This window comes from Peromyscus eremicus, chromosome 13 (genome assembly GCF_949786415.1).
Source record: "Peromyscus eremicus chromosome 13, PerEre_H2_v1, whole genome shotgun sequence".
NCBI lineage: Eukaryota > Metazoa > Chordata > Mammalia > Rodentia > Cricetidae > Peromyscus > Peromyscus eremicus.
This window is the reverse complement of record NC_081429.1, coordinates 52466935-52755292: the sequence shown is the minus strand read 5'-3', so window position 1 is coordinate 52755292 and position 288358 is coordinate 52466935. Positions and strand designations below refer to the sequence as shown.

General features: G+C 44.2%; 3 protein-coding genes and 1 long non-coding RNA gene across 10 annotated transcripts in view; 2 read left to right on the top strand and 2 right to left on the bottom strand.

Moving 5' to 3' along the window:
- Positions 1 to 56285: 56285 nt before the first annotated feature.
- Positions 56286 to 224083, top strand: Spats2l (spermatogenesis associated serine rich 2 like). 5 transcript variants are annotated; one of them, XM_059278252.1, is made up of 13 exons: positions 56286 to 56391; positions 81410 to 81459; positions 137138 to 137198; positions 159622 to 159730; positions 163104 to 163153; positions 165212 to 165467; positions 182190 to 182396; positions 183626 to 183761; positions 204459 to 204517; positions 216497 to 216606; positions 219001 to 219103; positions 221583 to 221806; positions 223166 to 224083. In XM_059278252.1, the coding sequence occupies exons 3-13, from the start codon at positions 137160 to 137162 to the stop codon at positions 223559 to 223561; spliced, it is 1689 nt and encodes a 562-aa protein (XP_059134235.1). In that variant the 5' UTR covers positions 56286 to 56391; positions 81410 to 81459; positions 137138 to 137159; the 3' UTR covers positions 223562 to 224083. The 5 variants fall into 5 exon arrangements, with proteins under 5 accessions (XP_059134235.1, XP_059134234.1, XP_059134231.1 ...); XM_059278251.1 differs by lacking the exon at positions 56286 to 56391 and adding an exon at positions 56499 to 56626; XM_059278248.1 differs by lacking the exon at positions 56286 to 56391 and adding an exon at positions 56576 to 56626 and having other exon boundaries at positions 223169 to 224083.
- LOC131923276 (uncharacterized) lies at positions 160070 to 172015 on the bottom strand. The gene is made up of 2 exons (XR_009382561.1): positions 171917 to 172015; positions 160070 to 160472 (listed from the first exon to the last, which is right to left on the bottom strand). It is a non-coding gene; the product is annotated as an uncharacterized LOC131923276 (long non-coding RNA).
- A 13835-nt stretch (positions 224084 to 237918) lies between the features above and the next one.
- On the bottom strand, positions 237919 to 252194 carry Kctd18 (potassium channel tetramerization domain containing 18). Of its 2 annotated transcripts, XM_059278409.1 has the most exons (7): positions 252075 to 252194; positions 249452 to 249678; positions 248677 to 248888; positions 246195 to 246388; positions 244804 to 244898; positions 241479 to 241581; positions 237919 to 239461 (listed from the first exon to the last, which is right to left on the bottom strand). In XM_059278409.1, the coding sequence occupies exons 2-7, from the start codon at positions 249606 to 249608 to the stop codon at positions 238969 to 238971; spliced, it is 1254 nt and encodes a 417-aa protein (XP_059134392.1). In that variant the 5' UTR covers positions 249609 to 249678; positions 252075 to 252194; the 3' UTR covers positions 237919 to 238968. The 2 variants fall into 2 exon arrangements, with proteins under 2 accessions (XP_059134392.1, XP_059134393.1); XM_059278410.1 differs by lacking the exons at positions 249452 to 249678; positions 252075 to 252194 and having other exon boundaries at positions 248699 to 248812.
- A 19787-nt stretch (positions 252195 to 271981) lies between these two features.
- Sgo2 (shugoshin 2) overlaps positions 271982 to 288358 on the top strand; it is a 28642-nt gene continuing 12265 nt past the window's right edge. Inside the window, exons 1-6 of one of the 2 annotated variants that reach the window (XM_059277950.1) lie at positions 271982 to 272105; positions 276032 to 276148; positions 278223 to 278398; positions 279375 to 279452; positions 281856 to 281941; positions 287379 to 287623. In XM_059277950.1, the coding sequence (XP_059133933.1) occupies positions 276034 to 276148; positions 278223 to 278398; positions 279375 to 279452; positions 281856 to 281941; positions 287379 to 287623 (700 nt within the window). In that variant the 5' untranslated portion in view covers positions 271982 to 272105; positions 276032 to 276033. The other variant, XM_059277949.1, reaches the window with a different exon arrangement.

Genomic DNA, 288358 nt, shown 5'->3' with positions numbered 1-288358 from the left:
GAAAAATAATGCAATACATAAATTCTAGTTATATTAGCATAAAAATGAAAAGTAATCACAGGAAATGATTACAGTATAAGTATGCTTATAAATTCAGTGTTTTTCTGAGTAAAAGATACAGCACATGATTTCTAGTGGAAAAATACTATGTTCATTTCATAGTCTAAACCGGACTCTCTTTTAACATAAAAAAGGGAAAAAATACCCGAGATGCTTAATGTGGTTTAATATAATTACAATGAGTCTGAACAATTCTCCCCATCATTCTGAAGCACTCAGAATTTAACTGAAATGCCGTTCTGATGGGCTCTGAAAAGAGAGCCGTGACGTTCACACTTGGTCTGTGTATCCCTCGGGCTGGGTCTGCAGGACAAAAGTGAACCACTGTTATCTAAACAGGGTCTCTGCCCCATGCACAAGTGCCCCTGCTTCTTCTGTCTCTGCCCTGCTTGTCCAGATCCAGGCTGAGCATGAGTATCTTGCTTTGGCTTCCAACTAAAGGAGTTCTGAGGGAGCTGAACAAAGCCACAAGACACGCCAGCGGTCTTCCAGTGGACAAGCCAAGACCACTGTGCTGGCAACTGTGGGTGGAAGGAACGTACCCCAAAGTCATGTGGCATGGCTCCTAGGCTGTGTTCAACTGCAGTGCTACTTCTGGGAACAAGAAGAGAAAACCCAAAATCAATATTTTAAGATCTTTATCTTGGACCAGCGCTGTGGCTCAGGACTCAAGGTGTTTGCTGCCAAGCCTGCCGACTAGAGATTGATTCTGGGATCCACACGGTGGAAGGAGAAAACCAAATTGTGCAAGTTGTCCTCTGACCCCCACAAATGTGTGAGCATGTGTGCACACACACTGAAATGTAATTACAAAAAAAGGTTTACTGAAAGATCTTTATCTTGAAGAATATTTACATTTTTGTCCTCTGACTTCTCTCTTGCCCTTATTCTATAAACAGACAGGCTTCTTTATTTGCTGGCCCAGGTCCCAGGTTTTGTAAGGAAGAATTAAGTAAATGGAAAGGGAAAAAAAAAAAAAAAAAAACAAGACCAGCTAAGAAGTAAGAGGAAAAGGAGATTGTCGAAGGTCAAGACTGTGGATTCTGCAGAAAGTTCAGGTGAGAACATGAGGCACAAGAGTCAGGAGACAGCTGCTCTTGACCTTGGGTGTCTAGGAGAGGCCGAAGTGGGCTCCACAGAAAAAAGATTTGTATAGGCTCTGAACTGCATTGTAAAGGAAAGCCACCCAAACACAGGAAGAATGGGAGCGTTCTGGAGACACGCAGTCGAGGATATGAATGACTCTTAGCTTGTTTTGGATGATCCCCCAAGCCAGCGGTTCTCAACCTGTGGATGTGACCCCTTTGTGGGGGTCTAGTGACCCTTTCACAGGAGTCACCGAAGACCATGGGAAAACACAGATATTTACATTATGATTGATGCCAGTAGCAAAATTATAGTTATGAAGTAGCAATGAAAATAATTTTATGGTTGGGGGTCACCACAACATGAGGAACTGTATTAAAGGACTGAAGCATTAGGAAGGTTGAGAACCACTGCCCTAGGTAATCCTGGGCCTTAGGGTGCTGTGTTGTTTATTTAGGTTTGCAGTCAGTGTCTCTATGGTTTCCACGGTATTCAAATGGCAACATCTCACTAACAAGACTCCGAGTGACAAATGCACTTTGCGTCTAGTCATGAGATGTACCTAATGGGACCCCAAAGCTCTTGCAACAGCTAGAGAATGTTTCAGATCCCCATGGTGATGTGAAAGACCAAAGATTGTCTGTTTGCTTTTTGTTTGGGGGTTTTGTTGTTGTTTGTTTATTTCTCTGTGAAAGCAAGCATGTCTCAGGATACAGCATACAGAATTGTCTACTAGAAATTAATATGTAAGTTATGAGTCTACTATTTATTTCCACTTATAACCACTGCTTTTCTTATTTAGCTAAATCATCATCAATAACTCTCCCAAGAATTTAGTAAGAGGATAAATCAGATAATTGTCTGAATCACTTGTGTTATATTGAACATTCCAACAAAATGAGCAATATTATCATGGAGACTGTTATATTTATCATGGATCTGAGCACCCCATGGCCCGGTCAAGTAGACACATAAAGATAAGCATCGGATCTGTGTTTATGAAATCATAAATAATGCCTGTTTTTATTCTGTAGAACATAGCGTGAGTTGTTAGCATGGCTCATTGGCCTGAGAGCCAGTCAGGAGTTCACCGTCTGGGACAAGGCCTTGCCTGGTGGTGAAGGATGCTCCTCAGTGAGTTCCCCTGAAGTGCAGGCTGCTCCTGAATGCAAATATGGGGTAAATGGCAACAGGAGGGACCAGGGAGGCCTGGTAGGTGCTTCCGTGGCTTCCGTGGCTTCCGTGGGATGCTGCATGGAACAACACTCTGGAAGCTATTTTGTTCTCCCCAGAACTCCCCAAACTTTTTACCCTAGCAGGACAGCCTCTTGGGGATAGCTAAGGACACCGTGAGGATGTTCAAAGAGGAAACAAAGGGACCTCTTGGCTGACTGTTGAACACTGGAGTCATTCCCAGGGAGATGATTCTTTCCACTCTGCCTTTTCTCTCAACATCCGTTTGCTACCCGGAATACATTTAGTTCAAAATTTTCCCCAAGCCACGCCCTCCCTCTCTCAGACCTCAGGGTGCATGTCTGTGCCCTGCATGCTGAAGAGGAGTCCTTAGTAGTTCCATGCCGGAGTATAGATACCTTGTTGGAAAGAATGACTTATAAGGAATTCATTGCCTGTTCCCCACCTCAAAATATCCCCTTCTCCAGGGCAGCTCTGTGTGATAGTAAATAAATATGGGAGGGAAAAGTCAACTACTTTATATAGAAATGTATAATAATTTCTTTGCAGGAAACTAGTTGACACACTGATAAGTCTGCCCCGATTCTTCAGTGGGTAAGTGTTCCCGGTGGATTAATTCTGGTAGCAAACAAGGCTATGGTAACTAATCTGTTACCTACTCCTCAGCTGAAACCAGTCTCCCTCTCCTTCCTCCTCTGTCTGTCTGTCTCTTCTCCTCTCTGTCTCTGTCTCTCTCTGTGTATGTCTCTATGTCTGTCTCTGTCTCTCTCTGTGTATGTCTCATGTCTGTCTCTGTCTCTCTCCGTGTATGTCTCATGTCTGTCTCTGTCTCTCTCTGTGTATGTCTCTATGTCTGTCTCTGTCTCTCTCTGTGTGTATGTCTCTATGTCTGTCTCTGTCTCTCTCTGTGTATGTCTCATGTCTGTCTCTGTCTCTCTCTGTGTATGTCTCATGTCTGTCTCTGTCTCTCTGTGTGTCTCTGTCTCTTTCTGTTTATGTCTCTCTGTCTCTGTCTGTCTCATCTCTGTGTCTCTGTCTCTCTCCCCCTCCACCCCCTCCTCCCTTTAGGAGGTGTCTGTACACCTCTTCTGGGTTACACATCTGTGGTATAATTAGTCAGGCAGATGCCTCCTTCTGACTATAGTATAGTCTCCTTGGTCTTGTTTTTTTGTGGTTCATCTTTAAGTCTTACATGTCATTTAGTACAGCGTTCTACCATTGGTAAGCTTCTGAAAACATAAACAACGTGGAGGGAATGTCTACTTGTCATGCAAAAGCCAGTTAATACTTCTTAGCATCCACTACACCCCAGGGTTGTCCCACCTCTACAAAGGGACGTGATCCCAGCAAGGAAAACATTCTTAATAATGTAAGTGGACCTAAGTGAGACAAACTAGGAGCAAAAAGAAAACCGCTTCTCAATCTCATTGATAGACCATGGACTCTTCCTCTTTGACAGGCAAGCAGACAGAGACAGTGACTGGGGCCAGGGAGGAGAGGAAATGAGGAGGCGGCTGCTTTTCAGTAGGGTGAAAAACTCTAGAGACTGGATTACGGCTGAAGGACGTTAGCTAATGACATTGCACCTGTACTAAGAGCGCACTGAGAGATTTCGGGTGACACCCGGAGACTCCGGAAGGCGATAGCTCCATAAGCACACTTGACTATAGTAATAATTTCACTGATTACACGTGGATCAGAATGGCCTGTTGTGCTCCTAACCTGCATGCAGTGACAAACAAGTAAGTAGTTAAAATAAGTAAAAGCGAAGCGTGTTAGCACAGAGAGCTTCTGGTATGCGGAGTGACTGCCCTGTACGGAGAGAGGCTGTTTGTGGGCGGCACTCTGCGGCGCTCTGTATCTTCTTAACTTTAGCTTAATGAGAAATGCTGGAGACCGTTCAAAATAAGTGCTGCAATGCTACGCAGTGCAGTTCCTATAAACTGGTAGTGCACTGAGAAAATCAGTTTATGTATGGGGAAATAAAGATAGTGAATACACAACTAATAAGATAGCTCTATTTTAGTAAAAATTGTATGTATCTATTAGAATGAGGGTCTAGCCAGGCAGCGGCGCACACCTTTAATCCCAGCACTCAGGAGGCAGAGGCAGGCGGATCTCTGTGAGTTTGAGGCCAGCCTGGGCTACAGAGCGAGTTCCAGGACGGGCACCAAAACTACACAGAGAAACCCTGTCTCAGAAACAACAACAACAACAACAAAAAACCACAAGGGTCTAAGACTGGTTTTAAAATTTATTTTTAAAGAAAATCAAGCAGGAAAAGCAAGAAGGAAAAAAATAAGTTTTAAGAAGTCCTTGCATCAGGGCTGGAGAGATGGCTCAGCAGTTAAGAGCGCTTGCTGCCCTGGTGGAGCACTCAGGTTTGGTTCCACACTGAAGCTCACAGCCATTGGTCCCAGGGGATCTGGTACTTTCTTCTACCCCTCCCCACCCCAGCCAGGCACCAGGCATGCATACATGCATGTGGTACACACACATACATGAAGGCAAATAATCACACACTATACATATTTGGGTTTTGTTGTTGTTGTTGTTGTTGTTGTTGTTGAAGACAAGGTTTCTCTGTGTATCAGCCCTGGCTGTCCTGGAACTCACTCTGTAGATCAGGCTGGCCTGGAAATCAGAGAGCCACCTGCTTCTGCCTCTCAAGTGCTGGGATTAAAGGCATATGTCACCACCGTCCAGCTTAAAATAAATATATTTTTTAAGAACTTATACCTAAAATATTGGGTCAAAGACAGCAGAGAGAAAGAGAAAGGTTTTTAAAAGGGTAAGTTGTGCCTGGGAGATGAGTGTATGCGACTATCAAAGGATGTTATTAAGCACGTGTGACTATAGGTGTGGCTCTGGCAAAGGAAACGAGCAGATCAACAGAGGAACAGAAGACACAGATGCAGATCCAGCTGCGTATATGAATATACTGTTTGATAGAGCCGGGCATCATAGCTCAGGAAGGTGGGTGCACATTTTAGTGAACAGTAAAGGGTAATTGGAGAATTCCAAAGGATAATAGAAACTGGGTCCATTCCTCATCCCATGCACCCAGATGAATTCCAATGGGCTTAAGACTTCAACATAAAGAAGTAAGACCATTTTTAATAGGAGGTAAACAACATGATCAAACATATAGTTTGGGGAGAAATGCCCCCAACTATAACTGAGGTATCTAGAATCAAGAAGGGAACCAGATCGATGCATTTAATGATATACTATTTTTCAAATTTTTGGATGGAAAAAATATCCTAAGCAAAGCATCAGAACAAATTACAAACTTAAAAAGGGCATTAACAACTGACGTCATCGATAGAGTTAGGAGTCTTAGTGCATCTGTTGATGAGAAGGAATTCTTGTCAACTTCTTAAGTGTGATTTTTCTCTTGTGCTTATGATTTTGAAAAAATATTTTCATTCTTTTGACATATGTTTAAATGCTTAAATATTTATTAATTAAATTGTGTGCTGTCTTGAATTTGCTTCAAAATAACCAAGTACAGAGTGTAGAAGAAAATACAGTGACAGGAATTGGAAATTGATGGTGTTGGGTGTTATGAAGCTAGAAGACCTACTAGCTTCCTTTGAATACTCTTGACATTTTCCACTCTTAGAAGACAAAATGATTTCTTAAATAGCTATATATAAAGTTATAATTAGCCGTCAACTGAAGCATTTTTCTAACTATTCTTTATCAATAAAAATTTGGGAGTCAGATATCAGGGTAGGAACCTGAAAGATCAGAGAAGCTACCAGTCCTCCCTACCTGCTCCATTCCTTCCTCCAAAGGGGCTGAGATCCTTGTCTGCCCCACCTTACTACTTCCTGTCCCCCCACCTTACTACTTCCTGTCCCCCCACCTTACTACTTCTTGTCCTATCTGTCCTGTCTCCAAAACCTCTGTGGTTCATTTTGGTCAGCTAGTGACTAGCTACGCCCTTTGACTCCAAGCAAGCTTCATTTGTCAGAACACGATCAAAATATCACACAACTATCAATAAATGTCAGTTACTCTTATTAGAATCACGTCCGTGTGTGGGGACATGAATGGAAGATGGTTACAGGTGCACACGGCCTAATAAATCCTTGTCTATTGTGGTTTTGCCTAAATAAAAGTCACCATTTTTACCATCATGGTTGAATGAATGCTCTTAGCTCTAGCATAAAGACAAATACTAGGAACTACTCAAAATAAGGGCTGTAAATTCCTAGACATTGACAGTATATTGAAAAATACCAGTTTGTTCACAGGAAAATAAAGATCTTTGAGGTTGAAGCAATATGCCTTAAAGAAGATGGACTGGTTTCACAGGAGGCAGAGATTATGTTCAGATTATGTCGGAGGGGTTAGGGGTAGGGTAGCTGCAGGAAGCTGGTGATCTGGGGCTCAATGGTTGTACAGCCTACTATAACAAGAGTCAACGCGCCCTCAGGTTCCAAGTGCTAAGTCCCTTAGGGAGACCGAAGTGGTCTCATAAAAAGTATGCCTAGGTCATTAACATTGCAGATCATATCTGAGCAAACTGGCCCCCAAATCCTTGGGCCCTAATGAAGTAAACTCAATGGATCATAATCAAAAATTAGCAAAGTGCCAGGAACACAAGCCACTCTGAAAAGTGACAGAAAGAACCACACAAGCCTTGTGTTTGAGCACCAACAGCACACGTATCCATTATGGTAGTACACACCTCAATCCTAGCACTTGGGAGGTAGAGACAAGTGGATCAAAGTTCAAGGTCATCCTCATCTACACAGTGAGGTCAAGTCAGCCTATGAGATAGATGAGACTCTGTCTCAAAAAAAAAAAGTATATAGCATTAGACTTAACCCTCTGAAGAGAAGGTAAATAGCACATTAGAAAAGATCTATAAAAAACTTACCAAGATTACAACACAGCAAGAATTTTGAATGATATGTCCAATAGATCACAGAAGTCTAAAAAGCTGACTCGTGTGGCTGGTTCCTGGCTTTTCATGAGTTTATCTCCCAAGTCCTAGAACACATGAGGTGAGTCTTAACTCAAGCCTTCGGCCATCTTGCTCATAGATCCTGAATCATTCATTCCAACTAGCATCATATTATTGATGCAGTGAGTCAGTGAGATGTTGGAGGGATATCCAGAGTACACCGGTAGTATGCTACAGCACAGGGCAGGAAAGCGGATACTCCAGGAGTAAACTGTAAACGTACATCAAACATCACTGCCCATCCCTTAGGAAGGTGAGCTGCTTCTGGCGTTTTTATCAAAACGGAAAAACTACACTTATAAATAAGCAGCTGGATCTGCGGCAGGAAAATGGATGAGCAGCCTGGGGGCCGCATACACAGCTACAGGCTGAGCTGATGTCACCATCCACAGTCTGGTTCTGCAGATGACAGACTGGGGAATAAAACACCTCCCCAGCCCTCTGGTCTCCAGCCCAGTGATGGCAAACTATGGTCTGACCTATTTTTGAAAATAAAATTTTGCTGGAGTCCAGATACGCCCATTTATTTACCTGTTGCCTATGGCTGCCTTTCTGTTGTGTTTTTCTTTTATTTTGTTGTGATTTTCTTTGTCGTGTTCTGTTGAATTGTGTTTTTTTCTGTTGTGTTGTATTGTGGCATTTTGTTGTTGTTATATTGTGTTGTGTTGTTGTGCAACAGTTTCCTCTGAGATTGAAACATTCCATTCTGCAGGGAAGCTCCTTAAGCAAGAACTGAAGGTATGTCACCCCGTACTACATAGACGAGGACTGCCATCCTGGATTCCTCCCACAAACACTCCTAATCCCGATGGCTCAGTCTTAGTTACATGTCTCCCTACCCGTAGCAAGGACCATGCAATCAGTGTCATAGCACAAAAGGCACACTAACACACACTGTACAGGAAAGAACAACTTAAAAGAGGTTCAGGAAGTTCCTGAAACTGGTCAGATTCACTAGGCCACTCCCTACCAGAATAAGCAATAAAGACTGCTGAAAGTCCTTCTCAGAAGAGAGAGCCAAGCTGCAAAAAGACTCAGACCAGCTGCTTGGAAGAAGCAGGACTCAGCCGAGCTGACAGAAAGAGGTTTAGACCAACTGAGGCACCTGCAAAGGACTCTCCAACCTGCAGGGTGTGTGGGATCCACCTCATGAATACAGAGATGCCTTGAAAACAGCCTTTAAGATTAGTGTATAAGGGTCGAGATTGTCAGCAGCAGCAGCAGCAGCAGCAGGGTTTGCCTGGCCTCTGTTGTGTGTGCTTAGAAATGCATCTGACTCTGAGATGGTGGCCAGGCAGGAACTTGTTTGTGTAAAGGAGCAATTGCAAGAAGAAAGGGAGATGCAGCAGCATTCTCTGTGTTAGACTCTGATTTGGCAAGTAAGTTAGATAAACCAAATAATGAGATGGAGGGGCTGGCTTGCCGATTCTTAAGGCTTAGGGGCCAGAAGGAAAAGAGAGGACAAGTTAGACCCATGCTTAAAAGCCCTTCCTGGGATCTAAGAACTTGGAAGCCATGGGAAAACTCAGAGAGTGAGGAAGAGAAGAACATGGTAAAAGCAAGAGAATTTATCCCACAGGTCTAATCTTTAAAAAAAAACAAAAAGGGGAAACCTATAAGAACAGCATACAGATGTAACATCAACAATCGTCCATGCAAGAAACTGTGGTAATCAGGGACGCACCAAGCTGCAGGAACTGGGGAAGATTTTAAACAAGCAATGGAAGAGCCTGTCACAGCTGACTTCTGAGGCTGTGGGACATGGAAGCCGATGGTGTTAGCCTGACTGCTGTGGATGCAGGTAAACTGAATAATATAACTACCCATCCCTTCTTAAGGCAAAGGCTGCAGAATCTGAGACAATATGAAGGAAACCAACCCCTGACGGACTAGATTCTGAAGTCCCCATAAATGTCTGGGAATGAAAATCAATAGAGGAAGGACAGGCATTGTTGAGGGACTGAGGAATAGGAGAAGCCAAGATTGATATGGGGCCTCGGTGGCTTTGCTGAGCTCCAGGTAGGACAGGATCTCCATGAAGTAGGAGAGGCTTTGGCAGACCTGCGTGATCTAGACCGTCATATGAATTGAGTCCGTACGGTGCTCAAGCACATGGAGGCGAGAAGCATAAACAGGCAGTGGGTCCTATCCGAGTCACCTGAAGACAAATGTAGCTAGAATTGTGTCGAGCTGGATTTCCTAGGGAAAATACTGATAGAAAACCAACTTCCGCACTTGTGAGTCTTTGGAAAGCCTCAAAGCCTGACCAACAGTTCACCAAAGGGTTAAGAGAAACAAAAGACATGGAGGTACAGGTGGTCCCCACAGCACCTCTTACAGAAGAAGAAAGTATCCCAAGGTGGGGACAAAGGTTGCCTACAGGTGAGGACCATACATGGTGACCAGAGGCCCCATGTTGAGTTATGGATTTATTAGTCTCCACTATTGTGAACAATACGTGGGCTTTGGTGGATACTAAAGCTAGTGTACCTTAATTATTGGCAACCCCCAAAAGCATCAGAGATAGTAGGCAACAGTAGACAGATATGGTAAGAAGACAGTACAGGGAAGAGGGACTGAGCTGGTTCTTGGGATGGGTAGTTATTCCCCCAAGCAGGATAGGGTATGTATTTCTCCACTGCAAAAAAACACTCTAGGGGTGGATATATTGCTGGGCCACATCCTGTATACCACTACTGGGGAGTTTTGCCCAAGAGGACACATAACAAGTCTTTCTCTGTCCTGCCAGCCAGCTCACAAATAATGACATGGAGACTTATTTTTAGTTATGAAAGCTTGGCCTTAGTTTAGGCTTGTTTTTAACTAGTTCTTACAACTTAAATCAACCCATTTCTATTAATCTATATTCTGTCACATACACCCATTCTGCTTCTTCCGTGTCTCCTTGGTGGCTCCTGTGAGCCTAGATTCCTCCTCCTCTTCCTCTCTCTCCCTGGAAATCCTGCCTATACCTCCTGCCTACCTATTGGCTATTCAGCTTTTTATTTCACCAATCACAGCGACACACCTTCACACAGTGTACAAATATCCCACAACAAGAACTCGTAGTGAAGCCAGTCATAACTAGTCAGGCAAGAAGGGAACCTGCAAAACTACCCACTCTGTAGAACTACTCCAAAACTGGGGTGTTGGAGGTCAAACAATACAGCCTGCCCTGGGGGCCGTGATGGAATTAGAGAATTAGAGAAGGTAGAGATCACTTGTCCAGCTCAGAGCCCTTTCATCAGCCCAATATGTCCTGTGAAAAAAAGCCAGATGGTTCCTGGAGAATGACTGTGGATTACAGAGAGCTAACTAAGGAAGTTTGCCCATCCATGCTACTGAATCAAATATTGCTCTTTTAAACGAACAGCTAATACAAGCAATGGGACCTTTTCATGCTACGTTTTGCCTTGCTAATGCATTTTTTAGTATCCCTTTAGCTTCTGGGTCCCAAGACCAATTAGTATTCATATAGAATAGTCAACAGTGGACATTGAGAGTACTTCCATGAGGTTACATTCACAGTCCCACTATTTGTCATGGGATGGTGGCCTAGAGTCTTGCTTTGTTAGCCTGTCCGCTTGTCTTAGTTAGGGTTTTATTGCTGTGAAGAGACACCATGACCACAACAACTCTTATAAAGGAAAACGTTTAATTAGGGCTGGCTTACACTCAGAGGTTTAGTCCATTATTGTTATAGCAGAAAATATGATGGCGTGCAGGCAGACATGGTGCTGAAGAAGGAGATGAAAGTTTTACATCTGGATCCAAAGACAGCAGGAAGAGACTGTGACACATTTCCTCCAACAAAGCCACACCTACTCCAACAAGGCCACACCTCCTAATAGTACCACTCCCTATGGACCAAGCATTCAAACTCATGAGTCTGGGGAAACCATACCTTTTCAAATCACCACGTTACCCCCTGTAAAAAGGTTTCATTATACAGATGACATAATGCTCTGAATGCTCTAGAAATGCATCTAAAGGACATACAGATTCATCTAAAATGGCAGTTCTCAACCTGCAGGTCATGACCCTATTGGGGGTTGACCAACCTTTTCACAGCGGTTGCCTAAAACCGTGGAAAAACACAGTTATTTATTTTGCAATTCACAACAATAGCAAAATTACAGTAATGAAGTAGAAACATAAATAATTTTATGGTTGAGGGTCACCACAACAAATTAAAGGGTCGCCACATTGGGAAGGTTAAGAACCACTGAGAAAGGAAGGAGGGTGGGAGTTCAGTCCTCAGAATGTGCAAGGGCAAAGCTGTAACATTTTTGGTGGTACTGTGGTCTGATAAGATGCCTATGATACCTGACAATGTTATTGACAAAAGTCCTACTATAGTAGTAATTTCTCATCAGGACCACCAGCCACAAATAACAACACAGAGACTTATTAGTTATGAAAGCTTGACCTCAGCTTAGGCTTGTTTCTAACTAGTTTTTATAACTGAAATTAACCAATATCTTGTAATCTACATTATTTTACATGGCTCGGTTACCTTTACTCTGTACTGCCCATCCTGCTTCTTCGACATCTGGCTGGCAACTCTGTCTATCTTCTTCAAACAGTGTTCCCTCTGTCTGACTAGAAGTCCCGCCTATTTCTTTTCTGCCTAGTTATTGGCCACTCAGCTTTTAATTACACCAATCATAGCAACACATCTTCACAGTATACAAATATACCACAACATTTCCCCCTTTTTGTCTAAATAAAAAGGGAAGGTTTTAACTCTAACACAGTAAAATTATATGCAATAAGAAAGAAAGAGGCATTTGGGGGACTCTTGGGGTACTGTAGATTTTCATGACCCATTTTGCCCAAACTACCTGTCCTCTATATAACTTGATTTTAAAAGATATTGTATGGGGTTGGAACAGAAAGGCTCAAGAGGCTTTTGAGCAGGTTAAGATCCTTGTAGGACAAGTTAAATAGCAATGTGCCCCACTACCCCTGTGTCCCTTTCTATTAAAATCACCAAGAGCTCAGAAGACTATAACTTGGGCCAATGGCAAAAGCAACATGAGCAAATAGTTACAATGAGGTTTTGGTCTCAACCATGGAAAGAAGCAGATTAGTGCACAGCCTTAGAACAGTAACCATTAGCAGAAGATCAGTGCACAGCCTTGGAACAGTAACCATCAGCAGTATATAAGGCTTCACACAGGCAGAATCTGTAAGTTCTACCCTAGTGACTATAAAAACAGCTTACCCAACAAAGAGTTGACTTGAAGGCCTTCTGCCAAACCCCTTTTCTGGTGTGGCACAGAATCAAACTCTACTACAATAACAAGCCCCATCACCAATGCCATGCAAACTGTCCCTAGGACAAGTGTCCTTTAAAGCCCTGAGAATCCCCCAACAATCAAACCAACAGCTAAACCAGATGAAGTATTAGAGAGATACCACCCATCCCTATAGAAGCCTGGTACACAGATCATACTAGTAGATACACCAAACAAGGATGAGTAGTGTCACCATACAATTGACTACAGATACCACATGGCTGGAAAAGAGATAAGAAAAAGCAGCCAATGGGCTATGCTAAGAGTAGCAAGAGTATAGTAACTCATGAGACTTGGCTCGTGACAATCTATTCTGACAGTTGGGCTATATATAGAGGCCTCACTTTATGAATGGCCCAGTGGGGAAAGGAGGACCGGCTGGTTTGGGTCAGCTACTATGGAGGCAACAGATGTGGAAAGAAATATGTAACAGTTCAACAAGAATCTGAATCTCTGGTAGTTTTTCATGTAGCAGTCCACAGCCCATTAAATCTCACTGGAAATCAGGAGGCAGATGCCCTTGCCAAGGTACAGGCTATTTCACCTCCAGTACCCTTGGAAGCTGCCCATTGGATCCATACAAACCCTGGCCATAGAGAATTCATCATAGGTTGAAAAATAGCTAAGGCTGCTGGCATTCCTGTGAAATATTCTGAGATATGCCCTCACCAATATGGACCTGTGTATCTCTGCTGCCACAGGCCTCTTACAAGCATTTCTGCACAAGCGAGCAGGAGTGGAAGCCCCTATAAAGGGTCTCACCCAACAAAAAGTTATGAATGGGTATCCACAAGGAATCAATAGTGACAGAGGTAGCCATTTCACAAACATTAAAGTGTAGAACTAGGCTAAAGACAACCCAGTGAAACCGTACTTGCCCCTAACTTACAACCCAACTGGAGCTGAGTTAACTGAAAGGAAAAATAGGTTATTAAAACAACAGCTTGGAAAGTTGAAATCCAAATCATACTCTACATGGGTGGAAAAAGATACTCCCAGAGGCCATAAGGTACTGAATGAAAACCCAAGTGCCAGGGTGGCCTACCTCTGCATGTGTTGTTGGCCAGGGAAGCCCCCAAGGACCCACAAACCTTATTGCTATTGCTACTGCTGTTGGTTGTGTGTCAGAACAAGCCCTTGCTGCTGAAGACACTACACACTTGGACTGTGTGTTGTTTTGTTGTATTGTGTGTTGCTACTGTGTTATGTTGTATCATGTTGCTGTGTTGTGTGTTGTGATGTGTTGTGTTGTTATACGGTGTGTTCTTGTGTTTTGTTATTGTGTTTTGTGTTGTGTTGTGTTACAGGATGTTGTGTGTTGTTGTAGGGATTCTGTACTGTACTGTATGCCGTTGTGTTGTGTCTTGTGTTGTGTTGTATCATGTTGCTGTGTCTTGTTTGTTGTTGTATTGTTGTTTGTTTTGTTGTGTTGTATTGTGTACAATGTTGTATTGTGTTGTGTGTTTTGTTGTGTGATGCTGTGTGGGTATTGTGTTGTTATGTTGTGGTGGATTGTGTCATCTTGTGTGTTGTGTTTTGTTGTGCATTTTTGGTTTTGTGTGTGTGTGTGTTTTTGTGATGTGTTGTTCTTGTGTGTTGTATCTTGTGTTGTGTTTCAGTGCTGTTTGCTCTGTGTTGTGTTGTTTTATTGTGGTGTGGTGTGTTTTCTTTTGCTGTGTTATTTTGTTGGGTGTTGTGTATTATGCTACATCGTGTTGTCTGTTGTGCTGTGTCGTGTTGTGGGCTGTTGTGTTTTGCTCTGCTATGTTGCACTGTTGTGTTGTGCTGCGATGTTGTGGTGTGGTGTGTGGTGGAGTTGCAAAGAGTAGTTGTGACAGGGACCGAACGGTACACAAAGCCTGAACTGTTTGCCCCCTGGATGTCAGGAGCACATTCGCTTTAGCTCATCGTAGCTACAATTTGCCCGGCCCCCGCGACACCAGGAGCCATGCCCATGAGCCTGTGATGTTCACGCCTGTCCTCACCAGCAGGAGCTGCCTCCATTCACCTTACCAAAGATCAGATCCCAGTTGCTATGGAATTTTAAGTGTGTTTTCTGGGACCAAATGACCATAGACAACCAAGAAGTCCATGAGCCAAGAGCATAAATATAAACTGACTTTGGGTTTCTATTTGTGTTTTCTAGTGTTGGAAACCTACTAGGCAAGTACTATAGTGTTGAACTATGACCCTCTGAGTTCATTTGGTCAGGACTTTGCTTGTTTCCTGACCCAGGTTGCTATATCTCACAGGCCACAAAGACACACTCCCTTCAGTGGCCCTCAGCACATTTGGGCATTGCCTTTCCCACACGTTAGTTAGTCTTCATTGTCAGTGTGAACAAATGCTTAAGAGATGGTGAGGCATTTCTGGTTGTGTCTGTCAGAGAGGATTGGCATTTGAGGCAGTGACTTCGGGAGAAAGGCCCACTGTGAACAATGGCAGCCCCATCCAACAGGCTGAGAGTCCAGAAAAAAACCTTGGAAGAACAGGAAGTCAGCACAGGCTTGTAAGCTCCATCATTCTCTCCCTTAACATTGACACAAAAAGGAAGACAATTTTTCCCCCCTTTGGTTTTTTTTGAGACAGGTTTCTCTGTGTAGCCCTGGCTGTCTTGGAACTCATTCTATAGACCAGGCTGGCCTCAAACCCACAGAGATCTGCCTGCCTCTGCCTCCCAAGTGCTGGGATTAAAGGCATGTGCCACCATGCCTGGCTAGAAGACAAATTTTTAAGGCAACTGCTCTTAGTCCCCCAGCCATCGTCTCTGATTTTTTTTCTGGCAGTATGTGCCGACAGGTAACCCTTGACAGGTACCCATCAGTTTTGCATCTAGGAATGCCATGTTCTATTAACTATCTCTGTAAGTGTCTTGGCTGGCACTCCTTAAAACGATCCTAGCCTCCTGACCTTTATTGCGTCAGGTCCTATCGTTCCTATCGTTATCAGCAAGCTTGGGTCTGCATTAGTGTCTCCCATGCCAGCTTTGGACAAGAGTCGACCACAGTAAAAGGGTTAGGAACTCTGTGACCCTCTCGCCAGCCATTACTACGGCCTTGCTAGTAGCAGACCCTCTGGGTGCAGCCACGGAACAGGGCCTTTGTGCCTTCTTAACTAAGCCTTTGACTAGCTTCCTTCATGTCTGCCATGGTGATCTGGGGATTTCAATTTCATACAGACAATGACTTTTTCCACTTTTCCAGGTTCCATTCTGATGGCAAGTTCATACTGTCTCCTAAGACTTCTGCCATTGTGTTAAATCCTGTGTCTTGAATTATCTAAAATGTGTAAATGCTCCCTTACTGAGTTATATTCCTGTTGCTAGGATCAAGCTCTCTCAGAATTTCATCCCATGTAAACACATTGCTTGCTCATACTGGGACCTGCTGGCTAAGCTCCTTTAACGCACACAGCTCTACTTCCCCTGTGAGTCCCTAAGATCCTCAGCTGGCTAAGGCTATGATTTCACCCTGAATATAGGTCAAGTGGCCAGGAGGGAAGACAGGGCGGTTCCTGAGGAGACACTTCTTGATGCATGTGGAGCAGGGCTCCATCTGCCCTGAGTAAGGAGAGCACCCTCATTTATAATAGGGAGTCATAGAACGCGCCTGCAAACACACAGGCAGTTCAGGAAAGGTCTGGCCCTGCAGAATTTTAGGACTGATCCAGCTGGACGCCTGCATTTCAAAAGCAAGGCCCCATTTTTTTCCTCAACTAGGACCTGACCTTGGCATAACAGTCAAGACTTGTTTGGCCGTTTAACATTCTCTGGTGCTTGGTCACCTGATTAAGTCCTGGCTCTGGTTTTCACACCTGGCTTTTCAAATGCTTGGAAATCCCTTCCAGCTTTTTATCATCTCAAGAGCATCATAAGTTCTTAGCAACAGCCACGCTATCCATGGCCCACAGAGTCCCCATGCACTTCTCAACTGCCTGCTGTGTTAGCCAACTACACTACTACATTCCATCAAGTCACCACTGGAATTTCCCTGTGGTGAGGATTAGTCATTACCATTCATTGCGGGTGCTTTACGTATACCTCTGAAGATGGTGATGGCAACTTCATTACTAATAGGGAAGGGTGATTCGGCTCTCATACTTCGTCTTATCTCTATTTGCCAAACCCACTCCCAGTACGGGATCAGGTGACCACGAGCCTGTTCCAGAGAGCAACAACTAGGCTTATAGAAATTATGGATAATTTTCCAACTCTTGGAATGGGTAGCAGATTCACTGTTGTTTATTTTGTTACCTTGTGATTTACATACATTTGTATGATCTTTTGGTTATAGCTAATTATTTTTTAAAGATTAAGACGGCAAATTTTCATTTACCAATTCTTTATATTGTATTATGTCTCATATTACCATAATTAGAAAATTACAAAAAAAAGCATTACTACAGTTAAACTTTTTCTTAGACTTTCAAATGCTTTCAACCAGGTTACATGCTTTCTGTTATTGTTGCGAATATCTATGGCTTGTGAGAATTAGATATGATTAGCGGTAGTACATCTCCTTGTCTCTTTTTATTGTATTCTTGTCTTGATACTTGATTTTGAGTAAAAATGCTTCAATAATCTTTTAATAACTGTAGTGTGCTTGAGTTTTTAACAAACTAGCATTTTGAGTTTCACTTCTGAGGTACATATCAGGATGGATAAATCTCTAGAAGTCCTGATCACACAAGGTCCTGAGATATCTTTCTCAGTGGATTAAAGGAGCATTTCTTCCATCAAGCTCTAATAAACTTCATGGACCTTGCTTTATTAAATTTCATCTTTCCATAAACTTTGATGCAATATTAATGCAATGGTTCTTTATTTTTCGCATGATAGAGTCTTTAGATATTGATAATAGTTTGCATGAACCATGGTTATTAATAAAATTTTAGATGGTTGGGGGGTTGTTTTGTTTTTTTAGCCAAGAGAAGAAATGATCACATCTGTGTCTTGCCAATTCATGCTGTGGAATAGTCCTCTTGTACACCGTAAAGACTTGTCACTCAAATTGGTTTAATAAAATGCTAGTTAGCCAGGAGCCAGGCAGGAAGTATAGGTGGGGTGACCAAACTAAGAACTCTGGGAAGAGGAAGGGCGGAGTCAGGAGTTGCCAGCCAGATGCAGAGGAAGCAAGATGAGAATGTTGTACTGAGAAAAGGTATTAAGCCATGTGGCTAAACATAGGTAATAATTATGGGTTAATTTAAGTGTAAGAGCTAGTCAGTAATAAGCCTGAGCTATTGACTGAGCATTTATAATTTATATTAAGCCTCCCAGTCAATTATATGGGAAGTGGCTGCTAGGTATTTGGGAACAGGTGGGCAGGAGAGAAACATCAGACTACAAATATATATTAAGCAGGTAAAGAATGTAGAAGGAGAGTGCAGGAAGAAAAAGAGAAGCCTTTGGCATCCTTGCTAAAGCCCAGGTGAAAAATATGTGAGACCACAAATAATGACACTGGAGACTGAAGACTGAACTAAGAAATTTTAAAAATATGCCAGGAAAAGGACATGATGATCCATTATGACCACCTGTGAAAGGCAAGTAGCTAAATGTACCTCTAGTTTCTAATCAGGTTAACGAGATAGGAATGATGCGACCTGTACAGGGTCATAATCAAGGACAATTTAATAGGCTTGGCAGAGAAATGATTAACTCATGTTTTATGCACTTTGGCCTTGAGAGGTCCAGAGAATCATCAGTGGTTATCAGGCAGGGACAATTACCAAAGGAGTATGTTTGAATATTCCTAGACCATCTTCATAACTTCTCATCTGCCATCATCTCAGTTATACCTTTCCTGTTCCCCCAGGTCTGTGAGAAGGAAGAAAAGAGAAAGTCTGAGCTGGAAGCTAGAAGCCATGGCCCCATCCTAGAACCACACATAAACCCGTGGAGGCCTAACATGGAGTATTTCTCCCCGTTATTTTAGATTCAAATCTTTGTAAAAATCACAAATTGAGGAGATGGCTCAGGGGGGAAGGTATTCACTGCCCAAGTATGTAGACAGGAGTTCAGATCCCCAGAACCCACATCAATGGAAACCACACAAAAGCTGAATGGGTGTAGTGGCTGCCTGTGCTCCTAGCACAGGAGGAAAGACAAGGAAAGACTACCTAGCCAGACTCGCCAACATGGTGAGTTCTTGGTTCAATTACAGACCCAGCCTCAATACCTAAGGTGACGAACGACTGAGGAAGACACTCAGTGTCAGCCTTGGGCCTCTACATGCACCTACACACACATATATGTGCTCACATACATGTGAACACATGCATACACCTCCAAAATACACATACATATTTATATACACAAGGAAAAAACTCACAGTGCAAAATATTTTTAAACTCTAACAAGTCCAAATCTTGTAAGTTTTTGATAATGGTATAGCTCACCGTATAAACAAAGGCTTATACACTGACAGCCACACAGTCCATAATTCCCAGTTGTCCCACACAGAAATAATCAATGTATAACAACAGGCCTACTGAATATCAATCTACAGGAGTAAGCCAACTGATTCTTTTATAAATGGGATGTATAAAGCGTTAATAGCAGGCCTGCCTTGGGCTTCTATTTTGAGTTGAGCTTAGCTGACCTTAAAATAGATTTGCACTGGGGGAATGTAAAACTTCCCCAAATCGAGTAGGACTTAATTCAGCATGCACGGTGGGGATGAGGGGAACAGTCATCTCCGGAGAGACTTTCTACACACTAGTACGTGTGAAAGCAAGGTCAAAGCTTATTACCATTCTGAAATTTTCATTTTCTAGTGAGGTTTAAGAAAGAGTCTGAGCTTGACAAAGATGCCATTCGATGGTGTGGCTCCTCAAAGCTATTCTCATCCCTGCGATATTTTTTCCGTCTATTTTAGCTGAGTGGGTTTCACTTGGTAGCCATCTCTCCAATCGTGTCAAGAAGCCACTATCATTCCAGCGGTAGGAATCGCTAACTTGGAAGACAATCGTAGTTGGTGAGGGGCCGTAACTTTCCCAGCAATAATTTTCATAGTTGTAATCCCAGTGGTGTGAATGTAGCACTGTGGACACATCTGAAGTGAATTTTGTCCTCTGGTCCCTGACCTTTCGCACTCCACTCCTTGCGCGCTTCACTATTTTCCACGGCACTCACAATTCCTCAGGTACCAAGTTTCCTGAATATTATTTCAGTGGCTTCTGAATCAGTCTATAAGGTCGGCATTGGAAACTCTTTCACCAAAGTTACATACAATCCGGGAAATGGGGCCTTAAGATCTTAGATACTTGCCTGATTGTGTTAGTCAGGAATAGCTAGAGGAGTAAGACCAATAGAGTGAGGGAGAGAGAGAGAGAGAGAGAGAGAGAGAGAGAGAGAGAGAGAGAAGGAGGGAGGGAGGGAGGAAGGGAGGGGGAGAGAGATAGACAGAGAGCACGCAGGACCAAAGGCTGAGAACCAGGGGAGTCATTAAGCGAACCCCAGTCTAAGAGCTGGGGACTGAGGCCTCAGCTCAGGCAGGAAGGTGGACAGCAAAAGGGACACTCTGCCTTCCGGAATCTTTTCTTGTATTCAGGCTCTTAACATTCTCACTAAGGAGGGCAACCTACTTTGCTGAGTTCTCTAATTCAAATGCTAATCTTATCCAGAAACATCCTCAGCGACACACCCAGGAGTAGTGTTTACTAGGAGACCCCATGCCTGTCAAGTGGACACAAAATCAACCATCACCCTGAAGCAACCCCAAATTGACTAGAAATATTTCCATCAGGCCTAATTCTAAAACCACAACTATTAAGCTATGGTGGTTTTGTTACCTGTTTTGATTTTTCTAAAGTCTTTAATTGAAAGAAATCTTTTAGAAAACAACAAAATGCCTGATCTGGAAGATTATATACTATGTGTTCTCAGTGGTTGTAAATTCTCATTGGATTTGCCACACTCCAGGAGATGATTGGTCTATTTGACTCAATTCAACAGTGATTTGGGCCCTTCAAGGGTTCTAGACACTGTACTTAAAGTTATAGCAGAAGCAAACTTAAGTGAAATCAAATTCTACTCCCTCAAGAGTGCATATCTCTGCATATCTTTGTCTCCCCAAATCATTGGCTAGCACGATATCCTAATAGAAGAAGCAGGCGGGCTTAATAAGAACAGTGAGAAGGTGAAGAGAGTGTTCTTCTGTTTTAGTTGTTTTTTTATTTTGTGTCTGCACACTGGTGTGTGTGTGTGTGTACGCAGTGTGCTGAGGCCCAAGTCTCACGTAGCCCAAGCTAGTTTTGAACTCATTATGTACCCAAGAATGACCTTAAACTTCTGCTCCTCCTGTCTTTTCATTGTGAGTGCTGGAATTACAGGTGTACAATATCATGCCCAGTTTATACGGTTCTGGGGAATTAAACCCTAGGGCTTTGCCCATGATCAGTAAACACTCTACTAACTGAGCTACATCCCCAGAACCATAACCTTGGGTTTATCAACTGTGAGACCATCCCAAGCCCATATAGTCCCCAGATCATCAAGGATGTTTTAAATGACAGAGATAAAGTGGAAGTGGACAGAAAGAGCAGTTGATAATCTCCTACATCAGGACCATCAGAGTCTCATGGACCACTTGTGTTACAGTGAGCATTCTTCCTGTCACCATCATTCTTTCTTGGAGATCCAACCCATCTACAAATAGTAAGATATTGATAAATTTGTGAATCAGATAGCCTTGTCCCTTTGGGTATAGGATGGACATAGAAGTCAAGTTATCTAATCATGTCCTCTAAGGGATAGTGATTGGTCCAGAGGTAAAGGTGCTCTTCAAGTAGAGCCAATCAATGTCTACTTCTCACACTGATGTATGGCATCAACGAAGATAATCTTTGTTCTTATCAAGTACTTCTTGAAGCTTACCTACCATGCAGAAAGAGAATACAGTGGATTAAATAAAGTAGTATAGTACAGAACAGGTTCTCATAACATTTGGACTCTTAGATATATTTCTGAGACTTTCAGTTACATGAAATAAACACATTGTGATCGTTTAAATAGGCATGGCCCCCATGGATGATGAATGCTTGGCCTATAGGGAGTGGCATTATTAGGTGGCCTTGTTAGAGGAAGTGTGTCACGGGGGGTGGGGTGGGCTTTGAGATTTCATACATGTTCAAGCCATGCCCAGTGTGATAGACAGTTCACTTCCTATTGCCTGCAGATCAAGATATAGAACTCTCAGCTCCTTCTCCATCCAGCACCACATCTGCCTGCACACTGCTGTGAAGATAATGGACTAAACCTCTGAAACTGTAAGCCAGCCCCAATTAAATGTTTTCCTTTATAGGAGTTGCCTCGGTCATGGTGTCTCTTCACAGCAAGTGAAACCCTAAGACAGACATGTCAGCTTTCTTTGCTTGTTTTGGTGGAACTGAAAGTTTGAGAAGCAATAGAAGAAGTTAGGATCTTGTTACTTGGAATCAAGAGTCTTGACTTGGGAAAAAAACAAAAAGGAAGGAAAAAAAATCTTGTTAGCTTTAAATCTTGCTCAGCCTTGGTTAGTGGGGCTGCATCGTTAAATCTCTGAGGGCAAGAGAGGCGAAGCGGAGGGCCTGGCGCGGGCGCCCTGCTCTTCATTTACCATGCCCCATATAAACAGCACTCCTGGCTGCCGGTTCCCCGTGTTTCTCGGGTCTCTTCCAGAAGGATTTGGAGTCCTCTCCGCCACTGGAGCTAAGAATCCAGAGCTTCACTCACAGTGGCATCTATGGAATCCTAAGTACCCTAGGCCAGCATCACCTCCCTATTAGCAATTTAAGCAGTTTGCCATCAGATCTGGGGACCTGACCCTTTTTTCTCTCTGACTGCAGATGCTGAGCCATGAATTGAGATCACTGATCGAAAGTTTCTCCCTCCAATACTCTGGGCGATATATTAGCCCATCCTCTTTGAAACTAACAGACTTCCAACTTATGAATAATCTGAAAATAAGTATGTTTTCCCCAACCCAACCACAGCTAAAGGAGTAACTCATTAATCAATCTCAATTACCTGGCACCATTTGAAGGAGAGGTCTGGAGACTATCGTCATAGCTGTTAGGGTTCCTGGCTCAGAAATCTGGCTACTTTAAATATATGCAGAAAGTAGGTGAGGTTCAGCCTCCAACGCTCTGATAACTTACCACCAAAAATAAACATGTACTCCAGAGACAAGTCCTCTGTAAACACATTCAGAAAGACTTCTCAGCATCTGCATGTAGAAGCTGCCACCCTGTATCGGGGAAGCCGAGGGCACAGCACACAAAGAAAGCTTTATCTTTGGGGGAGCCAGCATCTGCTGAGCATGAACGAAGGGCAGGACAAAGAGGCGCTTCTCTGGTTCAGGCGGGGAAATGAAACGTGATTCATTGTTCTGCTTTAAGCAGTTGGACGCTTGCTGTCCTTTAAGCGTGCTCAGTAGCAGAACCCGCTGTCATTAGAAACCAGCGCCCATCCTCAGCGTCAATGTTGGCTTGCGAAATGCTCATTGAGAAGCCCAGTCAGTGCTCAATGTGCCTGGCTCTCACTGAGGGCCCAAGCTATGTCTCCTATACCCCTGGCACTTAGCAGGTGCTTAATAATAGCATTTGCCATCCATCTTTCCACCAATTCTGTTTTACCCCCACCCTCAGCCATTATGGTCTGGGAAATTCAGAATTACCTTGCTGGTACATTAGAGCACAGACCCTGTAAAATCATTACAATGGAGTCCTCCCTTGATGCACCTTTTAAAAGTCCTCTCTCACTTAGGATGCTACTTTAAAATGTAGCAGCAGCCTGCATGCAAGTTCTCCTGGAGACTCTTCATATGTGGAAAACAAGGCTCACGTTGGCACAGGCCATTTTGCTCCCGACAGAAATGTGCAAAGCAAGGGCTAAAAGAATTGCTGTTTAGTGAAGCAGGCAGTTGAAACTATTTAACTTAAAAATGAGGTTTGGGGATTATCTGAGGTCCTCAACTATTCATACAAAGTGTGCTCTTCATTATCATGGGTAAATAGGGGAGGCTGTGCAGAGGCTGTAAATTTGCTGCCGATCGTTAGAGCAGGAAGGCCTCCAGAACCATCCATTCCTAGATTTATGGGTTTTGAATGTGAATGTCTGCCATGGATCACACACTCATCATGATGGTGAGTTGCTTCGGCTGAGCTGTGGGAGACACAAACCCCTGCCAAGATTTGGAGGGATGGGGAATGATACGTGGAAAGAAGAGAATCGTGCTATTTGATCACGTCTGACTTCTTGGAAGGCAGAAAGCCAGAGCCTGCCCTCCAGCAGAGATCAGCTTGCCCAGCCTCCTGGTCAAGCCTAGTTCCTCTCCACCCCCACCCCCACCCCCCATGCTGCCCATGTATTCTACATCTCTATTAGATGTGGTAAAATAACTCACTCCAGCCTGAAACTCAAGTGTCTCTACGGGCATCTTTGTACATTTAGGCAGATGGTTTAGTTTCTTTCTTCTTGTCTTGAGTTTGTTTATGGTTTTGTGATTTTACATAATTATACATAACATTATTGGAGGAGCAGTGAGGTTTTTCATGGTTCCTAATTATCTGGGGTCTGATTCTTGCTTTCAGTATTTACCAAGTTGAGAGCTAACATTTCTGGTTACTGGCGAATAGTCCCTTTTCATTCTTCCTTCCCAAAGCAGACTCTGTGAAGACCATCGTTCTAGTGTCTTGGCAAGCCCTTCTGGGGGCCTAAATGTTAGAAGCCTGGAAGAACTGACTCTGGGAATGATTAACTTCACAAGCTTGAGCAAGTCCAGGGCTCCCGGATCTCCAGATGGCTAGTTTTATATGTCCACTCCACTGAGCCATAGTGTCCAGACATGTGGTCAAACATTAATTCAAGATGATTCTCTAAGGGCAATTCCACATCAGTAGGATTTGAGTAAAGCCGATTGCTCTCCATAATAGAGGTAGATCTCATCCAATCAGGTGAAGTATTGGGGAAAAAAATCAAAAAGGAGGAAAGATTGACTGGTCTCCTCTAAGAGTGCACAAGCTGAGTGTGGTGACAGTACCTGTAACCCCAGCCCTTGGAGGTGAGGCAGAGGGTTGCTGTGGAATAATCCTTCTGTACACTGTGAATATGTATTACTCTCATTGGTTAATAAAAAAAGCTGATTAGCCTATAGCAAGGCAGAATAAAGCTAGGCAAGAAAGCCAAACTAAAAATGCTGGGGGGGGGGGAAGGGTGGAGAGAGAGAGAGAGAAAGGCCAGCCAGCCACCCAGGAAGCAAGACGTTCTAGAGAACAGGTAAAGCCACGAGCCATGTGGCAAAACATAGATTAATAAAAATGGGTTAATTTAAATGTAAGAGCTAGTTAGTAATAAGCCTGAGCTATCGGCCAAGCATTTTCAAATAATATTAAGTCTCTGTGTGGTAATTTGGAAGCAGCTACCAGGACGGGGAATGGGCAGTCAGGATGGGAAAACTCCACCTACAGAGGATCAAGAGTTCAAGGTCATTCTTGGATGTATAGTATGGGGAGTCTAGGGCTAACCTGGGCTATATGAGACCCTGTCTTGAAACAAAGCAAAACAGCAACAAAGTATAATCTACAATGGACAGCAGTATATTATGCTATACGCATTGGCTCATCCTTCTGTATGTAGCCTATTGACTCAACTCAGATTCATATTCTCTCTCTGTGTCTCTGTCTCTGTCTCTGTCTCTCTCTGTCTCTCTCTGTCTCTCTCTCTCTGTCTCTCTCTCCCCCCCAACTCCTAGTCTCTCCTTGTACCCCCCTTTCCCTCTACCCCCACTTTTCTCTATGCAGAGTCCCCCTGTTTCTTATCCATGTTTCTGAGGGAGGAGGGCTCTAGTCTCCCACAAGTCCCATTTCTCTTCACCAAGGTGCTCAGGTTTTTTTCCAGATGAGCTGTGATGCTCATGTACACTTCGCCCACCAAGACCAGACTGACAACACAGGAACTTTCTTGCACGCATCCCATTTCTTATAATTTACAGATTCCTCCAGTGAGGTTTTGTAGAAAATTTATTATGTGCCAGACACTGAGGGTCCAAAGGGGAAGAAGGCTCTGCCCCTATATCTAAAAATATACACTGTAGACTCAAACCTTCCAAGGAAGGTGACATGAGATATTCTCAAACCCCTAAAGTAAAGAACACAGAATTATTTTTTAGTCTTCTGACTTTTTCCCTGAATCGTATTTCTCGCTCAGTCACATATAACCTATGAATATTTTCACACCTCTTTAACTTTGCTCGAGCACAGTTTCTTATACACAGAAGTCATTTTTTCCTGATCGACATAAACAACAGCTACATCTGTCCTTTTAACCAGAGATGCAGCATTATTGGTGATGAACGGAAGGCCAATAGAATCGATGGGTCAGTGGGTTCATCCGTCCGCCTGGGACCCAGCCTTGGACCCAAAGCCACCCACTTGAACCTGAAATCTAGCTCTACTGTGTGAACAATCCAGCTGGCCCTCCTAGTCTGCAGACTGCCTTTGTTCCCCTCTCCACACGTGCCAAATGCTTGAGTGCCAGGATGAGTGCAGGATGGTCCTTCCGTCTCCTGCCCTTCCTGCCGCCATTCTGTTCTAGGGGATGTCACACCTCACCTGGCCTTCGTCCTCACTCCCTTCCCACACATCCCTGCCTCTAACTTAGAAGAGCCAGAGCCTGCCATCCAGGCCACTGTGGCCTCTCTTGCTCCACATTTTCCCGTTTTAGTCTAATTCCAAGCCCTTACAAGAAGCTAAGACCAGCTGTTTTGGTTTTCTTATAGCTAAAGTAAATTATTTAAATTTTCAGCAAACTTTGTGGTATTTTCCACTGTGTAACCATCTCCTGTGTTATCATTCTTTTGAGCTTGGTGAATGGTCTCTTTATGTCTTTTGTTGTTGCTACTGTATAATACATAAAAATACACACCATCAGTGTGCACAGCTCAGTGAATTTCCATAAAGTAAACCCACCTGCTGTGTAGCCAGCATCCAGACTAAAGGTCAGAACATTATTGGGCCTGGAAGCTCTTTGGGTATTTCTTCTCTCTAACAGTAATCACTGATGGAATCACGGGGCTAAAGAGATGGCTCAGCAGTTAAAAGCACTGGCTGCTCTTCCAGAGCACCCAGGTTCAATTCCCAGCACTCACATGGCAGCTCACAACTGTCTGTAACTCAAGTTCCAGTGGATCCGACTCCCTCACACAGACATGCAGGCCAAACACCAATGCACATAAAAAAAAAAACAAATAAACAAATAAATAAATACATGGAATTGCATGGTTTTATTGCCTAGTAAAGGACCCTCCAATAGACAATCTTGCCCATGAGCCCAGGCAAGACATTCTCAGAGACTCTTCTCATTCAATCTCCTCTCTTCCCCCTTTCCTCCCTTCCCCCTCTCCACTCACAGGTACATACCCACATTGTCACATGACCATCCCTTCCATCTGTATCCATCTATAGCTATACTTTTGTCTACCTTATTCTCCATAATCTCTAGACTTCAGTTCTGTTGTGGTGCCTGCTTAACAGAGGGCCTACATTGCCTTAAGTGTGGGGGGTGCGGGGGGGGGGGGGGGGGTGCATGCACACACACACACACACACACACACACACACACACACTCACTCCTGGCTTTCTTCATTTAACCTTATATAGATGAGATTCACTTACGAGTAATCCCCCAATTTAAAAGCTAACTATGCCATCAACAGGTGAACAGATAAAGAAGCCAGTATACATACACAATGGAGCATTGTTCAGTCATAAGGAGAACGCAGTTATGTCCTGCGAGTTCAGTGCGTGGCTCAGAGCCCTTGCCTAGGATGCATGAGGCTCTGAGTTAAATCCTGCAACCAGTATCACACATGCATATGTGTGTACACACACGTACATGAATAATTTTAGCCAGACATGGTAGCACACACCTGTGAACCCAACACTTGGGAGGTATAGGCAGGCGGATCAGGAGTGCAAGGTTTTCAGCTACACGGTGAGTTTGAGGCACCCTGGGCTACATGAGGCTCTGTGTCAACAACGACAAAATGGAAAAGAGGAAATCATGCCTTTTGCAGGAAAATGGGTATTACACGGAGTAAGACAGACTCAGAAAGGTGAATATCACATTTTCCTTTCATTTGTGTATCCTAGGCTTAGGCTTTATACAGATACATAAAATCATATACATATAAACACACACACATATTACATGAAAACAGAAGCAAGACTGCTGGGGGAAAGGAGAGTGTCAAGAGGAAGGAGGAGGAGGAGGAGGAGGAGGAGGAGGAGGAGGAGGATACGAAAGGAAAATGGAGGCAAGGTACTTGACATCCATTATGAATGCCTTTATAAAGCCTGTTGCTGTGCATAATGAATATACCCCAATAAAAGAGATAAATGTGAGAAAAAAAAATCACAATTCTCCAGTCCTCTTTCCAACAATGGTATACTGTTGGAGGACATGCTAGCAGCTTCCATTTATAAGCAGAAAGCCACATCTATGTGACAAAAATAGAAATAAAAAGCCTAATTATACACACTAATAAGGCTATTTAAAGTCTCTTGGCACACATATTAAAATGTTCTAACCAGCTACAATCTCTTTTTCATCTTCGTGATGGATTCTACTCTCTCAACTGCCAATAGGCTTCAGCCTTGGGTCAAATCCTCACTAAAGATCTAACACAGATTGATGAGGATGTCTGATAAGAACGTGGCCCACAGCCAGTCCCCCAGATGAAGTCGCTCACTGGTACATGCAAAAAAATATGCTATCTTAATGTGTGTGTGATGCCAAGTGCTGAGGGCAACGCTTGGCCATAAATTCCATCAGTGGCCTGGTGGTGGAGGAGTTCCCGATGTGGATCCAGTTTGCCCGTTTAGGTACTTCTTCCTGTGCCCCATGTTGACCTCTGGAGATGAATATTCCTCCGTGCTAATGGCTCCTCAGGTTTTCCCACTAGTGACTGTGGTGATATTGTGTTCCCCAATATATTGTGCACCCTAATAAACTTATCTGGGGTCAGAGAACAGGACAGGCACTAGATACAGAGGCCAGAAAATGGTGGCACACACACCTTTAATCTTAGCATTCCTAAGGCAGAGATCCATCCAGATCCCTGTGAGTTCAAAGCCACATTGGAAACAGCCAGGCATGGTGACTCATGCCTTTAATCCCAGGAAGTGATGGCAGGAAGCAGAAAGGTATATAAGGCATGAGGACCAGGAACTAGGCCTGGTTAAGCTTTTAGGCTTTTAGCATCAGTTCAGCTGAGATCAATTCAGATGAGGACACAGGGGCTTCCAGTTTGAGAAAACGAGATCAGTTGAGAACTTGGCAAGGTAAGGTTGGATGTGGCTTGTTCTGTTTCTCTGATCACTCAGCGTTCACCCCAATACCTGGCTCTGGGTTTGTTTTATTAGTAAGACCTGTTAAGATTCATGTTACAAGTGACACAACAAATCTCAAGGCTCATTTGGACAGGGCTGGAATACCTTCCAAGTCAGAGCAAACGTTGACTCCGGTCCTAAACACAGCTTTTGTGATGCAGGACTTACGGGGGGGCAGTGGGGTCTTAGGACAGACTGGGAAAGCAATGGGAGGAGGACTTCCGGAACAGAGTTGCTCCAGAGCGGAGACTTTGTTCTTCTACTTCCTTGATGGTTTGAGCCAGTCACTCGGTCTCTCAGAGCCTCGTTTGTACAATAAAGACATCAAACTGGATTGATCTAAAGTCTTGTATGGTCTCCTTGAAGACTCCAGCCTGAATGATTAAAAGGAGAAAGCTAGAAAGGACTAGTGCATTTGGCTGAATAACAACCCACAGCATGTTCTTAATGGTCCAGTGACTTTTCATGCTGTCATTTACTAGGATATAATCTGGATTGCCTTGCCCCAAATACTGGGTAACCCTGCTCTCCATCTGGTACCTATTCTGTGGGCATGTCAGGGAATTTCATTTCCTGTTTTCGAGTCTGAAATCTTTGAGACCCCTAATTTCAAGCTGAAAGGAAGTAAAAGTTGGCCCTGCTTTTCTGACCTTAGAAAAGATGAATATTGTATGATCCCTTTGTGTTATGAGCATGTTCATAACTAACGCACAGAATCCAATGTCATTAGCATGTAACAGCTGCTGTGCATATGGACAATTTCAATTTTTAACTTTTAAGTATACACAATAGTATCATTACATCATTTTGTGCTTGGATCTATAATTTTAATTGTAAGAAGCATATCATATTCAGAACTCTGGGACTCTGGAATTAGTCACTTCAAAATGTACTCTGGGTTTTGAATTTCTGTCAACGACCTAAAAATAGTTAAAGAAGAGTGTTTGCTTTTATTTAAATACAAATTCCATTTGACTTGATCATCTGTCATCTGAGGCTTCTCGCTTCCCTTTGCCTGCATTTGTAACGCCTGAAAATAAGTTTCAAATGTAAGCATGGACAACAGACACAAGACCACGCTCAGTTGAAAGGCTTACTATTATTGTGTGCGATTATGTAATATCTTAAGAACCTAGCAGCACGTAAAAGATTTTTATCTTCCTATAGCTCTAATTTCCTCCGGAGTTCCAATTCCATTTACCAAGAATATTTACTTCCTATTTTTAAACTGGTCATAGGAAGCTCAGAAAAAATGTGACCAGAAATTTAATAAGTCCCCTTGAGTTTTAGTACAGGGTAGAAACAAAGAGGGAATTAGCATTTGTTAGATGTATATATGCTGACTCCTCTGCCGCATGCTTTCACACACTCTTAGTTCATTATGAACAGAACCTAATTATAAAATAAAGGTGAACGGTAAGGAAGTGGAGGCCTTAACAGCACTGTGGTGATGCTACTGAATCCACGGTGAGCTTTTCCAACGCCTACTTTAAGTTCAGCTTGATAATTAGTGTTTATTTGAACTCTCTTAAGACACCGCCTCCACTGTGTAATTAGGATGAAACATCCAGAGCACACCTTAGAGCTCAAAAGGCGTTCGACATTAACCCTTCCACTTCCTCTATCCCGTCATGCTAGTATAATAGTAAAACTACATTTTACTTTGTCTTTATTCAGCTGATTTTCTAGGAAATCTGAGGCAAGATTTACATGAGGTGGGATGTGTTTCTCATTGAGTGTTGTAAAAATGAATTGCATTTGTATTTAATAGACTTCATTGGTATAAAGTAAGACATTTTTAGGTTACTTCTAATTTAAGTTTTGAATTGTTAATGAATCTGTAGGAAAAAATAGCAATTTAAAAAAATAATAGTACTTTTTGAAAGACCCATTTATTTCTCTAAAATGTGCTGAAATTGTCCAAGCATGTTAAAATAGAAACCACAGAGAGTCAAAAGATCTTTTATTCTCCTTGACAATGAATAGTCACTAAGTTAAAAGATACTTCTTAAATCTCTGCAAAAAGAAGGCAGGAAGGATAGAAAGAAGGAAGGAAAGAATAAAGGAAAAGAGATTTCCACCATTCCAGAGTGATGTATAGAAGTTACAGAGTAAAAGACATTTTCAGTTTTGCATAAATGAAAACGCATGGATAAAAGCATTTTGAGAAGTTGCACATGTTGCTTCAGTTTCCTGAAGTGAAATGTTAATGAGTGGAACTCTAGCACTTAGAAGAGACGTGCTAATAATTATTATTATTAACATTGGGGAGCAAAGAAGCATTGCCTCAGATTCTCACTGGGTTTGCACACTAGCCCCGGTTTGCACACTAGCCCTGTGAGTTCTCCACCCGCATCAATCCATGTTAGAGATGCTGCTGCTGCTGCTGCTGCAGGTGGGCCAAACGAGGAGTGCCCTTAGGAGAAGGTCTTGGCCGTCCACAGTGATTTGCTTTTGTTACAACTTACCTACATTCAGCTCCTGGTGGTCTAATTTAAGAGGTTGTATGCATGCTAGGCTCAGGTTTCTAAAACTTGAACCTGTATAAAGAATCCCACACAGGGTTGACTAAACCACAGACCCTCAAGCTGAACTCCAAATATCCTGACTCTAGGGTCTCAGTGCACCCTAGTATTCACATTCTAACAAAATTTCAGGAAATGTTTCTGCTTCCAATTCCTAGTCTACTCTTTGAGTGAGAGTTGTGGGTTTCTGGTTTTATTTAATGAAGTACCTAGTAAAAGCAAAGATGGCTAGGACCACAGGGAAATGGCCAGCAAGTCAACAGGAATGACCTTAATGCTTGCATGGTTGCTTGGCATGGTTTTGCTGAGCAGCTCTAACAAGCACAGCTTATGTGGACTTTCACAACTAAAGCTGCAGGCTGTGAACTTTTCAGTTGTCCCAGGTCCATAAATATTGTCATAGCTTGTCTAGTAAGGCAGATGTGGGGGTCAGAAAATTTATGTAAAGAGAAGAATCAGAGATTAGCTTTAGAAGCCAGAGACTTGTGGGGAACTTGGTACTCAGTCAAGTCAGCCTATTTAGGACCGGGGTTCAGGGGACAAAGGTCATCCTAAAGTTGGGGAAATGATCCAACTTACCTCTGTACAAAACGGTGCCTGAGCCCTCTGGTAGCATCAGAAGACACCATTAGTGGGAGTGGGAGATGCAGAGACTGCAAGAAAGCACACCCTCTGCCTTAGTCAGGGTTTTTCTTGCTGTGAAGAGGCGCCGTGACCATGGCAACTCTTTTTTTTTTTTTTTTTTTTTTTGGGTTTTTCGAGACAGGGTTTCTCTGTGTAGCTTTGCGCCTCTCCTAGAACTCACTTGGTAGCCCAGGCTGGCCTCCAACTCACAGAGATCTGCCTGCCTCTGCCTCCCGAGTGCTGGGATTAAAGGCGTGCGCCACCACCGCCCAGCTCACGGCAACTCTTATAAGGAAAACATTTAATGGCTGGGGGGGGGGCTCTTACAGTTTCAGAGGTTCAGTCCATTATCATCACGGCGGGGAGCACGGCGACATGCAGGCAGACGTGGTGCTGGAGGAGTAGCTGAGAGTCCTACATCTTGCAGGCAACAAGAAGTTGACTGGGACACTGGGTGGTGTCCTGAGCATAGGAAACCTCAAAGCCTGCCCCCACAGTGACATACTTCCTCCAACAAGGCCATACCCACTCCAAGAAAGCCACACCTCCTAATAGTGCCACTCCCTATGAGATTATGGGGGCCAATTACATTCAGACTGCCATACCCTCTAAGCAGCTGGACAATAGGCTCCCTCACAGAGGCAGGGTTGCAACCAAGACTCTATGAGATACCACCAACAGACCCCTGGTCTCAGAGACTCCAGTACAATCTGTGAGAGATGCGGGTAAGGAGCATAAACCTTGTTAGATATTATTATCAGTGCAACCGTTCTCATATTCACAGGCTGGTGATTCCTGAAGACACCCAAATGAAAGAAAGAAAAGATGCCAGTCGGCATAAGAATACAGATTGCAAGTGTTTGTTTTGTGTGGTGGGAATACCCTTATTATTTTACTACTAGCCACACACTATGAGAAACACACTTTCTTGATTGATTTCCGCTGCTCACAGACTGCCACTTTCAAGTCCCACTTCAGTTTGTCCTCAGGTCATGACATCTGACACAAACCCAGAGCTCTGTGCGTGTGACCGCATCAAATGAGCAGTTTTAGTAAGCTCAGATCCATGGAGTGGTGGAGAGCATTCCCTCCTCCCCCCAGCATCCCTTCCATGGCCCACAGAGTAGGAAAACCCACCTCATTGAAAGCAATAGGAAGAGGACATCTGTCTTTGTCTACCCTGTAGTCCATCCCCAGGACGGAGGTGGCATATTCAGACGGTTAGTTTGGAAAAGGGAACTAAACTGTTTTCACTCAGCTCTTCTCTGTTGCTGATGTAGTGAGTCCCGGGGTGGAGAGAGTTCTGCTTCTCCGCCTCCTAGGACTTTGTCTCTCACAGAAGAGAATCCCACAGTTGTATGACAGCTAGGTGGCTGGCTCGCCCATAACCACTTGGCTGCTAATTCTAGCCATGTTCTCCCTTCAGGTTTCGATACGAAACAGACATAATTAAAGTGGGACAGTTTAAAGAGGTTATGTTTACAAAGGGACGGTTTACAAGGATGGGGTCACAGCATAGGAAACCCCGAAGGACAGCACCAGGACAGAGCTGATGACAACCCAGGGTGGTAAGAGAATACCAGAAATGGCAAGAGCAAATCGTGGGGTGAAGTCTCCTGGAGCAGACCTGGATCTCCAGGATGCAGCGCAGGGACCTTTGGTAGGGGATACAGGCAGCTTGAGATAATCCCGTAGGAAGAAAGCTAAGACGATAAAGACCCCTATGCCATTTTTCTCTACTGCTCCTGTCTCTTCTCCCACCACATCTCCCTATCAACCAAATGCAATCAAAGGCACTGCATGCTGTGTGTGTGTGTGTGTGTGTGTGTGTGTGTGTGTGTGTGTGTGGTGTGTGTGTGTGTGTGTGTGTGTGTGTGTGTGTTCCCCTACAACACCACCTTAGCATATGCTTTCTCAATGATCCCTAAGTGAAAGCTCCTGAAACTCTGCCTCATAGGTTGCTCAAGCTGGTAAAATCTATATGACTCACACACAAGCAGCTGAGAGGTAGGGAGTTCTGAGAGCACCCTTTAACCGGCAAGTGACGGGAGTTGAAAGGTAACTCCCCCTGGCCCCTCAGGGATAGTCGCAAGGTGGGTTCTGCCCTGTCTCCCAGAGATCAGCTGTAGGATCAAGACCCAACTGTCCACAGTGGCAATACTTGAAACCACACCCTTTATTCAGCATCCTTCCTCTCCTGTCCCATGCCCACATTGTCTTACCTGTACCCCTAAGGGTCACCTCCCAAAGAAGCTATGTTCCTTGACTCAAGTTCTACTCTGAGGGTATATTCAACTTGTGACTGTAGAACATAGAGGATAAAATAATTAATAGGCAGTAACTTGTATCAGTTTTTGTAACAGTCTTTCAGCAACATGGAAGACAATGCCAGAAGAAACAGTCAGACAAAGGGACCCCCTCCAAGGAAGAGGTTTGGAATGGAGCCGGAGAAACGGGTGGGCAAAGAACAATGGCTATTCATTAAAACTTTGTAAGACTATTTCATTATTTGATACACACCTATTTCTTTTATGAAAATAAAAAGTGATATTAAGATATGTTTTGACTTGCAGAATAGGAGCAGCAGGGAAGCCAGGGAAAGATGAAACAGGATGATTAAGCTGGAGGAAGAGGGACATTTTGTTGGGAGAAATGTAATCTTTGAGGTCAAGCTAGAACAATTCAAAGATATTGGAAATCACACTTAATTTACCCAATATGAAAAGAGACACTGAGTCTAACGGATTGTAAGTATGAGAACATAATACTGAAAGATGGACCAAATGATGTAAAAGAGATTTAAGATCTTGGGAAACAAATTGGAGTGACATTCCTTGAGATAATTCAAAGATAAACGTCATTGAATAACTTCGTCTTAAAGCCAAAAAGGATGCCCATAAAGCCACGACCTGGGAAATGCACCACAGACAACAAAACGGCCCTACTAAATGATGGCAGAAAACTCAGGCAGGCTGAAAGAAAGTTTTTCAAATTATGGACAGAGGAAATACAAACGTTTTTAGGTAAGTGAATTTCATGGTGTTATTGTAGCAGGAATCCAGGTCCTATGAAAGAATGCACTCTAAAATGTGTAGGTCCATCAGTTCTGCTCCTAGGGATGGATGAATAAGCTCCTGTCAGACCACAGATAAGAGCTATCAACTCTAGGAGAAATATAATAACTCAACAATGTGAAGGCACACACAGAGAAGAAAAGAAAACAGATCTGAGAAGGTGAGATGGCGTGGCGGGGAGCCTCTCACCTTTAAATGGTGTTAGCCTGCGCTGAAGGTGGTACCATGCCCAGCAGCTACTGCACTGGCACCAGAGAGCCCATGGTTATTCCTCCCCCAAAGGACTAGAAGACACAGCCTGGGAAATCCAAGTCCAGATGCCAAACTACAAGAGGCTGATCCCACGAAGCCTGTGGAAGACTAGAGTCCCGACACCTGTAAGTGTCTGCGTGCGCCCTAATGTGCAAAGGAAGCTGGAGAACTGGACCCAAATCTGAATTTAAGTGAAAACAGTTTGAAATTTGAGTCTAAGTGAGTTAATTAACTGGCCAAACCCAAATGGGGCCGGTGGGGGTGGGGAGGGGGGGAGGAACCAACACTCTGCAGTGGAAATTACACTCAGTCTTGACATAAACTGGTATCTATGATACAACTCAAAATACCCAACACATAAAAGCTAGAACATGGTTACCAATCATGAAAAGAAACAGCAATCTATAGACCAATCTTAAAAAGGATTCAGATATCAGAATTAGCAGACGTGAATTTAAAGCACCTATTAAACTCTGTTCAACGGAATGGAGAAAAGTATGTTCAAAATAAATGAAAAGATAGGCAATTGGTCAAAGGAAAGCATAGAAGGACGTAATGGAGTTTCTAGATCTGAAAAGAAATAAAAAAAAATCACTGGGTAAAGCATTATAGAAGTGACAGAGAAAACAAAAGAATTTGAAGACAGACCAATAGACATTGTTCAGTCTAAAGAACAGGTTTCTGAAATAAAGAGAAAGAGAAATGAAGCACAGACATTAGGGGAGCAGCGAGACAATATTATCAAAGCATCTGACATGGATATTTGGAGTTCCAGAAAAGTGGTGGAGAGAGCTGAAAGGCCTGGGACGTAGCTCAGAGGGTAGCATGCCTGTCTGACATGCATGAAGTTCTGGGTTCCATCTCAAGCATCATATAGACCAAGCATGGTGGCACAGACTTGACATATTAGCACTTGGGAGATGGAAGCAGGGGGATCAGGAGTTCAAGGTCAGCCAGAAGACAATGGAAAGACATATTTAAAGTGCAAAAAAGTACACCTGTATATCCAGAGAAAATATCCTTCCAGTCTGAAGAGGAAGTAAAGGCGTTTTTCTGATTGGAAGTACACAAACCTAGTAAATGGGATTCGCTATCAGAAGCCATACACTGCAAGAGATACAAAGACTGTTCTTCAGCCTGGAGAGAAATGAAAACTAGATAAAAACTGTGATCCTGGGAATAGAATGAAAAACACTGGAGATGGTAAAGAGCAAGTAACTTCAAACTCACATTTTCTTCAGCCTTTAGAAATACAGGCTAGACATACGCAGGGCTTCAGTGAGCATGTCAAGGAACAGGGGTAAATGAAATTTGATCTCAGCATTTCTGCATATACATACCTGGTCAATAATAATCCCAGTGGGCCATTAAAAGATAAAGATAGATAATATACTTCCTAGAGAAATTAGAAAAAAATATGTAATCAAAAGATAGACCGAATGGAATTTTAAAATGTATCCATAAAGGAACAAACAGAAACAGACCAACATTGAAATGCTGTGCTTACATCCAACTGTCTCAACAAAGACATGGAGAATAAGTGACAGCTGAGGGCCCCTCCCTAAACAAGACAGTAGAACATTTCCTCTAAGGCTCGGGGACATAGCAGAAGAGAGGGCAGGAGATTAGGACCAGAATGCAGGAAGAAAGACTGCAAAATGTCATCCTCTGGGCACAGTATAACCATTGCAACCATGAATTCATGGTAGCCATGCTGCAAAATGTCATCCCCTGGACGCAGTATAACCATTGCAACTGCAAATTCACGGTAGCCATGCTTGCTTGCATGAGACTGACTATATCAATAGTTCTGGATGAGGGAGGAGCTCCTGGGACTTCATGCCTGAACTGTTGGCTGTTGATGGATTCTTGGGTTGGGGGTGTGTTACTGTCATCAGATATATACACCAACTGCTGAGCCCACAGGCTCCAGGGGACAGCTCCAGACCTATGGCCACATAGACAGCCCTGATTAAACTCAGGGGGCCACAGAACAAAACAGGATGTGAGAAAGCGGTTTGAAGGGAAGAGAGCAGGTAGACAGAGGGAGAGGAAGTTAAGAGATGGCGGATGATGACAGTACTCAGCATGTGTCATGTACATGTATGAAATTGTCAAAGAACAAATTCAATTACTAAAAGAATAAAAGCAATTCAAAAAGGAAGAGAGTCTTTTCAAGAAAGGACATTTGAATAATATATAGCCATCCAAATCAAAGGGACCTTTTTACCTCTTGCTCATACAGTACACGACGATTAATTTTCTAAAGACAGACTTAAATGTGTGGGCTGAAATCATGTTTTTAAAACGGAAACCTAGAAGAATAGCTTCATGACTATGGATAGACAACATTTTTGTTTTAGATCAGACATAAAAAGCAATACTTGATTTGGAGGAGATAATGAATAAGAGTCTACCTAAAAGAATAAGTCTATTTATAAGAGTGTGAGAAGCACATAGAGACACTGGAAGAGCTTTCGACCAGAGCTGGTAACAGCAGAGGGCAGGGAGAGGTTATCAGAGCCCAGGAGAAAATCCAGAGGTGTTGTGGTCAACAGAATGCAGAGCAGTGGCCTTTAGTTAGGAAACACAGCCAACCTGAGGCCACCCTATAGGAAGGCAGCCAGGACAGCAAACAGACTAACATTATTCTCATTTCTCACTGGGGATCCTTCTTGATTGAATCCAACATGAAGCCAGAGGCAAGACCCAGTTGTCATAGCTGTATGAGCCACTGTAGGGACCCTGTATAAATCACATGGCATTTATAGTCCCACGATGTGTTTATCAAAAATTATCTTTTATTGTTTTACTATGTGAATGCACGAGACCTTCCTCTAGGGCCATTCTACCCTATAAATGCATAGTCAGATTCTTGCCAATGCTTATTAGCCTCCTGGCCCCCTCAGCTTCCTCACACTGCCCATTGTAAGCATAAAGATTCCAGAAACCACCCTGTCTCAGCAAGCACCCCACACCGTGCTTGATTAACCTCCTGAGAAGGCTCTTGAGTGGCTAATAGCCAGCTGCTAAGACCACAGTGCTCTTCAACAGTTGATTTTCTCATGTAGTGGGGGAGGAGTGGACCAGGTAGGGATTTACGTGTTGTCGATGCTTGAGAGGGATCACGAGGAACAAACGTTTGCCTTGGAATTAAAACTAACTAGCTGAAACAAACTTTGAGTATGAGAGAAAGCGTGGGTGACAGTTGGGCGGTTGATAACACTCATGATGGGAAAGGGCTAAATCGCCAACAGAGTAGAGTATTAACACGGGGTTAGATAGTAAGTTCAGAAAAATACCCTTATTAAACATCAGCTGTTTACCACTCTCTTTCTTTACTCCCTTCCTTTCATTCGTTTCTTCCTTTGCTTTGAATCTTGCTGAGGTGTCCTCATAAAGCCTAACAGACCTGAGACTGCCGGAACAGAGCATACACTTCGCAACCTTGAACGCCACATCATCTCTTTCAGTTAAGTAAGAAGGAGGAAAGAAAACGTCAGCCTGTTGCCTCACATATGGGATGGGCTTGAAGTGGTTAGCTGAAGTTTGACCTAGCAAGTTAAGGATGCAGCCAAGGACTTGCCTCTGTGTCTACTGCTTTCTCTAGCTTCAGTCCCGGGGGTCAGGAACATCGAGGGAGCAAATGTGTTTGTGTTCTCTACCTGAAGGTAAATGTTAGGTGAGCTTTTATTAAACTACATAAGTTCCCAAATAAATTGAGGACCATGGAGAACAGCAAAGCAGCAAATGGACACTTGGAAATATGCAGGTATCCATATCTGTCCACTTTAGTAAATGGATGGATACTCAGAAGTATTCAGATATCCCTATCTGTCCACATTGCAGCTAGAACATCACACCTCTCCAAGCACTGGTTTATCTAGTTCTGACATGCCAGTGCTAGAAAGTTCTTCAGTTAAACATTGATCTCCCACTGATAACCCTGCTAAGAAAATGCATACAGTGGCAATAATCAACTTTAGAGAAGCTGAAATTTAAGACAGGAGACAACTGAAAGCCGGAGTCTGCTGGGCAGTGCAGTAGGTCGTACATGCCTAAGTTCCAGGTACTGAGCAGGAGGATTGTTTAGGAGTGTGAGACCAGCCCCAGCAACATCGTGAGACCCTGTCACCAAATAAGTAAGTAAACAAGCATGAAGACAATCATAAGATGTGTCTACACTGGTCCCTCTGCTGTCTCTGGCCTCACAGTGGCCTGATGACTTTACAAGTCACTCCAGATATTTGAGACATTTTCTATTAAGCTGTGATGGGCCCTTCAAGAGAAGCAAAGATAGGTTTCCTACAGCAGTGCTGTCTCTAAATTGAAACAATATCTTCAGTCCATCATTCTCTTTCTACTTCTAGTAAACACACAGACAGACACGACACGTACTGATAAAGCTATTCTGATCTGGATGGAGGGGAAAATCTACACAGAAAAGATGCTTTATACCACATCTTTGGAAGGTCCTTAATACACCAATGCAGAGACGGAGCGTAATGAGGTATCTAAACACATTATCCCTCATTCACACCCACTCTGCTTCTTGTTACTCCTTTTCCACCTGGTGAGGCCCAGGAGGTATGCAGATCAAAGCAAGCTCACAGAATCCAAATTTGATTAGTCAATAACCCAATGGCTCAAGAGACAAAACAATGTTCATTTATCCCCTACTATAAAAACAAGGAAGCTAATGAGAGACTTGGAAAATATGATAAATAAAGGATATAGTCTTTAAAATAGGCACGTAATTAGATTGGGTTATTGGCATATTAATCTTAAATGCAAAATTTTGAAGCAGACTTCTGCTGATTCATAAGAACAGATATTTCTCATAATTTGTACAAGCCAACATGTTTCAGCAAATTAAATATCCATATGTAAAACAATAAACTTCAACTCAGACCTCCCACATGAACTAAGCGTGAATTGAAAGTGAACTGTAGGCCAAGATGTAAATTCCAAAATGGTCAGCTATCTGAAAGAGGGCATGAGGATAAAGAGCTGTGACCTGCTGTCAGGCAGAGTTCTTGGATTTGCCCCCTTGAGCACAAGCCATGGAGGAATAAATGGACCTCACCAAAACCAACGACTTGCGCTTGTCAAGAGGCACAGGCAAAGGGATGAACAGACGAGCTACGGACTGGGGAGAACATTTCCAAATCACGCATACGATAAAGGAAAATTAAGTTTTTATATCCTGTATCCAGTGTGTATAAAGAGCTGTCAACAATTCAGACTAGAAAACAAACACACGTTATATAGGCAGGAAAAGATTCTAGGTGGCAGAGGCGTGCAGCAAACTGCGTTCGGCATCAGTCATCAGGAAAAGGAAATTAAAACCTCAACAAGGGGCTGGCGAGGTGGCTCAGCAGGTAAGAGTGCTTGTAGTGTAATCATGAAGACCAAAGTTCAAATCCCAGCACCCACATTACAAGCTGGGCATTCTACAAACACCTGTAACTCCAGCTCTGAGGGATGGAGCACACTCTCTGGCCTTCATGCACACACAGGCATGTGTGCCTGTACCCATGTGTGCATATTCTCTCTCTCTCTCTCTCTCTCTCTCTCTCTCTCTCTCTCTCTCTCTCTCTCTCCCTCTCTCTCTCTCTCACATACACACACATAAAAATAAATCTTAAAAGCCCCAAAGCTCAACAAGATATGGCACTATCTCTATTCAAGGGGCTATAATGAAAACAATTGACTATATCAAGTATTGGTGAAGTGGCAAACAATAGGAAGCTGATAGCTATAAGATAACATAGACTTTGGGAAAAGTTTGATCATTTCCTATGAAGGCAAACACACCATGACCATATAATCCATTAATGCCATCATTATTTACTTACCCAAGAGAAATGAGAAAGAGCATAAGTCTACACAAGGACCTTTCTGCAAATGTTTGTAGCCGCTTAATCGGTAAGAAACAGAAACTGAAGATAACCCAAGCCTCCAACAGAAGATGAATGAATGACACACCAATGCCGTAGAACACCACTCGGCGATAAGAAGGAATGGACTGCCGAGGTAGAAAGCAACCCAGGGAAATCTGAGCATCATTTCGAGGAGTAAAAGAAGCCAAGTCCAAATACAAGTGATGTAACGTGGGAGCCCACCTGTGAAAGAAGTTAGATCAGGGACTACCTGGCAATGGGATGAGGAGGAAGGGAGGCCACACTCGGGAACATCAAGAGGGAATGTGTGGGGACTGTGACCAAGCTCTCTCCCCTGACAGTGGTGAAAGCTGAAAAGATGCACACACATATTACAACCTCTAATTCGAGAAATCCGCGGAGTCTATTTAATGAGCAAGGGAATTTATTAGGGGGTAAATTACCCCCTACAGCACGAGTATTTATCATGGGGTCCGGGAAAGCCGAGCTATGTCCCACGCCAATCTTCTTCCAAGATCTGTCTGGTCAGTCCCAGCATCCAGAACCATGAGGGAGCAAAGAGAGCCAGGGTATGTGCATCCCAGGTCTTAAGGGTCCCTGAGCAGCCATGCTCTAGGGGCATGTACTTCAAGGTCATAGGCAGGTGTAACAGTTACCTGCTACCTCACTAGGGAGGGTGCTTCCAGGTCATAGCTAGAACAGCTGCCCACTACATCTCTCCCTTCTGTGTGGCTTTAAAGGTACATGGTTTATTGTATGCCAAATATTCAATGAATAAAACTAATCATACTTTTTAAAATAAATGTTCTGTTCCTTGATAACATTTGCTGCATGCTCTCAAGGACTGAAGATGTTTTGTTTTTTTTTTTAAGGTATGATAAGTTAGTCCAATGATCCCAAGGCTGTGAGAGTTGCTGGAGTGCTGGGGAGGTAGGTTTGAAGGTGTGTGAAGGGGATATAAGGATGGAGAGCTAGGATACAGGAATCTAGCACTAAGGACAGATTTGTGACTGAGATGGGAATACTGGAGTTATGAGGATACATAGAGTTAATGACAGAGCATGCATGGAAGAGCGACTCAGAAATAGATTGTGGACCAGAGAGTGCAGAGCAGAAAAGGTCACTACAGGCACAACATTTACAGTGGGAAAAGGAAGCCAAGACAGGGTGAGACTGAAGAGGTATCTGAGCACTCAAATGAGAACTCAGCGGAGTGTTCTCAGAAGGAAGATGATGCAAACATCTAAGGAGCCACAGAGGATGTGAGGGGTTGTGTGGTACGGTGGTCCATGCCTACAATCCCAGCACCCGGGAGGCTGAGTCAGGAGGATCGTGAGTTTAATGCCTCTGGGCTACATAGAAAGACCCTGTCTCCAAAAGGAGGAAAGCTGTGAATAGGGGAGAAGGGAAGGAAGAGCAGCTGAGGAGGAGAAGTAAGAGGGGAGAAGATGAGGAGCAAACAGAACCCTGGAGGCTAAACCGTCCACAGAATCGGTGATGAGGTCTCCAGTACCCATGGGTAGAGCACTCTGTACATCGTGGTAGAGAAGCCAGACACCAGTGCGCTAATATTCTTGCCCTGCATGTTGGTTATTGGAAAGGATGCAGGCAGGACACCACAGCACTCGGGAGCGCTGAGGTGATGTCTGTGTCTAGGACCAGTCTCTCACTTCTCCGTTTTCTTTCCCGCATGTACACAATCAGTTTTCTCATTTTGATCAGCCTTCATGGCCGTTGCCTTTTTATTCTTTTTCACCTTTACCCACGCCCCCCGACTTCTCATTCCTTCCCAGCTCCATCTGGCCTCCCGCATACCACGGGAAAGTGTGAGCATCTGCCATCTCCACTTTGAAGTCTCTTTCTCACCTGAAGCATCCACAGATCTGAGTCCTGGTTGGATAAGAAAGTTTAGCCATGTACGGCCGTGGTAGCCTAGGCTCTGCTCACCAGGCTGGCTGGTAGGCAGGCAAATGTGGGTTGGTTTTCCCAGATGGGAAGTGTACTGAGCTATCTCCACACTCAGCTTCTCCATGGCTACTGCTGCTGCAATTCATTGTCATCACAGTGACCTACCGGGTCCCTTCACTGATAGAAGGCCCTATGCTATTCAGAGCTGCAGGCACTGGCCCACTATCTGCAAGTCAACTGTCATCCTGCCTGGGGCTCACTGGCAAAGGAGACTCTTTAATGGAGAGTCTAGGAGCTGGGTCTAAGCCATTCTCTCTTCTGGGGAATTTGGCTTCAAGCAATATTGCTAGTATGACCTTCATCTTACGTGCTAGCCCTTGTAACTTTACTGTGTCCTTCTTTTCTATGACCTAGAATTCCGGAAACGGGCACCAACCTCTGCTCTCTGTTTTCCAGGGCCTGACTTGCCAGCTCTCATTATGTCCATACAGCAGTTTCAACCAGCAGATGATAAGCAAACTAGAAAGTATTATAGATTTGAATGCTTGGTCACCAGGGAGTGGCTCTATTTGAAAGGATTAGGAGGTGCGGCCTTGGAGAAAGTGTGTCACTAGGGGTGGGCTTTGGAGTTTCAAAAGCCCAAGGCAGTCCCTGTGTCTCCCCCTTCCTGGTGTCTGTGGATCCAGATGCAGAACTCACAGCTGCTTCTTCAGCATCATGTCTGCCTGCGTGCTGCCATGCTCCCTGCCCAGGGAAGTAGCTGGAAGTTTTCCTATGTCCTGCCCAGTCCCACAGCCGCTCAGACCCAAATAAACATACAGAGGCTTATATTAATTATGGACTGTATGGCCATAGCCTATAGCTCAAGCTTCTTGCTAGCTAGCTCTTATAACTAAACTCAGTCCATTTCTATTAATTTATGTCACCACGTGTTTCGTGGCTTTACCTGTGTGCCATTACATGCTGCTCCCTGGATGGGCAGCTGGCGTCTCCCCTTACTCTCCTTTCCCCTTTCCTATCTCCCTTGTGTTTTGCTGCCTGGCTCCATCCTGCCCTGCCATAGGCCAATGCAGCTTTATTTATCAACCAATCAGAGCAACCCGTATTCACAGCCTACAGAAAGACATCCCACAGCATGCCATGATAACAATGGACTAAACCTCTGAAACTGTAAGCCAGCCCCAATTAAATGCTTTCCTTTGCAAGAGTAGCCATGCTCATGGTGTCTCTTCACAGCATTAGAACACTGACTATGACAGGGACCAATGCCTTTGTTTTCTACAACAGCATCCCTAACTACTTCCTCTTTTAAAATTTGCCTCATGGTCCAAACTGCCTGTTCAAGCTCCAGCCATCAATGTCACCTTCCAGGGGAAAGGCTGGAGAGTGAGCACATAGAGGGACAAATGTGGCAAAACATCTTCTTACTGTTTTCTCTGCAGAACTTTCTAGAACGCTTTCCTTGTAAGTTTCTTGGTTATTTCATTGGCTATAAATGTGCCAAATGACAAACCTTGCTATGCTAGCAATTGGAAGCAGGGCTCTCAGCAAGGGGTCAGAGCAGACTCAGGGTGGGCAGCCAGCAGCCACGGACGTCAGTGCTCAGCTTAGAAACTATGATTCTTGTCCTAATGTTCCTATTTCCTGTCCTAGTCCACGGTCTTACCTCTCAGCCTTTATGTCTGCTAGTGGACTTCCACTCACCTGTCTTCCCGTTGACTACCCTCCTAGGTCTCCCCAACCTGTCTACTTCTAGAATCTGCAGCTGTGCTATCCCTCTGTGTTTTAATAGTTTGCTTACTCCTTACTGGTCTTCCCACACCACGGGCACCAGGCTAGACCTACTTGCCTATGACGTCCTGGTAGGTAGGAGCTTCCAGGGTTGCCAAAGATACGTGCAATTTCCCTAGGGCGCATCGCAGGAGAAGCAAATGCAAGAAAAAGGCAGTGACGGGCGTCCAGGCAGAAGCATGACTGCTCTGGGGCAGGCTAGTCTCTACCCTGCTTACCTGGCTTGGCTGTGACAGTTCCTTCCCTCCTCAGCCTTTGTCGAATCAATCAACAGTTATAGGATCCATCCCCGGGTCCAAGCCTTTCATTCCCGTCTGGCAGTGACGGTGCTGCATTCAGAAACATCTCATCTTTGTGACCTCCTTGGAGCCATGTCATTGCCAGCCACAAGTCTGCTGCTTCAATTTCATCTTGGAAATGATCTTTCCTTGACTTTCCCCCGCCCGGCCTGTCAGACCCCCATTCTCATTAACAGCGAACCCTGAGCGTATCCTGAGACTACTGATAAACAAGTTCCAGAGGTACCGCTGGAGCACGAGATGCTGGCTTGACAGGGAGAGATAATGGCTAAAAAAAAATTAATGCAAAAATATAATTTGTCAAGCTGTTGGTAGTTTAAAATTGGCTACAGGAGGATTATTGACAACATGGAAATCGACAAGCATTACTAATCAGGGCTTTTCTGTTTCCCTGAATGGTAACACACCAGCACACCATTTCTTTCTAATTGCCCCTCCGAAGGGGCACACACAGAGGCCATTTCTCACCCCAGAGTTCAGCTTCTCAGTCCATTTTGCCTCGACAACCCATCCATCCTCGGCTCTACCGACTGACTTAGCGTTTTGGCTTCTGTATTCAAGCATCCACTTGTAACATTTGACAATGGAATATGTATTTTGAAAATACATTCTGATTCCTAAAAAGACGTTTCTGAAATTGCTGACAGCACTAGTTAGAACTGCTAATGCAGTCCATCTGTCTGTCTTTGGAACACATAAAAATCAGAGAGAGGTCTCATTTGCAGGGGAAAAAACCTGCTACGTAAAATGATGTTGCAGTCGGGTGAATTCATCAATGGGCACCAGAGATGACTCATTGCAGAATATTAACTTCTGAAATGTTACTATCGGGAGGGAAAGGGCCAATTAATTATTTCAGGTATTTCAGAAAGACCAGTGCAAACTATGCCATGATAAAACTGCACAAGCCAAGCACAATGCTAAGTTGCTTTGCCCTCGGCAGGAATTCCAGCAATTCAGATCACGCTGTTACCTCATATTGATTTGTAGCTGGGTGACCTATGTCTCTGATTAATAACAATAAAAAATAAATTTATCACTTATCATTGAAGCATTTTTAGTGCATAAAATTATTCAAACACGGAAGGAATCACAATTAAAAAAGGATGGATGATGAAAATGTAGGAACAACAGACTTTTTAAAGAAAAGACTAATTTTTTTTAAGTTAAAACTGCTTGGAGCAGACATCCAGAGGCTGCTGGGGTGACAGTGGTGGATGGGCAGCACGTGCTGTGGAGACTGCTGGGTTCACATTAGAGCTTTGCACACACTAGCTCTGTGGCTTGGGGCAAGTTGCTTAATCCCTCTGGTCCTGAATGTTTTTCATCTGTAAAATGGAAATAAAAGCACCTACTACACAGGACGCCTGGGGGACCCCAATGAGATGATACACCCTTTAGCTTTAGAATGGGGTTTAGAATGGGGGCTTATGTGTAGTAAAATAAAATAAAAAAGTCTTCAGACTGGCAGACATCCGTTCATATTCATCTCTGTGTATGTGTGTGCAGGTTCATGTGCACAGAACATCCCTGAGTGTCATTCCTGAGGGCTAGCCACCGTGGTTTTCTGTTGTCGTGGTGGGGGTGGGGGTTTTTGTTTTCTGTTTTGTTGTTGGCTTTGTTTTTTGTTTTTGTTGTTGTTGTTGTTGCTGTTTTTTGGCATAGTCTTTCCCTGCACCCAGAGCTCACGAACTGGCTAGCCTGCCTGGCCACTGAACTGCTGGATCCTCTTTTATCTGCCTTCCATCCTCAAGTGCTGGGGTTGTGGCTGCACACCACCATGCCCAGATTTTGTATGAGTGCCAGAGATCCGAACTCTGGCCCTTGTGCTTACACAGCAAATACTTCATCCACTGAGCTGTTTCTACAGCCTATCCCTCACCACGTTCATTGCTTGCACTTACACTGCGCCAGATGCTTCCCATTGTACCACACGCTTCACACTCAATCTCCCGCAAGAATCTCAGGTAGGCAGCGACATTAAGCCTTTTTATCAGCAGGGACACTAATCGTCAGCAAATGGCGTGACTCTTCCAAGTTCTTGTGAGTAGTGAGAGGGAAGGTTGGTTCAGATTTCATTTAAAATGACAGAAAGATGTAAAGCCACAGCTGGCACTAAAACCCATGCCGTCCTAATATTTAGTATTCTGCTGGGAAATCTTTCTTCATGGTCAACTGAACCCTCGCATGCTGGAGCATAAACCATTCTTGTTCTGTCTTCGGCAGAGAGTGCAGAGCTCATCAGCGTCTCCCTGTTCCACTCAAAGACTCCGAGGAAGTCGCCCTTCTGACTTATCTTCCCTAGGTTTTAAAAATGCAGTAGGCTTTACCCGAGAATCCTATTTATTAACCCAAGAATAATCTCCACAGAAGCACTCGCACTTTCTCTCCCAGTAACTTTTCAATTAGACTTCAAACCCAAAGTTCATTATTAGTGGAAGCAGGGCACAGACTCCTTCGGCTGAACTTGCTTCATGTGTGGAAGAAATGAATACAGGAGCCTTTCCCCTTGTTTTGGATTTCCTCATCCCACCATTTTCCTACCTAGAAGCTACTTCCTACATCATAGCAGCCTTGTATGACAATTTTCTCTTATATGCCGGAGCCTGGGTTCCTTTAGGCTGTGCTGTATAATTAGGAAGACCAATGGCAGTGTAGACTGGTAGATGGGGAGGTACCATGTTAATCATTCATTCACATGGTCTGGGTTGGACATGGCGCTAGGCACCAAGAACAAATGCTTGAAGAAAGTACGCATGCCTCATAATGTGTATAGTTACCTAAGACAGCAAGGTACAGGAATCAATAGGACCGTGGGGGAGGGCCAGTAAAGATATGCAGGCAGTGGGGTCTGATCAAGAGCCCTGGGTAAGGCCGGGCGGTGGTGGCGCATGCCTTTAATCCCAGCACTCGGGAGGCAGAGCCAGGCGGATCTCTGTGAGTTCGAGGCCTGCCTGGGCTACCAAGTGAGTTCCAGGAAAGGCGCAAAGCTACACAGAGAAACCCTGTCTCGAAAAAACCAAAAAAAAAAAAAAAAAAAGAGCCCTGGGTAACCAGGCTCTGGCTCCGATACCATTTCAACTACTCACTGTAGTGCTATCTGTTGTGGGTTGAACTGACTCCTCCACAGAAAGATCTGCTGCGGTCACAACCCTAAGTTCTTTAGAATATGACCCTGTTTGGATGACATCACCAGAGTGGCCTCTAATCCAATATGGCTAGCATCCTATGGAAGGGGAAATATGAACCTAGAGATGCAGAGAGATACTGAAAAGACAGTGAGAAGGGACACAATGAGAAGCTGGCCACTTCCAGTGAAAGAGAAAGACCTAGAACAGATCCTTTCTTCCGAGCCCTTGTTGACAGGAATCAACTGCTGGCACTGGGATTTGGGACTGTCATCCTCTAGCACAAAGAGATGGCACATTTCTATTGCTTAGCCTACCTGTGTATGGTCCTGTGCTATGACAGCCACGGGAAGCTAATACACTACCATGGTGTTATAAACACAGGTCACATCCCAGAATCTACTCCAGGAAAGGCAAGCCCCACACAAGAGGAAATTTGGGTAAAAGCACTCCGAGCACAACCAACCAGAAACATGCCCACAACTACCTCTGGCTCATTCTTATGCCAAGACGTTGAGGAATCAGAAGTCTATACTTTAAGAGTATAGACTCTGAGTCTACAAGGCCACTTGCACCTTCCTGGCACCCAAGTGCAGCATTAAACAGGACTGTTAATAAGATCAAGACTATACAATAATGAAGAGAATTTTAGACTACAGCTGACTTAATAGTTAAGACTTTGTGTTAAGTAACAACGGAGACGCCATTGCTTCAGTGGTGAGCAGACATAGTAGATGTTCTGTCTCCCTATTTATCAGGTTTGTGATGAAAGTGCTATTGGTGGACAGACGCTAAACACTCATCAGAGAATGGACACACGGGTCTTGAGTGGGTGGCAGCCTATTCATGTGTGACCTTTATACCTCTTGCCATCTGTCCTCCTACTAACACAACAAAGGTAGAGTGAACCTGGAGTTGTCCTCTTGGAATGCATAATGACGTGCCTTTTCAAATGAAGCCCAACCTTACACTAAGTGTGTGTTCATCAGAGGAACAGCCTCTGAGAAGAGGGGTTTAACCTAAAAAAGTTAGAAACAGTGAGGATAACAGAACAGGTTTGGCCAAGGCGCATTGTTGTTTTGTGTTGGTTTTGCTAGTGTCTGTTTCCAGGCTCACAGCTTAAGCTTTTTCTTTTTGCTCAAGTCTTCATCTGGAACACTTCTGAGCAGAACCCTGTTTCCAGGTGATCGCATGGTCTGCTGTAGCTGAAAGTCAAGAGAATGACTCACCGCTGTGGAGCCACCTCAGCCTTCCACAGTGTTTGTCTCTCTGCGTGCCCGCCCCTCAGCACCCGCTTGGCCAGTGTTCACAATGGGCTCCTCTCTCGGTGTCGCTTGATGGCTGTCCTTCTATGTCTAAACTACACAAATGATGTACGAAGGGGAAAACCAGAAGTGCGCAAAGATAAAAGTGGAAGTCCCCTACATTTCAGCCTCACTCTAGGGGTGTCGTGATGAAGCACCCTTCAATTCCTACTGTTCCTCCTTCCCAGAGCTCACATTGTTCTGAATTGCTTTGTTACTTAAAATCATACCAGAGTCTTCCATGTCAACACATACATGTCGTGGGTGGCTGTTCCAGCTTTGACCTTGAAGCACTGCCCCCATTGAGACAGCAGGTAATCGCCACATCTGCCCATGTCCTGCCCCTGGGGTGTGGCCAAGATCCCTTTATTGGTTGTAAGCTACCCCTGAAATAAACCTCCTCTTTTAATTACCAGATAAGCTACGTGGAATTGCCGATATACATACACGTCTCCTTTTTTTTTTTTCAAAATGGATTTTTATTTATGTATCTGCGTCTGTCTATATTTGTATGTGTATGCACACATGCGAATTCATGCTCATGGAGGCCAGAGGTAACCGCTTTCCTAGAACTGGAGTTATAGGCAGTTGGGAGCTGAACTCTGGGCTTCTGCAAGCAGCGAGTGCTCCTAACTACGGAGCCATCTCTCTAGCCCCTCTCTCCCTCCTCTTCAAGTGCTTCTTGTCCCCCCGTGTAGATATACCCAACTTCATTAGCCAGGCTTCTCTATGTAGATGTGGAGGTGTGGTCCAGATTTTCTTACTCTTACGCTAACTCTGCAACGGACATCAGTGTAAATGTGGTTTCGTGCACAATATATCCATAGAAGAGATGGCTTGTGCCGACAAGGGGCAGTCAGAGGTTGTGCGTGCCCTTAGCGTTTGCAAGGACTGTAAATTACTTTCTGAGCATGCTCATTGGTTCATATTCCAGCCAGTCAAATATACAAAAGTTCTTATTTTATATATATATATATATATATATATATATATATATATATATATATATACATATATACACACACACACACACACACACACACACACATATATATATATATGTACACACACACACACTTACACTTAGGAGTAACACAAATTTTTGCCATAATAAGTAAACTCCATGTTCTTGTGTACTGATTTCCATTCCGGCCATCAGTGAGTTTGAATATGTTTGCATTAGCATTAGAATGTATTCCTCTCTTGAATACGGCCTCTGCATATCCTTTGTCCATTTAAAACATTTCACTGCTCCTATTTTTCATATGAGTTTCTACAATCTGTTTGTTGGTATGATATTAACTCTCTTCTGCTGTGTATAGAAGCATTAATTTTTATCATGCTTGTTTATTTTTTCAGTTACAGCGTCTGGTATTTTTTTAAAACCATATTTCTAACCAGTATTGTAAAGACAACCAATAATGTGAGCAGCTTTTTCTTGTTTTCTTTAGGACTTTTGCAGTTTAAAAAATGTTTACATTATTAATCTCTCTGGAATTTTTTCTGAAATATGGAGCAAGATAGTTATGCCTCACTCACCATACAGATGTTTTATTCATATATCAATTTATTATGGGTATATAGCAAGTAGAGGTCTCAGCGTCGTTCAGAGACCAGTATTCCTTCCAGCCTTTAGATAAGAGGTCAGCAGACACCACTACAGAGCACATCCCTGCCTACATTTGTTTGATTTTCTTGAAATACATGTGACTGGCACACAGCCATGCCCATTTGTTTGCAGTACCCACGGCCATTCTGTGGCGCACCGGGCAGAAGAGGTGAGTACTTATGGTACGGACCACAGAAAGGACAAGGCCGGCCGACTACGATGTTTGCTATTTACCCCTTCATAGGAAAGGTTCGCTAGCTCCTGCCTGTCATCTTAGGGTCCTCAGTTTCCCTGTGAGAAAACCAAGGAGGAGATTCTTCCTGAGTTCAACCTAGAAGCATAGAGGAGCATTTCCACGTTCAGTCTAGTGGTTGGAATGCAGCCTGTGGCCTCAGCCAATGACCTGGGAAGCTAAGAAATGTGAGCTAATATGTGCCCAAGAGTAAAGGAGGAATACACCACTCGGCCACAGTACTGTCTACAATTATGCATTTATTTCTACTGTTCTTAGAGTTGTTAGGGTCTGTACTGGATAGTTTTACATCAACTTGACACAATCTACATCTGAGAGGAGGGAACCTCAATTAAGAAAATGCCTCCATAAGATAGGGTTGTAGGCAAGCCTGTAGGGCCTTTTCTTACTTAGTGATTGATAGGGGAGGGCCCAGCCCATTGTGAGTGATGCCATCCCTGGACTTGTGGTCCTGGGTTCTATAAGAAAGCAGGCTGAGCAAGCCATGGGGAACAAGCCAGTAAGCAGCACCCCTCCATGATCTCTGCATCAGCTCCTGCCTCCAGGTTCCTGACTTGTTTGAGTTCCTCTTCTGAATTTCTTCATATGATCAGTGATGTGGAAGTGTAAGTTGAATAAACCCTTTCCTCCCCAACTTGCTTTTGGTCATGGTGTTTCATCATAGCAATAGAAACTCTAACTAAGACAGGGTCAGATCTTGGGCCCTGGGAGCCCTAACAAGGCAGGCTCAGCAGTCCATCCTTAACATGTCAATTAAAGAGATAACAATGGCCTGGGCTGGGGGTACAGGTCTGCAGTCCCAGCACCTGGGAAGTAGAGGCAGGATCATGAATTCAAGATCATCTTTGACAACATAGAAAGCTCTAGGCCACCCTGGGTGGGGGGAAAGAGAGATGAGAGAGAGAGAGAGAGAGAGAGAGAGAGAGAGAGAGAGAGAGAGAGAGAGAGAGAGAGAGAGAGAGAATGAGACTATGAATTAATCAGAGGAAAGATTTAATGTCACATTGGGAAGAGGTCAGAAGTCCAATGCCACCCTCCCCAGCATGCCTACGTGGGGCTCACGTTTCACTTGAGAGGAAGAGGATAGGAGGTCTTCCTCACTGAGTAGTTCTGATCAAGGCGTGGCCTTGTCCATCACGGACCCGCCCTAGTCTGGATGCCGTTCTCTCCAGCAAAGCGGAATGACAAGTTGTCAGAATTTCGCTGAATCTCTTCGTGTGAGACAAGGTCCCTTCTGTTGTTTTGCACAGGTGCCTCGGACTTTTCCTTCCTCAGCATGAGACTCCAGGGGAAACTAATTCCTTGGGGACTATTGTTTCAATAGCCCGATCCCGATTGGGAAGAACACTGTGGTTCCCTTTGGAATATCTTCACTATTGCCAGGATGATTGCACTTTTTTTTTTTTTTAACCGAAGTGGACTAGATTGTGATGTAGAAGCAAACAGCCCCAGACTCAGTAGCTCAGAACAAGCTTATTCCTCACTCACACCGCGTGTCCACTAAGGACCACAGATGTGGCTCTGCTCAGTGTCGTCACTGGCTCTCCTCTCATGGAGCTGCCACCTCTATGTACCTCACTGTTTGCGGTACCGAAGGGAACAGACAATACGGTGACCTGTGTACTAGCTCCATACTTCAGCCTGGAAGCCGTGGCTTCCATCCGCATCATTGGCTGGAGCAAGTGGTTTTTCGAGACAGGGTTTCTCTGTGTAGCTTTGCGCCTTTCCTGGAACTCACTCTGTAGCCCAGGCTGGCCTTGAACTCACAGAGATCCGCCTGGCTCTGCCTCCCGAGTGCTGGGACTAAAGGCGTGCACCACCAACCGCCCAGCCCCCATAGCGGTTTTTGAAGAGCTGGAATTTCTTCCAACAGACAACAGTTTATCTGTCACCTCCCTGGGGGAGATAACCTGGATTCCACCCAGTGACAGCGCCCAGTCAAAGTCCAGGGTCTCTCTGTGGTGGCCTCCTCTGCTATCAGGTCAAATGCTGCCTGGTGCTCTGGAACCTAGTGACTACATCATTCCTTGCCTACACCGCTCACTCAGACATTGGCATTCAAATGGATAAATGGATTCAAATGGATGGTTGCCTTAAGCAGGCTTTCCTGAAGGTGTGCCTTACTCTGAATGACCCGCACCTAGAGATTCCGGTGTCCAGACCAATGGAGATTGAAAAGCAGGGAATGTGACATTTTGTTGAAATTAATACTGTGACCATCAATCAGCTTTACTACCCTCCATGCTTACAGGGAAGCATGTTGGGTAAAGACTGGAGGAGACAGACAATATGGAAGAAAGAGGTAGCTGCAGGTTAAAATACGTGCATGGAAACATTAGGAGACAGAAACCAATACACTTTGCCCTCATGAAGACATTTGCTGATGTGATCCTTGTTTGCTTCAGAAAGGATCTTTATTTTTTAAATTTAGTTTAAAAAAAAACAGTAAAATGAGATTCATGGATTATAATCTTACAAAATAATTCTGAACAAGAGAGTCATATTGACATAACCTTCTGGTTATAATTTCAAACAATGTACTTTTTCAAACAATTTTCCAACATCTGCTTAAAAACACAGATTTATCTCTTTTTATTTCTTTGGGTTTTTGTATCTCCAGTTAATAATAGTAGGAATCTATTTTACATGCTGTTAAAATCTTTTATGTTTGACTCATCAAAATATAGCCTTGTTAGTTATTTGATGTGCAAGTTTTTACCTACATTTCAGTAAGTGCTTTAAACCTCTGATTCAAGAAACATAAGGTTTTTTTTTCCAGCGTAAATTAATTTGAGCAACCAAAGGTCTAAGTTGGATTTAAAATTATCTATGAAACTTTCAGAAGTCTGATTTCTTTTGCTGGGCCAAGCTAACTCCTGATTCTATTGTGTCCTGACGGTTATCACATCCTTGTCCTTTCAGGGGCTGGCGCCCCCCCCACACACACACACCTGGACATCAGCTGGAGTCCATTTGTCTAACTGTAACCTCTGCTGTGGTTTTTCATCAGTTCCACGCTTCGAACTCTGCTCTTGGCGCACAGGGCAGTTATTATTACAGGTACGACTTACTGGAAAGCCACCCTCAAATATGAAAAGGCCAGGTCTGGCTTCTGAGAACCTTTTCATCCCTCTGGTCTTGAAAGCATTTTTCTGTCAGACTTCAGTAAGCAAGCTGGATTTGGAGTCCCGGGAAGGTTATGAAGTGATAGAAGAAAGGAGTGAAGACCAGTTCAATGTTATTTCCAAAGCCCATCCTTAGGGGAGCCATAATGCATTGCTCGTTTTCTAATTCTCGTCTTGGGGAACCCCCGCTCAAAACTTAAATGGCTTACTTTGCAAGAAGATCTGAAATGTGCACCACACTCCAAGTTGAATCGTTCCAAGTTACTCACTAATTCTTCTGAATTCAATAAGCAATAGGATGGCATTTGTCCTTGACATGTAGTCCAGAAGCTAGCTTTGCCCTATGCAGCAAGGCGGGGTCAGGCTGGGTTCAAATTCTTCCTCTACTTACTAGCCAAAAACTTGGGCAAGTTAATTAACCTTTTTGTCTCCTTTCTTTATTTGCAAAAAAGGCGGACAAAAAAACCACACCTGCCTGATGAGATTATCTGAAGGATTAAATCATCTACTAAAGCACTCGCTCGAGTTAATTTTTAGACTCAGCAATCCAGCCTTATGAAGTAGACGAACACTCCCAGTCAGGGAACAAAACATGTTTTCCTTTTAGCTCTCCCCTGCAACCGGAGTGGGCTTTGTCAACTAGGGTATGATGTATTGTAGAACCGAATGTTACCTGAAAGTGTAATTCGTTTCAAATAACGGCTTCCTTAAATGGAATGCAATTCTGCTGTTCTGAGCTTGAGAGGCCTCGCTGACTAGCCTGATGTTTGTGAAAGGCTGGGAGACCCACGAAGCCGCTGAGAAACAGTTACTGCCCAGAGGAAAGGCGGCTAGGAAGTTACCCTTCAAAAACAAACCTGAGAGCAGCCTGCATTTCCCTCTGCTGCCTCTGGAAGAGGTGTGCGGATCTAAAGTGCGTCCATCATGAATAATGATTGCCTTTACTCTCCCGACTCCTGCGCTCCCAGGCAGAAACACCACCGGCCGGTGCCACGGGCGTCGCGGGGCAGCTCGGTGGGTGATCACGCACGCCCAGAACCCCGCGTGAGACCCGCAGCGAAGGCGAGGGGCCAGAACACTTGGGCTTAGTTGGGTTTCGGAGGTCGGGCTGAGCCCCCCAGCGCTCGTCCCGGGGGGCCTGATTTTCCGCGGCATTTCCGAATAAGCTATCTTTGTTTACATTTTGAGCTTGGCTCACCCCCAGAAAGCATTACTACCTTCTCCCGGGAGAAGCATCTCGCCTTTGCAGACGGTGCTGGGGCAGCAAAGTTCGTTTTCCTGGGTAGGAAAGAACGATTCTCTTGCTCCTCCAGCGGGTAGTGACCGGTGTTTGGATAGCAGTGGGCAGTTTCGGGGAAGGGGTGGGGGGGAGGCGGAGGTTTGGAGGGGAAGGGGAGGAGGTTGGTGCCGGGCAAGCGAGCAAAGTGCGGAAGCTGTATAGGGGATTCTTCTAGAAAGTAGGGTGGGAAAGGAGCTAGGGAGGGCGGGTGGAGGGACTGGATCTGTGTCAGAACGTGCGTGTGAGCGGATACAAAACCCAGGGAGGCGTGATCCGGCGGCGTGTGTGCAAGCGGGAGCGAGGGGCGCTGGCGGGGTGTGTGCTCCTGGTGAGTGACACGGAGGGGCGGGCGGCCGCCGGGCGGGCGGGCGGGCGGGGGGTGGGGGCTGCGCGGGCGGGAGTGTCCCTGCGTGGGGCTGGCGGCGCGGAGTTGAGGCAGTGAAGGAATCCAGCCCGCTGGCCGAGCGGCCCTGCCGCGGCTCTCCCTCCGCTCGCCCTCCGCTCTGCAGGGGCCACCAGCGCCGCGCCCCGGCCCGGGACAGAGCGGCCGCGCTCGCGCCGAGGTAAGCCGGGGTCCCCGGGGCGCGGGACGCGGCGGGGCCTGCGCGGCCGGGGTGGAGGTGGTCGAGCGGCGGCGCACTCCGCAGCCCCGGCTCCCGGAGGCCGCCTCCCGGGGCGCTGGGTGTGGCCCGCGCTCGGCGGACCGGACGCGGAGGTCGCCGTCTTTGCCTTCCCCGGGGCGGCCGGGCGAGCGGGCGGGCGGGCAGGCGGCTGGATGTGGACCCGGCCGGCCCTGCTCCGCGCGGGCGCCCCCCTGCGCTCCAGCTCCGCGCTGCCGAGCTGCCCGGCCGGAGCGGGGCCGCAGGTCCCCGGGCACCCCGCACCCCTTCGGCGCCCGCGGGATCTGGCCCTAGAGCGCTCGCGTGCGCGCGGCGAGGGCGCGCGGGGCGGGCGGGAGCGGGCGCCGGGGCCGCGGGACTGAGCGGTGTCATCCATCGCCAAGTCTGGGCGGATAAACCCCCGGAACCCGCAGGGCGGCGGGCGGTCTGCAGCCCTGACCGAGGAGGGTCGTTTCCGAGACGCGGCAGCAACTTGAGTTTTGCGTGTCTGGGGAGACCGCCGAGCTGCTCGCTCACTGCTGGGAGGGAGGTCCGCGTTTGCTGCGGACACCCGCCGGGGTGAAGGACCCAGCCTTCACCTGGACCGGGATGCGACGGAAGCCTCCCATCATTTCCTCCCCATCCTGGCGAGTGGAGGCTTCCAGTGCGCAGCGGGGCTGGTGTTTATAAACTTGATGAGATTTCGGCTGCCAGCAGTCCTGGTTTTAAGCAGGTGCCAAGGTTGTGGAGAACCGACACTTTCATTAAAGATTCTTCCTGTACAGCATTTTGCTTTGAGTGCACGACAACCTCTCTGTAGCTTGAGGCTGGTGAAAACCCTTGAACTTCAACCACGGCGCCTTTCTTTCCTTTCATAAAACATTATATGTATTATTTTCACTTGCTTATTTAAAAACACTCAAGTATCAGCCGCCTTCGCAGCACCGCAGATTTTAAGGGAGGAAAAAAAAAAAACGCCAGAAATTTTAGAATCTGCAGAGAAAGAGTAAGGTCGTGTGGTCTTTATGTTATCATTCTATTTTGTTGTAGAGGAGCATTTCATTGCTACTCGGATTCTGTTTTCCAGAGAGTAAGCAGATGTTCAATATGGCAGAGAAAAGAAAGGACAGGAAGTCAGACATAGAATAGACTATTCAAGTAGTAAAACCAATTATTTTGAAAGAACTCTTTTAAAAAAAAAGTTGCCTTCTGGATAAAATATTTTATGAGCCTTATGAAATTGTGTTACTTAACCGGAAAGCAATGTGCTATGTAGATGGGGGGCAGTCTTATCAAGTAACTGTAGTGCTTTAAAAAAAAAAAATCTGTATCTGGTGTTTGTTGGTTTGTTGTTTTTTTTTTTTTTTTTTAACCAAGAAAAAAAAATCAACTTTGAGAATGATTTTCTATTTGGACAAGGCAAATACTACTTCAGTCTCTAATTAGAGTTTTGAAATAAACTCAAGCTGGGTTAAAACCTTTTTCTGTGGAGCAACAGAGCAGAAAACATGTCAGATTCCGTATGGCTCTAAATACACACACACACACACACACACACACACACACACACACACACGACTAACTCCAAAAGATAATTTGCATAAAAATAAATTATTTGAATACAGAGAATATTTAAGAGATTAAGGGGAAAACACTGGACATTTCTGGGAAAGGAGAGTGTTAATTGGCAATTTTTGTCCTTTAATCTCTGAAATATTAAATTATTTCCTAGGAATCCATTTAGTTAATGTACTCATTTAGGTAGGCAAAATGACCAGGGTTTCTTTTGTGTTCATCTTGTTGTGGGGAGCTCCCCACAGAAGAAGTCTTCAGTTGCTCACACCAAATCAAGTGGCCATTGTGGAAAGAGAAATCTTCTGGCCCCAGAAGCAACCTCTCACTCACCGAGTCAGCAGTGAGAGAAGCAAATTCTTAAGCCACAGCGTGGCAGCCTGTGAAGCACTGCCCAGGAGGTCACCTCCCCGTAGAAGTGGCCATTAAGCCTTAGACATGCCTCAATTTTAGTCCTTTAAAAGAAAAAAAAATATCTGCTGGGGCTGTAGTGGTGCACACCTTTAATCCCAGTACTCGGGAGGCAGAAGCAAGCGAATCTCCGTGAGTTCAAGGCCAGCTTGGTCTGCAGAGTGAGTTCCAGGACAGCCTGGTCTGCAGAGTGAGTTCCAGGACAGCCTGGTCTGCAGAGTGAGTTCCAGGACAGCCTGAGCTACCCAGAGACACCCTGTCTCAATAAATAAATAAATAAATAAATAAATAAATAAATAAATAAATAAATAAATAAATAAATAAATAGATAAATAAATAAATAAATAAATAAAATAAGTCAAAATCATTTTCTGAGTCTGCAGTCGGAGGGTGGTACCATTATTAGCAGTGGCTGTTCGGTCATGGTTGTCTTTTTTTTTGGGGGGGGGAGGGCAAAATTGGTCTTCACTTGAGGACCTCTTTACACAACTTCAGCCAGCATCCTAAGAAATAAGTCAGGATAAGAAGCTTTAGTTCCAGTTTTGATAAAATGGAAAAAGTAGAGGTTGCTTCTGGTGAGATTTCGGCTGCTCCCACCAGTCTTACCATATGGCAAGCGAGCACGTTTTCTATGTATGTGATGGGGACTGCTCAGTCACTGCTCTGTAATCCTTGCTTTCCTGGTGACGTCTGCGGTGCTGGTACTGTGTCCCTTGACTCTGATGATCTAATCTGTGGTGGTTCTAATGTGTATACGCAGGACAGTAGTTTCCATAAGCACAGCACAGGGTGTAAGGGCATTTGCCACGCAGACAGACTTAAATGGCTGTATTTGTCCATCTCTGGATGGTTGAGCATAATTCACCTCATCAATTAATTCTTCTGCCGCTGCTGTTCTACCTTCAAGTGGAATCACTCATTAAAATGGGATTTTCATTATACAGTTTAAAAAAAACCGAGTAAACATTATAAGAGAAAAACAAACCTCTTTTTGCCTTTCCTCTTTTGAAGTCGACTGTTAGGAAGGTGTTATCTCCTTGAAACATCAAAATGGCTAATTTAGAGTTGTGAAGATTGATATATAAATAGGCCATATGTTGATTTTTCTGCTGAGGTTTATCCGTTCAGTGTATAACAGTAATGGTTAGGACCCCCTAAGTATCATAGCAGAGAAAGATAATCTGTGAAGCCGTGTGTCTACTGTATGTAGTATTTCCATGATGCTGATTTGATAACTTCTACTTTTACTATCTAATAAAAACTTCTTAAATATTATCTACCCTCCTGTCATAACAGATCGTTAGTTGTAGGACTATGTATCCATTCCTGTTTATCTGCTTGCTTAACAGACTTCATGGGCTGTGGTCCTAGCCTCAGGCTAGAGGCATGAGAACACATTTCCTTACAGCGGCTACTAAACTTGTGCCTTTGATGGTGAGAGTTCCTTCGGTTTTTTAATATTTATGGTTTCTCGGGATCACCTGATTTAGGAATCCTTCTCTTTTTCTAACTAGGAAACCGCATCAGATCTTGTTAACTTTTTCTTGTGACAATTTCTCCCAAGAGAAAGCCCGATATTATTTCCTTTTCTCTCTTCAGTCTCCCTTAGAGCCTAAGCCCACCCACCTGCACCTCCCAAACTCCCCTTCACTATCTTCTGGTGATTTTTACAGCCCTCCCCTAGCCTTCATCTCTTTGCCGTTGAGGTCCCAATCCCATCCCCTTCCACCACACCAACTAGGAACACAAACATGCATCTCCTGAGAGCATGTCTCCAAGCATACCCCACAGGAAGCCTGACACCCATGAGCTCAGGCTTGATTGGTTAGAAGCTATTCTCAATGCAAGATGGCCCCCAAATGAGGATGGTCTGACTTAAGACTTTTCAACTTTGAATGGTGAAAATGGGATGTGCAGTCAGCAGAAACCATACTTTGACTTTTCATCCTTGCCTCCGGGTAGTGATAAACAATGTGGTATTCTCTTAAAATGCTGAGTCGTAGCCGTGAGCTACAGCTTCTAGTTAGCCATGACGTCAGGAGGGGAAACAACAGCTGTTCTACACGTGTCTAACCAGTGACTAGTAGGCCACATGTGGTGCTGTGGAGCCACGAATGGGGGCCAACACAAAACTGTAACTTATGTAAAACATTATGAGATTTCTTTGTTGGCAATTTTCTTTTTCTTGCAACTTGCTTGGGCAGTTCTCATGCATGAACGTTGTAGGTGACAACATTCTCTTGCAATGCTAAAAAGTCGTGCACCTCGTCTTACGTTGCCAGTGGTTTTAGATGTGGGTACCCAATCCATTGTGTAAATTAAACACTTGATTATAAGAGCGTCTCCGTGTCAGATGGTTTTGTCCAGCAATAAGCTATGAGAAGTGCTCTGAGTACCTTTAAGGTAAGCTAGGCTGAGCGCTATTAGCAGGTTAGGTGATACATTTTTAATGTACTATATATGTACTGGGAACCTGGACCCAAAGCAAGCCAAGGAAGATCTACAGTTCAAACCCTTGCCAATCTTCCTGCCCTTGGCATAAGATCCAACCTCCCAGTGTGTTTTTCATGTATTTTATACTCTTGCCCAAATTTAACCCAACAGTTTGACTTCCCGCTCCTTTCAGACATGAACCCCTGTTCTTTGCTTGGCTCCTCCTGCCCTTCAGCCATGCTCATTTTCATATCTTCCCCTATGTCCATGCCCTGCTTTTTAGAATGCTCTGTTTTTCTCCGACCCAACCAGTCTTCAAAGTCAAGCCCCGGTCATGCTGCCGTCATTGATTGCTTCTTCTGCCCTTCTGTCTGCATCCCTAAGTTTAGACCCTTGCTAGGATTCCTCCTACACTGTTGCTTCTGGCTTTCCCAGGTGGATTGCGAGCTTCTCGGGGGCATCAATACACCTTCGAACCCCGAAACAGCTACAAGCCGATGGTCGTAGCAAGCGTTTGATAAATGCGCCTGTAGAAAGAGTAAGCTAGATGGTTAGTTCTTCAGTGATGGGCTTTACAGCCTCTCTGCCTTGCCCACCAGTTTCGGTGGAGGGCCTAGCTCACAGCCTGACTTTTAGCCATGACCTCAGTAGATGTTTGTTAACAGAGAAATTGATGTTGACATTGGATGAGAGGGACAGGCGTTTGAAGGAGGCATCCGTCATGGAGTTTTTCTCCGCTTCCTTGGGTGGTTCTAATCAGTCTCTCCATTCATCAGCTGTGAGGATTCTGAGGACTTGGCATTTCCAGAGTTGAGATAATGATGGAGTCTGGCAGTTGTGACTTGGAATTGAGAAGGCTGCAGTTATTTTAAGGTGGGATGATGGGTCTCAGCAAAAATTAAAAGCACCAGGCTTAATGCCAGTATTTTTTTATGTAAAATAATCAGGCTAAAGTTATCAGTTACATAAAGATTCTGTTAATTGGCAGTAAAAACTCCAGACTGTATGGCAAGGCTGTCCAGCCTTTTCATTTAAAAGCAACCCTGTAAACTGGGGAGAAATCACCTGGGAATTCCTCTGAGAGTGAAAGGTGAGGCAGGGAAAAGCGCATCTGTTGAGGCAGTGGTTCTCAGCCCTCCTAAACGCTGCGACCCTTAAATACAGTTCCTCGTGTTGTGGTGACCCTCAACCATAAATTTCTTTCTTTCTTTCTTTCTTTTTTTTTTTTTTTTTTTTTTTGGTTTTTTGAGACAGGGTTTCTTTGTGTAGCTTTGCGCCTTTTCCTGGATCTGGCTTTGTAGACCAGGCTGGCCTCGAACTCACAAAGATCCACCTGCCTCTGCCTCCCGAGTGCTGGGATTAAAGGCGTGCGCCACCACCGCCCGGCTCATAAATTTATTTCTGTTGCTACTCCATAAGTGTAGTTTTGCTACTGTTATGAATCATAATGTAAATATCTGTGTTCTCCCACCATCTTAAGCGACCCCTGTGCAAGGGTCAGTTGGTATGGGGGGGTCGCAACCCACGGGTCGTGAACCACTGCATTAGAGTGTGTTGGGCTGGAGACCAGCTCTTTACACTTGTTTTTAAGACTTATTTTGTGGAAGGTGACTTTTCTATGAAGAATTCGCTCTAGCAGGAGACATAACTTTCACCACAGAGATTAACATCTAAGGGAGTTCAGAAGAGGGACATCTATTCCTGTTGGGGAGGGGGGACCTTTGTGGAATGACAGTTGTTTGGGCTGATTATTAAAGCAATTTGTTGTGATTTCAGTAGCTATTATTGGGAGTATAATGGGGAAGGAAAGCATCTGAGTGGAATGGAAAATTGATTTCCAGGATTTTAAAAACATTTCTTCTAACACCAGAGTTCTGAAATGCTCAATAATGGAACCTAAAGTGTCTATAGATGTCTCCTATAATCATGTATGATGCCAAGTGCTGAACTGACCATGAAATAAAACACAGAATAAATCCTGTAAGCTGTACAACCCCTGTATGTTCCTGGTTTTTTGCTCGACTCACTTAGAATGCTCAGAGGGGCCCCCTGCAGGATGAATGTCACAAAAGCTGATATTTGCCCAGTAGTATCAAGTATGGAGAATCCTTCAGATTGTCTTCCTAAGTAGCCAATATGGGACACTGCCCAAGCGTCCACTGGAGCTCTGGAAATACATAAGCATGCTGTTAATATAGAACCCTCAGTTGATTCTGTACAGCCACCCTCTTGGACTCTAAAACTAGGAGCAGTGGGTACCAACCTCGGACTCAAGGTTGTAAGGAGAGTTGTGTGTATGTTACAAATTGTTCCATTTTCTGAAGTGGTAAACACCTATCACTTAACATGTATACAAACAGACTTTATAAGGCAGTGTCTTACTTAGTTATACATGCTATGTCCTTTTATCCTCAAATATGCTGGAAGTACATATGAGCCCCATTTTACTGAAAAACAAAACGGAAGTCTAGAAATAGTAATTTACAAAGCATGCACTAAAGCCAGGCAGTGTGTGTGCAGGAACCAGTATGTGTTGTGATGATTAAAAGATACAAAAATATACATCATCATTTAAAGATGTAAGGTCCCCCGCCATCACTGGGGTTGACTGTGTAATTCTCCGCAGGGAACAGGATGCTCTCCGTGGCAAAGCACTAACTTGTTGTTAGTGGCACCCAGTTCCCAGAGATCCAGGACCAACTGAATATAGTTGTCACAGCTATCACAAATCTACTCTTTTCAGCTTGACAGTGAACTGGAGAGGTGGAGTTTATATGCCCTTTTTATGTTGCTGAAGCTCAGGGAAAGTCCAGTGACTGAAAGGTCACTTGGTGTCTGACCCCAAGCTCCTGCTTTTTCTTACCCCACCCTGGGAGTGTTGCACAATGGCACTGAGAACATTTACCGTCAGTTCTGCCCAGGCACTGACCAGTCCACAAGACTGCTAGCTACAGTGAACGCCCTGTAACTGTGGTTCTCGGATGATCAACAGGTTCTGAAGGGAAGATCCTGTGGAACACTACCCAGAGTGTCTACTGGAGTGTCTACAGGTGTGTGAAAGACTTGCCATGTCTTAAACCCACACACAGCTTCAGTGTTCCAGAAAGCAAAACAAAACACTCATGAGTTCTTTCTGTCTTCGATCTGATTTATGTATGATACGCAGAAAAAAGGGAGAAGAAAACTGTCTTTGTGTGTAATTCTGCTGCGGCCCCTCCCCCTCCTCAAGCCTCAGTACCCCTGGAGTGCTGTGGTCTCTGCTTACTCTTTGCATTTGCCCTGCAGCAGCTCATGTGTTTGCCTCGGCCTGCCTCCTGTGTGCCGCAGATCCTTGAATCTGTGTCCAGTCGGGAACCTTTTCTAGTACTGTCCCAAGGACTGTCAGCTGAGGAAGTCCACACCCGGATCCAGCTCTAAACCATCGTAGACTCCGTGCCCCCCTGCCTCACTGAGTGGAACCACTTCAGCAAGTGTAGGAAACCTCTCTTCCTCAGCTCCTCCGTCCTCATGGCCGCTGAGCCCTGGTGGAAGCCAGGTGACCATCTTTTCCGTACTCCCCAGAGTCTGCGCTTCCCTCCCTCTCTCCACAGTGACTCCCACGGCTGTGTTGGGCCAGGTCCTCAGTCCTTCTCTGGAGGTTTAATCTAGTCTCTCTGCCTTCTGTCTGTCTGGCTTCCAATCCCTCCCTCACAGCACTGCTTCCCTGAAAGGCCAATGTACTCATGACTCTTAAAGTCCTCCAGCACAGTGGCTTGGAGCTGAGGATCAAGTCTGAGCTCCCTAGCAGGGCACAAAAGCGCCCTTCCTTTCAGGTGTGCATCCATGGCCTCTAATGATCGTGGGCCCTGCTGGCTGCCTCCGTCCACAGCATCCCCGCTAAGGGAAATGCGCTGTTAGAAGAAGTGATGGGAGGGATGGATTAGAAGAATGATGGGAGATATGGGGGCAGAAGAGAGATTACAGCATGTGGGTCCAGTGCCATAATACCGCTACTGCTCGCGGCTAGTGAGCGCTTGGAATGTGGCTAGTTCAAAGTCCCATGTGCTGGGAATGTAAAAGAAGACTTTATGGGACAGGGGTGGTTTGAAAAGATCTCATTCATAGGAGGATGTACATGCGTGCGTGCGTGCGTGCGTGCGTGCGTGCGTGCGTGCATGTGGAGTCTAGAAGTTGACCTTGGGGGCTTCCTCAGATATCCTTCACCTTATTTTTTTGAGACAGGATCTCTCACTAAACCCTACAGCTTGCTGACCGAGCTGTACTGGGTGGATGATCCTCGGGTCCCTGCTTCCCTGGCTCTGGGATTACGTTTCTGTCTACATTTCTGTGCCTGGCTTTTTCACGTGGACATGGAGATTGATGTCAGTGTCTCACGCTTGTACAGCAGCAAGCACTGTACTGAGTGAACCATCTCCTGAACCCCTCACTAGTATAATTTTGGCTACGTATTGAGATAGGAATATTATGTATATAATCAGCTAAATAAAACAGGTTATTAAAACTAACTTCATATGGTTTTAACCTAGCTACTAGAAAATTTGAAATTGCCTGTGTGGGTTGCACTGTAATTTTATAAGACGACATCGCTACAGAATATCTCTGCCTTCCTAGGAAGTGTGCCTGAGACAAGCTAAACCCATGAGCCTTTGGAATGATCAGGTCAGCTCCATAGTACAGAGACGCAACAGTTGTTCAGTTTCTCAAATCCAGAGGTATAAAGTGCTTTAGATAAGATTCAGAATCCGAGAGACAGATTCTGAACACCATGGCCCAGAGTCTTATATACTGTGTGCAGAGCCTGGAAAGCAGATGCAGCTCTCTCTCCCAGGCCTCCCCACTTCCTATGAGGAGCAGGAGTCCTGTGGTGTGTGTGCAGGGATGGAGGTGCTTGAGATAGACACAAAGGGAAAGGGAAAGCACACTCCTGGAAGCCTCCTGCTTGAGGTACCAGGAGAGATGCTGAGGTCCAGGTCTGTGTGACCCGTTACCCCACTTAGTGCTTCCTGATGGGTTAAGTCATAGCTTCCCGGCTCTTTAGCTCTTAAGATCCTGAGCCAGTTCTTGAATCAAGGGGTTTAGAGTCAATAGTGTGCATTTATGCAGTCACTGTGCCCAAAATTGGTAAGTGCTTTGTAGAACCTATGCCAGGTGCTGAGGGAAGGCTTCTGTGCCTCAGTTGGCCCCAAAAACTTTGGGAGAAGAGTACATGGGCCGTCAGGGAGACCCTGCAGACAGTGCGCTGCTTCCTAAGAGATACCAAGCTTCATGCCTTCACAGTGGAAAAAACAATGGGAATCCTCGTCAGGTTGGAGCAAGAGGAAGGAAACCCTCCAGGAGGACAGGATGGAAGAAACCAAGATGATGAAGAGAAAAATTTCCGAAGACCAGATTCCCGGGACAGTCTGGAATAGGCAATGTGACTAGGTGCCTCCTGGAGAGGGGATTTGCGTGCTGTGTTCTGTTGAGCCCTACAGTTCTGAAAAAAACCTCTTCCTGCCTTGATTTCTCTGTGAGCAGCTGTTTTGTTTTGCATTACGTAGTGAACATCTGTAACAGATCTTGTTAAGAGGACACATTCCTGTGCTAAAAATAAAAATTTGGAAGCCACACATCTACCGAAAGTGGGCCGAGAGGGGTTGTGAGCACCCCAGTGAGGTTATTTGTTTACAGGCTCTGGGACCAGCCTGAGACTTTTGCAGAGGGAACCCACTCCCCAGCTTCTGTCCCTTACTGAGTCGCCATCCAGTGGAGGATACATTTTGGTCAGGAAATCATAGCTCAGCCTTGTTCTTGAGCGGTCAGGTTTTCACTCCGTGTGCCAAGTTCTACTTCGCCTCTCAAATGCGCGAGTCCTGCTTTGAGTTCTTGAGGGAGAATCCCAGATCATCTGGACTGAATTCAGGTCCTGTTGTCTCTCTTCACACCTTGCGGGGACAGCAGTGTTGGCTGTGAGCTGCAGCCTCTAGAGCTGGGTCTCCGTCATCATGTTTGGCCTCTCCCCCTCAGTTCTTTCGATACTGACATCTACTAGTAATATTCAAAACTTTTAATGATGATTTGTAGAATTGAATACCTTCCTTGCTTGCTGCCTGCATTAGTTCATCCTCTCCCCGCCCCCCCCCCCCCCCCAGTTGTGGTTATAACAAAATTAAGGAGGCACACTGAAGGTTTATTCAGCTCACAGCTTTGGAGGCTGAAAGTTCAAAGAACACAACTCTGGCACTGGCAGGGGTCCAGGAAAGGATGGCTGAGTGCACGTGGGTATGAGCAAGGGAATATATCTTAAAACAGGAAGCCAGAGGAGACAAAAGCCCTACAATCCCTTCCAAGACTATGTTCCTAGTGGCCTCAGGACCTCCCAGAAGGCCTCACTTCCCAATATGCCACACCCAGGACCTTTGGGAGACAAAACAATGTTGATACTCTGTACCATTGACTCTCCCCTAGTTCCAGATGCCTGGCAAGAGACGGCCTTGCAGGTGGCCCCTCCGCTGATTTCCAGGTCCCGTCTGTACCATGTGTATGACTGGAAAGCGGAGGGGAAGTGGAGTATAGCATTCACTTTCACAAGTGATGCGGCTCTGTGTTTGTCTCCAGGTGGAAGGTGGGGCGGGGAAGAAAGGTGGCTGCCTTTGTTGTGTGATTTCAGAATCCATACTCCTAAAAGGGCACTCCAGAGATCAGTAGTCTCCTTTTGTTAACACATGGAAAAATCCACAATATAAACTCTATCCTTCCTAAGGTCAGTGTGTTTTCAAGGCAAAAGAAGCCCCCATTGGGCATTTGGAAGTCCCGGTTTTGATGCCTGATTGGGCTGGCTTGTATGAGTTGGATCGAAGTGTTTAATCTTCTGTCATGCGAGAAGCAAAATTGGCAATATCTACCATTATGTTATGATTTCCTTATGACTAAAAAAGGCACTATAAAGTCACAGGGCCTCAAACTCAACTGCTGTGGGAGTGGTGACTTAGGGTTACTAGACTTATACTCCTTGGCCTGAACAATTTTACAGCCCTTCTCTGAGGCTGATAAAAGAGAATAAAAATCCAGACCAAGGAGCCCAAATCTGCCCATTCATTGGTGAAGAAAGAACCAGAAGGCAGCTGCCTTCACATTGTAGTTACGTCCAATCCTGTATAATAGTTTGCATTTGTGAAAATTCTCGTCTGGAATTGGGGGTGCAGCATGAAGTCATGGGTGGGGGGGGCTGTTTACATCCTCTGCCAGGATAGCGTGACAGTAAGAAAAACAGGCTTTTGAATCCTGGAATAGTCAGGTGCACTGCCGTCAAAATAAACCCGTGGTTTTTTCCTTTGCTGATAAATTACAAACAAAGGAAGTCACTGAAATACCCTGAAAAGGAAGCTTCGTGTACAAATTAGATGCCAGGGAGAGTTCTTTATACTCATGTGGTTGGAACCATTCTTTGCTTAACTGCGGGTGTTGGGGAAGTGCTTTTGTTGGGAGCTTTGTTGCTTGCAGGGAGAGAAAAGCTTCAGAACATCAAAGAAGATGGATTTTGATTAGAGGCAGTCTTGCTCCTCCTGTGCATGTGGGCTGACTTCTGCACCTGACCAAGGGAGCCCTCTCGCTGACATTCCAGAAACAAGAGTGAGGCTGAGCAGGTGTGTTGCATGTGTGATAGACAGCTGTGAGTGTGGGGAGCCTGGTACTCAAAGGGAGACTGGGAAGCGTTACCACTGCCCTTCCCGCTCCAGGTCTTTGTCCTTTAGAATCTCTGATGAGATCTGAGTAGGGACTGGATTTAGTAACGTGTTTCTGGACTCCGTAGTTGTTTTTTTTTTTTTTTTTTTTTTTTTTTTTCTCACTCTTTGCTCTTTGGGGGCCCACCATGCAGCTCCCAAATAACCACATGGAGACTTATTTTTTTCTTATGAATGCCTGGCCTTAGCCTGGCTTATTTCTAGCCAGCTTTTCTTAACTTAAGTTATCCCATCTACCTTTTGGCTCTGGGCTTTTACTGTTCTCTATTTCTATATATCTTTTCTTTCTTATTTCGTGTCTGGCTTTGTGACTGGAGGCTGGCTCCCGGCATCCTCTTCTCCTTTTCTTGCTCCTCCTCCTTCTCTTTCTTCTCTCTGCATGCCAGCACCTCCCATCCTTTCTCCTGCCTCGCTATTGGCTATTCAGCTCTTTATTAGACCAATCAGGTGTTTGAGGCAGGCAAAATAACACAGCTTCACAGAGTTAAACAAATGCAACATAAAAGAATGCAACATATCTTTGCATCATTAAACAAATATTCCACTGCACAAAAGAATGTAATATGTCTTTAGCTAATATTCCCCAACAGGCCTCCACACTTCTGATGCGGTTGGTTGCCTTTCTGTATACACCAGAACCTTATATAGACAGGGTCTCACTGTGTATCCATGGCTGGCCTGAAACTTGCTAGGTGGGCCAGAGTGGCCTCAAACTCACAGAGATCAGCCAGCCTCTGCCTCCTTGCTGGGATTAAAGTCATGTACCATCTTGCTTAGCTACAGTCTTTTAAAATATATTATTTAATGCTCGTCTGTGGCATTGAATATATAAACACATTTTTTGTCCTAATAGTTCATGAGCAAGAACTGCTTCGGTTATGGTGGGTGATATCAACTCAGTTTTCCATGGCAACACTAATTCATAATTTCCAAACATTGATAGAGTTTCACCTTCTGGGCTCTTCTGGATTGCATTTCAAGTTGAGTTTTTTTGTTTGTTTGTTTGTTTTTGTTTTCTCATTGGTTAAGGTGGGCATGTTTAGATAATGCTTACATAAAACGTACTCGTAGTACCCACATGAAAGTCTCCAAGAAGAAATTGGGAAGAGATTATGGATACTGTGGTCCAGTGTCCCACCGAACGCAGGAATCCCTTCCACAGTAGCCCTCCTGCTGTTTGAAGCCATCTAGGAATGGGGACTTGACATACTCACAGTGCCAGGCAACACCAATGGCAGCCGTGTGCAACGTTCCTGGGTCTGAAGCGTGTGTAGTGTTGGGCCTTGTCTTACGGTGAGCACACGGGTATTCACTGTTAAGCACAAGTGAACGAAACTCTCCTAAAACCCCCGCTGCACAGTGCATTGCGGCCTTCCTCCGGCACATGCCTGGTTGACCTTTGCCAGGACACGAAGTAGGCTGGCATCCTCCGGGAGCTCTTGTGCGTGCCATGTAGACTCTTCTCCTCTTAGGTGACACGGTCATCCTGCTGACTCTCCTCCACCATGCTGTCTGTTTCTTCTAAGAGGAGGCCTCTCCCGTTCATCACCCCAGGCCCTGGATTCTGAGTGGCAGAAAGTACAGGGGAACCACTTGACTCCTTGACTTGACCGTAGGTGATCTTTAGTAACCAGGTCAAGAATCATGAGGGCCAAGGCCAGTGTATCCCTAGATCCTATACGAAGGCACGCAAACCTTCCAGGTCTTTTTCTTAACATTGCTGGGAGCCCTCCTCTGCTCCAGCCGTCAGTTCTGCATTCATAGGGTTTATTCAGAGGACTCCACATCTGTCTTAGTTTTTGTTTATGTCAAGTTACTTTTTCCCCTCACTATCAAGACAGTTTTGAACTCCAGCTTTAATTCAGTTTGTTGGTGATCTTTCATGAACGTATCAAGTACATGCTTGAGTTTGTGGTTTGGTTTGGGCTTTTTACAGTTCTGGGGATGGAACCAGGGCTTCCCGTTTCCTAGGCAAGCACCCTGTCGCTGAGTCACCCCCACCCCACCCCCGCCCTAGACAGCTGAGTGTTTATTTCTACGAGAGACTTCAGCAGGAGAATTTTGCTAGATTTTTAAAAGAAAGACAAGAGCGGTGATGTCACACCTATTTGGTTGTCACAGAGGGTATGGCAGGGCAGAGTTTTAGCCCAGTTCTCTAGTGCCCTCACTGGTGGCCTGTTTATTACACGTATAGAAGCCCTTTTGTGAATGAAACACGATTAATTTAGAATTAGTTTTAAGCCACATGACTTTTTTCTTGTGGAAAAAAAAAATGACTGAAAATTGCTTTTTAGCACATCATTCAGCTCATCTTTACAGACTCCTGTTCTTAACAAATCGTCGAAGTGACGGGAAATTACTTCTCAGGTGTCACTCCAACATGTTGTGACGTTCGCACCTCCTAGGAGAGGTGGTGTCGGGCGGAGGCATGTCCAAACAGTAAGTTGGCACCTGCAGACACGCTTCATGGCAGTGTCGTACATGACTAGCTAGAGAACGTGTTGATGGCCTGACGTCGACTACGGATGTGTTGTCTCCAAGCAGATTATTCTGTCTTACTTGCAAAGTCTTTTTTTTCTTTTGCAAAAATACTCGGACTTGTTAGATTAATGTCAAATCTTTCCAGTGACACACAGTGTTTCTTTACTGTTTTTTTATAGCACTTATATACAAAATACTTTTTATATGCTTTTTTTTTTGCCTTGAAGTCAATGTACAAGGAGTAAAAGGTTACTAGTGATAAGAAACTCAAATCCATGTAGTCGAGGCACAAACTGTTGCCCTGTTAATAGAGTAAGTAGTATTTGTGTTAGAGTTGATATTTTTGAAGCATTCCCACACATTTTATCATTTGAAAAACATTGGGGAAGTAGGCATATTCATTAGCTTTAGATGATACAGAAGTGGACACGAACATGTTAAAAATATAGCTAAACTTTTGCCACCTGGAGGTTGTCACTGCTGAAGTTTGGTGTGCTCTCCTTCCAGATACACATTGGGGGGCGGGTCGTGAGAGTGCATGGGGTGCGTGTGCTCTAAACAAGTCCCATGGTGGACACAGAAAGTTAGTGCTATTGAAGAACCAGCGTAGAACAGCCAGCGTAGAACAGTGCTTAAAGGTGCTTTGGATCCTCAGGGTGTGACTCGGGGGTTCCTGGGCTCAGCCCCTAGCAACCTCACCCTTCAAGGGTTTCAGTTCAAACACCAGTAGATTCTAGTCCTAGCTTGTCTGCTTATTATTATGTAGTGACTGTAATTCCCGAACTCTCTAAATCTCCATTTATACGTCTATGGAATGGGCTAGTCATAGTGCATAGTTATTGCCAGTATTAATAGGAGTGTGGTGTTTGGTTCACAGCCTGTGCTGTGCACATTTGAGCTATAATTTTTACATGAGTTCTTTTTCTTGCTTTCTTCACTTAAATTCTAGGGTCAAAATTTCCCTGTTAGAAAATATTTGAAAACACTTAGAATGACTGCATAAATTTCAATATATGAATATACTTGGATGTTATCTTTTCCCTATAGCTAGCTCGTTTCTAATTCTTTGCCATCCTGAAAATAACCACGGTTGATATCCTATACATTATTTTATGTGCATAGGCAACAGATTCAAAATGAACTACCAGTGGCATTTTTATGGAAAGATAAAAGATTTAAGAATTCTTTAATGTTTGCCAACGTGCCAGATCATATGCTCTGTGTTCTTTGTGGCAGGGTTCACTGTTGCACAGCCCCTTGAGGTAGGTCTGTCACCCCCAATTTCCAGAGGAGGAAAGTCTGAGGGCAGATAAGTCGCTTGCCTGAGGTCCCAGATAGTGGAGGTGGAGGTCCAGGCAGCTGCCTGGTTCCAAAGCTCAAGGCTTTTCCATTCTGGCATGCACTCCTGCCTGTCACTTTGAGGCCAGCAGAATGAATAGTCACTATTGTGCTTTCTACAAAATGTCACTGGGTGCCACGTAAAAGATAGGACACTTGGCTGGAACTCTTGGCTTGCTCCGCATAGTTCCTCTTGTGTGCGGATGTTCTTATATGTCTTGGAATCGAGCCTCATTAAAATGAGGCGCTAAGTCAAGGGGAAGCAGCATCGATATGATTACTGCATGAAAACAGAGCGCACGGAAAGAAGACATCTATTTAGTCAATACGACAAAACCCTTCTTTGTTTCGGTTGTGTGGACCAGGCCAGAATCACTTATCTCCCCAGGAATCAAGAGTGTTTCCCATAAATCAGCTTAGGAATTAAGCAGCAAGAACACTCAAAATAAACCTGATACTGTCAAAAGAAATTGCACATTTCTCTACTTGCTTGCTTGGTATTGAAAGAAAAGTCTTTAGTCTTGGCCATAAGATGGTACACCCAGAAGGAGAAGTGGTACCACTGTGGGCAATGGTACGTATACAAGGAGAACTTGATGTATATTGGGGTAACCCCCGCCCCCGCCAAGGAACTATTTGGTGAGCTGGCAGGTCGTCTTTAAAAAGTCAGCTTTTGGAACATTTATCTTGGCAGCTCTCAGATGTGACTCATGGTATGCAGTGTGGCAGACGATCTTGTAGGAAGAGGGTATAATTATATGATGAAGAAGGCCCAGGTATTGCCAGCCAGCACCCCACACAGCTCCTCACAACAAAGGGGCAATTGAAGTCACCTTTTAATGGGCCATCCTGGCTTGTCATTCCGTAGATTCCAGTCCCGACTGAAAAATGATGAAGAAAGAACCCCTGTCTGTAAATCTTTCATATCTACGCGATGCTTTGCTGCGCAGTTTGTAGCCCATTACCGTCTAGTCGGGACAGCTGGCTTTGGGTTTTGAATGCTCGAGGTCTTCCATCTCTCGAGCTTACGTATTTTTGTCTTAGGATTGTCCTGTTTCCTCCGGTCACTTTCATTCTTGAAGCATTGTCTCCAGAGGCTCAGTGGTCAGGAAGGTTTTGGATCCTGACAGAACTTCTCTACCAGCTTGAACTGTTGATAGTGTTGCCCACCCCCATGGTGGTGTTGTAGGTGGGAAGGACCCAGCCGCTTACACTTTAGTTCTTTCTGAAGATTGGACCTGTCGCTTAGTCTCCTGGACAAAGAGCTATCCTTGCATGGGCTCCAGGCCCTCAGCTCTCCAGTGAAGGTAATGGGGATTAAAGTCACAGATCATTTGGAAGATCAAATATATCGAACAAACCGTTTGGCTAACTCAGACGTTCTTTCATGCTTTGTTTTCTTAGTTATTAGTTCATGGTCACTGGTCATCTCCCTTGAGGAGGAGCCAGTGTGAAATATTTTCAGATGAACAGTGGGTATGTTTGTAAAGATGTATGCAACAGGTACCTTTCCTAGGGCTAACCCTCCAGACCTTTCTGACGCTTTGCTACCTTATTGGATGATAGTGGCACAGGCCTTTTCTCGTTCTAAAAGCCCCAGTTGCCTAGCTTAGAATCCCTCACACATTCCTGAGGCACATTCTTCTGAGAAATAAGGGGGCCCAGTGACATTAAACTGTAGTTTGGGGAACACATTAAAGTCCTTTGTAAAAGTGGACATTTAAGCTGGGTGTGTGGACACATGCTTATAATCCCAGCACCCAGGAGGCAGAAGCAGTAAGATCACTCATGCGTTGGAAACTAGCCAGGGCTGTATAGGAAGTTCCAGGCCTGCCCGGGCTACATAGTCAAGGCTCCACCTCCAATTTAAAAAGTAGACATTTGGGTCTAGTATGCTGTCCTGAAATAGAAGCAAAGCTGACGTATTTGATACACATTTCAGCTTTCAATAAAAAGGCTCAAAGGAAAAGACCCTCCCCCCCAAAAAAATAGAAAAATATTCTGGTAAGATGGCATTGTAGAAAATTGTAGGGGACTTTGAGTATTCAAATCATCTTGCTGCTGGAGAGCAGGAAAGAGACTGAGAAGTTCGGAACTTAGGCACCAGGAAAGGCAGGCCTGTGTGAACTCTCGAGCCTGCCCTTCTTCCTACTTAGGTCGGCTCAGAAACCTCCCTTCCCCCTCTAACTCTCTAACTGCCTTTATCTTTTTGAGGACCAGCGTGGCTGGGAGGATAGGATTTGTTCGTTCACTACCCTTGATTGATTGTTCTATGTGGCGGTATGTTTATGAAGATGTCTACGGGTAATTAATGGTTGAACGGCATCTGTGGGGTCCCTCCAGGGTGAGAGCCATATACTAGATTTTTTTTTTTTTTTTTTTTTGAGACAGGGTTTCTCTGTGTAGTTTTGGTGCCTGCCCTGGATCTCACTCTGTAGACCAGGCTGGCCTCGAACTCACAGAGATCCACCTGCCTCTGCCTCCCGAGTGCTGGGATTAAAGGCATGCACCACCACCGCCTGGCTATACTAGATATTTTCAACGAATCTCTTTGACCCAGGTGAGTTGACTGGCCCAAGGCCCACTGGGCCCAGGATTTCCTGAGCATGCTTGGTGGTGCCTCAACCTGCTTGCTGTTCTTACTTGGAATCAGTTTGTGGGTTTTATTTTTCTTTCCGCACAGGAAACTATCATGAAATTCCTTCTTTTGCTTTGGTGCCAGAGCAGCATCCCGTTCATTTCTTCAGCAACTATTTCCCGAGTGTCTGCACCGCACTAGGGCCGAACAGCGAGAGAGCAGGAGCTGGAGAAGAAGCGAGCTCACTTTCCTAGAGCGCAGAGTGACTGAGCTGAGAAAGGAGGAGGTCAGATTTGTACCTTCTCTTTCCCTGCTGTACTCTCTACAGTAAATTATACTACAGAAAGCTCTACCAATATGCATTAATGTAGCGAATCCCATTATGATGAAAATCCTTTTTCCTTTTGACCGTGACTCAGGAAGCATCCATAATACACAATTCCAATGTAGCGGAAGACTTTGGGAAGCCCGTTAGGGTGCGCCAGAATAAGACTTGACCTTTGTGTTAGGATCTTCACAGTTTAGATAGTTTTCATTTCCACCTGTCAACGAATGCCTGGCTGGCTATTAAAGCCAGTCGAATCAGTGTTTCTTGCTGTAGTCATTAGGAGCAGACATCCAAGGGCAGCATAGCCCAGCCACCGCATGTTGTTGAGTTTATGTATTTTATCACAAGCCTGGCTGACCGACCTGTCTTCTGATGGATAGGATGCTAGTAGCATCATAATTTAAAAAGAGTGGCGGAGGACTACAGTATTGTTTCTTCCCTCTCATTTAAGAAGTCTCCTATTTCATTTTGCTCATACAACATTAGTTGTAAGAACATACAAAGTGAAGATTTGGATTGCAATAACTGTGATTTCTTTTTCTACCTTTCTCCAACTCCTGTCCCAATCTGAGGACTTCTGTGTTGTTGGTGGTTTGACTTTTAAAATTGAATTCTTCACAGTTTCATACATGTACAGAATGTACTTTGATTATATTCTCTTCACCATTACTTTTTCTCTCCCTCCCTCCCACAAATCTTTTCCTGCTGATAAATCTTCCTACGTCCACGTCTAATTGTGTGTGCCCCATGGAGTTTAATTAGGGTTGCTTGTGGTTTGGTTTTCACTTGAGCAAGGGTGACTTACCAAAGGTGGCACAGCCAAGAAATAGAACCCCTGCATTCCAGCAACCATGAACTGCGTGTACCGCCTTAAGAAAGAGTAGGGCCTCGTCGGGCGGCGGTGGCACACACCTTTAATCCCAGCACTTGGAGGCAGAGGCAGGCGGATCTCTGTGAGTTCGAGGCCAGCCTGGTCTACAGAGCGAGATCCAGGACAGGCTCCAAAGCTACACAGAGAAACTCTGTCTTGGGGGAAAAAAAGAGTAGGGCCTCCTGAGCTCCCCCCAATCCACGATGAGTGTTGATGCTGCAGGCTTGAGAAGGCCTTATTCAGGTAGCCACTGCCCCTTAGGGTTCATGGCTGCAAGAGCCGTATCCTGTCCAGGAGATGAGGTGTCCCAGCATTCCTCCCTGTCTTCCGGCACTTACATTCTTCTCACCTCTCCCACCGTGTTCTCTGAGCCTCGGAGGGGATGATGGAGTTATGATGGAGATGTTGGTTATTCTCTGCACTTTGCCCAGGTCCGAGTCCCGGCATCAACTGCCACCCAGTGCAGACAGAAGCTTCTCCCAGTCAGAGGTCTTGGGGCTGCTTCAGTGGACCGCAGAGTCCTGGCCTACAGGAATCTAGTTGTAATGGGAAGGAACACGGGGTAGTGAGGAGTTGAAGCTGCTTTCTCTTCTTGTGGGTTAGAGGATTTCTGAAAATCACCTGGTCTAATTCACAGCCTTTTTATAAACAATTGGCCCAAGGCGTCGGTTTAAAAACACCAGCGTATTGATTACTTGTTTGTTGTCAGGAGGTTCTAAGTATCTTCCACGCGTCCCCCAAGACACACATACTGTTCTCACTGTACTGATATGTGCAGGACTTGAGCTGCTGAGGACCTACTCAAAGGGCATCCAGGTCAGAGGTTCCAAGCTGGGGTTTGGACCCAAGTGTGTTTGATTCCAAAGCCTTTTCACTGTTTACTGTGTGAGCTTGTTTTTAATAATATATGAGACTTAGAAAAGTCTTTTTTTTTCAAATTGTTAAAATAATACACACTCATTATAGAAAGTTTGGACAGCAAAATATAGAGAAGAAAGCAATTACCTGTAATCCTGCACCCTAGGGATAACCGCTACCAAATTTCATCTTTTTTCTTTCCAGGCTTAAGCAAGCTGTAATTTATATGTCTAAATGAGTGCTGCAGCACACAGTTGTCTTTGAGGCTGACACATGAAATCAACCGTCGTGCTGTTGCATCAGATAGAGTCCCTTTCAGAGTCTGTTAGGAGCTAAAGTCTCTGTGATTTCCTAGGCATGGAATAGAAATGACAAAGGCAGTGTGTCCATTCCTCATATCCTAGCAAAATAATACATGACATGTGCGACCATTTTGTGCCTTCTAAATGCCTGTGCTGCAGCTATTTACCATCCCGTAAGGAATAGCACCTTGTGTCGAAGAAAACCATAAATATCGTGTGCCGAGTTCAGTTGTAGTGGGGGATTGAATTTACCAAAATGCCGCTCCTCATGTCAAACACTGATGGATATTTTGGGGTATGTTTAAAAGCCTTTATTAAAAATTAAATCCATAAATGTTTAATATCTTATTTGACAACTCATTTATTACATTGTCAACACAACAGTGTTTGCCTTTGGTGGTACATAAAGAAAATCAGAAAATTGCTTTTGTCAAAACTTTGAAAAGCATATTTTGAAATCAATTCCTATTTAATGGAGGTATTACACTCACTGAATTATTCCCCTCCAAGGGGTTTTTGTGAAAGCAAATGGATCTAAGCATGAGGAACTCATCTGTAAATAAAGTCAGTAGTGTCTCATGCCACAGTAAATGTTTCCCAAAGATCTCTCTCTCCGCCCCCATGTCTCTCCTCCTCCTCTCCTCTCCTCTCCTCTCCTCTCCTCTCCTCTCTCTCTCTCTCCCTCCCTCCCTCTCTTTCTCCAAACACACACACACACACACACACACACATAAAACCCTACTGAAGTAGCCACTGGTATGCTTGAACTCTTTACCATGGAGTTCTCGCCTGACTTAAAATCCAGGCATCTCATTAGTTGGACGATTTCTGCTTTATTTGTTGACAGTCATTCTTATCTGCCCATCAGCCTACTCACCTTATCCACCAACTGCTGGACACCTGGGACCCTGGGACCCTGGGACCCTGGGTTTCAGATTGGTCTATAAAATGCTTTGGGGCCCCTCCCCGGGTTCAGAATAGGACCAAGTAGGCTTACATTCCAGTCCTGGGGCTTCACTCTCCCCTTGTCTGTGGGTTCTGGCTCCCAATATTTCCTGTGATAAGAACTGATCCTGCACACAGAGCTAATTATGAGATGTAGGTTGTGTTTTATGTTAATAACCTTGGCACTATCCTGACATTGTTCATGCCACTGGAGCGTTACATTCTCTCTCAGAAGCCAGATTGTTAGGGAAAGAGTGAAAGAAGATCTCAGGATGTCCAGATCAGTCTTCTCATTTAAATATGAACCCTAGAGATGTTAGTGGAGGTGGAGAAATAGGAGAAGTGGTATCAGAGCCATGCGTGACATCTGATTTATTTTTGAAAAATGTTTTATTAAAAATATACTGTTTTTCATCCAGTGTATTCTGATTATCGTTTCTCCTCTGCAGCTCCTCCCAGATCCTCTCCACTTCCCAACCCACCCAAATCCACCCCTTTCTTTTTCTTTCTCATTAAAATACAACTAGACATCTAAAATATATTAATAATAATAATGAGGATAAGATAAGAACAGTCCAGAATAGGACAAAACAAATGGGGGCAGGGGAGGGGAGCCAATGGAAAAGCACAAGAAACACACCGATGCTGAGACACACACATTCACACGTCCAGAAAAACCCGTAAAAACAAAATTGGAAACCATAATATATAAGCAAAAGCTCTTTAAAGTTAAAAAAAAGAATGCCCAAAGTACTGTGAGACAAAAAGCCTCCAAAGATACCATTGATTTTGTTTTGTGTTGGGCACCTACTGCTGAGCCTGGGGCCTGCCCTCAAGTGTGATTTGTATGCCCACTGAGACTCTGTCGGAGAAAACTAAGTTTTCACTTGCAGGTGGTTATCAACTGGAGGTGGCTTCTGGGTTAGGGATGAGGACGTGCGTCTTCTTCCTCTCTCAGGTCTGGGACCCCGTCTGGTTTAGACCTGTGCCTGCTGACCCAGTCTCTGTGAGTTCATATGTGTGTCAGTCCTCTTGTGTCTAGAAGGCCTTGTTTTCTTGTCTTCTAGCCCCACTGGCTCTTACAATCTTTCTGCCTCCTCTTCCACATAGCTCCCTGAGACCTGAGGGGAGGGATTGGATGGCAGTGTCACCTTTAGGACTGAGTGTTCCAAGGTCTCTTACTTCCTGCACATTGTCCAGGTGTGGGTCTCTGTGTCTGTTTCCGTCTACTGCAGGAGGAAGCTCCTCTGATGCTGGCTGAGCAAGACACCGACCTATGAGTAGAGCCGATGTCCTTAGGAGTCATTTTATTGCTGCATTCCTTTAGCAGAACAGTTGTGTTTGGTTTTCCCTTAGGTCTGTGACCTGTCTAGTCTCAGGTTCTTGGCCACCTGAGCAGTGTCAGGCATGGGTTTCATCTCATGGAGTGAACCTTAATTCCAGTTGGGCAGTGGTTGGTTACTCCCACAACATCTGTACCACTACTGCAGCAGCGTATTTTACAGGCAGGCCATCATTGTAGACTGCAGGGATTATAACTGGGTTGGTCTTTACCTTTCTCCTTTGGTGGCTTGCAGAGTGCCTTCCAGGACCCTGAACACTAGTCTAGTCAGGAGGAGTGAAGGCTCTTGTGAGCACCAACTGGGCTTCTCCATGTTCAGTGATTTATGTAGGTGTTATCTTCAGCAATAAGGCCTTACCGTCAGCTTGTGGGGAGCAACCAATAACCTTGGCAATAGCCTGGCTTGTTTTAGCATTCCATGGGGCGTCTCTGGCCAACAAGTCGACCAGATGTAACCCGTTCCCAGCACTGGAGGAGGTTTCATTTGGTGGTAAGAGATGTCTGGCTGGGGCTTTGTCTTACCCATTATTTGGTGATTCCAGTTTGGATTTCTTTCATGTATGAGTATATTTTAAGAATCTTCTATTGTATTAGGTTCACATACCTCCCCTCAAGTGGCCCTTATTTTTAGCTGTCCCTCTTATGTCCCCTACTTGACCTCCCCCAACTCCCTATTCTTGTTTTATTCTTTCAAGCACCCCCCTCCCTCGTGTTCCCCAATGGTCTCATGAAAGTTGACCTTATGCCTCTGTGGGGTCTGTGACCTGAGCATTTGAACCCCCACAGAGTGCTCCACAGATCACTTAAGACTCTGGGATTATTAAGAAACACAGGAATGTTTGGGGTGGTATGTGAGTTTGTGAGTTAGTAGCTGGTTGACTTATAACTTGGGCACTCATCTGTATGCCTTAGTAGTAACCGGCTCAGTGGTGAGTTCTGTGGAGTTATACGTTATAGCTTAGGTCTGGAAGAAAACACTATTATACAACAAAAACAGTAGCAAACATTTACTTTTATTTAGTTAGGCAAATACCATGCGACCACTCTTTAGGTCCCGCATGTCACCAGTAGACTCCCACCATGCCACACTCCAGTATAGTTTCACTACTCAGGTGATTTGAGCCTTCTGTGCCTTGTTTATTGATCTCCGTCAAATGCCAATGATACCAGTGCCTCTTTTAGAGTACCAAAGGGGTTAGTATGTGGGGACAACGCTCTGGAACAATGCCAGGCACTTCCTAAATTCGTAATAAATGCTAGCTGTTGTTGCTAAATATCACCGTTATGTGCTAGGTGTGTTGAATACATTGCATGCTTTGCTTACCATGCAGTTAAACACTCGGTGAGAAAGCTATTATTATCCCCAGTTACTGCTGAGGAAACAGAGACACAGAGCGATCACTGTGCCCACCCAGGGTTAAATTAAGTCATGTGTGAGGACCAGTGCATTATCTGCCAGACTCAAGATTCTGTATTAGGGGGCAAGTATGATGGGGAAGGGGGGTGCTGATGTTGCTAATGGATGACCAACCAGTCTGACCCTGCAAATTAATTTTCTTCCTAGACTATTCCAGAACCTAGACCGCTTTCCAGAACATCTCTGTGGATTCCCAGGTAAGTAGAGATGGTCCCTTCTTTCTCCGTGACATCCTCATGTCTTTGTGGGTGATGGTCCCTTCACTTACAGCTGACTTCTGGAGAACCCAGCTATGGGGAGGGCTTAGATGCCTCTTAAGGTTTCAGGACAGAGTTACCATGAAAGTGCAAGGACTGAGGCAGTCCAGTTGGGGCCACGTGGCCAAGGGATCTGAGTCCCTTCTGTTCCACCCACATTCCCCTTCCCATCTCTATCACCCTTCCCACCCACATCCCCCTTCCAAACTACATGGTTTCCATGGTTATTGTTAGAATAGCATCATGTAAAATACTTAGGAGTACCACAAAAAGAAAATGAAAACAAGGTCTTTTCTGGACTTCCTCGTGATTTAAAAGAGAGTTAAGAGTTAAGAGCACGGGGCTCCAGAGCCAGACTGCCTGGCTGGTCCAGCCTAGCAGTGACAGTCAGTTTTGCCCTGGTTCCTGCTTTTGAAGACTGTCTCAGTGAGTCTGGAAGTCAGGCTCTCAGTTGTAGTGCTCAGTCAGCACGGAACAGGAGCTGAAAGACTGGGCCTCAGAGTCAGAACAGCCTGGCCTTGCCTCCCGGGTCTGCTGCGTCAACGTGGCGTGGTCTTATTTCTCCCTCTTCTGAGCCTCGGTTTCTTCCTTCCTGGTCAGTGGATAGCCTACAACACACCACCCTGGAGAATGCTCCTGATCTCATCTGAGAGATGATAATCACAGTCATCGTCCTAGGCATTGACTATCTCAAGCTCACGCATGTCAAGGAAACTGACATCCAATAAAATGTGAATCGTTGCCGGATGTGGTGGTGTATGTCTGTCATCTCAGTAGTTCAGAGGCAGAGGCAGGTGGGTGGTTCTCTTGTGAGTTCAAGGCCAGCCAAGGCTACAGAGTGAGACCCTGCCTCAAACAAACAAACAAACCGAAACAAGCAAAAAGTTGAACTGTTTCAATAGTTACGCATGTGCGGATGGTCATGTTAGAAGCCTTTGTGGGCAGAAAGCATGTTGTTTCAGGTCCGTCATACGTGCTCTGAAATTCTCCAACAGCCTGTATTCCATGTGAAAAGATTTTTGGTCTTGAAATTCAAAAAAAAAAATCACAAATTCTAAATTGACACAGTCCAAACAAGCCAAGCCTTAGTGCCTCCTTCATTTCCCATCGGTGTTTAAACTTGATCCTTTTTCCATGAACCTAAAACCTCAGTAAAATCACTGTTCCTCTGAAAAGAGCCATTGACTCTGGTGGGAGTTGGTCAGAATCCATGGATTGGGATTTTTGACTTCCTTGTGTTTGAGTCACCATGAAAGTACTTTATATTGCTGAAAGGGAAGTTTTAGAGTAAAACCGGGATGAACTGTCTCAGTGTCCATACATATGTACATTATTCGTGAGCATGGGGCCTCCCTCCCTCCCTCCCTCCCTCCCTCCCTGCCTCCCCCCTCCTGTGTGTGTGTGTGTGTGTGTGTGTGTGTGTGTTTAGTTGCCTTTTGCTTAGGCCACTGAAGAGTGATAATGTGAATTCTGTCAGCCTTCTCCCCGTCAGACAAGCAAGGACACAGTGAATTCCTGTTTCCTTGGAACGTACACCAAATAATCAGAGACTCTGATTATGCTGCTGGAAGGCAGCAGCATGATGGAAAGATGTACCAATTGAAAACATCTTTCTGTCAGGAGGATGGGATGCCTCCAGCTGTCTGCCACTAATCATATTAGAGGTGGGGAAGAGGAGTGCTTTGGCCTGAAAAGCTTGCTCTAATCTCATGTTGGAACAGCACTTCTCCTGACTGTTTACCCTAGAACGGTGACATTAGACATCCCTTCTGTAACCAGCCTTGCCAGTTGGTAGTTGTCTAAAACATATGCCACATGAGCACACTTAAGGAATTGTCTAATTACAGCTCAAATGCTCTGCTCTTATCTTTTTATGCTGGTACTGCAGACATCGCTGATGGAAGTGACTTTTCCCTTAGCCTAGTCCTGTTGCCAGCAGCTGCAGAAAGACTGGGAAGATGGTGAATGAGACCCACAATAACCGAAGCGATGTCCGAATTCAATTAGGAAGAGGTCTTTCCCATGTGGACACATACGCCATCTAAATCCATTTTAATTGTGAGCTGTGGTACTTATCTGGTCATGTTTATTTTGGAAACAAGTACTAACGCTGAATTTAGACCAGAGCTCCAGATCTTCGAGCCCTAATGACTAATTTGGGTACCCATTGGATCCCTTAATTCATTTCTTAATTAGTTCTCCCAGAATCGGAGGGTTGCCTAGTTACAATCATCGTCACGGTATTCTCATAAATCAGAACAAATGTACGTAGAGTTCCTTCCCATGGCTCACAAACTATTCCCTGATCTTGAAAACCAGTTGTTATCAAAATAACCATGGCATTGCCAACAACAATAAAACTAACATTTTGTAAGGTAGTGATGCATAGCAATACAGTCTAAGGTTCAAAGCACTATGGCTCTTAAAAAATTTTTATTTATTTATTTGTATGTATATGAGTGCTTTGCCTGCATGCATGTGTGTGTACCAGTGTGTACATTTCCCAGGGAGGCCTGTGGTGGTATTGTGTTCCCCAAAATATTGTGCACCCTAATAAACTTATCTGGGGTCAGAGACAGAACAGCCACAATATTAAACATAGAGGATAGGCAGTGGTAGCACATGCCTTTAATCCTAGCATTCCAGAGGCAGAAATCCATGTGTTCAAGGATACAGCCAAGCATGGTGACTCACGCCTTTAATCCCAGAAAGCCAGCCTTTAATCCCAGGGAGTGATAGTAGAAGGCAGAAAGATACATAAGGCGTGAGGACCAGGAACAAGAAGCATTTGGCCTGGTTAAGCATTCAGGCTTTTGAGCAGCAATTCAGCTGAGACCCATTCTGGATGAGGACTCAGAGGCCTCCAGTCTGAGGAAACAAGACCAGCTGAGGGTCTGGCGAGGTGAGGTAGCTGTTGCTTGTTCTGATTCTCTGATCTTCCAGTTCACCCCAATACCTGGCTCAGGTTTGATTTTATTAATAAGAACTTTTAAGATTCCTGCTACAGAGGCCAGAAGGAGGTGTTGGTCCCCCTGGAGTTACAGACAGTTACGAGCTGCCATGTGGGTGGGTGCTGGGAGTTGAACCCCAGATAGCTCACCAGCCTGAGGCATGGCTTCTGAGTCACAGGTGTGGGAACTTGTTACTTTCCCTTACTGTGCCTCAGTTTCTTCTTACAAGATGAGAGGGATGACAGTATCTACGTCATCAAATTTCTTTGTCAGACTAACGTGTGTAAAGGATAGGTGTGTGAACAGTGTGTGGGAAGTTCCCAGTGCAGGAAGGGACGTGAGTTGCTGTGTTTGTTATCAAGGAAACTGAAAAACAGATAAGTGCATTTCATTGGTGCCACACTAATGTCAGATAGGTCCCGTCTCTACACTCGGTTTGCAGAATAATTCTCCATAGTAATGAAAACACTGAAGACTTGGAAGTTGGATTTAATCCTTTTAAAATTAGTCTTTATTATTTGTGCTTGTATTCTTTAATTTGGCTACAGAATTAACACCTTTTATTTTACAGCTGTGTTCAGTGTTAACTTGAAACTTTTTTGATGCAGAATTGCTTTAATTTTGAGAGAAATTTTTCTTCTTTCAGTATATGCAATATTGGCTCTATTGAAAAGAAAAATATGTAAAACTGAGGGGAAGAGATTGATTGAGGGAGAAGTAGCTTCAATAAATCTATTGGAAAAAAATCACAGACTTGAGAGAATAAGTTAAAATGTATCTAATGTCATAGCTTACTTATATTTGGTGAATGTTCAAGAATTAAAGCTTGCAGAAAGATAAATCTAGATGTTTAATGACCTTTCTTCAAAGCTATATAAGAACTAGTTAATATTAAAATTGATTGGCAAGAGACACATTGGAATTAATTTCCTGTAGATTTCACTTAAGAACTTTTAAGCTACCTCCCTCTCTCTTTCCTTCCCCACCCCAATATGAATGCTCTAGAGAAGTATATATTCAAGTGTGTCCAGAGACATGTTAACAGTGTGATCATAGGTTGAAATACTGTACTGCAATGGAAGAACCAACAGTAGCTGTGAAATGAGCTACCTACAGACATGTTGAAAGAAGAGAGACTTCTATGTTATTGCATAGAACCTTACTACATTTATGTGAATTAGGAAAACAGATCAATCCAAACTGTTACTCAAGTGTGCATACATCAGTGCTAGAACGCTAAAGAAAAACCCAAATTAAAGCAACCAGGTGTGTGGTACATGCTTGTTATCCTAGCAGAGATAGGTAAGCCCTCCAGGGCTCAGTGTTCAGCAAGCCTAGCCTATTTGGTGAGCTTCAGGTCAGTTAGAGAGACCCTGTCTTAAAAAAAAGAAGGAAAAAGATGGCAGGTGCCTTCCTCTAACAAGGACAAGGACAGAGCCAGCCACTAGATTAGACATAGAGGCCAGACAGTGGTGGCACACACCTTTAATCCTATCACTCAGGAAGCAGTGATCCATCTGGATCTCTGTGAGTTCAAGGCTACACTGGGAACAGAGCCAGGCAGTGGTAGCACATGCCTTTAGTCCCAGGAAGTGACGGCAGGGCGGGGAAAGGTATATAAGGCGTGAGGAAACAGGAACTAAAGCAGTTCAGCTGAGACCCTTTTGGGTAGAGGATTTCAGTCAGAGGATTTGTGGAGTTGGTGAGGTAATAGGTGGTGGCTGTGGCTTGCTCTGCTTCTCTGATCCTCAGGCAAGCTTCACTGGGGTACACAATATATCACCACAGAGCAGTACTGACTTTCAGACGCTAGGGTGCAAGGCTCCCTAGTTTGAAGCCTCTCAAGAGGAAATTGAATTGATTCAGCTAAGATTGATTGGCTTCCATTTAACCGGCTAGCCTCAATTGTGGGAGACCATCACACAGGGCCAATATGACGCCTGTTGTTCTCACCCGGCACATTGTGGCCATCTCAGAAAACTCCAGGATTCCCATGATCTTTGTCGTACATCCTACAGCTCGTACCGATGCTGCTGGGGTTTTAGTGGTGGCTAATGACTCAACTTTGTTTAGGGAACTTTAGTAATCAATAGTAAAGAAATGAACCCAGATACATTGGCGATGATGCCACTGCACCACGTAACTGAGTCTGGGAGTCTCATTTTCCTTGGGAAGTGGGCTCTGGCCTTAAAGTCACTCTCGCTAGTTTCTAGAAGGGTCTTTGGATGTGTTGTGGAGCTTCTTGGGCTACAGTTTGCTTTTACTTCTACATCAAACTTTTCATTTACCTCTTGTGAAAAAGGAGGCATTGACCCCACTGTAACATGCCTAATGGTGGTGCTTTCTTCACCAATAGCCTGGTTTACCCTAAAACTTTTGCCAAATGCAAAGAAGGTAAACTAGGTACACAGAGCCTTCACATCACAGGTGAGTCATCCTACCATGACCTTGAAGTGTTTTCTCTTGTGAACTATTAAAGTATATTTCAGTAACTCGTCACTCCTAAACAGAGGTCCATAGTGTACAGCTGTTGGGTATCCAGTACGTGGCACCTGTTGTACCAGGGCTCAAGCAATGTATCAAGAATGGAAGTGCTGAAAGTGTTCACGTCTGAAAAAGCAGTATATTTTCCCAAAACAAGTCAAATGTTGTTTTCAAATATTTTCTTCAATAGCATCTTAAATTGACTTTTTGGGGGAGAGGGAAGAATTCATTATAAGCATTAAAGAGCACAAGAATTCATTGTTTGTCAAGTATGTATACTTACAAGATTGTCAGATGTTGTATTGTTTGGTCTTTGTATAAACAGAAAATGTCTTTCCTGAGAAAGATGATGACAGCCATTATTGGTAACCAGCTCTCTCAATACATTGTCAACTCAGAGCCTCACGCTGCTTCCAAGAGTGGTCTGCTTGGCAATTGCAAGTGCCGAGCCATGAAAGACCAAACTTGTATTGACAACCGTCTGCCAAAGGTTTGCAGGTGTTCTGACTAATGCTTTGAGAGACCAGTGTCAGCAATAAATTGTAATTTTTCAGGTCTGTGATGGAAAGATTCTGCGCCCTGGGTTCCCTAATCCTTGGCATTTGGAGGATACTTAGGAGGGAAATGAAAGTGAAGGGCTAAAGCATTCTTGGAGGTTGACCCTTGAACTCTAGGCCAGCCATAGCCAGTACTGAAGGCATCTAGGTGGCTTTGTTCTAACACTGAGCTTTCTTGGCTGTGGGAGCTGACAGAGTGCCAGGTAAAGGCCTAGTTGCATTTCTTGTTGCTGAGGAAAAAAACAAAACAAAACAAAAAACTCAAAGGAATGCCCCCTTTCTTTCAAAGAAGTACCTACACATGAATGTTTTGGGGCATAACAAAATAGTTTCTGAGGCTTGCAATTTTTTCTGAAAAATAAAAGCTCAAAGAGGACTCCTGGCATTTGTGGCTTACTTATAGCTTATCCTATCACGGCTTGCTCTGCTGGCCAGTGGGTGGTCTCTCTTCTTCTCTGTGGTCTGTTCAAAGATAAAGCCATATGACAGTGTGTGCCATATTCAACTGTCCCCGAGACACACTAGCAATTGACAGTGCTTCTGTTTCCTTCTGTGTTTTCTCAGTGCCGTCGTGCCCACAGTCTGGTACACAAGAGTATTCCATCGATATGTTCATCCGTACAAATGAATATATTCAGGTCAGCCCACTGTGGTCTGTATATTGGAGATGAGTTTATTGGGATAGGTGACTCTGAATCAGATTAACTCTGGAATTCAGAAGTAGCTTGAGTGGATTGAGATCATCCAACATGTGGAGCCAGGTGATGAAGAAGCGTGTAACCAAGGGAGCAACATGGTAGTCATAGCTAATGGAGCTATGAAAGACCCATAGGAGGTCCAGGCTGAGGAACACATGGTGTCAAGGTCAAGGGTACTTCTTTGCTTACTTCTTTCCCAGAGACAGGCATCTTCCAAACGTGCATCACTAGACACACAGAAAACCAGTGGCCAAATGAGGCTAGATGAGCATCCATTTATCCTAAAAGCCTACAGTACGTCAGAGTGCAAGCCTTGCTGACGGTGGGTAGGAGTGTTAGTTAGTTAGTCAAGGACAGAAGGCTTAATAAAGATTCTAGTATAAAGTACACTCCACCCCACCCCCACCCCCCAAGTGCGGCGAACTGTGTCAACCAGAGAACTGTTCCGTAGAGTTTATGATTTCCTCCTTTTCCCAAATTAAAAAATGCTACTGTGAGCTGTTGACTCTCAACAATACATGTTATTATCGTATATGGAGCAAAGAGTAAATAAGACACTCGCTTAATGAAATAACAGTTCATTTTAACTTAATGGAAGTCATTTTTTTTTCCAGTGCTTCATCATGGAAATAGGCCACCATCATTTTTACTCTTCTGTTCTTCATAACCTTGTAGCATGCTTCCTGTTTATGCTTTTAAGAGCTGTTTTTAAAGACCCTTAAGGGACATCCTCTAATACTTTCATTGTAACATAATTATTCATCTATATCATACCCCCGTAGAATGTTCGAGGGTTTGGAGAGTCAGAAACTTCTTAATGAGATATGGTTAATGGTCTATGCAGGGTACCACAGTGTTTACACCTGGCTTAGCTAACATAAATTATATTTAATTAGTCATTCTACAGAAGTAGATATTTTAGAATAGATTTAGTACCTAAAACACAGTTTGCTTTTTATGTAAAGTAGTCATAAATAAGATTCTTTTGTTTAAAAAAATTGTTTATCTTTATGTGTGTGGGTGTTTTGCCTGCATGTGTGTCTGGGCAGCACATATATGTAGTGCCTGCAGAATGTGTCGAATCCCCTGGGGCTGGAGTTACAGTTGGTTGCCATTTCTTAACACTAAGCCATTTCTCTGGCCCGCAAATAAGTTTCTGTGAGTAGTATTTACAGATTTTTAAAACCTTGTTTGGAAGCTGGAGAGATAGGTAGTAAAGGAATGCTTGCCTTGCAAGCCTGAAGACTTGAACTGAGTCCTAAAATCCCACATAAAAGCAGCCAGATGTGTGGTATATACTTGTTATCCCAGCAGAGACAGGCAAGCCCTGGTGCTCAGTGGTCAGCAAGCCTAGCCTATTTGGCGAGCTCCGGTCCAATGAGAGTCCCTTCTTAACACAAAAAGGAGGGGGCTGGAGTAATGACACCCGAGGTTGGTCTATTGTTTCCACACACACACACACACACACACACACACACACACACACACACACACAGGCACATGCACACACATCCCCTCCCCTCCCACCCACAGGCATTCCCTCTTCCATATACACAAAAACTTGCTTATGGTAAAAAAGACCATTCCCGGGGACTTCAGTCACACCGTGGGTGTGACTCTGAAGCAAAGTGTTTGCCTGGTTGTGAATCGGGCCCCAGCTCTGTCTCCAGTGACACTTCACACAAACCGGAGTGAAAGAAGAGGTAGTCACATGAAGAGCTTTGTCCTGTCCAGATGATCCATGCCACGAGGAACAGGAGGTGCACGCTTGAAAAGGCCATACCAGCGCAAAGCAGTTGTGTTCCTCTTTCCCATTTGTGGCTTGTGGCACTTGTCAGCTAGTGACAGTCCCTAGCATGTTGCTACAGGGGAGAGGTGGCCTACCCTCGCCAGTTGGGTTCTTTGACATGGCACTTCCCTGTTGAACCTTCCAGACCACACTTGTTCTTTCCCATGATGCTTTAGCAGGAAGTGTCATTTCTAGGAAAGAACCTTGGGGAGACATTAGCAATTTGTAGATGGCATCTGTGAGTCCTGCTACGGCAACCTGACCCACCACACGTGATGAAGACACCAAATGGGTAGTCTTGTATGGTTCTCTTTTGTGGCTCTCCTGCTGCTGGGTCTCTGTCTTGTGTGGCTGTTCTCTCTCTCTCTCTCTCTCTCTCTCTCTCTCTCTCTCTCTCTCTCTCTCTCTCTCTGTCTCTGTCTCTCTGTCTCTGTCTGTCTGTTTCTCTCTCTCTCTCTCTCTCTCTCTCTCTCTCTCTCTCTCTCTCTCTCTCTCTCTCTCTGCTGTGACTTGATCTCTCTAATGTAGCTCTCTCTCCTGTAGCTGGTTCGTTCCCTGCCCGCTCCCCAGCCCTCACCCTCCACCCCATGGCTCTCTTGTTTTGGTATTAACTTCAGGTTGGTCCTGGTTTTGTGATTACTTTCAGATTCCTCCAGCTTTTTCTACCCGTCTTGTGTCTTGGTGGGTCTCTCTGTTTCTCCCTGTCCCCCAGTATCCCCCCTTCTCACTTTACCCTCTGTACCCCCGTTTCACAGCCCCATGAGTCCTTCCCTGGTGAAGGCGCTCTTTCCCACAGCACAGCGAGCTGCTGCCTGCTGGGTCTTATGTTCTGCTAGCCCCTCCGAGTGCTCACGTGGAGTGATGCGGCCCTTCCTCCTTAGAGGCTCCTCCAGAGAAGCCCTGCATTGTGCCAGTGAGGAAACAGCCATGGGAAATACGCTCTGACCGTCACCATGGGTTACACCAATATTATTCCATTTAGCGTGGCCTTTTATTGTGCTTGAAAACGGCTACAAGCACTTAAATTCCACACACTATTTCTGTGGCAACGAAAATAAATAGGGTTCTCTCAAGAAGCCTCACTTGAACTCTTGCCCCCGCTCTTCCTTTTTGAGTCGTTATATCCAACCAGAGGTTCCCTTTTATCGTGTATTTTGCTTTTGTGAAAAAAAAAATAATCTGTCCACTGATAAAATTATGAGCCACAGGAGCGGCATCATTGTTAAAGATAAGGGTTCCTCCTGTGGTTCTGAAGTGTTTACCTCTGGGGATGAGTCTTGCTGACATTTCTTAGACGTTTACGTGGGGATGCTGGTGTCACTGGCTGATCCTGTCCCACAGCAGCCTGGATGCATGAACAGAGTCAGGGCTCAGGAAGTAGCCCTGTGGATGGATAGGATGGCTTTTTCTGGTTCACAGATGTAGGGAGGTGCAGAGGCATGGGAGGTCTAAGTGGCTTCTGTAGGGCCACTTACATGAGCAGAGCCTGAACTTGAAGGCAGGCAGCCGAGCCTCAGTGTCTACTTTTGTTGTTGCTGTTGCTTTGTGAGAAAAGATTTCTTGTACTCCAGGTTGGTCTCTGACTAGCTGAGGATGCCCTTAAACTCCTAATCTAGCTTGTGCCTCCTAAATGCTGAGATTACAAGCGTGTACCCACATTCTTAACCACTGCACTAAACTTCCTAAATGACTCTCTGAAGAGAGGACAATAATACCTACTAAATTGTGAGAATAAAAAAAAAAAAATAGTTGGAGGCCGGGCGGTGGTGGCGCACGCCTTTAATCCCAGCACTCGGGAGGCAGAGCCAGGCGGATCTCTGTGAGTTCGAGGCCAGCCTGGTCTATAGAGCGAGATCCAGGACAGGCACCGAAACTACACAGAGAAACCCTGTCTCAAACAAACAAAAAAAAGAAAACCCAAAAAAGTTGGAAATAGTTCAGCAAGTTATAATGTGTTAAAATGCAAAGTTTGAGCTTCGGATGAATATCAATGTGTTGTTTTGTATAAGAAGAGTCCTGTCGTATTTGACCCTTGTTGCTTGAATATACTGCTAAATCAGACAAAATAAAAGCGAAGACCTATTTACCTTAAGGTTGCCTTGAAATTGCAAAAGCCAGGAGGTTTCGTAATGAGAATGATCCTTTTTCCCAAAACGGTGGCCTTTGAAAGCAGTCAGACAGAGCAAAACTAACCATAGCATTTGTAGCATGCCAAACCAGTTCAAAGCCATCCCTTCCCCTTAATCCCACCCCTATTAGTGGAACACTCGAGCCTTTATTCCTGTTCTTAAATCACGCAAAATCAATTTTCTTCGAAGTATCCATTTACCGTGTACCATGCATGGACTTGCTGTTAGCTGTCCTTCAGTGTGTCATATGGGGTTTGGGACCGTGTCCCAGCATGCAGGGAAGAAGTACTGGATGAGGGTTAGGCCAGTGGAAGAAAGCTGGATAAGAACTCCAAAGATGAGGATTCACAAAGGCCATAAACTAGTCGTCATCATCATCATCATCATCATCACCACCACCACCACCACCACCATCACCATTCAAAATGTGGAGCAAGAAACCCGGCCCAGCACTACAGAAAGGTCTATCTGGTTTTGGAAGAGTCAGGTGGCCTGTGAGGGAAAAGAGTAGATCAAGGAGCAGAGTCCCTCGGTATCCAGGCTGCTTCCTTACCCCTGACTTACTGGAGCGCAAAGCTTCCCTCCCCCTGGGTCTGCCTTCCCTGTCAGGGGCCTCCTCCTTGCCCCCTCCTCTTGCCAGATGCAGGACACCTGAGCTTTGACAGTCTCTGTGGGGGAAGTGAATAGCCTGGAGGCCCAACTTTGTGTGATGATTTTTTTTTTTTTTTTTAGTGCTTTTATGCACCCCAGGAACTGAGCACTGGTTTTTGTTTCTGTTTTTTTTGTTTTGTTTTGTTTTGTTTTTAATAGAACTGGTATTGCACTCCTAAAATTTGGCAGGTTTTCTAAACAGGGTTTGTGATCATAATGAATTATTTCCCTCCCGTCTCCTCTTTTCTTTTCTGGTTAAGAACAATATCCTTGCCATTCAGTCTCCAAATATAGCAAGCAGTTATGATAGAAGAATGTCCTTATGTTAGGAAAGGAGCTGGCATCTTCAGTGATGTGAAATGTCCAATTTAGAAAACATGTTTAAAAAGGAAAAGCTGCTGCGAGTCGATTTTGGAACCAGGTAGAACACAGATGAATAAACATAAAACTGAAGAGACTGTGTGGTCTGATCGTACATTCTACTCTCTCTAGTTCTATAGGTACTTGTTGGTTTTTGCTTCAATTTCAGATGTCCTTTCTATCACTTCATTAAAATGGCAAACTGCAAACTAGTTCTGGCCTCTAATTGGGAGTGCAAACTTGGATGAAGATTTTGGAACTGATATGTGTAATCAGAGCCCATCAGTAATGGAGCCAGGGACTTTCTGTTTAAAATGTCTGTTGAAATGGGCCTGGGGAGATGGTTAACTTGGGAAAGGGATTATCACACAAGTCTGATAACCTGAGGTTAATCCCCAGCACTCATGCAAGAGCTGGGCTTGAACCCCAGCCCCAGGGAGGCAAGGACAAGAATCCCTGCGGCTTGCTAGCTAGCCCGGCTAGATAAATCGGTGCCATGTTCAGTGAGATATGTTCTATCTCAGAAAATAAGGTAGAGACGTGACTGAAGAAGACATCTAGCCTCTGTGTGCATACACACATGCATGTGCGTGTACACACACACGTGTGCACACACACTCACACACACACACACAGAATATGAATGAATAAGACTGTGAATATGTACTGGTTAGTGGATAAGAAACGCACTTAGCAAAGAGGATGAAAGATGATATCAAATCCCAAAGAAAAGAGCTCAATATTAGTCTCCCTTTATCTGTGGAAAATAGACCTCAGTAAATGCTCCAAACAGTGGATAATGCCAAACCTTTTGTATATTGTTTCTTCCTGTGTGTATATACCTTACGTAAAATTCAGTTTATAAATTAGGCATTATGAGAGATGATTAATAACAGCTAATAGAAAAATAATACTATTTTTAAATTATTTTGTGTATATGGATGTTTTGTCTGCTGGTGTGTTGGTGCACCACATGCATACAGTGCTCCTGGAGGCCGGAATAGGGACTGGAGTTAAAAGTGGTTGTGGGCTTTCAGGGGGTCAGACCCAAGTCTTCTGGAAGAGCAACCAACGCTCATAACTTCTGAGCTGTCTCTCCAGCCCCGCCTCCAAAAGAGCAATCTTAAAGATACATTGTAAGAAGTTGTTCTCTCTCCCAGGATATCTTACTGTTCTGTGTGCACCATTCTTATGATGTGAAATGGCATTGTCTCTGGGATGAGGTGAGGGGCAGGTGGAGGCCCTGTGACCTAGCCTTTGGGTCCCGTGCGAGGGGGACTGGAGGTACACCAGGGCTGTAGTGCCACCTAGTTTATCTAATGACCGAGAGCGACCACTAGTGAGTGACTAATGGGCGGGTGGCATTTGCAGCATGAAGGATTACTGGGGACAGAGTTATGATTGGCATCCTCAGCCACGGGAGCAGGATGTTACAAGATATGATCACCGTACTCAGGGTGGCACGATGTTCAAACTATTATGGGTTGTCAACTGCTGGAATTTTTGGAACATGGCTGACCATGAATGACTGAAACTAGGGAAAGAGAAGACTATGTCATACCTTAGTTGTAGCCAGAGTGTGAATAGAAGTGGGTGGTATTATGCCGTCTCACCTATTAAACTGCAGTTAATATTCATAGATCTGGGCACATCTAAGACTTTTGACTGATCCCAGTCCACCTATATAGTTTTTTTATCAACCTCATGTAAGTTAAAATGTATGACTCGCTTTCTAAAAGTCAGTTTGTCAGTATGTTTTTTTTCTTATTCATTTAAACTAGGTTTATTGTTTTGTCACAAGCATTTTACTTCCAAGCATTCAAGCTAATGAAAGAATTGAGGATATATGCAAAGGTGTTGTCCACAGTGATTGACTACAGCACTGTTTACAAAATGATAGATAGCAAATTGTTTAAACAACAGTAATAGATTAGTTAAACAGTTGTATTTATATATGTGTACTATTTATATAGTACATATGCTAAATATGTTATCTATATTACAATATAAATAATATATATAACAGTATAATATATATAGTATTTTCAGCCCCCATAATCTCATAGGGAGTGGCAATATTAGGACATATGGCTTTGTTGGAGTGGGTCTGGCCTTGTTGGAGGAAGTGTGTCACTGTGGGGGTGGGCTTTGAGGTTTCCTATGGTCAGGATACTGCCCAATGAGTCAGTTGACTTCCTGTTGCCTGCAAGATGTAGGACTCTCAGCTACTTCTCCAGCACCACATCTGCCTACATGCTGCTATGCTCCCGGTCGTGATAATGGACTGAACTGCAGAAACTGTAAGCCACCCCAATTAAATGTTTTCATTTATACATGTTGCCATGGCCATAGTGTCTTTTTACAGCAATAGAAACCCTAACAAAGACAGTATATATCATATGCATGCATGTACCATGTTACTGTCATTTGTAGAAATGCTATTTAGGCACCAGAGTATAGCAGGTAATATCAACAGTGAAATGTTCTTAACGGGTTGTTGAAATAAAAATGTTACAAAACCGAAGATGGGCAGTATAAACACATTTTAATATACGAATATATTTTTAGAGAAGGAATGCTGAGAGCCTTGAAAGTGATTCACTGGGTGGGAAGATTATCGGAATTTAAAATGTTCTTTTATATTTTTTTGTTTGACTAAAAAGAAAAATAAATTAACAAAACTTTGTGAAAGGGGCCAACACCAGAATATCTGAGAAAGGTTGCAAGATGATTTCGAACTGAATTTATTTGTAAATTTTGTTTGTTTTTGAGACATTGTCTCACTCTGTTGCCCTGGCCAGTTTGGAACTCACTGTGTAGCCCAGGTTGGACCTTAAACTCCAAGCATTGCCTGTGTCTGCCTCTAGATGTGGGGATCCCATGGCATGCACCAACTTTGTCCAGCTTGAAAACATGTTCTGGCCGACATATGGAACATGATTTTAAACAAGCCACCTGGATTTAGCAGAGAGTGCAGTTTTCTTTAACATCTTCCCTGAAAAAAATGAAGGCACTCAGTGTATTAGAACAGTTCTGGGCTTCCTTCCTATGCCCACCCTTTCCTACCTGTTCCCATTCCTACCCCCACCAAGCTGGTCTGCATGAGAGACAAACTCCCTCAATTGCTCATTCACAAGCCGCCAAGTGACGAAAGCGCCCATTAATAAGAAGGACTGGCATCATTTGTAGACACTCAGACGAGCCAGCTCTGAAACAGCATCCCTGATCTTCGGCTTCACAGAGAGACATTCAAAGGATGCAGCTTTCTATCACTTGTTGATTACCCTGGCTGTTTCACAATTTCTCAGAGAACTTTCTAGAAAGGGGTGCAGAGTGAGACCTGCTCGCTGTTGCTTGGGAACTTTAGCCGTTAGGTGGGAAGCAGCTGAACCAAACCTCAACACAAACTCCCTCCCTCCAGAAAGTAAAAGCCCACCAGCTGGCAACCTCTGGCAGCACCTGGCAACCTCTGGGGATCTTCCATTTGTAGCAACCTCTGTCCCAACCCCTGCATTGGGTTTAGTTAGCAAGGCAAGACAGTGAGTGTTTTTTCTCATTGACCACCCCGTGCCATTTTCATGATAAGACATGAAAATGCCTATAAATATCCTTTGCCTACAAATACACCTTCAGAATATGGGCAGCCTTCAAAGATTATGTATGTATAAAATGTCGTACTAAAACCTATTGTCTTGTGTGCTAGTTTCAGAAACAATTTTAAAAGTTGAAATGTATACATTCAAGATGACATCACAGTGAATATAGAGGCAAATCCTTACAGTACCAGAGGGCTGCCCATCTTGTAACTTCTGAAAGGTGGGAGAGTCCTGTCCCACAAGTGAAGAAACATGTTGTGACCCACTGGCTGTGAAACGTAAGAGAGATGACCCTGCCTTTTAGGTCCAAGGTTTCTGCCCTGGGAAATTCAAGGGCTGAATTTGGCCTCTCTGGGACCTTCTCCCAGTTCTGAAACTGAATGGCTGCGGTATTCAGAGGTCATTTATTATTGCCTTCATTGCTAGGATGGAGGCAGGAACATCGGCTAACACCCTGTTCTTGTGACACCTCTCCCCCACCACCTACATCTGTTGTCCCAATAAACCACTGTTTTCTTGTATATTTTTTCTTTTCTTGCGCCACTCTATGTAATTTCAGAGCAAAATCTCATTTTGACAATCTCTGTATCCTCCAATGTATGATGGATCTTTGTGACTCCTGCGGAAAAAAATCTTAAAGGCAGCTACTTCCATTACTCTCCAATTTTAAAAGCTCTCCCCTGGGCACTAAATGTCAATACAGAGAATTCTACATTTGTTATCATTTCTAACCTAACCAATAAAAATCAAAGCCATAATTTGAAACAGAGTGATTCCTGCCTGGAGACAGTGGGCTCAGAAATATATAGCTTGATTTATTCCTATAATTTAAGAAGATATTAGGATTTTTTAACATTTTGGGGGCAATCCATTGTCTAAATTGAATATACAAGGTTGGGCTAATGCATGTGCTCCCAGATCTTGCATTTTTAATTGTAGATAGGATTTTTTTAATTGAGTAATAATTTCAGTTGTAGCTACTATGAAATAAGCCACGTTATTGCCTCATGAAAGATTTTTACAAACCAAATACTTGTATGTTTAATTAGTCTAATTTATAGACCGCAGGATATAGTACTCCTTCTTTCTGTATGTGAACTATTGGCCTGTTCTCTGCAGTAAGCATAGAAAATCCAACCCAGACAGGCACAGAGGACTCCTCCAACTGCCTGCCCATGGCCTGTTCTTTCTCTCTCGCTGCTACAGCAAACCTTAGTCCGTGAAGTAAAGGCATCCAGTGGAAGGCTGCTTGCTCGCCCCTCCTTGGCAGTTAGCACCAGTCAGCACAGGCATCAATCAGGAGAAATTTTTCAGGAAACACCTTCAGTGAGAGTGGACAGGGCTGTATCTTTCTTGCCTCAACTTCCTTTTTATTCCTTCCTGAGCCCTGCATTACTATGAGGCAGCTGAGGCAGCGTAAGTCCCATCTTGCGCTTCATTCAGGAGAAATGGGCAAGAGCAAGAAAGCTCATTCTCCTCACAGTTTCAGCCGAGTCTCGATTACCCATTTGGGGCTGCATTCAACCCGTAGCTCTGACCCGTGGAATGAGGCATTGATGAGTTCACCGTGGGTCAGGTAACCCACCCTAGGGCCCTGATTGCCGGTATGTTCGCCGGGTCTCCCAAACAGCATAGTACTTCTGTGGCTAGTGGAAGTGATGTGAATGGATACTTTTATCAAGCCACAAACACCCTCTCGCCAAGTTCGCCAGCTTCTTCAATTCTTGCAGTCGCTAGAAATCTAGTAAACTGATCACTTGGTTTTTAAAGCGGCATAAACAATGGTCTGGACCTCAGATTCATTTACAGTAAATTGAGTGGAAAGCAGAAAGCTATACCATTAATCCAGATTAGATATCAAAATCTCCTTCTTTTGGTTTTCCGAAGTAATGTCTTAACAACGTACAGTAAAAATTTCCTGTCTCATTACCGCTCTCCATGTGGCTCTCCAAAAGGATCAAATCAGAAGTTAGCAAACAAGCAGCTTCAAACCCACAGCCACTGTATTTTCCAATATAGCTTGCTGATGGAGCAGAGCACATTGCTTTTCAACATAAAGTTGTATAATACGTTAGAGCTAAATGAAATTTAAAACGACTTGCGATAAACCCTGAAAAAGTAATGCTTTAAAATAGGAATGTCAGCAGGCTGCCTATTATGTAACCATAATACTAGCGTTCTGAGTTTAGATGCATGAGTTACAGGACAACGACAAAAATGCCGTTGTCTTCCCTTTGGTATGAGGAAGCATGTACAAGTGATTTTGTTGTGATTGGCTGCAAAGGCATGTTGGGACATGGTGACCAACAGGAGGGATGATTATGGCCACCGTCCTGAAAATGTTCAGATGGCCCCCAGTTAGCTCTGGGCAAGGCAGTGACTTGCAGAAACCAATATTGAATTTTCGGAATGCCTCCCAGCCTTTCTGCAGAAAGTCCGATCGTGTTGATCCTTTGAAACTGTGGGGAGAGTCCTTAGAGAGCGAACTGGGGAGGAATGTCTTCAGTGACCGGGCCTCATCTAACTGAGCTGAGGACAACAGAGACAGGCTGGAACAGGGTGGTGAAGTAGGAGGGCAGAGTGTGTGTGAGTCTACTGTGACCTCACGTGTGCCAGATCACTGTGGCTCTTGGAAGTGGGCGCATGGGAGACTAATAGGAAAAGGTATTTGATATGGCGGGTTTTTGATACATGCCAATCAGTAATGCATCAGAGCTAATCCCTGGAAAGGAGAAGAATGCTCATTTTTGGGAAAAGCCAAAAACACTAAGTGTGAAGAAGTTAAGTTTGGGTCAGCATTAATCCTGAAAATGCTTTTGCTTTATGGGGAAACAAGGGTTAGTATTAGCCCACAGTAAGAGCTTTTTAGCAGCCTCGGAGACCTGTCCTATACTTTGGGTGCATGCTTGCGGAACTGGATCCCCTCCAAGAATGTTAGCCGCTTGCTGTAGAAGGACTTCAAGAAATAAGTAAAGCCTCGGGCATACGGCACCCTGCCAGAGACCCCTGACATCCTGTCATTCTGGACCTTCTGGGAAGAGTGTCTCAGCATCTCAGAGAAACAGGACCCAGAGACTGTGACCCTTCCGTTTACAGACGAGGCCTAGAAAGGAAAAGTGACCTAACGGCCACATCAAGGGGCAGCGACACAGGCTGGAAGTAAAACCAGAGTCCCTGTGTGCAGGTCAGGGACAGATGACGCTTGCCACTACATTGCATGACTTGTCCTCTTCCTTTCTGCTCTCCTTTGAATCAACAGTTTTATCCAGCTCTGGAAGGATAGTTCATTTTTTTTTTTTTCCAGCAAATTCCGGTTGTCAGAAGCCACCTCTTCCTGTTGCTCGGAATGTTAGTATTTATGAGTCTTCCGACCGGGCTCACTTAGCTTCTCTGGAATGCTGTCTTCTCCTCCTATCTGGGAGGCATCCAAGAGTGCTGTCCATCCTAGACAGGGAGAGTCAAAGAAGGCTTTGAGAGCTCATTGTTCATGCCCAGGCTTCCTTCCCAGCCCTTTACTTAAAGCCTGCCCTCCACAGAGCCTCCAACATGGCTGAGCTTCAAGCCTGGTGAATTCAGGTTTTCTGGAAAATAAATCATTCATGTTCTACAGGGATAAAAATGGGTAGTTGGCTGGCTGCCCCAAGTAAGGTAGATCTGGTACTTTCCTGGATTTTACTAGGGTTTGGGGCAGGAGGACCACATGCTGCCCTCTTGTATTCTTGTCTGCAAATCCTTGTGCCTCGGTCTGTTTCCCGAGAATGTTGGGTCAAGTCTCAGCTATTTTGGGCTTATGCTTTTCTAATTTCTCTTACCTAGTTGGCTCTGGAAGGATGCAGAGATCCACACATCATCTTCCCACTGCAGTAATGACCTGGGCTGTGTGGTGATTTATTTCTTTATTTGCTTGTTTGTTTATGAAATGTCAAGGATCCTGGCCTTCAGCAGTACCTCGGGAGGAGTACAGGAAATCTCAGCTCTCATGTGCAGGGAGTTACCATCCATGGAGATCACACCATATGCTCAGGCACTGCCGAGAGCCTTCGGGAGGGAAAAGAAAAGGAATCCTCTCAGGTTTTGTGTTACCACCAAAAATTAACCTCACAGCATGGCTCATGATCATCACACTTACGAAAGTGGTTTGAAAATGAAGCATACCGCTATGCAAGGGTAGAAATCAAAGAATTTTTCCTTTGGAGCCCGGCACTTGCAGGAGGGAGCATTAAGCCTCCCGGTCAGTGTTTGTGTTTTCAGATGCGCTAACCAGCCACAGAAAGCTGCCCTCCACGTGTGTTCACACCGGGGACAGATGTTCGCTAAGTCAATAGACAATGTATGGGAGATGTTGTGGCTACCGGCACGGGCTTGTAGTAAAAGCGTTCAAAGTAAAATAACTCCTCAAGATCCTAAGAATTAAAATTAAATGAATTTGCACATGTTTTATTTTGCCAAGAACTACATTTTTTTTCACAAAAAATATAAATATACTAACTTGTCAGTGACTTTCCCCCAACACCTGATATATTTTGTTAACACTACATTGTTCCTGGTGTTCTGACTTGTGTAATTGTTACCAAAGGGATTCATCTAATATAGTATTCAGAGCTGATGGCTGATTTACATAGCCTTAGGCTATGAAGGATGGAGCAGTAAAATGTGTATGTTTGCCTCTCCCCCAATAGGGAGGGGTTATTGATTGAGTCTTTATTTTGATGTGACCTCAATCCCACCTTGAACTAACAAAGCTAATGATGATGCGTATAGCAGTAATATAGACTTCAGTGTAAGGTGTTCTTATGTGGACCTCCTTATTCAGGAGTCCTTAGATTCTGCCTGTCCTAAGGGTTTGGTTATAAATCCCCTGCCTCTTGGCACAGTTCTTAAGAGTGTCGAAGCTCCATTTGCCATTTCAGCTCCATCCTGTTGACCTACTTTTGTGTGCAGTTGATGACTTCTTGCCTTTGAATGAATCCTGGCCATGTTCGATATCCTCCGCAGTCCATTTCTTATATTTATTTTTACTTTATGTATATGAATGTTTTGCCTGTATGTATGGCCATGCACCGTGTGTACGCCTGGTGCCCGTAGAGGCCAGAAGAGGGTGTCAGAGAACCTGGAACTGGAGGTACAGACAGTTGAGAGTGCTGGGGACTGAACCTGCCTCCTTGGCAAGAGCAGCCAGGGCTCTTAACCACTAAGTCATCTCTCCAGCCTCCTCTACAGTCTGTCTGATCACATTTCTGCCTTAAGTAGTGGTCCATTTTAGTGTGTATCTCAGTTTTGTATGTATGTGCTTGAAGGAAGAACCAGAGGCTGATGGGTTCTTGGGTCCCACCTCTTGTTCACGTTCCACCCCAGGACAACGTCTCCTGGTTTAGAACCAAAACAGGCACTTGCTTCGTTTTGTTTTCTGATTCCTATGAGCCAACTGATGGTGTAAGGATGGTCGCACGGCGTATACAGAAAGACCTAACGTGAGTTGTGCAGGTTCTCTATGAAGTAAAATCTAAACATGTTGGTTTTGAGGCCACGGTATACCCAGCAAAAGCTAAGAGACAAGGCAGGAAACTAAGCAGTATTTTTCTCCCTGTTCTAATCATTACCCAAGATACCTGGCTTAGCTAGTCACTCCCTATTGATCTCTATTGATCCATCTCACTGGCCCTGTGCACAGGCGTCTCAGGTTGTTCTTGGGAAGCTCCTGAGTCTTATGGAGACTTTGGCTTTAACTAGCTGGACTTAATGGCAGGGACCCTCAACCTCTGTTCCTCAAGGTCCGTTCCCACTACTCCCTCGGTAAGGAAAGCATTCTTAATTTCGCCCCCTCCCTGCTGATCACAGGAACAGCCAGCTGCAGGCTAATCCAGTGCTGGCACACCTGAATTCAGGGCTTCACTGCCAGGAGACTCCCTCTTCTGTTCTGTAGCCTGGTGGGCCAGGGCAGCAGAGAAGGTTAAAAGGCTAATGAATTCTGCTAGGTAGTGATAAGAGCTACATTCCATGTAGATTCACAGCACAAAACCCTGCTTGTTCGAGGGGAAAATGAGAAGGAGGCGGGGTGGGGTGGGGTGAGTGCAAAGACACACAAAACACAGCCACCTCAGGAGCTTTCCCAGGTGTCCCCCAAGCCACATCCCGTTTCAGCTGTCAGGCAAGAGAACCTGCATTCTGTGGGCCACTCTTGAGAGCTCAGAACGTTCTTGTTCTAAGGATGCCCTTCCCAGTACCCTCGGTACTGCTCTGCAATTCCAGCTGGCCCCTGTCAGCTCCCTTCCTGATCAAAGTACAGAAGATTTTTTCCAAATAGCTTGATTCCAGACTTTTCAACCTAGGGGAGCTAAGGAATGGGGATGGAAAAGTCTGGTCTGAAAACCACATCTGAGAACGGTTGTGGAAAAGGAAACTTGGCCCCATGGAAACCCTGCTAGGGCAGCACAATCACTCCGTTGACATGTGGGATCTTGATTGCACGGCTCGAGAGGGGGCCCCTGGTCTGTGCTCCAACCGATGGAGTTGGTGAATCTTAGAGACGGTGGCTTTGCCGTCTGCTCATCAAGGGCCGGAACCAGCCCACACACATCTGCCTCTCTGCTTGTTAAAAAAAATAGAAAAAAAAAAAACCCTCAGCTTTTTAAATGAAGTCACTACCCTTATAGAAAGCAAGAACAAACGGACGTGGTTCCTCAGACAGTTTCGCCCCCTATAAACTCTTTTCTATGTCCCACCCACAATAGATGTGATAACACCCCCCCCCCAAATTTCCAGACTTTAAATATAACCATATTTGTCTGGCCATATCACCTCCTAAAGAAATCTCTCTCAGTTTAGCTTATCTTTGAAGTAAAAAAAAAAAAAAGGGGGGGTGGGGGAGGTTGCAGGTATTTGCCATTCAGGCCCGTTCCCATTGTCCTTGAGAACTAATACACAATTAACTGCATTGAACAATGGCTTTTGTAAGTTCGGAGTAATAGTTCTAAAGTGGAAATAGTCGCCATGGTTGAGGGGAACCCGCGCCTGCAGAGCGCACATTCCACAAGGCCTATGGCGAAGATACCCAGTCCGAGTTCTCATGTCGTCTCCACGGGAACTACGCTTTCCTGATGTCAGTAGAGGCTTAGATGAAATTAAATATTTGCCGAGGGAGTTTGTTTTGAGAGCAGTTGCTTCACAGAGGCATTTTGGAGCTGACTAAGCCGAACTAATCATGTGCGATTATTTGCCTGTGTCCATAATTCTGACAGTGTGAGTCATTAGCTCAGACCCTGTCTTCCGTCCCATGGAGGAACAGATGCATTGGCTAAAGCCAAGAGTTTCCGTGCGAGCTGTGTTCTCAGTGGGAAAGTCTTGGTGTTTCCTGCTTTTCTACAACGGGGTGACTTTGGCCTTCGCGTGCATTCCCTGGTGTGGTGCTGTAGGTCTTATCCGTGTAATCACCGCTGTAAAGAATTAGTAGGAAATGCTCCGTCCAACTCACGTACGGACTTCTGCCTCACAAGCCCTCACCAGAACAAAGACTGACTACTGCCGAGGCCTCTTGTTACTATGCTGTCCTCCCGTTTGGGTGACGTTAGTAGAAACTACGCATAGCTTTTGCTTTTGGGAGCGTTTTAAAGTGCTTTGGGGTACCCACTTTCAGTTCACGAGAAAACAGCCACCAGTGTGGTACAACTCTGCTGTAACTGAACAAGCCAGCTTCCGCCGGCAAAGGCACACCCTTGACGTCTTGCCGGGGCCGCGTTTCGTAGCGAAACATGACATTTAGGAAATGTCAGCTCTGAATGACTTTTTAAAATACTGTAGTAACGTCTGGTTGGATATTCATGCAATCTCCGACTTACAAGAATTGGACAAACAAGTTTCCCGTAGTCAGAATACAAGGCTGACCCCCTCCTCCTCCTCGCTCCCTTGCGGGTCCCTTTCATCTTCCTTTCTACCTTTCTGCTGTCGCTGTGGCGCCTTCAGGGACAGCCCTTGAGCAATGCTGTGGAAACTCTTGGGAGGAAGGTCGGCCCCTTTTAGAAAACCATAGATTCTAAGGTAAAGAAATAGAAATGTCTATGGCCAGTAGACAGAGTTAGGGGTGATCCCAGGAATAGGTTCTGGGTAGGGCCAGGTATGGACTCCCGGGATTTTTTTTCTAATATGTTATAATTATTTTAAACATAATTTTCTTTGATTCATTTGGACTTAAAAAAATAACCTTTTAAAATAAAAATCATGTGTTTATGAAAGAAAAAAGGCTTTTCGTTGCTGCATTCACACGAAATGGGTCATGCTAGTGACCGCACCTATACATACACACAGACACATGCGTGTTCACACGTGGGTACATATGTTCAGCAGTTCATACTACAATGTTTATAAAAGATTTCCGCAGGAGCATTTGGTCTTTGTAGCAGCTTTACAGATGAAGAAACCAGGACTTAGAGAACTCGAAATGTCTGAATTGCAGAAAGCGAGGCTGGGGGCTCTAGATTTCAGTTCTGAACGGGGTTCTGCTTCCATTCTGCATCACCGCATTGTGTGGCCCATTGTACCTTTTTAAACAGGGAAGCAAACACATTTGCAGATGGTTGGCAAACAGAGTAGAACTCAGAGAATCTCAAGCCATCTCCAGCTTTAATTCTCAGCTATTTTATAAGGTCCTTGTATCTGGAAGGTTGAAAATGAGATGAGTCTTGGGCAGAGTTCTTCCAGGTCTTTAGACTGAGAATTACTGTATGTTCCTATACAGTGCACTAACACTTGTCTGTTAGGATCTACATCTTAGGGCTGGGGAGACAGCTGGGTGATTAAGAGAACTTGCTGTGCAAAGCAGGAGGAACTGAGTTTGAATCCCCAGCACCCACATAAAAGCTAACATAGTTGTGCATGCCTGTGAATCCAGCATAGGAGGGTGGAGTGGGAAGCCTGAGACTGGTAGATCATGGGAGTTCCCTGGCCAGCTAGTGTAGCCAACCAGTGAGCTTCAGCTCAGTGAGAGACCCTGCCTCAAGGGAATAAGGTGGTGAGTGGTAGAGGAGGACGCCCCATGTCCTGTCTGGCCTCTGTATGTGTATGAATGGGAATACTACCCCCACACATATGGCTACACACACACACACACACACACACACACACACACACACACACACACACACACGTTCCCATTTTATATTCCTACATATAGACCTGAACCCACACTTACAGTGTATTTATGCCTGTGATTTTGAATGACTCACCCATTGTACTCTTGGTAAGTGAGCATTTTTATCTATAATATTTTATTGGAATTCCATGACAGAAAGTAAAGCTCATTAAATGTTGGCATGTGGTAATCTTTCTGATGAAAGTCTAGATAGCATAGTTCTGAAAGTGATAAGCACACGGCAAAGCCCATCATAGGGAGCACATTACATGGGTCTGTTTAAGGAGTGGTAATGGTACTGCGTAGACTGTCCCACTGACAGTGAGCAAACAATGGGAACAGGACAGCAGATGAAGAAGCGCCATTTCCTGAGATAGAAAAGCCTCTCACATTTTGCATAAATCCAGAAGTAAAAATGGTTTCAAGAGGGGGGAAAAAAAAAAGGTGTTAAGAATTGTACGCGTTCAGCTTAGAAGGAGGGGGAGAAAAACCAAGTGATCACGAAGTTTCCATTCCCTGATGCTATGATGTCATGATCTAAATGAGAGACAGCACAGGAAGTGGAGTTAAACAAATGAACAGTAAATGTGTTATGAACTGACTTAATAGGAAAAAAATCTGAAGACTGCTTGATAAGGAATTTAGGAAGCTTCGATAACCATGAAATTAACGTTCTCTGGAATATTTGTTGCGATGAAAACTATTGCGTCATCTTCCAACTTCACCGATACCTGATTTCATGAGTTAATTGGGGGATGGGCTTTCCTTGGACATGTACTTATCCATCGGACCCGCCTCTCTGGAGAGACCACCGCAGTGGTGCATCATGGATTCTCTGCAGTCGTTCGTACACCTGGCTAAGAGAACTACTGAGAAGGAAACAAACCCCACAGCGTCATTCACCTGAACACCGGCAGAAGTTCCGAGGCTCAGGCTCTCAGCCCTGCCTGTTCTTTCTTTTGAGACAGGCAAGAGTTACAAAAGCCACTGACTTCTGCCTTTAAAAAAAATGTAGTGAAGAAGAAGCAGTTTTCCAGCTCATGTGATTGTTTCATTATTCTTGGAATTGTTTGTTTTCTTAGTCTAAAGAAGATTTCCAAAACCAACCCAGACCAGATCCCTTTTCCAGCCTTTAATTCTTCCCGGCTAGGCGTTAGAGCACAGTTGTGTTTTATCTAGTGAGAACAAAGAAATTGTTCTCATTTCCCATCGATGGAATATAGCCACTGGGTTTAGATCAGTTTACATTCAAGTCGACTATCCGAATAATCCCTGTGCAGTGGCCCTCGGTTCTGAAGTCTGTAGGTGTTTTAGAGCATTGTTGTGCATCTCCTAGTGTATTGGAGATGTCGTCCTGAGAGATGACAAGGTTAATCAGCTTGACATAGTAGCCGAAAGCACCCAGACACACAGTTGCCTAACCGCTGAGACAAAGCCCTGCCCTCAACTGGAGCAGTTTGACTCTGAGTTGCCAAGCACGCCCGCTACGGAGTCATGTTCGGAAAGCCTCAGGAACCGACTGAATGAATAAACAGTGTGGTCTGGATTAAATAATATCTGCCTCAAAGGGAAGCTGTGGAGATGCCTGAAGACCAGATGGCGGGTATATTTGCTGCAGAGCTCTGTTTGGAAAGTAAGCTTTGTGCAATTTTTGGTCATTTCTTACTGTCTTAGGAGCCTGCTTTCAGAATAAGTCATTGAAGAATCTAGCGCACAGCTTTCAAAAACTGAACTGCGCGGGCACAGGTCCATCATGTGACTATGCACAGAATCAGAGCCTCTTGATGAAAAGGCCTGGATTCCCTTTCCTCCAGCATGCTAATGACCTAATCCTCTTGTCCCACTTCATCATTCACCAATGATTAATCACCAATGATTCGCCAACTTAACCTTCAGATAAACCTCAAAACTTAAAATACTCTGAAGGTTGCATACAGGAAAAATCTGATGGAACAGCACGTAAGCTTACTATTGGTCTCTGTCTGGTGGTTGATTAGACTATTTGCTTACACTCAGAAACCTAGCACATGTTCTCAGCACACACACAAAGAGGGAGCTCTTCCCCTTTTCAAGGCCAAACAGCATTGAAATTGCTTCTTCCGGCAAACCTTGAAGATTTAATCCCATCTCCCATGTTAAAGACTTGGTCTTTGGACAATAGGGCAAACTCCAAGCTTTTAAGTGAAGCAGAGAAACAGCAGCTCATCCTGGGATTTCTTCTAGGAAACCAGATAGACTTCCAGAAACCACTCAGAATTGTGATTTGTGCAAATGGCAGGATCCCCTGGCATCTAAGATTATCTCTTTCTTCATGTCTTGCTGGTTAGCCAAAGCCTTGCTTGGTTCCTTCTAGTGGATTCTCACTGTCACGCTTTCTTCTTCTCCCCTTGCTGCTTTACAAGTAGACTTCTGAGCTGTTCTAGTCAAAACCAGATCTTTCCATCCACAAAGCATATTGATCTCAGTCTGATCTTTATAAAACATTGACGTGATTCTGTTTCTAACTTTAAATGTCCAGTGATTCTCTGTTGTCCTGTAGCAAACCAAATCCATATTTCTGTGTTTTGATTTCATAGTACAGGGTGGAACCAACTTCCACTCTCTCTTCCAGGCACTGAAGAGTTTCCCACTGTTCTACAGCATGTTAGTGCCCAGGGCGGTGCGATGGAAGCCGAGCTCTATCCCTTTTCTGTGATGAGTCTACTTACTTATGCACAAGGTGCTGCAGAATGAGTCTCCCCTGGGACATCCTCCTCCCTTTCCTTCTAGCTCTGTGAGTCCTGCCCATTCAGCTGTTACTGACTCAGGTCCCACATTCTAGTTCGAAACGTGCATCCACCATTAAAGTGGAAGTCACTTGACAGTGCAGAGTGAGGGGCTCAAGACACGGCATGGCCTCATGGCCCTTCAGAGCCTCTCTGGACAACTCCAGTTCTTCACCTCCTCTCTCAACTTCTGCAGCACTTAGTCTGGACCGGTGGTGGCCTCCAGGATGGAGTGCAAGAAAACCCCCGGGCTGCCACAAGAACACAGCAGCATTTACACTGACATTTTTCATAACTTTTCAATTTCTATCTGAATAGTTATACAAAGGATAGGGCATATTCATACTGAAATACATATATTTGGCATTTATAAATAACATGTACATAGTGGGCCCTCTATTCTGTGGGTTTAACCAACTGTGGATCAAAAATACCAAGAAAAAAAGCATACTGAACTTGTATAGATTTTTTCCTGTGGTCATTATTCTCTAAATAATAGAGTGTAACAATTTTCTGCATAGCATTTATGTTTGATAGGTGGTATAGCTAATCTAGATGATTGAATGTATACCAAAGATTATATATGTTATATTCAAATACCATATCAACTTGAAAATCCATGGATTTTGGTGTCCTGGGATCTCGATATCTCTCTCTCTCTCTCTCTCTCTCTCTCTCTCTCTCTCTCTCTCTCTCGTGTATTATTTGTGCAAGCACTATAATTAGTGGAGTGAATAATAAAAAACTACCACACCTCAATGTCAGAACAATTTCATTGGGTTTTCAGGAAGTCAGCAAACTGCCCCTCTGCATCCATTCATTCTCTCATTCGGGAATTATTTGAAGATATCCCACAGTGTGCCACACAGTGTTGAAATGGAGAACGCAGACAAGAGGAGACGAAAATGCCGTTTTGTGTCTGGCAGATGCTTTACTGGTAGACATGGCTTCAGAGCAGGGTATCACTAAAATTCCTTCCCAGTGAGAAACATAAGCAATGTCTTCCTTTCCTCCTAAGGTCCCAACAATAAATCAAGGGGTGACTCCACCAAAGTTCTTCCTAGGGAACTGATGAGTTTATTGAACTTCCTTACAGAACATAGGTAAGGAGTTACTTACAGTGTAGCTGCACCTTCCCTAAAAGGCCACACCCACAAAACCTTTACCCAGCAAGGAAGAGTGCATATGGGTGGAGTCTCCTCCCTAGTCGTCCCCAGCATACATACTGGAGCCTTCCCGGGCCCTGTGCAGTTGAGGTAGAGTTGGTTGCGTATTCCAGCTTGTATAGAGTGCCAGATACTGAGGTCTTGTGACTCTCCCCACTCCTCCATGAAGGGATGTGAACAGTCATCAAGACCAGCTGAGATACTCCAGCGAGGTGATTCAGCTGACCGCCCTAAGACGGTGGCGGTTGCTTGGTTTGGAGGGGGGCCAGGAAGATTTGCAAATACTTTACCCCTGCATTAGGCAGATGAGTCACGGACAGGGGTAGCGTTGCACCCCCTTTTCTACCTCTTTTATCCCTAGCCAGGTTCAGAGCCTGTACCCCGAACTACTTTGAGGCCAAGAACAAGTGAGCTGGGCACAGGCTTTGCAGACTGTGAGAGGAGATTTAGCGGAGCATGTCCGGTTTATCCTTATACCTGTGACATAATCAGGAGAGGAAACAGTGGGCACTCAGCAATCGTGTCCCCGTGATGTGGGGTCCATCCTAGTCAGTCATCGGGCACTGCTGAGGCTTTTATTACATGCTAAGACTGTTTCCTGTCATTTCAAATGTATCTGCCCCAAATAAATGACACTATTTCTCGTCTCAAAAGAACTAACGAAATGCACAAAACCCAGTGTTAGGCTCAGTAGACCTGTGCTCAGTGGAGATGTTTCCATTCTACAGCCTGAGGTTCCTGCTGTTTGGTGTTGCCCACCCCTGTGTGTGTTTACACATGAGCACATGCATGCACGCCCGTGCACGCCTCTGCCTGTATGTCTGTCTTAGCGTGGCATGGCTGTTAACTGTATCTGAACATACATTCTGAAACCCCTCTCTAGCTCCCTCTCCTGCCCCACCCCGGCCCACTTCCACACACCTAGGCACATGTGTGTGCATGCTGATCTTCACACTGCACTTTGCAGACTCTGGCACGTTGTAGAATAGAAGACGTGGTCACATGAAACAAAAGGCAGAGAAACAAGACCCTTGTTTCCAGTCGCTGGTAAACAAAAACAGACTCAGTGGAGAAAGAGGAGAAGCCACAAGAGAAGAAGGACAGATGGACGGAGAGGACGGAAGACACCTCTTAACCCAAGAAGCCCAGGTCCCTGGATGAAAACCTTTCTTGATGACACCTGCCCTCACAATGAAGACTTCTAATGTTGTGAAAATGGAAATCTATCCAGTTAAAAAGTATCTACAGAGTAAGACTCTATAACTTAAGTAATGAAAGTATGGGTTCAGGGAATTCTTATCCAACTTAGGAAGCCGCCTTCTTCTTCTTCTTCTTCTTCTTCTTCTTCTTCTTCTTCTTCTTCTTCTTCTTCTTCTTTTGTTTTTTTTTTTTGTTTTGTTTTTTGTTTTTGTTTTTCAAGACAGGGTTTCTCTGTGTAGCTTTGCGCCTGTCCTGGATCTTGCTCTTTAGACCAGGCTGGCTTCGAACTCACAGAGATCCACCTGGTTCTGCCTCCCAAGTGCTGGGATTAAAGGTGTGCGCCACCACCGCCCAGCTAGGAAACTTTCTTGATTCAGTTTTAACATGTTTCCTTTCCACTGTGGAAGCCATGGGTCATCACCACCCTTTGTCTGGAATAGCCATCTTAAGTTCATGACTAGATCTACGGCCCAGCAAGCCAGTCCTGTGCCATTACATGCTCGTCTGGGGATATGCATGTCTCTACACTGCCTCTGATTAAATACAGAAATTATTTGATGCTTTCTCCATGCTTCTATATATTTATCCCAGAGATTCAGCGTTTTGAAAAACTGTAATGGTACTTCAAAATCAGTTCCTTGCCCCTCCATGTAATCTTTTCAGAGTATTGGGACATGTGTAAACGGACACTGAGGGCCCCTGACCTAATCTGAAGACTCATAAATGCTGGAAATTCAGGGAAGCTGGTGTGGAAAATTTTGAAGTTAAATATTGTTTGAGACATTGATTTGGTTGCTGTAGCAGAAGACAAATAGCAGTTGCCTGAAAATAAGCAAGTCAGCCTCTATAGTGTAGTAGGCCAAGCGTTCTGACGGTAGAAACTCCATGACGAGGGGGCTCAGGCTCCCTGTTTCACCAGCTGCTGCCCCCCACTTTCTGGCTTCCATTTCAAGATCTTGCCTCACATCACTGCAGGGAAGGACCTAGAGGAAGTGGAATGCACACCCGCCCTCCTTCTGAGGGTGCCTAGACTCCTGCAGATCACTTCCGCTCCTATCTTCTTAGCCAGAGCATGCTGCCTGCCCTGTGGAATTGCAGGGAGACTGGGAACTGTGGTCTTGACCTGAGCTATGTCTTCTCCTTGTTCATAAGCAAAACCAGATTCAGTGGAGAAAAAGAAAGAGCGAGAGGGAGAGGGGGAGGTCGAGAGGGGGAGGAGGGGAGAAGCCTTTGGGGGCACAAGAAGCCCAGGTCTCAGGATGGAATGGCTATTAGGATAGCAGTTCACTCCGCTTCCAGCTTGGCTGCCCTGGGCTGAGAAGCATTTTTTGACCCCGAGTTCATCGAGGGGACTTGTAAACAGCAGTAAATGCCTTTGGATCTACAGAGGAAAAAAAATTTCCTATGTAGTGGGAGCTTGGCATTGCTGCGTTGTGCATCTCAGGTCTCCACACTTGTGACAAGGTAACCTCTTTCCTACTTGGAGGGAGGGAGGGAGGGAGGGAGGGAGAGAGAGAGAGAGAGAGAGAGAGAGAGAGAGAGAGAGAGAGAGAGAGAGAGCTGGAGGAATTAATAGTCTACCTGCAGAGTGATTGAGAGCAAGAGTGGGGAATCTGAGTTCAATTCTCAGCACCCATGAAAAAAAATGAGACAGTGCAGTAAGTGTTTATGATCCCAGTGACGGGGAGATGGAGATGGGATGGGATTCGTGGGGCTCACTGACCAGCCACCCTAGCCAATTTAGTGGCCCTCTGGTTCCAGCAGAAGACCCTGTCTCAAACCAAGAAACAAATAGTATATAAACAAGGACAGCTCCTGAGAAATGTTACCTGAGGTTGACCTCTGACCTCCACATGTATGTACACACACACACACACACACACACACACACACACACACACATGCACGCACATACAGAGGCACACCCGTAATTCCCACGGATATCTATTGCTACTGTACAGTTGAATAAAAATACATTTTCCAGGTGAAAGTGTTAAGACTAGGTTCTGTATAGAACCACGGTCACCACTTCATGTGTGATTCTAGGCCACACTGACCTCACTGTCCCTTGGCCCGGATCCTCCTCATGAGTCCAGACTCCACTTCAGTGAAAGGGACAGGAGGGTGGATTCGAGGCCTGTAATGATCACAATGAAGCTCTCAGTGCTGGTGAATGAAAAAGGTGTGGTTTAAGAAAAAAAAAAAGAAAAGTACTTCTGCTACTAACGCCATATTGTAAAATGTGCATCTCTTTAAGGATGTCTGCTCCAGGAAAATAACCATAAAAAGACAAGTCTGCTGCTTCCAGTGCTATAGAAACTCCATCTGGGACTTGCGTTTGTTTACTTGATTATCCAAGCCTTTTCCTCGTTAGTGTCCACATTCATCCTTTTCAATTATTATGCTGCTTTTCATCTCCCCCTGACAAGACAAACCTGGATTTTGACAGTCAGGCTGATTTTTATCTATTTAAGCTGCTAGGAGCAAAATCTGATTTTGCCCCTTACTTTCATTATTGGGAAAAGCAATAAAACCAGAATAGAATTAGATCAAGGATATCTATGATTTTCAGCTAGGAACAAAAGGTAAATATATAGCTCCGCCTTCAGATTAGGTTACTTTCGGTATCTAAGAGGTATTAAAAGTTACATGTACAAGTGTGATTCTGAGATGGCCATTCACTTGGCCATTGGTGGGGAGTCGGAAAAAAAGACAGCAATTGTGTTGAAGGTCAGAGAGAGACATGACAACAGAGGAGACGTGATGGGCTTGGAAGAAAGATGGAGGCACAGGCTGAAGACCACAGGCAGGTGGCATCTAGAACCCAGGAAAGCTAGGGAGTCAGCCCTTTGTAGCCCTTCTGGCCTTTAGAACTCAGAGATGTTTTACACACCAAGTTCACACTGATGTGTTACAGCATCCCTAAGAACTGTACACCCTCAGTTTTCCACCTGCTCTGTGCAACTACAACTACCCAGGTCACCGCTTCATTGTGAATGCTAAATAGAGTAGCTCGCCGGAAGTACCCGCCGAGGAAACAAGGTGTTCTGACCTGCAGCATCTGAATGTGGGCGAGCTTAGCCCACGTTCGGGTTACTGATTACCTTAGTGCTGTATTCAGCTCCTATATTGACCTTGACTCTTTAAGGGGACTCCACAGATCTCCACTCAGAGTCATCTTCTGTTGATGTTATAATGCAGCTCTCGGAACACATTTTTCTGGAAAGTTCCTTCTGATGCCTTCCATGGACTTTTGTAGATCCTTTCTCAAAGCAGTTCTCCCTCTGTTCTCCTTTTCCATTGGAGAAGTGTCTGGCAGCTTGTTGAGCTGTGTGGGCAGATTGAGGGATGTTCCCGGCAGAGGTGTGACGTATCAGCCTCCAAGAACCCAGGTAAGGGAGGGGAGTTCCCAGGGGAGGCTGCCCTTCCAGAGCAGTACTTCCTAAGCCAGGACCTGGCTGGCTAGGAAGAATAAAGCTGGTGAATTTTCCCTCCCTCCCTCCCTCCCTCCCTCCCTCCCTCCCTCCCTCCCTCCCTCCCTCCCTCCTTCCTTTCTTCCTAGTGGGAAGATTTGTGAGTGTATATGACACAGAAAACCTTTGAAAAAGAGACTTCATGGCTTCACATTCATTGACTTGCCTCTGTCTGGTCAGTGGCGTCTTTGGAGCAGAGCCTGGGCCAAATGAGCCGAATGTCATCGTCATGTGTCGTCCCCCTCCCCCCATGGCCTCCCCTTGGCCAGGTCAGGTTTATACAATGTTGCATGTCAGGAATAGATGCTAGCCAGCACAATGGGTTTTCTACTACCTGAGCACTAATAATACCATGCCATCTTCTAACCTTCAAATCATGGTGAAACAGCAGTGGATAGAGTGGCCCCGTCTGCAGCCCAGGACCAAGGGCCAGGGAAGGTGGTGACGGTGCCGGCCTGGCTGGGACGGCCGTGCCGCAGCGTGCGGAGTTGCTGCTGGCCGACCACCTAGGCAGGACCTCTCAGTTCGAGCCAAGCGTTAAACTGTCCTCCATCCACTGGACTCGCTGAGCTCAGAAATGACCGGACTATACAGCGATAAGGGCTAACCAAGTTGTAGGATGAATGCTGGAACACACAGAAACCTGTTTGTTTTCTTTTCATAGATTGCTTTTCCCTTGTCCCCACATCCCACTTACCGGCACAGTCGAGGCCCAGCTTAGACCTAACACCCACTTGGAAGCTCCCCTTGGTCTCGTAGGCATGACAATCTGGGCGCCTCCACTCAGAGTGCTCTAAGCAAACATTGTGCTTCCTCCATAATAGCTTACCCCCCCCCCCCCCCCGAGTGGGTTCGGTGCCCTGTCTGCTAGTCCTCGCCAGAATTCCTTAAGGTCTGCGCTGAGTTCATTCTTACTCATCTGGTTCTTAGCACAGGGTTATCCATGGAGGAGATGCTTAGTAAAGTCTCCCTGATGGAGTAAATCTGTAACAGAAGACTCAGCGCCTGGTGCTCTCCCTTTCTTGCCGTCTTACTGTGTGACTTTTAATGGGTTCCTTAAATGAGACACTGGGAAGGGGTGGGGGTGGAGTGTCCAAGTTCGGGAAGATAGAAAACTCTTTTAAGGAAATACTGACCTGCTAATGCAGCCCATTACCTGTCCGTTACTCAAATCAAAGCTCATCTCTTGCAAACCGTAGGTTGGGAGTGTTGCTGTGGATTCCATTTTTCCAACATGGGTTGATGCTTTCACTCCACCCACTCATGCACATAATAGTCAACAGATTCACACCTGTTTGTGTTTATAATTCTGTCCTTGACCCGAGACTTTCTTTCCTACAAGATACTCTCTACATTTCTACTAATAGGACGCAGCTCAGCAAAGCAATGCATTCTGCTCCGTCCACTGTGGGTACTAAATTTTCATCTTTTCTTTTCATCAATGAGAGCTTTTTCTATACTAAGATTCTTCAGGTGACGATAATTCAATGAGCTATTATATAAGAACAGTGTCAAATAAAAAGTATCTGCAAATATTGACCATCCATGAACCTGCATTGGTAATACACGTAATTAAGCACGTGGAATAGTTGCTATGGAGATAGAAGGAAGAGAGCTTCCCATCAGCTTGACAGTGGTGAACATGTGAGTGTCAGTTGTAAATAATTGCAACAGCTCACACGTGGTGTCTACTAACTTCAGAAGAGAGGAGTCTGTGTCAGTCTAGAAGACTGGTTTTGAATCTTCCATTTTAGACTGTTTCCTCCAGTATCCTAAAGATATCACCCTGGGCACCAGAACCTTACCATGCTGTAGGCACTTCTCACTAGTAAATTAAACATACATAGCTGTTTCATCAACATTTACATACTAAAGAAGTAACTGGCTAAGAATTCTTCAGAGGTATAATTGATTTGTCTTAAATTTGCCCTGTATTCACTGTCAATCTTGACAAATCCAAGACTCAAAGATAAACTGAAGTAATTTTTTAATCTTACTGCAGAGTCTTTCATTTTTGAAACACGATGTCACTGTGTTGTGCAGGCTGGCCTCGAACTCCTGCACTCAGGTGTTCCTTTTGCCTTAGCCTCCTGGGTAGCTGGAAGTGTGCTCAGGCATGCCCTGCCATTCCAAGCCACTGTATTGCAAAATCTCAGTAGTTTTGGAATGAGAGTATTGGAATATAAAACACTAGTGTCCAAAATAAACTCACTACAAATAAAGTTTAGTTTCTATTTAATTGAATGTTTTGTTGTTTAGTGCAGAACTTCTTTTCTCTTTGGATAAAACTCTGTTGCCACAGCCATTATGCTAATAAGAAGTGAGTGGGGGGTCCCCCTTCCCCATTACTTCATGATAAGCTGCTTACTTAGCAGCAGTCAGGATGCTCTTTGACCCACTGATTCAGCACAGCACACTTCCGGGTCAGGTGGCCGTGACCTCATATGGACAGTGTGCATTCTATTAACAGCCCACCGAGAAAATGGTAAAGACAAATGGATTTATTGTTTTTCTGCAAACAAGTTATTCTGCAATCAGATTGCAGCCAATAAGAAATGATTTGATGACTCAGGTTCTTGGTAGAGAAACCTTGATAAAAAGCTGTACTTTCCGGGAAAATGGGAGTGGAACTCTATCTTTATCTCATATTGAAGATAAATTGTGGTACTTTGGGAAGCAGCTTTTGCATTTGGTTATCGGTAACTCACCTAAAGTAGTCTGAAGAAATTAAGAAAGTAATGTTCATATTTATGTGTCCTCATCCTCAAAGGGAATTTCTTTCTTTCTTTTTTTTTTCTTTTCTTATTTTATTTTATTTTGAGATGAGGTCTCCTGTAGCTCAGGCTTGCATTGAACTCTGTATGTAATGGAAGATATCCCGAAACCCTGATGATCTTGTTTCACCCAAGTGCTAGATACCAGGGTGTTCAATGCCTGCCTGCTAAGTCCTATGTTTACGCTACACGTAGACATGTAAAATTAGAGCTCAAACCCTAAAAGGTAAGAGTCGCATCAGTGATCAACAGAATATTATTGCAAAATTGGCTATCGTCTTTCAAAATGTTACTTATTTCACTTATTCAAGTAAAATGATTTTGAATGGAAGGGAGATGAGCGATGTGTTATGAATAATGTGTTCCTTCGCCTATTAGCTCTGATTTTTAAATTTACGATACTTAGTTTGATACATGTAACCAAATTATTGCCGTTATGAAAACATTGAGAAACCTGGATTTAACTAGTTTCCCTTGAAGTACAAGGCCCATTAATGGTGGAGTTTGTAGCAGACCCAGAAAGAAGGCACTGGGCAAGGACGCTGGGTTGTTCACAAGTAGCAACAGTTCACAACTGCCTTTTAGATGGACCGAGAGGTGAGGACCCAGAAGCTGAGGGACACAGATTTGGTGAAGTCAAAAGGAAGGAGAAATGGCCAGGCCCAGGACAGCTTTCCATTTGTAGTAAACACTTAATGAGGAGTTTTGAGTGAATAAATGAACTTTAGACTATTCAGCCTTATCAAGCATAGGATAATTTACTTTTTGATATAGCATACAAAAATGACACAGGGGTAATAAGTCAGAGTGATGAAAAACTTAAGCTACTTGGACACCTACTGCAAGTCTTATTCATGTTTAAATGAAAACAGGGTCCCAGATACCAATTTGCCTCCCTGACATTTTCATCTCAAGGAAAGTAAAGGAAATGAAGGGAGAGCTGCTATTTGGATCTTATTTTAACCAAGAGGAGATTGGTTGGTGGAATAGAAGTAGAGGAAGTTTTTATCCATTTATTTAATAAATAAGTATTGGGTGTCTGGCCGTCAGCTGAGCTTTTAGCTTTTGTGATAACCATGAAGTAGATGATAGATACAGCCCAGTGCACGACACATTCCAGAGGTTTCGGAGAAGTGGGAGACAGGCTTGTAGAGCCTGAGAGTCTGGAAGAGACTGCTAAAGAAATGGAAACTCAGCCCCTGGTGTTTGGAGTCGACCCTTCTATACATCCTGAACGTCCTCAGACCAGCCCTGAAAGTCCAGCGGCATACATACAGTTGCCTCTGTTCCCATTCTGTTTGCCGGAAAACTGAGCTGCACACGGCACCACCGCAGTGTGGTGTGTCCTTGGCAAACGCACCAGACCGTGGAACAGAAAGCCATAAGTTACATGTGGACAAAAACCAGTCAGTAAACAACAATGGACTTCCTATAACATAAGCGTGAGGTCTGTTCCTAGTTGCCAGAGATCGCTTGCGCTCTCACACCTATATGCACACTGTAAAGCTAACATTCTCGGATTCTTTGAATGAACAGAATTCAAACTGTGACTGTTTCAAAAAGAGGAAAAGACATGGCTGTAAGTGGCACAGTTGTGTTAACTCAGAACCTAAATGAAGTGTACAAGGGAAAGCAAATGAGCAAGAATAAATCCCACAGAGACAGTTAATTCCCTTAGAACACTGTCAGGAAACCTAACATCTCCAGTGTGCATATGTAAGAAATTCTAGAAACAACAAGAGATTTAAAAATCTGGTGAGGCACAGTCCGACAGGAAATGAAGTTGACAAAGTAAGCCAGATATAGAAAATGGAATGCTCGTGACATTGAATGTTATGCATGTTTTTGCTAATGGCATCGTTAACAATTTCTGGCGAGACTGGCTGGAATGCTGTTACTGTCGTATTTTCTTATTACAGGATTTTGTTTTATTGTTGTAGAGGAAAGAATCAAAGGGACAAGACCCCTGATGAGAAAAATGAAAGACGGAAGCCACTCTACCACTTAGAGCTCTTGGCATCCCTGCCTGTTCACAGGGTCTGTCTACTGTCCCACAGGCTGAGGAGAGAAGGGAATGTAAGGGACCTGAGGCCACAGGGCAAGAGCCATCCTCAACCCCTCATCACGGGTGGGGTCTCCCGTTACGGGGCTTACTTTCACACCTGACATGGGCTTACTCCAGCCTGTCTTCTGGGAGAATTTCAGAAAGAAATCCAAAGCATGGAGAGAGACAAAATAAATAAATAAATGAATTAATTAATTAATTAAAAAAACAGAATATAAAATTTCAGCTGGATGTTAAAAATTATTGTGACGACAGGGAACTCTCAGTAGACAACATGATGGTCACTAGACACAAAGCAAGTTCACAGGACTCAGTAGCTCTCCTGTTCAGTATAATAACTGGGATGAGAAACAAAGAAAATGTGGCAGATAGGGTGCATGTGAATTTTCATCAAGGTCGTTTTCCCAACCCCTCAGGATCTCAAAGTGGGAGGAATATGACCTGAACAGTAGCAGCAAGTTGACTCCCAGCTAGAATTTTGTAGCCAAACCCAGAGAGTGGAGTTGACCGTCATTGAACTCCCATCACTAGCATCCTGGGTGCTCTCTCCTTTTGTGCTCACACCAGCTCTCTGCAGTTCGTGCTTTTTTATCCTCACGTTCTAATGAAGTAAATCAGAACTGCTAATGTCCTCAAGGTTATACAGCTTCCGAGTAGCCAAGCTGATTCAAGCCCAGACTGTCTACTTCATAGTGTAAGTGACTTAAATTATATCCTTCAGTTTGTGAATGACCAGAGTAAAGTGGACAGCTAAAGTGGAAAGTTATAGATTTGGTCCTCAAAAGAACCCTAATAGATTTGAAAAAGATGCCAAATGAATTTGAGCCAAATATAAACTCAGGCACTTAAGTTACCAAAAATATCGACTGTGAAAGGAAACAGTCCGTGACACGAGCAGGTCTTGGAGATTTGGGCTGTGAGCTTATTGTGGCCAGTGTATAGAGTGATGTGATGGTCAACGAAATTGATCTCAAGCTACATTTTACTTTCTAAATAATATATTTTAAATAATTCATTGAGAATTCCGCACAGCATACCAGGATCCTTTGCTTCCCTACACCCCACCTCCATTCTGTGTCTGAAGACACTGTTTTGCCGTAGATTTCCTGGTCCTCTAGTTCTTACAGTCTTCCTGCCCCATCTTCCGCAATGTCCCCTGAGCCTTCCGTGCATGGATTGTGTTGTAAATGTATTCATTGGGGCTGGGCATCCCACAGTCAGTTGATCTCTGCATTTTGACCAGTTGTGGCTTTCTGTAAAGGTCTCCCTCTGCTGCAGAAGTAACTTCTTGGATGAGGGATGAGAGAAGCGCCTACCTGGGCATAAGGATAAGTATTCAGAGTGCAGTTAGTTATTCACACTGGTTTAGGAAACTGCAGTAGTAGTGTCTCCTCTAGGAGCCCAAGGTAGTTGGCTACATTTATAGTGTCAAGCGTGAATTCCCTTCTGCTGCTCAGGACCTAAGTTCGATTAGATGGCTGTTGGCCACCCTCAGCCTGTCCGTACCACTGTTGCACCTTTCAGAATTTTTAAGTTGCATTTTAAAAAGCATAAAACCATAGGATGAATGAACAAAGAATGGGTGAACCCTTAAAAAGAAATACCCACAGGTCTGCTTAGAAGAAATGTGTTACATTAAAAATAACTTAAGGATTTATATTTTCCTGTTCCAACATCCTTTATTATGCGAACAATTCTGTACCAGAATAGAGGAAGAATACTTACGATGAGTTTGAGTTTGGGAAGAGTGCTGGGACTTCAGGATATCTGAAGGCAGGTCAGTGGCATTGCCTAGGAAGTAGCAGAGAGGCGGCTAACTCAGCTGTAACCAAGAGTGCCCTTGCCCTGTGCAGAAGATGCTCCCTCAGAAGGCCTTAGGAATCTGCTGTGGCTGTGTTTGTTGATTATGGGCTGGACAGCCACTTACTGAGGATACTGAGGAGGGAATTCACTTATGGGTCAGGAAGAAAGAGGACCGCTTGGTCCTTGCTGACTCCAGGATTCCAAAGAGTGAGCAGTAACTTTCTCTCTGGGAAACTAGTGAAGGATGAACCTTGAGTTAAGGGTTGAAGCTGCACCAACTTGTGGGCAAGTTGAGTCCCGGAGATGTTAAGAGTTGGGTTGTTGGGTTGAACTACAGATCAAACCACACACACACACACACACACACACACACACACACACACACACACACATACACACACACATACACACACACACACACAAGTCTATTTGACAGAAATCATCTGGTGACTGAGTCACAACTTGTTTTCTAATGAGGTCATAGTTTTTGAGACATTTTTGGCTCCGCCTACGGGCCCCCTCTCTCCGTGGCTGTCTCATATTTCCAGGCACAGACAGCACAAAGGAAGTGATAGACTGCTCCTGTGGATCAGCTGGCTGGGACGTGGTTTCAGTTTTCATTTGAAGCTCTCACAGAACAACAAAGTTGGGGATAAGAATATTCTCGGTGCCTCATGGGAAGTTACAGGGAAAGACTGAGAGCGGCTTGAGAAGGCATTGCGGCTGCCTCCCTGGGGATCCTGGACTCACAGTCATCTTCTTCATCTTCATGAGCTGTGAGTGAGCAAGTCCCTTTCCAGTGTCTTCCTTGAATGACCAGCACATTCTGTGACAGCCCAAGGCTGGCTGCTTTTCTTGCTCTGAAGACACTGGATACACCAGGAAGAAAGGGAAAAAGGCATAGGAGATCACAGGTCAAGGAAAGCCTGAGAAAGAGTATGGGATTAGGCTGGGGCAGGGGAGGCAGTGTTTCACAATGATTCGTCCTTACTGAGAAGTGGGAAGTGAAATTTAATATATCAAGAAAACATTGTTCTTTCCATGGGAAAATTTTCTTTACCTCTTAGGCTTAAAAAAAATCCAATTTGTGATCATAATGCTTGCAAATACTAAAATATCTCAATTGTAATAAACCTCATAGATAATTGTTGGACAGTTACCTCTATGTACACTGTATCAAAGTGGTAGATAGCATCAGGCCAACGCAATGGTCACCAGCGTCGAAGTGACTCTGAGGTTTAACACTAGTTTTGCTGAAGACTGGTTCTGGGCCCCGACTTTAACATGTAAGCCTTAGTTCCCACCAATAACATGGAGTTAATAATACCTACCCTGTGGAGCGCTATTATAAGGACTTAGTAAAGTAGAAATGAACTCCCAATGCAGTGCTCAAGGGAGGGCTGTTTGATTTGTCCCATGTTGTATCCCTAGCACAGAGGACACTGTTGGGTGAAGAGCGGGTACTTGGTTAGTGAATGAACAGATGAATGAATGAGTGAGTGAATGAATGAATATGACCAACAATGATCAGTATCGTGAAGGCGTGACAGACCTGTTAGACGTGTTTGTAAATGGCTGATTGTTGAGAGGTGTGAAGGGGTTCTATCAGAGCCAAATGTGTGTTTTCCCGTTGTGTCACATGGCTTCAGGATCTTCCAAATGCAAAGTAACAGTGACTACTGTATGTCTTTGTACTCGTCTCTTGGTCCCTACTCTGCTCTCCGTGGCGAGTCTGAAATGGCCTCATTCTAACTAAGCATGTATCTTTTTTAAAAGCTTGAAATGAAATTGGAGCCAAGATTGGCTGGTAGTCATTCACAAGTAGATGACAACCTGGATCGCTTTTTGGGCGTTTCCCATCTTTAATGCTTGGTTGTGCTCCTGAGGGCAGCGTTGAGCAAAGCACAAATACCCTGTCAGTGTCTTGTTACCTCTCTGTCAAGCCTGGGTGTGCTAAATTACCTACTAGCTGTTGGTCCGCTCCCACCATGCAAACAAAACCAAATGGCATCTTAAATACACCACGTGTTGCTTCCCCAGAGGTATGTGAAACACAGCTGTACAGCTTTAGTTTGGGCCATCCATAATATTAGATTACAGCACGTGACTTTCGTAAGCTGGGAGAACAAAAACTCAAGGTGCATCATGTTGACATCACGAATAAAAACATCGAGTTTTCAATTCAGCATTTGAGGATAATAATGGGAACAGCCAGCTCTGGAGTCAGAGCTTCGTGACCGAAAATGATGAGGAATAAGGGAACACCGAGTGGGAATGAGCCTCTCTGTTGGCTTCAAGAGAAAATGCATCGGCGGTTTTACTTCAGCACAGGTGTGTAGTCCGAGCGTGTAGCTGAAGCCACCCCACCTCACACCAGGCCTTCCTGTCGCCTAATTGCTTGCTCCCTGATAATCTTATCTCCCGGCACAAGCCAACCTTAAAGCTGAGCCGCCTTGCAATGGAGTAAGCTCACTGAGTCTGGGAGACACGTAGGAGGTCACCAGTAAGCGTTTATCAGTTGACATCTGGACACTAAGCACGTAGGTTTTCTTTCTGGCTTAACCCACGACTCTTGTTTCTGCCAGAGAGCGTTCACTTAGACACTCGCCCTTACCGGAAGTGCCCTATCCATCTTTGCTGGTACTGCCTCCAGGGACTACAAAAGAGTACCTTCTCCCTGAAGCCCGCCCTTCTGGCTAGAGCCAGCTAAATTAAAGCCGCTCTCCCCCAGTCCCTAGAGAGTGTCTTTTTAGAGTGATTTGTTTAACATTTGGTTATATTCCCGTTTATTGCAGTGATGGCATCCGAGCACCACACAGCATACCACACATCCTCATGCGAAAACTGGTTGCAAATTGTGTAGGAGCATGCCCAGCCAACAACATCACAACAGGGTCAGGCTTGCAGGAGGTGCATGCTGGACATGTTTCACAACTGTTGATGACATTCTTAGTATTAGTAAAGAACCACCCTTGTCTGCTTGCCCCTGTAAATCTGCCAAGAATGGGCACAAATGGAATCGAGACTGAAAGATGGAGCTATTTCATCAGACACGTGACCAAAACCTAATACATGTATACCTCAGAATTGCTTTAGGGTAGACTGGGTAACTAGCTGGAAGTCTTCCAATGGGAAATAATATATGGCCTTGTATTTAGTTGAGAGACCCGTTCAATATTTGATGTGCTGTACAAAAACCAGTTTTGATGCATTCAATCTTTAGAAAAATGGTTTGGGAGGATTAAACTGCCTATCGCTGAGGCTCATAGCCCATCATGAGCATTACCAATGTGAGCAGAGCCACAGGGCAGGCCCAAGCTCGGAACAAAGAATAGAGAACATGCCTGTCCGCTTTTAGGCCTTTTGTCCTCTAAATGATGAGGTAAATAAGGCAGTCAGGGTGAAAACTGGTTCCCCAGATCCCAGGAGGGTGCAGAGGTATCCACAGCAGCAAAAATTCATAGTTGTGCTGGTCTTCCGTGAGCATGTAATGGCAATGTTAGTGGTTAAAGGTGTTTTCACTGGGTGGGTGGAAGTGACTTCTACCCCTAACATTCCAAAGAATGAATAAATTTTAATCTTTCTTTCTTAGTCAGAAGTATAGGCTTTGGTGGAGAGGAACAAGAACTTAACTAGTAGCTTGTTATTTTGACCACAGATCTCTTTGTAGAGAAATAAAATTTTAAGTGGAGGATATTTAAGAAGCTGCCTGGGAGCACAATGAGGGGGATATGGGAGGCAGCGGTTCTCGTGATTAGACCTTGACACTCTGAATGGTAAGGAGGCGTTGTCATATTGACAGTATGGTGGGATAGAAAGGGCCACTGTGGTGTGGCTGGTACCACGTGTTTATTCTAAGGTTCATACTAAGAAAGAGCCCAGTCCTAAGTGTCAGAAATGGAAAACTCAGGGCTCCGCAGAGAGGAAGAATCATGTGAGAGAGTATTTCTTCTTTTCCCGAGTCTTTCTGTATACCTAGTTTATCATATGTGTCGTACTTAATACTCTGGAAAGCAGACAGGTAAACAGAATCTATAAGAAGCAAGCTTCTTACCCGGGCAGTGGTGGCTCACTCCTTTAATCCTAGCACTTAGGAGGCAGAGGCAGGTGGATCTCTGTGAGTTGGGGGCCAGCCTGGGCTACAGAACGAGTTCCAGGACAGCCAGGGCTGTTACATAGAGAAATCCTGTCTTGAAAATAAATAAATAAATAAGAATCAGGCTTCTTTGGTGTTTGTTTGTTTGTTTGTTTTTCTGGAGACAGGGTTTCTCTGTGTAGCTCTGGCTGTTCTGGAACTTGCTCTGTAGACCAGGCTAGCCTCGAACTCACAGAGATCCACTTGCCTCTGCCTCCCGAGTGCTGGGATTAGAGGCGTGTGCCACCATGCCCGGCAGAAGCAGCTTCTTAAGAGGAATTCATTAAACCTATTTCTGCCATATATATGTGAATCACTTTATAAATATTTACTAATTTTCCCATTGTGCCATAACTCAGGTGACAGATTTATTTTTTACTACTGTTAGAAATTGAAAGAAATTTTGTGAAGATTTTAAATTGGACCTCTTATTTGTCTATGAGCGTGTCAGAAGTGATCGCAGTCGGTTTTTACTCTCTGGATTGTACGGTGATTAGTCAGACCACTTGCATTCTTGTGTCCGCCCTGATACAGCGACCTCAAATCATAAGAGTTACTAGTTTCTGGCTTGTTCCCTCCTCAGCTCACAGTCTCTCCTCAGACTTTGCTCTTTCTACGTGATAACTGTTTATTCTTCTCTGAAGTTGGTGCCTTAAATGAGAGCTGGGTCACTGAAATGATGTTGACATCTGGTCGCCGTGAAACAAGAATGCACAGCAGGTGTGGTCTGCGGCTGGAGGGATCGCTGGAGTGGCCTTGCTCTGGCTTGTGGCAGGCCTTCAAACGCTGGGGCTGGGGACGTAGACATTCAGAGCCTCCCAGCATGCCGCGGTCCCCTTTGCCTTGGGCTAGCACCTTCTCCCAGTGGGAAGAGGGAAGGGTAGAGCCACACATGGGGAATTTGTGACCAGAGGGTTGAGCTCTTGAGGGTCAGCACCATCATTGGCTTGGTGCGCGGCCATGGTCTCACGAGCCTCAGCAGGAAAGTGAACACCCAGGCCACAGAATCTATTTATATTCTTTTATAGGAGTTTTATTGTCCTTGCTGTGTGCCAGGCACTCTCGTAATCACTTTACAAATATGAAATTCATTTCGGTTGCTTTACCTCCCAGTGGGATGTCTGCTGTTATCGCTCCATCGTGCTAATGAGAGAATGGATGCTCAGGGCCATCAAGTGACCTGTTCGCCTCCCAGATCAGTCAGAGGCAGAGCTGTGTTTCTGTCTCGGTGAAGTATTGTCGCGTGTTCGTATCGTAAGGATCTGTAGAGCAGAAAAGAGGTGCGGCTCCTCTCTAGGGTGACAGCCACCCCTCTGGTAGGGTGACTTTCTGGGCCCACTGCTTCTTTGTGGTTAACTCAGTAGGCTTTGATGCCAGGGTCAAGTGAGGCCTGATTGAAAAGACAGAGTCCAAGGTTGTGTGAAACATTTTAGTTAAGTAGGTAACAGAAATAGAACAGGCCGATTTGTAGGTAAAAATGGAGCTGCCAAGTAACAAGCCCTTCTATACTCGGCCTCCAAATGGTCACCCCCAACCCATGCTCCTTCCACTAGCGAAAACTGGATAGCTTTCCCCTTTTGGTGGGACTCATTCCCCGCTACATGTTATCATTGAATGCTAAGTTAGCTAACAGATGTTTCCACTTGGGTCTGGAGGCAGATACAGGATTTAGAAATGATTGCTTCTGGGTACAGTGCCGGAACTTTTGGCTCATTGATGAACACGCCAGTCCTGGTGTCCCTGGGAAGACGAGAAGCCCTTCCCAGACAGTTGTAGCCAAAAGTGACCTTTGGAACGATGACTCCCGCCCCAGCCTGTGCTGCTCCCCGACCTCTGCACAGTCTGTGTAAAGGTTACTGGTTCAGCTTTATAGGTCTGCCTTCCTCAAGGTAATAAGACCTAGGTGTTCACTAGCATGAGCATGAAGACAGAGATGCTGGGCAGCTTCAAGAAAACGAAACTGTCTCCTTTCGATAGGGAGGCCCTCTCAGGCCTGGGTGGCTGAGGCCACCAGCCCACTGCTGATTACTCAGCCACACCCAAGATCCTGCCACTACTCTAGTTCCTGGCTCTACCTACGTCACTATTGCGGTGACTAACTGGTCACGGCAAACAAAAGTTGATAAAAGTGGCCCGTGGAGGAACAGAATTGGCCATTTGGCTGCTAAGGAAGCCGGTCGCTGGAAGTGCCTGACAGCCTGAAGCCGAGCACCAAGGCACCTGGAGAGTGAGTCAAGGTTGGATGGTTGGGACAATGTAGGAAGAGCAGTGACCTGAAGGGTGGATGGGCAGGACCAAGAGGGACTGGTTGGTTCTGAGAGTCAAACTCCTTGATTCAGCCACCACCAATGACATTCCAAGGGTGTGTGGGAAGAACCTGACATTCTGTCTGCTGCTTTGAGAAGTCATTAGATATTTAGTGAGAAAATACTGACTTCATGCACAAGGACTGTTATGCCTTGGTTGGACTAGAGATTGTGAGACTGAAATATATTCTCAATAGCCAAGGGTTCCTGTACCGGGAGTTTGTTTAGTGGTAATGGAGCCAGTCTTCCTGGATTAGCTGTGTACCTGTAGGTTTGTTCACCGGCTTTAGTCAGGGCCCTCTTTACCAGCCCAGAATTCGGTTTCCTTTGGGGGCAGCCATGCCGTCTTCTAGAAAAAATACTATAAAAAGTTAAAGTCACCCAGCGCTGCCGCCTCCACCGCCAACAGCAGCAGACCTGTGGCAGGACTCTGGGCAGACCTTGCCGTTGCTGCAGACGGAATCCCACACTTGTTCCTTACAGAACCTTGATCATTATCAGTTCCAACTCCAGTGTCCCCTCCCCCTTTCACATCTGGCCCTTTCCTGGCCTTGTGTTTTTTATCCCTGATCTGTCAGCTCTTTGGAGAACAAGAGCTTGGGAACCGGAGATTCCAAGGTTCAAACCTTACCTCGAGCCGCTTCCTGGCTGTGTGACTTGTGTGTGTGTGCGCCTTGCCTCTCTGTGCTTTCAGCTCCTTTTCTGTGAGATGAAGTTGACAGGAACAGGAGTCCATCTAACACAAGGCTGACTGTGAGGATAAAATGAGTTTATACCTGGAAACGCATGGGAAGTTCTTAGGGAAGCAGTCACTGAGGGTTAGCGTCAACCTTGCCCAGCATTCTCCATGGGCCTGGCGCACTGGCGGTATTAAATGAATGTTCAGAGAGTAAGGGAAAATCGTCCTTTTCAAAGGGATTCCCCTCTAGTTAGAGATGGAGGGAAGGAAAGCATGTCGTTTCTCTTTTAGCTTTCGAGGGGAGTTTGTGAAAGATTTTGGGGCTCTGGTGGGTAAAGAGTTATGTAAAACCCTTGTCTCAAGCCTTCTGGGGTTTGGTATTTGTCCTGTGGGCATTGGAAAGGAAGGAAAAGAGAACCATGTGATCTACCTGGCCACAGCCTGCTATGGTGTGCTTCGGGGTGGGGGTGGGGATGGGGGGATTCTTCTGGACCCTTTCTTTGCCTCCCATAACACTGGCCTTTGTAGAGGCATCTTTGAGGATGAGCATATTTTAAAGACTTGAGTTTACATCATTACATCCTAGAAGAGCCAAGTGTAATTGAATTGCTGATACAAGCAGCGACTTGTACAAGGGGTCCAGGTCACCTGTATCTCTATGGAAACACATGTTTGTTTTAAAAACCTAGCAATCAAAAGTGGGTTTTGGTCAGGTCACTTTGGGAGATAGGCATTTATTTATATTCTCCAGCCATCAAAGACCTGTGAAATCAAATAATCTCAAATTAAACAGGAAAGCCATGCCACAGATGATTGTTCAGAGAGCCCGCCACATGTCCAGCCCCGACTCTGCGCCCGCACCCGCTGAGATTGCCCCATTTATTTCCGCTGTCCTCTGCTCTCCAGCTCCCAACTTGCACTGAGCCAGGAAGGGAGCTGCTTTGGCACTTTATGCAAAAAAAAATAGTTCATCTTCATTCATAAGCATCTGCTGGTACTGTTAGTAAAGGGGAATCCAAGCGGGGTCTACCATGTAGTGTGCTGTGTACCCACCCTGCCATATCTCTGTGCAGTGTGCACAGGGTGCTCGGAGTCACAGGACCTGCCGCCTACATGAGCACCTGTCTGGTGTCTCTCAGAAAGGTCTGCAACTTGTCAGCACATCCTGCCCTAGATCCGCTCAAGTGATATTCTAAGTGATTGGAAGCTTTTATCTGCCTCTGAAAGGCAGCCTTTTCACATAAGTATTGACTGTTAATGACCTGTTTAAATAAAACATTCAATTTCCTTTCTTCCCCCCACAAAGAATTTAGTAGGCAGAGACATTTCTGAAGGAAAGGCTAACCCTGCTTTTCAAAAGAGGCTGAGCCAAAGCTTTTAAATGTGAACATTTTTTTCTGACATTTGCCCTTAAAATGCTATTCAGTGAAGTTGTGCTAACAGTGGGTTGAGTACATTGAAGTGTCTTTGAATAAAAATGCAACCTTGAGGGTTTTTTTTTTCCTCCAAATTAAAAAATGTCCAAGCAAGTGCTGCCCTATGAAATGCCGATTTCTGTCACCATGCTGTCTCATTGTTTACATAGCCTCATCCTTAACAGTTGAGGAGACTTTCCTTGGAGGAATAGGTTACTTTCCAAGACCTTTCTTGAAAGTGTGAGAATTAAAAAGAATAAGAACCCATGGAATGTAAAGCTGAGATCTCAGTAATTACAGGCCATGTGAAGAGGGCCCAGGAAACCGGAGGGAAGTCCAGGCAGCAACCACCCTTCCCGGCAGTAATTTAGAGAAGGTCTTGATTTTGAGGAACAAGTATTTTCCTCTTCACTTGACATGTGGGCACCCCGCTGTGCATAGAAGACTAGACAGTGAGTCTATGAACTAGTTTAAAGGGGATCTATATAGAGAAGTAGCCTACAACATCAAACCCAGCACCCACCCGCTCACCCTCTTTTTTAAGGTTCACCTTCCTGCCACTCAGAGTCCCCAGCAACTCCAGTTGCCTCTTCTGACTTGGAATGTCCAAGAGCTACAAAGGACTGTCAAGGTCACTGAATCCGTCCACCTTTTCTCCACACTTGGAAGACCCGAGGCTCACATGCCCAGCCCTACCTGAGGCCCTGTCAGCATGAAAGGCGCCCCTTTAGAAACACTTTCTCAGCTCCCTGCCCACGCTTGACTGTCCTGTTTCCTGTCCACCACACGTTGCTCCAGGATAATGGATGTCAGGAGGAGAGTGAAATAAGTCAGTCTGTGACCTTACACCTTCTTTCAAAAGTAACTGCGTGCCCTGAACTAAGTAAAAACTGTAGCTGTCAAGGTGTTCCCATTCCAGGAGACTAGTGGACATTGTTTTGGCTGAGAGATTCCATCATGTCTTCAACATCCTGTACACAAGATCTGAGATCGCCTCAATATATGCACGATCGCTGCGTTTTCTAGGCTACGCCAAAGTCAGGTGCTTAGATATTTTAATTGACGTAGAACAAGGACACAGACGTAGCCGAAAGGTTCCCTGGTCCTGCCCAGCCCCAAGTTTACAAACTGTATGGCCTATGGCAGGCCTCTTGCTAGCTAGCTCTTATATCTTAAATTAACCCACTTCCGTTAATTATGTTTTGCCACATGTTCTGTGGCGTTACCGGTCTGCTGACATCTCGATGCTCCTTCCACAGTGGCAGCTGGCGTCTCCCCAGACTCTGCCTTTCTCTTTCCTGTCTCTCTCCTTGGATTTCCTGCCTGCCTCTAAGCTGCCTTGCTATAGACCAAAGCAGCTTGTTTATTAACCGATGGGAACAACATATATTCCAGCATACAGAAAGACGTCCCCCAGCATAGACCCTTGCATGCTGCGCAGTCCCTGAGCGGCATTGTAGCATCAAATAGATGTAGCACACCACCCATGTGATGTGGCTCTCTGTGCTCTCAGCCAAGGCAGGACATTGGGAGAACCAGCGTCCCTCTGTAACAGAAGCCTCCTTGCCCATCCCGGTGACAGCCCAGTACTTGGCCCTGCAGTTTGTGTACCCTGAGTATGTACATCACATACCTGCCTGGTGGGCCAAAGGTGGGATCCTCAGGGCTGTGTTCTTACTACAGTTCACAGTCCGTGAACTCCCTGATAATTGCTGGGGGCTGAGTCAGTCAGCAGGCCTGGGTTTGAGCCTTGGTCCTGTGGCTTCTTGTAGAATCTCGACTTACAAGTCTCTTTGTGCTCACTGTTGACAAGTCTCGAGTGGAAAGAGATATCATTTCTACCTCACAGTTAAGAGGGGTGAAATGGGAAACAACCAAGCTGAACTGCGTGTATCCAAGGCTAGCAGAGTACCTGGCGCCCTGCGAGCTCTCCATAAGTGTGCTGATTGATATGAATAATGTTTACAAAAGAACCGCTCTTTAGTATGTAGGAAATAACTACCATTTATTTATCCATCTAGACTTCTGTAGGACCCCCATCTACTGTGTGTTGTGTTGGGATGGAGGAACACACTCCCTTGATGTCCGGGGATGGAGATGTAGTCTAAGACTGGTGTGTGGGCTCTGACCTGGAGTCTGGCTGAAACCCTGGCTGCCATGTTCCTCCTCCCCCACCCTCCAGCTCCTGAGTCGCCCAGCCTGGCATATGACAGACTATTTGCATTTCTGACAAGTCCCCAGTGGTGCTGAGGATGTTCCCCTGGGAACCACACTCCAAGAACCACTGCTCTGATAGAGCGCTTTGCAGGAGAAATAGAATGTATGTCCACAGACACGATTTTGAATTTGGCAGTAGACACGTTAAAAAAAAAAATAATGATAAAAGAAATGGATGCAGAAGGGGAAAGAAAAGAATAATAAACCTTGTTTAACTTAATCTATTAATACAATCATTTCAACATACAGTCAGTATAAAAATATGAATGAGACCATTTGCATTCTTTTTGTACTAAGTCTGAAAAGCCAGAGACTATTTTATAATTCCAGCACATTCCAACCCAGACAGGCTGTAGAGGAGAGTGACCTGGAGATCAGTTGTTACTAACCAGTATCCCAGTTTAACTGAGCCTCACAAACTTTTCCTTTGCAAACACCTCAGTTGAGGAGCTTCTGACCATTAGCCAAGGCCTTAGGAGAGCCCCTGCCCTGTACTAACATGAAGCTAGGACACTTACCATCTGCCCCTGCAGCTGACATATAACTTTGCTACTCTACTCATAACCCCAAATACACAGTCTGGTTATTGTGTAAGATGTTCGTAAATGCCTCAAGAGAAATTGTGAAGATCGTTTTCTTAAGTTTCCCTCCTGGCCTTCCTCTAGTCCTTCAAGTCCAATTCGGGCAGTGTGACGTAATGCCTGGGAACAGGAAAGTGAAGCTGAGAACCAGCCTAGGTTTCAGAGAAACAAAAGTGAAACCCTGTCCCCGCCTCCACAGGGAGCCAGGGAAATGCTGCGAAGTCAGGCACCAGTCTCTGGCCACTCTTGGAAGTTTTCCTGTTTCCATGACTGCGGGAGAAACACAAATATTTGAACTTGGAGTCCGTAATTGATCACGTTGACATACACATTAAACTTCATTGTATTATGTCAATTAGAAAGGCTGAGGCAGATATATTTGCCAGATTTCCTACTATTCAGGTTTATTTCTCATAAAAATGTTTACTTTTGTTTGGAAGCTAGTAGGATTTCAGAATTCATTAATGCATACTAAGTAAGGTCGTTGCTCAGCGAGTACTTCAGTTTGATGGAACTCCGTGCCTGAAGTGGTTGGTATTTACCATATTTATGTTTTATTAATTTTACTCTGGAGGAGCGTAGAGATGATATATTAAAATGGTGAATTCTTTCCTTTGTGATTGATGTCTTTGCCTAATAAGTTTTTTACAACTTTCTTGGTCTTTATTTTTGTCTAGGGGATATAGTAAAACATAGGATACCTAGACATATTTGTAATGCTATTACTGCAATCTAAGTTATTGTTTTAAGAAAAAAAAATCTAAAACCATTAACTAAGCTTTTGAAATGCTATGTGAAAAACAGCACTTACATCTTTGGGCATCTTAACTTTGTGCTAGTTGATAGATTGGCAGGGAACATGCCTCCACAGACTAGAGTGTAGTGTACATGTCTTAGAGCGTTGGTACTGAGGAAGCATCATGGGCAAATTTGTTGTTGTGCAAACATCATGGGGTCTATGTACACAAATCTAGATTGTGTAACCTCTTTCACACATGCGCTGTGTGTCATGTGGCAGCCTCTGCAGCCTGCTACTGACTAAAATGCTGCATGCCATGCATGCCTACAATTAGGCCCCAGTAATTAGTCTGCTGCAAGAATAGCCTCAAGTGCTAATAAAGAATTAGAAACCATTTTTCCCCCCAAGAAGTCAGAGCTCTCCCTGCCTGGTAGACTTGACGCTCTTGAGATCAACTAGTGGTCAGGAGTGAGGCGTGCATCCCATGGAGCCATAACCTGCTACCAGGAGAGATGACCAAGCGCAGGTTGGAGGATTTGTCTCCAAACACTCACCAAAGGGCCTGGAAAATGCCAGCATCGGAGGCTTCTGTCTGCAGCTTGTGGGGCTGCAGTTGCACACGGTTGGATACTGGGCTCGTCGTATGGAGGAAGTAACAATGTGCCTCTCAGAGGACGTACATGTTCCTTTACTATCTAGAGTAAACAAGATTGAGCTAAGTGCCACTGACTGGCCAGATGCCGTTCATAGCAGGAAACAGAGTCTCAAAAGCTGAGGGCCATAGCCCAGTCTCGTCCTTACCGGGGACAGGGATGAGCCAAAGTGTGCTTACGAACATCCAGGCAGGACCGGTGGCAGCCGGAAGGTGCAGACACCTGAAAGCTACAGTTCTCCCTCAGCCACCCACAGTGCCCCTGGCAGCTGTCCTTATCGGTAGACCCCAATATCCAGTTAATGTAACTCATAATTTTTGAAGACAAATGAATTTTTTTGTCTTTTTAGATTAAAGCCCTTCAATTAGTTTCCATTATTGGAGCTGTGGGCAATTTCCCAACCTTCTCTCATAAATCAGCGAGCAAAAAAAAAAGGTGTGGTTTGGAAGGGACACTAAAATCTACCCAGAAAGAAGAGCCTATGGGGCAGCCTTCCATATGGGAAACGGAGAGAGTTCAGCCCCTACAATTATTCCTGTCTTCACATCTGAGAAACTTACATGGTGCCAGTCCACATTTGTTTTCAGCATTTCCTTTCATGGAAAAAAATAATGTCATGATTAATCTTACTGGCATCAGTTCTGAAGAAGAGCCTTTGCGCCGTGAGGTCAGTGAGCAGATAAATTGCCAAGAAAGGAGGTGTGTGTATGTGTGTGTGTGTGTGTGTGTGTGTGTGTGTGTGTGTGTGTGTGTGAGAGAGAGAGAGAGAGAGAGAAAGAGAGAGAGAGAGAGAGAGAGAGAGAGAGAGAGATATGAGACAGAGACAGAGAGACAGACAGACAGAGACAGAGACAGAGAGAGCACTTTGTCCTGTGAACATAGCTTACCGTCAGGGCTGCTGCTTCCTCAGAATTTAGAAACACCTGTTCACTGGGATTTCTCCCAGATTCCTCTGTGGGTTCTAACTCTTGAGCTGTAGACAATGCTGCAGCCTAGACTTTAAAGCCCAAATGCAAAAACAGAATAAAACCAAACCTCTTCCATCGGGTGTCACGCATCTGTAATGGAAAAACTAGAAATACACCCGGCTGGTGGAGCTGTCGCTCACAGGCTGTCAGATGACACCAGAGTGAGTTCACCGTGCACTGCCTGTGTAGCTCCACACGTGTTCATCTTAGTATCCCCCTATATCTACACAGTCACGCCCTGACAAAAAGCCGTACGATCGGTGGATGTACGTGAGGCCAGAATTCTACAACCAAGGAGAAGTCTTGGAAGGGCCATCTCCGTGAACATCTTACAGACACAGTGGTGACGGATGTTAGAGACAATCAGAGGATAATCTTTTCCTAGTACCGTTCAAGGGCAGGAGTAATCAGGAATAGACTGGAGGTATGATTTGCCAGCCAGTACATTTACTGTCTCTTATGCCAACTTTGGAGACATAGAATTTGCCAATGGAAAGAGGTGAGGGGTGTTTTCAGTGGGGTGTCTGTCTGTCTGTGCAGAGCGTGTTGCAAGAACCACCTTCCTGGGAATGAGTGTGCAGGGCCTCTGGCTAGCATGCCCCAAACGCACATGTCAGTTGGCAGCACTCTTTGGAAAGTTCTAAAAATAAAATCTGATGGTTTCCAGTATTTGATAATATGTATAAATGGATTCCTATTTGAGAATAATTGGAATGATAATAGAGTCTACATTCGATATGGTCAAGTTTTCATCCAAAAACTGGCAAAAGGTATTAAATCAAAATTTATATTTTCCTTAAGAGCTAGGTTTAAAAGAAACTGGAAGAAATCAAAACATTTTTACAGGCAGTGTCTTACATGCATCTTCTCTGGAGATGGGGATACTTGATGTCAAAAGTCAGAAAGAACACAAGAACGCATTTCCATGATTCTTGATTGACAGAAAGTGGTCAGCATGCAGAAAGGTCATATATATTCAGAGGGTGACCTGCTGCTAACTTCTGGGCCAGTCTGTCAGGTATAGAAGTCATTTATTCTCTGTCTCAAAAAGATCAAAATTATTAAAGGCTTAAGATTCAGTTTTAATAACAATGGTCAAAGATTTTGACCAGATAGGAGAAAGAAAAATACCACAACTTGCTGTGAGGAGCACAGATCTCAGAGTGGGGCTGCTTCGCAGACAGCTGTGGTGGCAGCCTGGAGTTAAGGGTAGGAAGATGGTGATCAGTGTTCAGGGTCTGTTGAGACTGGAGATGGTGCTCTCATGGTCTTTGGAAGATGTGATGAGGTACTCCTGGGTCCCGGAAGTTGTTATCTATTCTAAGCGTGCCAATGGAGAGCGAGCCGGGGAGGTGGCAACTGTAGCCAGAGTGGGCAGGAAAGCCCCTTCTCAGGGAAGGAGAAGCTTGAGCTAAGATGAAGTTGACAGAAAAGAAATGGCCATGCCAAGGTGAGAACATTCCAGATAGAAGGAAGAGAAAGCGTAGTGTTTCTTCTGTTTACGGTGGCAGGCATTCTCCCTGGCTCCTCTGGATTCCGCCTGTGCTGAAGACATTTAACGTCTGTGTGAGATCACCCAGGGCTGATGATAACCTTTCCACAATGAGGATTGCCATGACAATGCTTATTTGAAATTGGTACAATTTCAGTTTTTGACCACTCCCCTTTTTCTCTTTCATAATAAGAAGAAACACAGTTTGGGTTCATTCCCATCTGTCTGTGTCATTTTCCATGTTAATACAGTATGAATAAAAATATTTTATATTGTCTTCCAGAGTTATCATAACATGCTTTTAGAACATACCTAAGTCAAATGTTTAACTGGAAAGTATTTCTGCATTCTAAATAGTACTTATGATCAGGACTGAATGAAATTGTTCACCGTGTCAAAGGAAGCATTAATTACTTTCTGTTGCTCTGCTAAGACACCAAGGACCAAGACAACTAATAGAAGGAAGAGTTTATTGGGAGCTTACAGTTTCAGAGGGTGGCGGATGACCATCATGGTGGGAAGCATGATAGCAAGCAGGCAGGCATGATGCTGGAGCAGTAGCTGAGAGCTCACATCTGATATACAAGCTGGAGGAGAGAGAGAGGTGGGGGATGAAAACTTGGAATAGCATGGACTTTTGAAATCTCAAAGCCAACCCATAGTGACAGACCTCCTTCAACAAGGCCACACCTCCTAATCCTTCCTAAACAGTTCCACCAACTGGGAACCAGTCATTTAAATACATGAGCCCATGGGAGCCATTCTCATTCAGACCACAACAGGACATAAAAACGACACATTGGGAAATCACTGAAACATTAACCATTTCTCTTATCCCTTCTTTATAGGGCTTATACCCCTAGAAGGAAGATGGCTGAACTCAACACCCATGTGAATGTCAAGGAGAAGGTAAGGGCTTTCTCTATGTTGGCTCTTAGAAACTGCTCACTAGATAAAATAACCCCTGCTGGAAAAACTTGATTATAATGGAAGAAGGGAGAAATGGTTTGCAGAGGTACAGAGAAAGTTTGTTGCATTGGTATACTATTTATGAGAAAGTTACATCTGTGGAGGGTGTGATAAGCACAATACACATTTTCTCATTTTTGACCATCATCTCCATGAGTCAGAAACTGAGCAATAGCACAGGTGAGTCGTGTGCTTTCATTCACATAGCAAGGAGGCAGCATCTAAGAGCTTGAATATGGCACTACCTCTCCAACCATCCTGTGGTCCTTTGAGATGGCCTTTTGAGTGTCTTTCAACCCTGAGAGTTCATGACACTGACTCACCCTCCCATCTTTATCATTTGTTAAAAACTGATCGCCATTCCCAGCCCTTCCCAGCTTACCCCACTTGGGTCAGCAACCTCCTCTTGCCGTCTGTGTATTAATTAATACATTGTGGTATTGACTCCTAATAGCACAGAATCATAGGCCATTGAGAGAAAGCTACCCAACCTACTCCCTAGCAACAAAGATTATCCATGGGAGCTGTGTTCCCTAAGATTCACACATGGGCATGAGATCCTGGACAGGAACTTCTGTCAATCTCTACTCATGTCACAATTGCCCAGAGGTAACCTAGACTCCACGGGACTGTCACTTACTTAAGGATAGGTATTTGTCCCTCATTACTTTGTATTAATGCCATACTAATAATATAGAATGAAGGCTGAGAGGAGTAATATTTGCCAAGTCCTTGCAATTTCCTTCTTTACTGGATGCCTGTGATGTGGCACTAAACATGTCGATGGGGTACCTGCTCTCATAGTGTGCACATTTAGGGAAGAGAAGCCGAAAATAAATGCAGGAACATATAAATGAGCACAATCATTTCTGACCTGTGAACAGCTTTGTGAAACACACAGCAGGGTGCTTTGGTGGAGGTGACTACTTTACATGAGGCTGTCCCAAGAGCCCTATGAGAGAAGGTCATGATAGAACTGACATAAAGTTGATGGGAACGAAAACAACCGTGTAAAGATCTGTGGGCGGAGAATCATATATAAAAGCAAAAGTAAGCACTCAAAATGCACAGAGTTGAGTGTGTTTGGAGGTCAGATACCCAGTTGGGCCTGAGAGTGACAGGCAGAGAGGGTGGGATTTAAGGCCAGAGGGCACCACTTCGCCTGGGCTGTGGACCTTCAGGGGACCGTGGGTGGAATCCAGGATTCCGTGTGCTTGGATGGGAACTTTGTGTCTTACACTAGAAAAGTACATGTTATCATCACTCACATCCAAGAGAAACTAACGGTTCCTTCGAGCCTGAAATGTGGAAAAGCCCCACAGTGGCAGGACCTGCAACTCACATCTCTAGACACCTTATGTGTTTTCGTATCAAATTATGTGTGTTATAGACATCCTGAGGTGTTACTTGCTCATCATTATGTCAAAACAACTGTCCTTGTAGACCCTGCTGCCAGAATGTGTTATCTGAGGTGTTGATAGAGAAGTACATGGGTTACGGTAGCATGTGGTTTGTTTTTATTAGTATTTGACCTTTATTTCCATAGGAGCTATTTCGTTTGTAATCGTACATATTGTCTGTCATAAATTTTAATACATCGTCCTGAGAAGGACCTCAGGCTCCACCAGACTGCTGAAGGGATTTGCATGCCATCAGGTTTCAGCCAGGATAGAACTAGGTAGAGCTTCCACAGGCAGAAACCAGCTGTTGAGAAGATGTAAACAGGAGCATGGATTGGAAGGATATGTTTTCAGAGCACCTGGCCGCCTCTGAGAATGTGCTGTGTGTTTATACATCTACTCAATAACTTCCTCTTTGATGAGGACACTGAGTCTTGAAGTCACGCTTGACTTGGTCAAAGTCAGACTAAGCTGTGTCTGGTTCTGAAGGCCACTCCCTTTCCACTGCTTCTCAGAGTTTCCACTAGTGAACAGAAAGACAGATTTGCTACCATGTCTCTGGAAGATGGAAAAAAAAAAAACAACTTTTACCAACAGACAGTTTCTTTGGACTTTTGTGTGCTATCTTAATTGTTGTGAATTTTTTGTCCATTATATTGCATCATGTATTCCACATATTTTGATATTAAACTATTTTGGCTTATTGATCATTGAATAAACAACAGCATAAAGATGTGTCTCTTTGATAATGTGCCTTCATATTCTCCTTTTATTTAAATGACAATATGTGTGCCCAGTTTGAAAAGCTGGGGTGGGCTCTCTGGTACTGACCAAAGATTGGCTTTTTCCAGCCGTCTGTTGATGGCTGGATCCAGCAGCCTCCACATCAGGCTACAGACTGGTAAAGCACTCTAAGGAATCAGATTTCTAGCAAATGATTCCTGCGAAGCACAGCGTGTAGACAGACCACCATGGAGACCTAGCGGGCAGCACTAGATGGTCTTACTCAGAACAGAGGGAACAGGCTGATGTGTCTGGATGCACACCGTGGAGGTTCAGCATGAAGACGCCATGCTTTACTCAGGCATCAGTGCGTTGACCATCAGGGACCATCAGGTGACCATGTGAGGGAGAACGAGACGGTGAATGTTTTGCTACTGCACTTGAGTCCCTCATCAAACTGTGGGCAGTATTTTGGGCAAGGGTGATGTTAAGTTGTAAATATTGTGGATCTACATGACCGTGAAAGTGAAGCTCCTCTGAGTCAATTAGTGAATTCAACCCTCCCATGTCAAAAGTTAATAGATTGCTCAACTCCATCAAATAAGCCATAATGAACAACAGATTCTGATCATATATAGTTTCACTTTGATCTATTTTAGTTTACTTATTTCCTTTTGTTATTAGCTTTTATGGCCTTTTATGATTAGTTTGTTTCTCAATCTGTCACCAAAGCAATGGCATTTCAGTTCTGAAAATTAAGAATAATAACAACTGTTAGTTCTTAAGCTATAAGCCTTTGTTGATTAGTGAACAGATCTCTAGTGCTTTTGATACAATATCTAGTCAACAGCTGTGGAAAATTTAAAAATAAAAGTCTTGTGATGGCAAAAAAAAAAAGGGGGGGGGTCTTATGATAGGAGCTGGCTGGAGAGATGCTCAGTCAGTACAGGGCTTGCTGGGCAAGCAGGTGACTCTGAGGTGGAACCTGTACTCACCTATAAAGACAGGTTTGGTGGTGGAAGCTTGGAATCACATCACTGGGAAGCAGAGACCAGTAAATCCTTGGAGTTTGCTAGCCAGTCAGCCGCACCAAATCTCTGAGCTCCAGGACCCACTGAGAGACCCTCCTCAAAAAACCAGATGGATGGTTCCTGAGAAATGACACATGGGTTGACTACAGGCCTGCACACACATATGTAAACACACACACACACACACACACACGCACACACACGCACACACACACACGCATACACACACATATGCATACACACATGCATACACACATGCATATACACATATGCATATACACACATGCACACACACATGCACACACACATATGCATACACACACATATGCATACACACACACATACACACACACAAATAAGTAAGTAAATGGGGGAAATACACAATCTTTGTTGTTTTAAAAAAAAGTATGGTAATGAAATGAATCCTCTATATCTCTAATGAATCAAAGAGACAGATTAAGTAGAAGTGATTTTTGTCTTCCTGTAATTTTTGTTTGTTTGTTTGTTTGTTTGTTTGTTTGAGACAGGGTTTCTCTGTGCAGCTTTGGTGCCTCTCCTGGAACTCACTCTGTAGACCAGGCTGGCCTCGAACTCACAGAGATCCACCTATCTCTGCCTCCTGAGTGCTGGGATTAAAGGTGTGCACCACCATGGCCCGGCTTCCTGCAATTTTTTTAGTCCAGAAAAGAAGCTAATAATGCTTAACATTCAGGATAAATAAAACTTGTAAGAAATACTTATAACATTTTATTTCAAAAAACTTCGTATTATTGGATTCTAACTGTAAGGATTTAAATTGAAAATGGGGCTTAAATAGAAGTTGAGTTTCCTTAGTATGGTGGACATCTTCTTCATGACCAGACCCTGCCTCTTCTTTACTTTCATCTACCATTGTCTCTCCACATGTGCCCTTCAGCCTGCTGTTGTGACCTTGAACATGCTTGCCCCCAAGCCATTAAAAAGGCAGATTTCTGTGTGGGATATCTTCCTGCTCATATATATATGCCTCACTCCATTTCCTTCCATTCAGGAACTCTGTCAGACATCTCTCTCTCTTCCTGCCCTGCCTGCATTATGCCCCTCCCCCTTCCCTTCCTCAGTGAGATTCTCCATATCTTTCATCACAGCTTACTTGCATGTAGTGGAGGCTTAGTTGCCTGTCTCCCTGTGTTAAGTCTAGCTGTTTCTTGGGAGCAGAGTGTGGGTCTTACGTTCTTGAATTTGACCCATAGTTAGCCCCTTGGTTACAGTTGGATAAATGAATGGGTAGCAGACAAATGAACACAAGTATTTGAACTGTTAAGTTCTTTAGAGACTTACGAAATCTCATTTATACAATTTTATCAAATCTCAAGGCTTCTTGAAAAATAGAATGTAGGTTAATGGAAATGTCATCTCATTTTCATACTCGTGGCGATTAAGGCATGCTTTAAATTGCTCCTGGAAATGGGAGCTTCGTTGGGTTGTTTGGGCTGACTCCATGTGCTTTAGAAGACAGTGAGTAAGCACCGTGGTCCCAGGCGAATTAGGATAACAAATGAGTTTGCTAGGTGAGCAACTGCCTGTGGAATGGATCCCCAAAGCAAACCGGATTGCAGACGGACAGCAGACGGAAATATTTGGGCACCCTGAATTCTTATAGTTGGGAATAACTCACTGTTTACAGATATTTTCTTGTTTTTTTTTTTATCTTGTTAAAGATTTTTTTTTATTATTTTTAATTACATGTAGGTGTGTGTGTGTTGTGTCCACATGTAGGGTGTGTGCACATAAGTACATAAATTATTTTTTTTAAAACAAAGTTCAAGCTCAGAAACTTCATGGATAAATTAGTTGATAGTGACTACTGAATTGCTTCTTGCTTAAAACGCTTAGCTATCAAGCAAAATTGATCTACAGAATTTTAAAATGAGGGATAATGATAAGTTGGTACAGAAAAAAATAGAATTTTTGTCAGGTTTTTGATGTATTATTATCAGTCAGCTTCAATTTAGTGAGGAAACAGAATCCTTGCTTATAAAGTAGAGTTAGTAGTGTTCCTAGTGTCCAGGTATGGCGTGATAAGTCATTCCAGTGATGAATGATTCCCGAGCCACCATAGGGGACCCAGTGCCCTTGGGAGTGACCTCTGTAAGTAAGGCTGTGGGAAAGCATATGTCTGGAAGGCAGGAGTTATCAGTTCCCCAGTGAGCGGCTGAATGGCCTGAAACAAATCATGTAACTCTCTGACTTCAGATTCCTAGTGAGCAAATGCAGCACGATCATAAAGTTATCTCACTAAATCAGGCTGGGGCATGCTTAGCCATAGAGGACTCAGCTGGCAGGAGTGAGGTCCCAGGGTTAGTGCCCAGTGTGAAGTCATCGAATACAACCGTAAGCGTGGAAATGCTTCATCAGCTCTTAGTACCAGAAACCTAGAGGATACAGGTGCAGGGCAAGATCATCTGTTTATTTTACAAATAAAAACAGGGAAATCACCTCTAATTAACATTTCTTTCAGTGTTCAAAAATGTAAATTTCCATAGAATCAAGATTGGGAAGGGGGAAAGGGTCCAGGTGAGAAAACATGAAAGTAGACTTGACTTTCAGTGGATTTGATAGGTATTGCTGAGCTGCACAAAAAGTAATTGAGACAAGACAGTCTGATGACGGGGGAATGGGGAACAGCTCAGTCTGTAATGTCATTGCTGAGAAGCCATTTGTCCAATAGCTTTTAGAGCTGCTCAAGTTATTGAGGTAAATTGGATTGTAAACAATAACCGTATAGAGTCATTAAAATGAAAGGGGACGAGAGTCTCTTGTCCACACGGCTTCCAAGGAGTGTCATCACCGTTTCCGAGGGTCACTGAGATAGGGAATGTCCACCACACTTGGATGAGCACTTTATTATCTCATAATAAGCATGCTCCATTTATTTTTTTTTCCTGAACTTTTGGTCCATGTTTTGCAAAGTACTGAAAATAGAGCTCGGGTTTTTACTTGGGGTGGAGGGTAGTCAGAAAAAGCTAAGTATTGGATTACAGAGATTGTAGCAGATCAGGGAACGAAGATATCCTCTGTCACATATCTTCAAAATATTAACCCATTTCGTAGAGAAACCATTTCCAAGGAGTTGGGATGAGTTGTAATGACATGTAGTTGATATATATATATATATATATATATATATATATATATATATATATATATATATATATAAATGCACATTTCAAGGGGAAACCTTATTTTATAATTTTTCATGAGAATTTAATTTAGCCCAACCCTCGGATGCAGATAACAAGAACAGCAGCTGCAGAGCTTTCAGATCTCACTGTGGGGCCCATTCCTGCCATCATTTTCTCATAGGAAAGGGTCATTAAATTTCCCTCTCAGAGAAAGGAGAAAACACTGACAATGGTTACTGCCTAATGCTTATGTACAGAACTGCTGTTATTGTTGCTTGGCAACTAGAAGAGATTTGACAAGGAGTCTAAAGGAACCGAATGAATAAATGGAAATGTCAGCATCAGTTTCAGGGGATAAGAAGAAATTTACTACTGCAGGATTAGCATCACATTGCTTTCTCCGAGCTACATGACCGGAATCCACAAGGTTTCCTCGGTTTCTCCTGCCCGCGCCCCATCTCTTCCAGCCTTTCACGGTAGCCCCCTTTGTACTGTGGCTGAGGGGTGTGTAAGAGACAGATGATGCTCAATGCTAACAAATAAAAGAGCATGTCAAAAATGAAATCATTGGGCAGCAGGAAAAAGTAACTTTGGTTAGCAGTCCCTTGGAATTTATAGGGACTTCTTCCGCATTCTAGCTACTTCCTACCTTGGTCCTTCATATTAAATTATTCAGTTTCAGAGATAAAAGATTGACAAGTCTGCAACAGTGATTTCTTCTCTTCTGACCTTGCACATGGAAAATCCGTTGAGAGAGACTCGTAGGTAGCCAGATGGGCAGATGTAGCACTTAACGGCAAATTTTGTATATCACTGAAGTCACTTTTTCTTGGTAAGCCAGCAGAGAAGAAGTTTTTAACTTGCTTGTGTACTTAATACTTTACATAATAGGAATACTACAGATTTTACCCCACCCCCAGTATCTGTTCATCAAAAAAATTTGGTTTACTAATTTAGTCAAGATTCTATAATGGTAATTGTAGGTAATTATGAGTCGAGACAGTTCATAGGAAGGCAGGAGGTAGGGCGTGCCTCCCTAGGGTGGGGGTGCAGGGTAGTGCTTTTAAGTGGTAAGTGTGAGAGAAGAGGCAGATGCAGTGAGGGGCAGCCTTCAGATGTCATGACATCTTTGAAGGAGGAAAAAAAAAAGAGAAAAATCCAGCAGGAAAAGTCCCCAACTTGTGTCTTTCGAATCTTAAATAGTCTTATTAGTAGAAAACCCTGAGCCAGATACTGGGGTAAATACTGAAAGATCAGAGAAACAGAACAAGCCACTGCCCCGTCTCACCTCACCAGCTCCACGAATCCTCTGACTGTCTCTTCATCCTCAGGCAAAAGAACATTAGTTCCTGTCTCCTCACGCCTTATATACCTTCTCTGCCCAGTGATATCACTTCCTTCTTAGTGCTGAGATTAAAGGTGTGTGCCACCATTGTCTGGCTCTGTTTCTCTCCTAGACTGAGTCAATCCCATGTAGTCCAGGGTGGCCTTGAACTCACAGAGATCCAGACGGATCTCTGCCTCCCGAGTGCTAGGATTAAAGGTGTGTGCCACCCCTGCCTAACCCCTATGTTTAATACAGTGGCTGGCTCTATCCTCCGATCATCAAGCAAGCTTTATTAGGGTACACAATCTATCACCACAAACTTGCAATGCAGTGGTAAGAAAGTTTCGTCAGGCTGATGGTGCAGACCAAAGCTGCCAACTGGAGGACCCTATGTCCCTCAGAGAGTGCACTGACATCATCTAGAGGAGCAATGCATGGGACCAGCCCAGCATGGCCGGGCTGTCAATCACCTGTGCCTCCCACAACAGACTTCTCTAGACTCCACACCCCTCAATTGCATCAAAAAAACTGTAAAAAAGGAAATTGAGATATATATTTTGGAATTTTATCATATGATAGAAGCATGAGTCCTTTATGGTCTTGGGAAAAAAATGAATAAAAGTTTGAAAACCACTGCTCTGAAATGATAAGTAAATTACAATACAAATTCTAAGGGACTGGTGAGATAGAGCAGTCAATGAAGTGAGAGGACCTGAGTTCAATCCCCAGAACACACATTTAAAAAGCCAAGGGTGACAGTGTGTACACGTGTCCCGTTGCTGGGGAGGCAGGGGCAGGTAGATCCTGCCTGCTCATTGGCCAGCCAGCCTAGCCTGCTTGTCAAGCTCCAGGCCAATGAAGGACCCTGTATCAAAAAACGGTAGACAGCACTTAAGGAACAGTAACGAAGATTTCCTCTGATGTCCTCACACTTGTGTGGGTGTGTGCATGCACACACACACACACACACACACACACACACACACACTTCAAGACCCAGGATTCCCTTGCCTTTGCAAACTAGACTGTGCTCCTACTAGTATGAGGGTCTTCTCAACTTCTAGAGTAAGCTGTCATTTAGTAACCTTTCCCCCTAACTCTGTTTCTAACCACATTTAAAGTTACTTCCACTGAAAATTCTAGTCCTTTGCTACATTATGTCAACTCTTGGCTTCCGTGTCATTTTGTACCATGTGAGTTCATTCCTTACCCTGCAGGGTCACCAGACCCTTCACTCTAATAGATGAACCTGTGGTCTCAGGCATTGTAAAAGACAAAGACAGGGTACTGGCCCACAAAGTGAGCGCTGCCCCAGGCTCCAGAGTAGCTCCTCTATTCGGATGTAGTGCACAATCTTCCATTCTTTGTAAACTGCAGGAATTTCATTAAACCACCTGAGGTTCATTTGTGACTCACTGGACCACCTGTCTCATGCCTCTGTCTTTAGGATTCTTCAGAACTCTGCTTCTCAATCTTTGAAGATAATTATCAGCCAAAGTTGTTGAAATAAATACAACGATGCTTAGTTATATAACAATGTGGGGTTTTTTCTTTATTGTAAAATACCTAACATGACATTTTCCCTCTTATAATTGTAAACCTGGAATATGGTGTTAACTCTAGGCACAGTGCCTGTGAGATTTACCTGTCTGATATAAATAAAATTGTTCCTTTCTCACTCCCTGTTCCCTGCCTTCACGAACCCTGGAAACCACCATAGTATCCTCAACTTCTATTAGTCTGATTATTAATACTTCATACAAGTGTGACTGGCTCTGAACATTAGCAGAATGTCCACAAGATTTCTCCACATTGGCATGTTGCTGCATATTTCAGCATTTCCTTTTTTATTTTTATTATATTTATTTTATTCCATTTTTATTAAGGCTACATAATGTCTCACTGTAAGTCCCCTGTGTGAATCTACTCATCCACTAGTGGAGAGAGTTACTGGCATTTCCTTTCCATAGTTATGGCCCAGATGTAACTTTACTTACTAGACTGAAGGCAGTTTTAACTTTTTCTTTTCTTTACTGTCTTTAGAGGAAACCCAAACAAAATTGTAGGAAAAACAAGATCTGGTCAGCTAAATAATCATTTTGAGTAATATTTTAAAACAATGTGCCTTTTTAAAATTGGTCCACCCTCGTAGATAAAAGAGAAATTGTATTCCTGGTTTCCATGGAAGTTTATGATCTGTTTCCTCCACACCACAGTGAAGAAATATCCGAAGCTAATATGCGTTAGAGATTAACTTAACTCTCTTCAGCTGGTATTGACCAAAGAGCAATTAGCTTTTTTATTCTAATATTGATTAAAGGATTATAAGTGACTTACACCCTTTTATAATACTTTTTATCTGGGAAGTTCTATGAATGAGCAAAAAACAAAACAAAACAAAGTAGAAAAACTACATTAAGAGTAAATGTAAATAATTACCTTTTTTCCCCCAAGTAGAGACATTAAACTACAAAGAAAATGAGGAAAGAAGTTCCTGAATATTCTTTTAGGAACAAGATAGATGAAAAGAATCTTGTTTTTCTGCTGTTGTTAATGTACCCAAAACTGAAATAGCCTGTGGATATAACATTGCTCTTTTTTTTTTTGTAATAAGTCTAAATATGGAATTCATCAGAGATACAGACAGAATACTCACCTAAGCCCTCATGATGTGTGTGACCAGCAGGGTAGAAACAGACTTGTAGTGGACTAAGGGGCTAACCTGCTTTAAAACTATCTGCCAGTCTAATTGTTAATTCTGAGGAAATCGGAGGAAGAATTAAACACAGTGACTTTAAAAAAATACCAACCAAACAACAACAACCAAGACAAAACAACTCAGGCATACACCGAGTACATGCTATCTAAATGTGTGGAATGAAATGTTTGTTGCCCTGTTGTGTGTCTCAGTGTACATTAGAGGGACTGTTGCTATTAGCAACCATCATATAGCTGGCTCTTGTTCCAGGCAGATTGTATTCAGCCATGCTGCCTACTAAAGTGTCTTCGCATTAAGAGCTAGAGTCTTGCCGGGCGGTCTTGGCGTACGCCTTTAATCCCAGCATTCGGGAGGCAGAGGCAGGCAGATCTCTGTGAGTTCAAGGCCAGCCTGGTCTACAAAGCAAGTTCCAGGAAAGGCGCAAAGCTACACAGAGAAACCCTGTCTCGAAAAAAACCAAAAAAAAAAAAAAAAAAAGAGCTAGAATTTTAAGAGGGAATCTGCTCTATGTAGCAAGCTGACAAGTGTAGCAGGAAACAAGTTTCTTCCAAAACAAGGTGATTCTGACACTCACTTAGTGGTTGGGGTGCTTGCCTGGAGCACTGGGTTGCCCTGTAAACAGTCTAGCCTGAGGTCACCATGCTGTGAGAAAGATCAACCAAGCTCATCAAGAGACTCCATGGAGCGAGCCGTCTTCATGTTATGTGAAGAGAACCAGCTCACAGTGTTGCTCCCCCTGCAAGAGTGACCCAGGGCAAATTCATTCAGCCAGACTCCTCACAAGCTCAGCTCCACAGAGACAGAGAAAGTACCAGATCCGTTAGTTGTCCTCAGTGGTCACTCAGCAGTAGGTAACTACAATCCCTTCTTCAAGAGAGGGCTCCCCAGAGCTGGATATATAGCCTGGTTAGCAAACAGATTGCCTAATGTGTGCAAAGCCTGAGGTCCAAACCCCAGAACCACGAGAACTGCGCATGGTGATACACAACTGTAATCTGAGCCCTTGGGAGGTGGAGACAGGAGGATCGGAAGTTCAGAGTCATCCTCCACTACATAGTGAATTTGAGGCCAGGCTCAGCTCCTTGAGACTATCAGAGAGAGAGGGAGAAAAGAGAATGTATGTCCTTCTGGAACAGTTTTACTTTACAGAAGCCATATTGTTGAAGTAATGATGTTTCATAAAAACAGAGGTGTAGAAGAATTGTAGTATATGCAAAATTATTTGAGAGCTGAGCAGTTATACCTAAAAGAACCCTCTCCTATGCCACTGTCCCTTGTTTCCGGTGCCCTCTCCCTTAGTAAGAAGAAGTAAAGGTGTTTTGTTGTTAGACACAGAGGACTGAAATTGGTTTTAGGGGAGGATGAGGGGGGAAGATGGGGTGTTCCAAGTGGAACACCACAGGACACAGAAAGTGTGCTCAAGGGAAGCATGTCCAGGATCTTTGGAGGATCGAGTATTAAAAAGGATGGAATTTCACAGACAAAGGCATGGGGCCAAACCCGATCTCTAGCTTCCATTATATCTTGACTTCTTGATTCTCAATTCTGGGTGCTCATGAGGACCGTGGTGGAAACGCTAATGCCATTCATCATCCGAATTGTTTCCTCCTTCTTGGTCCTCATATCTAAACAGAAACCAGTTGCTCCTTCACAGGTAGCCTGTGAGCCCTCTCCACACGGCTCATATAGGTCCAATTTCTTGCCCAGGATTCTGTGTTAAAATCCTAATGGGCATTCATTTGATCTCCTTGAGCTCATACACAAAGAAAACAGAATGACCTTAAATGTGCAAATATCATACTCCTGCCCTGAGTAAATCTTCAGTGGCTTTGCCTCAGAATCAGGCTCAAAGTCATCAGACACAGGACCTGGGCCACACTGGCCCTATGCCTTTGTCTCTGAAATTCCATCCCTTTTAATACTTGATGCTCCAAGGATCCCGGAGCACGCTTTTCCTTTGAGCACACTTCCTGTGTTCTGTGCCGTTCTTCCTGGAACACCCCATTTCCTTCCCCATCATTGTCCTTAAGCCCATTCCAGTCCTCCGCATTTCTCTGGTCCTCAGACAGCAAAACATCTTCACTTCTTTTACTAAATTCACCAAACATCTGTCTTTCAAGAATTTCTCGGCAGGTCAGGACGTGTGTCGGTCACCGCCTGCGGTCCAGCTTCGGAGTCTGTTCTTTGCGACTGCGTTAGTTTATAAATAAACAAAGGAACAGGAATTAGAAAATTACTCTCAGCTCCGAGGACATTCCTGTGGCAGTACTCTGGCTTCTGTACTTGACTCGGGCTCATAAAAATTCAAATCAACAATTTGGCTCCGGCCTACACGAAATCTAAATCAATAAATCTTCTCTACGAGAAGACAGCGACTGACTTTTTAAAAGACACCAAATTGGAAGGGAGGGCATACATGCTCCTTGTTTGTAGTGACAAGAACTTGAGGTTCCAAAAGATAACAGCTGGGTGCAGCGCCGAGTCGGAACTTCCATGCTGGAATTGAGCAAAGATGGATGTAAAAATCCGTGCCTGTGCATTAGCATCATTTCACAGGCCTGGGGCTGCAGCACTCGTCCCGAGAACTAGGAGCAAATGAGCTCCATGGAGGCCAGCAGTTAATGTGTCTGCTGAAGCATCAGGGCCGTTTTTTGACAGCTGGAGTGGGTAAGTGGGACCCCACCTCGGCAGGTGCAGGTGCCGCCGTTCTCTTCTTTGATCCCTCCACCCCCGAACTAGAACAGTGTGCTTATTTACAGAAACACTTTTCTACCGGAAACACTCAGGAGAGCTTGACCAGATGGCAAGAGCTTATGAACACGACTGTAGGAGAGCGTGTTTGCTCTGTGGTGATGGATTTCTGAGGAGTGCTTCAGTTCTTTGAAATAAGGGCAGGCCCGGCCTGTAGAAGGGGGTTACCTTCTTACATACCAGAGGATAGCATCAGGAACAAGGGTTAGAAAGATCTAGCATTCCCTCTTTGGCTATGTGCTTCTCTTCACCAACTTCTCTTGCCCTTTTTAATTTTTCCTTAGTCTCAGCAGGGTATCTGGTCCCTTCCTGTCTCTCTGCTGTCCTAATCCATCCTCTGTAGACCTTAGAAACCTTCATCCGCCACTGTAACAGTACCTGACGCTCATGTGCCCGACCCTCAGGACCTCCCACTGTACTTCTTACAGTTTGTAAACGTGGGTCATCCCTCTCCTCCGCTTGTAGCTTGCTAAGAGTCTCTGGGGAAAGCCATGCCAGCTGGCTCCATGGCCGATCTGGGCTGTCCAGCGTTCATGGACCTTCGGGCCTGTTCAGCATCCCGGCTGCAAACTGAATGTGCCCTCAGGGTCGACATCCTCCCAGGTTCTGAGGAACCAGAGCACGTAAGAAGCCATCCTGGCCTGCCACGTCCTCGGACCCAGCAGTACCTGGAAAACAACTAACCTGCAGACTCTGAGTGTCTGCATCTGCATCCTGGTTCCGGGTGGACCCCAGCTCACTGAGATGGGTTTAGAAGGCCACAGAGAGTGTCACCAAGACCCTCACATCAGGTCTCCCAGGATTCTGTCAACATGGCGTTTCCCTCATCTTCAAAGCTTCATTTTTCTTTCTAATCCTGTTCCGCTCGCCCCCCAAAAGTTAATTTTGATTTGTGCCAGTGGTGTTAATTCCCAAAAAGTCAGCCGAGTAGAACATGACAACATTTCATACATTTATATATTTATTTATTTTTGCTGGCAGGAAGTAGACGTTCGAAAAAGCAATTAAATTATGGAATTATCCTCGATGCAAAGGTACAAGCCTGCAAAGAGTATTTTCTTCCCCCAAGAGGATTCTCATGAGAACGGCCTTCATTAATGTGTAGATAACGCCGTTGGTCCGGCAAGTGAAGCGAAACATAGGCAGGGAGCTGTCTTTTAAGGCGTCTCCGGATGGCTCCGCGTTTGAGAAATGTGACCAAAGCTGATTAGAAACTCCTTTTAGCGTCGCAGGAACGGCAAGCCCATAAATAACTGGTTCTCATTGGTGCAGAGAGGAGGTGGCTGGCTGTGTGGTGGCTGCCCTTATTGTAGAGGATGGGAGAGTGTTCATCTCTAAGTGTGTAAGTTCCTCAAGGCTGGAAGCAGCCATCTGCGCCTGGGACCTTGGAGGCACTCCACACATCTGCAGCTTGAATCTAGTAAGCTTTTTAATTCTGCATGGTACTCTCTGCTGAATTGTGGGCGTGCACCACAAAAGGTGGATTGCAGACCTGGAGTGTTCCAGTGACCATTTTACCAGATCCCTCGCTTCCTTTATTCGTCCAGATGCTGTGCTCCATGTGCTGAGTTCTCCCTGTGTTTAAGATGCTGTGGATATAAAGATTTGCCCCAAGTAATTTACACTCCATCAGATAGAGTAGGGCAAGTAATTCTGGGAGCATCAGTGAGAGCCAGAGGAGGTGTATAGGTAAGACTTGTGGCTTCTCATCTCCCCGTCTCTCAATTTACATTCTGAGTACATTTATCCTTAAAACCTTCCAGCGTTTTCCTCCTTTGCCAATTAGACGGCTATTTGACAGTGTTGTTTTTATTTCCAGCTCCGTTTGCTAATACAGCCTTTAGGCACCTGGTCCCTGCTCTAGAAAATGAAACTTTCTCAAACTAGTACAAATAAAAAGAGGTTATTACACAGGTCTGGCCGGGTGTCGGGTGACTTCGGGGAGTTAAGGAAACAGTGGGCGTGGGATGGGGAGGATGCGGGGTGAAGGGGTGGGGATGGGTGAGGGGCAGCTTTCTTAAAGACTGGCCCCAGCCATCTCCACTCCGTCTGCTCCCGTCCTGTATAATCGTTAAGAGCCTGATTGGTGCATTTTGGCTTTTCAAGCCAGCGGCTTCCTGACCATTGTCATTCATTGTGAATACACTCTGATTGCTTCCTGCGCAGACTCACTTACCATGAGGTGCAATTACAGATGATCGGGACCATGATTCGACTTACAATTTTTCAGCCTCGCACTTGTGCAAAAGCAATACCCTTGCAACCATTCTGTTTTGCACTTTGGGCACAGTATTAATAAATTAAGATATTCGGCACCTTATTGCAAAACATGCTTTGTGTTGAATGGCATTGCCCACCTGGAGGCTGCTGCCAGTGTTCTGAACACGTGCAAAGCAGACCAGCCTAAGCTGTGACCTTCTGTAGGTAAGTATACCAAACGCATTTACAAGTTTTTAATTTGTACGTGCGTAAGTTCACGTGTGTGAACGTGTGTGTGAGAGCATGCATGCACAAGTGTGCATGTGCCTGTGGAGGTTAGAGGTCAATGGCAAATGTCTTCGTCAATCAGTCAATCACTCCTCCACCTTATTTTTGAGACAGTTTCCGACTGAACCTTGAGCTCACTAATTGGCTGCACTAGCTGGGCGGCAAGCTCCGGGGATCCTCCTGTCCCCCACCTTCTTACGGCCAGGCTTTGAAGAGCAACCCAGTTTTTTCACTTGCAGGTACTGGTGACCCAAACTCACACCTGCACTTTACCAGCCAGGCCCTTCCCTACCCGCCACATGCATTTTGGGCTTACAGCGTTTTTAACTTACTGAGAGCTTAGTGGTGCATTAGTACTGTTGTGAGTCACAGCGTGTCTCCTCTGTGGGTTTGCAGATCTCTCTCCCAGCTCTGCCACTGACACAGCTGTTCCTGTGCTGTCCAGACACCAGTGTCGGGACTAGACTTTTAGCAAGTAAATTAAATGAGAGTAAGAGGGAAATGCGCCTTGGCCACGTTTAAAATGGATGGAGTCAAGAAAGGGAACTCAGGAGGGAAGGTGTTAGGCCCACTGTCCCCTGAGTCTGTGGAGGAAAGAACCTCTCGAAGCAGCTGGTACAGAGGGCAGTCTTTCCCAAGGAAGCCTAGACCAGCGTGTTAGCTACATGTTCTTGCAGTTTCAAAGCCATACCTTCATGGCCTGTTGTGCATATTCCCGTTCTTTTCTGTGTCGGGTTTATTGAGCAGCTAATATATGGTCAGACTCCCTAGCAGACACACTGCATGCTTCGTTTCTTCCCATTTTCACCGACTCCAGCAGATAATAGCCTCTTTTATGGCTATGGAACCAAGTTTCAAAGATCTGAGTAGTTCACTGAGGTCACTGAGTTGGCACTTCGCAGCGCCAAGATTAGAACATCGCTCTGTTAACTCCAGTGCTCCGTCCGCGACATCTCTCCACCTAGAAAGCGTCCTCCTATCCCTGGGCAGACATACTTTCTCTTCTCTGTAGTACCACCATACTTTGTTCATAGAGAGAGCACAACACGTACTGTCCTCTCATTAGAGAGTTTCTGCCTGTGCTGCTACACTGTGCCTCCTTGGGACAGAACTCCAGTGGCTCTTTCTTGTGTCCTCAAAACCTGTCACTCAATGAGGACGCAACCTCTGTCTTGTCTCCTAAGCTGACTTTGGAAAGACAGATGGGCAAGTTTTGCACTTTTTTCATTGTCCCCAATCTCTAAAAATGCCATTGTTCCTGATTATATAGCGGTAAAATTGTTAGGAATTTAGAAATTGCACATGTTTTCTTCCAGTCTCTGAAGAACATGTGTATGTTCTCTCTGCCTGTATCAACCATACTGGGGCACAACCAGTCAGTTCAGACCCACTGTGTTACTGTGGGTGGTAGGTGCCAAGTGGCGGCGTGGTCCCAACATGCTGGTGGAATATTCATTTGTCTCTAAGAAGCAGCTAGGCTGCAGGATGACTGTACCTCAACAAGCAGTTATTAAATACTTACCACATACACAGTACCAGTCCCTCCGCAGTAGACATGGTAACCACACCGAGATGTCAGAGGAGGACTCCACCCTCGTGTGGCTTACCATCTAGTCAACACAGCGTGTACACAGGTCCTTAGGACATAAAAGAGGTGCTCAAATTTACAAAGACGTCTACTGAGGAAGGGCTGTGGAGTTGAGACGGGAAGGCTTCCAGTGAGAAGGGTTAGGAAGGACTTCGTGCAGGCTTGAAATTTCAGCTGGAGCGCAAAGATGGGGCAAGGTGCATCTTGGGTAGAAGGAAGAACCCAGAGGAAGGTCCGAGGCTAGGAGTCAAAACTGGCTCTGAAGCACCTGTCTGTGCTGGGTAGAGGAAAAGAGTCACTTGGAAAAGCCGGCTGACGCCCTGTTGCCGATGGCCTTGAATGCCAGGATGTACAAAGTGCACTTCGTTCTTGGTTCTTCAGTGAGGGAGTGAGATGGTCACGATTCGGTAGCCATCCCTCTGTGCCCATGAGTTCAGTTCTCCACAGATCAGGAACATTTTGGAAAGAAGCTGAATGTATATAGAATTTTGTCTTGTCATAATTCCCTAAACAATGCAGTATAACTGTTTTCATTGTTTGAGGGGTATTTTAAAATACATATTTAAAGTGCATAGAGAATTTGCATAGGTTATATGCAAATATGACCTTTTTTTTTTTTTTATAAAGAACTTAAGCTTCCATGGGCTTTGATATATCTAGGGGTCCTGGAACACATCTCTCTCAGTACCACGGGACAACTATACTTTTGGAAGGACAGCAGCATCAGAGTGAATTTTCAAGGAAGACCCTAGAGGTGGGAAGACCGGTTGTTTTGTGTCCGTTGATAATGTTGGGTCTTGGCTAATCGCACAGCAGTGTAAGTAGATTAGGAATTCTTCCCTGAATTACTTTTGAAACTCCAGCATGGTTTCAGATCGATTGGTAAGCCAAGAACAATGTCTAAGGAGCCGTCACAGACAGGCTTGATAATGCACCGTGTGAACAGGAAATCTGTTACCAGCTCTTCAACCAAAGACAGCTCAGCTACAAACCAAACAGCACCCTGGACATCCCACTGCTTAGAGAGCACGGGAGCCAACAGGATGGGCCTGGCGCAGAATACGCCAGAGCCTGCGGGCCCAGATAGGAAAGCCCCCCCACCCCCGAGAAAGGAGGGAATCCAGATGAGAACCACTCAGAAGGTAACATCACAACAACCCCTTTCTGAGTAGCAAATTGAATTTGCCAGACCAGACGTGCATTAGTAGAAGCAAAACAGATGAGTGTGATATTGGAAGGCTAAAGCAGTTGCTAAATGAAGCGCTAACTAACCGATCTAGTCTTGTCACCCAACAGCCCGAATGGCTGCCTGGTGGGCACGGATGGACCACTCCATTATTTGGCAGGGGAGCCCAGTAGGACTGCTGTCAAGGGCAGCAGCTTCCAGCTTTGTTGTAAAGCTGCTGCAGAAGGGCCTGGGGCTGTGGCGGGGAAGGAGCGGCTGTGTGTGAGAAGCAGCTCGCCAGAAGCGTCTCTGCAGCACAGCTATTGCCCGCATGAATTTCATGAGTTCTCCGTCTGCAAAGTGCCATTAGTCACGCATTGATGGAGCTGTTCCTGCAGCTCTCAGGAGCTGCATTTCCACAGGCAGAAGCCACCTCCGAGCACAGCCTTAGCCATCCATGCATGCCCTGCATTTTCCGCCACTTGGAAATGAGGTCTTTCTTAGACTTAAATGCTCAGGCCCTTCGATTCTGCTGAATGGAGAATAGCAACCGGTCGGCTCCTGCATGTTCATGTGCACACAGGAGCACATGTGATTTGTCCACCCTCCCTTGAAGGCGTTTCTCTACAGAAATAAAGTGGTGGGTTTATGAATTGTGCTGCTCTCTTCACATTAGCAATGCTCGCTGATCGGAGCAGAAGTTAGCCCAGAAGTGGGCATTACTGAAGAGTAGCCAAGAACAGGCAAGATCTCTACCCTTTATCTGCTCATTTCTGTAAAGCTTGGAATACCTCCTCTCTCATTAAGGAGCATCCTCCAGGAGTTGGATCTGCTTCTCCCAGATTTGATATCACAACTCTCCTAGTGATGATTTTCTAGGGAAGCATTCGGAGGCCTGGGAGATGGTTTCCATTGGTTCAGGTGCTTGCAGCACACATGTGAGGACCTGAGCGTGATCCCCAGCACCCGCATTAAAATCGGGCAGTATGACGCACATCTGTAATCCCTGGGCTGAGAAGATAGAGACAAGTGGATTCCTGGAACTCACTGGGTTTTAGCTCCAGGATCTATAAGAGAGTTGGTCTCAAAACCTAAGGCAGAGAGTCCTTGCAGAAGACACCAGATGTTGACCTCTGGCCTCAACATGCACACATGTGTACTCACATACATATGTGTATACACTCACCCCCCACCCCACCCCACCCACACTAAACAGAGGACACACAATGCTGTCTGTCTGTACATAGCTGACCACGCTCGTTGGATTCTGTTTCTGTTTTAAAAGGATTGGGGGAGTAATGCAAGTGTCTGGTGAAAGAGTGTCCATGCAAGCCACAGCTTACATCGTTTTTGCCTTAACATAATGAAACATTTTGTTTTGCAGAGGAGTCTAGAAGCAATTATTTTTATGTTCGTTTTATTGATTCTGGTCTTGGCCAGTCATACAACTCTGTGTGTAGGTGGCTTGAAAACTTTGGTCTAATGTTACAATAATGTACTTAGTGTAATTAATAACTAAGCATTTTATTATTCAAAAAGTCATGCTTGAGGTGGCAATAATGATGGTCATTATTAAGACATTGTGCACATGGATGAACTGAAGTGGCTTGAACTGCTAAAATTGTGTTTACTTAACAGATATTAGAAGTGCAATATGGTAACTCCAATGCACTAGAAGGTATTAAGGCACATATTACCTATTATTACTGCTGATGACTTCCCTGGGCTAAATGGTTTTGTTAATTCGTATCTTGGTTTAAATATCGGGCCTTATACATGCCAGGCTAGTGCTCTACCAACTGAGCTCCATCTTCGACCCCGTCTTGGCTTCTCTTAAGGATATTTTAATGTTCAGTGAGAAAGAATACCTCTCCTTTACACATGATAAATCCATGAGAGAAGAGCACCCCCCAAACAACTGAGGGGTGCTCATGAGGCTGACACGATTTCCGTAGCCTTGGAGACCCTGCCCACTCTGGTGCCTGTCAGGTCTGACCTCACTGTGCACTGACAGCCTCACCCTGGCTTCCCTCCATCCTCATTGTGAAGTGCCCTCCAGTCGTGCTCTTCTTTCTACCCAGAATGCTCTCGCTCCCCCTCCCATCCACCTCCCCTCACTCATCTTCCACACCTGAGTGCCTCTACCGTCAGCTGTCCCTGCCAATGTCGCTATAGCACGTATATGCCAGCTGTAAGTCCAGTCTACTCTCTATGGTCATTTGATCACTGTCTACATCTCTGCGGCCTTTTGGTTTCAGGAAGTGTGGTGCCTCCTCCTACAATAAGTCAGTAGTTCTCAACCTTCCTAACGCTGCCACCCTTCAGATAATACAGTCCCTCATGTTGTGGTGACCCCCAACCATAAAATTATGTGGTTGCTACTTCATAACTGTAATTTCACTACTGTTATGAGTCATAATGTCAATATCTGATATGCCGGATATCTGATATGCGAACCCCAAAGGCGTCGTGACCCACAGGTTTAGACCTGCTGCAGTAAGTATTTTAAAAAGAGTATTCACTATGTCAGTTTGGTGACACATGTCTGCCACTGGGAAGGCCAAGGCAGGAGAGTTGAGGCCATGTAATGAGGCCCTATGTAAAATAAATAAATAGTATTCACTGAACGGGGTGTTTTAAGAAGGGGTAGCAAAGCAGTGAAGAGCTTAGATTTTTTAAAGAGTTGGGTTTTTCTAATGAAGTCTAGAGGAATTAAGAACCATAAAATGTGAGAATAGTGAAAACCCAAAGGAGTACTGAGTGACATATACAAGCATATATTCTAGTAGAAACTCAGCAAAGCTCAAATATTTAGTATTTTTAAATGTCAGGATTTGAAACCAATCTTCTGATCAATAATGTCAACATTTCTACAAGTCCTGTGCCCATAGCCTATGCTATTTTCTCATTATAGCCTAAATACTATTACACACAGATCTGTGTGGAACAGGCTGCCTATTTTCTAACATAATCAAGAAGTTGTCTGTACTGCTCAGTTAAATGTCTGGTCAATAGTGTCATATTACACATACCACACTTCTATAATCCATACCCCATGAATCCAATTATAACAAAATCCATTTAACTCTGAAACTCACTGGTCCTGATTTAACTCAGAGTGGATCATGTATAGATTGTACAGTTCTTTAATGAACACTTCCCGCTGCCCCGTGCAGAGCTCTAGCATTTGTTAGCACAGAAATCCTTCTCATAAAGAAGAGGTGAGATGGGTTCTGCTAAAAGACGTGAAACAAGTCTGTAATAACCACAGGTTCTTTGAGATAAAGGTCAATTAATTCTTGCAGGCAACCAGAAAGAACCCATGCTAAATTTGATGGAGGACGGTGTCTACGTCATTGAAGAGTGAACGGTCGCGAGCATCAGAATCCTTGGCTCGTACATGTGTTTACTTTGACTCTGTTCAATATCGCCCCCCCCCCAGGAGGGTGTTTGAGAGCATTTTCTGTAATATAGCTAGAATTACCATTTCACAAGTGCATATTCTCCTGTCTTTATAAACAGTGATGGTATTTCACAGCACACTTCTGTGACCCTCATATGACTGCTTCTACTGTGCCCAGAGAGAAGCGGAGGCATGAAGCTATTTCTGTATGTTTTCTAAAGATACCCCGAGCCAGTGGAAAGGAAGCTTGAGACAGAAAAAGATTCTGTGTCCTCACTAAGAACACATCTTGTATGCATCCCAGCCTCCGAGAGGGTTGACTGCCAAACCAGAGTTGGCTTTGCACACTTGTTCTTACAGCCGCACAAGGAGATCTCTGTAGAGGTGTGCACACAAACAAAGTAGGCATCAAGGTGATTACTCCCCCCTCCCCCATGAATGCTTGCTGCTCTGGAAGGCCTGGAGTCTGCTTGTTGGCGAGAAGACAGACGGTTAGCTTTCCAGGGCCTTTCGAAGTTACAATTCCGCTCTATCTAGTGGCAGATCTGTAGGTGAGCAATGCTCAGGGAGTTTACCTTTCTGCTTTTCTTTTCCTTTTCTTGTAGATCTATGCAGTTAGATCCGTTGTTCCGAACAAAAGCAATAACGAAATCGTCCTGGTGCTACAACAGTTTGATTTCAATGTGGACAAGGCCGTGCAAGCCTTTGTGGATGGTAGGTATATATGCCCGCTGAAAACTGAAAATCTAGAGCTAATTAGTTCAGATACCCTGTCTTTTTTCCTTTAAATGAACTGAGCATTACTTAGTTTCTGATATGTCTCAAAAAAAAAAAATTACAGCTTTAATCCCCACCCTCTGAAGGCAGAGGCAGACAGATCTCTGTGAGTTCAAGGATAGCCTGGTCTACATAGTGAGCTCCAGATCAGGTAAGGATACATGATGAGACCCAGTCAGGTCTTCATAGTGAAGCCTTGTCTCAAGGAACAAAACAAATAAAGGAACTAAAAAGTACAATAGACTTCAAAAGAACATGGACATTGTAAGAGCAGAATACAGAAAGGTCTTTTCCTGTCATTTAAAATAAGGGAGGCTGTAAAGACCTCAAGGCCACTAATTATAAAGCCACTGGTTTCTCTGCCAGTTCTTTCAGTTTATTAAGAATGTCCTTTATTTGATGGTGTCCTTGTGAGGAGAGGACATTGCTGACCTGAAAGGCATTTTCTCGTCAGCCAGCAGAAGTCTACCGAGTGTCATAGCTGTGACCCCGAAATCCCATGCTTGGCTAGTCCAAGTGGCCTGAATTCCTCATTGTAATGGTTTTTGTTCACAACAGTTATATCACTCAGTCAATCATACTATCAATTCATCTACCTCTTAACTGATTTTGGTTTCTTAGGAAAAATTCTGTTTTTTTATCAGGTGCCTTGATGAAGTGGTACTGTAGAATCCCAGATCTGAAAAAAAAAAAAAATGTTTATCCTATACATTTACAAATTTGGGTATCTTCTCTGTAAATTATAAAGAAATTTTCTTTCTTAATGTTTTATTTTGAATAAAGAACTCTTTCTTGTCATGCTCATTATATGCCTTGTTTCCTGGCATATTTTTCTATTCTGTAAATAATGGACTAGCTAAACTCAACCTGACAAATATGGCTGGGAAAGACCTGCCAGCACGTAGCTCAGCTATACCTTCTTCACACTGTGTCAAGGACAGAATGATTTCCTTAACTTGTGAGGAGTGGAATGACCCTCTTGAGTTTCTATAGCATTCTATATTCTTGAGTATAATAGCATTTTAGGGCAAGATCCAGGAGCCAAGCACTGTACTCACATTCTGTATCGGTGCTTGAGGCTTCAGGTCCTAATTAAATGAACAGATGATGATCATTCTTAGAAACCTGCAAGCAAATCTGCTATGTGAAATTTCTCACTATTTGCCCTGCTTCCTTCACTACGTACACTATGAAGATTCCGATGTACAATCTTCAGTCAGTAGGCTAAAATGGTAGAAGTGACTTGCTCCCTGCCACACACACACACCCTATTTAAATTTTGTAAATATGCACATCCTAACTGAGAAATTCAAAATTCTTCTGTCGAGTTTCCCTTGCCACATCACGTGCATGAGAAAAGGTTCAGAGAAATGTTTGGGGCTGCTTGTCCCATCCCTTTCCACCCCCACTTCCCATTCTGGAGGGTTTCTGCTACAGTGTGACCCTGATAAGATGCACAGAGGCCGTCTGTGATGGACTGTAGTCAACACTGGGGGAATTTGAATGCAAGGCTCTGCTTCTGGAGTTCTGTTTGTCCATGTCAAGACCCCATAAAGCTCACTGATTGCTGACGATTCTCATCTGTTTAGGTGTAAACCAATGAGAAAAGTTGCTTAAAACCCAGTAAGAGTTTTAAAAAAAAGAATCTGTTGAGTGTCTTTTGTGGGCCACACTGAAATCACTAATCCAAATGGCTTATAGAAAACACCTCCAAGCACCTTTGACACAGTTAAGATTTAATAACAACACTTTCAAAATCCTTTGTAAATAAGAGTACTTCTTGATAATTACTCTGTGTAAGTTCATCGTCCAAATTAAAAATAAGATTGATGTCAAAATACGAAAATGAGACTAATGAGTGCAAAAGCCACAGCTTGCCTTCCGATGAGAACAGCTTTTAATGTTTTTTAAAGTTTAACTTTACTTAGAAAGTAGAAGCCTGATGGTAAGAATGACTCTGATAAATAACAAACAAGAAATGCCCCATACCAGGAAACTGTTAACAAATATTAACTCCTTGGGCACATTAGAGAAAAACCAACCCAGTTAATAAAAGGTGTAACTACATGTCCAGGCGTGGTGGCACACGCCTTTAATCCCAGCACTTGAGAGGCAGAGGCAGGTGGATCTCTGTGAGTTCGAGGCCAGCTTGGTCTACAGAGCGAGTTCCAGGACAATCAGGACTACACAGAGAATCTCTATCTCAAAAAACCAAAAGGAAAAGAAAAAGAAAAGAAAAAGTGTAAATTCTAGTTTGCTTTTGAGTGCAGCCTTGTTATCTCCAAAGCATGCAACTTAAACAAGACAAGGAGGGAGCTGAATCGGAAACTCCGGATAGACAGGAGTGGTCAGTCTGTGTCAACACCATAGCCTTCAGTTTGTCTGTTAGCGCCCTCCATAGCAGCAGCCTACTAATTTGAAATTCACCATAGAGACCAGTTTGAAGCTAATATCTGGTTAGCCAATGCCTTGTCAACAGCTGTCGGTGTCATGGGATCTGAGAATATGCTTCAAATTGTTGGACTTCTTGGGACCCGCTCCCTCGAGGAAGTACCTGCTTATATTCAGTCACCTGACCCTTCACTATCAGGAACTGTTGAACTCCCTCCCAGAAAGTTGGAATACATTTGTTAAAGTGTGTGGAAACTGACCACAGCTGATAGTGATGACATGTTTCTTAACTCCATCAGGTCAAGGTTATGGATGTGACTGGGCGACCATTAGTCATATAATGAACTTGGTTGGTTTTGAACTGGAAGCCTTGTAAAGAACACATTCTATCCTTTCCTGGTGGATGGAGAGAAGCTTATCCCAGGCTCTGTCCTCCTCAGCCCCCTGCAAGTCTTGAACCTACTGAGTGAGAGTGAAAATGGAGAAAGGAGGGCCATACAGAAAGGTCCGGCTGTCGTGGTTAATAACACAGAAAATCCCGTGTTTGCTTCAGAAGATTATAAAACTTTATTCATATATCAAACAGAACAATTTTAATTCTACCTGTGGCAACGAAGCTATCAGAAAATTCTCAAGATATATTTCATATTCCCTAAGACAATATCACGATAAAAAAAAAAAGAGTAAGCTTCGTGAAGTAGGGCTTAATACTTTTATAAAAACCAAGGCTGTGCAGTGAATTAAATGAAAATCTTGGAAATGAGAAACGAAACTGGCATTTTTATTAAGGTAGGCTGTATCAAAACAAATGAAGAAGTCTGCCCCGCCTCCCCCCACCCCCTTGCTACCCCGGCACAGATGAATTTTCTGTCGCCTTTATTGTGTGGATATTTGTTGAAGACTCTTTCTCTTTATCTAGGCAGCGCAATTCAAGTTCTTAAAGAATGGAACATGACAGGAAAAAAGAAGGTAAGATTAAGGGTGGTGGTGAATTAGTAACATCTCCAGTCCAAGCTTCAGTGTTGTTACCGTTTCAACAAAGCTGCCAGTTTTGTGCTTCATTCAAACTTGTTAATGCGCACACCCGGAAAGCTTCCGAATCCATGCCTGCCTTCCTTACCAGCCACTCTCACTCCTAACGGCCTTATTTTCTGTCCAGTGTTTTTACCCACCAGGTGTGCTTAAGGAGCGCCAGAGCTGTGCTTCTTTATAAGTAGTAAGGGGAGCCCCGAGTCAGAATTCAAAGTAGAGAAGATGTTAACTTGCCTAAGCATATCCCATGGCACAAAGGAAAAAATTAAGGGGTGCTTTAAAGATACTTTAAACGCTCTAAATGTATTGTCACTTTTTTTTTTTCCAACTGAAAAATCTCTATCCAAAGGGACCTTTTCCCCTGAAGTCAGTCTTTAATGAAAAGAGAAAATGCCTTAAAACCGTAGAGAGCGACGGTCCTTCTGGAGCGCTCCTGACCTGCTCCTTGACAGCACTGGGGAGATTTTCCTCTGTCCTGTTCAAATGACAACTCTGCCCCATCTAGTCACAGGCTGTGTGGCTCCCGGGCACAGGCATGGTGTGTTTGCGCACACACACACACACACACACACACACACACACACACACACACGGGAAAGTCTGCTCCTCTGCACAGCCACCCAGCCCTGTATTTCCACACGGGCACCACACAGCCCTGTGCTCTGCTTCTCATAGACATAAGACGCCAACCCACCCTGCCCCCAAAGATCACAGGTGTGGGAAACGGGTTTTGAGCAAATGAAAAAGCCTTGTTGCTGCTTTCATACAGTCCCAAGATCACAGAAAGTGCTGGACTCGGCCTGTGCTGCTCTTCTCCTTGGAGTTCCGTGTTGAAGAGGGAGAATTAGGAGATGTCCCCCTGTTTTGTTGGCCGCCATGTGTGACACTGTCTGCTTATCTTTAATCATAGCTTTCCCAGGCTTCCCTGGGAGATAGGGATGATTTGCAAGTGGCTGAAAGGCGGCATTTATCTTTACATGGAAAACTTTCAGATGTGTGCTTTGGGCTTGAAATTTCTCTGATTTGGGAGGCGGGCACAAACCGCAGCTGCAGACCCGAATCCTTGCTGAGTTCCTCTTAGGGGTTCAGTAAGGAAATGGTCTCCAGACCCAACCCAATGGACATTGGGCTTGAACTCCAGAAGTCAGTGGTGGGGTTTGTTGGGGAAGAGATGGGGTAAGATGAGTCTCCACTGTCCCTTTTTTTTGCCTGTGCTCAGCAATACAAATCTCCCACTCAGAAGAGCTGGGACATGATTGTGACTTCAAAGGAGAAGAAAGTGGGGAAGCTAAAGAGGGTGAAGCATGTTCTTTAGGTCTCTAAGTGCACTGGAGGGGGAAACCACCCTGGTGCTCTGTAGGCATGCCTGGATTCCACGGGTGGGACATACTTTCCGATGGGTCAGGTGTGTGCGACCCTGATCATTAAGTGCATTGAATACCAAATACAAAAAAAAATACCAAAGTCAAGGGCTCCTGGAATGGCTTAGCAGGTACAGGCACTTGCTGCCAAGCCTGACCTCCTGAGTTGGTACCCTGGGATCCCCATGGTGCAAGGAGACAACCTCCTCCTGCAAGTTGTCCCCTGAAGTCCACCTGTGCTTTGTAACACAATAAATGTTGAGACAGAGAGCATGTGCAAATTCAAGAAAAATGGGTCTGCAAACTAGGAACATTTTCTTCACTTCCTGGATGCTGTTATATACTCAGTGACCAAGCCTATGAGGAGAAATACAGTAAAACTCTGAGAGTCTAAAACACTTGGTATAAAATGCAATGTGGAGCTATTTGCACTTTTTGGTTACTACAATTGCAAGGTAAAAGTTCAAAACAACTTACTTTAGAAGCACAATATTTAGATTAATCTGGGTGTTTAATAAAAATGTGTGTTCACCCATTGTATTAAACGCCAGGCGTCCGGATGATTGTCTTATGTTACTCTGCGCTCAGGAGCCTCTGCCGAACACAGCTCTTTTCCCCCTTGTTTCTGACGTAGAACAATAAGAGGAAAAGGAGCAAATCCAAGCAGCATCAAGGCAACAAAGACGCTAAGGACAAGGTGGAGAGACCGGAGGTGGGGCCCCTGCAGCCGCCGCCGCCGCAGGTACCACTGATGCAGAACGGGCACATGAACGGCTGTGAGAAGGACACCTCATCCCCTGACTCTGCCAGAGAAAAACTGGCCCTCATGCCACGTGAGAAAAAGATCTCAATACTGGAGGAACCACCGAGGGCTCTTCGCGGGGTCACAGGTCAGTTGTTCCTAAGTATACTTGCTTAACATGATGGACACACACAGGCACACAAACGCACTCACACATGCAGAGGTAACGCCTTGAAACAATGGCTGCTTCTGCTGCTGCTGCTGCTGCTGCACAGGATGAGAAAGTCTGAGCTGCTAGCATGTAGATACCAGTGAGTCCTGAAGCCAGGTAGTACAACAAGACCATCGAGAGATGCTCAGTCTGTCCTTGCACTGACTGGGAGGATCCCCACCCCCTACCCCCACCCCGCTAAAAAGCTCCATGGTTCTGTTATTGTCTACGGTTCTTGATCGGTTCATTTTCTATGCCAGCTAAAGAATTCAAAGGCAGGAAATATCTTGAGCGTTAACATGTAACAGCATGGAAATTTTAAAGCACAGCAGAGTGGATCAGCAGAATTGGCCAATAAAGAAAAGTTTTGGTTTTGGTTTTGGTTTTGGGTTTTTGGTTTTTGGTTTTTTTGTTTTTTTTTTTTTTTTTTTTGGAGCTAAGGATTGAACCCAGGGCCTTGTGCTTGCTAGGCAAGCGCTGTACCACTGAGCTAAATCCCCAACCCCAAGAAAAGTTTTTATTAGGGGTGAGGAGGAGACACATAGATAGAAAGCACACAGAGCCAAAGACCTTCTACACAGCAGAGGGGGACTTGGAAACTGAAGCCCAGCTTCTCTTAAGGGTTGGTTGTGTTTGTTTGTTTTGTTTTGTTTTTACATCTTTGAAGGGTCTTCTTCCCCTGATTTAGGGTTGTTCAGTTTGAAGGAGGCAGGAGAGCTGATGGCCCACACCTGTTGTGAAAACGTGTCCTGACCCAACCTTGAACTTGTCCAGCCATCCCTCAGCAGGGACCCTAAGGCAGGAGGAAAACCCCTCAGGACCCTTGTTTTAAGCTGCCAGACTTTTCTCTTGGGTCAGGAGGGTGAGGAAGGGGCCACTCACTATCATGTTTACCTAGTCACACCCTGTCTCCCTCTCCTGCCTCTCAGGGACACGGACTCCCAGTCCCTCACAACTAGTCCATGTTAGGACCCTGGGGGACTAGGTAAGGCTAGTTTGAAGAGACACTTCCCCCCCACCCTGGGATAAGGAAAACACAATTTATGACAAGAGAAAACGTTATTAAACTCTTTTCTTGGACCAGATTCTTTTATCTCCTTTTATATGGTGGACTGGAAAATTCAGGGTATTAGAATGTGGATTAATCATCTGTGCGGCAGCTATAAAGTAACTTCAGAAGTCTACTTGTGTGTGTGCATTATATGTACACATGTGTGTGCAGGTGTGCATGCCAGTATGAAGTAAGGCCAGAGGAGGTTGTAAGGACTCTCTCTTGCTCTGTAACTCTCCACCTATTCCTTTGAGAGAGAGCCTCTCACTGCCCCAGAGATCCTCCTGTCTGCCCACCATGCACAGGGGTTTTACATGCACTCAACCATCCTTAGCTTTTTCTGTAGGGCCTGAGGATTAAACCCAGGTCTTCAGGTTTACACAGGAAGTACTCCTACCCACTGGGCTAGCTCACCAGCCCCAGAAGGCTGCTTTTTTTTTTTAACGTTCTTCTTATTTATTCTTTATGTCTTTCACATCATGCATCTGGATCTCATTCATTTCCCATCCCTTGTATCTGCCCTCTGCCCTTGTACCACCCCCACCCCATAAAATATAAGAGAAAAAAGAAAAAATGGAGAAAAATCTCGTCATGGAAACTGTGTGTGGCACAGTGAGTCACACAGTAAACCCTTTTGTGCATATGTCTTTACTCACAAGTATCCATTGGCCTGAGCAGCACAATAGAGCCAGTCCTGTTGACAGAGGTGTGGGTGAGCAAGCCCCAAAGTTGTGAGTATGGGAGAGCTGTCCCCATTACTCAATTATTCATCTGTCATGTGGCGGTATGGGCGGATTGGAGGGTGGGTGGGGGGGCCCACCCCTACCCATCAACGCCTGAGGCAGGTGGAAGAGCTGACCCTGAGGTCTACCACCAGCGGCAACACTTGGGAGAGCAGGCCCTGCACTCACATGGGTAGCACAACAGAACCAACCCCATTGGCCGAGGTGTGGGCGAGCTAGCCCTGATACTGTGAGCATGGGAGAAGGCTACTCCTTAATACACTGTCTCTCTTTGGATGCATGGTTTTCTTCTCTACTGTCCTGTTCCTTTTATGGTAATATAAGAAAACTGTTTGGGTTTGTTTCTTACTGCAGCAATACAGAAAGCCATAGATAGGAAATTATAAACAATAGAAGCGTATTTGGCTCATGGTTCTAGACACTGGGAAGCCAAACACTGGGAAAAAAAGAGATGAGAGGGTTGAAGAGGATAGACTACTAATCCACCACTAGAACAACTGTAATCTAGTCATAAGCATGGAGTCCTCGTGACCCAATCATACCATAAAGGCCTACCTCTCAACACTCAGTATTAGGAATTAACTTTACAGCCCTTTCGGGGACCCATTCAAACCAAAGATCTCAATAATAAAATGGCCCACTACCCCATGGTTATAACAAATCCTAAAAATAAAATTAATATGTGATGGGACCTGTGGAAAAAGAATTTCAATAAAGATCTGAGACCTTTTTGACTAGGTGAACCGGGAAGCCGTATAAAGTGGCCAGATGTTCACACTTACAATGAGTCACTTTGTACTTAAGATGGAAAAGGCCATATCCAGCTGGATGTTGTGGACAGTGCATCTTTATATTTACTATATGAAGGAAGTGTCCCAAAGTAAATAGATGTGCCTGTAAAATCTCTGAGAACACAAGTACGACACATGCAGTCTGATGGGGTGCTGAGTGCCACAGCCAACACCAGGAGGGCTGGTACAGTCCACTCATGGAGGACTCTTAGTTGAGTCCTGAGTGCCCGGTAGATTCTGAGGAGGATGCCTGTGGTGTAAGCTCTGCAGGACTCTGATATTCCTGTAGCAAAGGCTATCGGCACACAGTGGATTTCAGGTTTGGAGAGCAGAGATACCACCTCCATCTGAGCAATTGAGATGGTCATAGATTAGTGGGCATGGAGAGATCTAGGGACAAGGCGATGGAGAAGGCGGGGAAGGTTGAGAAGCGGTGAGGAGGATTTTGCTCAGCACCCTCGTCCATTGTACCCCTGCTGCTGGTATGGCATTGATGTCCTGTGACAAGCCAAAGATGAGTAAGATATTATCCCTGTGATGAGTCTTCCTCTGTCCCACCTGCCAGCTCCCAAATAACCACATGGAGACATTATTAATTAAGAAAGTTTGGCCGATAGCTTAGGCTTGTTTCTAACTAGCTTTTATAACTTAAATTAACCCATATCTTTTAATCTATATTCTTTTATGTGGCTCAGTTACCTTTACTTTGTAATGCCCATACTACTTGCTCTGTATGTCTTGGCATCTCTGCCCTTCTTCTTCCCAGTGTCCTCTCAAAAAGACTGTTCCACAACATATCCCTGCCTAGGATTTCAGTCTAGCAGAAGAGGCCAAAATACAAACAAAACCCCATGGTGGTATGTACCAAATGAGGAATACGATGAGGAGACACCAGGTCATGACACTCCGTATCACACTAGTAAGTCTTTAAATTGCTCATCCAGCCTTAATTTTCTTCCCATTTCCTACAAACCCCATTCATAGTGCTATGGCCAGTCACCCTTATCAACTACACGACACTGTCTTAAAACCAAACAGTGGTCGCAATGAAAATAACCTAGTGCATTTTTGAATCCAAATTCTCCAGGAATTTTTAATTCAGCTTTTAAAATGTTTTTGATTTATAGTCAGGACAGGAGAAAGAAATTAAATAATCGAATGGCAGATTCCCAGCTTTACTTGTTATTGCTTTCACACGAATTACTTTCAAAATCTAATTACTCAGGCTGCTGTTTTGATATCAATCATAAACGAAAAGCCTAGCACATAGATTTGCTTATTTACTCATCATTTATGCCTCTGTCCTACCCAGTTTCAGTAAGTCTGTCAAGCCATTGGAGTAAGTGCCAGGCAGAAGCCCTTTACCTCACTGTGGATGGGCAGCGGCCTTGACAGTTAAGTGCCAGCTGAGGCTGTTCTGTGTGCAAGGGGGCTTGATAAGCACCAGCATGCGGCTCACTGTGAAGAATTCTTGATTGCACAAAATGCCATCCCCGTATCCCTTTGGTCCTTTTGAGGTTAACCTGAAGGTATTATTTGTTACTGTCATTGGTTCCTTACAGATCTTTATGTTTTATGTAAGCGTTTTTACTGAAGAATGAATAGTAGTGATGGAATGTCATTAGGTATGTTTGTAAAAGGAAGAGAGTCCCTCTGGGTTGACCATTAACTTCATTAGCGTCCCACCTGTTATGATCATAAATTTTAAAATAAGTTTGTAACTGGTTAGGTTTTTACCTTCCAAAGATAATAAAGGCTCATCATGATGTTGATGCCAAAACTGTTAAATGACGCTAAGATGCTTGTTCAATATATCAGAAATCCTGAGCCCACTAACAGACAGATCACAGGTGAAGGTTAGAATGTGTATAGTCTGCGCCCCATTTTGAGGAGAAGAAGATGGAGCCTTAGACCCTGTTCTTATGGGGAAACCCAGGCTCCTGGGTGGAGAGGCCAAGGAACTACTCTTTACCCTTCTGTATTTGGCAAAACTTGACGCGAGTAGGTCCATCGAAATTGTAATGAAGAATTAATGCTAAAGCCATGAGCTCTCTAATTCCTAAAAATAAATTTTGAAAAATGTATAATTGAAAAATTAGAAAAAGTAATGGTAACAAAGCCATATAATGATATTCTGTGCTTGAGTGGATTCACAGCATGAGCCTGAAAGAAATCTCCAGGCTTCTAGTGGTGGCACATTTATCAGGCTCTCCAGTAATGAAACTGCCTCCACAAAACCTGCCTTGAATGCCCCGCCGGGCAGCAGACTATGGACATGTGCAAGGCGTGTTTTATCTTTTTATAACACCTTGACATTCAGGATCTCTCTTTTTTTTTTTTTTTTTTTTTGGTTTTTCGAGACAGGGTTTCTCTGTAGCTTTGCGCCTGTCCTGGAACTCACTCGGTAGCCCAGGCTGGCCTCGAACTCACAGAGATCCGCCTGGCTCTGCCTCCCGAGTGCTGGGACTAAAGGCGTGCGCCACCACCGCCCGGCAGGATCTCTCTTTTTTTTAAAAGTCTTAAACAGAATCATTATTCTGGTCGGGGAAAAGTTAGCTTTAAGATACATGCAGGTGGCTCAGGGGTGTGAGTGTGACTTCCTACATGAAAAATAACCACCCAGAGCACCATCATTCTAGGCTGTAAATAGAGCGCTGTCTGTTGGGACAGTGCCGTGTGTCGGCACGTAGCGTGGAATTTGAGGAGTAGGCTTTAAGCCTGAGAGTAGTACTTTCTGTATTTCGGGACTTTTGCTAACAGCTCAAATTAGATCTTTTACATAATCCAATCAAAACCATCCTGTTTCCAAATACTGAGTCAAGCAAAGAGTGGACAGAGGTTTATTTTATCAAAAGCAGTGCTAAAGACAGTAATTTTTACCCCCTGAGGCCTCCAATCTAAATGTCTAAAGCACCTTAGGGTCCAGTTTCCCCAAATCTTCCTCCTGCTGTGTTTTAGGAGCCTCAGATTCTCAAGCCTTATCTGCGTTTGGGCTAGGACAGGAAATCACATTCCCCTCCGTCTTTCTCCAGCTGAAGGAATGCCCTCGGTGGAGGGAAAGAGGGCTGTGGCCACCAGGAGCTTCGCTTTACAGTTTCTCATCCTTAAAGCATTCTGGGAGGCCACATCTTCCTTTCCTGTTAGTCACAGACGGAGGGCTCCCTGCTCTGCTCGCTGGCTTCCACAACCCAGAGGGCAGACTGTCCCTGCCCCTGAATCTGCCATCCCTTTGCAATAAGAACTCTTAAGCTTAGAACTGCCTCCTCATTCTCCATGCGGAATAAACCAAAGGAAAAAGAAAGGGGCTTGCTTTGTTACAATGTGGTTGTGTGTCCTTCCTTTGTATTCGCTGCAACACCAAACACCTCAGAACAGGTCTGTGTTCTGAGGTCCCCACAGGGTTTCCAAGCCGACTTTTTTTTTTTTTTTTTTTTTTTTTTTTTTTTTTGGTTTCGTGTTACTCTTGGCAGGAGCTTCAACATGATCTCTCCTGCTCCTCTAAGCCCAGTGTTGGACCAGAGGATTAGAAAAGATCAACAAGAAAGCTGCTAGCCTAGAGCTTTGAGAGTGAAGTTCTATCTGTTTCAATAGTACCTCTTCTCAAATGTCAATGTATCATGAGCAAGAACCAGGGTGCCTAGCAATGGAAATGTCTGGGTTCAAACCTCAGCCTTGTTCAATGACTGGATATATGACCCTGGAAAAGTTATCTGCTCTGTGTTTCATTTTGCTCCCCTGCAAAACAACAACAAAAAAATCTAACTGTTTAAGGTTTGGGTGAACAGTGAATGAAATACATACAGTGCTCAACACAGCATCTGGCAGAGAGGAAACCAATGGTCCACTGGTTTTCTCAGTGAGCAAATCTGTCTAAGCATCCAAGGCATGCCGGGTGTTTTTTTTTTTTTTTTCTAAAGATGAACCAGATGGCCACGCCTTTGCTCCCAGGGAGTTTACGTACTTTGTTGGGTAGCGAAAAATAGATGGATGATAAGCCAACATAAAACTAAGTTACCAAGATAACTGAGATTCTGAAAAGCATGTAGGGACACTTATCGGAAGGCATGGTGGATGTGCGGTGGCTTCTGATGAGGTCATACTGTGAAGGGGAGATGTTTAAGCTGAGATTCAGTTACTTCAGTATCACGTGCCAGGTCGTAGTGGTCTCAACAGCCAGGTTTGTTTGTTTGTTTGTTTGTTTGTTTGTTTGTTTCCACTTGGTAAGCACCTCAGAGAAGCCCTTGTAATTATCATCATAGGTTTTTGCTATCTCTGAAAAATTAAAGACATAATTCTTTATATGGAGCAGAGATTATGCTCTCTTATACAAACATACATTGTGTTGTTATTTTAAAGCACATAATTATCTTTCATGTTTGTCTTTAATAATTATTTTAAGACCTAAGTTCTTGGCTTGCTTCCATGGAGAGGTATACAATGCTCAGCCTTAGCCTCTTCTTCGAGCAGCCCTGGGGCTGAAATGTACAGGTAATTTTAGGAGAAGCATTCAATTATATGCTCATTGACTCAGATCTCTGCTTTCTGTCCCTGGGCAGTCTGGAGCAGAAATGGACCTAGCTAGGCACTGGCTGTAGTGATTCAAGGCCACCGGACACCCAGTGCCCTCAGCTGCTTCTCTGTTTAATAAGCAGATGAGGCCCAGAGGCCTCTCTCCCCTTCCTCACTGACAAAACACGTTATATCTTGTCCCGCAAAAACACGCTCTATTGCAGCTCACCTCTAAATAGCCTACCTTCAGAACCTTCAGGTGGTGACTTCAGTTACAGAAGGACTTGAGGAGAGTGAACACAGAGAGAGGGAGGGATTTCACAAAAAAGTTTTGAGGTTTTCTTTGAGCAAAGCTTTAAATGGCTCTGTCAGGTGCAAAGAGGGTTGAACTTGCCTTGCAAGGAGCTAAGACAGTGGTGTGCATCTGATTTAACCTATCTGTCTTCCGCCTTGGGCAGCTTGATCCGTTGTTATTATCTATTCTCTTTTAATACGTGTCTCCGGTCAGAACATCGCCAGCTCTAATGGCCTCCAAGCCACTCAGGTTTCATGGGGTTTGGGTGGAGTAATAATGCCTATCCACATTTGCTAAGGAAACTTGGAAAAGGGCAGACCTGCCATTCCGTCTGAATAACCCCTATGTTCTGATTTCTACTGCAAAGTTGCTCTATCTGTTAACCACCCTGTCCTGCAGAGATGGGAAAAGAGATGACGACTGTAAATCACTGGCCAGTGGCTGGAACAGGAAGAACTTTCCTGAGGTTTCCTCACTAGACTGTTATTCTGTAATATCTTAAAGGAGTTATTTTTACCCAGTGTCTCCATTTCATCAGCCCCACCTCACTCATCAGCCTGTTTGTGATGGCTTACAGCCCATTTCCTCGCTAACACTGTCTGCAGCGGCCTCCCAGCTGCTGAATCCAGCAGACTTTGGATCCTGACTTTATCTTTTCCTTTCAGCAGATGCAACATTGTTGACTCCTCTGTCTTTACCCACTGTGTCTTGTCCATCTTGGCTTCAATGATGCAGCCCTTTTACCTTCCCTATGTCTTTAATGCTTTTTCTCAGTTTCTTTGAGGGTCAGTCTGCCTGGTTGTTGGATTGATAAACCTCAAGGCTTGGCTGGCCCCATGTCCTTCGTCATATAAAGATAGGCTCTCTCCTTAGGTCATTTGGACCATGTCCTGGCTTTAGTTATGCCATATGGCTCGCACAAGTCTTCCTAGTCTGTATTCTTCTCTGAACTTTAGGTCTATATTTGATATTCAGAGCTCTTCAATGACATGCTCCAAACCAACTCTTGATCTCCATTTTAAGCTTGGCTCTCTTTTTTTTTTTTTTTTTTGAGTTCATAATCCATGCAAGCCAGAAGTCTAGGCAGCACTCGGGACAACTCCCTCTCTCACCTGCTTCCCCCCCCACACCGCTATCCTCTCTCCCCCCCATCCTCCCCCCCCCATTGTCAATCTACTAGCAAGACTTGCTGAATTTCAGTCTCAGGTATTCACAGCATTAATCCATTTCTCACTGTCTCTGCCTCTCTTTTCCCACCCAAATCACCATCCTGTCTCTCTCTCACTATGACAGAAGTGCACTCAGGAAGCCCCTGCATCACCCCCTCCACCAGATCCTTCTGCAGACTGTACACAAGTGAAACACAAGTCTCACTTCTTTGAGTACAGAGGAAGTCTTTCTTGTTCTCAGATCTAAAGGTTGAGTGTGTCCTGGACCCTGTGCCCTGCTGAAGTCGTATTTTAAGTTACTATCTTTTGCATTTTAGAGGCAATTGTAGAGTTTGTGTTTCCGTATTTAAAATTATTTTCTCCTAATTGAGGAAATTTGGAAAATTCCATTAAATCAGTCCTGTCTCCCCAAAACAACCACTGTTAAATTCCATTTCAAAATTACTTTAGGGGCACAGATACACAGGCTTTCCACAAAAATAATTACATAGCATGTCAGTTTTAGTATTCTGTTTTACTTAGTGTGGAAGTATGAGCATTACATCATATCATTAAGTACCCGTTAAGACTGTTTTTCCCAGGGTATTCATCTTTTATTTATGAATATAACAAACAGGTAACAGACAGACAGGAGATTCTGTTATAGTACAACCACATCCCAACATTCTGCTTTTCATTTACCTATTTTTCTTTAATTTTTTATTTATTCTTTGGTAATTTTATACATGAGTACAGTGTATTTAAAGACTTAAAATAGTTAGGTGTATGCATGTGTGTCTGTGTCTGGATATATGTACATGAGTGCGGGAGCCCTCAGATGCCAGCAGAGGGTGTTGGATCCCCTGGAGCTGGAATTACAGGCAGTTGTGGGAACTGAATTCTGGTCCTCTCTAAGAGCCGGGAGTACTCCCAGAGGCTGAGCCATCTGTCCAGCTCCAAAAACAGTATATTCAGAGCACACTCACCTCCAAACTGTAGTCCTTCAGTTTCGCCCGAAGACCCCCTACGTCTCCCTCCTAACTCTATGTCTTCCTTTTCATAACCCACTGTGTCCTGTCAGTGATGCCCATATGTGCATGAATGTAAAGTGGCCACTGGATCTTAGGCAACTGACTGTGGTGGGCCATAGCATTGCAGGAGACTGACTCTCCTTCCCTTGGGCCATCCACTGCAGGTAGTGTCTTAGCTGAGGTGGGGTCTGCACCGTAGCTGCTCTGAGTCCAAGACTGCCGTTTCCTAAGCAGTCCTCCCCAACCGTTGACTCTTGCTGTCTTCCCACCTCCTCTTCCACAATGCTCCCTGAGCCTTGCTGGAAATGTGATATCCAGCTGTCCATTTAGGGATGAGCTCTCTCTGTAGCCACTGACTCTCTTCCTTAGAGACATTGTGAGTCCCAGTATTAGCAGCCATCCGCTACATAAGGAAGCTTCTCTGATGAGGGAGAAGACCATTTTTATTAGCATGTATTAACTATAGAAAATCATGTGTTTCATTACATTTTAATGGCTATATTATTTGTATGAATCTGCCACATCTTTTAACTGTTTCTAAATTGTTTTCCGTGTTGATTCTTTCAGTTTGTGTCTGCTCTTAAAACAACACTGTAGTGCATAACTTCTGTGGAAAAATTTGATTATTCCTGAGCCCTGTAATTATTGGATTTAAAAGTGTGTGTGTGCGCGCGTATGTATGTGTGTGTGTGTATTTGTGTGTGCACACACACGCACACATGTGGATGTGAGCCTAAGTTCTTACTTAATATGTCTCTGTTCAGAAAGGTTGCATTAATCTCACTGTTTTTTAAAAACATTATTTCTTAAGGTGATTTCCATTTGTATTTCTCATTATAAATATTTAAGAACAGCAAGATCAGATACCAAAGAACTGTCAGTTACATTACCGATCATCATAAAACGCAATTATATTTACTTAAGTATTTTTAAGAGCATGGTAACATGCTTTAAGTGACACAGACATTAGGAATTTTAAACCTAATTTTCTAACAACAAAGTTATGCTTTGTTTATCAACTTTTCCAGATAAAAACTACCTTAAAACCCTTAAGCATGATCAGATAATATGCTTTATTGGAATATCCTCTTTGGGGTAGACTCTGAAACCATTTTAATCAGTTAAAATAATGACTTTAGGGCTGCTATATTTACTACATTCCTTGAGGTTAGATTTAAATTGCCAGTCTGCTTCCTATTGTTTTCTTATGAGTGCATCAAATTTACACACAATAAAAACTAGAGAGAAGAGGTTTTTGAAAATTTAGAATTTGAATACATACGTGGTGAAAATCTTATCATGCAAGCCCATGTGTCTGTATTGACAGAAGTGGATAAGTGGATTTATGCTCTTGTATGGGTCCTAATTTATTCATGAAGGAGCACATGTTTATTATAAAGGACATTGTGATAAACTATTAATACAATCTTGTAATCCTTACAATAACCTCTAATGTTTTTAAATTTTTAGACTAAGATAAACTCAAAGTGGTAGATACAATCTAATAATACCATTAATTACATTAAACATAAGTGGACTAAAAATTCAATTAAAAAGCAGAGATTGACAGAATAGATGAGAAAACCCAGCTATATGTGATTATTGTAAAAGGTAGCATTAAAAGTAGGGCCTAGGAAAACTACAATGTGCAGATAGCTAAGTGCAGAAGATTGGTATGGCTGCACTAGCACTGGAGGAAGAGATTCCAATACAAGAAATGCTGACACCATAAGTCATTATATCAACTAGAGTTCACAACTCTAAAGCTAATTACAGAGCTTCAAAATCTATGCAGCAGCATTGATGGAATTAAAGAAAGACAAATCCATAATAGTTGTAGAATGTAATACTATTTTCTTACTAATTGATGAGACAAGTACATTAAATATCAGTAAGAACATAGGTTTGCTCAATACTATCAACTAATTTGATTGATAGGTCCATATACCCAGTATTTCAGGAACATCTGCATTTTCATCAGAATAGACCAGTTTATTAATAGATCATAAAAATCTCTAGATATAAGTTTAATATTGTTGTGAGGTATCTGTTAGGAGGTATCCACCAGAGAAGACACCTCGGACATGAGTTCAAGCCAATAGAAAGTCTTTTCTAGCCTTCCAGTGATCCCACTGGGTGTTCGGAGCTGATTGCAGTCCTGAGCCTTTCTCAGGATGGGCATTTAAGCACACAAAACAAATCCTGGATTGACACACCTCAGTTAGCAAGGACAGTTAGCCAGAAGCAGAACTACAGAAGCCAAAAAAGCAGTGTTAGTACATTTAGGGACTTTCCCAGAACTATCGGCTTTGATGGAGTAGGTCTTTGTTCTCATTCTGGCTGGTGGTGCTCCCTATATACATGCTAGATTCCAAGGCCTGAATGGTACTTCCATCATGGCATCAGTTGTTCTAAGATGTGGGGGCCTCTGTGTGTGTGTGTGTGTGTGTGTGTGTGTGTGTGTACATATATATCATATATATATTAGTGTTTCCATATTATATTATAGTAACCAACATTTGGGAGTTGAAAAAAATTAAGATCTTACATACTAAAGCAAAAGAAGTCTAAAATACCTACGAATAAATTTGACTATTGATATTTAAGACCCCAAAACTAAAACAATATTAAGATAATTTTCAAAGGCTCAAAAAAATGATGAGATGTATCATGTTTTAAGAACCAAAGGACTTGCCGGGCGGTGGTGGCACACACCTTTAATCCCAGCACTCGGGAGGCAGAGGCAGGGGGATCTCTGTGAAGTCAAGGCCAGCCTGGTCTACAGAGTGAGTTCCAGGACAGGCTCCAAAAGCTACACAGAGAAACCCTGTCTTGAAAAACCAAAAAAAAAAAAAAAATCAAAGGATTCTAGTTTGATAATAGGCCAGCTTTTTCTCAAATTGGCTTCTAGATTGAGCACAAATTCAACTAAAATTCTGCCAGACATTTTATTGAAATTTTTTTATTGAAAAAGCTAATTCTTAGATTTATATTGAAATGCAAAGAACCCTATGGTAGACAAAATAATCTTTAGGATAAAAAGAACAAATCTGGAGAACATACATTATCTGATATTAGTACTTCTTATATAGATATAAGTGAGGACAGATAACTACCTCAGTGGATACAACAGAGTCCAGAAACCAATCCACGCAAATAGTCAATTGATTCCAAGAGTGTTGCTGAAGCAATTCAGAGGAAGAAGGTCACCTCAGACTCACGAAGCTCTTCCATTCTTATATTAGTTTTTGACATTTTACATATTAGTGTCAAGAGCAAAGAGATGCGACTTACTTGTGTTGTATATGAAAGCCAGAGCTAACACATCAGGGCACTCCATGTGAAGTGTCTGTTGAGTCTACTTGAATCAGAAAGCTAAGTCATACACCAGCTCTATTAAGATGTGCTAAGTATTTTCAGTTTAAAAGGGGTTCTGGTAATTATGAAGTTCAAAACCACAGACGTTTCTGGGAGCCTTTTTTTTTTTTTTTTTTTTTTTTGGTTTTTCGAGACAGGGTTTCTCTGTAGCTTTGGAGCCTGTCCTAGACTAGCTCTGTAGACCAGGCTGGCCTCGAACTCACAGAGATCCACCTGCCTCTGCCTCCCGAGTGCTGGGATGACAGGCGTGCACCACCACCACCCGGCTCTGGGAGCCATTGTTAAGATAAATACCTGGGAAAGAATTAAGTAAAAATATGAACAATTTTTACTGAAATCTTAGCAAATTGGCTCTTTCCAGCGATAACATTTCTTTCTAAGATGTCACAGCTGTGGCTCAAGTCCTCGATGAATGTTAAAGTCACGGAGACTCCTAGCTGACCAGGTACCCTATCACTGGAATGACCCCGGCTGTGCGAAGCCCTGAAGCAATGCTGGCTCATTGCTGTGTACGTTTCATTCACTCATTCAGTGTTTGTCATGTAGCAGTAGATATCAAGCAGATGATGATAAGCAAGACATGTATCACTCTGTCACCACTTTCACGTGTAGAAAGTGCAGACTGAAATAAATGCCCTCTCATAGTAGAATATAGATTAGTAGTGACGGAACACTGTAAACTATCCATCTCATGCTTCCTACAGTTTATACTAGTGTCAGCCAATAGAAATGCAATGCAAGCACATATGTAATTTTATATTTTCTAATAGCCCCATTAAAAGGTATAGGGCGATTTCACTTGGGTAATATATTATCTAAATTAATATATCTAAAATATGATGATTTTAACATGTAATCAATATTTATTTACTTTCTTGCAATGCTGAAGATCCAACCTAGGGCCTTGCAGATTCCAGGCAAGTACTATATCACTGAGCAATACCCTCCAGTCTCAATATGTTTATATTTATTAAAGGATCTTGTAAGGATACTGTACAGGGGGCTGGAGAGGTGGCTCAGCAGTTGGGAGCACTGGCTGCTCTTCCAGAGGACCCAGGTTCAATTCCCAGCAGCTCACAACTCTCTATAACTCCAGCTCCAGGGGATCTGACACCCTCACACCCATTCACATAAGAAAAAGATACTGTGCCAAGATGTGCTTCCTATAGGACTTATCTCAATTTGGATAGGCCACATTTTAGCTATTCAGTAGCCACATATGGGGAATGCCTACCTAATTGACAGTGTACATGTGTGAATCAACTCCGGTTTGTTGAATTTTAAAGCTGGACTCCAGAGAGAGACCTGATGGTGTATCTGATGCTCGAGGAAAATCACTGTGTCTGGGAAATAACTTCCATTATTGTATTCCTAGAAATCCAGGACTTGTGGTCAAAATGAACATCATTCTGCTGTGGCTGTATAACTCCCTGAGAGAATCCCAGAGTTTTGCCATATTAATAGACAAATCTACCTAGCCAGTGTGCAGATAGATCCAAGTGGTCTCTGGGAACTGTAAATACTCCCGGTGTTCAATGATTCCCCCAATAATGATTTTCCAGAAGGCAAAAATATTGCTATTCAAATTTCTCAATAAATATCTGTAGGATGAGTGGTGAACTGAATCAATACCCCACATATTATTCTCTGACACACAAACGAAGTATTTTTAGCTCCAGGTTAATGAGCTCATGTTTATTTACATGCTTGTCTCCTGTTTAAAATTCATTTGCAGCTTAACGGAATAATTTTTGTTCTTCTACCTAAGGTCATTATTTCCATTAGGCTATCCATCCCCATATTTCCAAGACTGCAACTGATTTACCCTGCTATGCTGAATTTAGAATTCTGAGTTTATAATCACTCACCAAGAGCGAATTTCAGCTGTGATTTAGGAAAGGCGTGAGTTGGAACCGACGTGGGTTTGGTCATTGTTTCGACACCAATGTTTATAAATTCGTCATCGGGTGGGGTCTACCCATCTCCGCTCCTTCAGAACCACCTGGGGTGCGGAACGCTGGGCCCACTGCTGACTCGAGTCTCTGGAGACGGTCCACAGGAACTTGCTGTGTGAACAGTCAGTACCAGAGCAGAGTCACTTCACACTGAAGTTTGACAACCGCTGTCATTCATACAGTGAGGTTCTACGATAGTGTAACTAAGGATGAAATTACACATCACCGTTTCAGTCGATTCTATGACTGCAACAAATGCTATCCAAGTGTTTACTAGCTCTTCACTACCTATGCTGGCCCTTTCATCGTATACTGTAATTTCCCTTCCGGGAAAGTTTTCATTGTGCAGGGGAGCTCCTTGACGTAGAGGTTATGAATGATGGATTCTACTAGAGTCAAATTATATTTATCATAAGTGAGCTAATGTCTGAAATCAAATTGTCTAGGACTCAGCGTTCTCTCACGCGTTTCCCTAGTCTCTGTAATGTTTGTGACAGTGTCAGGAAAGGTGTGCCTCGTTCCTTTCTTTTTTTTCCCTCTGAAATCATTTTAAGTGTACTTTAACTCAATCACAGTTCCGCAGAAAGCTATTGAACCAGACACAAGGACTGGAGCTTAGAAAGTGAATCAGACTCAGTGTCTGCCCTCTAGGAGGTCACAGCCTCAGCAAGGCAATGGGGAGAGACAGGTACAGAAGCCTTATGTTAAATGTAATGTATGAAGGCAGCAAGGGGCAGGGAGAAGCAGGGGTTGGGTAACTGCCTGAGAAAGGGAGGGGGCCTGGCTTCAAAGAGAGGATGCCACTCTGTATGCATATAAGCCACAGCCAGCTACGTGGATGAAAACATTCCTACAAGGTTGTCCAAGGTACAGGGAATCTCAGAATTTGGAGTCTTCTAAGCCAGAATGCACTCTTTGCACTCACCACAGCTTTCTCCATGAACCTGGCCTTCAGCAGCACACTGGCCACTGTTTTTTCATAAGGAGTTCCCTGTGGTAAAATCTAAAGAGTGATACATTTCCTTTCCAGGCCCTTCAATGCCATTTAATTCACACCAGCAATAACTACATAGGAACCTACCTTTAAGAGTTGCCAAAAGCAGTGTGCTGCTAATTTATGGCCACATCTATTAAGGCTCTAGAGAGAATCTAACTCTTGGATTTTAAACATAGTTGATATTACCATAGTGTTTCCTGATTTAATCCCTCCATAAATTAGATGAAATGATCATATTACCTGTTGTCACTTCATTCTTGCCCCATCTCCAATCACTCTTTTGCCTTCGTTAATTCAGAATGAAATACCACAAAGCATTAATGGAGATGGGGGGGGGGGGTTGCCTTTTTATGACTTCAATATCACACTGAAAGATGCCTAAGCTTTTACTGGAATAGGGGGAAGAGGAAGATGGGGAATCATACTTATCTCTTGCAAGCCTGTTAATAATAACCTTACTAGATAGTTCCAAGTGAGGGAAGTAGGGCTTGGCTATATGAAATAGCTTATCTACATCTCTCTGCAAGCAGTTACCGGAGCCCACACACAAACCCAGGCCTTCTGACTCTAAATCCAAGGCCCTTTCTGGTGTGACCTCAGCTCTTCTGGGAATTCTATAAAACAGTTCCTTCAGTGTTTTGCAGTGAAAGGCATTATTGCCAGCCTGGAAACAAGACCGGAAATCTTGCCATTCCCCATCACTTTGCTGCCAGTGTTTTTACCTTATCCCTTCACAGTCATTATTTGGTGTTCTCTTACAGAAGGCAACAGACTGCTGCAGCAGAAAATGTCCTTAGATGGAAACCCCAAACCTATTCATGGACCATCAGAGAGGTCAGATGGTCTACAGTGGTCAGCGGGGCAGCCTTGTAACCCAAGCAAACCCAAGGCAAAAACATCTCCTGTTAAGTCCAATGCCCCCGCAGCTCATCTTGAAATAAAGCCAGATGAGCTGGCAAAGAAAAGAGGTAAAGTGATTTCTTTTGCACAGATGATTCAACATATTCTGCACACACATTAATGTGCCAGGATGGCAGAACTTTCAAGAAAAATACTGCTTAGCAAAGGAGGTCATACATGCAATTGAATTTCTTCTTCATTTTTTCCCCCTGTGATCCACTTGGATGGAAAATGGAAAGGCAGATGTAGTCAGTCTCAGAGGTCTAGGACTACGGAGGTGGAATTCATCCCCTTCTCTGCCCCCATTGTGGATGGATGAGTGGTCGTTTATCTCAGTCACTTCGGAAGCAGTATAAGCGCAGGACAGATTAGTGCCTCCCAGGCAAATGAAATTCAGGCCTGTGTGGATGAAGATGAATCTAGAGCCTGATAGATCCTCCTTGAGGGATGGTCTTCCCTGTGGGAACTCAGTTCTGTATTAGAACTTTCAGGCAATCTAACACGGAAAGGATTTTCTGTTTGACACACTAGATTTCCATTTTTCAAACCTTAGTGTCTTTGACTCGTAACTAGCCTTACAAATGAAATGGCTAAGTCACTTCCTTTCAGACTCCAAGACTAAATAATGCCCTTCTGACCCAGCCTCAGTTGTGTTTGATTTCCTTGGCTTTGGCTTGGCACACTGGTGCCGTTTTCTTGAGGGAGAGTTCTTTCTTTGAAGAAGCATGCTCCTGGTGAGATAAGACCAGTCTGTTGGCCATGCAGGCTCTCCACCCCAGTACGAGTTACAGGAAACCCGGGGAGATGGGCCCCCAAAGAGCTGCTTTCACGCTCTTGCTGTTTCCAGGCCTGGCTCGGGACGCTGGTCGGGAGCCAGCATACCTACCTGGCTCTCACGCCCCGGCCTCTCTAGCCCATTTGTACTTCTCCCTGTCTCTATGTCATTTTCCTGCTCCAAAATCTCGGTCGGCTCTGAGTCCCATGCAGTGGTGTTCACAGCGGGAGCCAGCCCCATAAATGACCTTTAGATCAGAAGACACTGCAGTTCATGACACTTCCCAAAGAGCAAAATGACAGGTGTCCCCTACATGGCACAGCCAGAGCCCCCGCTGGGTGAAGGCATTCTAGAGGGCCAAACAGACCATTCCCTCTTAGCAAGGTGTTTCCTCCAGAACACAAAAGAAAAGGTCTGTTTGGGGTGGATGACTTGCCTCATTTTTTTTTTTTTTTTAAGCTCATAAATAAAAGACGAAGTGGTGACGCTAATCATTTTTTTTTTTTTTGGCATCAATTTTAGGCCCAAATATCGAGAAATCGGTGAAGGATCTGCAGCGCTGCACTGTTTCTCTAACCAGATACCGCGTCATGATCAAAGAGGAAGTGGACAGTTCTGTGAAGAAGATCAAAGCGGCTTTTGCTGAACTACACAACTGGTGAGTAGTTCGACCCACACCTCTAAACTCACCGAGGCCGGGCTGCTCCCATGGCCGGGGAAACAGCATCAGACGGAAAAGGTGGTTTATTTCATGCATAAACATCACAGAACAGCTCTCTGGCTGACGTTTTTAAAGTTCTGCAGGCAGGAAAATAGATCGTGGGAATGAAAAAGAAAAAGTATTTGAATAAGAACAACTCTGATAGACATCGTAATTCACAGAAGATTGAAGTTGGTCTAATAGCACATCAAGGATATGGACTAAAACTTATCAGGGGGGCAGGGTGCTTAAATGGTATTGACATCCATGAAAGGCTAATCACATGAGAGATCTTTGAAAAAAATCAAAAATATTCCCATCATTATCATTAAATTCTCCTAGCAAAAAAGAAACATCTTAAAAAAGAAAAAAAAAGAAACATCTTATTCCGTGATAGAGCTCCATTCTTGACGTAGGCAGTGGGGGTTATATCAGCTGTGATGAAAGAACCTGAGGAAGGAAGGGTGTACTTTGGCTCCCAGTTTGAGGGTGCAGGCCACCGTAGCAGGAGCTCATGGCTATGGCGGCAGGTGGCAGGAGCCAGAAGCCGCTGGCCACCGTGCATCCACATTCGGGAAGCAGAGCCGATGAGTGGGTGCTGCTACCCAGCTTGCTTTCTTCTTTTTAGTCATATTCAGGACTCCAGCCCACCGACCGCAGATGCAGTGGGCCTTTCCCACCGCAGTTCGTCTGATCTAGATAATATCTCACTGGTGTGGCCGGAAGCCGGCCTCCTCAGCCATGCTAGAGCCTGTCATGTTGACAATCAGTATTAGCCACCACCGTGGTGCTCATTACTGCCCAGCTCGCTGCCCTTCACGGTGTACTCAATAAACCTGTTTTCTTTCTTTCAAAAAAATAATAAAATGGTACCCTGATGTGGTTTAGATGCTGCCCCTACCCTCCCTTCAACTGGTTTTAATGAAAAACGCTCTCTCTAAGTCCTGGATGTTTACTTATGTGAAATATTTATTATTATATAGATTGTTATTATCATGGGGAAAAAATCTCAATTAAGATTCCATTTCAAATGAAAAAAGCCATACTAAAGATAAAAGAGAAGCTCATAGCTGATATGTGTGTGTGTGTATACACATGTATATATATATATATATATATATATATATATATATATATATATATATATATATATATTCCAGAAGCTCCATTCAGATAAATCTACTTCTAAGTCAAATTGTACTCTTGTACTATCAGGATCCAGTCTCTCTTCTTCTTCCTGCCTCTTTCCTCACTCTCTTCCTCCATTCTTTCTTTTGCAGTATCTCCCACAGTCTCCCGGTTTTGCTTATTTTTTACCTCGTTCTTAGACAGACACCTCTGTGGCTCTGTGGCCGCAGATTCCCCCGCTTCTGGGCTTCTCCATTAAGTCTTAGCCCCTGAGACTAGGCAGTAATTCCAGCAAGAAAAAAAAATGCAATGGCTAATTTCCATTAGCTGGTTTTGGTCACATGTAAGTCTCTGTAGAACAACCACCGTGGCAGGAGAAGTGGTCTTCCCACTCACTGTCTGTTCAAAGTCCAATGCTTCTCACAGTGTTGGCAGTGGGATGAGTCCCAACAACTCCATAAAGAGAAAATTGAAGAGCCACAGTTATCCAGGCCAGAATACAGGCGCTCCCACCGAATGAAACCACCCAACCGTGGTACCCAGGGTCATGGAATTGTCCCCCATATCTCCTTGGCCTCCCTTGATACCAGAATTTTATGCATTTTTTACATATTTTTCCATGCCAAGTCCTTGCTTTGACACTGATGTGCTTTTTAACAGAAGCTGTGGAGTTGTAAAAACTAAGGATTAAGCTTCAGACTAACTTAATCTAAAATTCATGAATTTTAAGCCATCTGCTACGTACAAGATCCCAAGGGTGCAGGAGACACCGGGAACTTGACAGGAAACTGTCTCCCTCAGTTGCCACTCAGACCTTACAGGTCTTCTGAGATGAGCGACCCTCCTCCTCCAGCCATGGCATCCATGGAACTTTCCTCTGGACCAGAATGTAGCTAAATTGTTCAAAGCAACTCCCAGAACTCATGTGATTACTTAAGCACAGCAGAGATGCTGTACTATTGAAGATCAGAATTCTTAGTCATTTCTAGTTATGATTTTTCCAATCTCTCCTTAAGGCAGTTGTCCTGTTGCTTGTAAGTCTGTCCAACAAGTGTCTAGAGCCAGGGGCAGCAGAGGTTAGCTGGAAAGGACCAGCTGGTAAATTTGTTAAGCGTTCCAAGCTCATGGTCACCCCCCTCTGCTTGTGTATCTAAAAGCAACCTTGGACAATGCAGAAAGACATTGGGACAAGGTTGGCTCCTGGGGTCTGCCATTTGCCAGCCTTGGTCTTGGGGGATTAGTCCTCAGCCTGGAGGGCAGTTCTGTGCCCTGTCCATCTGGCTGGCACTGTAGAGTAAGTGCTTCCTCTGAGGACCCCTTGTGATGCCTTCCATGTGAGTGACTCAGGCGCTAGCTGACCAAGTGGATCAGTGACCTCAAATTGCCTCTCCTCCGGCTGCTGTGACGGCTTTTTATTTACTTCGTTTTGTGTATTAGTAAAATGAACAGCACACAGGTCACAAGACCGCTGGAGATTTACAACAGATTCTTGGAGCTTTTGACTCCTCAACTGGTGGAAGTGTGCAGCAGGAAAGCCAGTGGCCACAGAAGTTGAGTATGATTTCTCTGTTCCGGATTCCCCTTCCACTTTAACCTGGTGGGAAGATGAGTTCTGAATGAGCCCTGCCATGCTAAAAAGTCCCCCACAAGACAAAAGGACACTTGCCTTCCAAATCAAAAGAAGAAAGCATGTAGTTCAACCCTTTGCTATATGGGGTGGCTACCAAGTAAACCCCAACACTCCTTTTCTGACCTAACCCTTAATAAAAACCATCCCACAACAATGTGTGCTAACTTTAAAAATAAAACCAAATTAACGTTTAAACATAGCCATTTACGTGCATTTCTGCCAAGTGGAAAACTTGGCTTCTGCTCCAGACAAGCCTTTGGCCCAGGCAACACAGTGATGAACTAAGACAGAGCCTCCCTCTTGTCTCCTAAGGGAAAGGGAAGGATGAATTTTAGGAATTGTGGTATTCATGAAAATATCAGACTCCAGAAGACTTGGGAAAGAAGTTTCCCTACTGATGGCTGAGTCACGTACAGTAGGCAGTAGAGGGAGTTGTGTGCCTAGCACCACCAGTTTAAATACTGGCAAACCTTGGGTTCAACCAGAGGGAGGTTGTAGATTTGGAACGCTTGGTCCACGTCCTCTTGGGCCACGTCCTCTTGGGCCACATCCTCTGGCTTTCTGAAGAAACTGCTCCTTCTAGAACAGTAATTAACTTGTATGACCCTCAGTGGCATGAGTTAGTGATCCTACCCCTAAGTCTGTCCTCTGGTCCTTATTTGGATCACCCAGTCCTCCTAACTCCCAAGTACTCAGTAGCGTGTCCTTTAGAAATAAATAAATGTATAAAAACATACATCTAATATAAAACATTTAAAAAATGTAAGACACGAAAACAAACTTCACTTTGCCTCCAATTGCCAACTTGAGGACACGTGTTCTGCTTTGAGTGCATCCCGCCAAAACTCCTGATGAAGTTCATGGGAATGGTGACTTCTCATGAAGAAGGTGGTTGCTGTACATCCTCCGGCCTTACAGAGGACACACCAGGGCCAAATGAGCTGTGTATTCCCCCTTCCCAAGCAGGCCGTGAAGAACCCTTGCCCAATACAGTTACCAAAGAAAACCGCTAAGTAGCTAAAATACAACATTGGCGTTTCACCTGGACACAGTCCCACGTGGCTAAGTGGCCATCCATGGGGCATTCCCACCTTCTCAGAAAGAACTGGGCATCTGAGTGAGTAACCAAGACGACATGACCCTCTCCCACTACGTCTGAACAGAAGATAAACTTGGCAACAGGGGCATAAAAAGTAACATCAGGAACTAACGTGAAACAGCTGCTTCTCGGCACGACTGGCCTCCTACCACATCTGGAAAATAGTCATCCTCTGGAATCCCTAGCTGCCAGATTTAATTGCTCTGTGTGTCGACTAGTCTAGCTTCCCATCACAAACCCAGTGTTTGTGTGTCCAAGTTGATTATGAAGACTCAAAATGAGCAATAAAACATGAAATTGAAAAAACATTAAGGAAGTATAAAAACACTCAATATTCTTGCCATATGCTGGGAGAGAAAGTATCCCAAAATAGAGCTATAAAAATCCTGTTAGGTGTTATTGTCAATTTAACGTCTAATTAAGAGCACTCTTAAGGAAGACGGAAGCTGGTCTGGAGCCAGGAAAGTAGTGTGTGTACTAGTGGCAGGGTGGGTGGGGGTGGCGATGAGGTATAGAGATTGAGGGATGGAGGGGACAATCACTTTAAGCTGTTTTACTTTAAATTTAAAAAAAAAAAAAAGGCAGTCAAAGCACACATTTCCGTAGCAAGGGGCCACAATGGCCCTATGTCTTGTGTACTTTTCCCTGGAGAAGGGCTGTATTCATTACCTTTTTCATTGCTGCGGCCCAATAGCACAAGGAGCACCTTAAGGAATGAATGCTTTGTTTCAGTTCACAGTTAAGAAGGGATACGCTCCATCCCAGTGGGAAAGGCCCAGTGGCAAGACCATGAAGAGGCTGGGTCACGTCAGGAAGCAGAGAGCTGACCCCAAGTAGGCTAAGCTGTATAACTTCAGGGCCCGCCCCTAGTGACCTACTTCCTCCCACAAGGGTCTGCCTCTGAAAAGTTTCAGAGCCTCCCCAAATGGTGCCACCAGGAGAGAACCAAGTATTCAAACCTGGGATCCTATGAAGACCCTTTCATATTCCAACCACAATAGGGGCTGGGTGTAGCCCGGGCCAAATCCGGAGGTGAGACATGAGTCTCAGCCCTTGCCCACTTCCCCTTTCTCTGCCACCTTTCAGTTCATTTTTTCCTCCTTCCTGTCTATTCCTTCCTCACAGCCAGGGGCTCTCCTCCTGTCGCCCCCTTCAGGCCAGAGCTCCTGATGTCTCCACATCGCCTTTTATTCACTGAAACTTGCCGATCTTCCACAGTTCATGACCTCATCCTCCTCGTGAGGATGTGTTCCACACCCAAAGTGACATACTTGCACGTAACAAATGCTCTCTAGCGATCCTGGCCCCTAACCAAAAGATAAATTCTAGTGTGAGAATCCCAAGTTGAAGAACTAGCGATTTTCAGGTGAATTTATCTTTTACCAGCACCCCCGAACCCCCTTACCTGCTGCTGAAGCCTTGCCGGTATCTGAGCAAAGCCTTAGTTTGTGCCCACATTCTCACCCTAGCTGGCCAGGTGGCCCTACGCACCAGGCAGATATCATCTCTTTGACATTTTAAATCCGGTGGTCTTTTCGGGGTGTGAGCTTGAGGAGGCCTCCGAACAGGAAGTGACCGTGAGGCTTGTGTTTCCAAATCACCCAGTCACAGTGATATCTTACCCCAGTGCTGTTCCTCAGATACCCAGAGAGTGTCAAATTATTGGGATGGGCATCCTCTGAGCCACTCCAGTCTGAGGCCATGTTAGGAGGTGTATCATGCAGCACAGCACTCTTGTGAGCTGGTGACCAGCCCTCCCTGTCACCAGCTCCAAACACTCATCCCCTCCTCCCACCTTGGCACTGCTTTTGTGTGGTGCCAGGTGTTGCTCACGATGCTGAGAACCTGGTTTTTCCACGCTCCTTAGGTCTGTGTGTGTGTAGCTTAGTATTTCCTGAGAGAGAGTGCCTCTGATCTAATATGTGCTTCCACACCACATTCTAATAGTTAAAACACTCCTACAGCTTTTCGGCCACCCTTTACAAAGGCATCACCCCCAAACTTACTTCTGTGGCCCCAGAATTCAATTTTGTCTTCTCTGTTTGTTTGGGGTGGTGTTTTCCTTACAACTTGGGTCTAGAGAACTTAAGATAAAATCTATCACGCACTGAAATTAGCATCTAACCCTACACCTCAGTGACCCTCGACACATTTGCAATCGGGATCCCGAAGACACTGTGGAACTTCACATTGGATTTTGCTCTTTCAGTATTGATTGTATTTTTATACGTTGATCCGCCACTAGAAAATCCCTACAGAGTTAAAACTAGAAAAATAGTTCACTGTATATCCTCTTTGGTGACTCGGGTGTGCACTGTCTCCACGGTCCTTCCTCACCATCTAATTTGTGCCCTTGCTCATTTTCTTTCCTGCATGTTATACTGTGCCGACATGCGCACTTGTTTACATATGTACATGTGTGTTACGGCTAGTGTGTGTGTAAGGGGAACACGCAGTATTTTTCTTTCTGAGCTTGTGTCCTTGCTTGGTATTATATATTCTTTGTTGTTGTTGTTGTTTGTTGTTTTTTGGTTTCTCTGTGTAGTTTTGGTGCCTGTCCCGGATCTCACTCTGTAGACCAGGCTGGCCTCGAACTCACAGAGATTAAAGGCGTGCACTACCCCCACCCAACTGATATTATATATTCTAAGTCTAGTGCATCCAACATGGCTCCAGGGGTGAACCTGACTGGGGCGGCAAGGAAGTGAAGGAAAAGACAGATAAACAGACCAAAAGCCGGGCTCCGGTGGGCTAGACTCTGACGGAGAAACCCGCAGCACCCTGGCAGCTCAGTGTGTTTGTTCTATAGAGCTGAACAGGGAGATGGGGCCATTGCATACAGATAAACAAGGAGGCAGAGTGTATAGTATATAGCAGGATCAAGGAGACAGGTTTAACCAGTCTAGGTAGGAGCAATCTCTGTAGGCGAACAGTCTTCGTGCCGTAAACATCCGGCTAGGAGAAAGCTATGGTGGACATGTTCTGCACACACTGTCAGCATCCACGCGTGGACCAGATAGAAAGGCTTTGCTGTTTCCCGCTGAGCCTCGCCTCCTGGAGAGAAGGGTTTGCCCTTACTCTATAGGTCTTAGGCTCTGGGGTCTTTGACATGGCCAGCTCAGCTTTACTCAGAACTTCACTCACTCGGGGTTTTTTCTACCCACTCTATAAATCCATCATTTTTCTCTAGGGCTAATTTTCATTGTTGTGACTGTAGGAAATTTGCCAAGCATATTGCTGTTTTATTCACTATAGCAAGAAATTGGGACCAACCTAATTGTCCATCAACAGATAAATGGATAATAAAAACTTGTTTGTGGGGTTTTAAATCCAGGTGGTTTTCTTTGGGGTCTTGTAACAATTGAAAATCACTGGATCTTGTAGAAGGGACGGTAAGTCGTCTGAAGCCAGCATAGAGGGTGTCTCTCAGCTGGTGAATCTCTCCCCTCTGGGAGACAGTTGGTCTGGCAATAATGTTGACTGTCACAGCTGCAGGGAGGGAGTGTCACCAGCCTCTGGTAGCACGAGGTGAGACCAGGGGCACTGCTAACCAGCCAAGGATGCACAGTACGGCCTCTCCACCAGTCTTCCTTCCTTCCTTCCCATTCTCCTATAACAAGGACATGTTCGTTCCAAGATGTCGATAATACCGAGAATTCCCTAGTGGAAGAGAGTGCAGCATGTTCTGAGGTACCTCCTTGAGGGAAAGACAGACTCTGCAACACTGTGAGAATCTAACTTCCGGCACCCCATCCCCCAAGGCCAGTAGTGGGGATGAGGAAGGGGGATTTTCTTTCCCGTCGCTTTCTTCCTTCCCTTTTCAATCAGCGGTAGGAAAATCTTTTTCCCCATACTGCCCGAAACATAACCCTTCCAGCTACACGTTTTAAAGGTCAAATTACATTTTTGCCTCCCTGAGATCAGAAAAAACAATTATATTGTAGTATAGAAAATTGAAGGCTTTGCTTTTTCTGGCCTGTTTTTCATTATAGAATTCAAGTCAGTCCTTAGAAGGAAATGGAAAAATTAAGAACTGAAGGTTGTAGCTAACGACAGGTAGTCACTCTCATTAGCCATTCTGTCTCTACTGGAGTCTTTTTCTCGTTTTACAGTAAAGCCAAATATCACAGTGAGGACCAGGATTAGGACAGAGATCTCAGGCGTGTAAAGAAGAGTACAGTGGGGAATCGTTCCATTAAGCACCTGTTGGGGGATAGTCTTCCTTGGCTTCAGGCAGGCAGCAGTATTGCTTGGTGTTCCCAGGCATACATGGCTCGTGTCCAGCCACTCTAATGCCAGCGACATACTGTGAGCAAGCCCTTGTTCTGTGTGAACTGCGTGCAAGCAGAAGGTCTTTTTGGATAGCTTATGTTCCAGCGGTGGTTGAGCAAATACTTGGTCATTTAATTACCTTCCCTTAATTAGGAGAATCATTAGCATTATGGAGCTACATATACTTTGATAGGAATGACACATATTTGTTTTTTGTTTTCTTTTTTTTTTTAAATGACCCTAGAATTTGATCTGTATCACAAAACAGATGGCAACAAGTCGATTTGGCATTGAGTTCAGTCACGTGAAGGATCTTGATCGAGGCATAGGGAATGAGTGGGAATCCCATTGTAAAGCCAATGTGGCAGAAATAGTGAGCGTGACTAGTGTGCGCCTTGGAGTGCTGGCACCCGGTGTAGTATAATTGTCCAGTCACCAACTGATGCTTTTCCATGTCCCTTTCAATAAGATGTATTTATAATGGGGTCTCTAGCACGAGAATGACCTGAGGAGGCTTTTCAGCTATTTGGCCATGGCTACATAATGATTGCACAATGCTTTCAATTCCCTATTTAATTAAAAGAAGTGTGCGAAACAATTACTAGATTTTGCCAGCTTTATAAGGAAGAACAAAATCAAGAGTTCGGGATATGTGGTTTTCAGTTTTTGTTTGTGGTTTGTTTTTTTAATAAAAGTCAGAAGTTTGAATTGTGTTTTTATTTTTAAAATGTAATAAAAGGCTTTTATGTCTTTCCGCTCTGGAACTGAAGACAATCTTCGGAACCATCAAAACCTATCCAAACAAGACTTTCTCACAAATCCCTTTCTTTCTCATCAAATGGATTTTCTCGGTGCGCACCTGTTTGTGCCTTGTACAAGACACTGTACAAAGGAAATTAAATAAACCTGTTCCTTCCCCCACACCCAATAGCCCGTATTATTTGAGAATATTAAAAGAACACAGCGTGAGAATGAGCACACACTTGCAAAGGATACATGGAGACAATAATAAAAGAGGCTAATAAATATATTTATGCCTCAAGAGAGCCATATGGATGGATTTTGTTGCCATCTAGCTGACAAATTGCCCAAAATGACTCCTTTTCCTCGCCCTACACCAATGTAATAAGCAGGAGTAGGCTCCAGGATTCATTCTGAAACTGTGAAAAGAGCAAATACCGCCTCACACGGAGGAACTCAAGGTTCCTGCGACTTTGCGACTGGCGAGTCCCCACGGCACGGTGCACTTCCAGATCTTGCCTCGCTTGTGAATATATGTCACTCTAAATCGGTGCAGCTCACTCTTTGACAGTGGAAGCCTCCCTCTTCCTATTTCCTTCCGCCCTCCGGTTTTTCTCCGCAGCATTCGATGTCTCCCCTGGGCCACTGCTGGGACTGAATGAATCAGTTGAAGGAAGAGCAGGCCGATAAATACAAAAAGTACTGAACTGGCCTTTTCGGTTTAGGTACAGTCCCAGGAAAGCAGCGTAAACAGCGCCTCCCACTAATAGCCTTCCTGGGCCCTGGGTGTGGATTACTTGCATATGTTATGTCAGCTGCACGCGGCGGGCCCTGGGAGTCTGCTTGGCTTTCACTGCGGGCTGCTTTGCAGAGCAGACCCTCCATAAGAGCCGAGGACGGCCTCGGCATTGCTTCCGATTTTGTTCTGAAGTCTGAAAAGATGATGTCTGAGACTGTTTGACGTCTTAGAATGGAAATAGGAGGCGACATTAAGCCAAGTGTTCTGTCTACATATCCCTGTAGGGTAGGTCTTTCAAGAATATATAATACAGCCTGACAGTGGTGGCGCACGCCTTTCATCCCAGCACTCGGGAGGCAGAGGCAGGCGGATCTCTGTGAGTTCGAGGCCAGCGTGCTCCACAGAGCAAGTTCGAGGACAGCCAGGGCTACACAAGGAAACCCTGTCTCCAAAAGAGAGAGGGGAAAACTAAGATGAATTTCTTAAGCATTGTCATAGATAGCAAATGCATTATAATAGTGAAGGAGAGCTATTCTATATTATAATTTGAGAATGGGTCTTAGAGTTTTTTGCTTTGTTTTTTTTTTAACCTGTGAGACTAGTAGGGAGTAGGACTCAGGAGTTACTCTGGACAATTAGTCAGGTAGGCAACAACAAATGATACAGCAAACTGCACATGAAGTGGGAGTAAGAGAATTCCTTCCATGTGTGCGGCTTTCTTATTTCAGCGGCTATAAACTCTTGATTCGTACAAAGCCATATTCTAATAAAAGTCACACTCTCCAAGGTTTATTAACCACTTAATTAGGAAGCATGTGTTGTGGAGTTAGACAGAATGGGGTTTGAATTTCATTTTATATATTCTAGCTCAGAAGCTGATTGAGTTTCTTACATTGACTCAGCTATGAAACCGAGATACAGTTAACCACTCTGTACAGCTCGTATGAATATTTCTGTGTAAGTCAGTAAGCTTGTCATATCATTCCAGAAAATGACTAGCCTGCTCCCCAATGGACACTCACTTAAGTCTCTCTTTCTAGCATAGCATTTAAGAACATTCTTTTCCTCTGCCCAGAGACACTGGCGGGAAGTTACCCTTCAGCTCTCCTTAATTAAAAATTTCTTTCATAAAATATATTATAGTCATATTTTCCCCTCCAAGATCCCCTCTACCTCCCTACCCACCCCCTCATGCTCTGCTCTCCTCTCTCTCTCTCTCTCTCTCTCTCTCTCTCTCTCTCTCTCTCTCCCCCCTCCCTCCCTCTCCAAAAAGAAAGAAAATCAAAACAAACAAAAACAATAAGACAAAAACGTGACGAAACATAAAGTGCACCAAAGGAAACAAAATGGAGTCCATTCTGTATTGGCCAATCACTCCTGGGCATGCGGCCTGCCCTGGAGTGAGGCGATACACCCAGTGACTGTCTGTTGGAGAAAACCAATTCTCCCGCTCCCAGCAGATATTAACTGTAAATACCTTCTTGGTTAGGGGTGGGGCTTTATGTCCACTCCCCCGTCTCAGTGCTGGGTTTTTGTCTGGTTTGAACTTGTGCAGAGCTTGTGTGTCTGAGTTTATGTGTGTGTTAGCCCTGCTCTGTCTGGAAGACACTGTGTTTCCTTGTTACCCTCCAGCCTTGGAGGCATTAAATGTGCTGGATCTCGGGGACGGGATGTGAGAATCTGGCCACAACTTTACTATTCCTTGGGTGAAGAGAGAAGTGAAATAAAGGAACTCCCGATTCTGAATGGCTACATGTGCCACCAAGACCGTTCACCATCTCTTCATGTGTCTCTCTCTGTCTCTCTGTCTCTCTCTCTCCCTTTCTTCATCCATTCATCTCATAGGCAGAAGATTGTGCTCTCTCAGTGGCACTTCTCAAACTTGTTTGTGAATGAGGAGCATCTGAGCTCTTCCCCTTCCCCAGAGATGCTGATTCCACCAGTGTAGGGCCCCGGAATCTGCATTCAGTGAGTTACACTGAGCAACCGAGTCTGTACACCACAGTTAGCGAATACTGCTACAGATACTGAAGGACAGGGCCAACCACTTTCCCTAAGAAGCCATGTCTGGTGGGCGCAGACAGAAACAGGCAATGCAGTGGATGTTGTTGTGGACAAGTGGTGTGGTACAGAGGCAGGTGGAGGCCTGTGAAGAAGCAGGAGGAAGTAAGCCCTGGCTGGCTGTTTAGGAAAGGGGTCATGGGGGGGGGGGGGTACCTGAATCTTGAAGGAAGCCTAGAAATTTGCCAGATAAAGAAGGGGAGGTTCCATACTGAAGGAAGCAGCAGTGTGAAAGACCACAGTACGTCTGGGAGGACTAAATTCCCCAGGCTTCGCTTCATCAGTAGATGAGTTGTGAACACATGCCTTTCAAATCAGAAAAATCCATCACCGTTCATCTGTATGTAAGAGATTCAGAATGTCTACTTTTCAGAATTTAATTTCTATTTGCCTTCCCAATGTGGAGGTATGTAGAGCAGGGTGTTACTGAGACAATGGTGGCATGCTTGTATAGAGGGTCCCAGTATGCATTTCTCCCTCCCTCCCCTCTTCACTGAGAGCCAAAGGAACTATAAAACCTGCCAGATAGCCAGGGGCAGGAAAGGCCAGGCCTGGCTGCCTTGGCTTAGATGTGACAGCGCTTCTGATCCTTCGGGTACCACAGCAGCCTCTTACACTTTCCATTCCCAAGTAATCCGTGTGCAACATCTAGGACGGGGTCTGCAGAGATAACTTGCCCCACCCCCCTCTTGGTTTTCCCAGGATGTTTCTGGAAGAAAATATAGCAGGGCATTGAGAGAGGTTGGCTCCATTTTGTGCACAAGACAAAGAATGATTTTTGTCTTGCTCTGTTTTATTCTGAAATATTTGATTTCGCCTTGCTTTCTGTATTTTTTTTCAGCTTGTTAAATGAGCATGTAAGATGAAGTAAAAGTGTAGAAAAGAATGTTAGTCAGATGTCCAGATGTTATGCCTGTGTGATAAGACAGTTGGCATCCATTTCAAGCTGCTTCTCTTGGGCTGCTTTAAAGGAGGTGGAGGGCTAAGTCCTATTTTTTTTTAAAGTGAACCTGAAATGCAGTTATTTTCTTGACTAGTGCTTTCCAGAGAAAGAGATCAACTTAAGACATAATTAGCAAAGACACTTAGTAACTAAAGCCACATATTCCTAGCTCAACAGTTGGTGTTGTAGATTTGTAGACTTAAAGGATTTTCTAACTCTTGTCCTTTTCAAAATTCCAAGAAGATAAATGAGTCCCTGTGGGGTTTTATTGAAATTGATTATGTTTTGAGGAACTCCGGAGTCTGGTAAGTGTTGGAGTTAGTCTACACACTAAATCTTCACGCCTCGTTCTCAAAATGCAGTTCAAATGGTACAGTCAAATATTTGTCGTTGTAGGATCCAAACATGAACTCTGCAAATTAAGAGAGGTGAGCCCACTACATATCCGGTAACTCAGCCCAAGTGATAGGTTGGGACCAGTTGTTCAGATCTGGGGTGTTTGCGTGGCCTTGTAGCTGAGTGGGCTTCGTGCCAGGAAAGTCAACACCTTACTTGTTCGATGGTCCTGTTAGTGGAAAACTCTGCAAGGCTATTCTAGCCCTAGTGTTTATACTGGACACCTAGGTGGGGTTTGTGTGTTTACCGAACGACACCTTTGAGTTCAGCCTTTAGAAAGATCCACTTGCCACCTTTGTTATATTCAAGGGACAAAATCCACTTTTTTCCAGTTAGGAACAGAATTGGAGTTGTAAAATGCAAAAAAAAAAAAAAAAAAAAAAAACAAAAAAAAAAACGTGTAGAGGATGACAGTCCAGGAATCCCAGCAGCGCGACTAAGATGTAAACAACTCATACAGGCAGCTACTTTGAATGAGCTCAGGGTTAAATCTGCCACAGTGGAAGTGGGGAGGAGAGGTATTTCCCTACTGGACTAGACTTCTGGGGACAGAATGGTGTGGGGAGTGAAGAGTGAACGGCACACCTGCAGCCAGCCCAGAGCGTAGGAGGGGGACAGAGTGGAAGGATTCTTCCGGTGGAGAACGGAATTGGGGGTGAGCCGCTTGTACGATTGGGGATGTCTCCTGCAGCTACAGCTGCTGACCCTCCTGGCCTAGGACTAGAGAACCACACATGTTCTAGCTGCGTTCGTAGTCCCCACGCCAAGGAAGAGGCTCTGTTGATAGCTGCAGTAGTTGAGAAGTGCCTGAGCTGAAGTCTTGAACTAGGTCCGCCCTGGCCTCGAGAATGGCTGGAATACTTGAGTTGGGTTGGAAATGGGGCCCATGGGTCAAGTACACGGGCCCTCACATATAAGGGAGATTCTGCTCTTCCCTTGAGGCACAAGCCCCTCATTCCAAGGAATGAAGACTGCTAAGATGTTGGACAGCATGGACCCCCTCCCTTCCGTACTCAAGCTGGTGAAGAACAAGGAGAACTCCCCAGCTCCAGGCCATTTAAGGGGCCACCAACAGGGTCCAACCCAGGGAACTCCATAATTCTTTGTCTCCACAGTAATAAGGAGCAGAGCCCAGAGTGGGAGGAACACTCTTAAATGACTTTTCTTCTCTAGTTTAAGAGAAACCGGGGAAGGGAGGGTCCTTCTACCCAGCAGTCTGGCATTAAGGCTTATCACTCATTTGCATGCTTGGTACAGGAGGGACGGAAGCACTCCCTTACCAGCCTTCCTCCCCCCGCACCTCACCTTTCTGCACTAAGAGGCCAGGATCCAGGTTTCTTCCACAGCCTGCCTGCCCTGCCTGTCTCCTGGTGCTCCCAGTTTGTGTCTGCCTAGTGGGCAATCAGCGAAAGGAGTTCCCACTCAGGCTCTTTATCCGTAGGAAGCTTCCGAACCACAGTGGTCTGGGATCCGATGGTTCCAGCAGTTTCTCTGCCTGCAGGCTCCCCGAGGCAGAGTATCAGAGGTGGAGCAGGCCTCGTTTTAACTCCTTGACATCCGTTTCTAGCTGCTGCCCACACTGGTTGAAGTTCTGTTTGAGGACTCTGCTTTCGGTCCTCTGTGCCGACCAGCAGGCTCCCAACCACAGCGGCCCCGTGGGGACCTGCCTACCACAGCACCTTTACTTTGTAAGAACACAGGCCCGTGTGGCTCATTCAGGCTCCCAGAAGAAGCTGTTTTTGTCACTCTGTGCCTTGGTCTCTAGAATGAAAGATGAGTCTTCCACAGAACAGAAACTCACGAACAGATTCTGACTGAAGAACCCTTCTGATTCCTGTTATCATTGCTATTAGTTCCCTATAGAAAGAACCAAGACACTGGGAACGTTTTTTATGAAATGACACTTTATCTTTGTGATTAACTATATAATAAACTATAAAGTTTTCGCCATGGTAATCTCCTCCTTAGACCTTATTGCTTTGGTAATAAAAGCTTTTTTATGGCCACAGGATAAAATTTTATTATCCAAGTAGTTTAGATAAAAGGAGAATATGTGTTTGGAAAGGGTAGAAAGGTACGTCTGAAACACGTGAGTTTAGCATGGATTTTATGTTTATTCTGCTGATGGAGAACATGCTGGATGCATCTTAAGTCGAAGCCAATTAAAGCGTTAGGTGTTTCTGTCAAGTACTGAGGATCACCACTGGAAAATAGGACCACTCCACACTTAGGCTCTTGGATTAATGGAAAAGCACACATTTCAGCAGACAGTATCACCAACTCCCTGTTTTGATCCTGCATCAGAGCCTCTGTGCTTGGTGAATATTGTAACAGTTTTATTCCTCAGCTTGTATTTTAAGTGATGAAAGCCAGTCCATGCCCAAAAGTGTATATATTTTTACACAGACATGCTTTATATGCAAGCACTACAGTATGCCCATTAAGAAGCCCCATCATTGTTATGCCACAGAAATATAGGTATGTTTCTTCACAGTTCAGCCACTATTGAACAATCCATATCCATAACAGAATAAGACCATAAAGGTGAAGGTTTTAAAAACTCAGAGATTTTTGAGGCAGTGACCGTTAAGCAAAGATTTGAAGAAAGAGTTCATTAGATGAAGAAAGGAGTTGGGGGAGGAGGTGGGACATTGTCCTTGAGGCAGAGGGCACGTACCAAGGCTCTGTGGTAGAGGTTGAGCAGGGTTCCTGCCTCCTGGAGTATTGGGAGGCTTCAGTAAGATTGTCCTGTATGGCCAGGCGGTGGTGGCACACGCCTTAATTCCAGCACTCGGGAGGCAGAGACAGGCGGAACTCTGTAAGTTCAAGGCCAGCCTGGTCTACAGAGCAAGATCCAGAACAGGCACCAAAACTACACAGAGAAACCCTGTCTTGGAAAAAAAGAAAAAAAAAAAAAAAGGGTTTTCTATAGGGTGCTGGCCCACCAGCTGATGGGCCTGGCCGAGTCAATCAGCACTCAGTACTAGTAAGAACTGGCTCTTGCCTTGAGGCAGCTGCAAGCTGATGTCTCCCTACCAAGGAAAACCTCAAAAGCAAGAGTGGCCTCTCCTTCCCCAGCAGGACTGTGGTGGGTGCACTGATGCCCTTTCTCTCAGAGGGGCCTCCCATCCTTCCCCTCTGATAGCTCCGAGCCAGATTTCTGACAAGATGCCCTCAGTCCCTGTTCGGGATGTGCCTAACCTTGTCCTTCTGAGAAGACTGAGTCATGCAGATGACCCTGATTGAATCACTCTCCAAGCTGACTGGGACACCCAGGCTGTGAGGCCATTTGAAAGGCTTTAAACTTGGCCATTCTGTCTTGACCTGCTCTTAGTCTGGGGCTCAGGATGATGTGTTGCTGGCTCCTTGCTGTCTATGACAGCCTCCAAGGGACAGACTAGCCTAGACTAATTCATCTGCCACATTCGTTTCCCTTCCCCAAGGCTCATGCCTTACGAGCAAAACCCGGGAACCAGAGGTCCGGTGTGGTGACACTCTTGGGGGACGGTCAAGTGGCTGCTCCTTATGCAGAGTCCTGAGCTTGGTATGCGTCTGTCTCTCAGGTCAGAGCTAGAACCTTGGGCTTGCCTTTGTGCGTGAGGTTTGAAAGCAGTCTCCTAGAGAGAGAGAGAGCAGTGCTGAATTGCTGAAACACAGGAGGATGACCTTCCCTTGCTAAAACACCCATGGGAATGGAAGCATGGTCTGATGCCAACTTCACAGGCTTTTCCACATCCCCAAGGGTGCGCATTAAGCAGATTAAGAGTTTATTGTGTAAACCTTCGTCCCTCCTGTTGCCAGCCCAGAAGGTCTGAACCAACCACTGTGTGACTATCCGGCTTTGTTTAATATGTGTTCCACCTGGGGCTATGTATTATAGCACCGATGCCCATCTTGTAAACTCTCTGAGCACAATGTTATGTTAACAAATCCTACCAACAAAAACTTAGCAGGATCGTGGAGCCGGTAAAGAACTTAGCAAAGCCTCTTCCCCCACGGCATTCTCCCTGCCCAACACGTGCAGCCTACAGGCTTCATGACTTCCGGGGTCTGTTCTCTGCGTAGGGACTGGGATGGTGAGGGCTGGTATCTCTGTGGAGCATACTGGCATCCTGTGATAGTCCGCCCCTCTCCCAACTACCAACCTCCTGAGGCCAGGCCAACCTTGTCCAATGGATGCCTTTCCTTTCGTGTGCGCTGTGTATAACCTTTAGCTCTCTTCAGACGTCTGCTAGATATTCCTTCTTCTGACATCACCGTTTTCTTCTCTCTGTCTTGCTCTCTTGGTGAGTCCAGCAGGTCCTCTCACATCTCTGCAAAAAGAATGCAGACTCCATGATGATCAAAGAAATCTTGACTCTCCCACTTCCTTCTCCCCACTTTTCCTTTTCTTTGTTTCCATAGCTGTCCCACCCCACCCCCCGCCCCCGCTCCAAAACCCTTGACTGCCACATGGCAAGCACTTAGCAAATATTGACCCGATGAATTGAATTAATTTTGTGGCTCTTCCCAGTTCTGTCTCTGTCTCTGCACCGTCTCTCTAAACAGCATCGCAAACTCTGTCACTCTATCTGTGACGAGCCAGCAACACAAGTCACTGGCCACTCTCACGTGACTCCGTTGTTCTGTGAACCCGTAAGTCAGCTGGGGTTGCCCGGCCTCTTGGGCCCACATGAATTTTCCTGGCCTGCCTTTCTGTGTTCTATGGAAATCCGAAGCCTATTTCAAGAGAATGCATGAGTTTTGGGGGTGCACGTGGGCTTTACATTCTCTCACCTGCTGTGCCTTCAGACTCTGCCTCTTCCCATGTGTTCATCCCTGCATCAACCCAGGTGTGATCAACCCAGCCACTTCCTCAGTGTGTGTGTGTGTGTGCACCCATGCTCACTCAAGCCATCCACACCAACCCTAAGATGATCCAGGCATCCCACTGCTGTGTGCAAGGCCACAGCAACCCCTTAAGATAGCACTTAAAATAGCCTGGCTCTTGGAGGCCCTTTTGACTACCCCACCCCTGAGGTTTTTCCTAGCTCTCAGCCCTCTTGTTGAATCTTCTCTCTCCTCCCTTTCTGAGGGAGTGAAAATTTAAAACCTATTCCCAGGCAGAGAGTAGTTAGTTTATTTGCAGTTTGAGCTCCTGACTGCAGTATCATCTTATTTCCCTAACGGCTTATCTATTAACCTTTGTCTCCCTAGACTAAAACGCAAGTGCCCACCCTAAGAAAGTTGTAAAACTATACACTCAAATAAGCACCACACTTGTCTCTATGATGGCAGCATTTGTAGACTTGACAAGAGAAGGTACATCTACTTGGAAGTCACTGGAACCCGAGGTCTAGTGACGCAGTCTGGCACCATATGCATCGCTCAGTATGTGCTGGTTTGTACAGAGGTGGACCTTCAGAGAAACATGAGACACCTGTAACAGTGAAGACTCCCAGAGAAAGGAACTCGGTCAACCAGGGCAGGGATGGGGTAGAGACTTCCTCCTCCCATCTAACCATCCGTGTTGTGCATTTCCCATATCTAAGACAGACTGTCGCCATGCCTGTGTACTGTCAATAGAGACGATACAGAAGACTGCTTACACAAGAGTGCTCAAACCCAGTGACCTTAAGCCATGTGCGTCATGGGGACTCCTGATGCTGTCTATGGTTGAGGGCCTAGGCTCAGAGCCCAGGCTTGGAGAATGCGCCTGGCACCGCACAGGTCACTTTCCACTGGCATTTCCTGGGTGCAAAGAGCTGAACTCCACGGCAGACACTTCCCACTTGCCAAGTCTTAGGTTATACCTTGTTCAGAGTCCCCAAAGGTTAGATACATTGGCAAACTATTTCTTACCTTGACCAATTTTGCAAATAACCAAGAAGGAAATTTTCAACACTGTAAACCTTGAAAGTACAGGTGATTGAACAATCTAAATTAGTGATAACTTCAATGCATTGAAACACATACTACATGAATTTATAATTAAAGTATATAATAACGCGTTGACACCTTTGGAGGATGCTAAAGAACTAACTAGCTTAAAAACCGTTGTACAAAAAGAAAATCAAACATCTACCTTACCTGTACAAACTATATTTAATTACAGCCAAACAAGTGGTCATCATCTCAGCCTCCCTCCCTCCATCTCTGTCTGTGTGTGTGTGCGTGTGTCTGTCTGTCTGTCTCTTTGTCTGACAAAGAGACAGACACCATGCAGATTAAGCCCAGAGTTGGGAACACGCTAGCCAAGTGCTCTAACACTGAGCTAAGCCTAAGCCCATGAAGTTTCTCTTTATAGAAAGAGTGCAGTAAATAAAAGACTCATACAAATCGGAATTCTCTACAAACTGTGTCCATCTAGACAATGATGTTGATAGCTGTTAATAACAAAAGAAAGAAGAATGTCTTGTATTCAGTACAATGTCTTTATTAGATGATGAAAATCAGGTTGGAGCTGTCTTCTGGAGGAATATTTAAGTATAATTCTGTCAGCACACACACAAAGATATAACACATTTATAAAGTATTCTATGTCTGAAGAAGTCAATCCTGAATCTTAAAAAATTTCTACATCTAATAATTTTATAGGAAGTATAAAAAGAGAGGTTTTAATAAAGCCATAGAGATGTAATTAGCAAAATTCAGACTTTGGATAACTCTTGAGGACAACCTGATTCCCTCAAATAAATTGCAAAAGAAATGAGAAAAGAGATGAGAGGGAGCTGGTGGATTAAAACAAGAACAAGTCTATTTTAGATCTCGGTTTAAACAAACTACTGAAAAATTAGGGAACAGCTATGGAAACCTGAATATGTAGAAACCTGAAGCATTCATTGAGCTATTAATAATGTTTTATGTGATTAAAGTAATGTGGTTATGATTCCAGCAAGTCCTTAAAATTCAGATATATGTACGTATGCAGACAGACAGACAGACAGACAGATAATTTGTGACCAAATGAAAATTAAAAGTGCAGCTCATGTCTATGATTTAAAGACAAATCTGAGAAAGGATATAGAAGGTATTTGTGATATGTTGTTTCTTTTGAGAGTGGAACTCGGAGATTAGGGGCTGGGATGAGAGAAATAAACTTGAATAATTGCTTTAATTAATGAACTGTATTGGAGTAAGTTCTCCAGAACCTCGCTGTGCTGGGAGGATGGGGAAGTATACACATGTATTGTCAAGCTGGCAGGGACAGCACCCTGGAGCAGGCTTGTCCAAGTGTAGTCCTAGGACCTGCATCAGAACTGGGCCCATCTCCCTCCCTCTAAGCTAGGATCTCGGAAACAAGAACACAGAGACATTTGCGAACAGTCCTTGATGTCTTAAGTGCCAGCTTTTCACATCCTTATCATTGTTTTGGAACTTTGGAATGTGTAAGGAAAAAATATACCCAGATTTAAATGCAAAGCCATACAGTTCTGGAAGTCAAAGGCCTTTTCTTTTCAGATGTGTTGACAGTGATTTAATCAGCAGATGTCACTGTGTTATCCTCGGGGACATCCCTTCCATGCTGCTTGTTTTAGAGACAGGGTGTTCTCCTGGCATGGTCACACAAAAATACTTGGGGTAATTTTGTTTCGTGACAATCCTTTTTTTGTGTACTTCCATTGCTTCTTCAAAGTTTATAAGTTTTTGTTTCTGTCTTTCTCCAGCATCATTGACAAAGAAGTTTCACTGATGGCAGAAATGGATAAAGTCAAAGAAGAAGCCAGTAAGTATGCACGTGGCTGTGTGATAAGGTGCCGCCTGACCCAAAGCAATCTGTGAAAAAAAAAAAAAAAAGGAGTTCTGGATTTGGGGCAAGACCCTACAATTCCGACTGAAATTCTGGTGGGTGATCTCCGTAATCCCAGGCAGGCCACTCATCTCTGTGTTTCTGCTCCACCATCTGGCAAAAGGACAGAGCCACAGCTCATTCCTCACAGCTTTCAGTGCAGAATATTCACTGAGGAAATGTGAGGTGTCTGCTGAGTTCTGTGAATTCAAGGAGACTTTCATGCACACACAGAAATTAAACTTAATCATATTTAAAAGGACAGTAAGTTTATGATTACATCTGTGTAGATGTGTGTAGTGTATTTTGGGCAGGTGTGTCAATGTGTGCATGTAGCATGAACTAGTGTGTGCTTGCTCATGTGTGTGAAGGCCAGATGTCAACCTCAGGGGTCTCCTACCACACTTCACTTTATTTTTTGAAAAAGAGGCATCATGAACCTGAAGTTCATCAGTTTGGCTAGACAGCCAGTAGGCTCCAGAGATCCACCTGCCTCTGTCCCCCCAGGAGCCAAAATTACAGATGTGCAACGCTACACCCACCTTCTTCATGGGATTGCTAGGTCACCCACAGGATTGAACCGATTCACCTGAGGCTTGAACTCGGGTCCTCAAGATCGCACAGTAGGCACTGTACTGACTGGGTCATCTCCTCAGCCCTGGCGTTGATTTGGGGGAAGCAGATATTCAATGTAAAGATAGTCATTTTTTAAGTCCATACAGTTTACAATCTCACTATGTCATTCACAGTCATTTTAGCTCATTCGCTTTTAAGTTCAAGTAACTCAAGTTTATCAAATTGAATTCCCCTCGACGTTGCTCCTGTTTGGCCTAGGGAATGTAGCTCAATTTGAGAGAGCACTCGCCTAGCGAGCCTGGGGTTTGATTCCCAACAGGACCTAAACCAGACGTCGAGGTGCGTGCCTATAATCTCAGCCGTCAGGAAACGGAAGCAAGAGTATCAAAATAGTGAGCTTGGAGCCAACCTAGAATAAATTAGACACTTTCACAAGATGAAAAACAAAACAACAAAATGGGTGCCACTTACAGCTGCCTAAATATTTGTGATGGAGCATGTGTGTGTTTAATATATCTGTCTCTTCTCAAGCATTTTAGGAACCTGACGATGCACTGATAAACCAAACATTCAAACTATCCCCGAGCTTTTAAGTGAGTTGTATAGGATTAATAATTCAAATACAGAAATGCACTAAATGAAATTTTCTTAAAATACTCCAATCCTGTTTACAAACTCTGTCAAAAATGCCAACACCTGCCAACTTCAGTAAGAGAAAACCAATCCATGTTTTAACTTAAAATTATAAAGATAGATTGCCTGATAAAGCAAATCCTTTACTTGAATAATGAACACAAGCTGGGTGTGGCAACACACCCCTTTAATCCCAGCACTTGGGAGGCAGAGATAGGTGGATTTCTATGAGTTTGAGGAGGCCAGCCTGGTCTATATTACAGGAGATCCTGTCTCAATTTTTTAAAAAAGTAAATAGATAACTAACACATTCATATTGTCATGATCGCTGTAAAACTTCTCCTACATTTAATACAAAATATTAACATTCTGGGTTTTATTTTATGTGTGCTTGTGTCTAAATCTCCCCCTCTGTGACAAGTAACTCTGCAAGTAGCAAGGCAGGTGGTGATCTGTGTGTGTGGTGGTGATCTGTGTAAGATACAGTCTGTGCAGATGTTGATCTGTGTGTGGTGGTGATCTCTGCCGATGGTGATCTGTGTGTGGTGGTGATCTGTGTAAGATAGAATCTGTGCAGGTGGTGATGTGTGTGTGTGGTGGTGATCTGTGTAAGATACAGTCTGTGCAGATGGTGATCTGTGTGTGGTGGTGATCTGTATAAGATACAGTCTGTGCAGATGGTGATCTGTGTGTGGTGGTGATCTTTATAAGATACAGTCTGTACAGATGGTGATCTGTGTGTGGCAGTGATCTGTGTAAGATACAGTCTGTGCAGACGGTGATCTGTGTAGTGTGGTAATGTGTGTAAGGTGGCAATCTGTGCAATGGCAATCTATATACCATGGTAATCTGTGTAAGATGGCAATATCTGTGCACCATGGCAGCCTTACACAGGATGAGGTTCATGGGTTGGAAATTTCAGCCAAGACAAGATTCCTCAGATAGAACAGGGTGGATGGCTGATCCTTTCTCACTATTGAATCCAGTCTGGTATGTTCTAGGAATCCAACAACCACATTTCTCACCTGGGATGTACTTTACAGTGCTTTTCCTGGGCATTCTAAACGCTTCAGTCTTACCCAGATTTTATCTTATGAGTTAGTTTAATGGCCTTTCAACTCAATCCTTTTTCATTTGACTACCAATATATTTACACACACACACACACACACACACACACACACACACACACACATACATATTTGCACAAGAATGAAAGATTAAACCAAATTCTTTTTTTTTCCTCCTCTGTACCTTGGCCATAATTCAGTTTTCATTTTTGAAAAGTAGCGATCAATATTTTTAGTTCAAATTTTTCAGGGGTGAAGGGAGTAAGGATGAGATGGCCCAGCAGGTCATGGCCCTCGTTGCCAAGCCTGTGGAGCTCAGTTTGCTCCCCAGGACCACACACAGGAGAAGGAGAGAGCCGTCTTGTCCTCTGTCCTCCACATACACACTGCGTTATGCACAGGCTTACACACGATACATGCACACAACAGATAAATAAATGTAATAAAAATGCTAAGATCACAAAACAAGGAGAACTTTCTAGGGGCTGAGTAGAGGGCTCAGGGTGTAGAGCATGAGGGCTGAGTTTGAGCTCTCCTGTTAAATGCCCTGTATGGGGTGTGTTGGAATTCCTGGCCACTCCCCTAGCTACATGACCGCACATGCGCAGTTCAGTAGCCTAGTAAGGGGCCTTACATCCTACATAATCCATGCGCTGCGTGATCACGTAATTTGCGCACAGTGTAATCACTCAATCTATGCACATGCATGGTGCAGCTCTATAAACCCATATGCGCATGTGCAGGGGAATCCATAAGAAGTGGGACACAGACCCCTCCTCCTCCTTCTCCTCCCTGTCCTCTCTCTGCACATGTCTTCCACAGGCCTGGTCACGCTCGCTTCTGTCCCTCTCTTCTCCTAATAAAACTATGATAGTGAGTTTTGTCGTGCCTCGAGGCTTTTCTCAAACGGTAACAGCGCCGCTTAATGAATACCACAGCGCTGCCGCATTAAAACCGACAGGGTGCACAGCTGCAATCCCAGCACTGAAGAGGCGGACATGACTGCAGTTCACTGGCCAGCCACTCCATCTGAATCAGTGAGCTCTCAGGTTCAGCAAGGGGCCCTGCCTCAAAAAATATAAGATGGGAAGAAATAGAGGAAGAGGTTGGACTTTGATGGATTAGATCTCTGTTTTCATTTGGGCAGGTTGGCGCTGTCTATGTGCTGAGTTTTATGGCCTGGATGGTACTTCCATCATGGAGTCAGTTGTGCTAAGGCCTGGGGCCCCGTTAGATTCCCCAGTGGTCTTAGTCAGTGAGTCTAATTATGGACCCATCCTGCTCTAAAGAGGTGTGGTTGGTCCTAAGGACCATTAATTTTACTAAATTGGTACATAATTGGCCATATAGTTTAAAATGTAGGTCCCCGCCATTAATCCAATCAGAATGAAATTAAAGGCCCAGTCAGTGCTGATACAGAGTAGTCAGCCAGGGGGACCAAGAGAACAGAGACAGGTATCAATTACCTGATTTATGTCTTTCTCTTTTTGAGGTTTTCTCCAACTGTGGCAAGATTTTCTCTAATTACTCCTGATCAGTTAGCGTAGAGACAACATGTTTCTCCCAAAGCCAGACATAGTGTCCTTTATCTCATAGGAAGTATGTCTAAGCCTCTTCAATTACATAGGACCATTAACTGTTGCTTTCATTCAGAAACAGAAACTGTTACTACCTCTAGGTCCTGATTAACCTGTCTTCTTAGTTTGGAAAGCATTTAGTTAAGCCACTAGTACAAACCCACCAGGTAGGCTCAGGGGCCCAGTAATGTTGCTGTTACCAAGATGAGTTAACCTATAAGGCAGAATGGCAGGCATCAGAATAAGCGGACATGCCTAGGTTAAAGGTTTTGGATACTAGACAAGTTTTAGCCCCTTTAAAGCCCTCTAGCCTTAATTAGGGCTGCCCCCACCACAGTGAGTTTTGTCAGTCAGTGAACTGACAGTCTGCTTAGTTCTTGTCCTTATGTAGTTGGGGATCAGGTGTCTAAGCATAGCCAGCCAGCCTGGCTGATTTCTGGCTGGGAATGGTTAACTCCATCCCCAGGGTCCCTTCCTACGGCGTGGAGTCTGATTCCGTGAGTTTTCCGTTTCCCAGAGCCTTTCTGATGGAATTTTCAGACTTTCTACTTTATGGCCATTGGATTACATTTCCCTTTTGTGCATTTCCTGGGAGGGGACTTCTTTTCAAAACATTCATGTGTTTTCAGAAGCCTCTGGTTTTGTCATGGAAACTCCATTCAGGGGTGACAACTAGGGGCCCCAGCCGCAGGACACGCATAGACTTGTAAACTCTGTATTCCTGTCTCAAAAGATAAACTCTTGTATCTGTCCTTTCTCCAGTACAAGCAGACACTTAAAGTGGGCATCAGTAAGTAAAGGTCAAGATGGAGTATGGGTTACTGGCCTGCAGCCTCATTAGGTATCACCTTCCCTGAATCTGTCTTTCTCAGTCCCCAGGTCCATGGTAGGACGGGTTGGAACATGACCCTGTGTTAGTACCAAACCTTAGACTCAGGAGGAGTGGAAGGGCCTTCATTTCAATGGGTCCACCGTCCAGAGACAGGCCATTTGGCAACCATGCCTGTGGCTTCTGCTTTCTTGACCTGGGTGTGGTGGATCCCTGGTGTAACGCCAGCTACCTTTGCAGTTGTAGGAATGGAGAGAATCACCACGCAGGGTCCTTTCCAAGTTCATTTCCGTGTCCCTTTGGTTGCCGGCCTGACCCAGACAGTATCACTGGACTCAAACCAGGGGAAACTGGTGGTGGACTCAGGTCGGCTGGGTCTCTCGGATACTTCAATGAACAGCCTGTACCTGGGGTAACTGAGAAAGGAGTGGTTGAGGGTTCTGCCGACTGCTGGTCTCTGAGCCTGGGAAGCAGTGGGGGAGCTCTTCTAAATATGATCTCATAGGGGGTAAATCCTTCCCCACCTGGGGTGCAGCAGGCCCAAAACAAAGCAAAGGAAGGAAGGAGGTCTGTCCATCCTTCGTTGGACTCTAATGAGAGTTTTGTTAGAGGTGGTTTTTTGTTTGTATTTACTTGTTTGTTTGTTTGTTTACATACTGCTTTTTTTTTCTACCTGCCCCAAACTCTAAGGTCTGTTATGTGCAATGAAGTTTTCAATCTATGTTAAAGCTTTAGCTATTAACTGAGAGGTTTTGGCTATGAAAGCCAGGCCATGTTGGACCCCATTGCTAGGGGGAGGCCAAATCAAGGAACCAGTTCCTGGAGGAGCTTTTTAAGTTACTATTTGGGCAGTTTTAGTCTAGGTGAGGAACACTTCTAACCACTGGAAAAGGTATTTATAAAAACTAGCAAGTACTTGTATGCTCCCCTGGCAAGCCAGATCTTGGTGAAGTCAGTTTTCCCAGAGTTTACCAGGGTGTTGGCCTCTCGTTTGGACCACTTCCTAGGAAAGGGCTCTCTGTTTTTGATTTACTTGAGCACAAACCTGGCATCTTGCTAAGACATCCCGCACTAGACTGTCCAGTCTAGTTATACCTTGGTCTGAGCACCTCAGAAAGTTTAGGGACCCCTAGTGAAGGTCAATTACCAGAGTCATGCCGGTTGTTTCTGGGAGAGTGATCTTTCCCTGTGCCATTCCATCAACCTGTGGGTTGGAGCTGTCCATTTCTTCTTTGCCATGGAGTCTCCGGCAGCACGGGGTCACGGTATGTCATCAGAATCTCAATAGTCCTCTCTGGTCTTAGGGCTGTTTGTTGGGCAGCCAGGTCTACGGCCCAGGAGTGGAGGACAGTGGTTTGTAGGGGAGCCTCTGGGAGGCCAAGATTTTGTTTTGTTCTCCAAGCAGTGAGAAGCTCTCTTTCTCTATAGATCATCACGTGGACATGCCTGGTGGTAAGAACATATCAGCTGTTCATGTATGTGGTGGTGGGCTTTGCTTTTCTCCATCTGAGAGCTTGGGACAGGTCAATCAGCTCTGTTCTCTGTGCTCAGGTACCCAGCTTGGGCCCAAATCGTTCGGGTTAAAGTAAATACTGAAGCCTCCTCCATGTACCTGGTTTCATCTTCCATTTCAGGACAGTCATGGATGAGCAACTTTGGTTTGTGATTGGGCAAGAGGGTAGCAGGATTAATGGTGATGGGATTCTCAAACCGGACTCGAGGGTGGTCCAGGAGTAGGGCCTGGTACTGGGTTACCCAGGCATTAGACGGCCAGCGTTCTGGTGTTCCTTGGAGGAGGGCCGCCATGGCATGGGGTGCTGTGAGTATAAGATCTTGACCTACAGTTAACGTTGTTTGTTTGTTTGTTTGTTTGTTTTCATTAGACTAGTAGTAGTTGCCACAGCTCTTAGACAGGCGGGCCATCCTGTGACTCCAGGGTCCAGTCATTTGGACAGGCATGTCACAGGACTTTTCCATGGCCCTGAAATTTGTGTTTAAACCCCTTTGATAATGTCTTTTGTTTTGTGGACAAGCAGTTGAAAGGGTTTTGAGACATCTGGAAGGGCTAGGACTGGAGCCGAAGCCAATGCTGTTTTTAAAGCCTCAGACGCCTTTGTTTCGTCTCCGTCCAGATCAGGGGCTCTGTGCCCCACTTGGTGCTGGTGTACAGAGGCCCTACCATTTCTACAAACTCTGGCCTAGAATCCAGTAGCTAGCTGTTCAGGCCCTGAGGCTGGAGGTCTTAGCTAGTCTTCCATGGCTGATGTTGCAGGCCTGAAGAAGCAGACTCTAATACCAAGGAAGGAATGCTTCAGCAGCAGAATAGATGAACTTACCAGCAAGAGTAAAGGCTAGCAGGCAAAAAGGCAAAAAACGTCCTTCTTCCGTTTTTTTTTTTTCGTGGACTGCCACCAGAAGGTGCGGCCCAGATTTAGGGTGGGTTTTTCCACCTCAAATGATCCAATCAAGATTGTCCTTCACAGGCATGCCTAGCTGATAGATAATTGATTCCAAATGTATTTGAGTTGACAACCAAGACAATTAAAGTCAGTGTAGTGTCTATAGACTGCAACGTCCATATTAGTGAACACTAATGTAATGATTTTAAAAGTATATTCTAGATGAATATATCTCACCTTGTTACTAATATGTTAGCTCTGTGTGTACACTGTATCAGCACTTGGTAAATGTTGCTCTTTAGCTGCACAGTGACCCGGCAGGGGGTGCAGGATTATTATATTTTACGGGTGAACAAATAAGCATGTATATCACCAGGCTTTCAGACTTCATCAGCCTCCCCAGGGACCTGAGGGTCGCACAGACATGTTCTTGACAGATTTTCTAGAGATGTGGGAGGAAAACATGACTTTGTATTAACATGAGCATGTTATGAAGTAAAATAGCAAATTCTCAAGAACTGTTGTGGAATAAGAAGGCTTTCGAAGAGTCTCTTTGCTTGAAGAAATGCTTGTACTCCACACCTGGCCCCAAGATTCTGAGCACACCTCTGCTGTTGAGTATTATTGGAGAAGCCTTAAGATTTCCATGGTTCAAGTAATATGAGCCAAGCTTCCAGGGTGTTCTAAGAATCTGAAGGGATTTACAAATCCTATTGAGAAAATGGATTTCAGCATGCCAGATTCTGTTTATAAAGTTGCATACATAATATTAAGTCTTGCATGTAGAAGGGACCCAAGCTGCATGGGAACTGTCTCCCTCTACAGATTTCTGAAAGCATAGTGCTTTCAAAATATACATATTATTCTATTTTAATTACAGGATCAATGATCTTAAGATCTGATCTGTTTTTGTTGTTGCTTTTTGTTTTTGTGATTGACGTGCTGATGGTGAAAATGTGAGCCCCTCAAGAACATGGTCTTTAGATCTTAACTTTTCAGGCTTTTTCATAATGAAAGGCTTTGAAATGTTAATAAGACTATATGTAAAAATGCGCCCCGGCGCTTGCTGATCCACAGTCTTCATTTTCATGATTTGCGTGAGTCTAAGCTCAGAACTTAGTGGTGATCTTGCACCTGCATTCCCATTTTAGGGCCCATTTATATCTATTTTTACAAAATCGTCTGTATCGAGTGAATGCCCAAGTTCCACATCATCAGAAAGAACAATGACCTCTAATTGTCACCAGTTTCACAAATGATCCATTGAGAAAAGCGGGGTCTGCGTAGCCGCCCAGTCGCTGTGGTCCGCCCTCTCCTTTACTGCCTTTCAAATCTGAGTCTTCAGAATTTATATTTTTTATCATACTTTGCAAGAAGAAAGCATAGCATTTCCTATTTTTACTCAATAATCATTTTCTCATGTTGCAGACTTTAGTCCCATCCATATGTTGAATTATAATGACAAGTAAGTAACTAATCAAAGCTATGGGTCCTAAAAACTTTTTTTGTGTGAGTATGGGGTGGGGGGAGATACTGATTCACATGTGTGGTACATGTGTGAGTATACATACCCGTTTGTGTGTGTGCATGTGGAGGTTAGAAGTCAACATCGAATGTCCTCCTCTGCCACTCTACACTCCATTTTTTTTTCTCAATGAGGGGTCTCTTCTCTGAACCTGGGGGTTCACTGACCAGCTAGACTGACTGCTCAGGGAACCCAAGGGATCTTCCTGTTCTTCCCCACACCCCTAATGGCCATGAGGTCACTGACAAGCGTAGCCTTGCCCAGCTCTTTACATGGGGATCTGAATTCAGATGCTCACACTTGCACAGCATACACTTTACCCAGTGTCTTAGTTAGGGTTTCTCTTGCTGTGGAGAGACACCATGGTCACGGCAACTCTTAAAAAGGAAAACATTTCATGGAGGCTTGCTTACAGAGGTCAGAGGTTTAATCCATTATCGTCATGGCTGGAAGCATGACATAGTGCTGGAGAAGGACTGAGAGTTCTACATCCTGACCTGCAGGCCGCAGAAGTGACTGTGACACACTGGGAGTAGCTTGAGCATAGAAGACCTCAAAACCCACCTCCACAGTGGCACACCTCCTCCAACAAGGCCACATCTCCTAATAGTGCCACTCCCTATAGGCCAAGTACCCAAACACGAGTCTGTGGGGACCATTCCTATTCAAACCACCATACCCACTGAGCCAGCTTCCCAGCCCCAGACCTAGGCAGTCTTAAGTGGGATAGGAACTTCCGTTCTTATTTTGATATCCTTTCAGTTAGTGGGCCCATCCACTCACTGAATCCTTCATTCAGCATCCATGACTCTCCTGTGTACTATAGGTACTGTGGACACAAAGAATTCCATGATTCAGTCTTATTCTAGTCCCGTGAGTGACTGGAGATGTATATAGACAGGTAACATTAATGCTGTCAGTGGGGCATGTGGGGAAGGTGCACACTGGGCATCATGCTTTAATCAGTTTCCTTTGGGATGCTAAGCAAGGATGGCTAGAAATTACTGTTTTTAAAAGAGGGCTTCACATATCCTAGTCTGATCTCATCTTACTGTGTAGCTAAGGATGACCTTGAACTTCTGATTCTTCTGCGTCTCGTTCCCAGGTGGTAGGATTACAGGCCTCTAGCACCATGCATCGTCATATCGGGATCGAGATGAACTGGGAGCTTATGCACTCTAAGCAGAGTCCACCAAGTGAGCCATGTCCCTAGCCCACATTCCAGTGTTTTAAGGACCTCTAGAAATCTCTTTCAAATAGAATTTCCTACTTTCTAAATGTGGACATTCAATTCGTAAAGCTAATGTGTAGATCAACCAAACTTGTTCTCTGGCCAAAAAAAAAGTAATAGCAGACTGCTATTCTGTGGTCTCTGGTGCAACTAGATGCCTTAAAACATCACTAAGTGTGACACTGTCGGCATCCGGGTGCAAATTCGTCACGCACATTATCCAGACACACTTTTTTGGTAGATTTTCTGAATTCTGAGACCAGTAGGTATAGGTCAGCCTGCCCAGGCCTCTGCTAGGCAGAGGGAGCTACATAAGTAACCAAAGGATGGTCAGTGTAATTGGCAGATGTAATTGGCCCTACATGGAAGGTTATTTTATTGACATCTCAACATTGATATTGACAAAAATAGATAAGATCTGTCTGAAGAATGGCTTCAGTATGCAGGAATCTTAACCCTTGACTGATTACGTGCTTGCTTATTTTTATTTTTGTTTGCTTGCTTTGATTTTTTTTTTAAGTGACTCATTTGGTGTTGTATCTATTAAGACCTCTGAGAATCAAAAATCACATTGCTTGGCTATGTGTGGTAGCACAGGTTTGAAATCCCAGCACTGGAGGCCGAGGCAGGAGGAATGTGCATTCCAAGCCAGCTGACCTACACAATGAAATCATACTGCAAAACTATCAAAATCATGTGTGTACTGTGTACTGTGAACGTGGTGAACGTGGTCTAATAAAACAGTTCATCCTTGCACAGCAAGGACGGAGAACAACACGTGTGTGTAATCTTACACGGGGTGCTTTGTCTTAGGGCTTAATACGATTGGCCAAGAGAAACAAAGGAAATGCGTAGATGATGAAACAGAGCCAGAAGCCTGTGTACTGAGAGCTCAGACTTCTTATTAATTGCTTTTGTACTCCACACTCTCCTGGGAAACACACAGGTTAACCTGGGCTTCTCCATCTCTCTGAAACTTGAGCTCATCTGACAGAGACGAGGAAGTAAGGCACCAGGGAATTTTTGGCTGTCCTCCCTACAGTTGCAGATGCTAAAGAACGCACACAAATCCAGTGCAAAGTGGCTTGACTCACCCTTGGAGTTTTTTTCTACCAGGGATACTCGGAACAAAGATCTGAGATACTAGAGCCTGGAACTTCACTGTTTGCAAAACAGAAATATGCCTGCAGAACATCAAATGCAGAAGCATTTTTTTCTTTCAGCTCGTGAAAAGCTACTAGAGTAAATCTTTGATGTCTTATTCCAATATCACAGCTAGTTACCCCAGGTGACTATGTTAAAATACCCCAGACTAGGGATCGAATCCAGGGCCTTTTGTGTGCTACATAAGTGCTCTACCACTGACACACCCAGTCAACATGTGTTAAAATTTAGAGAATCTGCTGCTATCAGAAGGTAATGGGATAGCACATACAGGAAAACAGGTATGCTGAGTGGATTTCTATCTTCGTGATCTCATTCCATAGGGGGTTTGTTGTTGTTATTGTTTGGTTGTTTTGTTTTGTTTTGTTTTTGTTTTGTTGTTGTTGTTGTTGTTGTTGTTGTTTTTGTTTAGTTTTTCGAGGCAGGATTTCTCTGTGTAGTTTTGGTGCCTGGCTCTCACTGTGTAGACCAGGCTGGCCTTGAACTCACAGAGATCCGCCTGGCTCTGCCTCCCGAGTGCTGGGATTAAAGGCTTGCGCCGCCGCCGCCGCCGCCACCACCACCACCACCACCCGGTGCCATAGGATTTAATGTCCTTTCAGACCTAGTTCTGAACCACGCATTGAAGACTCCAAATTAAGAAAGTGAGTTCAGATACCAATGTAGAGAATGAAGGAAAGTAGTATAGGTGGTCAGTGACTCAGGGAGCTGGATTGTTAGGGGACTGGCAGATAAGGACACCAGGAAATGTATTGTTGGTAGTGAACATGAAGAGCCAACCTCCTTTGATGACCGACTCCGTCATGGTGCTGCACAGCGACCTCCCTGTTGGGAGAGAACTGACTCCAGGAAACCCGGCCGTTTCATGTGTCTAAATCTCTGCCTAACACACCATTCCTTCTCATTTGGCAGTGGAGATCCTGACTGCCCGTCAGAAGAAAGCAGAAGAACTGAAGAGGCTGACTGATCTAGCCAGTCAAATGGCGGAGATGCAGCTGGCCGAACTCAGAGCAGAAATTAAGGTAGGTTCCGTGAAACCCCAGCAGTGGGAGCGCTGGTCCCATTGTGTGTGCTTTGTATTGATAGACTGCTGGGCTAACACCGTATACCCGGTCCCCTTCCACGGGGTGGAAATACAGACTGTAGACGGGTGAAAAAACACTTCATAACTGTCCTTAAGTAGAATATGACTTGGAGGGATATATTATTGCAGGGGAATAAGTTAGTCAAGATCAGCCCATTAAAGTATATTTAAGCATAAGATATGATTTTTACTGTGTGTAATGTATGCCCGTGTGTATAAGCATACACTCGTGTGAGTATGCCCTAACAGTGATGGTGATAAAGCATCCTTTATCTTTTTTTCTAGTTTAATTCCCCTTTTTGTGAAGATTACTACCCACAAATATGTATTTATTAGATTTCTTCCACTGCGAGGAATATGAACTAATCCTGGCTAATCGGAAGCAGAACTTGAAATAATACTGAGTGCAAATCACCAAAGCTAGGTGTGTCTGAAGACCTGGGACTATACCTCGGAACCAGTGTGGTTTATGGGTAATACAGGAAAAAAAAATAATTGCCTAATTCTCTATTCAGAGCACCGTGGCATTGAATGCCCTCCAAGAGTCACAGCTCTTGTGCCACGCTGTGACTCAAGCCACTAAGAAAAGAGTTCTGGCTGCTCTCTACTTAGGCACACCTCTTTTTTTTGGCCAAGAGAAGGGATGTAACACCTTGCTTTGTAGACCCACTGAAGTGGATCTTCTAAAAAGCAGTGAGTAAAGTTGCCCGAAAGGGAAGTGGTCACCAGGAAGGCAAGAAAGACTTATAACCAAGTGGGAAGGTGAAGCTGGTCCTTCTCTTCTCTTCCACTCAGTTATTAAACACAGTGTGTGTGCACACACATTCACCCAGCTCCTCCCCGGCTCCTAGAAACCTAGGGTCCTTTCAACATCTAGCTACTGCTGGCTTCAGTGTCTGTCCGTCACAGTAAAGAAGCTGATTGGCAACAGCAGAAAGCGCCAGGGGACATTGATCCCCTCCGTCCTGGTTCGGCATGGAAGGGAGCTCCGGGAGAAACGGACTGGGTGATGTTTCCCTTCCGTCTTCCTTCTGGCCTTTCTTTCTGCGTCTCTTCCTACGCAGCCAGTTGGAAGCGCCTCCTTACTAGTCCTTCTCCCTCCACTGTCTTCTTCCAGCCCTCACCCCGGGTCCAGAGGTAAACCCCCAAAACAGGCCCAGCCTCCCTTAGCGTGAGCCATTCCCCTCCCCCCTCAGAATACAACACAGCACAGGACTCGGTACATACTGCAACGCCCATTTCATCTGAAAATTCCAGCTTGTTAGAACATCAAGGGAGGGATGTGGGACTGCAGCTTCCTAGTCAATTGAAATCAATTTTCCCCCAAGTTTCATTTCTGCCTATCAGAATCCCACTTTTCATTACATGGTTGGTAGCACAGGCTTTGGAGTGAAACAGTATAGCTCCAAAATTTTCTACTTCTGTGGCTTGGATAAATTACATATTGTCTTAGGTTCTTAGAGCCCAGAGCCCTCATCTGTAAAATAGAGGTAATAAGAATACTGACTTCATGATAATGTGATCAGGTGAAAATGAGATTATTTCTTAAGAGGTCGATCAGCATCCAGTTTAATTTTTTTTTTTAAATATCCCAGATTCCATGTTCTCTCTTATAAAACTGTTTTCACATGTCACTCAGTGGGAGATAATGCCTTCCATTTCTGTGTCTCCAAAGCACCAACCACTCTCACCCTTGAGTTCGATGGTTATCTCTTTCCCCGCCGTGTGGTAAAGTCCCTGATACTCGAGGAGGGTTTGAGTCACGGTTATTTCTGCATTTCTCACTGCGCCGTCTACATTTCGATCTTAATTTCAGGTTGAATCTAAATGAATTGAAAACTAATCTTTTCCACTCCCTATAGCAACCCTTGAGACTCCATCACGGAGATAATGTTTTCTGGATGCAGAAGACTTTTTCGTTTTCTTGGTTTCTGATTAAAATAGAGATGAGGTGTCTAGGAAGGATGGCATATTTTCTTTTGACAGTTAATACCATACCGGGCCCTTGGCCAAGCTAGGCAGCCCAAGCCGGAACACAACCCAGAAACTGCACTAGTGAGGGATGCTGAAAGGTTGACTAGATAAGCCCAGACATAGAGTTTATTCATCATGCACCTGTCTAAGCTGCAGAAGGGGAATTGGGACTCCTTCTTATTCCCAGAAGAAGGTGAAGTAATGGAGGGCAGAACCCATGCCTACTTCGTGGCACCTCAGACTGACTGGGCTCATGTGATCCCCTCGAGTCTGCCATCCATGGGCACAGAAAGAGCAGAGTGAGCAGGTGTGCAGGTGGCACTGTTTGAGACTCCTGCTTCTCTTCTCTTTCCTCTAGCACTTTGTCAGCGAACGCAAGTATGATGAAGAGCTGGGGAAGGCTGCCCGCTTCTCCTGTGACATGGAGCAACTGAAAGCTCAGATCATGATCTGCGGAGAAAGTGAGTCGTGCACACTTACTAAATAATTCTGTGTGAGTCAGCTCGGTGCTGTTTGGAGTTGACAGCAGAAATGTCAGGTAGACGGTCCCCCGGCATGGCTAAACTGAGGTCTGAGGAGCTTTAATGATGATCTAAGGTCATGACACAAGTCACTGGAAATGTCAAGATTTGAACTTAGACTCTTCAAATGCCACTGCCCATCAGCAAATCTCTGGGATTTATGAAGCTGAATAGAGCAGGTCAGCTGCTTTATACTGCTCTCGGACGTTTCCTAAGCTCGTCCAGGTGTGCTCTGGGTCCAGAGATGCTGTTCCAGCCTGCCTGAGAGCCCTGAGCACCGCTGCCCTCCCCCTTCCCCCTCCCCCTTCCCCCTCCCTGTTTAGCCTGGGTTCTCTGATGAGTGAAGTGGAAGATAATGAAAGACTTCACGGCAACCATTAGTTTAGTCTTGTTCCCTATTAAGCCTTAATTATAGTGGCTAATGTGCAGCAGAATTGCCCGCTGCCTTTTCCTGTGCTCCAGCCCCCACACAGGGGGAGGTGGAGATGAGTGATGAGCGCCAGCCAGCGTGGGTTTCAGGACAGTCACAGAGAAGGACCAGCGACCATCCACAGCCTCCCAGTCAGCAGAAAGCTAAGATCTGACGGCACTGGTTTTTGTACACTTCTACATTTTCTACATTTCCTTTTTTTTCCCTCTAAGTAAAACAGTATATCAACTTGGTCTAAAAATTACCACGTTGTGTTGACTAGCATATGACATTACTTTTGGGTCGCCTTTATATTTTCATGTATGTCCTGTCTACGTATGACACTTTCCGTACATGTGTCGTCATACGAGGCACTTTTGTCACAATAGATGTTAGGCATTTTTCCACGTCAGTATGTTTGGCTGACCACTTATCTGACGGATGTGCCCAGTCCTCGGGTGGTAGCCAGCCTTTAAATAACTTCCAGTTGTGCACCAGAAAACAGTGCTGAGGGCCTCCTGTTCGCAGGTCTTTGCCATCTGATTGTCTCGCTGTCCCTTACAGTTTTTTGTTCATGTGCTACCTCCTTTATGCCAGAACCTCCCTACTGGCCCTTCTCCAGACAAGCAGTTTGGTTGGCGTCTGGGAAGGAACCTGCCCGTCCTAGGTCCTTCTTGAATCAGATGATAAGTGAGACGCTAAGCCAGGTCGCCCAGCTCTGGTGGGGGAGGGGGGAGGGGCACGTCACTCGCTTTCCTCCAGGTGAGAGTGAGAGAAAGCGCCCCTTACCAAATGACGAGTGTCCGCATAAAGACAGCCAGCCTCAAGTGTTTGTGACAGTAATCCTCACGAAAACCCTTCGTGGAGGGTGTATTGCTACAGCTACTGAACCAAAAGTGGAAACGGGAAATAATGACCCCGTGCAACTGAAGCTGGTGAGCTTGAGAGCTGCTGAAATCCCCTGGCTGTGTTTGGACAGCCCGGGATCGTTTGTCACACCTTACCCCCAATAGGAAGGGGCTGGAGCTACATCCCTGTCCTCTCCACTTCTGACATTATGTGAGCCCCACTGGCCATCCCTAATCCTCTTGCCAAACCCTGGGATTAAGTCTGATCCGACAAAGGGAACAGAGAAAATTGCTTTTAAAAATCGGTGACAATTTTAAAAATTCAGAAGAAGGTCTTTCTGTCCAGCCTGGCAGCTGAATCCCAGTGAGCTGTGAGAGCAGTCACGGCTTTATCCTGGAATTGATTCCCTCTGGCCTCGATTCAGCATAATCACATAGAAATCATCCTGGCCGAAACCACCACTTTCAAAAACAACAGAACTGGCAATAATAAGCATTGAGCAGACCTGCCTGACCCGAATGTGCGCCTGGCGGGGAGCTGCCTGATCGGCCTGGCATGCACGTCGCCCTAGGAATGATGCAGACTTGCAGTTAAAGACTAGTTCGGGTAGCCTTAGTGAGGTATGGAAGATGCGTGGAACTCGCAGGCCTGCCCTAAGGTCAGGGATACTCATGACCCAGAGCAACAAATCCCTGACCCATAATATCCACCCACGCCCACGCTCTCAGAACACAGGGCTCCGCCAGCCTCTCCATCCTGACGTGTCTGCAGCACCAAATAGTATGTAGAACCTGATAAGGGCAGTGTCAATGGGCCGAGTAATGGAGGATCTAAGAAGTAGAATCCATTTAGGGATGAGCCAGAGAGGGAACATCACAGTGTCATTATCTCCCTGTGCGTGGTGGTTCCTGACCTAAAGAATAATGTTTAAGTTGCTTAGATATGTCTTTGTTCCTGCAAACGCCTCTCATGTTGGAGTCTCACCGGAGAAATGTGGTGGTCTCTAAGCACCAAGGTGTCCTTTCAACCATCTTAAAGAGTGGCCCTTAACGTCTGTTCGGCGCTCCTGCCAGTTCCTTCCTCTTCTAGCACTTTCTAATGGCTCCCCAGGCAGCAGTTCTCTCGGCACAGCCCGTAACACCAAACCGTTCCTTGTTACAGTCACACATCCAAAGAACAGCTACTCCTCAAGAACCCCGTGCAGCTCCCTGCTGTCTCTGCTCAACGCGCACACAGTCACTTCCGGGAAACAAGGGAACTTTGCCCGGAAACCGTCCAATCACAACAAGCCCTCCTCCGAGGGGAAAGTGGCAAACCCCAAAATGGTGAGCGGTCTTCCCAGCACTTCCGATGCTTGTCACCAGACCATGCCGGCTAACAAGCAGGTAAGCCACTCTGGGAGGGCCCCACAGCGCTGCGTGCAGGGTTCCAGCAGATACTGCTATGCCCGCAAGGAAACCTCCATCCGTTTCCAGAGGAAGATAGTAACAACTTCTAGCCACTGAGCTAGTGCTCCTGCCCAGGCTCCCTCCTGCTCCAGCAGCAGTCCCTGCCTGGCCTCATCCAGTCACGCCTCACAGGCCCTTGCCTGAGTGTGTTCCACCATATCACCTCGTTCACCTCATGGAGACAGGTCCCCTCATACCCTTCTTGCCAGCACCTCCAGGTCCTGGACAGACCCCTGAAACCATTAAGGAGAGGAAAAGTGTTGATTGTTGTTATTTACGATTTAAAAAAAAAAAAAGTTCCTACTTAGGTTTGGAGAATCAGTAACACATGAAAGGTAGGCAAATTTGTCTGTCTTAGAATTTCAGTCAAGCACACACATTTCAAAGTGACTTGATTCATTCCTATCTTCCATGGCCTCTAAAAATACAACTTTTCTCTGAGTGGTGGTGGGCATGCCTTAATCCCAGCACTCAGGAGGCGGAGGCAGGCGGATCTCTGTGAGTTCGAGGCCAGCCTAGGCTACAGAGGAAGTTCCAGGACAGCCAGGCCTGTTACACAGAGAAACGCTGTCTCAAAAAACCAACCTCCCCCCCCAAAAAAAACAACTTTTCAAAGAACAGTGTTCCACCTCTCCTTCTGTTTCTGAGAGGGAATTAGTAGCCTGTGCTTATGAAATGAATAAGAAATGGGATTTGGTGACATGGGTGTTGAGCATACTACCCAAACCACTTTCATGATCTCTGCAACTTTCTTTTTCTGTATTTCAAACCACTGGCTTGCTAGCAGATGACCTGTTGAGTCTCCTTCTCTTGGCCTTTAGGGGTTCCCACTGTTGACACTGCCAGGCATTTCTGTGGTCCTGAGTGGCTTCATGAGCTCTAACGTAGTGGTGTGATAGGGAGCACCGTATAAATGCACAGGATATATCTAAGCAAAACAGTGAAGAGCAGTCAGGAAGGGCCCTGTGTTTCAGAGTATCTGTTAGGAGTCCCACATCATCATCCTTCCTGCAGAATGAAAGGTCAGTGAGACCAAGGAGACATCCAGCCAGAATCAGCACTCTCCCTCCCTCCTCCTCCCTCCCTCCTCCTCATCGTCTCTTTGAAGATGAGTAATTTTCTTCCAGTTCCATTTACAAGACGGTGGTGCTGGATTAAGAATTATGTCAACTTTGCCTGTTTGCATGCTGTTGGAAAAACTTTTATCTGTGATGTAGGGAGTCGGTTTTCCTGATACCTACTGGAGTCTTCTGTGGTTTGTCGGCTTCAGACACTTAACTTCCTTTCTCTTCTTAGCAGAATGGACCTTCTAGCCAAAGGCGAAGGTTTAATCCACAGTATCACAACCGGATAAACGGTCCAGCCAAGTCCCAGGGCGGTGGGAACGAAGCTGATCCCATGGTGAAGAGCAACAACCGCCATGAACACAGAAGACCGCCGCACAACGGCTTCCGTCCCAAAAACAAAGGCGGAGTCAAAAACCAGGAGGCCCCCTCGGGGACCAAGGCCCCGGAGGCCCCGACACATTCTGAAAAGCCCCGTCGAAGGCAGCATGCAGTAGACAACTCAGAAGCCAGGCCTTTCCGCGGTCATGTGGGTAGGGTTTCACAGTGCAATCTTTGCCCCACGAGAATAGAAGTTTCCACAGAGGCCACGGTTCTCTCGGTCCCAGCTGTGACGTTGGTGGCCTGAGCTGGGAAAGAAAGGATCAGGTTTTGGCCTGGTTTCACTTCCCCGCCTGAGGTGCTGACCCCATTCGCTGCCAAAAGAGAGTATCCAGTCGGAATATACAAGCCCGTATGTCGGTGTCGTTCTCTCTCTCAATCATTTTTACTAATCCCAATAGTCTGCTCTAGCTTGCTTCGTTCGTGACTCCCATGGCTCTGCTTGACCTGTTGTCGCTTCTCCTCATCCAGACCTCGCATCATTTTAGCCAGGCAGTATTTACCCGTCGTTAGGAAAAAAAAAAAAAAAAAATCAAGATGTGGCTGAAGATCAGAGGCTCAGTTAGCAACCTGTGTGGTAGCCGTGACGTCCATCCATTGGTTGTCTTTAGAGAGTTAATGTTGAGACGTTGATCAGACAAACGTGATCTGCTGAAGACACATGTGCTTTTGTAGAAATTAACATCCGGTGTTTTTCTGAAATATATATAAATATATATATAAACATATATTGCTTTATTTGAAACAAATTAAAATATGCTGCATTTGACGCCTGGCTTGTTTCTTTTATCGAGGCGTACCTTGTGGTTGAATGTTCTTTGCAGCACATTGGCGACAAAGTTAAAGACGGGAAGTTTGGTGCCAAGCTCTGTAAAAGGGCTGTTTCCTTCGAAACAAGAACTCTCGGGAAACAATGATACTCCCTCAGCTACCATACAGATAGGTGCTACACACCCAGTCAGTCAGTCATCGTGGATGCCACATGGTAGTTGGAAACCGTGTAACAGAATTTACTTCAGCCTTGCTTTAACAATGGAGATTATTGGTTCGTTATCCAAAGTCCAGAATTAAAACATGCTTGGGTCCAGCTGGATCATGATTCCCAGTCCTTTCTCTTAATTCTGAATTCTGTCCTCCATATGCTGACACATCTATATTCAGAAAGATGATCACTGATAAGTATTTTGAAATCCCCCAGTCGTGGGTAACTCCACCTGCACAATAAGCCAATTAAGCCAAATTAAAAGTCTAGGTTTAATGAACAAAGCATCCCCAGGTGATCTAGGGGGAAGGAAAAATCACGTGGCAAGTCTGTGGACCAGGGCTTAAATACCCTGTAGGCCCGGTCTTGAGCGGCTCGCGGGGAGGTCTAGAGAGTGGGGCAGAAGCAAAGTTCCCAGCTCAGGGATGACGGCCAACTTCCTGAGCTCTCTCCGTGGCTTCTGTGTGGGGCAAGTGTCTTGTCAGAAGTCACATCAAAACTCTGGAATGCCATGACCTACAGACCTGATTGTAGGACATCCATGAGGAGAACTAGTTAATAGAACAAAGTCGTTAGCATATTAGTTAGCATAAACTAATCAGAGCTTCCCCAGAAGCAGTGGCTGCGTAGAGCTACCGTGACCTCAGAAACAGAGAATGGACACAGAGTACCCCGAAAGCCAAAGAGCCCCAATTCCCCTCCCTATCTTTCGACTGTAGGGCTTCCTTTGCTAGCTACTTTCAAGTGCAAATGTGCCATTTCAACTCTGCGTTGAGATTTTTTTTCTGGCAACCCAGGTTCACTGGTTCTCTTCCCCCCAACAGCTGAGCCTTCAAGCCACACAAGCATCCGTTTCTTCTTCTGCCAAGTACAGGAGGATGTTTGCTCTCTCCAGAGCTTTTTGAGGTCTCTGAGTGTACCCAGAGATTTAGTAGGAATTCAAAATGTCAAGCCACATTCCAGGAAGGAAGGAAGAGGAACTGATTCAAATAAGAAAGATGAATGCTTGGCCCCACAGTCTCTGTTTACCCCATGTGAGGCCCAGACTTTAGCGCTTACAAAGCAGAAGGATTTTACACAAGTTTTGTGTAGCAAGATCTTGCCCAGCCCCTGACAAATGTCAGTTTAAATGTGACGTGAAGATGGAGGCAGATAACTCTTACAAAGGGAAAGAAAATGGACATGCTGGGTGAAAAACAAGCCCTCTTTTCCGAGTTCCAGCCAGCCGCTCTTATCCCTGCCCCACTCCCTCAAGTTGCCCTGGAGTTCAGAAAGCTCAGACACATTCCTGAGTGCATAGCAGACACTCCCAGGTCACTGAGAAGAAACAAAAGGCGAAGAAGTATTCCGACCTGATTACATTGTTCCCCCTAGATTCTTGCCTTAGACTCTGGCAGTGTGAGGATTTTCAAATTTGCATCTTAAAGTGGTAATTAGTTGTTTTAGGCCAATGTCAGGCCTTTGAAATAAATACTCTATCACATTTCTTCACCTCTGGTGGAACCATTTGTTTAATCCTGTGGATCTGGGTCATAGTCTTCTGTTTTTCACTGTGTGTGAGTGTGTGTGTGTGTGTGTGTGTGTGTGTGTGTGTGTGTGTGTGTGTGTATGTGTGTGTACATAGACACCAGAGGACAAGCTCTGGTATTGTTTATCCTTGGGATGTCCACCTTAGTTTGGTTTGGTTTTTCTTCTTTGAGGTAGGGTCTCTCACTGGCCTGAGACTCCCTAATCAGGCTCACTGTTCATGCTGGCCAGTGAGTCCCAGGGATCCACCTGTGGCCACCTCTCCAGCACTAGGATTGCCGATGCATGCCCAGCTTTTTATGTGGGTTATTGGTATCAAAGTCAGGTCTTTGTGCTTAAATGGCGAACACTTTACCGACTGGACCATCCTCCAGCCCAGTTCTGCCATTCTCAATAGAGAGTACTAAATACCTTTTATAAAGCCAAAAGCTATGAACACTGATTTCTCCACTTGAAACACATAATTTCTAAGTCAGAGTAGACTTCTGTTTAACACTTCTCTGATAGAGGTCAGAACCATTTCATACTCAGAATGTGCACATAACTTCAAAACTCACCTACAGGTCACCACATAGATCTCCCATCCAGACTCTGAAATCCAAACTCCCTGTTGGGTGCCCAGTGACATCCAGATTTACACTTCACTGGAGAATCTGCAGATTCCATCTCTGTGGTCATGAGGATGTTGCCTGTGCGCGGTGTGTTTAACCACTAAGAAATTCACCCTCAGGAAGGGCTCGGTTTACAGGAAGAAACTAGCAACACAAGTCCCAGTGTAAAGCTCAGGTTACAGAGGCTCCATTCACCTCAGAAATGGGGATCCTAATTAAACATTCTCATTGGAGCCGTCTCAAATAAGGTTACTGGGGAAAGTTACCAGCCAAAAGTTTGTGTTAAAGTAACAGACTTGAGAATTCTGATTTCTCTAAAAGCCTAGATTCCAACCTCAATCTTGATTAAATCACGAGAAACGGAGACCAGAGTTTCCTAGACCCGTTTTTTCTTTTTTTCAGTGAGGAGCAGGAAGCCGGGCTGGTCCCCAGCTGTACAGATGATGTCTGGACTCCTCCCTGCCCGTGACACAGCCTTGCCCCTCCACCCCTTTCCACGTTACCAGCTTTGCTGGCTGCTTGTGCTGCCCTCGTGTGTCTAGCAAGAGTAAACGCTCTGCTTCTCAGCAGACATTCTAGGGACAGCTTGTGAAATAATGTGATGGTATTTTTTTGCTCCCCCATTCAGAGTAAATACCTAAAATTCAGGCACAGGAGGGCCATGACTCCAAGTTGCCCCAGGAAGAAAAGGTAGTGATACAAAAACAGAGCTCACTGCATGCTCCAACGTCTCTCAACCTCTAAAATATCAAAAGAAACAATGATCATTCACTGACTAATAGAGTTTTCCTGAAACTATTGAGCATTCGTGGTTGTTGTAATGTTTGAGAAAAACAAGTGTGAAGAATTGTAGATCCCCATAGGGTCATTTAGCTAAGAATTTGAAGCACAATTTTAATTTTAATATTTATAAGACATCATTGTTACTGCTTTCATCCTCTTGCTTTTCATAAACCAGTCTATAAGTCCTAAGAAAAACTTCTGGCTATTCATAGTTTCTGAGACTCAGTTCCTATCCATGAAGGCTGATCAGCCAAAACCGGTGTTTAATCTCATGGCCGCAGCCCTGTGGACAGAGGTGTGGGGTCTGAATCTAATTATTCTGCAAATACACGGTGCTTCTCTCAGATGCTTCATCACACAAGCTGCTTACACGGTCTTCAGAAGCCTCTTTATCTGAGGGCCGTCTCTTCCCATAGCCTAGAAGAACTCCAGGTGCTTCCACTAGGTTCAAATTTCACAGAAGAAGTTGTCACACACTTCCATAGAACACAATTTGAAAGGAAATTTATTTATGCCGGGGGCGGGGGGGTAGGAGGGGTGTTAGCAAATTTCAACACACACAAAACTCAGAACCATGACTACAAATGACCAAAGAACTTCAGAAAACTGTTAAAAAATACTTCTTGTCAAAAAATAAAATAAACCATTCTATTTTTAACCTGAGATTCTCAACTTTGAATCAGATTTGTGACCTGCTTGAGCTCCACTAGCCTGCAGCTCTAAATACTTCTGTTTCTCCTACACACAGACCCCAAAGGCCTGCAAATCACAGACAGATGTATTGCAGCAACTGCACCATGTCTTGGTACCCATTTTCCGTGTTAGTTGCTTCTCTGTTACGAGGACGAGCAACTTAAGAGGGGAAGGATTTGTTCTGGGTCATGCTTTGAGGATGCAGACTGTCGTGACAGGGCAGCAGGGGCAGGAAACAGCTGATTAACATGGCAACTATAGGTAGGAAGCAGAGATGAGTGCTGGGACAGTGTATCTTAGCTTGTGTTACGTAAATGCTTGGTCAGAAAAGAAACAAAATGATTCTAAGAGTAAGCATGGCATGCTGGCACATAACTGCAATCATCCTAGCATCTGGAAGAAAGAGGCAAGAGGAGCTGGAATTCAAAGTCATCCTCAGCTGCCTAGCAAGTTTGAGACCAGCGGGGGTTACACGAGACCCTGTCTCAAAGCATATGTATCTCTAACATTGTACTAAAACCAGAGGTGTATCTGGGAACTCCAACGACAGAATTTCCCGTTGGCATTCTTTGTTGGTGGCTCCCTCTTAGTCCTACTCCTGCCTGCCATTGTCAGCTCCAGTGTCCTCTTACTTGTCACTGCCCCCTATGAGGAGAGTCACCCAGCAAGAGCAGTGGTTCTCAACTGGGGCAAGTGGCCCTGCCACCTGCAGAAGGCATTTGGATATTTCTGATTGCTGGCCAGGTGCCACCAGATACCCTCCAGTGCAGAGTACGATCCCAATGACCAAGAGTTATCTGGTCCAAAATGTCCACAACGCCACTAGATCGCCATGCTAGATCTAGAGGTGTTGCGTGCTGTGTGTCCCCCAAAGTCATGTGATAATCCCAAATGCAACAGTCCTGAGAGCACAGGCCTAAGGGGAAGCATTTAGTTTACAAGAGCGCCACACTCATGAGTGGCCTAATGCCAACACAAAAGGCCAACAGGCTTTCAGTTCAGTCTTGTTTTCTCATTGCCTACTGCCTTTCGCTTCCAACAGGTGATGGAGCAGAAAAGGCATGTGGGCTCTTTAATCTTAGGCTTCCCAGCTTCCAGAACTACAAGAGGTCTTCATTAAAAACACTGAGTCTCTGGTCCTCTGTTCCAGCAAACAAAAGAGGATAGACACTAGGGATTGGAAAGATGGGAGACCACCCAGCTGATGGGAGCTCACCCAGATGACAGAGGACCACAGAGTACCTCAATGCCAGTTGACGGCATTCTCTACCGGCTCCAACTCACTTCTCTGCTGACCAGCATCCCTGGTCTGATGTCCTTAAGCTGTCCACATTGTCAACACTCAAACTGAGTTCCCACGTCTTCCAAATAAAGAAATTAGGTGGTGAGTTCTTGAAAGATCTGTAATCGAGCTAGAAATGTCTGAATTTTTAAGAAACCTTGACAGAAAGAAGTGATTTTTTTTTTTTTTGCCTTTTTTTCCAACTGGGGCAAGTATTGTATCTTTTTCTTTCTGTGGCAAGCCCTTTACTTTTAAAACATGTTTCTTTTCTAAGCTCCAGGCCCGCCCGAATTCATACCCAGAGCTCAGCAGAATTTTACTAAAATAATGAGGGCTTCGGGGTGGAAGAAGCCAGCAGAAAGTCTAAAAAGGAACCTTATAAAATGAAAATCTGTTAAATAAACAAGTAGGGCAGAAACCCTGACTGGCAGTTACTGTAAAATTCTATTTGTCTTAGTCACAGCCAACATCAGAAACCATCTAGCTAGCAAATATGAAATGTGTATGGGCTGTCTATGGCAACACACATGTGAAAAAAAGAAAAATTAGCTTCTCTGTAACAATGTAAACCATATGTACTTCAGGAGGCTGACAGGAGGAGAAAGTGGAAATGGTCCCTTCGAGGCTGCACCCCCGACCATCTTCTGTGAATATGTAATCCTGGAAACAGCTGGAAACCAATATTTTCTTCCCGTTAGCTATTCATGATGCTTCTTTGCTTGGCTGTACTACAGGCTTGAAATCCCGGGCACTGATGCAGCTCAACACAGCATCTCTCATCCACTGTTCACTGACTGGGGAAATGGCAACTCGTTGGCAGTTTTTGAGGGAGAGTTTCCATGGAAGAGGAGGGGTCAGTATTCATCATAATTAAAAAGGTCTTAGTGAACTTACGAGACACATATGTACATCGTTGGCTGGAGTAGATGCTCCTTCCCTCATCACCCTTCACACTTTCTATTTAGTATTTAACCAATATCAGGACCAATGTGAAGATGTAACACAGTCTTCTATAAGATAACCTCCCATTCACAGTGTTAGCTTTTAGGGAATAATTTACTACCACAGGACTTTGTATCTATTCAAAATGCTCCATCAAAAGATTTCTCAGGTAAAGCTAAATATGCTTGCAAGCCAATCCCTTCTTTAGAAATCAAGGCATAGATGGATAATTCCACCACATTTAACCACAGACACAGGTTGAGGGGATAAACATCAGTGTTTGCACTTGCTAAGGAGGCAGCAGGATCCACGGTGAAGAGGAAGACAGGCAAAGGTCAGGAAGCACTGGCCCCACCCACCCCAGCACTTGGAGCTAGGCATCTCTGAACTACTGTAAATGACTTGACCCATCCCATCACTAGGACACAGTGATTACTAATGGCAACTGATCATTAGCACATATCTTTATTCTCCAGATAACAGAAACCTTGCAGGGTCAGAAATCAGCTGTGCACCTCTGAAGATTGTAAATGTTATAATCCATGGCCAGGGGCTGCCTCGAACTATGTGGAAATGTACTGCTGGCCTCTTGTGTACCAGACACCTACAACCACAGAAGAGACCACCTAGGTGTCACATGAGACGACGATGGCACAGTCCGATGCTTCAGTATAGTCCTACTAAGAAAACGTTCTACTGTTAGGTAAATCCTAAGCTTTACACCTGTGTCTTCCCTCTAGTTTGTCATTATGCGGCAATCAGACTACGAGGCTGGGGTGACTGAATGTGATCGCTATTCCACAGTATTAACTTGTTTAACCTCAGTTTCTTGGTCTTTAAGAACTGGAAAAGACTTCATTATGACGCCGGTCTGAAATTAGAAAGCAGTAAATAAAACACATGAAAATACTTTGTTATCTAGAATATATGGCAACACAACCAAAGTAAATCCTTCAGGAGGTCAGCCTGCAGCTCCTCATTTCACAACTAACCAGATTTGACCAGGACAAACCAGTTTTCAACAAAGATACTGGATGGGCACATTTTTCTTCAGATGAATAATGCCCACGCATCTACTTATTGTAAATCACTGTCTCCTGACCCAGACACAGGAAACTACTTTTCAAACTATTTATACATTTTTCCATTTCACTTCTTTCCAGCCAGGAAATGCAAGGACTTCTGGTGAGCTACCCACTCTTGTTGTGGAGTCTCAAATAAAGAGTGTTTTTTAAGGACAAAGTAGTAAATAAAGTGTTTTTAAATTTATTTTTCCACACAAAAAGCAAAGGCAACATCCAGTGAACTGTACTCAAGCAATACTCTGTGATACTCAAGCATTCTGAATTTGGCCTCAATTGCTCAGATCCTGAAAGAATATCTACCCTCCCACCCCACCTCTACTACCTATGACCAGCTCTAAACGCACTTACATTTATTTACTTTTCAAACAGTGTGGGGGGGATACCCATACCATGGCCTACATGGAGGTCAAAGAACAACTTCTAGAAGTTGGTTCTCTTCTTCTACCATGTGGGTTGAGGGAAGGTGACAGACTTGGTGGTAGCAAGCACCTTTACCCACCATGCCACCTCTCCTGTCCCTCTAATGCATTCTTAGCACATGACCCAAATGTATTCTCACAAAGGCTAAATGTGTGGTGTGCTGTGACGTCCTCTAAATGACTTGCTGTGATAAAAGGAGACTGTTGATGGAATAATCCATGATGAATCTTTGAAAGTTTCCTTTCCTGGTCATCATGTACAAAACTGCTGTGGGACACAGAAATATGAAGTAGAATTCAGTTGACTATAGCAAAAACTAATACCTGGAAGAAGCCAAGGGCCTTTCCAGAGGATAAAGCCAAGTCTTAAGGAGTCTTGGTGATATTGGCTTTTGAATATTAGCCATGGCCTGCTATGAATTTCTTATGTGCTATTATACCTTTTCCATTCCTAGAACAGTGTATTTGATCACTCATTGGGCACTAATTCCCCTCTACAATTGAGGTATTTGGATACTTCCCCCAACTGTGACACAGGCAAAACTTCCTCTTTCCAGGCTTTTGTTTCCCTTATTTGCATTAGACTCAGATATCTGCCTTCTGTAATTATACCCATTAGCAAGTATCCAGGACCGGGGCTATCTCTGGTGAGGGAGACCTGCTCCCACTTTTTCTCCCAGGGTACTCTTGAGGAGGGAAAAATATTTAGATAGAGATATAGAAGGAGAGAGACAGATAGAAACCCAGGATAGCCTCAGGAGGGCCTGGGTCAAAACCCATCGGCCCCTTCTGTCTCTTCTAAAGGGCTTTTAAAGGAATGCCAAGGGGTTGAACAAGAGTTGAACCAGCACAGTCAAGTGCAGAACATTCCAAACACTGTGGTCAAGCCATCCCCTAATACAGCCCTGTTGTGTAAAGCAAGCTCAGGTCTCACTAGGAAACCTCTGTGGACCCCATCAATTCCCTCTTTTTAATTTTTAGAAGAGCCCCCTCAGGCCCCTCAGATAGACTGAGGTTTGTCTTAGGTCATTCTCCCCGATTATTACTTCCATTACCTGCCATAGATATATGCTTTCCATCAAGCATACTCTGTCTTAGGTTGGAAGCCATCAGGAGAAAGTTGCCCATCTCTAGCTCTCAGTGTCTGGAAGGAGGGGTACTGAGTTTAACTTAGCTCTGGCCCAAGTTCTTATTGAGCTTACAACCATCCACAGCGATCTCCATAGCTGCCACACCTCCCAGTACAGTAGTAGAGGATGATAAAGATGGAATATCTTTTAGGAATGAGTCTTAAGATGTCTATAACAGCCTTGCGCTGTGCCAGGCCCTTTTCTAAAACAATAAACTCTTGATACAAACTGCATCCAATGAACTACATCAAACACAAAGATTCCCTTAGTGTTTACCAAACTCTGGTTCATAAACATCAACATAATTCTAGTATGAACATTACATATTTACAACTATCATGACTATTTACTATATGTACTTACACTTCTTTTTTTTTAATTTTAATTTTTATTTTGCAATACAATTCAGTTCCACATATCAGCCACGGATTCCCTTGTTCTCCCCCGCTATGGCCCCCCTCACCTTTCCCCCAGCCCGCCCCCTATTCCCACCTCCTCCAGGGCAAAGCCTCCCCCGCGGACTGAGATCAACCTGGCAGACTCAGTCCAGGCAGGTCCAGTCCCCTCCTCCCAGGCCGAGCCAAGCGATCCTGTATATGCCCCAGGTTTCAAATAGCCAACTCATGCAATGAGCACAGGACCTGGTCCCACTGCCTGGATGCCTCCCAAACAGATCAAGCCAATCAACTGTCTCACCCATTCAGAGGGCCTGATCCAGTTGGTGACCCCTCAGCCATTGGTTCATAGTTCATGTGTTCCCATTTGTTTGGCTATTTGTCTTTGTGCTTTATCCAACCTTGATCTCAACAATTCTCGCTCATATAAACCCTCCTCATTCTACAAACCTACATCACTATACATATTTAAACTTACATTCTATAGGGCTACTTTATAAATCTTAGAAAACATCTAGAAGAGATCTCTGAACTGAACTATTATCACTATCCATATTTTACATCTTTTCCAACTTTACATTAAACATTTAGACTTATACTTCTTACAAACTTATATTCAAGAGCAAAATCTATTTACAAACTTTAGCACAAGCCGGGCGGTGGTGGTGCACGCCTTTAATCCCAGCACTCCGGAGGCAGAGCCAGGCGGATCTCTGTGAGTTTGAGGCCAGCCTGGACTACCAAGTGAGTTCCAGGAAAGGTGCAAAGCTACACAGAGAAACCCTGTCTCGAGAAAAAAAAAAAAAAAAAAACTTTAGCACATATCTAGAAGAGATATCTTAACTAAACTATCAACAAGATAGGAAGTACACAAATCCTTTCTAAAGTTCAGAGTTTATAGTCAGCTTTGATAACTTCCTTAAAGTTCTCTTGACAGGGGAAACAAAAGCCTAATTCGTTAATGACTCCCCCAAACCTGGGATTTAGTTAAGAGTGCTGTGGCTACAGGGCTGTAACACTTGCTGCTAGGGGGCTGTAACACCCCAAACAATGCCAGTCCCCCAAAGTCACCTTTCCCATCGGGCTCTGTCAGCCATTCCAGAACTGGCAGAGATACACTCAGCAGCAGACGGTTTCTAACTAGGGACTATCCCTTTACCCAAACTTATCACAGCTCTCCCTGAGTGCCACTCAGGGACAGCAGAAGCCTTGCCTCAGGGCAAGGGTGAAACTACTGTATTGAGCTGCCATAAAGCTCTTAGAAATAACTCCTTGGGCAGCTATTAGCCACTGTCTCAAAGGAGCCTGCATTGATTTGTCACTAATCAAAAGAGGTGTGGCTCTGAGCTCCATTTTTTAGCTTTTCATTGGAGCTGACATTCCTCTGTTCCACACTCCTCACCAAACTCAGACAGCCAGCAAGCTCCTGAGGGTACAAATTTTCCCTTTTTTAATTTTTTAAAGCTGCTTTTTTAAGTTTGCCATGATTGTTTTTTAATGATGCCAGTGTTTCTCTCTTGAATTTTGAGCACAACTCAATCTCATAAGTTTTTTTCACACCCGAAAAAATTTCTCAGTGTAAGGACCATTTTCCCTTGTTTTCTAAAGGGTTTCAAAATGGCTTGTTGATAAATGGTATTAATGTTTTTATCATCTCCTGAGAGACAAGCTGTTTGTCTGTTCTTAGTTTGCGGGGAGTAACTCTAAGCTTTCTAGCAATGCTTTGGGAAAACAAAAAACAAAAAACAAAAACAAAAACTTCACTTTCAGCTGAAAAAAACAGTTTTTGGGGGCAGTACCACCATTTTGATCTGAAAAACTATGTTTCCCATAGTGCCTTTCTCAATATTGTCCGCTATTATGAACGACCTTACAGACTGAGTTTCCCATAATGCCTTTCCAGTATGCCACTTCTGTCTCCCTTTACAGGACTAAAGCCAAGTTTCTGCTTTTAGCACAAGAGGTTTTTGAGTCAAGCTTTTTGCTTTTTTAACCATGGGAGATCAGGAGATTTTTGTTCTCTCTGAGCTGGCATTGATAAGTGCTTTTCCTTCATCTGACACTGTTCCCGAAGTGGCTAATGCCTGTCTGCATGCACTTCAGACAGGCATTTTGGTGCTAGAAGCAAAATTCCCTCATGGCTTGCTCATCTGCCTTACCGGGTTAGTGAAAAAAATAAATAAATAAAAGTACTTAAAATAAAGCTTTTCCACAGCCCTTTCTGAGAGACTCTTTCTCAGATAGATCTTTGTCTTGTCCCCTCTCATTCCTTCTCCCCGGATGCAGAGCTTCAGATACCTCAGCCATAGCTCTGTTCCTCTGCTCACTGCTTGTGGAGACAGGGGCTTCTCTTCCCAAATCTGCCTCAGTTTTTGCCATGCTACCATTGCAGCTACTGCTTGGAACTTAGACCCTACTTTTTTATGCTAGCAACTTTCCCCAGGTCCTGCACCTTTCAGGGAGGAATCTGTCCCTTCTCCGTTTTCTGCTTCCACTCTCTTACCAACCCGTTGCTTCAGGGAACTCTGGCTGCTATTTTTTCTAATACTAATTTAAAAGAGACAGGGCTGCCAGAGAGGTTTTGCCTTGTTCCAAGAGGTCTTTTTGTTTTTTTCTTAGAGCAAACCACAAGTGATTGTTCCCATAGATTTCCAGGTGAATCTAATTTTGCTCTTAAAGAAAGAAAAAATCTGAGAAGCAAAGATCTGAAAAGCTTTTTAGTTTTTTTAAGAGAAAAATTAAGTTTTTCCCAAGAAAGCTTTCAGTTTTTTAGAGAGAACAACCACCAAGTTTCCCCAAAACTTCTGTTCTCTAAACTTTGGATTCATTGGCCAAGAGGAAACTAATTCTGATGGTATGGTGTTTCCATACAGTTTTATTTTATCTGCATCTGCTTCAGGGACCCTGCGGCTTGGGACCAAAAGCTTCCCACAGGAACCTTTTTCTCCCCATTTATTTTTCCTCCTTGATAGATTTTTTTCCCCCTCTGATTTCTCCCAGTTTGCGTTCATAGCCCTGTAGTTAAAGTTAAGGACATAGTTCCTCTGTCTTGTTGCTTATCTTATCCTAATTTTTTTTCTCACCCTATATTCCTGCATTCTACTTTATATTCTTTTTCTTCTTATCCTAAGTTTTCTCTACACTGTATTACTACCCTACCTTACGTTTCCCCTTAATTTTTATAGATATTTAAGAGAAAGAGAGAAAAAGAAAGAAACCTAGATAGAAAGAAGTATGCACGGCAGCCTCACTAGGGCATCTTCCAGCCCCTTTCACTCCCAAAATAGATTACTCCCGCCTTAATTTCCAGTCATCGGGCGTGCCCTAACTTCCTGCGGTGCCCTCTAACCCCTCCTTCCGTCAAGTCCCTGGGCCCTGTTTCTGGAGCCATTTGAGGGAGACCTGCTTCCACTTTTTCTCTCAGGGTACTCTTGAGGAGGGAGAAGTGAGAAATATTTAGATAGAAATATAGAGGTAGAGAGACAGAAACACAGGACAGCCTTGGGAGGGCCTGGGTCAAATCCCACCAGCCCCCTTCTGTCTCTTCTAAAGGGCTTTTAAAGGAGTGTCAAGGGGTAGAACGAAAGGCCTCCTGAGCACATCCAAGTGCAGAACATTCCAAACACCTGGTAACCATGAACGTGTTCAAGCCATTCCTTAATGCAGCCCTGCTGTGCAAAGCAAGCTCAGATCTCACTAGGAAACTTCTGTGGACCCCAACATTCTGGTCAAAAGCATTTTATCTGAGATACCTTTCAGACTTTCTAAGGACAGACTGCAGATATAAGCATCCAGACCACCTGCTAGTCTCCTGAATTAAGGTAAATATCCATAAGGAGACAACTGCCAAGGCCAGGAGGATGTTAGGTAGAAACCTTTGCTTCTTGTGCAAATTAATCTTAACCCTCCTTTCTCACACAGCCCAAAATAGTATCTCTAGACTTCCCCTTTAACAATTAACTCAGAACAAAAGGGCTTTCATATATCAGGTGCATCAAGATGCAGGCTTCCTAGCTACCAAGCAGACTTGCCCCGCCCAAGCAGAAAGCGGTGGAGTCAGAGAATTTTGGATTGTATATGTATTTAAACTGGACTGGAGAGAGAGGAGGGGGATGAAGATGGAAGGAACTTAGATAGAAAAAGGAGAGGATGGGAGAGGAAGGGACAGAGAGGAGCTAAGAATGAGAACAGAATTGAAGCTGTGTAGAAAGATTTTGACTTAGAAGAATAAAGTGAATGGACTAAAGAGTTTCATATACGTAGATTTATTCAAGAACCCTTCCGATTAATTAATTGGCCACTGGTAGCATCTCTTCTGGAACTCTGGGAAAAGACTCTAGAGGGGCTGGACCCCAATAGTCTTTGATACAAAACATGCATTTTATGTGCATTAGTACATTTTTTTCTTATATATAAATTAGCACTTCAAAATATCCTAGATCAAATAATAAGTGTAATATCCAAATTGGTAGTCCCAAGAACTCACTCACTTTTAATTTTTCAAGTTGCCCGAGTTCTCTAAAATAGCTTGTATATCCCAGGATGTCATTATGGATCCTCAGTTAAAAGCCTTCTTACTCAGCTAAACCACCTTCTTAGAAAGGCACCAGTAGATTTATTCAAAGTTGGTTTTATTATTTCATGGATTAGCAAGACAAAGTAATTCTGGAAACAGGAATAGAAACCCTATATAAATTAGTAAGCTCTCAACTATTGCAGAATACCAAGTTTAAATAAGTCACAGAGAATGTCACCTTTTTGTGGAAACATTTTATTTATTTAAAAGGAAACATCATGAGTATACCTGCCTCACTCTTTCAAAGCAATACAAGTACATGCCCAGGATCTGAGTAAGGAGCACACTACCCAATGAACCATCTTTAAAACACTGAGGCACAGTGCTCATGAAAAGCAGAAATGTACGATCCAATTACCAAACATAATATATAAGAGTAAGCACATCCAATTCAATGGTCATGAAAAAATAGAGGATTAATCAAAATATTTTGTTTAAAAATATGAAATTCAAGTTATATGGAAATTGTATGCATAAAACATAGTGTATAATCAGAAGGACTCTTCAATGGTCACTTCTAAGAACAAATTAACTTGAGTTAAAAAGTTAAACTTATTTAACTTCTCTTTTTCAAAGCACTTCAACACTTCACTATTCAAATTAAAATTTGAACCATTCCCAAACCCATTCTACAGCTCTCACCACATGTACCCCTTGTGGTGTCTGAAGACACATCTGCTAACGGATCTGGGTGAAGAGCCAACCCAGGAAAGAAGATGGCCGGTCAAGTGCGTCCAAGGCTGTCTTTAACTATATTCTTTCCCTTGCCCCGTCATCTGTTGTCTTTGGAGAATAAGCAACTGTGAGCAGCTTGTGGACACATTCCCTCGGAGACTCTCCTGGCCACCATACAGTGTGGCCAGCACTGGTCCCCCTCTCCATCTACAGGAACTCATCTGCCAGGCCTCACTCCTACCCTTGGACTACAGGAGTAACATTACAGAAGTGGCTAATACCACTGCAAAAAAGGGGAACGTCTCTAGTGATTAACCATTTAAATAAAGCTTAAAATTAAAAACTAGAAACCAACCTGCACACAGACAACCTTAGGAAAACACTAAGTAGTATCGCAAGCACTACTCCTCCACTCCCACATCATGGAATTCACTTTTCCTGTAATAATCCTAAACATCCACACGAGTTTTCCCTTCTGCCGACAAGAACAGAGCTCACTTGTTGAAATCAGCACACTGGAAGCTGCGGGACAGACAGGCAGTTTCCAGTCCACTTTATCCATCAGGCTGGTCTTCCCTGGACTCAGTCCGCATACCCAAAGCGATGGAAGCCTCTGGAGAAGGCTGCTGGGGGAAGCCAGCCTGGCTCCCTGCTGAGGGGGTGGGCAGGGAAGGCCCCCCACACAGTGGAGTCCTCCTCAGCTTGATCACTCGGTGGGGCGGAGACTTCTTCTCAGAGAGGAGCACCTTGGCTGGTGGTGGCTGTGTGGCTTGGTTCTCAGCACTCTGGGCATGAGGGGAAGTGGGAGCATGCCCAGATGTCCCCGTAGCCACAGAGCACTGGGCTGCCTTTCCATAGCTGCCTCTTTGAGACCGGTTTGCTGTGGCCTGAGAGGAGATCTGGGCAGCACTGATAGGTGACACTCTCACAGAAGCAGAGTTCTTGACTTTAATTTGGGTGCTTGTGGAAGGACCCAAAAACCTGACCGGCTTAGGACCAGTCTTACAGTTCACACCTTCATCCTCTTCCCTGAGGGTCAGCAGCCGCCTGCAAACACAGAAGCATCCTGTTTCAGCACTTACTCTTTGTCTCCAAAGTTCACACTCAGGCTTAACAAAAAGGCAGTAAGTATAGACAGCATTATAGACAGCAACCCACCTCGTCTCTCATCCCCACCAAGGTCAACTGTGAAGTGACATGTTTGCTAGAGACAGTTTCAATGGCTTCACAATCTGTATCTTCAAATCACACATAATTCAACCAGTGAGAATCTGGAGTGCTGGTTAAGAACTGGACTACATATCACCTGTTCCCAAGAGCTCTGCTGTGATCCACACAAGAATCAAGAATACTCAGTGCTTTTTTTCCCCCAAGAACTGCAGAATTTACAAGCTCACTAACAAGAAAAGGGGGTTCACGGCCACATAAATACTAGTCTCCAAGTTGAGCTTTAAGATCCCTGCTGACACAGGAAGGGCTGGGGGGCCTCAGGTGTGGGCGCCGTGCCAACTGCTACAGCTGTATTTGCCAGTCACCCTGTCCTGACCCGGAGAGTCTGCATGCCATGAGACACACTTGAGGTCTTACTAGAACAGTCAAGTCCATTCTAAAGGTAAGTATTTTTGAATATGAACAGTACTGAACAAACTACTCAGAGTCCTGAACTGAGTCGACCATTCATTATAAACAGGGAAAACACTGCCAAACTTGACCTTAAAACAGTGACAGTCCTGCCTGTTCTGCCCTGGTTTTCTACCAGATTCCTGTACTAAGACACTTCTGAACACATGGGGAGCAGGAGCCGAGTGCACTTCCTCTCCACAGTATTCCGGCGGTGGGGTGAGGGCAGCTAGAAGCAACTGCAGCACTGTGAACACTTGTCCTTGGAAACAGTCCTAGCCTAGTTTTATGAACATTTCCATACACAGCAAAGAATGCTAATATAATGTACTCAACTTTAAAGCGCTACTGAACATACTTATACATCACTTTCATTATTCTGTCTATACATCCAAAATGATGCTTCCTAAAATCCCAGAGAAAAGATCATTGACAAAGAGGGAGGTCACCATCAGCCATTCCTGTCTACCTTATTTCCTGTCTATGTAACTAGACTCTGTACCAAGGTCTCTCCACCTTGGTACACTCACCGTGTCAGTGCAAGGATTCTTTGTTTGGGGGACGCAGCCAGTAGGATATGTGCAGTATCCCTGGCCTCTACCCACAAGACACCAGTAGCATCCACCTTCCTACAGAGCACACCCAAAAAACTCCAAACATTGCTAAATATTTCAGGGAGGGAAGAGTACACCAAAAATCCTTCCCAGTTGAGAACGACCGCTCTAGGCTCGGCGTTTGCTGCTGGTTGAATGACAGAATGATAATGCAATTAGTGTCCTTTAAAAAAATAAAATGTTGCAAAGAGATGGTTACTAAAAACCGCATCAAATTCTCTTCATTTCTTTGAACAATCCAGAGGGCAAAAGTAGGAAAGCAAGTTTGAAATTCCAGTTCTGAATCAAATTCAGAACAAGTGATCAGGAATCACAACCACCTGATGCTATGGATAAAACGGAGACATTAAAACAGAAATGCAATTTTATATGCACTTCAGACACAGCCATGGAGTGAGGTTAACGCTAATAAAATATTACCAAATAAAAACGCTATTTGTGGAAACAGAAAAGAAAAGAATTCAGAAGCCATAGGACATGTCAAGAACTAGGCCTATGCGGACTTTTGTCTACTGCCAAGAAAGCCTGGGATTTCACTTCTGTGGGGGCGGGGGGGGGGGGGGGGATGCCTACCACAGCATTCCCAGTGTCCACCACCTTCCTACAGCCATGTTCTCCTAACAAGAGCATACCTCACATCCACAACCAGACCTTTTCAACATTTTGGTAACTTTTTTAATTTATTGAGATCATTATTTCGATGATAATGTAGAATATTCAGGTAGGTGATTAATAAACTTAGTAAAGTCAAGAGTTTATTCATTTCCCCTTCATGATGACGACAAAAATATCAACCACAGATTTGAAAACAAAACAGAATCACACATGACCTCTTTCGGATGGGGGCCATATGGCGCAGGCTTCCGTGTAAAGGCCGCTCTTCCAGAGTCCAACACTCTATGAGCTCATGGGGCACTCGCCAGTAGCTTACACCTTGAAGATAAAAAGATAATTAAGAGAGCCCCGGGGAAACACTGTGTCATCTAAGACTGCTCAGAAGCTGTCTGTAGCTTGTTCCTCTCGGGTGATGGACAGAGGTGTGCACAACACCAACAGGAAGTCCCTGCCGGTGGCTCCAGGACAGTAGAGTGGTACAGCTCATGAGCTGGGTCCAAGAAGAGCCGGCTGCAAACCAGGACTCTACGGTTGCTCAAGTGACTGTGTGTATGCTGGTTAAGGCACAGGCTCTGACCCGGTGTCTAAATCCCACTTGGTCACTCACTAATGTGACCTTGGGAAAGTTATGTTCTCATCCTAAGTTTCCTTTCCTCAGTGAAATGCTAATTATCACAGTACGTACCCTGCATGGCTGCTGGATCATTAAATACGTTAATAAACATGAAATGCTTAGAACAGGTTAAGCACCTGAAAACCTCCGGGGCTTTACAAACAGTTGCAGTGTTGGTTAAAGGTGCAAAGGATGTATGCAATGCTGGTTCCACTGCTCTGTCTGCTGCACTGGGCTACTGTGACCACCAACTGCATCTATTTGTGAAAGACCTTGTGAGCCACTGTCACCAGACACGGCTCAGTAGTTAACAGGACCTGCTGCTCATGAAGGGGACTGTAGCAAGTTCACAGCACCCATGTCAAGTGGCTCACAAATGCCTGGGACTCCAGCTCAGGTGGAATCTGACAACCCTTTTTGGTCTCTACAGATACATGCACACATGTGGGAACACACACAAATAAAACATAAAACAAACCCCTAAACAAGAATAATCTCAGCTAATAAATTAAACCAAGATTTTAGCTGAGTTCATTCTATTTTTTTAAATTTGATTCAAAGTTTAAAAATGTATTCTTACAGGCCTCAAAGGTATTATACTAAGTAAAAGAAGTCAGATGTAAAAGGACACATATTTTATGATCCCATTTATATGAAACGTTCAGGACAGGTAAATCCACTTTGACAGAAAGCAGACTGGGGTTGGGAGGGGCTGTAAGAGAGCGTGGAGCATTGGGGTTCCCTCTGAGATGACGAAATGTCTTGGAACCAGACAGCTGGTGGTTGCGGAACACGCAGCAAATGCCACCAACAAATATACATTCTAAACCAGTTCTTTCCACATCATGTGACTTCACTCAAAAACACATAAAAATTAGACACACAAAAAATAGCTAAAGAATAATCTTCAATACAAAATTGCTTTATTTTTTACATTAATAACTCAAGTCCTCAGAATGAGATCAGTGTCTTTTTCAAGCATTAAAGTTCTGGTAAACCTACCTACCTTTAGTAAACTGGGCATATAAAAATTTTATATAAACAGATCTATCTAATACTCAAGAACTCATGGACCCTCATTAAGGCCAACACTAGAACTACTTGACTACTATTCCCAAAACTATATTTTCTACTACAAAAGTATTCCTAAACGTGGTCCATTAAGTTAGCCTGGCTTTTCAAGTCAAATTTATGATAAAATTTACATAAAATAAAATTCATTTTTTAAGGGACACAGTTCAATGAATTTCATCCGTCACGCTACAAGTTTCCTCATACCACTTCCGAGTCAGTGCTTCCCTTTCTAAGTGTTAGTTTTGACTTCTCCAGAATGTCATAGAAACGGGTCACAGAACAGTCACACTTGTGCCTGGTGTCTTCAATGTGCTCTATCAAGATTTGTCCCCACTGATTATAGAAACATGGTGCACGTGTGTGTCACTGCTGAGTAGTAGTCTCTTGTGGGATGTGTCCCTGCAACTAGTTTAAGGAACTTATTTTAATGCTGGTGTTCTGAGATAGCTTACTGCTACACAGTCCAGTAGGCTAGCCTCGAGCTAACAATCCTCCTGCCTTTGCCTCCCAGTGCGGGACTACAGGCTGGAGTTACCATCCTCAACTATAACCTTTTCTTTCCTACCTGTAAATGATTCATTCATTGTACATAACCTGGAAAATCTAGAAAAGGAGATATATGAAAATCAAGGGCTGGGGACACAGCTCAGTTGGGAGAGAGCTTGCCTTATGAACATGAAGCCCTTAGGTTAGATCCCCAGAACCAACCCCCACACAGAAAATCAAAATCACTCCAATCCAAAACCCAGAATGGTAATTCAGGATGCATCAGTTCATTTTCAACTCGATACTTTTAGTTGTTTGTTTTCAAACAGAGTCTAGCTATCTAAACCAGGTTGCTCTAAAACTCACTATATAGCCCAGGCTAGCCTTGAACTCAGTGAGCCTCCTGCCTCAGCCTCCTTAGTGCTGAGCACACAGGAGTGAGCCACATGTCCAATCAATTCCAGTCGTTGTTCATTTGTTCTCCTTTTTCATAAACATTTATTTTATTTTGTGCAGACATGGACATGGCACAGTCTACCCTGGGGGCCAGAGGGCAAGTCATAGGAGTCAGTTCTGTCCTTCCACCGTGTGGCTTCCAGGAATTAAACTGGGGTCATCCGGCTTGGTGAAAAGCACCTTTACCTGCTAAGCCACGTTACCAGCCTCCTCTGCTTACATCTCATGCTCAGGTTAGAAGCACACTTCTTAGAGCACTGCCAGCTATTCGGCAGGTCTAAATAAACTCCTATTGCATTAAGTAAGCACAAGGAGAGCCATATGACGTCACTGAGTTATAAACAGACAACAGTATCTAGTAACTCATGCATGGGTGGAAGACTTGAAAGCAAACTGCCTTGATATCACCTTACGATGACAGACAGCTGGCACACTAAAAGTGTACTCCTAGAAAGAGAGGGGGGCGGAGGAAGGGGAGGACGAAACAAGGGCTGTGGAGAAAGAAAGAGACGCCACATTTACTCTTACTTTATGTTTGGGGGACTGACTTCTTGGTACAGCAAGGCTATAATCCCAGCACTTGAGGGGCAGAGCAGGCTAGTCCCAAGTCCCAGGGTAGCTGCACTAGGCTATAAGGTACACTCCAAACCAGCCTGAGCTACAGCAGAAGACCTTGTCTCAAAAAGAAAAAAAGGCCGGGCGGTGGTGGCGCACGCCTTTAATCCCAGCACTCGGGAGGCAGAGCCAGGCGGATCTCTGTGAGTTCGAGGCCAGCCTGGGCTACCAAGTGAGTCCCAGGAAAGGCGCAAAGCTACACAGAGAAACCTTGTCTCGAAAAAAAAAAAAAAAAAAAAGAAAAAAAAAAGAGAGAAGTACACCTGTGTCCATGAAACCAAAGACTTGTACTGTACCTTTTCCTTCCCAGGCATCAAAGGCATCCATCATTTTCTTCAACTCAGCTACGGAGTAATAGCTCCAAATGTACTGAACATTATTTCCCGCCTCTCTAGAAACATTGCAAAAATGTAATGAAAATCTACTATTTATGTATAAATGTTGTCTATTTATATCCAGTTAACATATGCTCAATAAATACTTGATAATCAAGCTAAAAAAATATCTAAGCACCAAGTTGTTCCTCTGTGACCCTAAGCTTAGGTGTGCACTCATAAATCACATCATAGTCTAATATAAATTTGATCTCCTTTTCATGGTAGTATTTGTCAATTCCACAATATGAAAATACATCAATATATTTTTAAAACATTTTTAAAATTTTATATATATGGCTGGGCATAGTGGTGCAGCCTTTAATCCCAGCACCCAGGGAGGCAGAGGCAGGCGGATCTCTGAGTTCCAGGCCACCCAAGGCTATACAGTGAGACCTTGTCTCAAAAACAAACATAAAGCCAACAAAACAAAACCAGCTAACTCTAATTACAAAAGATCCAACTTGGATGCCATTTTCCTTGCATCACGCCAGGTGCTTAGACGTCGTTTGCAGAAACACTGTTGCCTGGAAAGATCCAGAAGTGACAGCACTTCTGTCTTCTGAAAGTGAGCTTATATGGCTATGGATCAGTGACTAGTATGTGACCCACTTCACTCTCATAGAACATACAGAAGATAGAAAATACGTTAAGTGACTTTATTGGTACAAATAATATTACAGGCCTGTAATAAGACAACAACTTGTAAGAATTTAACATGTGCTGGGCAGTGGTGGCGCACGCCTTTAATCCCAGCACTCGGGAGGCAGAGCCAGGCGGATCTCTGTGAGTTCAAGGCCAGCCTGGGCTACCAAGTGAGTTCCAGGAAAAGCGCAAAGCTACACAGGGAAACCCTGTCTTGAAAAACCAAAAAAAAAAAAAAAAAAAGAATTTAACATGTCCAAGTCATAGATGCCTAACCCTGAAAGGGTCAGACACAAGGCACAGTCAGGCCCTGGGTCACTCTGTGGGCCTGGTGACTCTAGGCTAGCGCTTTGCCCACATTTGTTGTTAGAGGAGATATTAGGCATATGGCTTTTCTTCCTTTTCACTCTATAAAGGCCTATCATGGGACTTGAGGTTCACGGCACTGAGAACCACTGTTCTCGATCCGGCAAAAGGCCAGGACCATGCAAGGGTTTAATCCTCACCCGCGCCAGAAGTGCCACCCCACAGCTTTGAGGGCTCTGTGCACCGAGCCAGGCCCACAGCCTCTTGTCACGCACAGTAGTTCACACAGTAACAATTCTTAAAATGGTTAAAAGACACCAAGACTTTGTTTTGTTCTTTTTCACTTCTGTATCTGAACATACCTTTTGAAAATGCTTTTACTGTGAATTCTTCCTCCCAGCTGCTTATCAATAGCATCTGTCCCATCAGTTTTTGTAGCATAGACACCAATAATTCTGCTCTCACAGCTTGCACCAGATGTGTTAAGGTAGTGGAGAACCCAAACTGTTGGTTTATTGCAGACTAAGCCGTATGAATCACAGAAGTCTGTTAAAGCCTAAAGCAAATACATACATATATATATATATAAACTTAGATTTAATTATGGAACAAAAGATAAATGTGCTATATTACTTTCATGTAAAGCTAAAATTTGAGTTGGTCATAAGGAGAAATAAAAAGATCATAAATTTTAACTTAGTCTATAAACATAAATCATAAATGAATTAATTAGAGAGAGGATTTTTTCTTTGTAACAACAACAAAAATCTCAGTAACTTTCATTTAGAGAGAATATTTCCAGACAGAATTTCTCTCTGAGCTCTTCTTTTGGCTTGCCATCACCACTTCTAATTTTACAATCTTCATATAACAACTGAAAGTTAGATCTTCCCTTTCCTCACTGGACTGTTTTCTCAAACGTCTCACTTGACCTCCATTTTTCTTCCTATTAGCTGGCCCCACCGCTGGTCCTAATTTTCAACTCCAAATTCCAACTTCGGGTTAATCAAATGAACTCGTTCTTCTACACCGCAAGGCCGCTGTGGCGAGGCCCAGCAGTTTTTGAACTCATCTGGCATTTACACACTGAAGTCATTCATTCATAGTAAGCACCCTCTCTCCTGAGTACTCTTAGGTCCTGGAGTGAAGAAGAGGGATAGTCCAAATACTTGGCGTTCATAACAAACACAGAGACAGACACAACTGAGCTATCAGCACACCGCGTACTAAGTCCAGCTGTGACAGCACCAGGAACACAGATCACAGGGCTCCTCCCAGGACTGCGGCAGAGGCCTTCCCTGTGAGAAACGGCACTGCTGTTCTAAACACATTCAGGATATGCATCTTCGTCTGCTGTGTCTACTGACAGATCCTCAGCGTCTGGGAGAGCAGGGGACATGAAGATGACGCCTACCGCTTACCTACTCAGTAAGGAAGCCAGGGTCCTCACATGGCTTGCACTTTCATTTAATACTGCTAAATAACTCCTCTGGTGATCTTATGTGTGCACCTATAAGAATTCCAAACACTATAAACTCTTCTAGGGCAAGAGCTGGACTCCTTTACAATGCCATGCATGCCACAACATTTGAAATAAATCGGTTTTGGCTGTTGGAATAAATGCAGGCACACTTTATCCTTTTTTAATACAAATCAGGAGCCAAAGACTATAGAGTTGGGACTCTAAGATGAATGCTAACCCTCTCTAATCTTCAGGCAAAGCTGTTTTAGCCCTATTCTGCAGTTTGGTAAGTTGCATTATCAAGACTCTCACTTGGCAATTAAATGTATGAAACATCAATAGCAGAATCCATACACCCCAAAAAAATTCCTAAAGGGGATTTTGTGCTGCACTCCTAATAACCAACCATCCATCAGTTTGGTTCCTGAACTGACACCAAAATCTACAGCTCAAATCAGCTCCTATCAATTTTCAGGATCAACAACTGACAACAGAAATAATGTTCTATTGTGCTAAGTAGCAACAAATACAACCCCCATTAACAGGACATAGATAATAAGGCCTTTCAAGTCATGTGAAGATCTTTAAAATGCGATATAAAATAAAAATGTCCTTTTATAAAGGTTTGCTGATCTCAAAGTGAACTCAGCATGTCTCAAGACAGACTGCCACACTCACTAAGTCAGGTAAGCGTTTATTTTTAGCAGAACAATTCTTTTAAAAACAAGTTTATCTTAGTAAATGAAATAATACTATCATACCCTCATTAATGATAGTATTTCTCTAGTTTAAAAAGAACTTCAGAAACCAAGTATAGTGGTATGCACCTTTAATCCCAGCACTCAGGAAGCAGAGGCAGATGGATCTGTTATGAGTTCAAGGCCAGCCTGATCAACAAAGCCAGTTCCAAGTCAGCCAGGACTACATAGTGAGACCCTGTCCCAAAATAACAACTTCAGAAGAATAGTTCTATTAAAAAGAATCAAAAGTGTTACATCTTCAGCGAGGTACATAAACTTTTTTTTTTTGTTTTTTGTTTTTTTCGAGACAGGGTTTCTCTGTGTAGCTTTGCGCCTGTCCTGGAACTCACTTGGTAGACCAGGCTGGCCTCAAACTCACAGAGATCCGCCTGGCTCTGCCTCCCGAGTGCTGGGATTAAAGGCATGCGCCACCACCGCCCGGCGAGGTACATAAACTTAATAAAGCTTTTTTCCTAGAATTAATTTTGGCCTTTAAACATGAGTAGGAGTAATTAAGAAACATGTTAAAAAATGATTACAAACTGCCTCATGCTCGATATGTGACATCACAAACTATGCAAAATAACATACTGCTTTGTGCATAATAAATATGTATTTTAAAACTTGAGAAAATGCCAAGACCTTTTTAAGTTCTATATTTGACCTTAAAGAATATGTCTCCATTTCATTGGCCAAGTGGTCAGACAAGCTGTACGGATAAGGGATGCCAAAATAATCGGCCTCTTCCTGCAAGGCAGCTCGAGTCTGCTCATCCGGGGGGATCTGAACTTCTCCGTGGAGATAATCTAAGATGTATTTAAATAAATGTCCATCGCGGTCAATAATACACGCCCCTGGAAAACAGTTCCAAGACAATGGTGCAGGTCGTCAGTTTGGGTTCTCTGCTCCTGACCGGCCCACAATCTGAACTCGCAATTTTCTGACCGTGTACATCAGCTCACACAAACGAACATGGCTGGACCCAGCCTGGCATGCGACACTGACTATACAATGGCTGTTCTGCAGCCGTGAGGATAGCTGCTTCTCCGGGGAAACACTTTTTCTTCCTTGAAGAACACTGAGAGAAGCTGGTATATAGTCAGCCTCAGTAGCATCGCCCAGAATGTCACATGGAAGTAACAACTTTCCAAACATAGTCATCCCCATAATAAGATCATGGCTGGCCTTTATAACACCTCACTTCTTTGTCAGCGTTCAAGAGCGGAACCACTGACTTTAGAAACTGCTATTTAATTTCTCTACGTACTTACTGACTCTCTATACAGCCCTAATGAGCTCAGTAATTAATAGGCTAAAACAGTACATTCTAGCACAATTAAGAAAATAAAAAGGAATTGAAAAGAGACCCCCACTTGAATGAATATTCACATTCATGCTCCAGACTTTAGACATTTACCAGATTCGTCCGTTTTAAGAGGGAAGCGGCCACTAAACATGGATGCCAGCATGGAGTCCTTAAAGCGGCACAGAGACTCCCGGCGGGCGGTGTAGATGCAGCCGCCCACGTTCAGCTGAAGAATATCTAGCAACTCCTCTGCTTTGTGGCCTGCCATCACCCCCCTGGACTCCTAAAGTGTTGCCTGAAGCTTTCAGAAACGCTGAAACAATCGCAGTCCCAGACTTCTGTGAAAACAAAGGATAAATATCACTGACCTTGCTGAAAAAAGAAATGGGTAAGATAAATATATTTTAATATTGTTTAAATAGGTTCTATTTTCTGTGATATGAAAGATATCTGCAATCTGCTAAGTTGGGAAAATTTGTGTCTGAGGGATTATAAATATCCAGGCATTATAAATCACAGTTGATAACTGTTTAAAGAATAATGCAAGGCGGTGCACAGTCAGGCGCATGTAAAGCAAAGGCAAGGCATGCTTGTTAACAAGTCTGAAGGAACCGTCTAGACTGAAGAGATCGTGTGTAACACAGGGAGCCACAGGGCTTTATCAATTACAATCTCTGGGTTTTGGGGGAAATCGCTTATTTTCATTTTCTTGTTTCCTGACCTATAAAATGGAGGCAGCAATGGTCCAAAGATCTCCAGAGACTTAAGGTAACACATAAAAAGCACATGGCACAGACTAAATATACAGCAAATGACAAATTATACATGATGATACAAAATTTTCCGTAAGGTATACACTGAGAAACTTGAGACAAACTTTGGAGATCAAGAAAACAGAGCAGAAACTACCGATAACTGTAATCCTTAAATCGTGGTTAATTATATAACTAAGTAACATATCATTTATTAACTGGGATCAGAATTTTATTTGTACTGAGAGCTAGAGGGATGGCCCATGGTCGAGAGCACATGGCTATTCTTGCAGAAGACCTAGGTTCAATTCCCAGCACCATACGGTTCACAACTGTCTGTAACTCAAGTTCCAAGTGATCTGGTACGCTCTTCTGGCCTCTGTGGTCACTGAGTGCACATGGTCCACAGACAGATATAGATGCTGGCAAAACACCCACATAGACAAAAATAAACAAAATGTCCAAAAATGAATCTATTTATACAGGTAGCCAGACTGCTCTGCATCTACAGATGACGGCTTGTCAGCCATCCAGCTCTTTCATTTAAAAATGGCCAAAGCCATTTGGGGAAGTTTTTTTCGAAGTTTCTTTATCCATTCTGAAGGTTGTTCACAAATGACTATGGTTCTCTACGAAACCTGAAATGGGCTGAAAGCACATACTCCTGCCACTGAGAACCTCAAGTATCTAAACTTTCAGAGCAAGTCTTAAAATGGCTGCCAAACTCAACTATATCCATACCAATTCAGTTTTACTAACTGATCAACTAAAATCCTTCCCCAGAGGCACCAACTCCACCAAATGCCAATAAAATGGGAGGAGACCATTAGAATCTGAGGAAGGCCAACAGACAAAAACCATTAGGAATCCAACAAGGTTCAGTCTTCCAAAACCACTTACTGATGTAACTTCTTACTGCCTCAAAGTCCTGGAGTAGCACTCCATTCAATCATGAGGCACGGGACAGCATGGATTCACTGTCCAGTTACCTGGTCCCTAGAATTCTATTTTTCATGTTTCTAGATAAGCCTCGTTTCTTGCGAGGTCTTTCTGTGCAGAATTAGAATCCTCGCACAAACTCTTACACAGATTTTACCCCATGTGCTTAATCTCCACTTCTTTTTTTCCCCATAAGCTCAAGATAAGCACGGGTAGTGTCATTCTCGACCATTTCCATTTACTGAATGCTTACGGTGTGTGTACCAGACACTGTGAAGAGAACTAGACAGAATTACCTAATTCACAGGAAAACTTTATCAGACAAGAATTACTGTCCCTACTGACAGATGAGAATACTGGGTCGGGGGGGAAATCACTGGTGTGTGCGGTGTCCACACAAACTTGCCTGTTCGTAAGCCGTGGAGCCAGTCCTAACCCAGGGCAGCCAGGTGAACCTGAGGGATCAGCTTCAGGTTCTCATGGATGCACCCAACAGACCATCCCCTTTAACAGTGCCACCTCCGGGGCTCCTGATATATGTAGGCCCTTCACTATCAGCTGCTATCTGGGGATCGACCGCAGCACGAGGCCAGCCAGCCCCGGGGAGGGCACTGCTCAGATGCACCCCCGGAGGCCTCATGTCGTGTGAAGGCAGGGTTCCCTCACGACCATCACCAACCAAACCGTCGAGGATGTCTGCTGCCAAGGCAGGCAGACTCCCCGGCCACGGCAGGGTCTGATTCAGAAAGTCTCGGGGAGGCGGGGATCGGCGAGCCGACTCCACTTTTTGAGAAACACAGTTCAAGGGGGCTCACGCCCCTCCGCCACCAGCCGGACCAAACCCGGGCCGGGCGGCCGAGGATCACCAGGCCCCGCCGGGGTCCTTCCCGGGCCGGCGGACCCGCCTGCACGCCGAGGCGCCCGTGTGTGTCATCGGAGCGGCCGGGCCTCCCCTCGGGACGCCCCTAAGGCTTCGGGGCCCGCCACCCACCCGGCGCCCGGCTCCTCCGCACCGGCGGGCGGAGCGGCGACCGCCTACTGACCTGCGGCCGCCCGGCCCTCGGCGCAGCCGCCCGACGCCGCGGGGCCGGACGCGGAAGTAAAGCCGTCGCCCACTCGGATGCTCGGCGACTGGTGGAGCGGAGCGACCCCGCGGCGCCCCCGTGCGGTCCCGACGCGCAGTGCGCCCGAAAGGGGAGGGAGGGAGGCCCCGCCCCGGGCACGCCCCGCCCCCGGACGGCGGTGGCCACGCCCCCAAGACCCATCCCCGCGAGCCTGGGCCTCGCCATGGTCCTCTTCTCCCGGAAAAGGATGTGTTTCTTCCAGCCCAGGGGGAAAAGCTACTCCATTCATAAATATATAACTTGGGTATATCCATTTGCATAGTTTGTGGCTTACAAGGCTTTTTCACACAATGCTCTTTAGTCTGTGACCACTGTAAAAGGTGGGTAGTTGGTTTCTAGAAATATTTTTTTTTATTAAATCTTTGGAGATTTCATCCATCAGAATAAGATGGAAGTTTTATTCTTCTTACAGGAAGGAAAACTGAGGAGGGGGAACAACCATTCCTTCAACATTCTTGCACACCCGGCACAGCGTTAAGTCCCTTGCAGAACTATTTAATTTATTCCTAATAAACCCCACAAAAAGTCCTTTCACCTTCCAACCGCACCCTACCCTGTGCAAGGAACAAAGTCGAGATGAACGAGACAGTCCTGTTTGCCAGGCTGTCCACCAAGTCCGGACTGAGACCCTCACGTCCCCTTTCTTAGGTCTTAGGAAGGAAGCCAATGAGAAGTAGGGCTGTTGTCCTTCAGCCATGCAGCGCGGATGGGGAGACAGGGAAGGTTTGGACAAGGTGCGATTCCTCACAGGGGAGGGACCAGACACTGAGGATGGAGCACTGGTCCAGAGTGTCACCAGTTTACACCCTGGTACTTTTCATCACTATGACCAGAACACCTGGCAGAAATAATGGTGTGTTTGGGGGGCACACTTGGGGATTTTGGCTCAGAGTTTCAAAGGTGTCAGTTCATCATGGCAGGGACCATGTGGCAGGGCAGAACAGTTCACATCATGGGGTGGGAAAACAAAGGCTTTCCTTTTACTCTTTTATTCTACCAGGGGTCCCAACCCATGGAGTGACGCCACCACATTCAAAGTGAGTCTTTTCCTAACACTCCTCTCTTGATGTGTCATGTCAGAAAAAAATTTCTCAAGTATTTTAAGCATAGCTGATCAACTCTGCTAATGCGGCTTGAAAGCCGACATAGACGATGGAAAATGAACGAGTATTATTGCAGCCCAGCTTTATATAGAAAGTGAAATTAGAATTTTGTATTGCACGGGTCATGAAATTTTTCTTCAAAATGTGCAAGTTTTTCTGTAACACTAAAATATGTAATATCTATTCTTGGGTCATGGGCTGTAGAAAACCAAAATGGCTGCCTATGGGCCATACATAATTTGTCTTTTTTTTTTTTTTAAGTGGGAGAAACAGACACTGATCAAAATAGTTACAGAGAGTGATAGCTACCTCGGAGCAGAGTCAGGGCAGTGTTGGGTTGAGATGAAAACCTGAACGGAGATTCCCTTACTGATAGGGGGAACTTTAAGCTGAGAGCTAAAAATGAGAATGAGTTCACTTTTTGAAGAGACTCAGTAATAATATCTCAGGGAAGAGAGAGATGGAGTAGAAAGTCATCGGGGCACAACAGAACTTGGAAATTTGTAGAAAGAAAGGAAGCTAATATATCTGAAGCTGGGTCGGTATTGGGACACAGGGCAATGTGGGAGAGACAAAATTGAAGAGTTAGTTAGAAGCATGGTTTTCTTTTTCTTTTTTTGAAAGAAGGTTTTGCTATGTAGATCAGGCTAGCCTGGAGTTCATTATCCTTCTGCTGAGTGGTGGGATTACAGGCATGCACAACAGAATGCATCGTAGAAGTCACAATTTAAACATCTGTGGCCACAGTAAGAGTTTAAATCTTAGTTTGAGCACAACAGGACACCATTAACAAGGCTTAAACAGAAAAGTAACACTGTGTGCATGTGTGCAGTGTGTGTGTGTGTGTGTGTGTGTGTGTGTGTACTGAAATGAGAATACACTGGAAAGGTATGAAATCGAAGCAGTCAACTGTTGTAATAATCTAGAGGAGAGAAGTAATCGCTTCTACCGGACTTGTGTTGCTAAAGAAAAGTGGGTGGCTTCATGCATTTAATTTACTTAGGAAAAAGAAACGACATGAAATCTACTAGTGAGTCAACCATGGCGTTTTAGTTTCGGTCCACTGAGCAAGCATCAGACAACAGGATCAGATTAGGTGTGCAAGAGACTTATTGAGGAGACACCTGGGAGGGAATAAGAGCGAGGCATCTGAGAGGAACTGAGAGAGAGTAAACTGGCTGCAAGTGTGGTCCCTGAGGAGGCAGGGAAGGAAAGGCTGCACTGTGGTACGGTTCTAAGAAAGCTTCAAGCTGGACACGGTGGCTCCCATGTGTAAACACAGACTTGGGGAGGCCGAGAAAAAAAGGGCTATTGTAAGTATGATAAGTCATCCTTAGCTACATACTAAGTTACAGGCCAAGCTGGGCTACGGCGTGAGACCAAATAAGAAAGTTTCAGGCCGGGCGGTGGTGGTGCACGCCTTTAATCCCAGCACTTGGGAGGCAGAGCCAGGCGGATCTCTGTGAGTTCAAGGCCAGCCTGCTCTGCAGAGCAAGATCTAGGACAGCCACCAAAACTACACAGAGAAACCCTATCTTGAAAAGAGAGAGAGAGAGAGAGAGAGAGAGAGAGAGAGAGAGAGAGAGAGAGAGAAGAGAAGAGAAGAGAAGAGAAGAGAAGAGAAGAGAAGAGAAGAGAAGAGAAGAGAAGAGAAGAGAAGAGAAGAAAGAAAGAAAGGGAAAAAAAGAAAAGAAAGTTTCAGAAAAACCAGTAGAAGCCTTCAAGCTAGAAGAGTATAAAGTCTCCAAGAGTCTGCCTTAGTGTCCACGCTACATTCAACTGCTGGCAGGGGGCAGTCTGGAGGAAGTACTGCAGCATTGAGCACAGGGATGGATTTCAGAGCACAGCATCTGGAATGGTCCAGTGCTCCTGGCACCTGCAGACATACTCATGGCTGCCACATAGAGGACAGAAAGGAAAGGGGAAAGAGGAGACTATCTCTGGGTTGTTAGCTCAAATTGAATAATGGCAGATTTCCTAGGATGATGCATTATGAGGGAGGAACAGGCATACTGGAGGGGAGAGATAAGAAGCCATCCTGTGGATGAGATTTGAGTGTTTAACAGACACCCAAGTGGAGAGATAAATAGGAATGAATACATCTAGAGCTCAGGAGTGAGGTTCTGTGATAAGGTGTCCATTTGGAAGGCATAAGCCATGAAACTGGATGAAGCCACCTGCAGAAGGGACAGATAAGTTGGGACAGGATAAAGCACTGGCTTCATCACTTAGAGGTCAGGTTTACAAGAAAGAGTCGGAAGAGGAGGAGGAAAACCAAAAGGATAGAAGTCACAAGACCCGAGAAATCAGAGTCACTGTTATCAAATGCCACTGAGCCACAAAGGTCCATTAAACTGGGTAATGCTGGAGTTTGGGGTGACTTTGACAATTACGGTTTTAAGTCTGCGTTAGTCAGCATCCCATTGCAACCAGGAAGCAGAGAGAGAGAGAGAGAGAATGGATTGAGGGAAGCCATGACATCTCAATACCCCCTCCATGAGAGTCCCCCAGCGACCTTACATCTTCCCACAAGGCCTTGCTTTCTAAGGCTCCACTGCCTGCAATCATGCTACAGTTTGGAAACCGAACCTTTAACACATGGCGTTTGGGGACATCTGCAGCCTGACCCATAACAAACACTGTGGTAAGGAGACAAACCCAGATTAAAAGGGGTTAAAAAATAAAGAAAACATGGAAAATTAAACGTGACTCCCTCGGGTTGATTCATTATAAAGAGAAGGGAGGTAGGGTATGGGTGTGCTGTGCAGTGGTGTTTTCCTCCAGCAGAACAAGATGCCATGGCAACCGGAACAGATCAGCACAGTAGTAGCTAAAGCTATGGTAATGGCAACGGAGTTATTGACAGTCTTTAGCAGGAGATTCAGCTATTACTCCCTCCCCAGCACAAGTGATCTTCGGAGATGCTAGAGTAATATGAAGTAAAAGCCTAGTGGAAATGGGACTCTGTGATGCAGCTTCTAAAAGGTTGCCATCCGTGATGGAGTGGGACTTTGCTGTTGACTACTGTCAGCTCCGTATTTGTCTATCCGTGTGCCTACTGGACTCCATGTAGCCACACTGAAAGGATCTCAAACTGAAGAGCTCATTATTCCCTACAGCTGCTATTCCCTTGTAATGACCAGAAAAGAGATGGATGTGAAGATGTAGGGCCCGTGTGCTGATGGCATGAGATGGATATGAAGATGTAGGGCCTGGGTGCTGATGGTATGAGATGGATGTGAAGATGTAGGGGCCGGGTGCTGATGGTATGAGATGGATGTGAAGATGTAGGGGCCTGTGTGCTGATGGTATGAGATGGATGCGAAGATGTAGGGGCCTGTGTGCTGATGGTATGAGATGGATGTGAAGATGTAGGGGCCCATGTGCTGATGGTATGAGATGGATGTGAAGATGTAGGGGCCCGTGTGCTGATGGTATGAGATGGATGTGAAGATGTAGGGGCCGGGTGCTGATGGTATGAGTTGGATGTGAAGATGTAGGGGCCGGGTGCTGATGGTATGAGATGGATGTGAAGATGTAGGGGCCTGTGTGCTGACGGTATGAGATGGATGTGAAGATGTGGGGGCCGGGTGTTGATGTTATGAGATGGATGTGAAGATGTAGGGCCCGGGTGCTGATGGTATGAGATGGATGTGAAGATGTAGGGCCCGGGTGCTGATGGTATGAGATGGATGTGAAGATGTAGGGGCCTGTGTGCTGATGGTATGAGATGGATGTGAAGATGTAGGGGCCGGGTGCTGATGGTATGAGATGGATGTGAAGATGTAGGGGCCCGTGTGCTGATGGTATGAGATGGATGTGAAGATGTAGGGCCCGGGTGCTGATGGTATGAGATGGATGTGAAGATGTAGGGGCTGGGTGCTGATGGTATGAGATGGATGTGAAGATGTAGGGGCCGGGTGCTGATGGTATGAGATGGATGTGAAGATGTAGGGCCGGGTGCTGATGGTATGAGATGGATGTGAAGATGTAGGGGCCCGTGTGCTGATGGTATGAGATGGATGTGAAGATGTAGGGCCGTGTGCTGATGGTATGAGATGGATGTGAAGATGTAGGGCCGTGTGCTGATGATATGAGATGGATGTGAAGATGTAGGGCCGTGTGCTGACGGTATGAGATGGATGTGAAGATGTAGGGCCGTGTGCTGATGGTTCTGTGCTGAAAGGCTCTGTGTTGTCCCATACTGCATGCCAGCTCTGCTGACGGGGAAGTTGCTATGTAGACCAGGCTGGCCTTGAACTCACAGAGGCCTGTGTGCCTGTGCCTTCTGCATGCTGGAATTCAAGGCAGGTGCCGGGTCCTTAGTGTGCATCCCTGTGTGTGTCCAGGGTAGAAGATGGAATGCAGATGACAGTCCAGCTTCTCGGTATCATCAAGAATCATTGGGACCAGAGTATGTGGGTAAGCTATAACTGAAAGCTATCCCACCAAACAATTGACTTAAGTCGCTGGTTATTGTATTCCTTCCCAGACAGACCTCCCTTCCAAACACACACACACACATACACACACCCCTAGGCCAGCAACACAGGGCCTTCCCTAAATCACTGAAACATTCTTAAATCATCTGAAGTCTCATGACCCTCTTCATCTACCCCTAACAATCCTCCTGGATTTTTTTTTTTTTTTAATGAAGTTCATCTGATCCATCTCCCCATCCACAACACCATTAAACTTCTTTACAGCTGCCCCTCCGTAGAAAGTCGATCATTCTAGGCTGGCCACTCCAGGTGCATCACCTGACTTCCAGCTTGGCATCACATGACCGTTTGGGCCCACGTCCTGGTACCTCAGCAGTCCGTAACTACGGCCAGACAGGCTGTGGCTGTCAGCTTGATGAATCTCAACTTGATCTCAGAGCTTCTGCTGCCGTTTTACGTTCCCTGAAGACTGCCCTTCTCCTTCTGCAGCTGTTCTTTACTTCTGAATTAGGTCCTCAGGTCCTTACGCAATCTCATTCAGCGTCTTCTCATCGAAATGTGGAGGAATGGCTCATTTGTTTTCCTGCTTTCTCCTCAACTAAAAGATGAACTGCATTACTGATCTTTAACCTCAGCAAAATCCACATTCCGTGTATAGAGAGGGAAAAGAAGCTGGCAACCAGGAAAGGAGAAGGAATTCAAATGATGGGTTCCATCCCTCAGACTCAAAGGAAGGATGACCCAGACTATTTAGGTTCGAATACCAGCTTGCCATTCACTAAATCTTACAGATGTTATTTAACTCTTCTGTGCCTCCATTCCCTCAGGTGTAAAAGGGAAGCACAGGGAAGCAGGAGGCTGACTGCACATCTTCACCTTTCCCTCTGCTCCTCCAAACCCAGTCCCCCAGCTTTACCCCCTGCTCGGCAGCAGATCGCCTGCTGCTCCATCCCTTATCTCCAGTGGATCCCACTGGCCATCCCTCCTAACCTCCCTCCCTCCCTTGACTTGTTACACTGTCCCAGGCCCACCTCCAGCAGGTGTTCCCTGGGAACCGACAGGCCACTCTGACCAGGGAAGCCAGTAGGCTAACTGCAGACCTTCACCTCTCCATCTGCTCCCAAATCCAATAGCCTAGTCTCATCCAGCTCTGCAGCAGACCTTCTGCTGTGGCCTCTCCTCACTATCTTCCCCGATTCCCAGGGAAAGAAACAGATTCTGGCCAAACACCCCACTTTCCTCCCTCCTGTGGACCCCATAAGCCTCCCCCAGCACATCTCTATTCTTAAGTGTCAGCTCCCAATACCCAGAAACACATTTTACCTGGAACCCCCAGTGGCCACACCTATCAGGACTCCAGGCAACACACAGCCAACACACTCTCCTAAGAACCAGAGAGGAAACAGAAACCAAGGAACGAAATACCCACTCAACAAACACAAGACATCAGTAGCTAAAATTATTATAATCCTCCCAATCCCAGAGGCCTATATATATGCCAGTGTAAAAACACAATCAGTAACAGCCAGGACACTGTGTCTTCACAGAATCCAGCAACCCTACCACAGCAGGCCCTGGGTATTCCAACATAGATGAAGCACAAGAAAAAGACCTTAGATCAGCCTTTATGAATATGATAGAGATCCTTAAAGAGGAAATGAAAAATCCCTTAAAGAAATCTATGAAAACACAGACGAACAGTGAAAGGAAATGAATAAAACCATTCAAGACTTGAAAGTGGAGATAGAATCAATAAAGACAACCCAAACAGATGGAAATTTGGAAATTAAAATTTTAGGAACTTGAACAGGAACCACAGAGGCAAGCTTCACCAACAGAATGCAAGAGTTGGAAGAGAGACTCTTAGGCATTGAAGAGAACTCCACATCCTATAGAGGGCTAATATCCAAAAAAAAAAAATATATAAAGAACTCAAAAAACCAGATATCAAGAGGAAAAAAAAGCCAAATAATCTGATTTAAAAATGGAGTACAAATCTAAACAGAGAATTCTCAATAAAGGAAACTCAAATGGCTGAGAAACACTAAAGGAATGTTCAACATCCTTAGCCACCGGGGAAATGAAAATCAAAACTACTTTGAGAGTTCATCTTACACTTGTCACAATGGCTAAGATTAATAAAATGAGTGACGGCTCACGCTGACAAAGATGTGGAGAAAGGAGAACAATCATTCACTGCTGGTGGGAGTGCAAACTTGTACAGTCACTATGGAAACCAATGTGGCAGTTCCTCAGGAATCTGGTAATGGATGTACCTCAAGGCATATACCCAAAGGATGCTTCATCCTACCACAGAAGCACTTGCTCAATCATGTTCATTGCTGCTCTATTCATAATAGCCAGAAATTGGAAAACAGCCTAGACATCCCTCAACAGAAGAATGGATAAAGAAAATGTGGTACATTTACATAATGGAGTATTACTCAGCTGTTATAAAAATGACATCAAAAAATTTGCCGGCAAATGTATGGAACTAGAAAAAAAAATCATCCTGCGTGAGGTATGCCACATCTACATAGACAAATATGGGATGCATTTGCTTATATGTGGATATTAGCTGTTATGTCAACAATAACCAAGCTACAATCCATAGACCCACAGAGGATAGGAAGAGTATGAGTGACCAGAGAGTACAGATCTCATTAGGAAAGGGAAATAGAATATATAATTATGGATGGGTGGGAGGGTTGGAATAGGAAGCTCTATGGGGAAAGGGAGAGAAGAGGGGGTTAAGGGAGGGAATATGGGGAGAGACAGCTAAAATTAAGGGACATCTGAGGTGTAGTATGAAAACCTAATACAATAGAAGCTTTCATATATATATATATATATATATATATATATATATATATATATATGAAGATTATCTAAATGAAATCACCAAATAATGAGGGAGATAGAATCTCAATTGTCCATCTCTTGTCACCAAATGAAGCTTCCAGTACTGGGATTGGATTATATCTAATTGAGTTGTTGGCCAAAGGGTTACCATGGGAATCCCCAAACAACCCAGGCTATTGCCAAGACAATAGACTGCTCACCTCAAACTGACAGCAAGGCCCCATTGCTGAAGACAACATTTATACAACTCACTGAACATGAAGAGGTCAAGCTGGTATCTACATAGAGCCTTCACTACCAAAAGAGAAATGTAAACACCAAGCCAGCCACAACCCCTTTGATCTGTAATGGTGTCCTGTCTGTAAGATATGCTAGGGCAATGATGCCACAAAGCATGTGGGAGTAACCAACCAACAATGATTGGACCTAAGGCCCACTCCATGAGATGGAGCCCATACTGCTTAGGTGACCAAGAACCAGAGACAAGCTAGCCCAGGGATCTAGGGTAAAACCAAATATACTAGTCTTAAAAAAAAAAAGTAATGCTAAAATGACTCCCAATGGTATTCTGTGTAGACAGTGATTCTCAACCTATGAGTCGAGACCCCTTTGGGGGTCACATATCAGATAAATCCTGCATATCAGATATTTACATACAATTCATAACAGGAGCAAAATTACAGTTATGAAGTAGCAATGAAATAATCTATGGTTGGGGTCACCACAACATGAGGAATTGTTTTTTTTGTTTTTGTTTTTTTTTTTTGGTTTTTCGAGACAGGGTTTCTCTGTGTAGCTTTGCGCCTTTTCCTGGAACTCACTTGGTAGTCCAGGCTGGCCTCGAACTCACAGAGATCCGCCTGGCTCTGCCTCCCGAGTGCTGGGATTAAAGGCGTGCGCCACCACCGCCCGGCTTAACATGAGGAATTGTATTAAAGGGTTGCAGCATTAGGAAGGTTGAGAACCGCTACACTGTATTCAAAGATCAGTGCCTAGCTCAGCCATCATCCCAGCAGCTTCCTCCTGTGGCAGACGGAAACAAATACAGAGATCTATAGCCAGACAATATGCAGAGAGTGAGAGACCTTGGGACAGGAACACTAAGCCCTAAGTTGGATGTTGCCATCAAATTCCTCCCTTCATAACTCAGAAAACCCTATGGAAGATGAGGCAGAAAGAGTATGCCAGCCAGGGGGGATGAAGGACACCAAGAAAACAAGGCTTTCTAATCAACGTGATCAAAGCTCATATGAGCTCACAGAAACTGAAGCAGCATGCGCAGGTCCTGCACGGGTCTGTACCAGGTCCTCTGTGTATATATTATGGCTTCCAACTTAGTGTTTTTATGGGATGCTGGAGTGTGCAAACAAGTGGGGCTCTGATTCTTAGGCTCTTTTCCTTCTGTTTGTTTGTTTTATCCAATTCCAATGTGATAGTTTTTGTTTTATCTTATATTTTATTTTTGTTGTGGTTTATTATCATCCCTTAGAAGCCTGTTCTTTTCTAATAAGAGACAAAAAGGGAGTGAATCTGGATGGGAGGGGACATGGGGAGGAACTGGGAGGAGAAGAGGAAAGAGAAACAGTAATCAAAATAAATTATGTGAGAAAAGAATCTATTTTCAATAAAAGGAAAAAATAAAAAGGGAAACAATAGTGCCTATCAAACACCATCACTTGAGAATTAAGAAAAAAAACATTTAAAGGGCTTGGCACAGCATGTACAACACGGTGAGCACTTGACAAACATTATCTGCTGCTGTGATTACTTATGACTTACCAGGCACAGCAGGAAATGTTCTATTAAAGAAAATAAAAACAATTACTGTAGTAGAGTGGCATAAAACATTGAAATAAAGCTTTGTAATTTGCGGGAAGAGTTGGCCAGCTCAAAATGCCCCTTCTAAGCTTGGGTAAATCATTGTCCTATGAGTCTAAGTAAGAAGGAGAAATATCTTCTCATTAAAAAGACAAAAATAAGTGGACAGGGTTTTCAGGACTCCCTTGCAGCTAGGACTCATAGGATTCAGGCTTGCCTACCCACACATATCCAACTCAGGTCTAAAACAGGAACTAGTAATACAAAGCTACACCCAGTTTTCTCACAGGCAACACTGTAGCTAGAGTTTTCCTGCCTGGCCCACAGTCAGGACAAATCTTTGTCACCCACCAGTCCCACAGCTGCTCAGACCCAACCAAGTAAACACAGAGACTTATATTGGTTACAAACTGTATGGCTGTGGCAGGCTTCTTGCTAACTGTTCTTATATCTTAAACTAATCCATTTCTATAAATCTATACCTTGCCATGTGGCTCGTTCCTTACCGGCATCTTCACATGCTGCTTATCATGGCGGCGGCTGGCAGTTTCTCCTTCCACCTTCCTCTTCTCTCAATTCTCCTCTCTGTTAGTCCCGCCTATACTTCCTGCCCAGCCACTGGCCAATCAGTGTTTTATTTATTGACCAATCAGAGCACATACAGACCATCCCACAGCACAGCACTAGTGATCTGAAAGGTAGCATCTAGTCTAGTGTAGGGAGTTGGCCTGGCCTAGGTGCCTTGAGAGGCATGCATCACGGATTTTTCAGGTGAGAGTCCATGGTTTCTGGGGCACTGTGCACCTTTCAGTTCCTGAGAAACCAATGTACTCCCTCAGGCAATGAAGCATTCAGACTGCTTTGTGTTTCTCTGTATGTTCCCTTGGAAGTCAAGGAAACAAGGAGCTCGAAGGACCATTGGTCTTAGACATTAATCTTGTATACCCTGTAAATTTTGCAAACATCATTATATCTTGGAAACTACAACTATATTGATACTGGCAATTTGCCATTATATTCTGTTTCTGACCACGGTATAAAAAGTCTGATTGGGGCTGGAGAGATGGCTCAGAGGTTAGGAGCACTGACTGCTCTTCCAAAGGTCCTGAGTTCAATTCCCAGCAACCACATGGTGGCTCACAACCATCTGTAATGAGATCTGGTGCCCTCTTCAGGCCTGCAGGGATATGTGCAGACAGAACACTGTATACATAATAATAAAAAAATAAGTCTTTAAAAAAAAAAGTCTGATTGCTCTCAATAAAAATTGTCACAGCCTCAGTCTTGCTGTGGCCCCTCTAACCAGTCTGGTTTAATTCCTCACAGCCATATCAGGTGACCTTGGCCCAGTAAGCATGGGCACTTACAATCTAGTACAAATATTGCCTGTGTAAGCTCACCATCATCCTCACAGAGTGTGGGGATTAAAATTGATTGTCAACTTGACAGGATCCAGAATGAACAGGGAGACAAACCTCTGGGAATATCTAATAAAGGAGTTTCTAGATTAGGTTAATTGAGGTAGAAAGACCTGCCCTAAAGGTGATGTTTCCATGGTGTGGGTCCTGACTGAATAAAAATGGAGAATGTGAGCTGAGCACCAGCATTCATTGCTCTCTGCTTCCTGACTGTGGATACAATGTGACAATGTGACCAGCTGCCTCAAACTGCTGTTACCATAATGTCTATGGCATGGTGCAGTGAATCCTGAAATTGTGAGCTAAACAAACCGTTCCTTCCTTGGGTGGTTCTTGTGAGGTATCTATCTGGTCACAGCCGTGAGAAAAGTAACAAATACAGAAATCCATACTAAGAATTATGGCTGTTGCTGTGATAAACATAACTGCAGTTCTTGGGCCTTTAGAAGAGTTTAGAACTCTGGGTTAGAAAACCCCTAGAATACTGACAGCAAAGTTTAATGGGTTGTTCTGGTTGAGGTTTGGGGGGAAGACATTACCAAGTGTGGACAGTGGTGGTCAGGCTTGTTAACGTTGGAAACTGGGCTATCAGCCATTCATGCTCTATTCTGGTAAAGTACCTGGCTGTATTCTGCCCGTGTCCTGAGAACCCAAAGGCGGCTGAATTAAAAAGTAATAGGATAATTTGCTTGGCAGTGGAAATCTCAAAAAACAAGACAGCATTCAGGCTGTGTCACAGTTACTGCTCACTGATCCTACTGGGTCCACAGTGAGAAACAACAGTTGGGTCAAAGTGATATGAAAGCGTGACACTTGGCAAGGGAAGGAGTGAGAGCTTGAAATTGCACACAAGGCTGGGCTGAAGAAGCAGTGATACTTGTTAAAGAGTTTAGCTCCATTGAAGAGAAACTTTTGCTCTGGACAACCCGTCAAAAGCTCCATCTTGTGGAAATTCCAAATTAATGTGAAAGGAGAAAGCCTCAAGGTGAGGAGATGGCTCAAGGGTTACAGCTCTTCCATGTAGCGAGGGTCTCCCCAGAACCCATGTAAATAACAGGTGGGTGTGGCAGCCACATGTAATTCTAGCTTCAGAAGGTGGAGACAGGGGGTCCCTGGAGGAAACACACACAAAACAGATATCATGCCTAGCTGTGTTGCAAACTCTGAGTCTGATTGAGAGACCTGCCCCAGTGAGTAAGATAGAATGGCAATCGAGGAAGATTCCTGACATCAACCTCAGGCCTCTACATATACCATGCACACACGTACCCACGCACATACAACTACATATACATACATGCAAGCAACAACAACAACAACAACAACACACACACACACACACACACACACACACACACACATAAGGAAAAAAAAATGAAAGGAGGAATCCTAATCTGAGAATAGGCATTTAATGTGTTCTTTGCTCAAAAAAAAAATAATCTTACAGGGAAGCATTCCTCTAGAATCAACCTAGAAGGCCTGTTGGAAGGTTGATACAGCTGTTATCCAGAAGAGATAATGTGTGGTGCTAGGAGGACAATTCGGCTACATCATGGAACTGGTTTTATAGGTAGAGTAGATGCAAGAATGAGTGGGTCAAAAAGTCCTATACCAACGTTCCAGAAGGCCACTGAGGCCAGGCCTGGCAATGTGTGGCAGAATCAGATTCCCTGCAATGGGGTCCCAAGGAGCCACTGCACAAAGCTAGGATACCAAGACCATGGAACATCCACCAAAGAGAGTGCAGGCACTGAATGGAGCCAGACCAAAGAGAGATAAAGGGCTGGGGCTAGCCACAATCCTTGGAGCACAAGAGACTCCATCACAGGCTTTGGTGTTTGCCAGTCTTGCTTTGGCTCTATCTTTACTTGCTATACCCCATTCCTTCCTTTTGGAATGAGAGAACGTTTACTCTGGGCCATTGTATGTGGAAGTATGTAACTTGTTTATGGAGGTTGTACAGGTTCACGGATAACAGATTGCCCATCTCAGAAACCACTCTGCACCTACACTTTTAAATAGTGATCAGACTGTTCATGACTGTGGGGACGCTGAAATTGAACTGAATGCATTTTGATCATGAAATGGCCCTGAGTCTACAGGGAGAAGGAGTGGAAGGCTATGACTTAAAAAGTGGTGTGTTTGGGTGTCAAGTTGACAAGGGTTAGATGTGTGAGGGTTAATATCATCAATCTGAAATGTTGTGACCCATGAGACAGTCTCTGGCCCTACCTGTGAGAGAGTTCACAAACCCAGTTAAATGAGGCCAGAAGAACCACCCTCAATGTGGCTGGCACCGTTCATGGGGTGGAGTCCTGGACTGAACAAAAAGAAGAAAATGAAACTGCGCTGAGCCCCCTCTGGGCTTCCTGACTGTAGGTGCAACGAGACTCCTTGCCGTAAGCTCTTTCCATCATGACTTCCCCAGTGTGACAGACTGTACCCCCAAACCGTGAGCCAGACCCCCTTCCTTACCCTACTTCCGCAGTATTTACTACAGCAATGGGGGGGGGGGGCGGGCTAACTAACGCGGGTAATCTGACCGCGGCCAGTCTCATTCCTTTGCCAAGGGGGCGAGCCTCACTCTTTGCCAAGGCGCCCTCTCTGTCTTCTCCACATATGCTCTATACCACACAATATCCCTTTGGCTTCTGTCAGCCGACGGCAGTTTTTCATTGTGCGGTTCCACCTCCCAGACAGTACAAATAAGATCAGGTGGATAAATGAAATAAGCGCACTGTTTCTCCTTTGTTTTATCGGCTTATTGATTTGCAGTGTCCCTTGCTTGGATCCTGCTCAGAGATCATTTTTCTTAGATGATTTTTATTTCTGTCACGCTGGCTTGTTAAAGAAGATTTCTTTGCATGTAGCAAACCTCCTCTTCTTCCATCTCTCCCAGTTTCCTTGGGTGTGTGGGTATGTGTCTCAAGGCAATCGAAATTTAATTGCCTGGAATTCAAACAATTGATTACTGAAGTAATAAAAGAAAACAAGGAGAAGAACAAAGCCAGTGTCTACTTCAGGGGAGTGTCACAATTAAACTGTGAACCCCATTAATTTAATTAATGATAATTGTGCCTCAGATAAAAAACGTCATGGGCTACAACACTGCCATTTCACAAAGCGACATGTACTTCATTTATTTCACAGGTGAGGCATTTACAACAAGGAACAGAAAGCTGAAGACTGAGCTACAACTAACCATCTCTCCAGGAGCTTAATCCAAGACCCTCACGTTCATCTATTGTTCCAAAGGAGAACAATGGAAACCTCACCGAGAATGGGTTAAATCCCGCCCAATCTATGATAATGTTAGGTTTCTAGGGGTGTCTGGTAAGAATTTACAACTCGAAACGCTTTTTTTTAAAACAATTTTCAAATTTCTTATACCCTTTCAATTGCTCTTTAAAAAAAAAAAAAGCAACCCCTTTAAAGGAAGAGGTGTTTGTACCGCTGCCCTATTTTTGACATTTGTGATACCTCTGGCTTCCCTCTCCTTTTCTTATCATTTTAAATTTTAACGTTGTCGCTACAAAATAAAGCCTGTTGCTGAACATTTAGTTATTTTTCCCATTGCTGACAGATACTGTTGAAAGTGACTTAAAGAAGGGGGTTTATTTGGGCTCGGGGGATACCGTTGTGCTGGTTAAAACTGGCACTGAGTTTCAAACTGAGTTTCAAACTGAGTGACTGTGTAAAGGAGAAAAACCTGGGAGTGGGAAGGACCTCACTCCGAGACTAGGATGGTTAACCACAGGACATCTAGGCCCTGACTCTCAGATCAGCCCATTAGCCTGAGTCCTGACAATGATCTCACAGTGAAAACTGATCTCCGAGCCCCCCTCCCCCTCCTGCCATCTCCCAAATTGCTCTCCCTTCCCATTGTTATGAAATTGTTATCCTAAAATATTAACCAGACACTCATTCTGCTTCTGTGATCTTGCTTAACCGCTGCTTGCTCAGGAAAAACAAACAAAAAAACATGATGATGCCCCTCATAGCAGAAAATCCTGCTATGTCTCAAAAGAAAAAAAAAATTGAGACAGTTGTGGTTTGTGCCTTTAAAAACTCCAGCCCATCTTCCCCTTTTGCGAAGCTCTCAGATTTGCAAAGGAGGCTATTGTTGCAACATTGGTATAAAAAAAAAACCAGCTTGTTTTTTATATTTTAAATTGAAGTTTTGTCCAGTGGGGTCTTTCCCTGGTGGTCTCATACTCTGCAACACATTCTTGTGTGACAACACTTTTCCTGGGGGAGACATAGCACGCATTTTGACTCACCCCAGATAGGAAACCCACAAAAAAACCAAAGTATGGATACCACCTAAGTCCACCTTGGTGAACCAAAGAGTTTTATTGGGGTTACTTACAGAAATATGGGTGAGGGACTCCTCGCAGGAGTAAAAATGACTGAAAGACAGCTTTATCACCAAATCCCACCCCAATATGGGTGACAGACAGGTCACAGAGCTGGGAACCCAGAGCACACTGCGCAGCCTGCAGGCAGCTCCATGGGTTGGAGAGTGTCCTTTCCTGGTACTTCAGTTGGTGTAAGCCTCAGCCAGGCAGTTCAGCTGGTTTCTGATTCTTGCAGGTGGCTGGACTGGTCTCAGGGTCTTTGCAGCTTTTGTCCTCTGAGAGTCCTCTTTCCATTCAGCTTCACTTCATCTTCTTGGCATCTCAACTTCCTTCTGTCTGTGAGAGACAGTCAGCTTTTATTAGTTACTCTGGCAGGGAGGGGCCTAGTGAATCTGGTCAGTTTCAGGGACTTCCTGAGACTGTTATGAGTTGTTTGCCTACCCTGTGAAAGGACTTCCTGCAGGATGGAATGTTTCAATCTCAGAAGAAACTGTTACACAACAAGTCTGGCAAGAAAGGTGTGGGAGTGGCAGTGTGAAGTTAAGTGGTCACATTGCAACTGAAAATAAGAAAGTAGAGAGAAATAAATGTCCAAGACTGCAGTCTAGTGTATGGGTGCCAACCTCATTCAGGGTGGGTGTTCCCTCCTCAGCTAAATCTCTAAGGATTTAGCTAAATCTCTAACATCTAAATCTCTAATATCTTCACAAACAGGGCCAGAGGTGTGTCTCCCAGGTGATTCAAACCCAGTCAAGTTGACAATCAAAATTAATCATCCAAAGTGTTATGGGCCTGACGTCACTCAGAGATTCACCATGACCATAAAGAAATTTTAGTAAGAAGAGGCTTTTTATTTTAGATACTGGTATCCAATGTGGGGCCAAGACTGCACCTGGGGGCATTCTCAAGATGCAGCACCTAGCCATATAAGCCCAGGACTAATTATAAGTAAACCCCACAAGATTATGTGTATATTGCCTGAAGGGACACTAGCCTGCTCAAGCACGGGGCCTTGCCCTTCTCCCCCTTTCCCTCTGACTTGCTAAAAACCATTAGATTAGATTTCTAAAGCCAGCCACCAAGGTCCATTCCCTTATTTGGCCACTTCCTCCTCCTGAGGCTGACTACCAAAGTCCAGCAATCAAAGTATTGAAGTCCAACAATCAGCAGCCTCCTTTGGTTCACCCAATTAACGCGCCCAATTAAAAGTAAACACCTCATCCTAACACAAGGTTTCCTCCTCTACCTTTATAAACCATCATTTGCCCGAGTGCTACATCTGTCTCCTCTCTATCCAGAGGCAGTCCTTTCTCCTCTGGGACAGATACCCTTTCCCCTTTCCCTTGTTCCTTTCCCCTTCTCCTTCATATCCCATCTCCTTTACCACAGCATCCTAGCCCATTCTACCACAGACCTCCCCTTTTCTCTTCTTAAAAATTACACCTGCTAGGTCATTTGCTGCTGTTTTCTGACCGAGTCAGAAAGCATCCACTTTAACCCCGCCCCCACCCCGATTAAAAAAAGATCTCTCTGTGAAAACAGAGGTGTTCGGATGTGGTTTGTGATGTGGTTTGTGCCTAATCCTGGCTCTGGAATGGAGTTGACTAATGTTATGTTGATGGCTAACTTTATGCTTTTTTTTTAATGCTAGTCATTCTGACTGGGGTGAGGTGTAATCTTAATGCAGTTAAGAATTTTAATTTCTTTTTCCCTGATGGCTAAGGATGTTGAACTGTTGTACACACTTACTGGACATTTATGCTTCATTGTTTGAAAAAGGGAGGGGGAAGCTTGTGGCAGGCCAGAGCACATATTTAGAGTGCACATGCTTGCCTGTGGAGTTGGTTCTCTCCTTCCGCTTTCTGGGGCCCAGGGGATCAAACTCAGGGCATTAGCCTGGCAGCAACACCTTCACCCGCTCAGCCATCTCCCTGGCTTCATCTTTTGAGAACCGTCTGTCCATTTTGTCAGTTGTTGATTGGTCCCTTTGGCTTTTATTGATGGTTAGTTTTTAAACTTTTCCTGTCTTCCAGCTATTAGCCTTCTGTGAGATATGTAGTTAGCAAAGATTTTCATCCATCCCGCAGGCAGTCTCTTCACTGGGTTTTTTCCTTCGTTGTGCGCAGCCTTTTAATGTTGGGCAATCCTGCTTGTCAGCTCTTAGTATTCTTCCTAAACTGCTGGAATCCTTAAAAAGTTCTTGCCTAGCCAGGCGTGGTGGCACACGCCTTTAATCCCAGCACCTGGGAGGCAGAGCCAGGCGGATCTCTGTGAGGTTGAGGCCAGCCTGGTCTACAAAGAGTTCCAGAACATCCAGGGCCGTTACACAGAGAAACCCTGTTCGAAAAACCAAGAAAAAAAAGTTCTGGCCTATGCCTAGATCTTGAAATGTTTCTTCTAATGTTTTCCTAAATGGCTCCACCTGGAGATCAACGTGTTAAAGAAACAAGTCAGACACAGAAAGGAGAAGAACGTATTTTTCTCATTTTGTATGTACTAGAATTCTTTATAGACACAGAAATCCACATGACATGAAAACATAAGACCAGCGGAAGGGAGGAAGTAAATAGGAGACGAAAAGGGAAGGGGAGGAACAGAGCGAACAGGACAGGGTCTGCATACAGTCAAAACGCATGATACACCTAAATGTGTCCTCGGGAAGCCTGGCACTATGTACAGTGAATACACACCAATGAAAAAAATTGAGTGGCATTTCCGTAAAGATTTAAAGTTTCCTTCTTTATATCTAGGCTTTCTTTGTCCACTATTATTCCCAAATTCGATCAAATGGTTATAATTGTTTTCGCATTTTTCTTTTCATTTTGTTTTGTAAATTTTTTAAAAAGATGTTTACATATCTCCCTCTCGGCAAAAAAAATGTATAAAGAAAGCTGCCATTCCATAGGCTCTTTAAGATGCAAAGTCATAATAATGTTCAAATGTCCTCAAATGATTAAAAAAAATGTTAAAACATGAAGTTGGCCCCATTACCTTATGATCAATTAAAAGACAAGGTATTTTAAAGTTTTTTTAAAAAGATTTATTATTTTACTTTATATGTATGTTTTGCCTGCATGTATGTAGGTGCACCATAATTGTATCTGGTGCCTGCAGAGACCAGAAGAGGGTATCTGATCCACTGAAACTGGAATTATAGAGGGTTGTGAGCCACCATGTGGGTGCAGGGAACCGAACTGGGTCCTTTGCAAAAGCAACAAATGCTCATAACCTCTACGCCATCTCTCCGGCTCCCTATTTAATATGATGGAATTGAGCAAGTTATTTTACAGTTTCTTTAAATTTTTCATATATATTATTAATAATTTGTGAAAGGAACCCAACTGACTTAGAAAATAAAGAGACTAACACGTTTTAAAATACAGTTGTGATAGTCAAAAAAGCCAGTCTTTGTGTACTCTGTTGAAAGGGAGTATCACCGCTGCTCTTCCAAGCACAAAATGAGAAAGGCTTTTTTTTAAGTGAAGAGCAAAGAAGCGAGGGTCACCATGGGAAGGCAAAGACGCAGAAAGTGGACGCAGGCAAGTAATCTCACAGTGAACAACAACAGCACAAGCCCTGAGAAAGAGATGCCCGTCAACCTTTCGGTGATCGGATCGATCCGCGGCGGCGAACGCCTTTCCCAGCAGAGTTGGGGGAAACAGATACCAGAGGCTCACAAACTCGGGAAGCCCTTTCCCCCGCCCGCCCCGCCCCGCAGGGTGTGCGTCCCCAGCTCGCCCAGCCACGCCCACCCGGCTCTCCTCCGCGCGTCCCGCCCCTTCCGCCTTCCACTTCCGGGTGACGGCGCGCTTTTGCTCCGCCTTCTCGGAATCCGATTGGCTGTCGCGTCAACCGCTAACCGCCGCGGCGTTTAAACGCGAGCGAGTCCCGGTCTGGGTGGAAGGTAGAGCTCCCCGAGCGTGCGCCGGTCCCCGACGCTGCAGGGCCGGTAAGTCGGCGCCGGTGAGGCCGGGCGGCCGGGCGGCCGCGGCGTGCGGAGCCGGAGCCCTCCTCCGCCGGTTCCCTCGGCGCCTCCAGTCCTCACCTCCGCGGCGGGCTCGCAGGGCCTGGAGAGCTGGCGGCTTGGGGTCCGAGCGGTAACCTCCGGTCTGCCCTTGAGGTCGCCGCTGGGCGAGGGGTCGAGCCTCCAGCTTCCAGGTCAGTGCCCCGAGGGCAGGGCAGGTCTATAGGTCCCCGTGACCGGTCCGTACCGGGTCTGTAACGTCTGCTTGCCCGCCGAGAGCTCCGTAGGGATGCTCCCCTCCCGGGCTGGAGCCTCCGCCCAGCTCGTTTAGAACACAGAACCTAGAGCTTGGCTTGGACCTGGGACGCGGTCTAGACGAAGGATCTGATTCAGGAGAACTGGCCGTGGGATTTTGTTTTTAGAGGGGGGGAAGACACGCTGGACGAGGGCTGCAGAGTAATGATGATAGCCCAGTCCCTTTCCAGGTACCTCACATCCATTAGCCCAGTACCTACGAGGGAGTTAGCCTTTATTTCCTGTAACTTAATATGCTTGGGGATTGAGACTTACAGATGTTAAGATCCTGTGGATAAAATGTTCGAGCTGGGACACCCAAACAGTCCGAACCATTGCCCGTAATGTTTTGGTGTCTGTATGGTAACTCACCCTGGAACCATACCCCCAAGGGACCTGCTTCTGGCTCCTGTTAATGCTGCTTGGTGAAGTGTAGGGGGTGGACTAGGGGGTTAAGGAAGACTCTAGATTCTAACACAAGCATTTGGATGTGCGATAACGCCATTTATTAAATAAGGGACTGTGTCGATCAGCTAATTGGGAAGGAAAGTTCGGCTGAAATTTAATTCTTTTTTTTTTTTCTTTTTTTTTTTTGACTGGAGTATTTGAAAGACAGACTTGGTTTTTATATTTGGTTCCCTTTCAAGTGTGTTAGAGGTGACAGTTTATTGCTATGTGCTTTTATAGTCTACTGTCTATGGAATAGTAATCATGTTTGATTTTATTTTCTGGTCTGGGGTTACTTATTGCTTGTGTTCCTTTGGGTGTAGTTAACCTCTTTAGGCTGGAGTTTTAGTCTATAGGGCTGGATTTATCTGTAGACAGATATTGCTTAAATTTGGTTTTATCATGGAATGTCTTATTTTCTCCATCTATGGTGATTGAAAGTTTTGCTGGGTATAGTAGTCTGGGCTGGCATCCACGGTCCCTTAGAGTCTGCAAGACATCTGTCCAGGCCCTTCTGTCTTTTAGAGTCTTCATTGAGAAGTCAGGTGAGATTCTAGTAGGTCTGTCTTTTTATGTTAGTTGGTCTTTTCCCCTTGCAGCTTTTACTATTCCTTTGTTCTGTATGTTTAGTGCTTTGATTGTTATGTGGCAAGGGTGCTTTCTTTTCTGGTCCAGTCTATTTGGTGTGCTGTGTGCTTCTTGTACCTTGATAGACGTGTCCTTCCTTAGGTTAGGGAAATTTTCTTCTATGATTTTGTTGAAAATATTTTCTGTGCCTTTGACCTGGGTTTCCTTCTCCATCCTCTATTCCTGTTATTCTTAGATTTGGTTTTATCACAGTGTCCCAGATTCCTCGATGTTTTGTGCCAGTTTTTTAGACTTAACGTTTTCTTTGACCAATGTATCTGTTTCTTCTATCATGTCTTCAGTGCCTAAGAGTCTCTCTTCCAACTCTTGCATTCTGTCGGTGAAGCCTGCCTCTGGTTCCTGCTCAAGTTCCTAAAATTTTAATTTCCAAATTTCCATCTGTTTGGGTTGTCTTTATTGAGTCTATCTCCACTTTCAAGTCTTGAATGGTTTTATTCATTTCCTTTCACTGTTCGTCTGTGTTTTCATAGATTTCTTGAAGGGATTTCTTCATTTCCTCTTTAAGGATCTCTATCATATTCATAAAGGCTGATCTAAGGTCTTTTTCTTGTGCTTCATCTATGTTGGAATACCCAGGGCCTGCTGTGGTAGGGTTGCTGGATTCTGTGAAGACACAGTGTCCTGGCTGTTACTGATTGTGTTTTTACACTGGCATATATATAGGCCTCTGGGATTGGGAGGATTATAATAATTTTAGCTACTGATGTCTTGTCTTTGTTGAGTGAGTATTTTGTTCCTTGGTTTCTGTTTCCTCTCTGGTTCTTAGGAGAGTGTGTTGGCTGTGTGTTGCCTGGAGTCCTGATAGGTGTGGCCACTGGGGGTTCCAGGTAAAACGTGTTTCTGGGTATTGGGAGCTGACACGTAGAAATAGAGATGTGCTGGGGTGGGGTAGAGAGTCCACAGGAGGGAGGAAAGTGGGGTGTTTGGCCAGAATCTGTTTCTTTCCCTGGGAATTGGGGCAGATAGTGAGGAGAGGCCACAGCAGAAGGTCTGCTGCAGAGCTGGATGAGACTAGGCTATTGGATTTGGGAGCAGAAGGAGAGGTGAAGGTCTGCAGTTAGCCTTCCTGCTTCCTTGCTGTTTTATATTTTCCTTTGGCCAAAACTTTAGAAGAATTGAGCTTTAATATTGAAGCATTCCTGTGTGGGGACTTGTTCCCTGTTGCAAAAATTCCCCAAGCCGTCTTCCCAGTTATTGCCTTGACAATTTCCAACATCTGCTAATGCCTTCAAACATGACCATTTCAACATCGAGCAGATTCTTTTTCTACTGAAAAGTTCTTCCATTTGTCCATATTCATTTCTGTCACAAATGTTTATCCAAGGAGCTGCTATGTGCCAGGCACTAAGAGTCAGTAAGAGTTCAGCAGTAGACAAATTTGACAGAAATCTGTGCCCCCACTGAGCTTACATTTCAGTAGAAGACCGGCGATGAATTATTTTGAACTTGGAAGGCTCGTTAGGAAAGTGACATTTGAGCAAAGACTTGTGGCAGTCTTGCTCTAATCTCTGTTCCTTCCTGTGAAGATGCTTGTCATGGTATCGGGCATACCTAGATAAATGAGAATCTCATCACTGGATTCTTAAATTAAATCTGCCTGACTTTGTCATTTTCCAGCCTACTATAGGACCAGTTACAGGATGTGCAGAATTGGAGGAGGAAGATACAGATGACAGGAATCTAGGGATTCTTGTGATGAACATGAAAAGAATAGTGAGGTAGTTCTGTGGACTCAAGGCCGATAGCAGTGGAGCAGCTGAGTATCAGGGGTAGGTGGGTGCAGGTGACAGGGTTTTTATGGGTATATGCAGGTGGGAACAGGGAGGCTGGTGGAGGGAATATAGTTTCGGAAGGTTGGCCCCATTCAAGCACATAGCTCAGCATCACCTGCACCTCAGTGAAGAGTTTTCTGATCTGTTTTCTCTGCCCAGACAGCATTAACCACTTCTCTAATATCTTGTGTGTTAGAGTCATTATTCTTGTCATATTGCATCATTATTTATCTTCCTGTTTTTGTTAGACTGTAAACCTAGAGAGCATAAATCTAGTAGACATAGGTAATCTAATCATTTCCTGTCTGTTCTTCCAGCCTTTGCTGCTCCTTGAATTAGTCATTTCTTTTGTGCTTCCACTAAGCCCCCTTACCTGTCTAAGGTTATACTTTTGCATAATAGCAGAACAGTGTCTGTCTCACGATGGATTATTCCTTCAGTGACAGCAGGGACCCTATCTTGTCACCTGTCCCTAGCCCATAGTGTCTGCCAGGTATATAGTACAGGTTTGAATGGAAAAACAAAGCAAACCTCTTTGGAATTCACTAGTTCTCTTCATTATATAAATTCCTATTTTCAGGTTTTATGCAAAGGACTTTGCAGATATTCATGTACACACTATATTTTAACTCATCGTGGTTGCTCTTTAGAAGGTATCAGTTACCAGTTTACTTTTATTTTAATCTTATTAATCAGTATTGTAGTCCCCCACCCACCCTACCCCCATCCTTTCTTTTCCTTTCATGTTAGTGATGGAGTACCCAGTGATGGAAGTTGACTCTGGAATTAAGAGACGAGTGAAAGACAGAATTACAAAGACGAAGTTGAATGTTTCTCTTGCTTCAAAAATCAGAACAAAAATATTAAGTAAGTGCCATTCATCTTGAGTTTCACTTACCTTTTACCTTTCTGAAGAATTGGTTGATTTACTATCTTATTTTAGCAAATATAGAAAACTGCTAAAATGTTAATTGATACTTTTTCCATTTGATCTTTTTCCATGAAGTATGACAGAGCCGTACTTTTTCATTTGGCTTTTAGCTCCTCTGCTAAATGGTTTTGCTAATTTACCCCTGGTGATAGCTGAACTGTAAGCAGTATGGCTGGGGTGTCCCCAAGAGGCTACCTCTTAGCCTGCAAAGACAGTGTTAACATGGCTTCTCTGGAAAAGAGCTAAACCAAGTAAAAGATTTGACTTGTCGTGCTCTGGCAGGTAATGAGTAATCTATGATTTTCTATAGGCTAAAGCCACCAAGAAAGCATTATGCACTTTGGAAATGAGATTTTATGAGTCCTGGCAGTAAGATGTCAGGAAGGCAATCAAACAAAACCTCACAAAAAACAAAAACAAAAACAAAAAAAACAAAACAAAATGAAGGTAGAAAACTCCCCAGGATAGACTTTGGTTGCTCCTGCAGATTGTCTTAATGGTTTATGTCCATGTTGGCTACATTGGGGAATGTCTTCCATAGTGACATTTTCTGCTGATGTCATACTCATGAAGTATGACAGAGCCAAGACTTCTGAGTATCTTTAAATCATGACATTCTCCTATCAGGATCTGTAGATAAATCTTGTAAATTAGCCATCCTTCCACCATGGCCATTTCCTCCTTCATTTGTCAAGACCATTTGGAAAACAGCAGGAAAATATTATTCTTTTTAGCTTCTGGAAATCCTACCAGTTGTGGTCTGTTCCTCTTGGGTATGCCAAAGAAAGCAGAGTAAGACTACTCTGTGCCAAGACAGTCTCTTGCTATGGAGTCTTTTTCTTTTCTGATTTCCAAACTTTCTCTGAATATCTGAAAGGGTTATATTTAACAAAACTTTTTTCTTTTTTAAAGATTTATTTATTTATTCTGTCTATAGTGTTCTACCTGCATGTGTGCCTGCAGGCCAGAAGAGGGCACCAGATCTCATTATAGATGGTTGTGAGCCATCATGTGGTTGCTGGGAATTGAACTCAGGACCTCTGGAAGAGCAGCCAGTGCTCTTAACCTCTGAGCCATCTCTCCAACCCCAACAAAACTTACTTTAGTGAGATGTGTTAGCTCATGCCTGTAATTCCAGCACTCGAGAGACCAAGGCAGATCACAATTTTAAGGATATCCTTTGACTGCATAGCAAGGCCCTGTCTCAAACTCTGTGTGTGTGTGTGTGTGTGTGTGTGTGTGTGTGTGTGTGTGTGTGTTGCACTGTGGAGTAGGTAGATTATTGGCATGTAATAGAATGTAAATTCAAATTAAGAAAATATAATTATGATTTAACTGTACTAAAGGGACATAATACTTTTAAGGTGAATATAACCATTAAATCCTCACGGAATTTCTTTGCTACCATTTCAGTAGTGATTTAAGTCATGTTGATATATTTCTTTTCAATAAAAAAGGTCGTTTAGATTGCCGTCAATTACTAGGAAAGGTATAATCTTTTGGATAGAGGTGAAGATCCCACAGGTCCTAGACAATCAATCCTTTCATTTGAGGGTTAAGAAATGGTATTTGGGAGCATAGATGATTTTATTGAGTTGTGGAGCCAAGAAACCTCTGTAAACATTTCAGATTGGCTGCCCTAGCTCCTGTGGGTCTCCAGTGAGAGCTGTGAGGTCAGCTTCCCATCCTGCTTCTAGTCGAGGTGGGAAATGGGGGATGACAGTGTCACAGCTATCCTGGGACTGCTCTGTCTGCAATGCCGCCACTCTACCCAGCTGCATGCCTCAGCTTTTCATCTGCTCTCTACCTTTTCTTTCTTCAGCTTCAAACTCTGGCTCTATTTTTTTCTCTAAAACTAGACTTATATTGCCTTTCTTTTCCAACCGTCATTTGATATTTATAAAGTAAATTGCATTTTTTTTCTGAAATTATTTTACTAAGGAATGTGAAATTTTATTAAAGAAATATAAAGTACAAGTTCAGTATTAACTTTTAAAAATATTTTTGCAGACAATTCTTCTATTTTCAAGATCTCTCTAAAGCATAACAACAGAGCATTAGCTCGGGCTCTAAGTAGAGAGAAAGAGAATTCTCGAAGAATTACTACCGAAAAGATGCTATTACAAAAAGAAGTTGAGAAACTGAATTTTGAGAATACCTTTCTTCGCCTAAAGCTAAATAACTTGGTATGGAAATTGTATTGTTTTGGCTTCCATATTAAAATAGAATCTTTTAACTATATTGCTATAGAAACATTAAAAATGTTTTTTAAATTCCAGTTGTAGAGAATTATTGAAAGTCAATATGCCATGGAAGTCTATGCTAAAGGACAGGCACCTCTTGGTACTAGAATAGACATCTTAAATCTTATTCTAAATGCATGTCGTGTACTCTACAAACCAGTATACCACCATGATCAACATTTGTTTGCTCACCGTAAGCAAATCTTGGCCCATTCATACATTTTTACATGGTGAGCATAATTTCTCTAATGAGTTGAAGAGGGAATTCCTACAGTATTTCAGTTCTCCTAATCTTGCATTTCATTGGCTGCAAGAATGGAGTTTGTAGTCCTTTCTTCTTTCTTCCAACCTCCAACTACAGACAGAGCAATGAGAACTGGTATTTAGCTAAGTTGTAACTGTAGTGTTAGGTCTAAAATGAGTAGAAATTAGTTTAAAATGGAAAAATGGCTATAATACTTTGATGATGAAATTCATATTACTGACCAACTGTGATATACAATTTTCCATGTGATATACAATAGTGAGAAAACAGAGAAATAAAAGAACATTTATAACTGATGTTATAAATGTTCACAGTATATCTGTGTGCATAGCTGTTTTGACTATTCATTACAGTAGCGCTTGAGCTTAGTGTGATTCCATTGAAAACAGCCATCAGGTGGGATTTCATGTCTGTAATCCCAATAGTTTGGAAGCTGAGGCAGGAGGCTTGCCTTGAATTCAGAGCCAGTCCCTGGTATGTAGTAGTTAGTTCTAGGCTAGCCTGGGTTACAGTGTGAGACCTTGTCTCAAAAAATAGGAAAGCAACAATTTTTCAAACTGAGTCTTCTTACACTAATGCTATCCGTAAATGTCTGGTATCATTGTAACGAACTCCAGATCTTAATTAAAAGAAGTCTGTATTTTACCTACACAGAATAAGAAGCTTATAGAAATAGAATCCCTTGTGAACAATAATTTGATAACTGCGATTGAAATGAGCAGTCTTTCTGAGGTAAGTGAACTCACGTGAGTAGGGCCGTTTTGTAGCATTACTAAAGGTGGTTGAGATTAGTTAAACTGCATCTAGGTTAAGGGCTTCAACTGTGCAAAGAAATAACAGTAATTGTGTATAATTTATCATTTTTATAATTGGTTATTGAAATTATTCCATTAGAATCCAATTTTGATTTAAAATAATAGATTAAACAGCTCTTTAGAACATAATGATCAAACAGATCTAGAAACAAAATCTTAGTAGAAAGGTAGCATTTCAAGTTAGAAAAGAAATTTATTTTAAAATAAAAAGACATATTAAAAATGTATTGGGATGGAAAATAGAGGCAGATCCTACTGTATCTCAGTCTCTAAGATAAATTCTAGAAGATTACATACAACAAACAGCAGACAGACAGACAGAATCAGGATAGGAACTGACTTGGAGAAGTGAAGGAAACAGTTAGGTGAGATGTGGGAGACTAGTCCCAGGAGCACTCACTGCTTAGCTGGTTGTTGTGAGTTGTGTGGCAAGCCTTGTCGTTGGTCCGTTAAAGTGTTATGTAAGAGCACTGTTTCCAGAAGGGCTTGTTTCCCCTTGGTGAACTCAAGGGTAGCCGGGATTAGAAGGAAGAGGGAGAGTGGAGAGTGGGTGGGAACAGAAGCCAGAGACTGAAGGTGAGCTTGGAGTCTTGCTGGCCCTTTCTTGGAATTGCTATCCAGCAGATAAGCTTGGAGTCCCCTTCCCCGGTTCCTTCTCATTGGAGTTGTTACCGACAGGAGGGCAAAGGGAAATACAGGCATGCTTCTAACTCTGGGACAACATTTAAGAGCACAGAGTGAAGTCTCATAAAGTTTTATTCATTAGTTGGTTCTTTCACCATCCTGGGAGATCTGGTATTGAACTCCGGTCATCAGATCTGTGTGTAGATGCCTGCTGAACCATCTTGCAAACCCAAAGTAAATCCTTTTTTTTTTCCAAGTCTTGCTGTACATATGGAAGTCAGGAAAAACGTTGGGTAGTTGATTCTCTCCTTCTACCTTAACATGATTCCAGGGGTTGACGTCAGGTTATCGGCTTTCTTGGCAAGTACCTTTGTGCTGCAGTGGCTTAGGGATTGGCCTAACTAGACCGACTGGGAAAGAAGGAACAAAGGCACACAATGAACCGCTGGGGTCAGTTGGGCCATGCAGGCTGATGGAGATGTGTCACCGGCAACCAGAAACAGCAGGAGGAGGAGGCAGGTTAGCTAGTCCAGGTAGCCGGCCTTTGGAGGGGAGCAGTCTCAGACTGCGGTCATCTCAGACAGCTGAGGCCTGCTGTGCACACCGGGTTTAGCTAACAGTAAACTGTACAGACGTTCATCCTGAGTCCGCAAAGCTGTGCCATCGTTCTCCCCTGCCCCGGGGGGGGGGGGGGGGGGGGCTGGGCTGAGACATTATCCCTCCCGTCAGTAATGCACATCTCTCTGGGCTTCACCCACTGCGCCATCTCCTGGTGTTAGACACGTGGGTTGTCCTTTGCTGTGAGTGCAGAGTACTTTCCTCGCCTGTGTCCTTAGTTTTTTCTCTTTTCTGGACTATTTTGCATCTGTATACAAAAAGCTTATTTAACTCATCTTGAAAGCAACAACAAAACCCACATCCCACTTCTCCGCTACTGTCTCAGTTTTACTTTGAGAGAGTTGGTCCCAGACTCCTTTCCCTTGAACCCCACCTCTAGGCTGCTCCATCGCTATAGCTCTTCAGGAAGGGAGCAGTGGTCCTAGTGATCCAAGGTCCCGGGGCAGTGGTCGGTCCTCAGGCTGATTTAGCACTTCCAGGACACCGTACTCCACAAGATCTTCCCCACCTCTCCACCTGTCCTTTCAGCCTGGTCGTTGGTTTCCCTCCCCGACTGCTAAGTTTTCAGTGTCCAAGACTCAGTCCTTAGATTTCTCTTTTCTATCTATACTCATTCCCACTAAGTAATTTCACCAGTCTTTGTTTTAATTAGTAACATGTCCTGGTAACTCCCAAATGTGTGTTTCCATGCTATATAACACATATGTAGTAGACATGAAGACATTTTGTATATAGCTGTAACTCTGTGTGTGTGTGTGTGTATACACATTTTTATTTCTATTTATGAAAGTTTAGAAGGTTACTTAACAAAAATACCAGGAATGATTATCATTGGAATATTACTCTTGTCTTTATACTGTACTTATTCAACTATTAAAGGCTGAAGTAAAGGCTGGGTAGCTCAGGGGGAGAATAGTTAGCTGGCATGCTCAGTGTCCTGAGTTAATCCACACGTACACAGTACAAGAATTGTTTTGTTCTCTTTCTGTTGGTGTCCTGCTATAATTTACTATTTTAATGACAAGTCTGATATGATAGACTACTTCTTACCATTTTTTTTTTTTTTATTCAAAACTAGTTCCATCAAGGCTCCTTTCTCCTGTCAGCAGGCAAGAGGAAAAGGATCAGTAAACAGTGCAAGTCCGTGCACCTGCCGTTTGCAAGGTAATTGTTTCAAGCTTGGCTGAACACGGACTACATGTCCCTGCCTCAGAAGATGCTAGATTGGGCTTTGAGTGCTTTTAGTTAGTTACTCACATCCTAAAACCAGAAAAACAATTCGAGATAAACAGTTTATACCATCAATTTGTTGAATTAGACATTTTCATAGACTTCCGTTTAAACTTCAGCGTAGTTACCTGGGCTAGAATGACCCTGGCTTAGAGCACAGACTCCATCAAACACTGTCAGTGTCCTCTTGCTCAGCCTGTGGCTGTGCTGCTCAGGTGGAAACGCCTTGTGTGTGGTGTCCTGTTTAGGCTGGGTCTTCAGGACTCTGAGGAAACTTTGTCCTCAGATCCAGATAAACTGAGTTCCTCTATAGTAGTTGCTACTTTGAATGACTTTGCTTCTGGCCTCTTTCCACTTTTAACATCATGTATAATGTACTGCCCTAATCTGTGAGGTTAATTCTCTTTTTGGCTATTCTCTTGTCTAAAGTCTCTTTTTTAATTGATTTGGTTACAAGTCATCAAAGTACCCAGTTTCAAACCTGATATATTAAAACATAAATGTTGAGTCTGAGAGATGTGCCATGACTCAGAATGGATGGCAATGACTGAAATCTTTCCATCTGTTTTACTCAGTGTCTTAGGTATATGACTTACTAAGTCTGATGTTTTTATTTAAGTATTAAAAAGCTCTGTATATTACATAGTGCATATGTAGACATGAATTGCCTAAGTGTAAAGATCTTGCGTATGTGTGGCTATATGCATGTGTACATGCGTAGCAGAAAATTAGAAGGTGACTTCAAGAAGCATCAGCAGTAATTATAGTTGTCCATTGGGTAGTTCGGTTAAGGGGGACTTTGCATTGTAGTAGAAACATTAAACACATAGAGACATTTAGGTATAAACTACTAGCTCTGCCATAAGAGGAAAAGAATGCTCCTCTCATGTCACTGAGGTCACTTTCTATCTGCTCTAGTTTATTCTATTGGTGTATCTCTTGTCTGTTACCACTTTGTGCCAGTACATTTTATTAGTGTATTTTTAAAATAATAAAATTGTGTTGTCTGATACCTTTATTTTTTCAAGAATACATTGGCTGTCGTGCATTTATTGTTTCAAATACATTCAAATGCAGCTGGGTGTGTTGGTGCACTTGGGAGGGCGAGGCAGTATAATCTCTACAAGTTTGAGGCCAGCCTGGCCTACAGTGAGTTTGGACCAGGTTGTCTCAATAAACAAACCAGAAAACCACAATCAAGTATGTTTACTTGCCATACAAAAAATTTCATTGTATCCTTTAATGAAATTTTGTTTGAAATATTATATACATATTAAAGGCAAGTTTTCACAAGCGAACGGCATTATAAGACTATACCTAGACCCTGAAGAAAGAAAAAATGTTATCAGTAATCTCAGATATCCCTTTAGCTTCCTCTCTAATCATCACCCAATGCCTACCTAACCATTCTGACCTTAAAACATGATAGATTGATTTTGTATGCTTTTTGAAATTCCTCTAATGATTGAAAAACAAAAAATCAAAAAACTTTTAAAAGGTATGACTTCTTTGGGGCTGGAGAGATGGCTCAGCAGTTAAGAGCACTGACTGCTGTTCCAGAGGACCCAGGTTCAATTCCCAGCACCCACATGGCAGCTTACAACTGTCTATAACTCTAAGATCTGACACCGTCACGCAGACATACATGCAGGCAAAACACTAATACACATAAAATAAAAATAAATAAATAAAATTTTTAAAAAATAAGACTTTTGCTCAGCATTATATTTGTAAAAGTTATTTACATTGTAGCTGTAAGTCACCCTTAACGCTATACAGTAGTCCAGTGCATCTCCATTCTTCTGCTATTCTGCTGGTTTTCCAGTGTTGATCTATAGGAATATGGCCACCACATACAGATTATAGATGTCTCCTGCTTGGTGAGTAAAGGGACATTCTATTTGGTATATACCTAGTACCTACTTACCTACTTAGCTAAGGAGCAGAATTATTGGAGATGTATATATGGCTTTAGGAGAGACTACCAAATACTTTCTGGAGTAGGCTCCTAGCAGCAGTGTGTGAGCATTCCTGTCCTATAGCCTCAGTGTGTATGGTATTAAGTTCAAGTTTTCATTTTTACCTCTCTGATGACAAAGGAAGTTAAGTATTTGTTTATATGTGTTCTTTGAGTTGTATTTATTTATTTTACTTTGTGTATAACAAGTATTTTTTTACTTTCTGGCTTGAATCTTTTCTTTTATCTCCTTGGGATATTTAGATGAACAGGTCTTCACAAAGCCTGGTTTGTGTGTGTGTGCATGTGCATTGTTTCTTCCCAATGTTCTGATTAATACTTTCTGTGACCCTTTTTTGATCTTTATTGATTACAGAGTCTTTATTCTATTTCCTACCAAAAGTGTATTATCTTTCCTTTCACATTTTTATTTTTAAGAATGATTTTATTATTATTGTGTGCATGATAAGGATAGGAAGGTGCTTGTATGTGCCACGGCATATATGTGGAAGCCAGAGAACAGCTTCATGGAGTTAGTTCTCCTCTTTGATCTTCATGTGGATCCTGGGGATTGAACTCAGGTCTCCAGCCTCATAGGTGCTTTATGGACACAGCCATCTCACCAGCACCCCCTATCTCATCTAGATCTTCAGTCTGTGTAGAATTGGAGGTATGATGTGAGGGAAGGGACACGGTTGTTATTGTTGTTTTGGTTTTTAGTGTGGAAATCTCATTGGCTTTGTACCATTTATTGAAAACACTGTCCTTTCCTAACCTGATGGCCATTCCGTCTGTATCATAATGAGCTGACTGGATGGGTATGTAAGAGGCTGTTTCTGAATTCATTGTTCTAATATGTGGGCCTTCTCACTACCATGCTGCCCAAATTATTAGTTAGTTTTCACATAAGCCTTGTTTCAGTCTGGGTCTCTAATCTTATCCATTCTTTCATTTTTCAGTATTAGTATTCTTGGCCCTTTGCATTTTGGAAGTAGTTTATCAATTTTGCATACCCACCCTCTAACCCCCCAAACATAAAGGGAGAGTTAGAAATTTGACTGGGAATATGTTCAGCTTGAGGAAAAGATATAAACAATTGTTTATCTATAAGCATGATGTACTACTTGGTCTACTTAACTATTATGTATGTTCTCCATATGTTCTGTAGTTTCCTTCCTTTCTTTATTTCTCTCTCTCTCTTTTTCTTTCTCTCTTTCTTTTTTTGGTTTTTCAAGACATGGTTTCTCTGTGTAGCTTTGGAGGCTGTCCTAGATCTTGCTCTGTAGACCAGGCTGGCCTCGAACTCATAGAGATCCACCTGGCTCTGCCTCCTGAATGCTGGGATTAAAGGCGTGCATCACCAATGCCCAGCTTATGTTCTGTAGTTTTCTATACAAAATTACTCCATATCCTAGGTTCTTTCCTACTTGCTTGATATTTTAGTATTGTGCTGAATGAATTTCTTTGTTTTGATTATTTGGGTTAGGATCTCATGTAGCTGAGGTTGGCCTTGAATTCCTATTCTTCCTGCCTCCACTGCTAGAATGCAGGAACTATAGACATGTACCAGGACACTTGGTGCTCTTGTTTCTGAATTTCGTTTTCTTCTTGATATTAGTTTGCAAAAATGCAATTAATTTTCAGATACTGGCTTTGTTTCAATTGAACTTGTTATTCTAACAGTTTGTTGGCTATTTCTTTGAATTTTCTATGAATATACTTTTTGTTATTTGTGAATAAGCATCATTTTCTTTCTTCTTAGCTCCCTAATTTGTAAGCCTTTTATGTTTTCCTTTTTCTTACAATCGTTATTGTTCAAAGTTGGATAAAATAATAACAGCAGGCATTCTTACTGTGTTTCCATTGTTTGATATGATGTGAGCACATAGATTTTCTAGATTTTGTCAGATTAATAAAGTTCCAGGCTGAGGCAAAATATCACAAGTTCAAGGCAAGCTAAAAGCTGGACACAGTTATCTAAGCCCACAGTTGTTGTTCGTTCATTATTATTGTGGGGGGTGTGTGTGTGTGTGTGTGTGTGTGTGTGTGTGTGTGTGTGTACCACAGAGGAGTTTGTCCAGAGGTCAGAGGACAGTCTTCACGGTCATTCCTTCCCTCCACTGTGGGTTTTAGGGACGGAACTCAGGTCCTCAGACTTGCATGGCCGCCACTTCACCCAGTGTGCCATCTCACTGTCTGTCAGCCTGCAGGTTTTTGTCAAACTTTTTGATAATGTCCCATTTCTCTTACTAAAAATAGGGATATTCAGACTTCCTATTTCTTTGTCAGGTTTTTAACTTTTCTTTAAAGAATTCTTTCATTTCTCATTTCTCAATCATCTAAAAAGTCAAATTATAATGAATCAAGTGCAGCCATTCTGCACAGTAAGACTGTTTTAGAAAAAAGCAAAACACACATAAAAATTCCTTTGTTCCTAGTTGCTTAGTTTCTTCATGAGCTGTTACATTAACCAAGTGCTTTTCCTTTTGCTGTTTAAAAGACGACTTTTCTGTTAGCATAGTGAACTTTTAATGTTCTTCTAGTCATATAATGGAATACAGTGATCGGTTGATTATTATTGTTAGTGGATGTGTTTGTACACGATGTGTGTGGGGGTGCAAATGCATGGCATGTCTGGAGGTCAGAGAACAACTTTGTGGAGTCTCTACTTTTACATGGGTTTTAGGGATTGAACTCAGGTCATCAGGCTTTGCATGGCTAATATGTTTACCTGCTGGGCCATGTCTCTCAGTGATCTATTTTTGAATATTAAGCCATAATTGCATTCCTTTTCTGTATCACAAAATCCTTATTGTTGTTTTAAAGGTGCTTTGCATGTGTGTTATAATGAAAATAATTCATAATTTTCTTTTATTGCAATTATATTTCAGGTTTAGGTATTTGGATTGTGCTGATTGATGAGTATTCTTTTTCTGTTTTCTGGAAGTATATCATAAAGCATTATTTTTCTTTAAAAGCTTGAGAAAAGTTATCTAAGCCTATAGTTTTCATGTAGAGAAATTTTGAGAGTATCTCATTTCTTTTTAAAATATCTTTATTATCTTTAATTTTGTGTGCAAGTGCATGTGAGTGCAGATACTCAGAGACTAGAGACAAATCCTTCTGGAGCTGAGTTATGAGTAGTCGTGAGCTGCCCAGTATGGGCGGTAGGAACAAAACTCAGGTCCTCAGGAAGAGTGAGTAGTTCATGTTCTTAATGCTAGGCTATCACTCCAGCTGGTATCCCATTTCTTTAAGAATCCCTGTTTTGTTTATCAAGTGTTTACTTTTTCTTCAAATACTTTTTACATTTTTTTCTAAATGGTCAGATTATTGGCCTGTATAGTGGTATCTTTTTCTTTCTACATAATTTTTGTAAAACAGAATTTCTCATTTCATTCTCACTTGCCTTAGGGTTCCATTAACTTCAGAAAATGATGATGATGATGATGATGATGATGATGATGGTAAATGGAAAACAAAGTGTAACAACAGAATTACATCAAAGACATCACCTGATATTACCTCTTCGGTATCAAGACAATCTTTGTCCCTACAGCAGTGTACTTTGGAAGTATTACTTCCTAAGGAAGATAACCAGAATATATGTGCCTCAGGTTATTCAGAACATACTTCTAGTGTTGATGTACTTCCTAAAGGTAAGATTGTTTTAAAAACTTTATCTAGTTGTTCATCAGATTTTCTTGAGGTTAACAATATCTAAAAAACTCATGAGTTAGTGTCTTAGTTAGGGTTTCTATAGCTGTGAAGAGACACCATGACTAAGGTAACTCTAATAAAGGAAAAAATTTCATTGAGATGGCAGCTTACAATTTCAGTGGTTTAGTCCATTTCATCATGGTGGGATATGGCAGCATGCAGGTAGACATGGTGCTGGAGAAGTAGCTGAAAGTTCTATATCTTGCAGGCAACAGAAAGTGAACTGTGTCACTGGGCAGCTTCTTGAGCATAGGAGACCTCAAAGCCCACCCCCACAGTGATACACTTCTTCCAACAAGGCCACATACCTCCTAATAGTGAGATTTTGGGGACCGATTACATTCAAACTACCACAGTTAGGTAGGTCTCTTGTATTACTAACATGTATTTGCTAACTTCTACCATTTAAAACTACTGGTGAAGTTAGAAACTACTGTTAGTCTAGAAGTAGTCTTCAAAAATGAGCAGGACTAAGCCTTCCATTTTGTTTAGCTTGTGATTTGAAAAATACTGTTAAATTGATTTGGTCTATCTGGGGGTCTAGATGGATAGACTGACTTTTTCAAAATCATAACCAGTTAGTTTTGATTGTCAACCTGACATAATGTTGGGAAGAGACTCAGTGAGAGATTGTCAAGATCAAGTTTGCCTGTGGGCATGTCTGTGGAGGATTA

Excerpts from the sequence above, each read along its gene's own strand:
- Spats2l (XM_059278252.1), top strand. The coding sequence starts at position 137,160 with ATGGCTGAACTCAACACCCATGTGAATGTCAAGGAGAAG. Across the intron at positions 216,607-219,000 it reads AACTCAGAGCAGAAATTAAG|CACTTTGTCAGCGAACGCAA; the intron begins GTAGGTTCCGTG and ends TCTTTCCTCTAG. Across the intron at positions 219,104-221,582 it reads GATCATGATCTGCGGAGAAA|TCACACATCCAAAGAACAGC; the intron begins GTGAGTCGTGCA and ends TCCTTGTTACAG.
- Kctd18 (XM_059278409.1), bottom strand. The coding sequence starts at position 249,608 with ATGGCAGGCCACAAAGCAGAGGAGTTGCTAGATATTCTTCAGCTGAAC. Across the intron at positions 248,889-249,451 it reads TCTTAAAACGGACGAATCTG|GGGCGTGTATTATTGACCGC; the intron begins GTAAATGTCTAA and ends ACTGTTTTCCAG. Across the intron at positions 244,899-246,194 it reads AGTAAAAGCATTTTCAAAAG|AGAGGCGGGAAATAATGTTC; the intron begins GTATGTTCAGAT and ends CAATGTTTCTAG.